Here is a 286,172-nt window from a genome sequence, read left to right as displayed (position 1 = left end):
TAATAATTTTACAGTATCTAAAATTTCTTACATAGATAAAATATTGCAATTTTATTAAAAAGATTATTTTTCAAAATAATGAGGCCGCTTGCTCATAAAATATATCGCGCCTAAAATTCATGATAATAAGCAGAAGTAATTATTTCATTTCATTTTTAAAAAGAACGGATTATTTTTCAAGATAATGAAGTCAGTTACCTAAAATATTTTCGAGGGAGCTTCTGATAAAAATTCGGCTAGAGAGAAAAAGAGCTAACCACGTTTCGACTAGAGAGAGAAATATCTCAAAAATTTTATAGGGTGGGATTCCTCCCCTCTCCTATTTAAATTCTTAAGATACTTTATTATATTATCTTATTAAGTTACACCTCAGACATGAGGTATAACAATTATATTACACCTGAACGTTTAAAGCCCACGTCCATTAAGGAACGTGGAAAAGAAGCAAAAACTTAAACCAAAAGCTTTTGAAAGTAGTGATGGTCCCTAAGGACCATCATGCTCATATAGACCAACAGTTATTAAAAGTTTATTTTCTTCTTCTTTTGTTTTTTTTTTTAATGAAAGTTTAGGATTATTACATTCTTCCCCCCTTAAAGAAATTCAGTCTTCTAAATTTGTGTACCTGATTACTGAAAAAGATATGGATATTTTGCTTTGATACCATAATTGTCACGCCCCAAAAATTTACAATACTGATATTTTTGAGATGTGACAGTCAAAACCTATATACATCTCTTGCTAGGACAAATTTACAAAGACGAATTCTTACAAAGTAACAAAAGAAAGTTTAAGCACAACTACAATATCTTCTACAGTTGATCCTGACGAGCACTAAAAAATAAACCGCAGTTATCCTGATAAAATGTTTACCATAATTTGATGAGTTTGGCTACTCAGTAAGTGATCATCATAATCCTAAAAATAATCATGGTTGAAAGATATCAATATTTTCTAAAAGGAGATCTATTAACTGAAATGCATTAACAGTTTCACTTTAAAAAATGTATAATTAAGTATAATCCGAATAATTGAAATGCATAAAACATTTTAACGGCAGTGCATAATTTAAAAGAATTCTCAAAATACCCTACTAGCGTCCCAAGTAGGTCACCTATATACCCCATCAACGTCTTGATGGGTCAACTTAATCCCTATTGGCGTCCTAGATAGGTCCACTTAATCCCTGCAGATCTACTTATACCTCACCGGTGTACCGACGTACCGGATAGGTCCACTTATACCTCACAAGCGAACCGGATAAATCCACTTGCATACTTAAAGTATTTCTAAATCTCTTTAAACATTCGAAAGCAGCAATATCATTTACTCAACATAGCACTGAAATTATTAATATGAATTTAATTGAAACCATTAATAACAGCCAGTTTCAATAACATTTCAAAAATAACTAGTCAAATATCTTAGGCTCAAATTTAGAAAGGTGGCAGTTCGTAAAGACATTTTAGTATAATTGCCAATCTAATATATATAGAAAAACTCTTATAGAAATTCAAGAATACGGAATTATCACAATATATGGGATGTCAATTCATAAATAAACATTTCACAGACAATGCTATAATCAAATGCAAAAATATCAGTTTTCAAATAATAAGGCAGTCATTTGTGCATGAATTTTACAATGTCTAAATATTCAAAAACATTAGAAAGAAATCTCACAATTTTACTAAAAGCAGAAATATCACATTTATTTTTAATAATTTTACAGTATCTAAAATTTCTAACATAGATAAAATATTGCAATTTTATTAAAAAGATTATTTTTCAAAATAATGAGGTCGCTTGCTCATAAAATTTATCGCGCCTAAAATTCATGATAATAAGCAGAAGTAATTATTTCATTGCATTTTTAAAAAGAACGGATTATTTTTCAAGATAATAAAGTCACTTACCTAAAATATTTGCGAGGGAGCTTCCGATAAGAATTCGGCTAGAGAGAGAAAGAGCTCACTACGTTTTGATTAGAGAGAGAAAGATCTCAAAAATTTTCTAGGGTGGGAGTCCTCGCCTTTCCTATTTAAATTCTTAAGATACCTTATTATATTATCTTATTAAGTTACACCTCATACATGAGGTATAACAATTATATTACACCTGAACGTTTAAAGTCCACGTCCACTAAAGGACATGGTAAAGCAGCAAAAACTTAAATCAAAAGCTTTTGAAAGTAGTGATGGTCCCTAAAGACCATCATGCTCATATTGACCATCACTTGTTAAAAGTTTCTTTTTCTTTCTTTTTTCTTTTTATGAAAGTTTAGGATTGGTATATCCTTGGTTAAATGAATCTTCCTCTTTCTCTCTCCATCTCTCCCTCCTTTCTCTTGGAGCCTCTCAAAGCTACTTCTCTACTTGTTATTGGCTCTTTCTCTCCTCCCTCTACAAATATCTAGGGTCTTAACGATTGGGCAAAAATAGCTTGGAATCTGTCTTATTCTCCTGCAGTTTGTTCTTTTAGAAGCAATCAGATTGCTTTCTCCGTCTCCTCTGTTGATGATGTTTGACATGTTATTCATATCCAGAGCACCTGTCGTATTCGAAACAAACTTCTATCAGTTGATTCATGGAAACCTTAGGATTATTCAAATCTTACCACGTGCACCTCTTACTAGGTCTGTTTTTGGGCATCCTACTTCATGCCTAGAACATGGGTGTTTTTCAACGCTTAGTTAATCTAGTGGGGTTTTCATTGACATTGATAGGGAAAGTTTAGTGGGCCCTGATCTCTCTTTCATCAGGGTCAACATTTTCAGATCAGCTTAGTTCAATTTTCCTTTGAATATCAATCCTTTTGCGGGTTCAGACCCTTTTGTTATTAAAGTTACTTTTGAGGATTCGAAGGCTCCTCCTTTAACCCACCATAAAGCTATTACTATAGATCATCCAGGAGCACCTTCTAAAGCACCATCTAAGCCCCACCAAGATGAAGATCTTTCTTGGGTGTAGGTCCTTAAGAAACTGAAAGCCAAACCTCAGTTCCCCCTTGCAGTAATTCTTGGCTTATCAATCAAAGCCCAACCCCAACATTCATTGGCGAAACATGCAATGGTGAAGCCTGTGACTCATCGGATCTTGCCTAAGACACGTGGTGGCAATGGATTTGGTGCTGGCTCTTCAAGATCCTACTATTCAACGACTTTTTCAAATACCCAAAAACAAGTCAAGTGGTGGAGACTCACAGGTCGTTACTTCTCAAGAGGATTTTTTGGACTCCATTACCTTCTGTTTCGGTCAGGGGTGCCCTGCCCAAGACAACCCTTCGTCATGCTGCCGCTACCTGTCTCACCAACTTCCCCTGCCTCTTCCCTTCCCCTTTTCTCCCTTTTGCATCCCCAAATCATCTCTATCTTCAGCCTCTGTCACTTCAGCCGCTGTCTCTCAAACCTCTACCCCCTCTCCTCTGTTGGTCCTTGATCTGCCCTCAAGGCGTATTGTTCCTTTTAAAGCCCCTGACCACCATTGGAATCGTTTGCTCTTCCTTTGCTCCCTTTCTGCTTTTGGACATCCACTCTTGCCCCATCTTTTCTTAATCATGATGTTCCACCATAAGTTGCTGCCTCCAAGGTTCCTAGATCTGCTCCTCTGGTCCCCAATCTTCCGGTGGTTGTCATCGACATTGAAGATTCCAAGCATGAAGAAGAGGCTATACCCGAAGGTCCCTTGCCTGCTGCGGCCCCCCTCTTCCTCTACTGCCACGCCACCTAAACAACACCCTTTTTAGCATCCCCCATCCAAATGCTCCTCCCCCCACCATTTTCCCTTCTATTTCTTCTCTACTGTTTGTGGTGGTGCAAAGGCATATCAGTGCCACCCCCATGCAAACCCACATCAGGCTTTTGCTCCCCCACACGCACCCTTGAAGTTCCTGTTGTTTCACTAGCCTATGCCAAGCTTCCATTATACTCTCTCTCTCTCTCTCTCTATACCTGGGGCATTTGCAGTTAGTAGTAGAGAGAATGGAGGAGGTGGTGGGCATTTAAGGAGAGGTCCCATCTCATTGTTGGTTTCATTCCTTGTTCCCTAAACATCTCGTGATGTCACCGTTGGTTGGGCTTTGTACTTGGTTTTTTGCAGCTCATTTCCGTGCTCGCTATATGGTGGCAACCAATGGTTTAAAAAACGGATCGGTGACCCGGATCGGGCTTCCAAAAAATCAATCCGAATCGGCGAATCGGCGATCTGGATCGAGAATCGGGTGAATCGGTCAGAATAAAACTTAAAAAAAATTCGAAATAATTATTAAAATTCATTATAAATATTGTTTTTTAGGAATTCAATAAAAAATGAGGGTACTCCATTAAGAATTTTCATGTTTTTGAATGAATATGCAAATATTGATATGTTCTTTCCCTGCATGAACCGCCATTCAGCATTTAATTTACAGTATTTCATGCTCATCCCTACACTGTTGTTGTTGGGACTCGATATGTGAATAATATGGCTGGGATAGGGTGGCCTCAGAATCATCATCTTTCTCATTTTCTCTTTGAATAATATGGATTAAAAAAAAAAAAAAACAAATTTTCAAAAAAATCGATCATGGATTAAAAAAAAAATAAAAAATTTTCAAAAAATTCTATCATGGATTACAAAAAAAAATTCGATCATGGATTAAAAAAAAAAAATCACAAATTTTCAAAAAATTCAATTATGGATTACATAAAATTCGATCATGGATTACATAAAATTCGATCATGGATTACATAAAATTCGATCATGGATTACAAAAAAAAACAAACAAAAAAAAACAAAAAATTCAATCGTGGATTACAAAAAAAGAAAAAAACAGTTCGATCATGGATTACAAAAAATTCAATCATGGATTACAAAAAACTCTCTCATGGGTTACAAAAAAAGCAAAAAACAAAAAATTCAATCATGGATTACAAAAAAAAAAACAAACATTTCGATCATGGATTACAAAAAAAAAACAAACATTTCGATCATGTATTACAAAACATTCGATCATGGATTACAAAAAATTCTATCATGGGTTACAAAAAAAAAAAAAAACCAAAAAAATCGATCATGGATTACAAGAAAAGAAAACAAACATTTCGATCATGGATTACAAAAAATTCTATTATGGGTTACAAAAAACCAAAAATTCGATCATGGATTACAAAAAAACAAAAACAATTCGATCATGGATTACAAAAAAATCGATCAAGTATTACAAAAAAATCTATCATGGATTACAAAAAAAAAAAAAAAAAAAAAAAAAAAAAAAAAAAAAAAAAAAAAAAGATTCCGTACTGGACTCGCCGCTTCCGTACAGTGAATCGGCGATTCACTGTACAGAATCGTCCGGTTCTCTCTAGAACCGGACGATTTCCGATTTTTTAGGCGATCCGGTCCCCTTTTCATGATTTCCGAGTCGAACCGGACGACTCAGCGTTTTTTAAAACACTGGTGGCTACATTAACTTTGGATTAATGCTGCCATAGGTATTATCGATGTTAGAGAGAGAGAGGGGGGCATCCTAGGACTGTGGGTGGTTGAAAGGAAGAGTGTTTGGTGTGTGTTTGAGAGAAAATTGTAGACATCATATACACGCCTCATTTGACATTTTTTCTTCCTTTCCTTTAACCTCAGAGTAACGGCCCTTTCCATTTCTTATCACCAGATCATCAACCCCAACTACCGCATGTGCGATAAGGTACAGAAATAAAGGACAAACTATGCAATCCTAATATATATGAAATTAATTATTCTTCAGTAATTATTAGTAAAATTTCAAATTTAATTTGTGAAATGGGCTTTTTCTAGCCCAGGCCCATGGGGGGTCCGACATAGGGGTGGCAATTGGGTCGGGTCGACTCGACGACCTGGCAGTGACCTAACCCTAGTCTTGGTCTAAGTTTCGGATCCGGTGGGTTGGATCCAGGTCCAAATCCCTAGATCCAAGTCAGATCTGAGTCAGGTTTTTTGTCCAGGTCTACCCAACCCAGACCCAACCTGAACATATCCCCCCAGACACACACACACACACATATATATATTTGAAGGAAAAATTTTATATAAAGATGAGGCTCTAAAAAATCAAATTAGAGCACACCTCAAAAATTTTACTAGAAGAGGTTGTTTTGATGCCAAAATATTCTCAAATTGATCATCTCTAAGATGCATGGATACGAGAAAAAAATGGATTTCAAGTTTTGGAAATAGTGCATCTTGTAATGCATTTTTTTACTGTCAATATTCAAGATTTTCAAATTTTCATAAATTTGTTAATCTACACTATTTTTCAAGCTTTAAATTTTATAATTAGAGATGAAAGTATATTTTAAGGTTACCACAAGGATTTCAAGTATTAAACCGTAAATCTCAACACTATTTGAAGGTGCGCTCTACTTTAACTGGTCAGAGCCTCGGGCCCTATACAAACGGTACCCGTATTTGAAATATATACATACACATATATGATTAATATGTATAGTATTTTTTGAACTATACAATATTTTGATAAATTTGCCTATATAAAGGCGCCTTACACGATGAGACTATTTAGCTTTCATACAATGAGGTCATAGGCATTGGATATAAAATTCAATAAATAAAAGTATGTTGCAAGATTCGAGATACTTTATTTTAGACTTTGTCCCCAAGCAATGATACATTCTCGAGCATATAATTTCAAATCTATTGGTCAATGATGACTGTGACCTCCCTATATATAAAAAAAATGGTCTAATTCTATATACTTCCATATTTATAATGTGTGTATTTGAAATATGTCTTTTGAATATTTTTCAAAAAAAAAAATTAGGTTCTCGACTCAAGCCCGAACCAGGTCAAGTTTTGGACCCGAAGTGTTGGGTCCAAGTCCAAAATTCTTGACCACGAGTAGGGTACAGGTCTAGGTTGACACATACCTGACCCAACCTATTGCCACCTCTAATCTAACTTCAACTTGGGTTGGTCATATTAGGACACCCATTGTAAGGACTGGGGGCCTTGGACCCATTCGACCCTAATGACCACTTTCTTCTTTTGGTAAAAAGTGAAGAAAGCAATGGGGTCCGCAATTTCAGTTTCATTTCAATGTATGCATTATGTGTTTTACCAGCCCAACGTGGCCCAAGTTTTCCATTTTCCCAGACCTAATAAAGAGTAATAAATATTAATTGGACAAATTGTTAAGGGCGTGTTTGATAACAAGAAGTGTCTTTCTAGAAGTGGGAACTTATTAATAAAGTTTGTGTTTCATGATTGATAAAAAAAAATAGCAGTTCAAATGAAAACTTCACGGTACTGTTCATCTTCCTATCTCGCGTGTAAAAAAAGTTCCGCAGAAAAGGTCCAAACTTAAAATTGGAACTTTATTTTAGAACTTCACCCCCGAACCATAGTTCTTCTTCTTCTCTTCTCTTCATTCCCATCTTCCCATCTTCAGCCATTGAGCACCTCTCTCTTCACAACACGACCCCTTCTCTTCATAGCACGAACCCCTCGCTTCTATGTGTTTAGCCGTTGAGCTACTCTTCTCTTCACAGCATGCCACTATCTCAGGCAGACTCCTCTCTTCACACGCAGCCCTCGCCAGATGTTTTTGAGCTCTGATCCTTGCTATTGATCTTGAGGCATTCTATTGACTCTTATTTTCTCTGTGTTATTGATATCTGTGTTTGTTCTTGAGCTCTTGAAACAAAGAGCTCTTATTCTCTCGGTGTTATTGATCTTGAGGTATTGAGTCTGATTTTCCTCATCTTTCTCTCTCTATCTCTTATTTGAGCTCTGATCCTTCCTACTGAGTGATCTGTGTTTTTCAACTTTTTCGAGGTATTTGCCCCCAACTGCCCTAACCACAGCGAATAGTATTGATGTGTTTTATTTAATAAAATAAGAGTGAATATCATACCTTTTATTTATGGTTTTACAAATTTTTTGCAACATCCCAATAGATCAGAGCTTACTTACAAAAAAATAGGGCCCAGTTTGTAATAAAATATGAGTCTTTTTTTTTGTATTTATTTGACAATTTTACAGATTTTTTGCAACAACCCAATAGATCAATGCTCAGTTACAAAAAAAAATAGAGCTCAGTTACAAATTGATTATTTAAAGAATTTGTAATAAAATCAAACTCTTTTTTTTTTTTTTATGTTTTTTTGGCCATTTTACAGATTTTTTGCAACAACCCAATAAATCAGAGCTCAGTTACAAGAAAACTACAGCTTAGTTACAAACTGATTATTCAAACAGTTTGCAATAAAAATCTGAGTCCTTTTTTTTTTTTTTTGTGTTTATTTTGCGATTTTATAGATTTTTCACAACAGCCCAATAGACTAGAGCTCAGCTACAAAAAAAATAGAGCTCAGTTACAAAATGATTATTCAAACAGTTTGTAATAAAATCTAAGTTTTTTTTTTTTGTGTTTATTTGGCGATTTTACATATTTTTCGCAACAACCCAATAAATCAGAGCTCAGTTACAAAAAAAAATAGAGGTCGATTACAAACTAATTATTCAAACAGTTTGTAATAAAATCGGAGTCCTTTTTTTTTTGTGTTTATTTGGTGATTTTACAGATTTTTTACAACGGCCCAATAGATGAGACCTCAGTTACAAAAAAATAATAGAGCTGAGTTACAAACTGATTATTCAAATGGTTTATAATAAAATCTGAGTTCTTTCTTTCTTTTCTTTCTTCTTCTTTTTTTTTTTTTTTTTTTTTTTTTTTTTTTTTTTTTTTTGTATTTGGCTATTTTACAGATTTTTCTCAATAAAAAAATTAATCTATTTGCATGCATATGGCGAGGGAGGGATAAAAAAAAAAAAAGATTATAAAAAAATATGGGCGAAGCGTGAGAGGGAGAGTTAATGTATTTGCATATGTATTGATTTGGGAGAGAATAAACGAGGAGAAACGTAGGAGGAACAGAGAAAGACTGAGTAAATTAAAAAAAAAGAGTGCAAGATTCAAAAGGGAGAGAAATAAAATTAAAAAGGCTAAAACCATTATAAATAAGTTCGAGCCAACCGTGAAAGTAGAAAAGAAGCAAACTATTAAAGTTGGATGTACAGTAAATCAACCAGACAAGTTTATTATACGGTAATATGTTTTTTATTTTTATTTGGGATTGTATACTGTTAAGACCGTTTACTTATAAGAAGGTCATAAATACCTTAAGCCATCCGATTTCAGATTGGACAATTAAGTTGTATCATCAAATTGAAAAAAATATTTTTTTTTAAATTTTAAATTTAATCGATGATATTTTGAAGTAGTCGATGACACATTTTTAACTAATTGATTTGAATTCCAACAGAAAATAAAATAAAATAAAATAATCGTGACCAAAACAAGTGGTCTATTCGTATACTTTTCCCCCCTTTTTTTTTTTTGATTCTACACTTTTATTTAAAAAATTAAACTCTCCCAATTATGTCATTTTTTACAGTTCTCGCTCGTTCATTTTGCAGGTAATGTAAAAGCTCATCAGAGAAGAGAGAACACTGAAGAGGGAGGAGAAAGAGGCCTCTATGAGTTCTTTATATCTTTGTTTCCCATACGATTTTCTCTCTCTATGACTTCGATCATGATGAGACAATGGACCTTCTCTTTCTCGCACTAACCCAACTTACCACACCATGTTCAGAAGAAGACCATTTGTCCATCTCTTTCTCACTCGTCCATCATCACAACCATGTAATTACCAGCAAAGGTTTTCTCTTGTAAACATAAAGCTGAAATGGGTAAAAGACCCAGTTCTTGACACAGTGGTCGCCGTGGAGAAGGACCTCAAAGCTGTGTGCGAGCTCAAGGACATGATTTGCAGGCACGCCGATGGCTGCTTGCCCATCTACCAACTCTCGAAGAGGCGCAGGCAAATGGGTATCGAAATTAGGGTTTCGAGGTTCATGAGAAGGTACCCCACCATCTTCCATGAATTCATTCGCCATCAAAATGGGTGCCCACTCCACTGTTTCAAGCTGACCCAAGAGGCTCGGTGCCTGCACGAGGAGGAGCAGAGATGCCAAGAGGTTAGTGAGGAAGGCACAGTACAGAGGCTCTGCAAATTGCTCATGCTCACAAAGAAAAGGACTCTCCCTCTCCAAACCATTGATCAGCTGAAATGGGACATGGGTTTGTTCCGGGACTACGACCTCAGCTTAATACCAAGGTACCCCCAACTCTTCCAATTCGTTAAGCTCGAAGATGATCGAATTGGGCTCGAGCTTTCACATTGGGATTGCAGGCTCGCAGTCTCACAGTTGGAGAGGAATTGTGGCGAGAGGTGTTCCGAAGGGGACACGAGGGCTTTGGCTTTCGCTATAAAATTTACGCGGGGATTCGGTCTCAGAAAGAAATGCATGGATTGGTTGAGAGAGTGGCAGAGGCTTCCCTACACTTCGCCTTATGTTGATGCATCGCATCTCAATCCGAGAACAGATGAGTCTGAGAAGAGAATTGTTGGGGTATTCCATGAACTGCTTTACCTCACAATCGGGAGGAAGACGGAAAGGAAGAATTTGAGCAATCTGAGAAAGCCATTGGGGCTCCCTCAAAAATTCACCAAGGTTTTCGAGAGGCACCCGGGCATATTTTATATTTCTCAGAAGAGTGACACACACACTGTAATTCTCAGAGAAGCCTTTGATGCCCACCAATTAATTGAGAAGCACCCACTTGTTGGAATTAGAGAGAAGTATATAGAAATGATGAAGACTGGGTTTTTGAATAAGAGCAGAGGGTTGTATAAGAAGGAACTGAGAGATGGACATTGGTATGATCAGGGGTTAGTGGAAATGGAGGCTAATCAGGAAGAAACCATGGATGCTTTTTCTGAATGATTTGTTATCATCGGTTTCTATGATATGTTATGTAGACATGGTTACTTACGATAGCATCTGATACAAATATGAGCGATATAGGTGCTAATCCAAAAATCAGCCTTTCAAAAACAACAAACAAAAGCGATTTTCAGTAAAGGGGACGTGCGATTCTAAGGGACATTAAGAATCTATTATTAGACCTCAAGAATAAATGTTGACAATACAAGTCTAAGCCTCTTCCCCAGGGATCCCATGTGGTAACCCCAGGAGAGCCGTCGACTCCAACTATCATCCAGGGGGATGCTCATTTCTGGTTACACACGTACAGAGAGGGCCAGCGATGCACTTCACCTCTTTCGAGAATTGTCGCTTGCCGGTGAGCCTGCAATGAGCTTGTTCCAGTGAGTACACTCTCGGCATGTGCCGACTTCGTGGCACTCGATCAGGGGAAGTGGATCCACACAGACATTGCGAGTGACACGAGGATGTATGCAAAATGTTGTGAATGAAACGGTGGTGGCCGCTCTTATTGATATGTATGCAAAATGTGGGGAGATAAGAACCGCTCTTCAAGTTTTTGAGGAGAGCTCTAAGCAGATGGCCTCACCTTGGAATTCTGCCATCAGCGGACTTGCCACACATGGGTGTGCTAGTGATACACTTGACCTTTTCTCACGGATGGAAATGGCAAGTGTCCCAAGCGATATAACTTTTGTTGCTGTGCTCAATGCTTGCAGCCAGGCAGGTTTGGTGTCTGAGGGGCAAAGGTATTTTGAGTTGATGAGGAGTTAGTATGGCTTGGTACCCACAATTAAGCACTATGGTTGCATGGTGGACCTTTTATGACATGCAGCCTTCTGAAAGAGGCCAAAGAGCTCATATAAAAAATGCCCATGAAGCCCGATGCTGCTATATGGGGTGTGCTTTACTCAGTGCTTGTAGAATTCATGGCGATACAGTTTTCGCTGAACAAGTTGGAAGAGAGCTTATTGAGTGTGCTCCACTTCATACTGGTTGTCATGTTCTCTTGCCAAATATATATTCATCTTCTGGTCGATGGACAGATGCGAAAGATGTGAGGGCCTTGATCGAACACATTGGGGGTGAAGAAGATTCCAGGTTGTACATCCATAGAATTGAAGGGTACATTTGATCAATTTCTTGTTGGTGATCGATTGCATCCCCAAACTAGGGAGATATACTCGTTCCTGAATGAGATGTTGAGTAGGTTAAGGACAGCAGGTTATTTACCCGAGAGTACAGAGGTGTTGATGGACTTGGCTGAGGAAGATAACGAGACTACTCTTTCTTGGCATAGTGAGAAGTTGGCAATTGCTTTTGGGTTGATCAACACCCCACCGGGGACCCCAATTCGCATCGTGAAGAACCTTTGCTCAGAATGTCACAATGCCACAAAGTTCATTTCCAAGGTGTATGAACGAGAAATAGTTGTGAGGGATCGTGCTAGATTTCATCATTTCAAGGATGGATCTTGCTCTTGTAAGGACTATTGGTAGCAAATGAAAGAATCAGTGGAAACTTCAGCAAAATGGTGCATTGGGCACACTTTCATCTACCTACTTACTAGCTTATTTGAGATTTATACAATTCCATATACAGGGAGGAATGTGGATAACCCTGTCAAGACCACACAGATTAAGTAATGCTCTACTGGAGCTGTAGCATACAGAGCCAAACAGCAGGGGACATGCTCAGTTTTTTTTTTAGTTTTTGATGGATTTCCACATTGAGTTGAAGTCCTGGATCCCTCCCTTTGAAAAGCACCATGCCTTTAAGAATATCATCATCGTTCGAGCCTTATCACAACTATTTGGGGTAAGCTAAATGAATTCCCTTCTGCCATTCTGCTCTGTCTAAGGGCCATATCCTGAATCAGTCAATGTCTATGTCACCATATCTTCTCCTACTACTTCCATTAATTTCCTTTAAGAATATTTAGAACCAAATAGATTCAGAGTAATATCAGTCCAAATTATCATGCTAAAGCTTTTTGTATATAACGTTTCAATTTCAGCTTTCTATTGATTCCCAACATTTTAATGAAATGAAAGGAAAAAATCTTTAAATTGGCTTGGGTCTCATTTGTTGAGATATTTCCTATCCTACGATGCCTTTACCTTTTATTGAACTAAATGAACTAATTTTGCAAAGATTTATTTGTTAATTGATTGTGACGGAGCGGACTGCTGAGATTATCCTTTCATTTTATTTCTTTTGGTGGCTCATAAGAGTGAAAAGGTGTAACATCTGTTTTCTGCAAGTAAATTGAGTCCAAACCATTTCTGTGCAATCTGAATAAGAAGCACCATCTGTGTGCAAATTTTGGCTGCTGGAGAAGCTCTTCCCCCTGCCTTAGATAATGGTCACTGTACGCTGCAGTCAATCACTATATGAGCAACTGATATCTTGCGACATGATAAATTATTGAAACCTGAAAATAATTTGTTTGCTATATTTAGAGCATATGTATATTAGTTAGTTTCAAGGGAAAAATAGTTGAGGAGCTTAAATTCTGTTGGGTGTGAAGGAATCATGTGCTGGAAATTGTACACTGTTTTAAGTAACCATCACATGGCTGGTAGTTGTGCACTGTTTCTTGGTAGTTCTCCTTTCTTTTGGTTGAAAGTAGGATATTGGTTGAAAGTAGGATAATCTCTCAGTTTTTTTTGTAGAACTTGAGCATTTGTGCTTCTCTTTTCTACTGGTACTTCTCTTATCAGCTGCCTGCACTTCTGTCGAAGTTAAGTGGTTATTTTCTTGCATCTACATATCTATACAAGTTGACAATCTTACAGCTATTTGAATTGCTCCTAATCTTGTCATTTATGATAGGATAGGTGATTGTCACTTCTCTAACAAAATTTCTTTGCTGGTCTTATCTCCTCACCTGATATCCTGTGCGCAGGAACGAACTGATTTGTTCACTAAGGCCATGCCTTGAGATAATTGTCATTGTTATTTTTCAATTAACATTTCATTGAAGAGTTATCTTTCATTGTTCGAGTAACAATCTCTCCCATTGGATTTACATTTCATTGAAGAGTTATCTTTCATTGTTCGAGTAACAATCTCTCCCATTGGATTTACATTTCATTGAAGAGTTATCTTTCATTGTTCGAGTAACAATCTCTCCCATTGGATTTACATTTCATTGAAGAGTTATCTTTCATTGTTCGAGTAACAAGCTCCCCTGTTGGATTTCTGTCACAGTACCATCCAACAAACTATTGACATGTTGTTACAATGTGTATGTATGTATGCAACAAATGTTTCTCTATGACTTTTTAGAATGGCTCTCTGTCTGTAATTCTGTATACTTTGCAGTAGGCTTCTTTTGTTGATCTATTTTAAGCACATTTTAGTACTTCTATCCCGAATTATTTGTGTATAATCACAACACTGAAGTTGCATGATTTGGTATTATTCATTTTTGCAACTCTCTTGCTGATTGACTCTCAACCAGTTTCTTTCATTTGTTTGAGCTTCCGGATGATATTCAATTGCCTATGAAACCTGCGTTTCCAGATCACCAATTTAGCCTACTTCAGTTCAATTTTTTTTTCTTATACCCAGTTTGTAAATAACAGAAGAGGTTCACATTTGTACGCGAGTGTAGGCTCAATGCTCAAATTTGGACATTGGTGGGGCCTCTTTTAGTGATAAGCTCAATAGCATTTTGTAATCTACTGGATGGGAGAATTTTTTAATCTACTGGATGGGAGCATTTTGGAATCTACTGGATGGGAGCAGTTAACTTATCATCACTACTCTTACATTTGAGGTTGCTTGACAACTATGCCTTTTGCGAGTAACTTTCTATGGATTTGAGTTTTGTGGAAAAAAGAACTGTTTTCTGTATGCCGATGTTCAATGTTGTTTGGGTTTGGAATGGTGCAAAGGGTCTTGAAAAGTTGGTATCCTGTACTGTGGTTGAGCTGGACGAGCGAGCTCAGGACGGATCTCTCTTGCTTGATTACCAGTCAATTGCAGAAAACCGGTATGCTACTATGGCATCTGGAGTGTTAGTGATGTAACATAAATGTATAATTTTTATTTTTAGGGATTCACTCATGAATATGCACTTTTGTACCTGTATTGACAAGGGATCTGAAATTTTTTTCCAATTAACATAGTTCAAAGAAAGTACTTGTGGTTCTGACATGCACATTTTCACTTTTCGCGTCCTTTATTTTGATATTTTGCTTCATAGGTATGGTAGATTGGGAATTCAACTGTTAAAAATCGGAATACTTTTCAGGATTGGATATATGTTTTGCTTTTCTTATCTCTTTTCATTCCATTCTTGAGTGTTAAAAATCGGAATACTTTTCAGGATTGGATATATGTTTTGCTTTTCTTATCTCTTTTCATTTCCATTCTTGATGGTCAGCTATGTTATTTTTACCTGTGACTACTTTCTCTGTTGCTAGACAATTGAACAATGATGCTCTACAATTTCAAATTTTCTTCTTTTTTTTTCTTTTTCAATTTCTTCCAACATGTTTCACTGTCTACATTGTGATTTTTTGATTGAGGACTAGCATAGAGTCGTCGTCATTTTGAGCGCTTTAGACATTCCTAGAGTTGTCTGCAGGTAACTTCCTTTGTATGGAGTATTTAGCAAACCACTGGGCTTCTTAATCTGATCCCATTTTTCGGTTCAACAGTGCTGACTAGTCACTTATGGACCTCTGTCCTGAATATGGATCTTATTGTAAGGATGTTGGGGTAAGAACAGTTATATTGAAGTGTGCACTATTCCCTCTTTGTTAAAATGTAGTATTTAATGCACCACTGGGCTTCATAATGGCTTACATTTTTTGGCTATGCAGCACTGTCTGGTGTAATAAATGGGCTTATGTACTGAATATAGCTCTTGAAGTTAGGGTTTTGGATCGTGCATAGTACGAGCAGTTTAGTTTAAGTGTGTTAAGTAAATCTATTTGAAAATGGGGTTCTTTTTCTGAAATTTGCCTGGTCTGTTGTGAACAGACCTCTCGAGCTTGCTAAAAAACCATTTTAGTTTGACACTTTTGTCTGGATGGTAGATTTCCTTTTATTAAATTTCGCCGTGTTTATGAAATTGTCACTACAGTTGCAGCAAGAAAGGTTTTCTAATGTTGTAATCTTTTCGACCTCAATTGAATATTTCTATTTGTACAATGGAAAACTATGTGCAGTGGATAGAGCTCAATAATAAATGGGAACTATCAAAGACTTGGGATAGTGTCCCTAAACACCCTGATAGTTGATGCCTTGAAAAGGAAATTTAGTTGATTGGCAATTTGATTACTATTTTGTCTGTGTGATGTATGATATTTGTTGCATCATGGTTATTTGTGAAATACTATTGAAAAATGGTAATACATGCAGAATTTTTATGATGTTGGGCATCACCTAAGAAATGGCATCTTTCTATTCTCATTATTTTAATGAAGACATTCCTGGAAATATAGGAATAGAAATAAATGCTTCGGTGCCATAGACTCATTAGTTTGGAGAATTCATCAGATTGTTGCAATGACCTCGAGACATTGCCATTTTTGTTGTTGTTGTTTTATGACCATTGTATATTTTTGAAATTACAAATAGAGAAGAATGGCACAATGATCCTTGCTCCAACAACCTATGGTTTCCTCTTTCAATTTCGTCGCAAACAATTGTCACCATTTCTACCATCGAGAGCAGCTCCATAGAAGAATGATGCCATGATCCTCGCATCAACAACCATGGCTTCTTCTTTCATACTCGTCAGTACCATTTCACTACCATTTCCAACATTGAGGGCATATCCATTGAAGATGCAGAAAAATATTGTTCAAAGTTGAAGAACAATGGCCTGATACTGTTCCCTGTAACATCATTCTCGTTATATTTTGGAGAGAAAAGAAGAGAGAGAATGGTTAGATTTGAGAGGAGGTGGATAGAGAGAGCCTAAAGCCATGAAAGAGAAACTTGGAGGAGAGAGAGGAAGAGAGGAAATGGTTGGATTTCAGATAGAAGTGGGTCGAGAGAGCCTAAAGCCATGAAAGAGAAACTTGGAGGAGAGAGAGGAAGAGAGGAAATGGTTGGATTTCATATAGAAGTGGGTCGAGAGAGCCTAAATCTATGAGAGAAACTAGGAGGAGAGAAAAGAAGGGAGAATCTGTTAGATTTCAGACCGGTTCCCCTCTCTTGATGTGTGGGTGCGATCTACACCATTCATTTTTTGGATGGTGTAGATCTAGGGGCTCATATGGTACAAGGTGCGAGCCCTGACGCACCAAATACTTTTCCTTTTATGCTTTTGCGTGTCACATGGAACAAGGTGCGACCCCTGATGCGCCAAATACTTTTCCTTTTCTGCTTTTGCATGTGTATTTAATACTGCAACTCGTGTGCATTAGGATAGAAAAAATTTGTATCAACTTTATACTATTAAAGTAAAGTGCACCTAAAAAAATTCTCTAAAAGCGAGTATTTCAATGTTGGAAAACCTTCCAACTGATCATTTTGATCTTGAGATGTATGGATATGAAGAACAAACTGATTTTCAGGTCCTATAAATAGTACATTTTATAACAAATTATCTAGATCATCTATTTTCGAGATTTTGAAATATTTATAGATCTACTCGATCCGTATCATTTTAGAATTTTTATTGTGAATAACTAGGGATAAAAATAGATTTTGAGTCCATCATAAGGTTTATCTCTGGGCAAAATTTAGTGGTAGGCCTTACTTTTGTAATACAATATAAGAAAGGTACCTTATACGAACGTCACTCATTAGAAAAACAAAAACACAACTTATATAGATAAAGGAAAACGTCGGGCCTTACATGTCAGCCCGATCCAACTCAAATTTATTATACGGAGGCTTGATCCTGGACCATCTAGAAAAAATCAAGTCCGGCTGCACTGGCCCTATATAATTTTAGTGTGACGTCACTTCTTAATTAAATGTCAAAGTTTACAGTGAATTTGTATTGACGGCTTGCAACTAAACATTCCAAATGGGTGAGGTTTGTAAGGTATCAACCTTGTACTATAAAAATAAATCAGACCTTTAAATTTTGTTGAAAGAAGTTGTTTGGAATCACTTGGACGATAATGATGATGTGGTTCTCGAATCCAAAACCTTACGATGACTTGAAAATCTATATTTAACCTTAAAATTTAAAATTCTAAAAACAATACAATTTGAGTAGATCTATAACATTTCAAAATCTTGAAAATAGACGATTTAGATAACTTGCTACAATAACTATTTTATGACTTAAAATTGTTTGTTTTCTTTATACCATATGTCTCCAGATCGAGATGAACAATTAGAAAGTTTTCGAACTTTAGAACATTCTTCTTTACTAGATTTTTGAGTTACACCTTATTTCTATAATTTATGGTTGTGACTTTATATTTCCTGTACCAAATAGGAAATGTATTCGGTATTTTAGGGAACATACCGTAACAGGTACATCCCCTGATCTTTGCATCGTCTAAATAATGGACGGAACATATTGCAGCTAAATTCAATTAGAGGGGAACCAATAACCGATATTCACAGTTCACCTCTTAGATATATGTGGTACATGGCAGTTTGGGAAGGTAGGTTGCACCTCTTTTAGTTATGGGCCTCACCAATTTTTCTAGTTGTAGGTTGGTTGGTTTGACATTTCGTTTACTTTCATTTACTTGAAGACTTCACCCTACATTTATTTATTTATTTATTTATTTTATTTATTTATTTATTTTTTGTTTATCTACTTCATGACCACCAGGTTTATAGCTTGAATTATCCAAGTACAATGCTCTTTCATATAGACTGGTTTGATTCTATTTGGTTTAGGTACCACTTTCTTTTGATTTTTCTCTTGTGATTATGATATAAATGGTTCACTTGCTTTATGTAGCTAGTTGGGTTCATAGTTGTACGAGTCCAAGTGAATGGCTAAGCTTATTGCCCTGCCTTTGATCCATGTGAGCATTCAGGATGTTTCTTGCTCTTAGCATGAACGTACATAAAAACTATGGCATGCACATGCATCTACACGAACATATGCCTGCATACTGGATTATATGCCATGAGCTCATGAACAAACACAAACACATTGGCATACACATGCATCAACATGCGCACATGCATGCATTTGACTTGTGAGCTTATGTCAGCTCATGGACATAAGCAAGCACAATAATAGCATGCATGTGGAGTTTGTTCTATACGAGTGCATGAACATACACAAACATAACGGCATGCACATATATCTAGATGAACACATGCATGTGTCTTTATTATGAGAACATGAGCCTACAATTGGGTATGTGATTCATGATGTCTTTTAATATATTTAAAGTGTTTAATCTCTTTTGTAGTGGTTTTTTACTATCTTAAAAAATTCGGCATAATAAACTGTATAAAGTCATAAGTAATAAGCTTAGAAAGAAAATCTCTCTCTATAAAATTATCCCTAAATCAAAATATCCTTAATAACATAACCTTAAAGCTCATTCTATCATTTCAAACCTAAAAAAAGTACAACACATAAAAGTATTGCTTGGAGGAAATGGCAGCAACGTTTAGAGGGAGAATGTAAAAGGAAAAAAAGCATGCAAAAATTCAGAAAAAAAAGTAAAAATCGACAAAAAAATATTTTTTCATGCGAAAAAAACTATGAAAAAGGAATTCCACGTGATGGATATTGCATTGAGATTGAATGATCAATAATAAAGAGATTCAAGGTTCACTACAAGATTTCTTACAAAAATGCATAAAATAAATCCAAATTTGACCTTCTCCATTTTTTTCCAACAAATGTCAACAATTAAAAAGTTGATGGATATACTTGGAACTAAAAAAATGTGGATTGATGGCCGAATTAGCTGTGGAAAATCGCTTGAAAAAAGCTCTAAGGACCATGGAGTTTTGGTAAAGAGTAAGGAAACCCAAATGAGCTCTCTCCCTCTAAAATTTCAATTTCATTTTTGAAACCCTATTATTCTCTTTAATTAAATTTGACCAATATTTACCCATAAATGATTTTAAAAATGGGCAAATGGAAATAATAAATATATGTAATTTCAATAAAAATAAAGGGCATAATAAGAATTAATGGATCACCTGGTCTACAATGCTGGATCGGACTAGAAAGGCGACTGACCATTAGTTTCATGTTTGAACAGACTAGTCCAATCTACTTGTAACATTAGATTTTAGGGTGGGAGGAGCGAGGATGCAAGAGAAAAGGGATAATAACATAAAAAAAGGATTAGAAGAAGTTCATGAGAGAGAGAGAGAGATGCCCATAGCCAGTTAGGGGGCAACAGACCCGAATAGACACGGGATCTGACGGGTATACCCGACCTCGGGTCTGGATATGAGTTCAAACTGTGGACCTGAATATTATTTGGATCTAGGTCCGGGTCCAGCTGTACCCATAGTCATAGTATAAGATGTCAATAATGGATATATTGTTTCAGACTGTGATTCGTTGGAGGTGATATATCATGGTCATCAGTTTCTTAATGACACTCAAGAGGACAATGTTGCTCAAACCATGAGAGCTGGGTTTAGACCTGGATTGTGGAAACTATTATCCAAGTTTCACCTATTCAGCTGTCCAAATAGGAATGATCTCTTTCTTCCTGGTCAATACGTTGAGCTGACTAATAGGGTGATGGCTGGTGTAGGTGGGCCTAAGACTCTAGTTATAATGTCAAGCAGAGTTGTTGATATAAATTTCACCAAGAATAATTGGTTTATCGAAGCCATACTTTGGGCTGGTTACCCTGGTGGTATAGGAGGGAGAGTCATTGCAGATGTCATCTATGGAAAATGCAACCCTGGTGGCCGGCTCCCCCTCACATGGTAGTACAACGACTATATTTCTTGTACCCTCTACCCAGCCTCTCTCTTTCACTCCTCACTCAAGGTGAGAGAAAATGGTGACATTCCAACTCTTTTTCTCTCTAGAAGCTTCACTACTCTTCTTGTCAATGGTTGCTGCAAGGCCCACTATATTCCCAATCAAATGGAACTCTCCAGCCCCTTTAAGTATGTGTGATCCTTTGAGGTATCTAAGCATGGGACTTGACATGAACAAGTTTTCATTCTGTAACAAGAGCTTATCTTACTCAATTAGAGCGAAGGATTTGGTCAAGAGGATGACTCTCACAAAGAAGGTTTACCAGTTGGGGAGCTCGACGTTAGGGGTGGCAAAATTGGGGCTTTCGAAGTACGAATGGTGGTTAGAGGCCCTTCATGGTTCTCCAACGTAGGGCTTGGGACTCACTTTAATGCTAAGATCATTCCAGGGGCTACTTGTCTCCCTAATGTGATCCTCACTACTACTGCCTTCAATGAAACTCTTTAGAAGACTATCGGAGAGGTGGTTTCCATTGAGGCAAGAGCCATGGCATTGATGTGGTGAGGGATCCAAGGTGGGGCCACACGCTTGAGACCCCCGATGAGGATCTATACACCGTTGGCCGTTACGCCACCAGCTATATGACGGGATTGCAGGATGTCAAAGGCACTGTCGAGAAATACGCCGACGATTTGGCCTCACGCCTACTCAAGGTTGCCTCTTGCTACAAACACTATGCGACCAATGATGTTGATAACTGACAAGGCATTGACCGTTACCACTTTGATGCTAAGGTTATTGAGAGAGACAAGGTAGAGACCTTGGTAAGACCCTTTGACATGTGCATCAAAGATGGTGATGTTAGCGGTGTGATGTGCTCCTAAAATAGGGTTAATGGCATCCCCGCTTATGCAGACCCTAAGCTATTCGGTGACACCATTAGAGGAGAATGGAAACTTAATGGGTATATTGTTTCGGACTGTGATTCGTTGGAGGTAATGAATGTATTATGGTGATCAATTTCTCAATGACACTCATGAGGACATTGTTGCTCAAACCATGAGAGCTAGGCTAGACCTGGATTGTGGAAACTACTATCCAAATTAGACTTATTCAGCTATCCAACAAGGTAAGATAAGTGAACTTGATGTGGACAAGGTATTAGTGAACTTGTACGTCATGCTTCTGAGACTCGATTTTTTTAATGGGCAACCTCCTTACATATCACTTGGGAAGGATGACGTGTGCAATGAGTCAAACCTTGAGCTCGCCGCCGAGGCCGCAAGAGAGGGCATAGTGATTTTGAAAAATAGGGATACTACCCTTCCGTTGGATGTGAATACAAACAAGAAGATTGTGGTCATTGGGAACAATGCTAATGCAACTGACGTAACGAGAGGAAACTATGCAGTAATGAGAGGAAACTATGTAGGTATTCCTTGCAGGTACGTGTCCCCTATCAACGGCCTTTCAAAGTATACTACTGTTGAGTAAAATCCTGAGTGTAGAGACTCTCATTGGACACTAGCATGTTCGAAGATGCAGTTTGTGCCTCAAAAACCGCATATGCCACTATTCTTGTCATGGGGTTGGATACACAAATTGAAGTTGAAGGTCGTGATAGGAATGATATCTTTCTTCCTGGCCAACAGGCTGAGGTGATTAACAGGGTGATGGATGCCTAGGATTCTGGTTACAATGTCAGTTCAACTATTGATATAAATTTCGCCAAGAATAATTGGTTCGTCTGAGCCATGCTTTGGGCTTGTACTAGTGGTGAAGGAGCGAGAGCCATTGCAGATGTCATCTATGGAAAAATACAACCCTGATGGCCTGCTCCCCCTCACATGGTACTACATCAACTATCTGAAGTAGATCCCAATGACATCCATGCCCCTTAGGCCCCTCCCTAACGAAGGCTATGCTGGTATAACCTACAAGTTTTTCACAGGCCAATCCATCTACCCCATTGGCTATAGCATGAGCTACTCATACTTCAACTACACCTTCAAATCCATTCCTGATGTTGTAGACCTCAGCCTAGGCCAAAACCAACTTTGCCATAGAGTCACCTACATAGATGATGCCCTTACAGGGCCGCCCTCTTGTGCCTCGATCCTAGTTTTTTACTCGAGGGGCGAAGTAGTTGTGGAGTTTGAGGTGATGGTTAACAATTTGGGGCATAGCGATGGTAGTCATGTGGTCTTGGTGTATGATGTGACACCCGTGGGGCTCGAAGCGATAGACTGTGGGCTATGGGAAGAAGAGACGTGAGCAGACATTATCTGGTTCAAGGGATGATGGGTAGCTCCTTGGTTAAATGGATCTTCCTCTTTCTCTCTCCATCGCCCCCTCCTTTCTCTCTGAGTCTCTCAAAGCTACTTCTCTACTTGTTATTGGCTCTTTCTCTCCTCCCTCTATAGATATCTTGAGTCTTGGCGATTGGGCAAAAAGATCTTGGAATCTGTTATAGTCTCATGTGGTTTGTTCTTTTGGAAGCAATCAGATTGCTTTCTCGCTATCATCTATTGATGATGTTCCACATATTCTTCATATCTGGTGCACCAAGAGTAATAGAAACAAACTTCTTTCGATCGATTCTTAGAAACCTCAAGATCATTCAAATCTTATCCCGTGCTCCTCTTATTGGGTCTGTTTTTGGGGCATCCCACTTCATGCTTAGAACATGGGTGTTTTTCAATGCTTAGTTAATCTAGTGTGGTTTTTCATTGGCATTGATAGGGAAAGCTTGGTCGGCCCTGATCTCTCTTTCATCAAGGTCAACATTTTTAGATATGCTCAGTTCAATTTTTCTTTGAATATTAACCTTTTTGTGGGTTTGGACATTTTCGTTATTAAAGTTATTTTTGAGGATTCGAAGGCTCCTCCTCTGACCCACCATAAAGTTATTACCTTGGATCCTCCAGGAGCAACTTCTAAGGCACCATCTAAGGCCCACCAAGAGGAGGATCTTTTTTGGGTGGAGGTCTTTAAGAAACTGAAAGACAAACCTCAGTCTAGCCCCACTCCAGCAAATCTTGGCTTACTAGCCAAGGCCCAACCCTAACCTCCATTGGCAAAACCTGTAATGGTGAAACTTGTGACTCGCCAGATCCCACCTAAGACACGTGGCAATAGATCTGCTCCATTATTCTTTTACCTCCTTTGATGAACTCTCTGCCCAAGCCCATTTCCTCTTGGACCAGACCTTCTATTTCGGTCATGGGTGATCTGCCCAAGGCAACCCTTCCCAAGGATGTCATAGCACCGCCATGTGCCTCACCTACTCCCTTTGTCTCTTCCCTTCCTATTTTCTCCCCTTTTCCTCCGCAAACCGTCTCTCTCTTCAGCCTCTTTCTCTACAACCTCTTCCCCCTCTTCACTGGCGGTCCTTGATATGCCCTCATGGCATATTGTTCTTTTTAAAGCCCCTGACCATTGGGATTTTTTGATATTTCTTTGCTCCCTTTCTTCTCTTGGACATCCACTTTTGTCCCATCTTTTCTTAATCACAATGTTTCACCGTTAGTTACTTTCTTGCTGACTTTCCGTCTCGCTGCAAGACGTTCAAGGGTTACTATATCTGCTCTTCCAGTCTCCAATTTGCCGATGGTTGTCATCGACATTGAAGATTCTGGGGATGAAGAACAGGCTATACTCAAAGATCCCTTGCCAGTTGTGAGCCCAGGGGACATCGTCTTGACTGATGAGCAGGTAGTTGCGCCACTTGCCATGCTGGAACCTGAGGAGCCTCTGTTTTTTGAGGCAATGGGACTGCTATTGAATGACAACATCCCCTCTAATAGAGCAATTGATAACGAGCCTATGGACAAAGAGGCCTCCAATGATACTGGAATTTTCTCTTCGAATAACTCTGGTATTAGGTCTTCTGAACACTCATCAGACCTTGGGATGGAGGACCAACTCCCTTTGCCTGTTCACCCCTTTGTCAACCCCCCCTTTAGGTCCGTGAAACTTCAATAATAATCACAATGCTTTCCATGCTATGTTCAATGACATGGGTATTGATTTTGCTTCTTCTCCAAAAGTAGTAATTGTGGCTATGGATGCAGCAGTGAAGCTGGTTCGTAAAATGGCCAAAAAGGTATCAAAAACAAAAGGGGATCTTCGTGCAGAACTGGAGGATATTTTGTTGATTTGGCCAAGCTTCCAAATCGCACTTATACTGGGCCTACAATCCCCAAGATTGTTCCATGCTTTATGATCCTGATGTCAAAACAAAACCTATCTTTAAGGTCGACTCTCAAGTTCTTCACTCTTCGGCCAGTCTAGCTGTGGCCTGTGGAAATTCTACACCACCTTCTGGTGGAATTATTTTCAAACAAGGTCGAGGGATTTCAACAAAAATGAATTCCAGAATTTCCACATCCAGTTCTATTCGGTCCTTTGAAGATCGTGGCATTGAGGGACTTGGTGAGCCCTCCTATTGCCCATGAAGATCACCACTTGGAATGTGCATAGTCTTTATGATGACCATCGCAAAAAAGAGGTAAAACTCTTAATCTTTAAATACAAGCCCTATGCTTTTGTCATGCAGGAAACTAAATGTGCTACTTCTTCTTTTATGGATGTTAAGTTTTTGTGGGGTAGTTGTTATGTATGTTTTGAGGGCTTAGATGCTATTGGTTCTTCTGGAGGGTTGCTGGTCCTTTGGGACGCAACTATTCTCCTTTGCTTGGATGTATTCAAATGTGATAGATTTTTTACAATTACTTTTGAAGACCCTACCAGGGATTTTCGTTGATATGGGTTCTTCTGGAGGGTGTTTGGTCCTTTGGGACTCAACTATTGTCCTTTGCTTGGATGTATTCAAATTTGATAGATTTTTTATAGTAACTTTTGAAGATCCTATCAGGAATTTTCGTTAGGTACTTATAAATATGTATGGACCAAATATTGCTGCTCTCAAAGGAGTTTTTTGGATTAGTTGAAGTCTTTTATCTTTTCTTTGGGCTTTCCTATTTGTAGTAGGAGGGAAGGAAGGAGGGAGGGAAGGGGGGATTTCAATTTTATTCCATCCGGACGAAATATTCTCTTACTCATGTTTCAACTCTAACATTTACCTTTTTAATAACTTCATTATGGAGAATAACTTTTTAGATCTTCCTATCTCTGGAACACATATCAATTGGTCCACTAATAGTTCATCTCATATATTTGGTCAATGATAGATTTCTTGTTTTAAAGGCCCGAGAAAGAGCCTACCCCTCGGTTAAGTTTAATGCTCCAACCAAGATTTCCTCTAACCATTTGCCTATTTGTCTTTCTACAGAAGATATCTCATCTGGGCCCAAACCTTTTTGTTTTGATATCAACGAGCTGGAGGAGCCAGAGGTTATTGATATCATCAAAAGCACTTGGGGTAGTTGCTACGTTTTGGATCGTTTCAACTACTGCCTTCACAAAAAGCTCATATGCCTTAAACACAAACTTATCTCATGGGAAAAAGAGAATCAACACCAGCTTAAGGGGAAGAGTGAAACTACAATAGACTTAGAGATGATTGAAAATTCTATACAGGAAAAACAAAGTGTCTCTGATGATATATGGTGAACAATAATGCCCTTTTTAATAAGCGACATGACTACTTAAGAATGGAAGAGATTTATTAGAAATAAAGATCATGAGTTAAATGGCTTAAGGAAGGTGATAGGAATATCAAGTTCTTCTATGCTATAGCAAATGTGCGAATAAGGCAAAATGACATCTCAGAGTTAAGTATTCTGGGGGTCTTCGATGGTGATTCTATGGCTCGCGATGCCATTATTGCCCACTTCGAAAGGGCCTTTTCTAGTGAGAATAATCTAGGGGTAATTTTGGAGGGTGTCTTTTAAATTTTGGCCATCTTATTTGGCTTCAAATTTAGAAAGGGATATCTTGGTTGAAGAGGTTAAATGGGCAGTTTTTTGCTCTACCGTGGAACAAGTCCAGGACCATATGGTTTTCCCCTAGTCCTCTTTCAATGCTTCTGGGATCTACTTAAGGACGATGTTGTCTTTATGGTTAAGGAATTCATGCTTACTAAGAAAGTTCTTAAAGACATTAACTCTACTTATATCTCTCTTATCCCTAAATTGTTGATATTAGTGATATTAGGTCTACTAGCCTCTTAAGTAGTTTTTATAAAACTATCGCCAAAATACTAGCTGAAAGACTCGAGCTGGTCATTCTTTTTGTGATCTCTGATGAACAATCTGCCTTCATTAAATACCGTATGATTATGGATAACATTCTAATTGCTCAAGAATGCATTCACTCTAAGAAACTTTCAGAACTACCAAGTGTGGTTATTCAATTAGACATGGTGAAGGCTTTTGATAGAGTGGAATGGCAAATCCTCCATGAGATTATGAGAAGAACGGGTTTCGGTAATAGATGGATCTCTTGGATTTTTTGGTACCTCTCTTCGACTCATTTCTCGGTTCTTATTAATGTATCTCATAAGGGTTTCTTTCGCGCTTCTAAGGGCATTAGACAATGAGACCCTCTTTCTCCTTTTTTTTTTACTCTAGTAGCCCAAAGTTTTAACCATATGCTAAAAAATATAGTGAATTCAAGTCTTCTTACGGGTTTTTAGGTTTCACCATCTAGGCCTTCCATTTCGCATTTGCAATATGCTGATGATACCCTAATCTTTGTGATGCTAAGTCGAATAACTACATAAGATGAGCACCTTCCTTCTTTGATGCCAACTTGCACTGAGTCTCAAAGTACATTTTCACAAAACCGCGATTGTGGGTATCTCTTGCTCTCTCTTGCTTTGGTTATGAGCTATGAAATTGATAAGTTTCCCCTTAAGCACCTTGGGGTACCTATTTCTAATCGCAAACTCACAAGAGCAGCATGGGACCCTCTTATACATAGATATCAAATCAAATTGGACCTTTGGAAGACCAAAACCTTGTCTTTAGGTGCACTTTGGTTAAATCAATATATGCAAACCTTCCAATATACTTGATGCCTATCCTGTAGATACCTAGTGAAGTCATAAAGCTTATTGAAAAATATATGTGAAACTTCATTTGGGGTAATGTGGAAGACAATCGAAGGAAATATCACCTAGTGAATTGGGATCAGGTGTGTATGCCTTCTAAATTGGGGGTACTAGGTATTAGAAAGCTAAAACTTATGAATTGGGCACTATTATCAAAATGGTTGTGGGGAATTTTCCAAGATTCGAATCATCTTTGGAAAGATGTGTTGATCGCTAAGTACAACTATGATACTTTAACCCATTCGATCAAGAAAAGCAGGTACGGTAAATTTACTTTTCAAAGGATATTTACAGTTGCAGAAATGCGGTTTTTAGTAATATCAAATGGCTTATTGGCAATGGAGATAATACCTATTTTTGGTTTAACAAATGGCTAGGTGATGGACCTCTTACTTGTGCTTATCCAGATCTATTTGCCAAAGGCGTTATCGGAGGCCTAGATTTCGGACTTGATTTCCTCCACATCTTCAAACCGTGTGGTATGGAATATCAACTTCCGATATAATAGACTACCGGATTTGGTTATCACGCAATTCCAAAATCTTATTCTCCAGTTGGATAATGTTTACATCTCTCCTAATTTTGAGGACGGGATTATATGGGAATCTTAACATAATGGGCTTGTCTTTGTTAAATCAACGTACATACTTCTATTTTTGGATAGAGTTCATAACGCTAATCTCTCGTATGGTTCTATCTGGAAGTGGCTTATCCCTTCTAAAATTCAAGCTTTCTTATGGATTGCCTACCAAGGAAAATGCCTAACTATAAACAACTTGCAAAAGATGGGTAAAAATTTTCTTAACATCTGCATGATGTGTAAAAATGATGACGAAACGGGTATACATCTCTTCATACATTGCCCTTTTGCTTTCATTTTATGATACTGGGCTTTCTCTTTGATGGGTCTTTTCTTTATGCTTCTACGTAACCTTGCAAGCATCATTAATCATCTTGTTGCAACTAGTCTTTTAAAAAAGGGTATTTTGTTATGAACAAATTTCAAAAGTACTATCATTTGACATCTTTGGCTATAGAGAAACAACAGAACCTTTGATGGGGTCTCTCATAGAGTATTGAGAGGGTGAAGGCTCTTATTTTGTTAGCGCTATGGAACTGGTTCTCATATACGTTTGAAGGATGGGGAACTCTTCAGACTGACATTTTTGTGAACCTTAAACTTCTTGCAAACTCCTTTACTTACTCAAGTCGTTCCACAAGATTGTGGTCTTCACCACCAAAAGCCTGCCTCAAACTCAAATTTGATGGCAGTTATTTTGAAAACCCAGGCCCAACAGGTATTGGTGGCCTATTACGTGATAGCTCAAGGGGGATACTATTCTTTTTTTTTTGCCTTGGTGGCTCTATGACTGCCAATCAAGCTGAATTACTTGCTCTCCTTCAAGGTCTACAAATTATTATTGATAGGGGCTTCATTGAAGATATTGTTAGTCAAGGAGATTCACTTAACGTTATCAAATACTGTAGGAAAGAGCAAAGGGTTCTATGGTCTCTGTTCTCTGTTTGGATTAAAATTCTAGACCTTTGTGCTTCACCATCTTTGAGGATTTCATTCAGCCACAACCCTCGTGAAGCAAATGCCAAGTTTGCTTATGGTCTTGCCAAGTTTGGAGTTTGTCTTCCTTCTCTTCTTGTTTCTAACGAGTTGATTCCAATATAACACCATGCTCTTGGAGTAACTTTTTAATAAAATCCCACAATATTCGTTAAAAAAAAAGATGCCAATCATGTGTGTTTAGGCACATGATAGGTGTACATATGGTTACATTATTGACACCATTTACAGTATTATTGGCAAAAAAAAGAAGAAGCTCATAGTCAAAGGGTATATGATGGTAAAAAAAAAAATGGTAAAAAAAGATCAATAATAAACTCATAGTCATAAAGTGGCAAGGGATCCAACTAGACTCGAGACCCGATGGGTCTAAGTACATATCTAAATTTTGGACCCGAATACTATTCAGGTTCTAGTCCAGCTGGATCCGACCTGTAACTGATTTGTTGCCACCACTATAGCCAGATCTCTCCCAAACCAAGCCCATCTTAAAGTATGCTGTTTGTCTTTTCTTTCTTAATCTACGCCATCCCTTTGTGTATGTATATAATTTGAAGAAATATAAAATTAAAAATCAAAAGGGAGCATTTTTAGCAGCGTAAGAGGTGAACCGTGAATGTCGGTTATTGGTTCCCCTCTAATTGAATTCAGGTGCAATATGTTTCATCCATTATTTAGACAATGCAAGTATCAGGGGATGTACCTGTTACGGTATGTTCCCTAAAATACCAAATACATTTCCTATTTGGTGTGGGAAAATTTTAAGTTGCAACCTTAAATTATAGAAGTAAGGCGCAACTAAAAAGCTAGTAAAGAAGAATGTTCTAAAGTTCGAAAACCTTCTAATTGATCATCTCAACCTAGAGACATATGGTACAAAGAAAACAAACAATTTTAAGTCATAAAATAGTTATTGTAGCAAGTTATCTAAACCGTTTATTTTCAAAATTTTGAAATGTTATAGATCTACTCAATTTGTACTATTTTTAAAATTTTAAATTTCATAATTAGGGTTAAATATAGATTTTCAAGTCATCGTGAGGTTTTGGATTCAAGAACTACATCGTCATCATTATCGTCCACGTGATTCCAAAGCTACATCTTTCAACAAAATTTAAAGGTCTGCATTATTTTTATTAAACAAGGTTGATACATTATACAAACCTCACCCATTTGGTAATGGTTGAGGAATGTTTAGTTGCAAGCCCCAATACAAATTCACTATAAAATTTGACATTTAATTGAGAAATAATGTCACAATAAATTTATATAGGGCCAATGCAGCTCGACTTGATTTTTTCTAGATGGGGCTAGCATCAAGCCTCCTTATAATAAATTTGAGTTGGATCGGGCTGAAATGTAAGGCCCAACGTTTTTCTTTATCTATATAAGTTATGTTTTTACTTTTCTAATGAGTGAGGTTTGTATAAGGTACTTTTTTTTATGAGTAATGATCCTGTGCGACCCTCTTTAAATTTTGCCCCGAGATAAACCTTATGATGGACTCGAAATCTATTTTTATCCCTAGTGATTCACAATAAAAATTCTAAAATGATACAGATCGAGTACATCTATAAATACTTGAAAATCTCGAAAATAGATGATCTAGATAATTTCTTATAAGATGTATTATTTATAAGACCTGAAAATTAGTTTGTTCTTCATATCCACACAAGATCCAAATGATCAGTTGGAGGGTTTTCCAACATTGGAACACCCCCTTTTAGAGAATGTTTTAGGTGATACAATGTTTTTTCTATACTATTGCACACGAGTTGCAGTATTAAACACACGCAAAAGCAGAAAAGGAAAAGTATTTGGTGAGTCAGGGCTCGCACCTTGTACCATGTGACACACTGCATCAGGGCTCGCACCGTGTACCATGTGAGGCCCGAGATATACACCATCCAAAAAATGAATGGTGTAGATCACACCCACACATCGAGAGAAGGGAACCGGGGCTAGGCAGCCCCATCCCATCTCTCACCCAAAAGCTCTAATCCCTCTTTCCTCTCTCATGATTCTACTCACTCAAAATGTCCCTCCACCTTCGTTTCTCTCTCATGGTGTAGTCATTCTCTCTCTACCCACCAATCTCTCTGAAGTCTAACAGATTCTCTCTTCTTTTCTCTCCTCCTAGTTTCTCTCATAGATTTAGGCTCTCTGGACCCACTTCTATATGAAATCTAACCATTTCCTCTCTTCCTCTCTCTCCTCCAAGTTTCTCTATCATGGCTTTAGGCTCTCTCTACCCACCTCCTCTCAAATCTAACCATTCTCTCTCTTCTTTTCTCTCCAAAATATATACATATAGTGAGAGAGAATGATGTTGCAGGGAGCAGTATCAGGCCATTGTTCTTCAACTTTGAACAATATTTTTCTGCATCTTCAATGGAAATGCCCTCAATGGTGGAAATGGTAGTAAAATGATAGTGATGGGTACGAAAGAGGAAGCCATGGTTATTGTTGCGAGGATCATGGCGTCATTCTTCTATGAAGCTGCTCTCAATGGTAGAAATGGTGATAATTGTTTGCGACAAAATTGAAAGAGGAAACCATAGGTTGTTGGAGCAAGGATCATTGTGCCATTCTTCTCTATTTGTAATTTAAAAAATATACAATGGTCATAAAGCAACAACAACAAAAATCGCAATGTCTCGAGGTCAATGCAATAATCTGATGAATTCTGCAAACTCATGAGTCTATGGCACCCAAGCATTTATTCCTATTCCTATATTTCCAGGAATGTCTTTATTAAAATAATGAGAATAGAAAGATGCCATTTCTTAGGTGATGCCCAACATCATAAAAATTCTGCATGTATTACAAATATCATACATCACACCGACAAAATAGTAATCAAATTGCCCATCAACTAATTTTCCTTTTCAAGGCATCAACTATCAAGGTGTTTAGGGACACTATCCCAAGTCTTTGATAGTTCCCATTTGTTATTGAGCTCTATCCACTGTACATAGTTTTCCATTGTACAAATAGAAATATTCAATTGAGGTCGTAAAGATTACAACATTAGAAAACCTTTCTTGCTGCAACTTTAGTGACAATTTCATAAACACGACGAAATTTAATAAAAGGAAATCTACCATCCAGATAAAAGTGTCAAACTAAAATGGTTTTTTAGCAAGCTTGAGAGGTCTGTTCACATCAGACCAGGCAAATTACAGAACAAGAACCCCATTTTCAAATAGATTCACTTAGCACACTTAAACTAAACTGCTCTTACTATGCAAGATACAAAACCCTAACTTCAAGAGCTATATTCAGTACATAAGCCCATATATTACCACAGACAGTGCTGCATAGCCAAAAACAGTGACACCGTTATGAAGCCCAGTGGTGCATTAAATACTACATTTTAACAAAGAGGGAATGGTGCACACTTCCATGCAACTGTTCTCACTCCAAAATCCTTACAATAAGATCCATATTCACGACAGAAGTCCATAAGTGACTAGTCAGTACTGTTGAACCAAAAAATGGGATCAGATTAAGAAGCCTAGTGGTTCGCTAAATACTCCATATAAAGGAAACTCCACTCGGAATGTCTAAAGCGCTCAAAAGGATAATGACTCTATGCTAGTCCCAATTAAAAGATCACATTGTAGACAGTGAGACGTGTTGGAAGAAATTGAAAAAGGAAAAAAAAAAGAAAGAAGCAAATTGGAAATTGTAGAGCATTATTTTTCAATTGTCTCGCAACAGAGGAAGTAAGATAGATGAGTATCAAGAATGGAAATGAAACGAGATAGGAAAAGCAAACCATATATACAATCCAGAAAAGTACTCCGATTTTTAACAGTTGAATTCCCAATCTACCATACCTATGAAGCAAAATATCAAAATAAAGGACGAGAAAAGTGAAAATGTGCATGTCAGAACCACAAGTACTTTCTTTGAACTATGTTAATTGGAAAAGAATTTCAGATTCCTTGTCAATACCGGTACAAAAGTGCATATTCGTGAGTGAATCCCTAAAAATCAAAATCATACATTTATGTTGCATCACAAACACTCCAGATGCCATTGTAGTGTACCAGTTTTCTGCAATTGACCAGTAATCAAGAAAGAGAGATCCATCCTGAGCTCGCTCATCCCGCTCAACCAAAGTACAGGATACCAACTTTTCAAGACCCTTTACACCATTCCAAACCCAAACAACATTGAACATGGGCATACACAAAACAGTTCTTTTTTCCACAAAACTCAAATCCATAGAAAGTTGCTCGCAAAAGACATCGTTGTCAAGCAACCTCAAATGTAAGAGTAGTGATGATAGGTTAACTGCTCCCATCCAGTAGATTCCAAAATGCTTTTGAGCTTATTACTAAAAGAGGCCCTACCAATATCCAAAGTCGAGCATTGAGCCTACACTCTTGAAGTACAAATGTGCGCCTCTTCTGTTATTTACAAACTGGGCATAAGAAGAAAAAAATTGAACTAAGTAGGCTAAATTGGTGATCTGGAAACCCACGTTTCAGAGGCAATTGAATATCATCTGGAAGCTCAAACAAATGAAAGAAACTGATTGAGAGTCTAACAGCAGGAGAGTTGCAAAAAATGAATAATACCAAATCATGCAACTTCAGTGTTGTCGTTATACACAAATAATTCGGGATAGAAGTACTAAAATGTGCTTAAAATAGATCAACAAAAGAAGCCTACTGCAAAGTATACAGAATTACAGACAGATCCATTCCAAAAACTCATAGAGAAGCATTTGTTGCATATATACATACACATTGTAACAAGATGTCAATATTTTGTTGGATGGTACTGTGCTGAAACCCAACAGGGAGAGCTTGTTACTCGAACAATGAAAGATAACTCTTCAATGAAATGTAAATCCAACGGGGAGAGCTTGTTACTCGAACAATGAAAGATAACTCTTCAATGAAATGTTAATTGAAAAATAACACTGACAATGATCACAAGACATGGCCTTAGTGAACAAATCAGTTGGTTCCTGCGCACAGGATATCAGGTGAGGAGATAAGACCAGCTATGAAATTTTGTTAGAGAAATGACAATCACCTATCCTATCATAAATGACAAGATTAGGAGCAATTCAAATAGCTGTGAGATCGTTAACTTTTATAGATATGTAGATGCAAGAAAATAACCACTCAACTTCGAGAAAAGAGCAGGCAGCTGATAAGAGAAGTACCAGTAGATAAGAAAAGCACAAATGCTCAATTTTGTTAGAGAAGTGACAATCACCTATCCTATTATAAATGACAAGATTAGGAGCAATTCAAATAGCTGTGAGATTGTTAACTTGTATAGATATGTAGATGCAAGAAAATAACCACTCAACTTCGAGAAAAGAGCAGGCAGCCGATAAGAGAAGTACCAGTAGATAGAAGAAGCACAAATGCTCAAGTTCTACAAAAAAACAGAGAGATTATCCTGCTTTGTACCAAGAGAAAAGAGAACTACCAAGAAACAGTGTACAACTACCAGTCATGTGATTGTTACTTAAAACAGTGTATAATTTCCAGCACATGATTCCTTCACACCCAACAAAATTTAAGCTCCTCATCTATTTTCCCCTTGAAACTAATTAATATACATATGTTCTAAATATAGCAAACAAATTATTTTCAGGTTTCAATAATTTATCATGTCGCAAGATATCAGTTGCTCATATAGTCATTGACTGCAGCGTACGGTGACCATTATCCAGGGCAGGGGGAGGAGCTTCTCCAGCAGTCAAAATTTGCACACAGATGGTGCTTCTTATTCAGATTGCACAGAAATGGTTTGGACTCAATTTATTTGCAGAAAACAGATGTTACACCTTTTCACTCTAATGAGCCACCAAAAGAAATAAAATGAAAAGATAATCTCAGCAGTCCACTCCGTCACAATCAATTAACAAATGATATTGTTGCAAAATTAGTACATTTAGTTCAATAAAAGGTAAAGGCATCATAGGATAGGAAATATCTCAACACAGGAGACCCAAGCCAATTTAAAGATTTTTCCCATTCATTTCATTAAAATGTTGGGAATCACTAAAAAGCTGAAATTGAAAACGGTATATACAAAAAGCTTTAGCATGATATTTTGGACTGATGTTACTGTGAATCTATTTGGTTCTAGATATTCTTAAAGGGAATTGATGGAAGTAGTGAGAGAAGATATGGTGACATAGATATCGACTGACTGAGGATATGACCCTCGACAGATCAGAATGGCAAAAGGGAATTCATTTAGCTTACCCCAAATAATTGTAGAAGGCTCGGACGATGATGATATTCTCAAAGGTATGGTGCTTTTCAAAGGGCGGGATCCAAGACTGCAACTCAATGTGGCAATCCATCAAAAACTAAACAAAAAACTGAGCATGCCCCCTGCTGTTTGGCTCCATATGCTACAGCTCAAGTAGAGCATTACTTAATCTGTGTGGTCTTGACTGGTTTATCCATATTCCTCCCTGTATATGGAATTGTATAAATCTCAATAAAGTAAGTAGGTAAGTATGCCCAATGAACCATTTTGCTGAAGCTTCCACTGATTCTTTCATTTGCTACCAATATTCCTTACAAGAGCAAGATCCATCCTTGAAATGATGAAATCTAGCACGATCCCTCACAACTATTTCTCGTTCATACACCTTGGAAATGAACTTTGTGGCATTGTGACAGTCTGAGCAAACCCTAAGGTTCTTCACAATGCGAATTGGGGTCCCCGGTGGGGTGTTGATCAACCCAAAAGCAATTGCCAACTTCTCACTATGCCAAGAAAGAGCAGTCTCCTTATCTTCCTCAGCCAAGTCCATCAACACCTCTGTACTCTCAGGTACATAGCCTGCTAACCTCAACCTACTCAACATTTCATCCAGGAACGAGTATATCTCCCTAGTTTGGGGATGCGATCGATCACCAACAAGAAATTGATGAAATGCACCCTTCAATTCTATGGACGTACAACCTGGAATCTTCTTCACCCCAATGCGTTCGATCAAGGCCCTCACATCTTTCGCATCCCTCCATCGACCAGAAGATGAATATATATTTGACAAGAGAACATGACAACCAGTATGAAGTGGAGCACACTCAATAAGCTCTCTTCCAACTTGTTCAGCCAAAACTGTATCCCCATGAATTCTACAAGCGCTGAGTAAAGCACCCCATATAGCAGCATCAGGCTTCATGGGCATTTTCGATATGAGCCCTTTGGCCTCTTTCAGAAGGCCTGCACGCCCTAAAAGGTCCACCATGCAACCATAGTGCTTAATTGTGGGTACCAAGCCATAGGAATTCTTCATCAACTCAAAATACCTTTGCCCCTCAGCCACCAAACCTGCATGGCTGCATGCATTGAGCACAGCAACAAAAGTTATATCTCTTGGGACAATGCCTGCCATTTCCATCCGTGAGAAAAGGTCAAGTGCATCACTAGCACACCCATGTGTGGCAAGACCGCTGATGGCAGCATTCCAAGGAGAGGCCGTCTGCTTAGTGCTCTCCTCAAAAACTTGGAGGGCGGTTCTTATCTCCCCACATTTTGCATACATATCAATAAGAGCGGCCACCACCCTTTCATTCACAACAAGCTTCTTACTCCTTCTCTTGTCGCTCGCAATGTATGTGTGGATCCACTTCCCCTGATCGAGCGCCACAGAGTCAGCACATGCCGAGAGTGTACTCACCAGAACAAACTCATTGGGTGCAGGCTCACCGGCAAGCAACAATTCTCGAAAGAGGTAAAGTGCATCACTGGCCCTCTCTGTATGTGTGTAACCAGAAATGAGCGTGCCCCATGAAACAACATCCCTCACTGGCATCTTGTCAAAGAGCAACTGAGCATGACTCATATCACCAGACTGAACATAGGCTGCGATCATTGAGTTCCAAGAGATGAGGTCCCTATGAGGGCACTCTTCAAATACTTGGCAAGCATCCCAGAGCCGATCACATGCTACATACATGTGGAGGAGTGTGTTGCTCACATAGAGATTGTTGGGGGTGAACCCGTGCTTTAGGGTGTGGGTATGGATTTGGGTTCCTTCAAGTAGGCCAGAGAATTTGGAGCAAGCATGGAGAAGAAAAGAGAAGGTGTAATGGTTTGGGAGGAGGCGGAGGTGACAGAAGCGTGAGGCAAAGAGAGAGAGAGAGTGGCAGGGGTAAGGGGAATTGGAGAGTGCTCTGATGAGTGTGTTGAAGGAGAAGAGGTCAGGAGAGGGAGTGTAGTCGAAGAGTCGGGAGGCATAAGGGAGGAGGACAGGGGAGAGAGAGAGGCTTTTGATGAGGCGGCTCACAGCAAAGGGGCTGAGGATGAGGGAGGAGGTGATCATGTGGGCATGGATCTGCTTCAATTGAGAGAGAGAAAGGGAGGAGTTTAGAAGAGAGAGAATTGGATGGCTGAGGTTCAATGCAACAGGGTTTTCACAATTACTGTTCAGAGTGGTCATGGGGAGAGAGAGAGAGAGAATTAAAAAACGATTCAAGGAACAGATTGGGGGGGATCTTGGAGTAATAGCTCCTCAACTGAATGTGGAAACTCCAATTCACAAGCACCACCGGATAAAGCCACGGCCTTGGCCACCATTAAATGACCCAACCTCAATTCCTCATTCTCAAACCCATCTTTCATTAAGCACTTCACCCAACCATTCAATCTCTTCATTTTAGCACCAGAAATTCCCCAACAATCAATCTCTTCACTATACAAACCATCCTTCCCCAGGCCCAAAAGTTCGCAGAGTTCCCAAATCTCACCATCATCTCCATTGAACTCACCGCCCTCCTTCTCGACACCAATGGTTTCCTGATGGTTCGAAAAATCTATCGAGTTGTTGGGCAAGGGTGAATTATCAGAAAGAAACTCCAAAGGTGGTTGGCTCTGGCTTCCTCCTTGTGGTATTAAGGTTTCCGCTGGGTACTGGATATGAATGACTGAACTGAACCCTGTGTCATATTCAGAGCTTGGAGGAAAGCTGTGAATTTGGGGGATTGGGTTTTCTTTGGATTTGTCTTCTGATGCTATCCTTCTCTCCACCTGCAATCAAATTTGAGCAACAAAACAACAAATAATTGAGAGTTTTATTTGCTTATTAGAGTGAACCATCTCCATCATTCTGAGAAGCATAAACCAAGGAAGAAGAGGAGTTTTCTCGTTACCTGTTTGAGAGAGGAGAAGAAGTTCGCATGGGGAGAAGCCTCCATTTCTGTAGAAGCCAATTTTAAATCTCGTGCAGAAGAAAAACAAGAGCAGTGGCCCAATACCTTAACATTGAAATGCTAAATTAAGGGTGAAAAAACAATGTAACGCCCTTGTTGTATCATTAAGATCTAGAGAAAAAAAGATTTTGATTATGAAAACGTGGAATTGAATCTTATAAACTACGCATAGAACATCTGAAATTTTGGGATGTAATCTCTACAACGTATTACAACCTATTACAGTGAAAAGAATTCTTAAAACAAATTTTCTATGTACAAGAAAAATTAACACCTCATGATTGAATAGTGGCTGTCCAATTTTTTAAGGCCTAGATCTAAGTGTCTAGAAACTCAAAATTCAAATTTTTTATTTCAAAATAATCATCTTGTAATTTTTATTTAGTTCCCAAGATTTTAGACCAAAAAATTCAAAATTCAAATTTTTTATTTTTAAAATAATCGTCTTGTAATTTTTATTTAGTTCCCAAGATTTTAGACCAAAAAATTCCTTCTGTGTTTTGAGTGAGGAAGTAAACGTACAGGGGAGCATAATAATCATACTCATTTTCAAAGGTGGTTATTTTTTTAGCTTTAAAACTTATAATTAGGGGGTGATAATATATTGTCAGACCATTATTACATATTTGGTCACCATTAGTTCATAAGGGAGAAAATAGATTTTCAGTCTAAGACTGCATCTTTCAATAGGTTTGGAGGTGCCCTTCACTTATTTAAGGTGTTCATTTTATAATGTCTTTAAATTAAGTAAGAGTCTGGTTTCCATATAGCCCCAACCTTAAACAATCAAATTAAGGTACATCCACAAATTTTCTCATGAAATGTAATTTTGGTGTCGAAAATTTTTAGGATGGTACGAGAATCTACTCTTATGTCTATTTATAAAATTTTAAACTTTAAAAATAGTTTAAATCCAACTGATCTATAAACGCATGAAAATCATGAAAATAGACAGGCTAAGATAATGTGTTGCAAGATGTACTATCTATCTTGAAGGCTTGAAATCCTTTTTTTTTCTCCATATTTATACATCTCGATGTCGAGATGACCAATTAGATGTTTTTCAACATCAAAACTACCTTTTTTCGAAAGATCTTAGAAGTGCACCTTAATTCTACATTTTAAAGTGTTAACCATATATAAACTTTTTTTACTAAATAATGGTACATCTTTGTACAAAAATTTGAATTTGGAGCTAAAGTTTATACATTTTTACTAAATAATGGTACATTTTTGTACATCTTTGTACAAAAACTCCACACTTTCAATTTGAGAGGTGAAGCTCATAGAAGTGAGAATCCTCCCTCTCTTTCATTCATCGCATGCCCTCTATAGGAGCAAAACTGATGTGTTATTGAACCTTTTAAAAAAGGGAAAAGTTTGTATAAGATTGCAAATGTAGAACTACGGATGCACCTCAAAAATCCATCAGAAAATGTTGTTTTAATATTAAAAAACCCTCTAATTGATCATCTCGACATGGAGATGAATGACTATGACTCCAAAAAGGATTTTGAGTCCTAAAAATGGTACATCTTACAACACATGATCTAGACTGTCTATTTTCAAAAATTTCATATATTAGATCTACTTGATTTTAATCATTATTAGAGTTTAAAATTTTATAATTAGATATGAAAATAGATTTTGAGATAATCTTAAGAATATTTTACATCAAAATTCAATGTTACGATAAAATTTGAAGGTGCACCTTAAATAGATTGTTTAAGGTTGCAACCTTATAGAAACCACACCCTTTAAGAGAAACCAAGTGTTCTATTATAATTCAAAGCATTAAATTTTCAAGATCTGAAGTGCAGTAGTATCGTCATTTTGAAAAAAAACTATGAAAAATTGGATACGAATGTAATAACATAAAATTTTAGAGACTTTTTAAATAAAATAACTTTAAGAGGAGCATCTTCATCATCATCCAAACATTACTTCAATGATTTGGAAAAAAAAATAAAATTAAAAAAAGATACGTGTAAAATTTCTTTTTCTTTTCGTTTTTTACATGTTAATAGTGGAATGGAGGGTGGGAAGTTATATTAAGACATCCACGTCCTACCGACGAAGGCCCCAGCCCCATTCCCTTATACATAGTTTCTTTATTTTACTTTGTTTTCGTTCTCAAATAACCTCCCCTTCTTTTTATATTACACCTCTTCTAAAAGCTTTTTATCAATCATTTTCTAATGCCTCAACAAATCAATATGGTTCCATTTCCATTTTTTACTTCTCGAAGTAAAATTCTTTCTTTGTCAAGGTTATTTTCAGAATTAGTTTTTTAGTCAATAATTGGCTTTGGTTTTATTGAATCAATAGCTTGCAACTAGTGGTTACACTAAAAACAAAATTTGCAATTTGTGCACCTTTTTTCTTTTTTAATACTAGTGTTTCAGAGAAATGTGGACCGCGGCCAGGCGAGGCCACCACCACCCTGGACCAGGCCCGGGCCTACGTCATGACAGGACTGGCCTTGTTCAGCCAGGATGGCCCTCTTTTCCTTGTCTTTTTTTCCCCTTTGATTATATTTAGCCCAGACTAGCCCAGACCCTGGTAGCCCAATTCGTACTAGGATGGCCTTATGGGGACCAGTGTCAAGCTAGATCCAAGGCTAGCATGGCCCACGTCTAGCCTGTTGCCATTCCTCTCTATAGCAATCATCTTAGGTTCTAAGTAATCCACTAGGTCTTATTTACGGGTAAGTTTTTTATGCTTCCTTTACTGTATAAAACTTATATATTTCTTCTTATTCAACCGTGGAGGGTTAAAATTGTTTCAATCATAATGTCACTTCTCTCCACTATTTTATTTTTAATTTTTTTCTATAAACGATTTTGACACCAAACTTTGTACATCCAATCCTCTATTAAACTCGTACTAGTGAAAAATATAAAAAAAATATTTTCAGTAAAATAAAATAATCAAAATACCCATAAGAGCTTCAAGGGGTATTTTGATCATTATATTTTATCGAAAAATTATTTTTAATAGTTTTTATAGGCGTACCCCAATAAGAATATGGCACATACCAAATTTCATATTCATACAATTTGTATAAAAAAAAAATTAAAAATAAAATACTTTGAGACTTCGGATCTAAAATAAAAAAGTAGATGGCTCTTTTGATCAAAATTAAAAAGCTGAATGGTAAAAAAAGCATAGATATTCTATGCTATAGGGGAAGTATAGAAACCTTTCCCCTTACTTATATGCTCATAAATGCATCTTTGACATGGACACATTAATATAGTACATCTTTGTATTTAGTCTCTTTCTATGTGCGTGGCTTAGAGCCCTAATGCAGCAAAAACACTACCGCACGAAAGTTACAACACATCATAAGGATGTTACGAATCTTTTATGGAGTCAAATCACCATTTTTGTAGTTAATGTTGAGCCTCCTTCCGATATTCTTCTTGGATGAGTTCCTCTCCAATCTAGTATGCCATCTAAATCTCATATTTAAATTAATATTTCTAAGAAATCTTGATATATATATATAAATAAAGATGAAGTTTCTATAAAGCTTAGGTTCTATGAAAACAAAATAGAGCCTCACCCCAAATCCTTGACTAGGGAGCACTTTTAATAACACAAATATCCATGATAGTTCTAAAATTAATTTCCAACACCGACAATAAAATTTGAAACTAAAAAAATAGTACAGATCTTACAGATATTTGGATACTTATTTTTAGGATGAAATAAATGGTATAAATTATTTGTTAAAATAAACAGTATCTTTTAGAGTTTCCCAATCCTTGAATTACAACTATAATGTTCAAGTCAAGATGATCGAAGTAAAGGTCTCCCAATGCTTGAATTACAATTCTCGACGAGTTATTAGATGAGGCTTCAGTTATTTTGATGGGACTGCGACACCATTTTCCTTGTTTAAATCGCCTATCATAATCTCCTTCAAATTCCCATCTCTCTTTATACCATAGACAAATCTTTAATTCTGTAAAAGTCCTTCTACCCACAACAGGCGGAACTTCAAAGAAATAGCTCTCATTAGTCCCACACTAGTCATACCCAAAAATATGTTGGTCTATAAAAAATTATCTCAAATGCTATATGGGGAATTAGACCCCTGGGCCTTACAGAGTGACTATTGCATGAGTGTGATTGAATTAAGCCTTGCATGGCTTTAATCCAACGTAGATCCTAAAACCTTTTTATAATTTACATCCTGATGCGACTATTCTATAATATAGAAGTGCACATGATGAGCATGCTTCCTATTACACCATGCAAATTGCGACTATTCTATAATATAGAAGTGCACATGATGAGCATGCTTCCTATTACACCATGCAAATTGCTCGCATGACTCTGATTGCCCTTATAGACCATGTAACTATGAAGTGGAGACTTGATTGCACTGCTTTAACATGACTTCTAGTGGTCATGTTTGATTCTAGTGGGTTGGAATCAAAGCTAAAAAAATGAATCAGGTCAAAGCGGAATAATGGCAGGGTCAGGGAAAAGCCATTAACATAAGACTCCGATTAGTACCTAGAGAGACCAGTGCACACATGATTCTAATTAACCATACAAGTATGTAAAGGTCTTTTGTCGAGGATTCTCTTTTACAATTTTTTTTTTTGAAAAACTATTATATTGTGTTTCATCCATCCAGCTCATAAAATCCTTCAATTGTGAAATCTAACTTTCATTGGTCTACATAGAGCCCAAGTAAAAAAATTTGGATTGTAACATACTTTTCAATATACATGCATATAACATATCGCACATTGAAAATAAATTTGTTCAAAATATCAAAATTCAAACCATACAAAATTAAAACAAAAATTAAAAGTATAATAGTAATAGTCTCCTTCCAAAGTACATAGAAATTTTAAACCTTCTAATAAACCTCGTGTTGCCCCCTCATTTGTTGCTATGATACTACAAGGATCCGAATAAAAAAATATGATGTGACCCAAATTATTTTTGATGAGACCACTATAGCCAGTTGGCCCTAGATTGCCAAGTGAACTTCTATCAAAATTAAGTTTGAAAGAATTCACTGGTGGTGGTATCTAAACAACCTCACTACGAGCGTTGGTGGTCACACTCATAGTCATCGCTGCCAAGGGATTGCTAATGATAAGACTTTTAGTAATAAAGCCATTATCCTTACGTGTAATGAACCAATTAGCTGCAACTGCCAAAATATTCGATTTTAATGTAGACAAATCTGTACTTATACTATTAGTGACTCTTCTATTTTTTTCCTTCCACACACTCCAAAGAAGGCTAACCCAAATAGATATCCAAATAATAGTTCACATCTTTGAAATATCAAGTGTGATCCATTGGTCAAGAAGAGCTCTGACAATATGGGGCAAAGGTAATGACAGGCACTGCCGAGCCCAATCCCAAAGATATGTAACAAAAAGACATGAGAGGAAAAGATGCTGCGAAGTTTCATCACTGTCTTTGTATAGGATACATACACTGGTGATAATAAACCCCCTCTTTTTCAAGTTGTCAACAGTTGCTAATTTATCTTGGCACATGATCCATAAGAATAATTGCACTTTAAGAGGGACATGCAATTTCTTAGTCTTGAATAAACCAACATCCAACGATCAGAAAATAATAGATTGTAGGTTGATTTAACCGAAAAATCTCCCTAAGGGGTAAGATTCCAAATAAAGCTATTATCCATATTTGGAGTCAAATATGTGTCATTCAATAATAGAATCATGTTGGTCGTTGAATTTGACCCATCAGGAAATTAGACTAAACACAATAAATTCGCGTTCATAGTAGCAAGATGTTATCAGCATGACATAGTTCACAGTCGATACATGATGAAAGAAAGCAACCAAAAGGGTTAAATTTCATGCCAGCAAAAATCACAAGGAAAACAACTAACCAGTTCTGTTGAAAAGGCATAGGTTTCTGTGATATGCATGAGGGAGATAAATGTAGGAACAACGACAATATAGCACCATGCATCCTTAGCAAGCTGCTTGAAAGAAGTATGAGAATCACGGATGAATCTCCATCCCATGTCTTTCTTAAATCTCTTTATAAATTACCAAACACTTCAAAGTCTGCAGGAAAAAGTAATAAAATAAACATCGTACTGGAATTGATTTGCAAAAAAGAAACAAAACAGTACCAATGAAACGCAATGAAAAAGTAAAATCTCAAAAACACATTATTTTCCTCATTAACTCCTGAACTCAAGGATGTAATTAATAAAAAGATATTCAATTTCGGGTTGACATGTCAGCTGAAAACAAAAAAAAACTGAAGTAGTTAAGCCAGTAAGCAGTAACCGTTTTTCATATAGCACACAAATTAAACAAGGGGATTCCGATTTTAGTAGCAAAACAAACAATAAAGCAGTCTTTCCCGATACAGATGAGATGAGACTAGTGTTAGCCAACTTGGGCTGGCCCATTCAAACTTACAACAGTCACTGGGGCTCAGCACCCGGTACACCAGCAACTTAGGAGGCATATGTATTGCAACAACGCCCACCTAGTTACTATAGAAACTTGGGTAACCATTGTAGAATTTGGCGAGTTCTCGATGGACTAGTCATTCAGAACTCAACGAGGTTGGCAAGAAATCTGACCCCCTTTTTTTCTCAAATCTTCACCATTGAAGCATCTTTTTTGGCCCAAATTTCGTGTGGATCCACAATTTTTAATGATCTATCAAGGATGGAGTTCACAAAAAAAGCCACATATTTTGGGGATTTGAAAGATCAAAGATTCTGACTTAGGTTTTGGCTGAATTCAAAAAGCTATGATTTCTTAATAAGGGTTTGCCGATTCTCATTGAGAATTGTTCGCTAAGCCTATTTTTGAGTTATCCATTGAATAATAGGCTTACGAAAAATATTAACTCATGGGATTTTTATTAAAAATCTCGATCTCATGAGATTTTTATTGGATTTACATTTCACCCAAAATTTTCAAGAGCTCGGATCGATTAGAGTTGTACTCAACCAAATCTGGTTTGGAAAGTTTCCATTTAGGTTGTTTTAGGACAATTTTCTACAAAGTTTGGAGGCCACAATTTGCACCGAGTACAAAGATTGGAGGATCGGCCTCAAAAGCTTGAGTAACTTTTACTTTTTTTCAATTGAATTTCACATAATAGAGTTATGTTTGACTGCTATCACTTCTGCACCATAGTTGCTATAATACCAAAAGTGTGACCTTCCCTTCAAGTTTATGTTAGCTTTCCACCAAGATCCCCAGCTTTTTAGAAAGTCTTCTCATTTTTTGGAGAGAAGTTAACAATTGTATTGCTATCAGAGTATCAGAGAACAAGAGGAGGATCCGAGAGCTCCAACAAGCCGGGTTTCTTAGACCGAAAAAATAGAGAACGCCCACAAGCCAGGTTTCTTGGGCCAAGAGATAGGCCAAAAGACAGTGACCCTATACAAAAATTCAAGCCCTATACAAAAAATTCAGGCTTATAGATTGGCCCGATTACAAGCAAAGTTCAGGAAGGGAATCAAAATACAAATACCCACAGTGGTCTAGAGCAAAAAAGGAGATGGACCAGTTACAAAAGTTTGGAAAGTTGCGTTCATGTTGGGGTATCTGCTTGGACAGTGGCTCCATCTTTAGCCAGAAGATATGCAAGCTCGTTCGACGTCCTCCAATAATGCTTCCATGAGACGACCATATCCCCGCAAGTGTAATCAATTTCATCAAATATAATGGATAGGTACCATGGAGGCGGTGAATTCCTAGCGGCCCAAGAAATGATATTTTGGGTGTCCCCCTCCACTGACAAGTGTGTTCTCCAAGAAGAGTCGAATCTTTTGAGTCCCAAAAGTAGAGCCATGGATTCAGCGTACTGAGAATCTACATGGCCTAAATACTCGGAATAGGTGCCCAGAATGTTTCCACCATGGTCACGGAAAGCTCCTCCGGCTCCAGCTAGGCCGGGGTTCCCCAAGGCACAGCCGTTGAAATTAAGCTTGATGGTGACTTTTGGTGGTGGTAGCCAATTGTAGGGTCTAGAAACCCGATATGGTTGTAGTAGAAAGTCTTCTTATTTATTTCCAAAATTTCCCCTTCCCCAACACAATGTGCTCTTCCCATAGTTGATGGATCAGGAGCCATCAGTATTGGGAACGGTGGATCATGAAAGGCTAGAAAACCCTTATGTTTGGAAGTATTGTTCCAAAAATACATATTTTAAACATCATGATCCCCAAAATGTTAGGGATTTCGATCCCCACCTTTTGGGCTTTTAATCTCAAACTTTTGGGGATCTTGCTCACGAACTTTAAGAGAATATATAATCTAAGACTATATTTACTCTTCTTTATTTTTAGTCACCAAGCAAACGTACCTATATCAAATTTATAATTGCTTTGCTAGCTGGATATAACTAAAGAAAATCATCACTCGGTAACTTGGTCGGTAACTTGGTCTTTAAGGTGAGGATCAAGATCTCTAAGAGTGGGATCGAGATCCTTGACAATGGGAATCGCAATCCCAATATTTAAAAATCAAAATCGTCTGAAGATCCTTTTCCTGGAGCACTAGGGCAAGATTCTAGAGAACATATCCACCTAGGTTAGGAAACCCTGGCAACTATGGTTCTTCCTCGCTCTCACCGGACCACAAAAAACCATGTTCTCTCTCTGCCCAAACCCAGCAAGCCTTTAGGTCTCTCTCGTCATGAATCCAGAGTCTATGGTTTCTGCACCCTCATTCTCTTTAAACCTAAGAATCCTCGATTCTCTTATTTACCCACTATCTGTTTCTCTCCAAGCAGCCAAATACCTTGGGCTTCTAGGTTGAGAGAAGGGTTCCAGAAGTTTAGGTTGAAAGACAGCATGCCTTTTCTTGTGAAATATGGAAAAAGAGAGGAGGACCTTTTATATTTTGAACTGAGAGAAAGATGACAAATAATCTGCTGAGATAATCACCACAGTTAGTTTTGGAAGTCAATTAAAAAAAGAAATAAAAAAGTGGTAGAAATCAAAGACTTAAAGGAAACTTGTTGGCAATTCTCATAAACTGAAAAGAAATGTGGCAATTTTGAATATCTAATATATTGCGGTAGCAAAAGAGATGTTTTCATATACATTGAACAAGCTCAATATTGAGCTCGAGCCAAGCTTGTCTTACATTAAGATTAGCATGTTTAATAAACAAGCCTGCCTGTTCATCTTGGCTTAGCTTATTGAGACAAAAATTCTGCTCATTACGAGCTGAGTCAAGTTTGGATAGCAAGCAACCTTGGTATGGTGACAACCGTAGCTCGAAATGTCATGAGATATTATGAATTCCCCAACGATTTGCAAAAATTTGGCCAACTTTTAATCTATGTAAAGCTTTAGTCAATAAATAAAAGATCCTCTGGATAATGAGATTGTTATCCCAATTCTAATGAAAGAGCAACTATAGTCCTTCTTTAACAAATAAATAATAACTAGATGTTGATATCCGAGTGAATATAATGAGACAGCATGATATGCAGCTTTTAAGAGAACAATCAAGGGGAAATTTTTAAGGAAAGAAATTATAAAACATTTCAATAAACAAGAATTTAATCAAAATAAGGTGTATATCACACGTGCATATACGCACACACACACATTCATGTTCTTAGTTGCACCACTCTAATCATCATCATCGTCATCCAAACTTTATTCCAACTATTTTGGGTCAGCTAAATGAATCGTGTTCCCTCATTTTGCTCTATCAAGGGCCATCGAGATATATGAATATTAAAAAAAAAAAAATTAGAGTCCTATAAATAGTGTATCTTGCAATACATTATCTATGTTGAGTGAGTGTGGCTATTAAAGGCTTTATGAGTGCTTGTAAAATGAAATGATATAATGAAACATGAACTCAGTGGGAATGTGATCCCTTATCGGCCATACTAAGCAAACGATGTTTGTTGATACTAGATTGTGCTTGACATACTAGGTCAGTCTGGTTGGAGAAAACCCATGTTTCCTGGGCTTTGAGAATCGTACCGATGAGGGTTGTATAGGTTATCCCTTGATGAGGTCGAAGTATGACCGGATGAATGAGCTAAGGAATAATGTGACCTTGTGTGTGATGGAAGCATTGAGGGACATGGCTAAATCCTTATTATTTGTTTCATCATACGGCATGCACATCGATAGTTATTTTCAAGAAAGTGTATCACCTTTCAGGGTGAATCGTATGTATGTACGAGAGATACCCCATGTGCACCATCGAGCCATGGATTGTATTAAGGTCAGGATGACCTTGACGTCTTGTCTCTAGGGGGACCTGAAAGCCATAAACTAGGACAGCAACCCCTTGCCCATTGGTTATATTTTGGTGACCTACTAATGATTCCCTGCATAGACTATGGGTTACGACACTGCTGGGTTGGTTTGAGAAAACACGCATGGTTTGTAGTTCGCGGTTGGACATGGAGTGCCCCAGTTGATATCTTTTTGAGACCATAGGGATCCTTTTCCCATTAAGATTTATTGATTTTATTTATATTTGATTTTTAGAATTGTTATTTGAATCTTTTTAAATCTTTAGATATTTTATTTATCAATTTTGGATTTATAAAAACAGAGAAATTGGTTTTATAATGATTTAAATATTCAAATAATAATTTTGTGTATTTTCAAAAGTATAAAATAAATTAAATATGCATGAGAGGCCCAATAGGTCTTTTGGGCCCACTATTGCATGATGGGTGGGGGCCTATTATGTATCACCATGGGTGGCACACCCCACCTATGGCGTCTTTCCTATTTGGTGTTCAAGCTTTGAAGCTTGACATAAGGTTTTGTGTTGCTTTGGAAAGTTTTGAAGCCATGAGGAATATTTGATTAATATTTTAGAATGTATGAGAAGATTTATGCTTGAAATAAGAAAAAATAATATTATAATATATTAATTTTTTATTTTAATTAATTGATAGGAAAATAGTTTAGGAAGTGGGGGTTATTGGTCTAGCACATTCCATAAGTTGGTAATGACTCGTCTATGGAATAGAGAGCTCAAATCTTTCACCCCACAAGTCACCCAAGATCAATGATTCATATTCAATCTCATGTGAGTGGCAAGCCAAGAAAAACCTTAAGAAACTCTAATCTTAATCAACTACTATAAAAATGGATTATCTCTATCCAAAATCTCTACACCGTATCTTTCTATCTTTCTCTCTTAACCTACCAAAAGGGGCACGCCCCATTTAGAATATTTCTCTCTCCCACATTGTAAAAGAACCTAAGGGGTTTAGGCTATTGAGATTTGTCATCTCTATCATTGTGTCTCTCTCATGATCTCTCATCTCTCATTGAGTCCTAGACTATAGGGTTGTGATAGAAAAGAGAAGCATATCTCTCAAACTAGGTTGCTAAAGGGATTCACCTAAGGTGTGAGTTTTGTAATCAAAGGGGTTCATATTCCATTAGTGTGGCGTGTCTAAACTTGCTTTTCCGGTTAAGATTGAAGGTTGATCATTAGATCTCGCGTCATCGGAAGGTGCTGACTATAAGGGGTGTAACAAGCCCGGTTGAGGTAATATACAACACCCTCTTTTGTTTCCTCTATATTTATTTATTATATCTTGTTTTCCCAAACATAGGTTGTGTCTTTTCTTTGTTAAAGAAAAGTGTGGTTTTGAATGGCTTCAAGTACTTGAGATCATATTGTATTCTTTTATTTTATTTTATTTGAAGTTGTTATATCGTAAAAAGATTTCTTGTGAGCGATCTAGATCGTGAAGAAAAGAAAACAATTTAAAAAGAAAGAAAAAAAATTATTATATACTCCGGCTAAATCACACGTGTCCTTCTTTCAATCTAGACTGTCCATTTTCAAGATTTTCATATGTTTATAGATCTACTTGAGTTTTGCCATTTTTTAATTTAAAATTTTATAATTAGATATGAAGGAGATAATCCTAAAAATTTCTTTTACCAAAATTACATGTTATCATAAAATTTGGAGGTGCACCTTAATTGGATAGTTTAAAGTTGAACCTTATAGAAACCGCATCCAAACATGAAAAGAGGGTGTTAAACATTTTAAAGGCCTAAGGTCGCATCTTTAGAGTGACCCCTCTCTCTCTCTCTCTTTAAATCAAATCAAACTTGGAGGACAAGAGCATGGATTTTTAGCAATTTGGGCCCTGATCCATCCAAAAAGATGGACAAATAAGGTGCAATGACATTGTTTTGGGTGAGGCTGCGGCTTTACCAAACCATGATTGAAAGCTATAAAATGTTTCTATAATTTCGAACACAAGAGAAATTAATAGATGAATTTTGTCGCACAACTATAAAAGAAACAATTTTTATGACATTTTTTTTTTTTTTTTGTCAAAAACAAAGTAATAAATTACATATCTAAGCATAGGATTGGGTCGTGGTAGTAGCACCCCACTATTTTGCGGTATTTATTCCCACTTACATCATCCTACTAACATCTTCCAATAAACTAATTCCTAAACCATTTGAGAGGACCTAAAAGTTTTTAAGTCCAAAAATTACATCTCTTGACAAAGTTTCAAGGCCCACCTAATTGTTTGAGGATGCAACCTTATCCAACCTACACCCATTACTCTTTTTTTTTTTAGCAAATAAGTTAAATTCCAATGGATAACAATAATACAACAAAAAAATAAAATAAAATACTCTTACCATATAACAAAAAAATACAAATAAAAACTAAAATATACTATTGCCCCTTCTTTTTTGTTGCCATTATCCGTATTGACGGACCCCACCTACGCCGTTTTCCCTTTCAAAGGCTGATGGACGGCCTGGATGCATTTTGGAACGTGGACCGTCTTCATCGACAATGCGGCGATAGAAAACCCTCTTTAAACAACCCACCTGTTCATACACGACCTGAGTCAGCACTGATGATCCCATGTGACATGTAGAATGATGATTCATGCACCTATTTTAAAGAGAGAGGACCCGGTTTCTATGCGGTCAAGCCCGCATACGTAGAAATACGGGCCTATAATAAATATATGTTTGAAATTGATTTTAAAACTTAATTTTTAAAAATATGTAATTTCTAATATGGAGATCATGAATGTGAAAAATAAATAAATTTTAAAAATTAAAAATAATAATTCTAGTAAAAAAACATTTGGACCATTGGTTTTCATTGTTTTAGATGAAACACCTACTTGTATCCATCTTTAAGATATATGCTTTATACTTTTTGAACCGTATATATAGAAATGCAGTCCAGTCCGCATGAAACAATTTTCTAAAGAGAAATTCACGCTCATATCCCCCAATCTCACCATTATTTATTTAATAATGGGAAATGTTTCTATACTTCCTCTACAACATAGAAGATATATACTTCCCGCATCCAGCTGTCCTTATATCAAGTGAGCCATCAACCGTTTAATCTAGATCGGACGCCTTAGAATATTTTATTTTTAATTTTTTTTACAAATTGTATGAATTGGATATTCACGATTGTATGAATTGGATCTTCACAATTTGAAATTTAATAAGGCACAAGTTTGTGAAATTTTGGATCTTGAAGATCTAATATTTAATCCAAAATTTCTAGAATTTAGTGTGCCAAAAAGTTTTAGATTTTCAAATTTTGAGCTTTTCAATAATTCAGATTTGAAAAATCTGTCGACGCTTTCGATTTTCAAGTCAAGTTTAGCTTTGAGTTTTCAAAATCCCAAGTTTCCGGAGTTTTGGATTCTGAAAAATCTGAAATTCCATTTTTTCTCATTACACAATAGAAGTGGGTCCGTTGTGCCATGGGAGCTAGAGGAACATTAGGATATTCCCACTCCAAAATTTTCATAGGGATTTCAGAACTTGAAGACACGAGACAGGTGCAATTTTTAGAAAAAAACAAAAACTGTTGAAAAGGGGTATATGAACATAAATTTTAAATTATTTAGATTGAGAAAAAAAAATGGTAAAAGAAATACAAATAGCAAAATCGGCGCTCCTAATGAGAGATGCAGATTGCCCACCCAACGATTTTGAATCGGATCAATCATTCCCAATCCAGATCCCGGGTTCCCAAACAATGCATGAGCGGATAGCGCCAGGCAATTATCCAGGGCCCCGTTGCCAGATCAGCATTCACATGACAAAGGTGGCAGAAGAGGAATTGTTAAGTTGGTGCATAAAAGAGGAGCATAGTTGTTGTGAAGATGATCCTGTCTCCATCCCCAGTGTCTCATCCAGCATGCCATCGTGCCACACGTGCCGAAGTTTATCATTCAAAAGTGCAATGAATCCTGGTCTCAACTGCTCAATGTACCTGCAATTGCCATAGTCAAGGCTTACATGTACAGATTTTTTTTATTAACTAGCTTTAGTTAAAAAAAATAAAAATAAAAATAAAAGAAGAAGAAGGAGAAGAAGGGAAAGTTGTCAAAATGCACTTAAGAGACGGAATATCCAACATATAGTTAAAAATGGATAAAATTGTGAAATAATTGATAAGTTAGATATATTTTGATAGATTGCCTCCCCAAGAAAGGGATAAACTTAGGGCTAAGAATTTTTACTCGGCTTGGATCCGAAATCCGAATTTTGGATCTAATTTAGATTAATCCAAGATTTGGATCTAATGGGTTGGATTCGGATCCAAAATTTGGATCCAAATGGTATTTAGATCTGAGTACAAGTGAATCTGATACGGATCAGAACCAGTTACTAAAATATTTATGATACAAGATAATTTTCTTGGATCGGATCCAATCTGTTTCTGATATATATTTTTTAGATCCAGATCTGGATCCAAATATTTTGGATCCAATCGGATCCGGATCTAAATCCAAATCCTATGAATACGTCTCAGATCCAAATCCTGATCTAGGTAGATCGAGACCTCCGACCCATTCTCAGCCCTAGACAACTTAGCCGATTTGGGCTTTTTCAGACAAACTTCGGGATTAAACTTGAACCCTTTACCACTCACACCCAGGACTTTTCAATTTTCGAGCCATTAGCCCAAGTTTGGTTGTGCGGATTTGTGTTCAACAAGACGGACTCATATGCAAGGTTGTCAAGGAGGTGTTTCTGCTCCGCAAATCATAGCGTTCGGGAATTAGCATGCTTGTGCCGAAAATGGCAGCGGCGGAAACTGCTAGAAGAGCCCTTGTCATGACATGGATATTTGCCACAGCTACTGTACATGAATTTCCTGTGGAGCATGGTTCATGTACCTCAATTGCACTTTCTTTTCTGAACAAATCGTCAGATCCCTTTTCCCAGAACAGAGTATATTGATAAAGGGGTTGATTATGTTTCAAAGTAGCTCTGTGGTGCATTTAGTATAATAATGTTATACAAACCAATTGTTATTTCAATCACAATTCTGATATAATAGGGAGAAAAAGGAAGAGAAAGAAAAGGAAAAAGCAAAAAGAGGTACCTGAGGAATGAGGCCATTGTCCCACTCGGATATGCTTGCCAGCATGTTCTATGGGTGGCCACCGATAACCAGCTAGCTTCCGGTTCGGGGTCTGGTCCAAATCCTGCTGCTATTCCCACATACTCAGCTATGCCAGCTAGGAGTGACTGTGGGGCCTGACCAAACCCATCCCAAACCCACACCCAAGCCATGGCACGATGCATAATTGCTCGAACCGCCCTAACAGGGTCAGCCACACCCATAACCAATGGGTTCACGACAATGGTGTAATCGTGTCCTTCGGTTGAATCCCTACGCACTATGAACTCATTATGAGCCATATCAAGGCTAGAAAGTTGGATTGTGACATGAGAGACGGGTTTGTCAGAGGAGAGAATGCGGCATGCAAAGTTGCTCGCTTCGAGGGCGATGCGGATGGCTCTGTCATCGGAGGCTAAGAGCTGGTGGAAGCGGTGGCCTGAGAACGACAAGGGATCTTCTATGGAGATGGAGATGTCGAGAGCTTTAGTGGCTTCATAGTTTGCCCAAGCCGAGATGGCCGCGAGGAATGTTACGATAGCAAGGCGAGTGAACACGGTGTAAGCCCTGTGGTGGTGGTGGCTCTGGTCCATGATGAGAGAGAAAGAGAAGGGGGGGGGGGAAGTGTTCGACAATGAGCAAGGGATAAGGAAGGTGGCGCTTGTTGTTGTGGCCTGGAAACTGACTGACCACCGGTGCAATTAGTTTAAATAGCTGTTCAAGGGGCAAGTTCGTCATTTTCGGGAATAAAAAACCGTTACTATAAAATGAAAAGAAAATGAGTTACCATGTATTATTTTGAAGCCACTGCTAACTCAACCCTTGCTTTTTTCCAAATAAAATTTAGGGGACACGTATCAAGCTCCATTGAATTATAATGTACCCCCAAAAAATTTGAATTATATAATATCTTATATGCGTTCTTAAGGATTTCAAAGAGCTCATTTTTTAATCAAATAGCTCATTTCTCTTTTTCACATTTTAAACAAACCCGTCAAATGTATCAAATTTCAAATAGCTCATTTCTCTTTCTCAAATTTTAAACGACCTGTTAAATGACACAAAAAGATGTATTTTAATATTTATCGACTCACACCAAAAGTAAATTGTTAAATATTTTTATACATTTTCATAATTAAATACCAAAATTAAAAAAATAAAAAAATAAAAAAATAAAAAAAAATATGTCCAACATTTTCCTCAATGGGGACTTCAATGAGGGGACCCTAAGAATAATGACCAATATAATTCTAGATAAGGTGGAGCCATATATGGTTGATGAATTAAAGCAATAAAAGGGACTTGACTGTTTTGTGGGTCCATGTGAAGCAAGCAAGCAAACAAACCCACCCACGTGGACAATTGGTTGTCATTTCTAACCTTAAGATTCTCATACAATTATACCTTACCTATTGGACAGTGACAGCAAACCACTGCCAATGCTAACCGGGAACCTTAAACGGCTGATTAAGAACCTAAAAATGTTGGAAACATTTACTTTAGGGTGTGGTTTACATAGGATTCCAATTTTAAACAATCAAATTAAGGTGCACTCCCAAATTTTTTTATGAAGCAAATTTTGGTCTCGAAAAATTTTACGATGGAGTGAGAATCTATTTTTATCTCTAATTATAAAATAAAATTGTTTTAAAAAAATATCTCCATATCTCTTATTTTTAAGTTTTTTTTTTTATAAATCTAAAGTTTCAATAGATATCTTCTAACCTCCTAATCACTTTAAATTTATTTTTTAACCTAAAAAAATGTAAGAAAGGTATGTTATTTCTAAATCCAATCATTTTTCTCTCTTTGTGTATATACCAAAACTTCTCTCTTTCTCTCTTTTGTTACGTCTCTCTCGTTCTCTCTCCTCCCATGTTTCTCCAAACACGTCTCTCTCCTCCCGGTAATCTCTCACTTCTGTAGAGTCTTTCTCTTTCTCTCTAGAAGTTTGGGAGGATAACTTTTAGAATTTGTTTGGCCTAAAAAAACAAGTTTAAATTAGCTCAGGAGGTTAGAAGAAATAAAATCTGTAATTTTAATGCTCTAAAGTATCTTTAAAAACTTGGATCTATTGTGAAATGAAACTTAAAAATATGAGGTGTGAACATATTTTCTCAAAACTTTTTATGGTTGACACCTTTTTTTTTTTAACATTAACACATGACTATTATTAATTATAAATAGATGTAGCTACAAGGGGATCGAAATACATAAAAGTGCGTTACAAGAAATTGGTAATCACTAATTGTGAAGAGTCTCATGTTTCTGTAAGGAGACTTAGTGTTCATTAATCATACGAATAATATAGACTTATTTTTTATAGACCAATTATAAATAACTAGAATAGAAATTAATCACAAATTCATATATTATATCCAAACTTGCCGTAAATGTAAGATATATTATCCACGCTTTCCAAATATATAGCTCATAATATACACCTTCCATATTAACCTTGTAGACAATATGTTCTTTCCTTTCAGACTCCTCCTCCAACACAAAACGATATGACAGAGAGCAATTGGAGTTTGGACACTAGTTGCAGAAACAAGCAGTTAGATGTTCAAGTGCATACTTAGATTGCTTGATCAACAAGTACAGAGGAGTTGGAGTTTGAAAACTAGTTACGGAAATAAGCAATTGGATCTTTAAATGCATGTTTAGATTGCTCGATCAACAAGCACAGAAAACCAAATGAATATGACAGGCACAAACAACGACAAATCAATAAGCCTAAAAAACAAGAGGCTCGAATCCAATTCACCCTTACCAATGACAAATCAATAAGCGTCTAAACCCATTTAACCTCAACAATATATCTTGATATTCTTTAAGTTGTATTTAGTGCTAGTCATAATATATCTGCTTTACGAATCCAATTCACCCTTACCAATTGATATTCTTGCCACATAACAAATTGTACCTCATCATACGTGTCGGCAATTTTCAATTGAGCACGTTTACAATGCTCTGTCAAAGACATGGTCTGTTTTTACTCATTTGGTCAGTATACTACTCGCAAGGATTTTTTTCCATCCGAGCTTTTGACAATAATTATTAGGTAATTGTTCTCAGAAAAAAAATATGAAATTTGAGTTTTCTAACAGTTAGATATGACAATCCAAAAATCAGATGATCCCTATTCAATTTGGAGACCTTTTTTTTTTTTTTTCAACTGCATAGAGTATATAATTAAGAAATTCTTTTTATTCAAATCAATCCATGGATTGAAGATGTCACATCCTCAAAATTTAAGATATTAAAATTAATTCTAAGTGGGATTGTATCCGGTTTTATCTGAGAGAGTAAATAGACATTTGACTCCCGCTTTTTAATTTATTTTTTCTCATGTGTAGAGATTATACACAGGTTGAGAAAACCTCTTGTGAAATTTCATCCATATAAATACATCATATTGATACAATGTGTAGAGCACCCGCACAAATGCTGGCTTACATGTCACAACAACAACAATAAAAGGTTAATTCAAGTAGGAAAGAAAGTTTTCCTAATATATTTTTTCTACTTAACCAAGCCTAAATAGTTAGGATGAGGCTCGGATGGTAACAATATTTTCTCTGCTTAAGTTGAAACTTCTATTTTCATGTATGTCGATACTGATGATTTTTCATTGCCATGCCATATCAGAACATGGATCAAATGGTCTTTAGTCGTTTTGGGTTTTAATGATTAACTTAAATTACATCTTAGTATAAATCGAAGCAGTTGGGGACGCGCATGAACACAATGAAAAGAAGTTGCGGAAAATAAATATATTAGCCACAACAGCGTAAAGCGAGGTTCTTATTGTTTTAGAAAAGGAAAAAGTATATACAAGGTTGCAACCTTAAAATGTAGAACTATAGATGCACTTCAAAAATCCATCGGAAAATATTGTTTTAATGTTGAAAAACCTTCTAATTGATCATCTTGACACCGAGACATATGACTATGAAAAAAAAAAAAGATTTTAAGTCCTATAAATAGTGCATCTTACAGCACATTATCTAGACCATTAATTTTTAAGATTTTCATATATTTATAGATATACTTGATTTTAATTATATTTGGAGTTTAAAATTTTATAATTAGATATGAAAGTAGATTTTGAGATAATCTTAATAATATTTTACATCAAAATTATATATTATAATAAAATTTGAAGGTGCGCGCCTTAATTGGATTGTCTAAGGTTACAACCATATGAAAACCACACCCTGTAAAAAATTAGGTTACACCTACCAATTATTTATCTATGGGAAACATTCAACTACAAAATATCTGTGGATCGGGATGACATCCCTTCCTTTATGGCCTGGACCCATGAAACTTTTTTTTATGAGTAGCTGTTGTTTCTTTTGACAAATTATTAAGGGTGCGGTTTGTACAGGATCTAAACAATCAAATTAGAGCCTACTTTCAAATATTATAGAGAAATGTGGTTTGAATATTAGAAATCTACTACGATAGTCTTAAAAATATTTTCATCCTTATTTATAAATTTAAGCCTTCAAAATAGTGTAGATCGACTAATCTATAAAAACTTGAAAATCTCAAAAATTGACGGTTCAAAAAATGCATTATAAAACACATTATTTTCAAAACTTGAAATTTATTTTTTTCTCAAGTCCATGCATCTTGATGTCGAGATGATCAATTTGAACATCAAAACAAACTCTTCAAGTGAATTTTTTGAGGTAGGCTCTAATTTGATTGCTCGGCTCTAGACAAACTTTTCCCCAATTATTAATGGGTAATCCCTAAGGGACCTAAAATAGTTGAATGATTGCTTCATATGGAAAAGTTGGGTTTGGGGAAGGTATCATCAATTGATAAATTATGAAAATGGGGGTGCTGTTTTGGAGAGAAAAAGGATTTTTAGCAAGTTTTGCTTCAATGCCTTGTGAGATACCCATTCCACACTGGAGTGTCGCATATCGTGCAACTTATATTGGTCCTGCCACTCCCTTGACAGCCTGATCTAGAGCAATAGAAAGTCTGAAATTGTTTCCATGTATTTCATTTGTTGTATACTTCAAGAACTGGAGTAAGTACATATAATACTAGTAATTGATTAAATATATTCAAATTGCATTTAAAAATTGTCGTAGACGTGAATAGTAAAATCCATATAAAATTCTGAAACAAACACAGCATTCGATCTGTGTTAGCGATGATTATTTGCCAATAAATTATTCTTTCTACGGCCACAGCATTTTCACATCCTTTAAAGAAGAGTATCGGATCAAATCTCTGAATGCTTTTTAAAAATAGTTCTAAAGATCTTATAGTTAGCTTTTTAATATTGGAAAATGTTTGCATAACGTTGCACCTTAAAATATAGAATTAAGGTACACTTAAAAATCCATCATAAAAAGTTGTTTTAAAGTTGGAAAACCCTCTAATCGATCATCGTGACATCGAAATAACTATTAGAAAGACAAAAAAAGTTCGAGTCCCAAAAGTACTGCATCTTACAGTACATTATCTAGACCATCTATTTGAAGATTTTCATATGTTTATAGATCTACATGCTTTGAACCATTTTTTATGCGTAAGAAAGGGTGTAAGAAAGTGTGCAAGAAAAATCATTTTTATGGCACAGAATTCACTTTGTTTCAGATTGAATACCTAGTGATGAAATTATATTTTTTTTGAGTTTTGGATTGAAAATTCTTTTGCGTGATGGATTTCAGCAACAAACTAGAGTATATGTATTCTGGGGTGCAGCAAAACCCATTATTCCCTCGTCTAGGTCAGTCGGTTGGGAAAAACCCATGTTGTCTGGGCATAAAGAATAAACCAGTAAGGGTTCTAATAGGTCACCCCTTGATGAGGTCGGAGTATGCCCAGATGAGTGAACCGAGGAACTGTGTGACTATTGTATGTGATGGTGGCCTACGGAGATGGGGGCCAAGCCTCATCCATCTACCATCACACGACACCATTAGGGAAAACAAGTAAGCCACCTCTTAGGGTGAAGCGTATGTATGTACGAGAGAGAACCTGAAATCCACAGACTGGCATTACGACTCCTTGGCTCATCAGCCAGACTTTGCTGACCCGCTAATGAGCCCCTTGCTTGGACTGTGAGTCATGGTTAGCACTGATTCCGCATGATAAAGCAAACATGGTCTGTAGTCCACAGTTGAAGGTGGAGACCCTATTATTGATTTAATTCCTTGACCATATAGATCATTTTCCTATCAAATTAATTTAATTATGTTTTTTATGGTAAATATTATTTTAAAATTATTATTTGAATTTTTATAAACATCTAGATATTTTATTTATAATATTTAAATTTAAAAAATTAAATATATTATTTTTTTAATGATTTAAATATTCAAATAATATTCTAAAATTTATTTATTCTTTTATAAAATTTATGGAGACTTATTATGTACATGACCCATTATATTCTAGAAGGTGGAGACCATGAGTCCCTATCTTAGGTAGCAAGTCACCCCTTTTAAAGATTTGTTGATATTTTATCTCAAATTGATTTGAGTTGATAAAGTGTTTTATCTTTAAGCGATTTGAATAAAATCTTTCATAATGCCTATAAGATTTATGAATATATATTTTAGATAGAATATAATATTTTTTTGACTAAATTTTATTTGATGGGATAGTGATTAAAAAAAATAAAATAGTTCAACATATTCCGACCCATCTCCTCTCTCACGCGTCTCTCCCTTTCTTCTCTCGTATCTTTATCCCCTAAATGAAAGGGGTACACCCCATCCATCTTCTCTCTCACGCTCCCTCATCAACTTTATCTTAAAGGGGGCACGTCCCCCATCTATTTTTCTCTCTCATTTCTGTCCCCAATATCTCCACAATATAAAGGGCACGCCCTACTAATCTTTCTAATTTATCTCCCTTCTTCCCATTATCAAATCTAAGGAGAAATAAAAAGGCGGAATGTCTCCCCATCCTTTTTTCCTCTCCCCCTTTTATAAAAGGAGAAGCATGTCTCTCTCTAAGGGGGATACAAAAAATTTTCATCTCTCTCAATTTTATTCAAAGTCATAGTGTTCAAGAAAAATAAAAAAGAGAGAATTTTTGTCTCAATATTTTGGGGGATTAATCTCACTGAAGAGCTTGGTCGAAATTGGCTTTCTCAGTTGAGATTGAACGAAAACCGTCGATCCAGCGTCATTAGATGGTGGTGACTCGGTGTGGGGTATAATAAGCGCGATTGAGGTAATATCAGCATTCTTCAAAATTCGTATCATCTGGCCTCCAATCGTACATAAAAATTATATCAAACTATAGCTCTTTGAAGCACGGTCATAACAGACCCATGCTCGTGATGATTCGACATCAAGATCTTGAGCTATGATATCTCAAAGTATTGAATGTTTTTCTTTATAAAATCTGAATTTTCATATTTCGAGCTTATTTTTTCTCTAGAAATTCTCTCGTTCTGGGTCATGCCACGATGCGGCCTACGTCAAAACGAGTGCATCATCGAGATCTAGCTCGCATCCTAATTTGAGCTTAATTGGATTTCAAACGAGTGAGTATGAACATTTAAAAATCATCCCAAAATGAGAAAAATAATTTTCATAAATAGAAACGGGTTTACCGAGCCTACACCGAAATAATGTAAAACCCACCTTTTTATGGTAAGTTGGCCCAGAATGGTTCGAGAGGGTCCGATTGAGCTGAAATTTGGTGCCTAGGGGTTTTTCGACATTCCGGATCAAATGACAGTGGTATGTTACTATTTTGAGACTCGAAAAAAATAGCTATAGTTATAGGGTCCATTTTAGCACGATAGGAACTGGATTTGAAAACCAAGTTTCGTCTTGATCATATCAAAACTTGTCAGAACCTGAAAAAACTTTGTGAGTGTCTTTAGGGTATCCAAAAATATATAAGTTGAGGCTATTCTAACACTTCTTTAGAGGTCGCCTAGTTCAGGTTTATTGCTACAGTATATCCATGGTCTGGGAAGGTTTTGGGCATCGGCGGGACCAAGTTACTACTGAATCTCTCCTTATTCGCCTCGTGGATTTAAGTCTGTCAAAAATGACATATAACAAGCAGAATATGACAAGTTCAAGCATCGGGGGATTAAGAAGCCTCAGAAACAGAAGGCTTGAACACATTATCTGATCAATAAGCACATAAAATAAGTTTCAAGAATAGATGTTCATATTAAAGTAAGCTCGAACAATTAGAAAAAGAATTTTAGATAGCTCGAACAATTAGAAAAAGAATTTTAGATCTTCACCAAAGACAGAAAAGCAGTCGAAACAACTAAGAAACATAATGACACTTGGAAGAGCCAACATATTCAGCAGCTCGCAATTCAGAATAAACATAATCGAGTAACAGAGAACTCATGCATACAAATGAATAGACATATAGAGTGGAGATAATATAAGAACTAATACATTTTTTTCTTTTATTTTTTATTTTTTATTTTTTATCGTCACAATGTTGGTCCATAACTACACCGTGGTCCATCATTGTCAAAGAAGACTACTAAAAATCACTAAATGGACTCTCAACCAAGACACTTCAATATTAAGACTTAAGAGAGAACAAATATTAGAAAGAGAGACGAGAGTTGGCAAAAAAAAAAACAAAAAAGTTCAAAATTTTGGATGAAACTTCTAGAGAGAGAAAGAGAAAAGCAAGAAAACGTTCGTACCAAAGAAACATGGTGCACTCGAGAGAGAGAAACTGTAGGAAAGCAGTGAGGAAAGAAAAGCCACAATGCGAGTTCGTAAATACGTGATCCAAAAAAAAAAAAAAAACTAATTTCCGCAGCCTTCTTTGGTGCTGCCTCTACCGCAAAGAACTAAGTGATAACCTCAAGGGCCATCTCCTACGTCTTTAGCACCTTTAAGAATACAAATGTCCGCAAAAGTTACGATAATGTCTCTAATCTAAAAGGTTTGGGCACAAATAGTAATACAAAGTCCTCAAACTCGATTGGGAAGGTTTCGGAGCATACGATATTGGGGATGGGACCAAAGCCCTTAATAAAGAAGCAAAAGGCATGAGATGGTTTTTTTTTTTTCTCAATATCAGGGGTGGAATTTAAGGTGGTTAGGTCAGAATTAAGATGGATTTAGACCCTATGATCAAGATCCAGAGGCAAAACAAGTAAAGGGATGGAAGGACCATTTTTCAGATGGGTCAAATCGGGATAGAATAAAATAATAATAGATTAATAGACTTGATCGTATAAGAATGGGCACAATAAAGATGAATTTGACTATGATATCATATAGAGAGTCTCAGATTCCCTTAGGAGATTCCCTGTATTCATTAATTGATATGTATGTACATACTTGTCTTTCATTGACAAATTACATATACGATAATATAAACTAAATCACATACACCTATATTGTACCTAGACCTAACATAAAATACAAGATATGATACATTACCGTTCCCATATATATTAATTACATATACACCTTCTATGTTAACTGGATATATAATATATAATTTTCTTTCACAAAGACAACATATGATTGTCTCAAGAACCTTTTATAGCAGACGAACCATAACGATGATGCTTATTGATAAATTTTCATGGATCGCATTTTACATTGAACATGTTTCGAGTATGTTGATTGTTTGAGAATTGAAGTTTATTGTCTTAGGCTAAAAAAAAGTAAAGAGTATGTCCAAAAGGACATGGTTGGAAGTAGTGAAAAAAGATATGGAGCTTTATAACCTCTACACTATTTTATGCTAATTTTTTTTTATAAAACGTTTTAACAGTAAATTTTGGACATCTGCTCCTTTCTTACTCACACCTACAAAAACTATAAAATATATTCGTGATAAAATAAAATTATCCAAATACACCTAAAAGTTACATGATATTTTTGTTATTTTTCTATTAGAAATAATTTTTTATATTTTTCTAGGTGCGCCTCATTGAGTTCATGGCACATACCAAATTTCACGTGTTCATAATTTATAAAATAAAAACTAAAAATAAAATGCTCTTAGACATCATATCTGGATCAAAACGGTTAATGGCTTATTCGATTAAAATTGAACGATGGATGGAGAAGAAGTACAGAACATCTGGTAGGGAAAGTATAGAAACCTTCATTTATAAATTGGACGTGTTGAACTAAAGTCATTGATGAAATTTGTTCTCAAAGGAAAAAGATTATGAGAGCATGTTACTGGCGACAATTAGGGCTGCCAATAGGTTGGGCCAACCCTCGCCTTAGTCCCCATAGGGTCGACACAAGTCTGCTTGGACCTAGCCAAGGCCCTACCCTAGCTCTATAAATGTCAAGCTGGCCCAAATAACTAAAAAAATAATTCAAAAGAAAAATAAGGTAAAACTAGATGGGGGCGGCCGGCCTTGGCCCAAGCCCAGGCCTGTCATTACCTTAAGGCTATGGTTGTTTGGCCCTAGCCCACCCTTGGGCCACATTTCATGGCCCATGTCTAGTTTTTTGAGGCGTGAACCAGGCCCAACCACTAGCCCATCGCAACCCCTAGCAACAAATTACGTCCCAAAGCATCAGGTACATTAAAAATGGATGATTTGGAATCTAAGTCAGATGAGTGGGAAATAAACAATCATAAAATTGTTACATGAATCTCCACTTTGGTTTTTACCCTTAATTAATATGCAACTTGAGAACTGGGTTTTAAAAAATATCAATCCGCATTGAAATTTTCTTGATTTAGATCAGGAATCGGTGGGACTGGTCTGATTCCCACCATATATCAAGACCAGTAGGATCTGCTAGGCAATGTTTCAAAACCCGTATCAATGGGCGCATCATTCATCCATTGATCCATCTCAGATTGTTGGATCGACGATGTAAATAGGTCTGGATTGGTGATAAAATGAAAATTTGACAAAATAAATTTAAAACAAGGGTTTATGGGTTGGAGAATTAGAGGGTCCTAATAAAACATTGTATAATATTAAAAAAAAAAAAAAACATATATATACGGATGTTCTGGGGGATACTAGACCGAGTTCCATACTATCTAATAACTCATTTGACCTCGACTGATTCCCATCTGGATCGGCCTGTTAATCCGGCCCCACCTTTTATTTTTATTTTTCAGTTATTATTTTTCGCTTCTTCTTATTTGTCATTGGCCAATTCACTTGCCCGGATCGCCAATCTGGACCAGTTTTCTAGATGGGCAAGTCAGATGGCTCATATGTTTTTTTAAACACCATTGAGTAGTTTGAAATTGACAAAGAGGTCGAGGACTTCCTTCTCTCAAAATATTTATATTAACCTTGCTTATATTTTGGGATGGGTATTCCAGCTGAGGCAAAGGAAATGATGATATTCCAATTGTGAGGCAAAGGAAATGATAATGAGTTTCTGACTTTTGTTCCCAATCGCCTGTTACTTGGGATCTAACATAACTCATGTGGATCGCGAAAATATATTATAAGCATAGAGAAGAGATATACTTACAACTCTAATGGTATTACAAGACCATTTGGAGTTAGTCGGAGCATATGCTCTCTATCAAACTCCTCTTCCATCTATTGCTGATCAATTCTAGTTGATGACTGCATAAAAACGAAAAGTCACAACTAAATCTTGTTCAATAGATGGAAAATCAATTCTCATTACTCATATGCAACGTCCTATAACTACTGCTCAGGCCTCCACTTCTTCAGTTGTGATTGGGAAATGTGATATGGATACGTCTCAAATTCAATGCAATTTTTTTTTGCAAACGACTTGGACATGAAGTTTAATTATCTTGCTAAATATAAAAAGGAAAAGTTTATATCAATGTGAGGCTCTAAACAATCAAATTAAGGTTCACATAAAAAATTTCACTAAAAGATGTTGTTTTGGTGTCCAAAAACGTTTAAATTGATCATCTTGACTTCAAGATGCATGGATATGAGAAAAAATGGTTTTTAAGTTTTGAAAATAGTGCATCTTATAATGCATTTTTAGACCGCCTATTTTCAAGATTTTCAAGTTTTCATAGATCTGCACTACACGATATACAGTATTTTTTAAGCTTTAAATTTTATAATTATAGATGAAAATATATTTTAATGTTACCACAAAGATTTCCAACATTGAAACTACATTTCTCAACAATAGTTGAAGGTGCACTTTACTTTGATTGTTTAGAGCCTCGACTTTATACAAACGGCACCCAATAGAAAAAGATAAGTTTTTTTCTACAATAGTTCGTTTCCAGATTTCACTATAGTATGGGCTCCATCTCAGACCACCTCATCACCAAAACATTACAAAGTATAATATGTTTAGAAATGACAAGAAGATGTTAGCATGCGGGGCAAGGCCACGCATGTAGAAATGTGGGCCCCTTAATAAATTTATTTTTTAGATGGAACTTTGGACTTAAATTAATTATATGTAATGTATGGAGATCATGAATATACAAATAAATAAATTTTAAAAATTAAAAATAATAACTCTATTAAGAAAGGCCCATTAGTTTCAATTGTTTTTAGGTGGACAACATATTTGTATCCATCTTTAAGATGGATGCTTTATACTTCTGGATGGCATATACAATTTTCCTTTGTAATAGATATTGTTTATAAAGAAATTATTTATCTTTTGTACATAGAGGTCACAATCGTTCTTGTCCCTTAAATTTTAAAATGGGTACTTATAAGATTATTATTGAATAGACACAAAGGTTTTAAAAAAAAATTTCCCAAACTTACTTCAAGCCATCCAATTTGACTTATAATGAGTAAGAATGATTATAACTTCTATGTACAAAAGATAAATAGTTAGTAAAAAATCTCTTTATATTACATTTGCACTTGTTTTATCCAAAAGCGCACACACAAAACATTCCTTAATTGACTCTAGTACCTCTAATTCTGTTACATTGATTCTAGCTTCTTGCAGTGGCTAGTTCCAATCCAACGGGCTGATTCTAGCTTCCTACAAAGGCTGGTTCCAATCCAGCGGGACGATTAGTGGTTAGATCGCTTGGTTTATTGTCAATCCTCCATTAACGTATGTAGCTAATGATGTGGTCTAATTTTTTAAAAGGAAAATTTCGTATAGAACCTTAATTCTTTATCTTATTTCACGGTAGACTTTTGTAACAATCCTAAAATTTCAAAAAAAAAAGAAAAAAAAAAAAGGAGAAAAGATACTTTTAAATAGGTGATGGTCTGTTTGAGTATGATGGTCCTTGGGGACCATCACTATTTTCAAAAGTTTTTACTTGGTTTAAACTTTTGCTTGCTGCTTGCCACGTCCTTTAATAGACGTGGTTTTCATATGTTAAAAACAGACTCTTAACGCGACACCTCAGGTATGAGGTAGAGCCTAATAAAATAATATAATAATACGTTATAAGAATTTAAACAGGGGAGGTGAGCACTCCCACCCTAGAAAATTTTGAGATCTCTCTCTCTCTCTCTGGTCGAAACACAGTGAACTCCTCTCTTGAACCGAATTTTTTATCGGAAGCTCCCCCTCAAATATTTGTGGGTAAGTGACATCGTTTTCCTGAAAAATAGTCTATTTTTAATAAATAGTGATATTTCCATCTAGGATCTTTATTTTATAAGTTTTATGTGTAAGTGACCTCATTGTCTCGAAAAATAATCCATTCTTTTTAAAAATAAAATGAAATAATTATTTCTGCTTATTATCATGAATTTGAGGTGCGATAAATTTTATGCGCACACGACCTCATTATCTTGAAAAATAATCTTTTTAATAAAAATTGTGATATTTTATCTATGTTAGAAATTTTAAATGCTGTAAATTCTTAGAAAAATAAATTTATTTATTTTTCTTGGCTATTGTTAGAAAATTTTAGATACTATCAAATTATTAGAAATAAATGTGATATTTCTGCTTTTAGTAAAATTGTGATATTTCTTTCTACTGTTTTGAATATTTAGACATTGTAAAATTCATGTGCAAATGACTGCCTTATTATTTAAAAATTGATATTTTTGCAATTGATTATAGTATTGTTGTGAAATGTTTATTCGTGGATTGATATCCCATAAATTGTGATAATTCCATATTCTTGAATTTCTATAAGAGTTTTTTCTATACATATTAAATTGGCAATTATGCTAGAATGCCTTTACAAACTGCTACCTTTCTAAATTTGAGCCCAAAATATTTGATTGGTTATTTTTGAAATGTTATAGAGAGTGACTGTTATTAATGGTTTAAGTGAAATTCATATTAATGATTTCAGTGATATGTTGAGTACATGATATTGCTGCTTTCGAATGTTTAAAGAGATTTAGAAATAATTTAAGTATGCAAGTGAACTCATCCGGTTCGCCGGTGAGGTATAAGTGGACCTATCTGGGACGCCGGTAGGGATTAAGTGGACTCATCCGGTTCGCCGGTGAGGTATAAGTGGACCTGCAGGGATTAAGTGGACGTATCTGGATTGCCGATAGGGATTAAGTGGACCCAACAGGACGCTGATGAGGTATATAGGTGACTTACTTTGGGACGCCAGTAGGGTATTTTGTGAAATCCTTTGAATTATGTACTACCGTTAAAGTGTTATAAGCATTTCAATTACTCGGATTATACTTAATTATGCATTTATTGAAAGTGAAACTGTTGATGCATTTCTGTTAATAGATCTCATTTTGAAAAATATTGATATCTTTCAATCATGATTATTTTTAGGATTATGATGATCACTTACTGAGTAGCCAAACTCATCAAACTATGGTAAACATTTTTTCAGGATAACTGCGGATTCATTTTGAGTGCTAGTCAAGATCAACCTTGGAAGATATTGTTGTTGTGCTAGCTTTCTTTTGTTACTTTATAAGACCTCGCCAGTGTAAATTTGTCCTATCAATAGAAGTATATATGTTTTGTCTGTCACGTCTCAGGAATAACAGTATTATAAATTCTTGGGGTGTGATAACTTTCTTTCTATTTTTTTTTTCAAGTGGTATAAAAAAATCTTTAAAGATTTTTACCGTACTCCCTCATCTCTTATCTTCCCCATTTATTTATTTTTAATAATAAAAATTAATCTCAACAAACTATTTTATACTATTTCAACCTAATACGAGAGAGAAGGAGCCCTTAATGTGGCGGGGTTGAAAAGGTAAAAAAATATAATAAAAAACTATTTTTAAAACTTTTTTAGTTAAAAGATATAACGTGGTGGGAGATATAATGAGGTAGGTTAAAAAAGATTTTGAAATGTTTTTTGAAACGTTTTTTTAGATTAAAATATTAGAAAAATATTTATTGAGAGTTATTTTTACGATCAAAAGTGATAGGAGGTCCAAAGGTGCGGTAAATTTAAAAGATCGTTTTGTGCTGCTTCAAATAAAAATAGAAGGCGGGTATAAGATGGGGAATTAAGGTTCTCCACAAAATTTACCCTTTTTTAAACTATTTTCTCCTCTCTCTGGTTTCAACGCATATCTTAGCCGTACAAATGGTGGGGCCACCGGTGACGGGCTGCTTCCTTTGCTGTCGCTGCTTCGCTCCGGTACGCAACTATCTCTCTCTCTCACTTCTCTTGATCAATTTAGAACCTTGTCTTGCTCTCTTTCTCTCTACAAATCTGGGTTCGATTTGAACCGTCTTGCTCTCTGAATCTCACACTCTTCACTGTCATGTCTCATTTTCTCTCCTCCCCATTTTCACCACTCCTCATCGCTATTATCGCATCTCTCCTCTGCTCCTGCGTTGTTGAATCGGCGCCTGATGGGGCCGAGGTTCTCCGCTTTCCTGGTTTTGATGGCCCTCTCCCCTCTAAGCATTACGCGGGGTATTTCTCTCTCTCTCTCTCTAACACTCCTCCATTCCATTGACTTCAACAACTTTCAGGGGTTCTGAGACCTGCGTTAATGTTCAGCAATTGCTTCTCCTTTCTAATCATAGTTAAGGAAATTAAATAATCTCTTGCTTTTTTTATATAATCAACATATATTAGGAAAACCTTGCCATTAATGGTCTTGGTGTACGGATTTAGGTTTTTTGTGCTTGTTTTACTTTGTGGGAGTTACCTTGTTTTTTTGTTTTTATGTTATTTGTTAACAGTCGGGTTCCAATTGTATGATATAACCCTAAATGCTTGTAATCTTTCAGGTATATCACTTTGGGAAATCAAGTAAATAAAAAGCACTTGTATTACTACTTTGCCACTTCAGAGCGTGATCTCTCAAAAGATCCAGTTGTATTTTGGATTAATGGTGGTCCTGGTTGTTCAGGAATGAATGCTGTTGTATACTTACTTGGTTGGTACTTAGAAATTTATCTTTAATTGTGGCTTACTGTGAAAAATAATCTTTTCCATTTTTAACTCTATAATGGTGCCCATTGCTTATCTATTGTTTGTTCATAGATTGTAGCTAGTTCATTGATAGATGATGAAGGTAATTATGTTTATTTTTCTCTTGAATATGAATGACTCCTTGTGGTCCTTGTGGTTAAAAAGCAAGGTCTTAAAACTCGGTCAAGTCCGGTATTGGCTGAGTTGGCTGGAGTCGGCACCTTCCAAGCCTAGGTGCAAAGTAGTAAAAGAATGATAAAAATAAATTTTTTTTGTGTGTATATCGATTTATAAATATGTTTCTATATAATTTTGATTTTTTGGATGATGCTTTGTTAGTTTTTCATAACATGCACTCTATTTTTCTTACGAGGGTAATCGGATTTGTAAAAGAAATTATTTTCAAATACTATGAGACAATTGTGACCATTTGATGGACTCTAGACGGTGATGGGCCGTGAGTGAAGTACTATAGAACTTCACCTATGAGTGTTTGTAAGTGCTTTCCGTTTATATGTTTAGAAAGGGGTCTGAACTGTTAAAATTATCATAGTTGTCCTCTTAATTACTCAATATCTTTAAAAGGAATAAGGGCACTTTTATCATTAAAGAAAGTATCGTTATTATTTTTGCTAAAAGGCAAAGGTAATTATGGAGTGATAATTATACATTCACCCTTACTTAATGAGCAGCTACCATAAAAAATAACTTTGTTTAAAAAAAAAGCCAAATAATTAATAGATCCACTCTTCATAACACATTTTGTCATTAACCTTTGTATTTTGAAAAGTTTGTTGATCTATATATATATATATATATATCTTCATAACACGTTTTGTCATTAACCTTTGTATTTTGAAAAGTTTGTTAATCTATATATATATATATATATATGGAAAATCCTTCCCAATGCCTATAGGCGAAAATGAATAGTGATTTCGTCTACCCTCATCACCGTCCAAAGTTCATCGCATGGTCACGATTATCCGGTAATGTTTCTTTTTCATTTTTTTTCTATAAATCGGAATGACCTGAAATTTGGAGCGTGTGTACATCTTAGTGAGACACTCCTAATAAAAATATAAAAAAGTAATTTCAGAAAAATAATTTGACCAAAATACCCCTGAAACTTTTCGGGGGTATTTTGGTCAATTTTTTTATGTAGAATATTTTTTTGATATTTTTCGTAGATTCACCTATTTTTGATGAACACATGCTCTAAATTTCAGGTCATTTCGATTTGTAGAAAAAAATGGAAAATGAAACACTACTGAACAATCGTGACCGTGCGATTAAACTTTGAACGGTGATGAGAGTAGGCGAAATCACTGTTTATTTTCGCCTATAGGCATTTTGTAGTATCTTTATATATATATATATATATATATATATATATATATATATAGATAGGTTTTCCTAATGTTAATACCTTGTGAAACCCTATAAGTTACATATAGAAACGGGGTGGGGGTGTGAACTTCCAAAATTGCTTTAGTAACCCCTTTCTTTATTCCATTACTATAAAATGAGTAAAAATATTTTTGTCATTAGAAATGGTAGTGTTGATATTTGAACTACAAGATAAAAGGTATATTTGTCATATCGAGAATGACATATTTGAAATATTCATTAATAGATAAGGGCATTTATATTAATAAATTAGTTAGACCTTCACTCCATAATTACCCTTGTCTTTTAGTGAAAATATGAAGAATACCCATTCTAAGGACTCCTTACTCATTTTATGAACATTGAATAATTAAAGGGGAAATTAAATTATGGTAATTTAAATAGTTCACACTGTTTTCTAAATGTAACTTATAGGGTATTAAATTATATATATATGTATATGGAAAATGCTGAGATTAGCCTACTAGCTCATGTGAATATATGAGCCCAACGACCTAGATTGAATCTGGATTGATCTGACGGTCATGACCTCATTTTGTATTTGAATTTTAATAATTTTTGTACGAATCAAAATAACTTGAAATCTTAGGTGTGTGTTCTTCAAAAATAGGATAATCTACTAAAAATATCAAAAAAATAATTTTCAAGTAATAAATTGATCAAAATACTCTCGAAACGTTTCAAGGGTATTTTGGTCTTTTTTATGAATTATTTTTAAAATATTTTTATTAGGTGCGTCTTGATGATAAGAATGGACACTTAAAATTTTGAATTATTTGGATGTGTAAAAAAAAAAATCAAAATTCAAACACGAAATGAGGTCGTGACCGTCAGATCAGGCTAGATTAATCTGGGTTGTTAGGCTCTATGTTCATATGAGCTAGTGGGCTAATTTCAGCATTTTCCTATATATATATATATATATATATATATATATATATATATATGTATATATGTATATATGTATATATGTATATATATATATATATATATATATATATATATATATATATATATATATATATATATATATATGGGTTATGTTAGGGTGCTCACACTGTAGAGTAATTTATCATTGTACTCAACAAAATTTGGACACTTATATGGCTGTGTTGTACATAAAGCTTTTTTTTGTGAGGGTATTTTTTGTTATTAGGAGGGGTATGACATCATTTATATGGGAGGAGACATCACCCACATGGAATATTAAATGCCACTAATGTGTTTTATATAGGTGATGTCACACCCTTCCTAGTGACCAAAAATGCCCTTACTAAAAAGGTGCTCCATGTACAAAACAAGTATCCAAAATGTATTGAGTACAATGATAATTAATAAATTACTCTATTGTGTGAGCGCCCTAACATAACCATATATATATATATACACACACACACACACACACACACAGAGTCACATTTAGCAATCAGAATAATCGCACCTCCAAACCCCACTGAAAGATGCAGTTTCGGTGTCTAAGACTCTCACAATTGCTTGAAAATGTATTTCATCTCAAGTTATGAAATTTAGGGCTTCTAAAACAGTGTATATCAAGTAGATCTACAAACAATTGAAAACGGACGGTCCAGAAAATGTTTTACAAGATGTACTATTTTTAAGACTTAAAATTCTGTTTTTTTATATCCATCCATCTTGAGGTTGAGATGGTCAATTGGAAGGTTTTTTTAGCATCGGAATAACCTTTCCTGGTGAGTTTTTGCATTGCACTTTACTTTTATAGCATAAGTTTAATACCTTGTGAACTTTTTCCGTATGTGTGTGTGTGTGCGAGCACGTACGTGCTTGTGTATGTGTGTGCGTGCATGCGCATATGCTCACATACACACACATGCTGGCCTGAACAATAGCACAAATTTATATTTCTGTAAATGTATTTAATTTCACATTTCAGGTCCTTTCAAGATTGACAATGATAGAGATTATATGAAACATGGGGTGAAAGTGAAATTGAGTCCTTTCTCTTGGACCAAGGTAGTCGAAACATAACAAAGTCTTCATTATCTTCTGTTTTTCTAATGTGAAAATTCTTGATTGGAGCTCTGAAACAGCTTCATACTTGTCAACCTGTACAATTTGAACATGAAGCTTCTGCTTGCAGTCTTTACTGTGAAACTATCATGTAGATAACTTTTAGCATGTCTACATGATCCAATGCGTGTGTTTATTTGAATCTATGTAATTGTTCAACTCTTAACATCCATTATTAAATTCCTCTTCTTTGTAGGTGTCCAGCATTGTATATGTGGATTCACCTGCCGGTACTGGATTCTCTTACGCCGACAACAGTGATGATTATGAAACAGATGATTCCAAGACTATTGCTGATCTATATGAATTCATTTTAAAGGTAAGTCATTCAATACTTTTTCCTGGAGCTCCTAAATAATAGAATGTTCTTGTTTCTAATGGTGCTGCTATGCAGTGGTACCGTGCATACCCCGAATTCTTGTCTAATCCACTTTATGTTGCTGGAAGCTCATATGCTGGAGTTTATGTTCCAGTTTTGTCTCTAGAAATTGCGAAAGGTAGCACAATGCGATCTTTGTTAAATCTGTAATTTGTTTTGTCAGATGTTATAATTTTAATTAAAATGAGCAAATGTTACATAATTTTCTCCATGATTATGACTGTCAATCCTCTGTGTAAGGCTTGGGTTTGCTATATATGGTTCTATGGCATGACTCCTCTGTGCAAATTAGGCTCCCTGTTGATAATTTACTATTTTTTTTATTCATACAGGAATAGAAGCAGGGGCGAAACCAAAGTTAAATTTCAAGGTAACTGACTTTTATTTTCTTTTCAGAAACATGACGAAGTGACTATGACTCTGTTAATGGTTCTTTTTAGTCATCTAGAGAGAAGTAGGAGAAGATTGCATGGCGCTATGTTGTTTTAGCTTTCACAATTAAATTTAACTGATTGAGAATGGAGCTGATTTCTTTTGCTTACTGTATGAACTAAACTATTCTATATGGTTTTCACATCAGACTTGACCATCAACAGCATTCACAGTTTCACAAAGAATCGATGTTTTTCCTTTAAAGTTCGAATTTTTACACAAAATGTGGTACTGAAAAGTGATTGGGATATAATCTTCCACGAGTATTTCTTGGTTTAAGATATTTTTTATTTACTGTTATATCAGGGTTACTCAGTAAGCAATGGGCTTACTGACTCTACCATTGATACCAATTCTGGGGTTACTTTTGCACATCGAGTTGGACTCATTTCAGATAAGTTATATAATGATTTAAGAATATCTTGTCAAGGGAATTACTGGAACTCCAGCGACCCTGATTGTCTTAGGAACATGGCAGCTTATCAGGAGGTAATATAGAATTCCTATATTTCTATTTGGATATCAATTTTATCATGGTTTGAGAAATAACCAATCTCCACATTGAGTTGTAGAATACTGGCGGGATAAATCGGTATCATATTCTTTGCCTACCTTGCCACTATGAAATGGGCATTAGCAGCCGTATTAGCTATGAGGAAAAGGAGCACAAAATTGACTGTCCAGGAACAACTATTGGAGGAGCTTTGGAAAATGTAAATGCACATCGTCGCCTCCAGGACAGACATCCTCAAGACAGTATCTACTGCTATGTGAGTTATATATCAAGGGAATGATGGTTTTTAATAAAATCGTGTAGTAGTCTTCTGTGTCAATATGAAATCTCTTCCTGATGTATAATTTTGAATAGGGTTGGAAATATTTGTTAGGTCCACTCATATCAGGAAATAGTTTCTTATTTTTTACTTTTAATGTTATGCTTATTTTCTTTTGTCAATTATCTCAATGCATGGAACTTAGATTATGTATTACTTATGTTGCATTGGCAGGATTATAGTAACCGGCCTGTGGTGTTGTTCAACTCAGAATCTTCAAGGAGGGATTTGCATGCACAGCCGGTATTAATTTTTTCTGTGAAGTAATATCTTAACTGTCACTCTATCGGTGCTTGTGAAAGTTATGTTCTTTTGGTGTTTAAAATTGTCAATCCAAATTGGGAATCTGTAGGGTACAATACCGGTTATAGGGTGGAATCGGCGGTTCCATATTTTATATAATATATAATCGATGAAGGAAAATTGAGGGAACAATAAAATTAGCAAGAAACAAGTCAAACACAAGAAATTTTGGAAAAACCCTAGGGTTTTCTCCCACCTAGGCCTCAAGCCTTAGGCTTCTTTTACAAGATGGGAGAAAACCCTCGTATACTTATTTTAAAATTTGCATTCTATTTTAAAGGATGTATATTTTTTTCTCTCCATCAATAATATACAAAGCTTGTATCATATATTTTGGTTAGAATGTGCAGCTGGAAAGTGAAAGTTTGGAGGTTCGAACCACCATTTAATAGCATAATTTCCATCTTTTTGTTTTCTTTTTGGCCTTTTCCTTCATTTTGCCTGATCACAGATCGAACTGATCTGGGTTGCCGAACCGGATCAGGATCGGTGGGCACCAACCCCAGTAATTTGGTGCTGAAAGGAAAATTTGGGATTTTGTTTTCTTTTTATTTCCTTTCTTTTATCCTCAGTGTCTGACCTTTTTGCATTTTGACGAGTAACTGGACCTAGCCTGAGCATGTTTCTGGATTGAAAAAATTATGAAGAGGTGCAGATAAATATGGACTTGAAAGCAAGTAGAACTACCATATACATAAGTTGTCAATGATTTCATTATAACTTGGCAGCAAAAGTCAGTTTCCCTTAATGGATACCATGAGCCTTTTGCATGTAGGCAGCAAACGTACGTCCATTTTGGCAGCATTTCATTTTCTTTTGTCCTTTAGTCTTCAGCAATTCCTAATGAGTAGTCAGCTTCTGGGGGCATAATTTTTCTATCTGGTATCTGTTTGGATCGCTCCATGCTTGGTGCGAGTCATTGTTGTGCCCTCTATTTCCATGTACTTTGTCAAATTTGGTTGTTTTAGGCCTGAAATTGCACCCACGTTTAGTGATAGGATCTTTGGCTATTTTAGAGTTGTAAAATTTTGGAGTTGTATTTATGGTAGTTTGCATTCTAATAAGAATTTTAGATTCCTGTTTAGAGGGTTTTCTTCTCTTTTGAATTTTGATACAAATACAACCGCCTTTGATAAAGTTGTGAGCGAGAGAGTGAGAGAGAGAGAGAGAGCGAGAGAGAGAGAGAGAGAGAGAGAGAGAGAGAGAGAGAGAGAGAGAGAGAGAGAGAGAGAGAGAGAGAGAGAGAGAGAGAGAGAGAGAGAGAGAGAGTTTATACCCTGGGAACCAGTACTTTTGTATTTTCTTTGTTTTTTATATCTTGATTTTCTTGTTTTCATTTATGGGCTGCATCAATTGATCTCATGTGATGGTGTATTTCTCTATTGTCAAATTTTATCTCTTTTATTATATATGGGAAAATATTTGTTAGTCTCATGGTCCCTGGCCCATATCCACCACTATTGATTGTGATGGACCAAGAAATTGTTCCAGATCAGTATCCTCTGCTCCAAATCTGTCTCCTTCACAAAAAACAAAAAAAACAAAAAAAAGACAAAAAGGAAAAAGAAAAAAAGATTTGGAGCTCCAAGAATGCTCGAAATCCACTGCACCCACGATCCAATTTGCACTCTCCATTTGACATATGAAGCTTTTTTGGAGATCGAAATCAATTTTTATGGGTTGAAAAATATTTTTTGTTCCCGTGGTCCCTTGCCTATATCCACTGCTATTATTGGTTGACGGACCAAGAAAGTTTTCCGGACAGTGTCCTCCACCCCAAAATTTTTTTGGAGGTCCATATCAATTTTTACTTGGAGGAAAGCATTTGATGGCTTTCTGGAAAGGACAGCTTGAGGAAATAAGGTGTGGTCCTTGTAGATCATGAATAGGGTAATCTGCTTTGAGTTGGCTGTTGAGAAGGTTAGAAACTATATAGGTTGGTGTTTTATGGAATCTTTTGTTTGGGTTCATGTCTGTGTCAGGCATGTAACAACACACATGACGACATACTCTTCTGGTTTCTTCGTCTTGTTCCCATTAACTACATTGATTTAGACTTTGATCGTCTTTTTTAAATTCAGTTGGCACATAACCTTTGAAAATCTGTATGAATTCAGCTGGCTAAAGCATAATTTATTTATTTTTGGCTACTCATACATAAGTGGCTATGTCCAACCAAAATAGTGTTTTATGATCAGTCGAGAGGTGCTTGGATACTAAGAACAGTTATTGATTTATTTAAACTTTAGATGCAGTAGAAAGAACCAAAAACATGGACCAAAGATTAAGTTGTAACCGATGTTCAAACACTCGGCTAGTTCTGGATAACCCCGTCTTGGGTAACTTGAGTCTTGACTGATCCTTGCCCATGTCTATCCTAATCTTGATCGAATTTGTCTGGAACTTTAAGAAATAGTTATTTTTAAGTTCAAGTCTTGACATGTTTGACCTGGGATTCACCGAGCGCACTCGCTCCCAGCCATGCCCAAGTTTCATGGGTTTCATCTGAATCCACTAGTTGAAGATTCATGATTTGTGGTATGAGGTTAGGGCATAGACAAGTGCATCCATTAGGCATGTGCTCTCCAGTTTTGAACTTGATTTATTATTGGTGAAGGGTTTTTGTGTGGCCAGACCCCAATCGATCGAGGGACTTGCTTTTCATTTGTAAGCCTCTAGGATGAAATAAATGGAAATATATTATGGCTCATCGAGCTCTTTCTCCCCCATTTCTTCGTGGTACATTTGCAGAATTATGTTTGTCAATGATGGCTGTGAAGAAGGTTGAGGATTTCTATATTATAAACAATTATGGAGAAACTCTCTTGGATGTTCACTGTTTTCTAGATAAAAAATCTCTATTAACATATCCAAGTAATCCAATCATATCTTTAATGCATATTGTATTATCTATGATAGAGCAGAATGGCGGATCAAGATTTCTGTAGCCGACTCCAAATAGTTGGAGAAAGGCTTTGATGATGATAATATTGTGTTATCCATGGACAAATTGGGCTAGACCCTAAAAATCCAATCTATCGGAAAACTATAAGATACATAATTCAGTTCTTGATGTCTTATAAATACTCTTGATTTGGAATACTAGAACGTTGAAAGAGACGGCAGTTCTCAAAACAGCAATGGGTTATAATTTTTTGTTTCCTCAATTTGTTTCATGTCAATTGTGAATGAAATTGAGTGTTTAACCAACCCATTGTAGTAATAATTTGATTGATTTTGCATATAGTAATATCTTTGCTTGGTGTTCTTTTCTTGATTGGTTCATATCATTGCATGGTGTTAATAGGAAGAAATTGCTGGAAGGTGGATAAGGTGCACCAAACGTCTCAAATATCGAAAGGAAAAGATCAGTGTGATCCAACATCATTTGAATCTCACATTGAAAGGTTATCGGGCCTTTATTTACAGGTCATTCATTTGGCTTCGAACTGCTGCCTCCCTCTGCTTTACATGTATCATTTACAATCTAATAGCGTCTATCTAAATGAAAAAGTTTATATAAAGCATTAACTTCATACCATAGAAGTAAGGTTCACCTGAAAAACCCTCCGAACAACAGTTGTTCCAATGCTAGAAAACCCTCCAGTTGATCATCTCAACCTTGGGATGTATTGAATCTGTAGATATTCAAAACAAGGATTTCGGGTCCTACAAATGCTGCGTTTTGTAATATTTGACTGTCCATTTTCTAAACTTTCAAGAGTTTATAGATATGCTCGATTTAAATCATTTTTGGAGTTTTAAATTTCATAATTAGGAATGGAAATAGACTTTCAAGTTGTTGAAGGAATTTCCATCATCAAAATTGCATCTTCCAGCAAGGCATGATACTGCACCTTACTTCGATTGTATGAGGTTGACATCTCATTCAGACCACACCCCTGTCTAAATGGCAGTGAGAAAGCTAGAGCTGTGTTTGCCTAATGGTTGATCAGACGGCTAGGAAAAGAGGCGGTTTGTGAGTATCTAATTTACTTATTGTTGTTTCAGTGGTGACCATGATATGGCTATTTCATATATTGGAACTCTGGAGTGGATAGGAACATTGAATTATGCAGAGCTGGAGAGTTGGCAACCATGGTTCGTAGGGGACCAAATAGCAGGGTATAACTTTTTATTCTTTCAAAAGTATCATCATGGAATACTTACATGGTTATGCTTACACTGCACACAAAACAGGTTCTGAAAGCATCTTACATTTTCTTAAATGTATTATTGGTGAAAGTTCGAAGCAATCCATATTCTCTCTATTCCTGTCCATATGAAGTTTACATATAACAGAGGGAGAGAGAGAGAATATGTGTGTGTGGAGGGGGGAATGCATGCATAGTATGGACATTCTGTACAGCTATATGCATACAAGTGGTAATCAATCTTTTGGATTTCAGGTATACTATTCGCTATGAGCATAATTTACTATTTGCCACAGTGAAGGTATGAAACGTCCATTGAACCCATTCTACTCAAACGGTATCACATCTCTTTTATATGCTGAATGAACACCACCAATTTTGTGTTTGTTTTTTTTTCCCTCCAATGGAACTTAACTAATATGTAGTTCACTGTTATACGTTCTCAAGAGATGAGGTGACTGTTCAACAGGGTGCTGGGCACACGGTCTCAGAATATATGCCTCGTGAAACACTTGCGGCCTTCCAACGATGGATTGATGGTGCTGAGTACCTCTAAATGCATTATCTTTTGGAAATTACTGTGTAATAAGTGCCCTCCATTTGAGCAACTGTTATTTAAGTGCATGTTATTGGTTTGTACCTGTTTTGTATGGGAACACATTGTAAATGTCTTAGATGGATAGGGCAAACAAGTGTTATCTATGAACAATGGGACCTTGTAAATTTCTGATTTTTGTTTGGGTTGCCAAATATTATTGAAGGTGTGGATCTTTCTAAAATAGTCCTGCTTGTCTGAAGTGCGAAATAACTTTTTGGCCATGAAGTTGTGCACACAGCCATGGATGTTTGAGTTCAGCAAAGAAGCCAGTTGGGTTTTCAAATCATGAAAGAACAGGGAAACCCATCGTTGCATCGTAAACCAGACCACTAGATTGCTAACTCAATTATCTGCATGAGGCGTTCGGATTCTCTATTGGGGTTTGTGGATTTGCACTTGGGATTGACTCACATTTGACACCCGAATGGTGTGATCAGTTGAGATAATGGCTGTTAGAGGCTTCTCCTGTTCATCAATTGCATATAGTTCTCCATCACTCTAGTTGTGTATGCCACTCAGTTGTTCGGGTCATTTGGTGTATATTTGTGTTTTCATTGTATATAATGTGGCTGGAGCAGTAGTCTTTTTGCCTGATCTTACTTGTATATGAGCCTTAAAGACCCTACTTTTCACTAAACTTTTTACAGAGACTGGTATTTGGTCAGTCCACGGTATTGCTTTGGCCCTTGCGGGGGAGATTTGGTTGACTTGGCCCTTGCAGGGGAGATTTGGTTGATTTGGCCTTTGCGGGGGTTTGGAAGCAGTAGCCCCCGAGGAAAATTTTCGGATATATCCGTACATGGGATTCGATATATCTGGGACTCGATATATATCTGTACAAGGGTATTTCGATAATTCGTACCATCTATCTGGGACTCGATATATATTGTTGCGATGGGGTTTTTAGGGTTAAAGAAAAACGCATATTGTTTTGTAATCAGAGGTGGTTTTTAGGGTTAAGGTAATCAAAGGGGGTTTTTAGAGTTAAGGAAAAAATGCCGATTGTTTTGTAATCAAAGATAACAGAGAGGTGTGAGGAAGACAGCTATTGTAATCATATTCTCTATTGTTAGTAAAGAAGCTCTCATCTTATGTGGATGTAGGCACGTTGTTGAATTACGTATATATTAGTGTTGTGGTTAGTTGTCTCTTTCTTTTGTGTTGGTTTCCTTCTGTCTTGTTTCGTGGATTGTTTTTCATTTTCAACAAGTGTAACATTCCGCATAATGTTTCTGAGGGAGGCGCCATTAAGGGTATGTTTTTTTTTTTGTATTTTTGGATGTACTTATTATTATTATTGCTGATGGTTTACAATTTCAACAAAATTAATCTTGAGAATAAATTATTTTTTTGTTTGGCCGTTTATATGATATAAGTTTATAGGTAGTTTTAGGTATAAGTTTATCTGTTTGAAAAGCTAGTTTGCTTTATTCAAAGTAATTTGTTGAGAATTATGTATTTTTTTTTGTTATAAATGGTTACAAATAACTGAAAATATATAAAAAATAATAATTAAATAATATTATATATAATATTTATGTATATTTTATAAATGGCTACAAATAAGTGAAAATATATATACAAAAATTAATTAAATAATATTATTTATAGTATAAGGTGCATTCTAAACGGCTAACAACCTAAGATTATTTAGAATATTTTAATCATAGATAAAATAGTCATATTTTTAGATAAAATGAATCCCATTAAAAAAAAAAACCCTAAAGCAATTTCTAGGACCACCTTGTGTAGTCTTGAAGTGTTTTTTTTGGGTAAGTCCGTAGAGGAAAAGGCCTTCATTAATAGAAAACGAATAACACGTTATTATACAACCTTATAATGGGACAATTGCGCTAATAAAAGGGGAGAGAAATTGAGACGGACGATTATGTCAAATTGTGGCTCCTGTATGAACTGATTCGTATCCCCTACCATATTCGCCTAAATGAAGTCTTGAAGTGTTGAGAAGGAATAGAATGAAACATGATTAAGGAATAACTGATTTTCAAATGTTGTAGTCATGGTTCATGAAGCAGCTATAATCTTGAGACGTCGGGTAGATGGAATTCATACATGTGCCTATCATACCGTATATTGCTTTTCAACGGGTGAAAGGCCTTCCATGAAGGATGGAATTAGGGGTGGCAACGGGGCCGGCCGTTCCGGGCCTGGATGCAAAAAATGATAAAGAATTTAGACCAATCTAAAAATTTATATTATATATATATATATACTTAAATTGAACTAATTTGTACATTTATCTGGTTAATATACCTAAAGTCGCTGTGATCCAAAGATCATCGGGAGCCAAGAAGACCACAAGGTGCAGGGACTGTTTTCGATTGACTCAGGGAAAGAAAACTAAAATAAAATGACCAATTTGTTTAGAACACTATCGAATATAACCGTTTCTGGTAGTTCTAGTAATAATACTCGACAAGTAAATAATGGACAAAAATTAATAATAGATAATATTGAGAAACAATTGCAAAACTGGAATATCCCAAAGGTCCATACGAATGATATTTATAAAAGGGGAACATTTGAGTTTAAAAGCAGTTTTTCAATAAAAACAATTGAAGAAACTTTCTCAGTTATGGAAAATCAAGATAGCTTTCAACTCTTTTCAACTAGAATGATTGAAAATCATATAAAAAGGGATTATAACTATCATCATATAGGTCTTGTACAAATAGCAGTAAAACCATTAACTAGAGAAGGATTAAACAATTCGGTTTTACTCTGTCTAAGAGATAGTAGACATAGAAGATTCAGTGACTCTCTTTTAGGGATCGTTGAGTCGAGTGTCTATAATGGACCCATATATTTCAACTACTTTCTAAATTTTTCTGTGTCCGTATCTGATCCAAATTTATTAAAAGTGTTAACCCTTAACCTTAAAACTCAAGGTTTTGACATGGACCCCGGATCCCAGAATTTGGCTTTTGTTTATAGAATTTGTTATAAGGTCATGAGCACTCTTTGTCCTAATGCAAGATTAATAGATAAAAAGGGACAAACAATATTTTTTCAAACAAAAATAGAAAAATCCAATCTTGTCACGCCTAAAGCTATATGCAGGAAGCAGGTACACTTACCTGAAAATTGGTCTCTACAAACTGAGACTCATTTACTTATTCCCGAAAATAAAGAGCCTGAACAAATAATTGAATATCTAAATGGAGAAATTGAAATTCAATTTCCATCACGTAGAAGAACTAGATTGAGTATTTCAAATACTGTTTTAGCTCATAGGCTGCATGCCAAGAATACCGGACCTTCAACTTATACTCCTTTTAGAAGTTCGACTTCTTCAGTACCTCAATCTAATTATGAAAAAGCACATGATGGCAAAATCATTTTAGAAGGATTATGAAAAAAAAAAAAACATGTACACATCCAGTTTATACTGTAAATACTCCCAACTCTTCTAAGACTGAGCCTGATGAGTCAACCATGTCTGAATTCGATTTCGAAGTTCTGACAATTCAAACTCAAGATAAGTTTGTCATAAGTAAAGAATGGGTAAAAAGGGATTTTTTATCTGAAGAAAATAAACAAATAAGGGAATGGTTCCTCAAAGAATTTAGTAAAAGACAAAAAGAACTCTTTCATAGTAAATTCAATAAATTTATGATACAATATAAAACAAACATAAAATTTTTTAAATGACTTAGGTATATCATTAAAAAGGAAGGAATAAAATACCCAGAATTTCAGGATAATACTATCCAGAATATTAATACTGTCCAAAACACCTTTCAAACCATTCATACAGTTAAAGGAGAAAGCATTGAAGTTATCCATCCTCTTGAAACTAGTCTGAATCTAAAAGGAGAAAAACAAGACATAAAAGCTCCACCTTTCAAAATTGGACAAAAAGATTCTGATAACCATATGGCTAAAATTGAAGTCATACCCAATATAATAGAACAAAATAATTATACAAATCTATTCCTATAGACTATAAGGAAACAGACCAATAGAATAGAAAACGTCTTAAATAAAATAAAACCTCAAGAGAAGAAAGAAGATATAGAACAGAGTTCAGTTTTATTCAAACAGCTTCGGAGGATTGCTGCAGAAAAATTTAACCTGCAAGGAGTTAAAAGGAAAGAAGATAATAAAGAATCGGTAGATGAGCTGATGAAAAGATTTGAAAAATTAGACATTAAAGAAAAATCAGGTAATGTCCAAGTGCTTCAACAAGAAAAATTTTTTCCTGATCTTGAAATATCTAAAATAGAAGAAGCTTTTAAACCAGAAAGCTTGGAGCTTAATAGGATTGACTATGGGAAAAAGACTAGGCCTGTAGCCCCAACAAGAATGTATTATCCTAGGCCCACTCCTATATATCTACAAATAGAAGATGACATTATTACTACCTCAGTCTCCTATTCAGAATGATCTATAATAAATTGGAATATTGATAGGATGTCTGAAAATCAAATTCTCAATCTCATGAAACATATGACTATGTATAACACCTCATGTAAAGCAAGTGAAAATCAAGACCACAAAATTGCTAAAGCCATTATATGTAGGTTTACTGGAGGGCTTAGAGGATGGTGGGATTTTCATATGGACGAAGAAGCAAAAAATCAAATCCTAAATGCTACTAAGCAATGAGCTGTTAAAAGTGAGGTAGGACCAGGACATGTCCTTTAGAATATAGTTACTGATGGAGATGTAGTAAATACTCTAATATATACCATCACACTTCACTTTGTGGGGAGTACGACTCTTTTATCAGCTAGATCTGAGGATCTACTTTCAAATCTTTTTTGTCCAACTCTCGCACATTTCAAATGATATAAAGATGTATTTTATTCAAGACTCTTATCCAGAGAATATAGTAGAGCTGACCATTGGAAAGAAAAATTCATTGCTGGACTTCCTAATTTATTTGGAGAAAAGGTTAAAATAAGATTGAAAAATCAACATGGTGGAATTATTCTTTGTTCTTTGTACACTCTTGGAGAATTATCAGCAGAAATATGTGTTGAAAGTCTTGCTTTATGCATAGACTTAAAATTGAAAAGAAAACTGGAGAAACAAAGAATGATGGGGAAAAATGAATTGGGAGATTTTTGTGAGCAATTCGGCTTTAATACAATACCTACTTCCAAGCCTTCTCACAAACATAAATTTAGAGACTCTAGAGATTCTAGAAAGATAAAGTCTAGTTATTCAAAAGGAAATAAAAATACATTTATTAAGAAATTCTTACAAGATCACTCCTTTAAGCAAAAGGGCAAAAGGAAAATACCAGTTTGCTATAACTGTGGAAAAGTAGAACACTATAAAAATAAATGTCGTGTGAAAAAAAAAAAAAAAAAAAAATTTTAGAAATAGACCTTGAAATAAAAAAGCAATTATTTGATACCATCTTAATTAAAAGAGATGACTCTGAAGAATCTTCTGACGCTGATGAAGAAATGCTCATCGGAGAGATAAATGATGAAGAATTGATTTTTTCTAGTTCAGACTTTGAAACAAATTCTAAAGATATAAATTGTCAATGCAATTTTTTAAAAGACCTAAACTTAAATACTCTAACTAAGGAAGAAAATTTTATAATTGACCTAATTGATAAAATAAGTGACCCTAATGCTAAAAGAGAAGCCTTAATTCATTATATCAACATGGCCAAAGAACCTTCAAGTTTTCTTGCTCCTAAACCACCTCTAGTTTCTACTAATGAAGATTACAACTTTAGTGATATTTTGAAAAGAGTTCAAAATAAAACTCAACGCCAAAAAGAACCTCCAATTCATGATCTAAAAAATGAAATAAATGAGGTCCGCAATGAACTAATAACTCTAAAAACTAGAGTACAAATTCTTGAAGTAGCAGCCACTAGAAATGAAAATGGGAATGAAGAAGAAAATCTTGAAGAAGAATTTAATAATCTAATGCATGATTATAATCACAATCTTTTACCACCCGAAATGGAAGATACACTCCCAAGAGTAATAGACGATCCACCAACTTTCAATAACTGTAATATGTTAAGAAAAATACAAGATTAGAAATATGTAAATCTCCTGGATAAAGTGATAACCCAAAGATGATTTACCATCATAAAAATAGTGGCACAAAAGGAATTCACTTTTCAAACTACAGCTCTTATCGATTCAGGAGCCAATCTAAACTGTGTAAATGAAGAATTGGTTCCAACCAAATATTTCAGCAAAACAACCCAGGTTTTGAATACTGCTGATGGTAGTAAAATGAAATAAAATATAAACTATCTGATGCATCAGTTTGTAATAATGGTGCATGCTTTAAATTTCTTTTTATAATGGTTAAAGGATTGAGCCAGCCTGTGATACTTGGAACTCCCTTCTTAAATATGCTATATCCCATTAAAATTGACAATACTAGGATAAAAACTGATATTGAAGGATATGAAGTAAAATTTGACTTTATTGACAAATCGGCAATTCATGAAATAAATAGCATAAAAAATAAGATTTCTACAAAAAAAAGATTTCTCTTTCATTTAAAAGAAGAGGTTAAGTATAAAACTATTGATAAAATATTAACATCTCCACAAATACAAAGTAAAATCAATAACTTCAAAACAATATTGGAAAAAGAACTTTGTGTTGAAATCCCTAACGTTTTTTGGAATAGAAAACAACACATTGTGGAACTTCCTTATGAACCAGGCTATAACGAATAGAAAATTCCAACTAAAGCCAGGCCAATATAAATGAATAGTAGACTCCTAGAAATTTGTAAAACTGAAATACAATAACTCCTTGACAAAAAACTAATCAGAAAAAATTCTTCACCCTGGAGCTGTGCAGCTTTTTATGTAGAAAAAGCTTTGAAGATTGAAAGGGGAGCCCCACGCCTTGTTATAAATTATAAATCCTTGAATAAGGTTTTGAGGTGGATTCGCTACCCTATTCCAAATAAAAGGGATCTCCTTGATGGATTAGTCAATGTCTGTATTTTTCAAAGTTTGATCTAAAATCAGGATATTGGCAAATTCAAATTTTGGAAAAAGATAAATATAAAGCAACATTTAATGTTCCTTTTGGGCACATTGAAGGGAATTTAATGTCTTTTGGGTTAAAAAATGCCCTTCGGAATTTCATAACATTATAAATGACATTTTTAATCCATATACTAAATTCATTAATGTTTATATTGATGATGTCCTCATATATTGTGATAATATTGACCAACATTGGAAACATTTAAATATATTTTTAAAAGCTATAAAAAATGTCGGACTAGTTGTTTTTGCAAGAAAAATAAATCTTTTTAAAACAAAAATTAGGTTTCTTGGGTATAATATCTTTCAAGGAAAGATAATTCCTATCGATAGAGCAATTGAATTTGCTTCCAGATTTTCTAACATCATAAAAGATAAAAAAGAATTACAGAGATTTTTAGGATGTCTAAATTATATTTTAAATTTTTAGAAAGATTTAGCCTTAGATGCTAAACCTTTATTCCAGAGACTAAAGGATCCTCCAGAGTGGACAAATGAGCATACCATGACAGTCAGAAAATTAAAACAAAAGGTCAAATAATTACCTTGTTTAGCTCTGTCCAACCATACAGCTTTTAAGATTATTGAAACATATGCTTCTAAAGTAGGATTAGGAGGTATCCTTAAACAAAAAATCCTAGATGGAGAACAACTTATACGTTTTACCTCTAAAGCCTGGAATTCAGCACAACAGAAGTATTCTACTGTTAAAAAGGAGGTCTTAGCAATAATACATTATGTCACAAAATTTTAAAGTGACATACTTAACAAAAAATTCCTCATACGGACTGATTGTAAATCAGCAAAGACATTTTAAAAAAGGATGTCAAAAATCTCGTCACCAAGCAAATTTTCGTTGGATGGCAATGTATTCTTTCCGCTTTTGATTTTGATATTAAACATATTCAAGGGAAAAGTAATCATCTTCATGACTTTTTAACTAGAGAATTTTTGCAGGGAGGGAAGGAGAAGCCAATAACCGAAAATACAGCTGATGGATATAGTCCCTAGCTCAAGAAAGGATCTGACTATATATAATAATCCAGGAAAACACCTGGCTACAAATAGTTCTAGCCCAAGAAAATCCCTGACATCCTCATCAAATCCGAATGCTTTAATAAGAAAGCAAGCTCAAGAGATTCAAATATCTCCTCAACAATCCCCTCTGAGCTACAATAGTCCAAACCGTGATAGAACTCAATTTCTTGATACAGCCTATATCCCGCTGATCATAATAAAAAATGAACACAGGGAAAAAGACCCTGTTGAATTAGTCGTCATATATCTGTGCTATCATCTACATCTTAATATGGGAGAAAGATGTAGAGAATGGTATGAAGCTATTTTAATGGAAACCGGTAGTACACCACTATAGAAACAATGACTCAGAAATAACATATTCAAAATTCCAAATACATAAGATTACCTTTTATAATGACTGGAGTCTAAATCCCTTAAAATCAAGGGCACTAATTACCAAATGATTTAAAATCAAATCCTATAAATATTTTGAATATATTAAGGCATAGGACGAAGTCTTTGTCTACCCGAATGCAAAAACTACACACAGCTGGTATGTGCAGTTTAAAATAATTGAGCCAATAGAATTTCCAAACTGGTTTAAAAGTTAGTTCATGTGATGGGGATCATTAAGCCAAATACTTCTAGAAAAATTCCAAATATCACAGGGAAAATTCTCTGAATATAATAAAACTAGTCTAAAACGAGATATATTTCATGGCCCTATATCAAGTTCCCTGGATTTTAAAATGGTTCTACCAAATTTCTGAAGATGATTCAGACCAGTGGGATTATATTCCAGAACTACAAAGACAAATTTTAATAAAATGGTGAGACAACTATAAGAATGATTCTCAAGATTCGGGAAAAATCTGTATGAAGGCAATTCTGAACTCTTCACCAAAATCACATATGGGATTCTCCGACTACATTGCTCTAATGCAATAGAAAAATATCACTCTGTTAAAAGCAGAGCTCGGGAGAAAATTACTCTTTGCCCTGGAAGAAGAAGTAGAAGTTAAAATACCAACTTCCTCAAATGATACAGAAACCGAAGATTTGGATCCTCCAAATGAAGATGATTGTATGGGGATATTTTCCCAACTAAATTAGATAAAATATCAGGGACAGTACGACTCCATTACCATTCAGGACACGTGTCTTAAAAATAACTATAAAAGAAGACTGTCAACACATGAATCACTATTACTACAGTAAAAAAAGTATTATTGCCGACACTATTGCTACAGTAAAAGAAGCATTATTGTCGACACTATTGCTACAGTAAAAAAACGACAAGAATATTTGTTTTTTGCTTTGACGTGAAGGAAAATGCATCTTACCTTGTTGGTGCTGACTTAAGAACGTTTGGAATCCGCCCTCCCATCTTCTATAAATGAGGACCATGCCTCAAAAGGAGAACACCTTGGGATTTCTTTCTACATATCATAGTTAAGGTTTTAGTAAGTCTTAGTGATTTCTGAGTGATTGTTGTGAGTTTGAATGGTTTCTGAGTGATTGTTGTAAGTTTGAATGATTTTTGAGTGATTGTTGTAAGCCTAAGTATTTACTAGGAGTACTTTAAGTTTGCCTCTCACCTCTACTTCAAGCGCCTATCTGTGTTCTGCTTTTATATTTTTGTTTTATTGTATAATTTAATGCTATTATGTTATAATGTTATTCTTTATATTTAATGAATTTTATTGATTCTCCTACCGCTATATATATATATACATATGGGATATTTTAAAGTTCACAACCCTTTAAATTACAAAGGTTCAAAATAGAAAGAGTTGTGAAAGGTGGATTTATTAATTTTGTAGTCGATTTTTTTTAAAAGAAAGTTACTTTTGTAGGGCAATTATGTAAACATTATTATAAGACAAATGATACTTTTGTCATATACGTAAGGGGTAAAATTGATATTTAACTAAAGGACAATGACAATGTACAAATAAAGTTTGAAGATACTAACTTTCAAAATACTATTGTACTTTTATGAAAATTTCAAATTTGTACTTGTCTAATAGTAAAATTATCTATTTAAAATAAATTTTTAATAAAAAATAATCATTTGTTTGATAAATACACCCATCACAACCCCTTTAAAATTGAATATTTGTATTTCGAGGGGTTGTTAACTCTAAACAAACCCTATATATATATATATATATATATATATATATATATATATATATATATATATATATATATATATATATATATATGAAAGATGCTAAGGTGAGTCCACTAGCTCATTAGGCTCATTTTTTCTTGTGAGCCCATTGGCTCACAAAAGCCTTTTCCTATGGAAGATACTAGGGTGAGCCCATTAGCTCACATAATAGTATAAGCCCAATGGCCTAGATTGAATCTGGGCCGATCTAACGATCGAGAGTGTTTGAATTTTAATTTTTTTTTTTACAAATCCAAATCACTTAAAATTATAGATGAATATTCTTCTCATTAAGCCGCATCTAATAAAACTATAAAAACAATAATTTACAAAATTAAAACTGACCAAAATATCCCCAAAAATTCTCAAAAAATTTATGGGGTTATTTTGGTTATTATTTTCAGGTAAAATATTTTTTTAATATTTTTTGAATATTCACCTATTTTTTATCAACACACGTCTAAAATTTCAAGTGATTTAGATTTGTAACAAAAAAATTAAAATTCAAATACTATCGGGCATCTGTAATCGTTAGATCGGCCTAGACTCAATCTGGGCTATTGGCCTCATTTTTTCTTGTGCGCCTATTGGCTCACAGAAACCTTTTCCTCTCTCTCTCTCTCTATATATATATATATATATATATCCCAATGCTTATGGACGAAAACGAACAGTAATTTCGTCTACCCTCATCACTTTCTAAATTTCATCGTGCGGTTACGATTGTAAGGTAGTGTTTTCATTTTAACTTTTTTTTTTACACAACTAATAAAAATATAAAACAATTATTCGTGAAAATAAAATTGACCAATATATCTCTGAAAAGTTTCGAGGGTATTTTGGTTTTTTTTAATGTAAAATATTTTTTTAATAATTTTTTTGTAGATTCTTCTATTTTTTCTGAATGAATGTTCCAAATATCAGATCATTCTGATTTGTATAAAAAAAATGAAAAATGAAACACTGTTGGACAATCGTGATCGCGCAATGAACTTTGAACGGTGATGAGGGTAGGCGAAATCACTGTTCATTTTCGCCTATATATATATATATATATATATATATATATTAATGATTTCATGCAACCATTATACATTAATATAATGCAACAACCTTAAAAAACCATCTTATGGCCATTTGTTTGATCCAAAATTTGAAATATATAGTCTTAAACAAAAAAATTGAAAACATAACCTAGAAAGTATTTTCTTAGCCCAATTAACATAGGCCGTTCATTTTGGTGAGATGCTTAGATCTAGGCCTTAGAAAGATTTTTTCGTTTCCAAATTTTTTGGATGGCTTTATTATCATTAGATGAACAATATTAAAAAAGAAAAAAATGATTTTGAGTTTATAAAGTTAAGATCTTGAAATTCACTAAATGAATGATCTAGATTCGTTTTTGGAGGGGACTCATTTGACCATATCTAGGGGTTCAAATTGAAAGCTTTTGCTTTTTGGGATTGATTATTGAGATGAAGAGAGTGTGTGTGCAAAATTTGGGGTCATACAAATAGCACAAGCATGGTTTTCTAGAAGTGTCGTTGCATTATACTATGCTACAACCATTGCATTATATCATTGCTTATAGTGATTCTTAAGAGGATCCCAATATTTTATATACTATTAATATATAATTTATATTATATTTTACTATATTTATATTATAATATATTAATTTATATTATATTATATATTTATATTTATATTTATATTCATATTTATGATTATATGTATTTTGTCAATTTCATTTTGTGCTATATTAAATTATATTATATACTTATATTTATTTTATTAATTTAATTTACATTATATATATATATATGTTTATTACATTATATATAATATAATATTTGTATAATATTTTGATATTATATATTATTTATTATATTATATTATATATGATATATAATATAATACATACAACGTATTATTAATAAGTATTTTGGTATTAAAGAAAATGTATATAATGAAACCATTTATTTTTGGTGCAAGGATGTCACAACTACTATTGATAATTTATATGTGAAATGAAGTGGTTGGAAATGTGTTATTGACTAGGCATTATCGATATCTCTCATTGGCGGCAGAATCACCCTAAACAAAGCAACCCTTTCAAACCTGCCCATTTAGAACCTATCCCTTTTTCGAGCTCCACCTTGAGTCATTAAGAAGCTAGAATCATTGATGCGAAATTTCCTTTGGAGTGGTAGCCAGCATCGAAAGAAAGTTCACCTCCTCAAATTGTCTTCTGCGAGGCCTAGGCATCCGTCGAAAGGCAGTCAACGGCGCTTTGCTCAATAAATGGTGGTGGTGCCTGTCAAGATAGCATGGGCTTGCTCAATAAATGGTGGTGGCGCCTGTCGAGATAGCATGGGCTTCTCTAGGAAGACATCATAGTAGAGAAGCACGGTAGAGACATTGAAGGTTACATTGCTTGTCGCCAGAGCTAGAGTTCGAGGGGGTGGAAGGGCATGAAACCTTTTTCTAGCTTATTCCAAAATGGTGGTTGGGAGTGGCTCTTCCACTAAGTTGTGGCGTAGCAAATGGCTTCTTCAATAACCCCTCAAAGCTGCTTTTCCAGAACTCTACAGATGGTCTACTTAGAAATTTGCTAATGTCCAATCAATGGTCTCCCTCAATGGCCTCCTACCCCTGTAGGATGTCGTTCATCGAGTTAATGGTACAGTGGAACAACAATTCGTGGCTTTGTTGTTGGCTTTAAATGACTTCTCTACTTTCCTAATAAGAGGGACAAGCTGGTTTGGACTCCTATTGCCATTAAATGACTTCTCTACTTTCCTAATAAGAGGGACAAGCTGGTTTGGACTCCTATTGCCAATGGGGCCCTTTCGGTGGCTTCCCTCTATGAGATTCTTGCCCATGACTGTCATTTCGAGATCAATTTCAAAGCTGCGAGCTTCTGGAATTGTAAAACACCACACTGAGTGAAAGCCTTTCTATGGCTGCTAGGCCACCATCGCCCTCTGATTATCGATCAGCTCGGCAATAGAGGCTTGATCATTACCCCTATTTGCCTCTTCTGCAAAAGAGATGAAGAGACTCTTGACCACATCTTCTTCCACTACCCTTTGGCCAGTGGAGTCTTGGAATGGGCCCCTAATTTCTTGGGTTTAATTGGGTCCCTCATTATTCTATAGATGCTACTCTCTTCCGGATTTGGATCCCTCCTCTTCTTTCTTTTGGTTTGGTACTTTGGAGGATCCCATTGGTTGAGGTCATTGGGACAATTTGGAAAGAAAGGAACCTGAAGGAAAAAAGAGAAATCTTAGAGAGCTCATAAGGTCTTCCGAAAATGTGATCGTTCACCGGGGGAATGGCTGTCGTCCCTAAGGAGAACTTCTTCACCCACATTAAGGATCTTCTACAATTTCTGAAGAGGAAACCCAGTAGAAGTGCCCACTGGGTGAGACCACCTAGTATTTGGCTCAAACTCAATTTCGACGGCAGCATTACGACTCAAGAGGGGCTTGCTGACTATAGGGGTCTTTCTCCGTGACTCTGATGGTGTGGTTCTATGGCCATATCAGGGTAGACCCCATATTTGTGATATCAATGAGATTGAATTGAAGGCTCTAAAAGAAGTCTCAAATTGCAACCAGACGATGTTAGAATTATTATTGAGGGGGACTCAGCTAATGTCATCTCCTCTCCTGGTGCATATGTCCAGATTTGGTGCCTTGGGCCCTGACATCCACAATGGACTCCATAGTCTCAGGTTTGCACAACAGGGAAGTGGTCTTCAACCACATCTCCCGCTAACGCAATATAGAACCTGATCATCTTGCCAAAGAGGGAGTTTGGTTGTAATTGCCTTTTTTTTTTCTCTTCTTTGCTTTTTCTTTTTTTTCCTTTTTGCCCTTTTGTGTTTCCTTGTAACTTTTTATTCACTCAATGAAATTACTTACCATTTCAAAAAAAAATAAGACTAGGCATAATTTTTAAAATAAAATTTTTCGAATTATGTGACACCTTTAAATCCATTAAATATCATATCCAATGGTTATGAAAGATTATGATTTCCTTGTACAAAAAATAAATGATGTTATAGTACACAATACCTTATTATATAATATATATTTTTATTATATTATACATATAATATATAAATATCACATATTCTATGAATTTGTATTATGTATTTATTATATTATGTATTATATATAATATTCATATTATATTATATACATTAACAATAAATAATATTTATAATATATAATATATTTTATTTATGGGAAACGTTTATATAAGGTTTCAACCTTAAAATGTAGAACTACGGATGCACATAAAAAATCCATTGAAAAAGGTTGTTTTCGTATTGAAAAACCCTACGATTGATCATCTCGACATCGAAATGTATGACTATGAAAAATAAAAAGATTTTGGGTCTCAGAAATCGTGCATCTTACAACATATTATCTACATCGTCTATTTTCAAAATTTTCATATGTTTATAGATTCACTTGATTTTAACCATTTTTGAAATTTAAAATTTTATAATTAGATATAAAAATAGATTTTGATACAATCCTAAGAATATTTTACATCAAACTTATATATTATTATAAAATTTGAAGGTGCACCTTCATTGGATTGTTTAAGGTTGCAACCTTATGGAAACCGCACCCTTTATTTATATAATAGATATTTACAATACTATATATTATATAATATTTCATATTTAATATAAATATAATATTGAATATATAATATTTAAATAGTATTTCAATATAAGTATATATTATTAATTATAATATTTAAACATGTATGGATTTATTATATTTTAAAAAATATATTTAAATACCAAGCATATGTAATTCATTACACAATGTTTTTTAAAAATGTTAACAAACATGGTAAAAAAAAAGTTTTCAATAGTTTTTCCAACAAAGTGCTTAAATATGCCAATATTTTTCATGCCCAAAGATTCTTATGCAGATACCATATTCATTGGGCTTTCCGATTGGAGCAACCATTGACATCAAACCACCCGCAATGCCAACTAGAAACCTTAAAAGGGATAATTAAGGACCTAAAAAAGTTGGAAACATTGAAAGATGTATAAACTACTTTAGGATGCGGTTTACATGCGTTTGTAACCTTAAACAATCAAATTTAGGTGCACTCCGAAACTTCGTCATGAGAAGCAATTTTTGGTGTCCAAATTCTTTTAGGGTGGTGCAGGAAAAGGTTCATAAGGTTGATATCTTAAATGTAGAATTAAGGTATACCTCTAAAATCCTTCGAAAAAGGTTATTTTGATATTGATCATGTCAACATGGAGATTTATGGATATGAAGAAAAAAAGAGATTTTCAGTCTTAAAAAAATACATCTTCCAACAAATTATCTAGACTGCCAATTTTCAAGATTTTCATGCATCTACTTGATTTGAACCATTTTTTGAGATGAAAATTTATAATTAGATGTAAAATAGATTCTAGCACCATTTTAAGCATTTTTTACTGCAAAATTACATTTTCTGACATAGTTTGGAATTAACTAGGTGATCTGTTTTATAGTTGTATGCCATTTAGAAACAATAGCATGAAACCAATGGTTTAAAAAACGGATCGGCGACCCTGATCGGGCTTCCAAAAAACCGATCCGGATCGGCGAATCGGCAATTCGGATCGGGAATCGGGTGAATCGGCCAGAATAAAGCTTAAAAAAAATCGGAAAAAATCATTAAAATTCATTATAAATATTTTTTTTTAGGAATTCAATAAGAAATGAGGGTACTCCATTAAGAATTTTCATGTTTTTGAATGAATATGCGAATATTGATATGTTCTTTCCCTGCATGAACCGCCATTCAGCATTTAATTTACATCACACAAAAGGATAAACATATAATTATCATGGAATAAGTATATCAACATACATGGACTACAATAAAGCATAAAATTAGTAACATATGATCTAAAAATAAAATGATAGACGACGTTATTGTTCTTCTTAGTCACGCTGGTGCCATTGATTGAATTTGTTTAACAATTCATTGATTCGATCTAAAAACGAATCATCGATATTAACAGGTGTCTGACTATTCTCAAATCTCTGAGTGTTAGTGCTTTGTTGTGTTCCCAATCTAAAATCCCCGAAGATTGTCCATTCTTCATGCTCACCTGCACTGTCGTGCTCATCCCTACACTGTCGCTGTTGGGACTCGATATATGAATAATATGGCTGGGATAGGGTGGCCTCAGAATCATCATCTCTCTCATTTTCTCTTTGAATAATATGGATTAAAAAACAAAAATAACAAATTTTCAAAAAAATCGATCATGGATTAAAAAAAAAAAATCATAAATTTTCAAAAATTCTATCATGGACTACAAAAAAAAATTCGATCACTGATTAAAAAAAAAAAATCGCAAATTTTCAAAAAATTCTATTATGGATTACAAAAAAAAATTCGATCATGGATTAAAAAAAAAAAATCACAAATTTTCAAAAAATTCAATCATGGATTACAAAATATTCGATCATGGATTACATAAAATTCGATCATGGATTACAAAAAAAAAAACAAAAAATTCAATCGTGGATTACAAAAAAAGAAAAAAACAATTTGATCATGGATTACAAAAAATTCAATCATGGATTACAAAAAACTCTATCATGGGTTACAAAAAAAGCAAAAAACAAAAAATTCGATCATGGATTACAAAAAAAAAAACAAACATTTCGATCATGGATTACAAAAAAAAAACAAACATTTCGATCATGTATTACAAAACATTCGATCATGGATTACAAAATATTCTATCATGGGTTACTAAAAAAAAAATCGATCATGGATTACAAGAACAAAAAACAAATATTTTGATCATGGATTACAAAAAATTCGATCATGGATTACAAAAAATTCTATCATGGGTTACACAAAAAAAAAAAAAAACAAAAAATTCGATCATGGATTACAAAAAAAAAAAAACAATACGATCATGGATTACAAAAAAATCGATCAAGTATTACAAAAAAATCTATCATGGATTACAAAAAAAAAAAAAAAAAAAGATCCGTACGGGACTCGCCGATTCATTGTACGGACTCGCCGATTCGTACAGTGAATCGGCGAGTCACTGTACAGAATAGTCCGGTTCTAGACATTCGTACAGTGAATCGGCGAGTCACTGTACAGAATAGTCCGGTTCTCTCTAGAACCGGACGATTCCCATTTTTTTCGCCGATTCGATCCGTCCATGGCGATTCCCGAGTCGAACCGGGCGAGTCCGGTTCGACTCGGCGTTTTCTTAAACACTGCATGAAACCAATCAACCGTTGCATATATATATAAGATTTTAGGATGAGCCCATTAGCTCATAGGAAAAAATGAGCCCAATGGCCCAAATTGAATCTGGGCCGATCTGACGATCACGGATGTTTGGTAGTGTTTGAATTTTAATTTTCTTTTCTACAAATCCAAATCACTTGAAATTTGGAATGTGTATACATAAAAAATAGGTGAATATTTGAAAAATATCAATAAAATAGTTTACATGAAATAAATTGACTAAAATACATCTGAAAAGGTTTTGGGAGTATTTTGGTTATTTTTTTCACTAACTATTTTTTTTATATATTTTTATTGGGTGCGAATTGATGAGAATAACACATGCCTAAAATTTCAAATAATTTAGATTTGTAGAAAAAAAATTAAAATTCAACTACTACTAGACATTCGTGTTCGTCAAATCGACCTATATTCAATCTGAGCCGTTGGGCTTATGCTATTCCATGAGCTAGTAAGATCTTTTTCCTATATATATATATATATATATATATATATATATATATATATATATATATATATATATATATATATATATATATATATATATATATATATATATATATATATATATATATATATATAAGATCATGTATGCCTATGAGCGTACTGCTACAGTAAACGCCCATGGTTCAGATTGAATCTGGGCTTATTTGACAATCATGTACGTCAAGTAGTGTTTGAATTTTAATTTTTTTTTACAAATACAAATCACTTGACATTTAAGGCGTGTACTCTTCAAATATATTTAAAATTATAAAAAATATTAAAAAAATATTTACATGAAATATTTTGACCAAAATACCTTCGAAATGTTTCAGGGGTATTTTGGTCAATTTTTTTTCGTGAATTATTTTTTTATATTTTTATTAGGCGTACCTTGATGAGAATAACATACATCTAAAATTTTAAGTAATTTAGATTTGTAGAATAAAATTAAAATTCAAACACGAATGAGGTCGTAACAGTTAGATCAGCCTATATTCAATTTGGGCCATTGGCATTTACTGTAGTGGTCAACTAGTGGACATACTGAATCTACTCTCATATATATATATATATATATATATATATATATATATATATATATATATATATACAATTAAAAGGAAGAATTCAAATATTAGAATTACAACAAATGTCTCAACAAGATTCTGAGACAGATGAAATAAAATTCAATGATTTGATAACAGAGAACCCAATAGAAACCACTGGTCCCATAGAGACTAGTGAAATAACAACAACACCTTCAGTTAATTTGATAAATAAAATAGTTGTACAAAAATGGTTTGTCCAAGTCAAAATTTTATTGGAAATGTGTAAAAAAGAAATAGCAGAACTCCTACAGAGAAAGCTCATTAGACCAAGTTCTTCACCTTGGAGCTGTGCAGCTTTTTATGTTAACAAAAATGCTGAAAAAGAAAGAGGAGTTCCTAGATTGGTAATAAATTATAAACCATTTGCCTAAGAGATACAAGACACAATATATTCACAGACTCTCTACTAGGCATGGTGGAATCCAGCCTCTGTAGCGGGCCAATTTATTTTAACTGTTTTCCTAATTTTTCTGTTTCTTTAAATGATCCCAATATCTTAGATATATTAACAATAAATCTTAAAACACATGGTTTTAATATGGTCCATTGATCACAAAATCTTGCTATAGTCTATAGAATATACTATAAGGTTATGAATACATTAAGTCCCAATACCTTGAAACTTGATCAAAAAGATCAAACAATTTTGTTCCAAACAAATATAGAAAAATCTAATATGATAGTCCCAAAAACTATAAAATGGTCAGATATAATTCTACCTCAATCATGGGCATTACAAAATGCCAATCAACCACGAGAAATTCCTCTATATATATATATATATATATATATATATATATATATATATATATAGTATCAGCCAATGACCCTGATTGAATCTGGGCCGCTCTGATGGTCACGACTTTACTTCGTATTTAAATTTTTATTTTTTTCTACAAATCCAAATCACTTGAAAATTTAGAAGTAAATTCTACTAATCAAGACGTACCTAAATAAAAAGATTTTAAAAAATAATTTTAGAATTATAAATTGATCAAAATACCTCCAAAACTTTTCGGGGGTATATTGATCAATTTATATTTTATGAATTATTTTTTAATATTTTATTATATTATATTATTTTTTTATAACAGAAGTTCAAAATTTCAAGTGATTTGAATTTGTATAAATAAAACAAAAAATTTAAATATAAAATGAGGTCGTGGCCATTGGATTGGGCCCAGATTCAATCTGGGCCGTTGGTGAACATTGTACCTATCAGCCCATGGGCTGACAAGATTTTTTTCATATATATATATATATAGAGACCCTCCCCCACCCATGTGTGTAGGACCCCAAAGGATTACCATTAAATTTGACACGGATCTCTAAAAAAGTCAAGTTTCATACCGATGTGATAACTTTTTTAAAGCTCCGTGCCAAATTCAATGGTGATCATTTGGGGTCCTATACACATGGGTGGGGGAGTGTCCTATAGGTCCTACCCACTAGCTGACCGCTACAGTAAACGTCAATGGTTCAGATTTAATCTGGGCCGATCTGAAAGTCCTGATCTCTTTTCGTATTTGAATTTTAATTTTTTTCTATAAATTCAAATCATTTGAAATTTTAAGTATATATTCTTCTCATCAAGACGCACCTAATAAAAATATTAAAAAAATAATCTGCAACCCTTGCCTTCCCCGTCCTTGCCTTCCCTTCCCCGTCCTCTCAACCCTTCCCCATCATGCCTTGCCCTCCCCCATACTATCTCTATTGCCTAAGAAACACAAGAAAGTGTACTCCCTCTCTCTCTCGCCTTACCATTCTCTCATGTCTTGCCCTTCTTCTCTCTCAATACTTCTACTAAGGAAGACACCAATTTTTTCTTTGAAGATTGAATGAAGGATTGCTGCTTTGAAAACCCAACATTCAATTCAAGTTTAAAGCTACTCTCAAGATCTAGATTTTGAATAAGGTATGGATTAATACTTAAGATATATATTCACTTTTGGTGAAGAATTGGCAAGCTAATAATCGTTCTCTCCCTTCCCTCTCTCTAGGACCTATTTCTCATCTCAAATATGATTTTATAGGGCCACTAAAACATGTACTTGATGATTTATTTATTTATTTGTTATTATGATGCTGACTGGACAAATAGTCCAATTGACAGGATGTCCACTACCGGCTCTTATACATTGATCGGAAGAAACGTAATTAATTGGAAAAGCAAAAAACAAAATGTAGTTACTCGAACCTGTGCAAAGGCCGAATATAAAGCTATAGCTTCAACTACAAGTAAATTGATGTGGCTAAAACACTTACTTCAAGATTCCCAACGGTTAATCCAATAGAGATGTTTTGTGATAATTAAGCAGCTATGCATATAACCTCCAATCAATTTTTCATAAAAGAACCAAGCACATATAAGTTGATTATCACTTATGAGAGAAAAGGTTCAGTACTCCTTATGTTCGAAATGAAGACCAACTTGCAGACATGTTTATCAAAGCTATTGCAAAGACAAAATTTCATCAAATACTGCCCAAGTTGTGAGGGTTGACAATTATAGGAACCAAATATTAAGTTTCCTATAGTGAGTTTTTTGTGTTTCCTATTTTGTAGGATTACTATTCTAATGAGATTTGTTTCATAAAAGACAAAAGTTGTAACTCTATAAATCCCTGGTAAACTAGAGTAATCTCTATGAATTTGATTTTTCTCCCTCTCGTTACTATTTTCTTTATTGTAAATTTTGTGCGCATGGTATGTTCCTCATCACCAAGGCTGCACTTACTTGACGAATGAATGCTTACGCTTTTGTTACTTATCGTGCTGCAATGGCCATGAGGACTCTCGCCCCACTTGCTTCTTTTTATGAGAGGTATTCCAAACTCTTTCTTTTTTATGAGACGTAATCCAAACTCTCTTCTTTGTTTGTGCGTGTTTGCGCTCATGTATGTTATCATTTTCTCTCCGTGTTCTTTCTCTGTGTGTGTGTCCGCGCTTGTGTATGTACAATTATCATTCTCTCTCTGTGTCTATGTCTGCACATGCATGTATGTCGAAAATGGGCTCAGAGGTGAGGCCGTTTAGCGCTATTTAACAGCTGTTGGCCCCTTCTCTCGATAGAACGTTGGGGAGGGAGGTGCCTTCTCAGCAACTCGTGTAATGTGTCGTATGTTATGTATGTGGTAATTGATCTCTATGGTTCTCTCCGAAGGTTCAACAAGCTATTAGCCATGCTAGGGACTTTGAGAGAGCTCTCTTTTTTATCTCTCGTAGCACCATAAATCATCTCTTAGCACCACGAGTACCCCTTTGTCCAGGCAGGCTGCACGCAGCAGAACTTAGTGAGCTCATTTGATAATGAGATCAAAGTTCAGCAGGATGAACTGCAGATAGGAGCCAACAACCGACTTGATTCGATGATTCGCCCGCAAACAAGACACTGTTATCATTTTCTTTGTGTCTGTGTCTGCACGTGCGTGTGTGAGAGCAATTATCATTCTCTATCTTGAAGGTAAGGAAACATGTTTGTTTGTTGCAGGGAAACACTTCCTCCACTAGGATTAAAACAAACTTTGCAGATCTTCTTGCTTGGATTGTTAGGATATGCTTTTCTATATATCTTATTATTTTGTTAAATGTTGTGTTTGCTTAGTACTTATTTCAAATGCTGGATTCTACTTAGAAATTGATTGCATAAACACTATCGCGCCAATAAGTTACATCAAGGGACTTGGTTACACTTCTCTACATTTTATGCCACTCTCTTCAACCTCATCCCTGTGATTATCTCTATCCTTGCTGCTATTTTCATGTAAAACTGAAGAGTTTCCTCCGCTTTATTAAAATTTGATCATCTCGACTTTGAAACGCATAAACTTAAAAAAAATGAACTTTAAGTCCTGAAAATAGTACATCATCTAATGCATTATCTGGACCTTCAATTTTTATGATTTTCAAATATTTATAGATCGGTTTGATGTAGACTATCTTTGAAGCTTTAAATTTTATAATTAGATGTTAAAACAAAATTTCACTATTTGCTTGGTACAGCAAAATGCGGCCACTATACCCTAGTTTTCACTTTAGGCGAAAAGGAGCATTTTCCTTGTATCACCTATGTAGGTTGTTATAGGTTCAATCCTTTGGTTCCCCCTTTTGCAATAAATATGAACATTAGGATATCAAACAGGGAGAGCCTTTACTTTACTTTCTCCGTATGAACATTAGGATATCAAACAGGGAGAGCCTTACTTTACTTTCTCTATTTGGAATTCTCTTGATTTTGTAATTCAATAGTTCCATAATTCCTCTCCTTACTCTCTCTCTCTCTCTCTCTCTCTAAATCTCTCTCTCTCTCTCTCTAGAATGGAGAAGCTGCAATTAAAGAGGAGGAGGGGGCAAGCAAAGGTGGTAGGCATTTTTCTCTGTGTAGGTGGTGCCATGGTGATCACATTGTACAAGGGTTATACCCTTAACACCTCCACATACTTGAAAGCACCAAATGCCATTTTCAAGCTTTTGGGTACACCCCATTCATCATCTATTCGCTCACAAAATAATTGGCTTTGGGTTCAATTTTGTGTATAGTGGCATGGACAATGTATCACGTGATGCTACCACCATAGATACTGCTATCATCTCATTCTTTATTTATGTGCTTTTTTTTTTTTTGGAAAAAGTTTATATAAGGGTGTAATCTTATAATATAGAATTATGGATGCACCTAAAAAATCCATCGGAAAAAATAGTTTTAATGTTAAAAAACCCTTTGATTGATCATCTCGACATCGAGATGTATAACATAAAAAATAAAAAGATTTTAAATCTCAGAAATAGTGCATTTTACAACATATTATCTACACCGTCCATTTTCAAGATTTTCATATGTTTATAGATCTACTTGATTTTGATCATTTTTAAATTTAAAATTTTATAATTAGATATAAAAATAGATGTTGAGATAATCCTAAGAATATTTTATATCAAAATTATATACCATGATAAAATTTGAAGGTGTACCTGACCTCTACAGCTACGGATGCATCCGTATGCCAATTGCACCCTTTTTTTTTTTTTTGGTTCAATTTAAGATAATTTTAAGATTAAGAAAAAAGTTTTTGAGGTACACCTTACCTCAATAATATGAGGTTGGATTGTATAAGGTGTCTAGGTGTACTTAAAAATTATGCCAAAAATGCACTTATCTTGCCCAAAGCGTTGTAATGATATGAAAAATCTATTGTTTCCTTAAATAAAAAATTAAAAATTTAAAAAATAGTGACCATCTAGCAAAATTATAACCACTTTAAAGTGTACAGTCCATAACTGATGACCATTTATCACTTTTTTTCCATGACTATGAATCTCAAGGCCGAAATGACGGTTTTCCAAACCCTTTTTTGGTTGGGTTTTTAGGTTCACCTTACTTGTATAGTGTAAGGTTGACGCCTTATATAAACTTTTTTCCATCTTTTTGTCGCAACTTTGCAGAATCACTATTGGAGTTCGATGAATCATTATTGTGCTTGAAACTATTTAAAAACTCATCGCTTTGGATTGCTCTACCTCCAATTTTCAACGGTCCAGATCTACTCTGACCTTTTCTCACTTTTGCTCCGTTTAGATCCTGACCCACCGTAACGGCTCTCTCCATGTTTATAAATTTGAACGGTCCAGATCCAACCAATGTTTACCTCCAGAGTATCTCAGCCGTCCAATGAATCAACTTCAAACTAAAAACAAGTCCCTCCTCAATAATTTGCCGACGGACTGAATCCAAGTTCTCGAATCCTTCTTTCAATAATTTTAGGGTTTTCCGGTTGTTTCTTTGGCTCAGCAAAAGGCTTCATTATTTTTGGGCCTTTCTAGGTGTGCTATTATTGATTATTATCCTTCTTCTCCTGTGTTTTTGGAGCTATTTTCCCCTTCTTTTTTTTAGCAATTTTGGTTCAGAAAATGGCTTCAGACCTGAATTAACATGATCTTTTAGGATCTGCTTATTTTATTTTATTTTTTTAGTTAAAAAATGTCATCAAATGCTTGAAATTAAAAGGATCATTGGAAACTTCAGTATAGTATTGAGGTTTTAGAGTCTATGATAAGAAACGTCCATCTTTTTTTATTCTATATTTTTGCCTTGAAAGTGCACAGATTAAGCTTGAATTTGCAACATGATTTGATTTTCTGTTTTTTCTGGGGTTGGGATTCTTTTTTTTCCTTTTAAAGTGTATCTGATTCCTCTTTTTTTCGTGCATGGTCACTGTTTTCTTTTCCTTTTGATGTTCTCTCATGTTTATGAAGCTCTGATGAAGCTTTAGTAGGATCTGTTGGTTTCATACCCTATCTATTGTTTTTTTATTGTTATTTTTTTTGTCATTAATGGGTGCTTTCTTATGTTCAATATGATCTTTCTCAAAATTGGATGTGCAAACCTGTTTGTCTTTATAGTTTGAAGCTCTGCCAATAAAAAATGCAAGTATTTAAGCTTAAATTAATAAAAAGTCCATCTTACAAATTAGGTACAGAATGATAGGGATGGCTGAGGTTTTCATGTCTGCTGATGTTTCCCAAAATTTTATGCTTTTTTATTGTATAATAAGAAGCCCACCAGACTTTGATAAATGAGTGAATTGATCTTCCTCTTGTTTATTTATCTTTTTATTATCTTCATTTGTTATTAACCTCGTCCTTCTTGTTCTTCTTTTCGTGATTGTTGGTGACGTCACATTTTTATATGCTTATGATTGCTCAGTTTTGATTATGTGGGGCTAGCTCTCTTGATTAATATGTGCCATGTCAAAAATTTTGCTTTGCTAGATGTGAGTATCAGTTTGCTAATGATCATGCTTGGCATATTGTTTTTAGTGAAAAGTTATATACTTGGGCCCCCAATCGCAATGGCAGTTGATCCAGTAAATGTCTCTGAGTTTGAAGAATTAGCTAGACAAGCACTTCCTAAGATGTACTATGACTATTATAGAGGAGGTGCTGAGGATGAGTATACCTTGAAGGAAAGCGTTATTGCCTTTCAAAGAATAATGTAATATGTGCAAATGTTTTTTGTGTTGTTTATCCTTTTTGGGCTAATTAATTTTATTTCTGGTTGGTTACCTTTGAATTTTATGTTTATCAGGATTCGTCCAAGGATTCTTATAGATGTGACCAGTATAAATTTATCGACAAATGTACTGGGATACCCTATTCAGGCACCCATTATGATTGCTCCAACAGCAATGCACAACTTGGCACATCCTGAAGGTTTGGTTCATATGATGGGATTCTCAATCAATATGCGTTTTGCTAATTGTTTTGATTTCTATATGCAGTTTTTTATGTATGTTAGGAGAATTAGCAACAGCCAGAGCTGCATCAGCATGTGGTTCAATCATGGTACATTGTAGAGCCTTCTTTTTTCCATGTAAAGTGCTCTTTCAATGGTTTAGCATGCTAGGATATTAACAGCTAGTCAGTTTCTACATCTAGGTATTATCGACTCATTCTTCCTTTACAATTGAGGAGGTTGCGTCGAGCTGTGATGCTGTTCGATTCTTTCAGTTATATGTACGTGACAGTTTGGCCTTTTGGGTGTTCAAGCATAATGATGTTTTCATGCTGTTATTGATAAAACTTTCTGATTATGTCATAGTGCTGGATTTATATCTTAGTGGGTAGTCATTTACGAGATTTTACAAGCTTCTTTGAGCAGATATTTAAGGAAAGGGAACTTTCAGCTCAATTAGTGAAAAGAGCAGAGAACAATGGGTACAAGGCTATCGTACTAACAGTTGATGTTCCCAGGTTTGGTCGAAGAGAGTCAGATATACGAAACAAGTGAGTGGACATTTCCTGTAGCTTTGACTATTGGTTGTTTGACAGAAATCGAATTAAATTTCCACAACGGCAATATTTGTTACAACAAAATCAGATTTTATGGGTTAAACATGCGTCCTTGGGTTGGTTATTTGACAGAAATCGAATCAAATTTCCAAAATGGCAATATCTGTTACAACAAAATCAGATTTCATGGGTTAAACATGCGTCCTTGGGTTGGCTCTTGAAATCATGTTGTACCAAATAATCAAGGCTGCGGTTTGTATAAGGTGTCAACCTCAAACAAGAAAACCTATAAGTCTTGCCAAAACCTGCAATTCTAGTGCTGGAAACCCTCATGATGATATATAAATTTATTTTTAAAACAAATTATGCAATTTAAATTTCAAAAAATGATGACACTTATTTTTAAAACGGATGGTCTAGATAATGTGTTACAAGATGCATGATTTTTAGGACTTGAAATCATTTTTTTTTCATATCAACTTATGTTGAGGTCTCGATGATCAATTGAACGTTTTTCAACATCGAAACAAGCTTTTTGAGTGAATTTTTGAGGTGCACCTTATAGGGTTGACACCTTATATAAACTTTTTCCAATAACCTTTATACAATTGACTGGATAGCTTGCAGATTCTCTTTTGGAGTTACTGCATGATGACCACGGAAACCATTTTCATTTAGTTCCCCAATCAAATGTTCATCGTGGCTTGGAATTATTTCTTGAAGTGATCTTGAACTGTGGAGATAATGATTCAAATTCCATAAATCTTTCAAATACTTCTAGCCATCCCCATGATAATTCTAAAACAACAAATAACTGCTGCTCTTTTTCTTAGTTTTACCAAGTTGTATGTACTACAATTTCAGGTTGGGAGCTATTTCTAAGAATACGTTTGTTTCAATTCAAAGAGCTATATTCTTCTGTATGCAATTTTGCAGAACTCTCGATAAATATAATGAATTTTAGAAATGCAGTGTGAACATGAGTCATAACTATCTGATATACTCAGTAGAACCTGGATCTGGCTCAAGCATCAGCTAAGTTTTGCAAATCCTCTAAACCCAAATTCACCTCTTCCCATAACTTATCCCAACTCTTTAGAACACTTGTGGCTTATAAAATCTGACTTTTCATAATTATTGCAATCGAAAGGAGCTCACTCTACCAACAATCATTCTATGTTGATTGAGATATTACAATAGTTCTAGGTTGATTGTGGTATTCCAAAGTATCTAAGGTTCCAAGAGATCTGGCAGCAGATTGCCATGTGGGTGACAAAGTTTTGTCTTATTCTCGCCTGATGCTTATGAGTCATTTTTTTTATCAGTGCAGGCATTGCTTCTTATTCATTTTCAAGTTCTTACCTTTTTTATTCGTGGTCCATATGTGATGGTCTATCCTTGTGGTTTGAATTGCTTGCCTTTGGTTACGTGCTTATGTGTCACATTGAGTCAAGGTTCGAGAGTTCCGTAAATTTGGGATTCTATTAGTTCCCAGGATGTTCAAGTGCTATAATTAATTCTTAAGGGTATTGTTTTTGAAGAATGAGTTTGACTTTATTGGACCTGTTTTGAGAAATTTCTGAAAACTTTTGTACTTCGGATTTTGTTTGTATAAAGTTGAACTGGCATGGTCAAACCAACTCTTAAAATATTTTCTAGCCATCCAAAGTATCACACAAATATCTATATTTTAACAAATTTCTGTGAAGGTTGTTTTGACATTACATGTATGCTGGCGATCACTACAAAGTTTATTGCAAACCTATTAGAATGAAACTTGAATGTGGACAGATTAAAAATGTTTAGTACTCCGCACAGCTTTCACTACAACTGAAAAAGCTGTCATAAGCTCTTATAAGTTCAAAACCATAACCCCTACTAAACATTTAATTGAATTTAGTAATCAATAGTTCTGACCACTTCTATGATTAGGATATACAAGTAGAGCAGGTCTTATTATTAAGCCTTTCTGAATGATTTTGGTTTTGGTTACTTTGTCATTTGGTATTGGGCAGAATTCAGTTGTATATTTGGACTCTCTGATCTTGTGCAATAGTTGTGTAGTTGTATGCGGAGGAACTAATCCTTTTTTGTGACTAACTGATTGTGCATTCTTGGCTAATTTGAGCATGTTTTTGGTAAATGAAGCGTTATTTACATAATTTAAGCATATTTACTAGATTCTCATTTGCTTTAAGGGGAAGGTAGAGGAAGCGAATAATGATAGCTAGTATCTGGAAAGGTCTTTGGCCACTTAATGAGGGGTAATTTGTTCTCTTTTTTCACCTGATCTCTCTCTGCGGCTGTTGCTTCTTTGTTGTGGTTATCATGATGCTTCATCTATGTAGATGATGGAGTTATGGTCTATGGGATATCTCAATGACCTCTTTTAATGGTGAACGCAAAATTATAGTGTTAACACTGGTGACCTTGACCTCTGATTAGATACCTATATGCTTATAGATATTATCCATGTGAATGTAAGTGTTCTGGATTTGATTCAGTGGGTATTGTTGCTAAACACCATAGACACATAGACCCCATTGTTCATCAGACAATGATGATCTCACTCCGTTTCACAAGCTGCCAAAAGAAAATGTTCACACAAAATTATGAAATTTAAATAGTAAAATGCTTTTTTATGATATGCATACTGCAAATCAACTTCTCTGTGGTGTGAATTTTACCATCAATTCTTAATAGCACCACTAAGCATTATCAGGATAATGTCACCATTTATTTGACATTATACATTCCTTTTATTTTATTTCTTTTACTAATTATTTTAACCAAATATGAAATGTTAGACATGATCTAGTCACTCAAGAGTGCTTTTTAAGGCCTGATCTAGAAAGCTATGAGAGTTGAATTGAGATTAAGCAGCTGATCATTTATAATACTTGTGGAAAGGAACCTATAGACTTGTACTTAGAGGAATTGGGAGATCTAGTTTTTTTATGATGCATTTTGTGTCAATCTTGCAAGATGCATGTACTTGAGGTTGTTTATACACCATCTCTTAGATCTGTCATGTAATGGCTGTGTACTGAACTAGTTGGATGACCTTTAAAGTCATTGGCATTTCTTTTATCCTTCTTTTTATGTTGTAAAAAGTTGGCATTTCTACCCATCTCTTATTTGCAGAATGATTTCGCCTAAGTCAAGAAACTTTGAAGGTCAATTGTCATTGGACATCAAGAAGGTGAGCAGGATGCATGTCATTTCTTTTCTTTTCTGCTTCTTGAATCTTGAGTAGTTAAGCTTAGTCCCTACACATTCCTTACTTAAAAAAAGTCCTTACACCTTCACATGCAAACTTTGTTATCCCTCTTGACAAGATACTATTACATGGTGTCCCCCCCAAAACCCAAACAAGCACACATCCGCACAAAAGTCTTACTTTAAAGAAGAAGAATATATGACCATCAGAGAAAGAAATTTTAAATATAGAACTATAAGATACTTTTTGTGGTGGGAAAGAAGTTTCCTTGTTTCTAATATGCATGGTCCTTAACTTGTTTTTGATATTCAAGAAATGTCTCGATAATTTAAGGAATGTACGGCATGACATGTGGTTAGGTAAGTGATATGTGTTCCTCACATTTTCTCATGTATTTAGCTAGACATGCTTCCTACACATGATTAACATGAGTTTCATAAGCATTTTGCTCAAATTGTTTTTGTATTTTTACCCATGACTTCCCTTGGCGCTTCAGGAAACTCATTTTGCCTTTTAAAAGTATAAGATTTTATTTATTATGCCCCATCCTCACACCCATTTTCATGTTGACTTAGATTAATTCAAGAAACGAAGATTTTTTAATTGGCATAATTTAATTGTTATATGCTGCTCTTTAGGATTATCTAGATCATATACGTGTGTTTTGTACGAGTTCTCTAGGAAAAATTATTGTGCTGGGATCCTTGTTTTACTGACCTGTTGACATAAATATGTATTTTTCATTGGAATCTTATATGGATTCATTTGTTTCTTTGCAGGATACGGGTTCTAATTTAGCATCCTTTGCAAATCGGTATATGGATGCTTCTGTCACTTGGATGGTATGATGCAGTTCTAGATAAAAATATTCAAAGTATTGATTGAGTGTCCATTAAAGCTAAAGCTTTCTTTTAGACATTGATATATCTCTACGATGGTGTGTCCTGTTTCATATCCTATTTCTCTATTAACTACTATAGATTGTCCCAGGCACATTCATGTTTATCATTGCATTGCCACACACAACATTCATGAAGAGCTTCTCCTGCTTTTATGTGCTGGCGTAGCGGCCCATGCATTAATAAGCTACAAGGTCCATCAAACATCTATAGGGCTAGTTTCGAAAAACGCTTAGTTTCCCTCGAATGTGTTTATTTGAAATTCCATCCTCTCGGATGTGTTTATTTGAAATTCCATCCTTTCTTGTCCTACCACTCATCCATGTCAGCATCCTTATCTTTGTTAAGCTCATTCATATGGATATGTGGTTTTTTGCCCAACATTTTCCTTCAGATTCATTGGTATGCAACGATCACAAAAGATCCCATAAGTATCTTTTCACTTCATGCACCCAGCTCTCTAATTTTATGCACGACTTTTTCCCTCAATCTCTCCATTCCTATGGATTGTCAACCTAAGATATTAAAAAAAATATCTTTTAGGTAATCCCTAGTCATTGATCTTAACTAATTCCTTGTTTCTGCTCCTATTATAACTAAACTTGTACTCCATTAATTCTTTCTTCATCAGGCTAATTTTAAAACAAATCAAGCAATATAGGTAAAATGGTAAATAGTGGATCTCTTATGTGTATTTTGATACGTTTTCCAAGAATAAAAAAGCCAATGACTAGTTGGAGATGGCCAAAGAATCAACTTTTATTTGATTTATGACTAAATGAAGATCCTCTCGCAATAGATGGAATCAAAAGAGAATTGAGTATTAGAAAGTATCTCATGTGGTTACATTCTTTATGGTACGACATAGCACCTTCCATACTGTTGACTAGCTTCAACTCAAGCTTGGTGGCTCATACTTGAGACTTCCTCCTATCTGTAGGGCAAAGACCATACCCTAACATAAGAATTAGAAAAATGTGTTTATCGCATCAAGAAGTTGGAAGACCGTATCTAGGGCTAGTGATGCAAATAAAAAAGTGATTTTTTATTATATATTTTTCCAGTAGTTAGATAATATATTATTTGGATTTTTAGTTTTCTTTAGGGTTATTCTTGTCTTTTTTAAGTTTTAGAGATTTAATGGGTAGAAGAATTGGAAGTTTAGTTTTTCTTTTTTTTTTTTGAAAGATGGATATGGATAGGGATTAGCATTGTTGGGTTGGTTATGATATATTAAAATCTTTTTTAAGAGATGAAGGAGAGATAGATTTTAGTTTTTTAGTTTTATTTTATTTTATTTTTTATTCATCTTATTTAAAGGGAAGATATCCCTTCTTTATAGAGATGGTGAATTGGAGGATAAAGAAAGAGCTTGCAAACCCAAAGAGAGGGTATATTCTCTCGACCCTTTTAATTTTATTTTATTTTTCTGGTTTATTATTTCTCTGCATCCGGAAGGCTATCTTTAACAATATCTTGGAGGCTATTTGATATGCCTCCACTCATCCTATGGCATTACGGTTCACATGGGTTGTCTGCCAACCCAAATTAGACATCGCGCAAAATGGGTCATCAGTACATTAAGGATTGCTCTGTTCATGCAAAACTTGGAGAGCCATGATCATCATTTTGTGGAGTGCACTATACCAAGGCGATTTTGCAATGTACCTCCGGAGATTGGACCTTCACATTTACCTGAACCAAATCCAAAATCTTGTATTGTTCTGGAATGAAGCAATATTCACAGTGTGGAAGACCATTACTGCTCTTATTTTGGTAATTTGGGAGGAATGAAATTGCTTGGCATTTGACAGTAAGGCCTTCAACATCCAAAGTTCACTAAGGGACTTCACTCGCAAGTAATGCTAAAGAGACTTTTTTTTTTATTTTTTTTGATAAACTAATGCTAAAGAGACATTGATCCTGTAAAGACCCTCCCAAGTGAGCATCCAAGCAAACTGACTTCTTTTACCCCCATGTCGTACATTTTATTACGAGATCAAGCCATTCCGCATTGTATTATAATCTGCTTTGAGTGGTCTGTGTGCATCTTGTACTCCAAACTTTTCAAAATAAATTATTGTACTCTACTATTTTACTGAAATAGAAAGGAGCAGAATCCAACAAAACCAAAACCCCTGGCTGACTTTGCCAAAAGAATTGCTTTTCTCAACTGTGCTATTATTGCCATTTGTTGTTGGCGGTGATTTAAATGTCTTATAGGAGTTCTAATCCCACATCTGCCACTGTGATTATCCCTTGTTTAAATTATCCATAGTTGTTGAAGATGTTTGGTGGTGCAATTAGTTATAAAGCAAACTCAATTGCATTACGCAAAGCCAAAAGGTGATTCATGATACATTTCACGAACAAACAACCCCAGAAAACTAAAAAAAAAAAAAAGCAAACCAAAAAACACACACACATGCAATATTTGTCTTGTCTATTGGTTTTTATAGTAGTGTTCACTTTACTCTTACTTTGGTGGCATTCCGTCTTGTAAAATTAATATTCCCATTGCAAAACCTGAGCTATTCCTTATGGAAACTCATCTGTTTGTCCATTCTTGCTCTTGGTCCTGTAGCCATGTGTGTCGTTTTATGGGGCAAGATGTGCTTTTTTTTTCTTTTCTTTTTTTTCGGGATAAATTACTTTTCTTTGTTGACAAAAGAGTGCAAGATGCTTCATGGACACGTCCCTATTCATTCATTTGGGGTGCGAAGCATCTTTTTCTGTTATTCTATATGCTTCTCTCTGCCTTATTCCATAAGCATCTTATCTGTTTATATTTGAAGAGGGTCTTTCTGCAATTTTGAAGGTATCTTCATGTGATCTATAGATTAACTGTCAAACATATAAGTTCATGGACTTTATTATCTTATGCCCTACAAATGGCGTCACTGTTATATTGCAATTATCAACATAATGCCAGTACCAGTTTTCCTAATGGAGATCATTTTATTTTGGTGTTCTTTCGTTCTTTTTCTTCATTCCTGTCCAGGACATAAAGTGGTTGCGATCAATAACGAACTTGCCAATTCTGATCAAGGGCGTGCTTACTGCTGAAGATGGTATACAAATTATTTGTATTTTCATACTTTCATCAAGAAGAGAAAATACCACTAAATGGTGAAAACACTACAATAAATCCAAGAGGTGGTCAAATCAACATATTCACTTACAAAGTGGTTACTTTAAAAAGATAATTTTACTCATGTACTTTTCAGTTATTTAAGAATGAAAGATAGCCCCAATCTGCCCCCGTTTTGGATTTGGGATCTTGGACAAATAGGGTGTATATATATATTTGGGTGCAGTTTGTATAGAGCCTAGGCTCTAAACAATTAAATTAGAGCCTACCTTAAAATGGTGTCGAGAAATGTAGTTTCAATATTGAAGATCTTTCTGATAGCCTTAAAATATATTTTCATATTTATTTATAATGTTTAAAGCTTCAAAAATAGTGTAGATCGACATATCTATGAAAATCTTGAAAATTGATGGTCCAAAAATACGTTACAAAATACACTATTTTCAAAACTTACAATCCATTTTTTTTCTCATGTACATACATCTTGATGTCGAGATGATCAATTTGATATTTAGGCATCAAAACAACCTTTGCTAGTGAAAGTTTTGAGATAGGCTCAAATTTGATTGTTTAGAGCCTTGGCTCTATATAAACTTTTACATATATATATATATATATATATATATATATATATATTTTTTTTTTTTTTTTTTTTTTTATTATTATTATTATTATTATTATTATTTTATTTATTTATTTATTTTGGGAACTTTTGCTCAAGTGGCCATAAGCCATATGACAAAAAAAAATCCCTCTGCTGGAAATGATGACTTAACTGTTATTTTGCAGCTAAGAAAGGATTGGAATTTGGTGTGGATGGCATAGTTGTGTCCAATCATGGGGCTCGTCAGTTGAATTATTCTCCTGCTAGTATTTCTGTTCTTGAGGAGGTTCTCTCTCTCTCTCTCTCTCTCTCTCTGAATTTTCACTCCCGAAAGAATATACAATTCCTCTCTTCCTGCCTCCATATTTATGTGCTGCTCTGTATTTGTGTTTTGCCTGTTGAAACGCACTGCACTGTTTCTGAGGTTTGCTGATTTATTTGACATTTTCACTTTTATATGGCCAAATAGCTTTATTGTAGGAGCCCAAATTCAAATTGCTCTCCATTTCTCTACTAAACCTGAATTTTAACTCCGTTACCAAAAGAATATACAATTCCTCACTTCGTGCCTTCATCTTTATATGCTGCTCTGTATGTGTGTTTTGCCTTTCGAAACACAATGCACTGTTTCTGATGTTTGCTGCTTTATTTGACATTTTCACTTTTAAACATCCCAATAGCTTTGTTTTCTATGTGTTTGGGTGGCAGGTGGTTCAAGCGGTTGGTGGAAAGATTCCTGTTCTCCTTGATGGCGGTATTCGTCGTGGAACAGACATCTTCAAAGCACTGGCATTAGGTGCTCAAGCTGTCTTGGTAGGTCACTCTATCCTTTTATACTGTCTTTCAAATTCGATTATTCCATGCTCTCTCTCTATCTCTACTGTGCAAGAGAGAAGAGGGATTATTTCCTGTTCAATAGACAATGCCAATTCAGTAGCTCAAGGATGTCTTCCATTTTACAGATTGGGAGGCCTGTGGTGTATGGACTGGCAGCCAATGGGGAGAGTGGGGTGAATAAAGTTATGAAGATGCTGAGAGATGAGCTTGAGCTCACAATGGCTCTCGCTGGTTGTTGTTCTCTGAAGGAAATCACTAGAAGCCATGTCCAAACCGAGCAAGATGGATTCAGATCCATGCTTTGATGACATCTCTGATACTCACCCAGAGAGCGACTCTAAAGTTGCACCGTGCATAACGTTTGCTAGTTGTGTGTGTTGGAAGTGCAGGACTTTCACACTGGTGTGTTCTAATTTGTGGGGTGTAAGTTGCACTGTGCATAACGTTTGCTAGTAGAGTGTGTTGGAGATGCAGGACTTTCACACTGGAGTGTGCTAATTTGTGGGGTGTATGGATTCGTATGCGTATGCGCATTGTTTTTCGAACTGGTGGAGGGATCTTCGAAGCTTCATGTTGTGCACTAGGGCATGTGCAAGTATCGTGCATGCGAAGTTGGGAGAGATAGAGAGCCTTCGGGCCTCGGGCTTGGCGGTGCCTTGAGCCCAAGTAACTTGGTGGAATTGTGTACGCATCAGAAAAGACCGTAAAAAGATCAAAAAAAATGTTGAGAATACAGCAAAAAGTGAAATAAGTAATAAAGATTAAAAGCCAATAAAAGCCCAAAAGGCATATAAAAGAGGGATTATTGAAATTTTGATTTATATCTTAAAATATTTCAAAAATCAAAAAAAGGAAGAAAATAAATGGAAACATGAACTAATGCAAGTTCTCACATCATCATAAAATATGTTTCCAAGATAATATGGGTTGGCTTTTTAAAAAATGTATAAAGACTATTTACTTTCAATATAAAGATGTCAAAATCATTATTAACCGTTAGATTTGAAATTGGATGGTTAAAAATGTATCATTGTTTGAGAACAAAGTTTAAAATAAAATTTCTGAAATGTTGTGATGGAATCCATTGGATTTCATATCCAATGGTTAAAGTGTTTGTGATCTTTGCTCTAAAAAGGGTATTATAAGGTTATTTATTTTTGTTAGAAGTAGGTCAGAATTGTTATTGCCCATTAGATATCAAATTAGATATCAAATTGGATGGTTTGGGGTATCACAAAATTTGGGAAAAGAAAATTGATTTGTGAGATTGTCAATGACACTTAAACACATGATTTAAAATATGATAAACAAAAGTGATCGTGACTTCTTTGTATTAAAAGTAATGAAAGGTTTCTATATTTTTCTTACAACATAGCAGTTCTTTTTTTCCTTTACCAACTAATTGTTCAATTTTGATCAATCAAGCCACTCACTGTTTTGATCATAGATTTGACATTTCAAATATTTTGTTTTTAGTTTTTTTATACAAATTGTATGAATATGAAATTTAGTACGTGTCATTTTCTGATTGGGGCATGTTTATAAAAAAAATATTAAAAATAATTTTTTGATAAATGATCAAAATACCCTTTAAAACTTTTAAGGGTATTTTGGTCATTTTTTTTTATTGAAAATGTTTTTTTATATTTTTTTGCTAGTGCGAGTTTAATAGAAGAATGGACGTTCAAAATTTGGTGTCAAAATAATTTATAGAAAAAATTTAAAAATAAAACAGTGTAGGGACGTGACATTGTGATTAGGGTAATTTTAGCCCCCCATTCGAAATAGACGGTTGAATAAAGGGAAATATATAAGTTTTATGTTGTAGGGCAAGCATAGAATGCTTGCCCTTATTAAAAGCAAATCTTATTTTTGTAAACGTTTCCCTCATAGTCCATAGTATATAATTCCGGATTCTACACATTGAGACCATTTATTTTTTATACAAGGTGAACACATTTACTTGCAAGTTTCCGATGCGAAATTTGATAGTTTGGATGCGTTGAAAAATTTGAGAAAATTTCTTTTAAAGTTTGAGCTTGATCAATAGAATAATTGGAACTATCCAATTTCACATCCAATGGTCAAAGAATTTTTCCTATAAACAAATGCACTGAGGGGATAGAAAATGGCTTGAATTAAGTGGATAAAAGATATTGTTTTGCATAAAAAAAAGCTCCGCAAGATGTTCTCATGCGCGTATCGGTCTGAATTTTCTTTGTAAGCTAATCCTTCAAAATGACAAATAATTGAAACAATTATCTACATAATATCAGAAACAACAGACCTTTACTCCTCTTGCGATTGTCACTTTTTCTCCTCTTTTCTCACTTGTTTTCAGCTATGGCTTTTACCTCATCCTTTGACATCGCATTAGATGCCATTGGGCGTCCACCATGTGGGTTAAACCAAAGCCGTTTGTTATTGGGAATGAAGATTGAGAAATGTTCCTTTTGCGGACTACCCTACCCTAAGGGTGCAACAGACAGGGCCAACTCAGACTCTGGCCCAGCACTTGTTGTGGGACTCAAATGGAGTCACCCAATGGTCATATCGAGGTCGGCTGCAATAAAGTGGGACTAATGAAGGAGAGTTGTGGGCTATGAAAATCGAGGGGTCCAAACTAGACCCTAGTCATCTGCACCTGCTTATTGGAGGGGATTCGGCTAATATAATTTCATCATCCTTTAGGGCTGCCTCACGCTAAGGCTTTGTGATCCAGGCCCTAAAATTAATTTGGAATACTTGAGAGAGAGAAAGATATATATATATACACATATAGATAGAGAGAGAGAGAGAGAGAGAGAGAGAGAGAGAGCAACACTGACAAGTCCCTCAGCTAAGACAAGAAGTTCTCAATACATATAAAGCCTTCAAAAATTGGATAGACACGATACAAGAAAGCAATGATGGGGCTGCCTTAAAAACACCATATTACAGGGCATTTCTATCTGTGGGAGAATCACACTATGAACCAACAAGCTTCATTGCCAAAAATGGGAATACACTGGATCATGTTTCATATCTAATGCACAAGCTAGACATGAAGCAGCTCGATCATCATTAAAAGAATGCAACAGGGCCACCAACACTGACATTTCACCTTTGAAAATTACTAAGTTTTCATGGAGGGATGTCATCCATTATTCTTTCTTTTTCCTGATTCAATTAGGATATCTTTATTCCAAGGACTCTGCTGTTTTCTCCTCTTTTGGAGGGGCCCACTGCTGGCTGGCACGAGACCTCGACCAGGGGTCCAGGGGGGGCCTTTGTGGGGGTTGTGGAGTGGGGGGCTTTGACTGCCTGAGCTCATTCTCTCTATCCACAAATCTGCCCAATTTTCCAATAATGAGACCCAATATTGCAAATATTCACCATAACTATTAACAAATGTAAAATCAAGGGAAGTACGCACCACAGGATCATCCACCAACCATTCCTAATGTTGAGCATAGGAGAGAAACTCTAGTTTCTCGCCTGATGGATAGGCTTTGGTTGATCTACACCATACACCAATGACGATAAAGGTGGAACACTACCATGGTGTATGGTGTGTATGGTGTCCTTTCCCAAAAATCAACTGATAAATATTTTTTAAAATAAAAGAACAAAGAAAAGGTAAGGGAAACTGCAGCATATATTTTCATCAAAAGAAAAGAATTAAGAAATAAAACATGCCGAAGCCACAGTTAATCAAAGGTTAAATCTATAAAAAAAGAGCAATTCATGTGAATTCAAATTTCATTTCATAAAAGAAAAACAGGAGGACAAATCCCTCAAAAAGAAGAAACTGAAAAAGGAAAGGTAATCATGCAAATTTGTAATTATTCCTTTAGGCAACTCACTTAGCAACTCCACATGATGATATCTCCGACAATTTAGCGGTGGTGTATCTCAAGCGTAAATTGTATAAGCTATTAGCTCCAGATAAACATACATGTGATTTTCAGCAGATTGTGAAGGCAATATATGCGAAAGCGAAGGCAATATGTGCTATCCATCGCAATTTCTAAACTTCCAAGTCAATTGAACCTGATGTACACATTTTTTGTATCAGCGGACTTCCTCCTGACGCTGCATATATCTGGCGAGTCACTTGTTGCCTCTAAAGAACATGGTGGCCTGACCAAATCTACGCAAGAGAGACTCATTTGACTTATCAGCCAAACATATCAATTGTCAGACTTCTGCCAAAGTGTAAAAGTAGGTCCAGTCCACCAATAAATAATAAGCCGTCACCCTCAAAGCATTCCTCATGCTTCTTCCAAGGTTTTCAGAAGGCTAAATTTATATTTGAGAGTTCCCCCCCCCCGCGGAGATCCTTTAGCAGATGTCAAAAGCCCTAAATGATATGCAATAAACAATTGCAATTTGTTCTCAACATGGGGTAGGTTATGTGAGACCCTTGAATCCAAATCCAAGAGCAAGAAACCAAAACTAATGTTCTGTATCAAAAACACAAAAAAAAATAAAAAGAAGAAGAATGAAACCAGAACTAATGTCATAGGTAGATGTGGAGAAGGTATGTGATTAGCGTAGCTCCCCTTGACTTTACTCAAAAACAGAGCACAAAAGAGGTTCTGGTTATTAGACACATCATGTAAGTACGGAATTTGGGTGGGTTATTAATGGGCAGAGCCTAAAAGAGGTTCACCTCCCATTGGAATAGGTAGGCAAAGCAAGTCACTCATTGGCTTACATCGGTCCATGTATGATTATCATTTCTCTAATGATCCATTGAACGTGAAACACAAAGTTAATTAGTAGATTTTATTGGTTCAAACCACTTTTGCCAACTGGTGAATGTATATTTCTTCAGTAACCAACATGAAATTAAACAAGATAAAAAGAATGAGAAACTGGATAACATACTCAATATAGGCCATTGGTGCAGCATCACCAACCCTTATCCTTGTTCGAAGTAATCTCGTGTAGCCACCAGCTCGGTCCCTGCTCAACGAGAGTAAGTTCTATGATGAGAAAGATAAATACATGGTAAAACCAAGCGGTGAAAACCAGTAGCAGAAAACTTGTAGAATATTTACTTGTATCGATAAGCTAGCTCCGTAAAAAGCTTATGAATAACATCATCTCCGCGAATAAATGCAGCAGCTCGTCTTGCAGCACAAAGAGTGCCCTGGAAAAATGTTCAGCAACATATATACAACTTTCCTCGCATGTGTTAAAATATAAAAACATTTAAAAGCACAAAAGAGCCATGATCCCATCAGGGGCATAGTTTTCGTAATAAGAAGTCAGACCACAGAATCTGTGATTGAAGTTGCACAATTATTGCAGACCCTGCTCTCAATGGGGACTGGAAAAGGTCAAACAGAAGTTCAGGAAATTAAACAGAACTTCTTCTTCTTCCTCTTCTTCTTTCTTTCTTTTTTTTTTTTTTGTTTTTTTTTTGTTTGCGGGGGTGGTATTCTTTTAATCATTGACCTTTTATCAACAGGAGATTGTAAAATCATTTTACACAGACAGAAATGTTAAAATGAAGGAAACAAATCCACTCTCAATTCATCTAAGGAAACCCAATCGGAACCAACATAACAACAAGCTCCATTAGCTTCCCCATGCACATGATTAAATGAGAACACCTGGATGCTAATGATCTCTACAAACCCTACAGTGCATCCAGAAGCCTGCATGGCCTAGGGAAAACCTGTGTGTCCATGGAAGGATGACTTTTCCTCTTCAACTACAGTGGTTCAACTAGGCCGCAAAGATCATGAGGCCACTAAGAAGCACCCTAGCCTCTACCTCCTTGGAATCCACCACTTATAATTGACCTTGCAAAATATTTCCTAACTTTGCTGCTCCATCCCTAAATAATTGTCCAAGGCATGTCAACCTAGCTTACCAATGGAAGCTTCAACACCTTGTCTAATGGACACCTCTGCATTCCCTAAATTCTCTCAGAGGAAGATTCAATACTAATGGTTTCTAAAACTAATGGTTTCTCCATAACCAAACTGGATCCTCAACCCTTATCCCTGTATACCACACTACATAGGCTATAACTAGAGGCCATGATATTTTGGTCATCTTGTGGCGTTGTGTTGTCATCAACATGCTCTCCTCCAACCATCCAAAAATTCAAAAGTTCCTTTCCTTCTATACTCCCTGAATTCGCCAGTAACTAACAGAAAATAACTTAAGAAAGTTCCATGGTCAAACACGGGCAAGGACCACTAAGAAATTTCCCCCATCCCTCACCAAAAACAAGACAGCATTGGCCAATCTACCAGCAATTTTAGTTAACTCCTCAATCTAAAGGTTAAAAGATATACAAGGAAGTTTGCCAACTGCTAATGGAAACCCTCAGCGATCATCATAAGTCAGTTGCATGCTTGATTGCCTGTTAAGAAAATCGTCATCATCATTATAGCCTTTTCCAATTAATTGGGGTTAGCTACACGAATCCTGATCCGCCATTCTACTCTATTAAAGGCCAAACCCTCATTGAGGCCATAAGTCCCTATATCTTTCTGAACTACTTCCAACCACGTCCTTTTGGGCCTACCCTTTGCGCTTTTAAGTCCTTCCACTTGAACTAACTCGCACCTCTTAACATGTGTTGTACTTGGTCTAGGATTCATGATAAGTTTTGGCAAAATTTTACGTTGGCTGCCTACCGAACACAACCCAGCCTTTTTACTCGGGTATGGGATGGGTTAAGGGAAAATTTAAGGTCATCACCCTTCTTAGACCGTGCCTGTTAAGAAAATATTTAATAAAAATAAATACTCAAATTCACAGATCATTCACCATTTCAGTATAAGATCAAAATCTCAAACTCTAGGTCATAGGTCATTAATGAAAGCATGATAGCCATAACTAGTGTTTCATAATCCAATTTGCATGGTAATAGTACGATACACCCATGATTTATCCAATCAACTTTATTTTCTTTGTTTAAGATTTGCTAAATTGCCAAAATAAAAGAGAAAGCGCAAGAGGAAGCCTCCCATATCAGACATAAGTGAGTATTCTGCAGTACAGCTTGAACCTCTTACACTACTAAGCACTTAAATTGATTTCCAGAGTCCTGCAATTTTAATCACAGCTTGGACCTCTTGCATTACTAACTACTTAAATTGATTTTCAGGGTTCTGCGATATTAGACAAAGCTTGGACCTTTTGCATTACTAAATACTTAAATTGATTTCCAGAGTCCTACAATTTTAAACACGAGGTAGTAGATTGAATGATACAAATAACAAAAAGTGTTCCATTTGTTTCTTTTCTACAATAAGAATGACAAAGACACAAAATAACTGAAAGCCTAAAAGGAAGCAATAAAAAAGACTCCCAAGTTTCCATGAACCCATTAACAAAATTCAAGACCTTGTAACCATACCAAGTTTAACCATGGGGATGTAACAGTTGATATTGTGATCATTTAACAGGTAGTTATTCTATACGAACATTTTTCTACTTGCCCCTCTCTCTTTGTATCATGCACACCATAAACCTGTTTTTTCGCTTCCTCTTCAACATACAAAACCCTAAATGACATGTCTTTCCTCTTCCTTCAGCAGGATGAGCCACGCAGGATTCAAGTCCGCACCAATCCAGCTCGTTGGGCAGGCTCGGAGGTGGCTGGCCGACACCCGGGCAGGCAGGCCCTGGGCTGGCCGCCCGCCTAGGCACCCAGGTGCATGCCGGTATGCAAGTACACACTACTGAGTACTGAATGCACTCATGCCGCACTTCATGCCCATGTGTTTTGAGGAACATGATGCAAATAGTGCATGTTAAGTGGCTTGCGTTGTGCACAGTGTACAAGTACACAAGACTGAGTACTAAGTGCACTTATGCCGAACTTTGTGCGCATGTGTTTTGGGGAACGTGGTGCAAACAGTGCGTGTTTAGTGGCTTGTGTTGCGCACAGTGTGCAAGTACACAAGACTGAGTACTAAGTGCACTTATGCCATACTTCGTGCGCATGTGTTTTGGTTAACGTGGTTTGCTTACCTTCAATAATTCTAATTCTAGAATGAATCCTCTCAATTAAGACATTTAACTGCAATAGAATCATGGATCCCCTCCTCATCTATTAACAAAAAAGTGGCAGATGAAAGTTGCAAGTCCCATGCACTGTGATCACACAAGACTCCTCAGTGAGCAATAGATTGTTTACACACAAGTAACAAATCAACATGCTAGAACACTTTCCTTCATTCACAATTAACAAAACCTAGTGACCGAGATCTTCATTGCCCCAGAGTTCGCACATTATATCCATCAAAACTAACCAAAGTACATTGTCCTGCCTCTCCTTCTCTCCCTTCCATTTTGTATTCCATAATAACATGAAACACCTACAAGACCAAACTCAATCTTAGTCCCTAGAACAAGGAATTGTATTACTGCTCCCAGGATACTTGCCCCAAAACTGCAATGATAGAGGAAACAATCCCCTCGAGCCCTCATCAAAGAATTGGAGAGAAAATTAGAGAAGTTCATATATACATCATGTTTCACATAAATATATCAACCCATCTCGATGTAACCGAGCAGTTCTATAAGCCCATTTTGTACATGATAGACTAAACGCATTTTTTGCCGAGACCCCCTGCGTGGGTGTCCTCAGATTTTCTCATCCATGTAATTTTTTTCCCCAGCAATACATGTTAACCTTTCTCAAAAAAAATATATCAACCCATCTGCTTAGAACAAGAATCGTAATGGTTATTTATAAGTAACATGCAAATTACACGTTGCAGAACAAATAAGAACAATGTACATTCAGATTTGAGACTCAAACATCAAGAGCTACATGGCTCACCTCTTTCCCTAGTTGCACCATATTATCAGCAAGCCGTCTAATTTCCTTGGCCTAATAAATAAATGAAGCAAGGATTGTGAGAACAAGGCAAGCTACAAAGGCATTTGAACAATAGGGATTTCAAAAACAGGGAACAAAGTTTGTCTCATTCCATTCCCAAACTAAATCTACCACTCAAGACAAACAGGAACCAGCTAAGCAAGAAGAGGATGAAATATCACAAATAAGACATCCTAACACTAAAAGCACAAACCAAGTTCATCGCAACATTGGATATACCATAGATACCAAGCAAATTGCGCTGAACACGAGAATTATCACCCAAATTTAATTGCGCTAAATGAACATAAATCTACAAATATTCTATCAGATAAACTTAATAAAAAAAAAATGAAAATTATTCGATTAGATCAGTTAAAACAAATGAGAATCTACAAATCATTAAGGAACGCAACCAAATCAAAAGAAGATCAGGACTTAGGGCTAAGGCTCAAATCCTAACTTTAAATACTCAATAAAACACACAAAGCGATAGAACTCAATATAATAATATCACAACTCCCTTTGCTCAGTTAGCTCAACGATAATTCCCGAGTCAAAAGACTCTTCACTCCACAATCCAAAATTCCATTAATGTAACAACGACATGAAATAACTCAAAACACTTAAATTCAAATTTAATAAAATCAGAAGCCCTGTGGTCACATAAAGTATTCTTAAAAAAAATGATGACGGATTAAGTTATGAAAGGCTGCCATTCAAAAATGGAAACAAAAAAAAATAGAAACAAAAAATTCATATTGCCCAGAACCATTTTACAAAATTTTAAAAAAAGGACAATTGGTTTCTCCAGGCAACGAGCCAAGATGTCAGAGATCCAAATTAAGAGGAAAAAAAACATACCATTAATCCAAGGTAATCACCAATAAATAAAAGGTATATGTTCATTACAACAAATCAAAAACACCAGAAACAGGTAAATCATAGGATTCAATATTTTCTAATTAAAATAAAAACGCAAATAATAAAAGCACCTTGGCCACTGTAGTTTCAATGCGCTCATGCTTCACCAGCTGTGAGACCAAGGTCCTGCATAATGATTCAAAAGAAATGGGTCTGAAAATACACAAAAAAGGAGAAAATTTTCATAGAAATGTTCGACGCCGATACAACAAAACCACTAAGAACAACACCCACCAATAAATCTACAGCTACTAATAGAAACGAAATAGCATCATTAAAAAAAACAACTGCCTGTTAAGCATAAACTATAACAAATCAGCAACAGAGAAGAAGACATAGCAATTCAACCTAAGCATTGACATCCGGTGCCCAGTTGGTCGATTGAGCTTCCTGAACTTCGTCATGGCTCAGAAAATAGCGATCACCAGGCCTTGAGACCCTAAAAGACCTGAAATCACAACTACGTACAAGTTTTAGTTGTGGCAACATAAAACACAATTTTATCAGGGAATTAATGGTTAAAATGGAAAAAAGCAAGTGCTGACTCGAGCAAATGAATAACCGCGCATATCTAGAAGAACAATACCATGAAGCTGGGAAGAAACCGCAGAATCAAATCAGAAACCCTAGAAGAGTATAGTAAATCCTCACAGAAAATACTAAAACCCTTCAAGACTGCAGTAGACAGAAGCGCTTTTGCAATTGAAAAGACGAAAATACCCAAATGCGGTTTGTACGATAGGTTGCAAGTCGGTGACCGGATCTGCTCACCGTAAAATAAAATGCACAAGGGAAAATTACAAAAAAATAAAAATAAAAATAATAAAAACTCAACTAAGCACTTCTTATTCAACTTACCTCTAACCAATTTTTTTCTCACACATTTTTTTCCCAAATAAACTTTTTATGCAAATACCTCTCAAGAAAAAAAGTTCTTTTTTTAGTTCCCATACACAACAATTATTTTGAACAGATTTCACGTTGACTTTTGGATCCCAGTAACATATTGTCGGAGCACACTATGACATTGTCGAAGCGCATTATGACATTGTCGGAGCGCACAGCCAGACCGCTCTTTGCACTGTTAGATCACCTTTTGGCGGACCGCATTTTATACAATACTGGAGCCCTACTGTCGAACCGCACTTTAGTACCAGATTCCTATTATCGGACCACATTTTACACGGTGCTGCCAGACATCACTTACACAACGTTGGAGCCTCTATTTTGGTAGGACACGTCGTAGCTCCTATTTTGGTAGGATAGAGGAGAGAAGCATAGATAAGATAAAAAGTAAGTAAGGGTAATTTAGGACATTTTTTTTTTTTTTTATTTGGTTAAGGTTTTTTTTGTATAAAAAGTATATTTTGGGGAAAATAATGAGGGAAAAAGTTAAGTTGTTTGTAAGTTGCATAGAAAATGTAGTTTTGGGATTCTTTTTGTAATTTTTTCAAAAATAAATCATTTTTATTTTAAAAAGTCCCATAAAAAATCAGTTAAAAAAATACATATAGGTAAAAATACTTTATGTAAAAATATCTCAAGTATATCGGACTAAGCTCAAAAAAATCGAATGAAAATATAAGATAAGCTTAAAATAAGTGCATCCATTAAGCGTTTACACTCTTCATATGAACTCCCTTAAAGAAATCTACAAACTTAACTAGTTAATATGTAAATAAAATAGTATGGCAAGCTATTTAATTAAAGCATTGAAAGTAATTATATGTTTAATTTGTATCATACATAATTACAATAAAGTTAAGTATAAATAAAAAATAAAATAATAAGTTCATGATAAATACACCATATGAATTTTTTTCATTAAATGCTTTAATAATCATCACATTTACATACCAAAAAAAAGCACCATATAAATTTTCTTATTAAATACTTTAACAAACATCACACCTACTTAAATACAAACCAAAAAAAATACATGAATTTTTTTCCCATTAAATTCATTAGCTATGGTATGGGTGACCATCCCTCTATTAACAGTTTAGTTCATAATTTTATATACACTTATTTACTTGAAACAGAGCCATTTGGGTACTCTGTTTTTAGAGACAGAAAATGAAGAGGGTATTTCCTTTTCTTGGGGATGCTGATTTTTTCCTCTATAATTAGCAGGAGCAAGAAGAATAAAACCCTAACCCAGAAAATCTCTTCACTTTGAGCCCAAAGCCACAAAAAACAGACCCCAAAATCCTAAAATCACTTTTGATATAATTCGTAGGGAATGGTCTAGGTTTAAAATAACTCAAGGGTTAGAAGAAATAAAATCTACAATTTTTATGCCTTAAGATATCTTTTAAGACCTTGGTTCTATTGTTAAATGAAATTTAAAAATAGGGTCATAGCGATATTTTCCATCTAAAAAAACCGGACCAAATAAATGTTTCCTTTTTTTTTACATGTAACCTTTTTTTTTTTGAAAGATAGAAACTTGTTTCCTGTTTTGTGTACTTCTATTTTCATACTTTCTAAAATAGAAGTACACAAAACAGAAAGTATGAAAATAGAAAGTATGAAAATAGAAGTACACAAAACAGGAAACAAGTTTCTATCTTTCAAAAAAAAAAAAGGTTACATGTAAAAAAAAAGGAAACATTTATTTGGTCCGGTTTTTTTAGATGGAAAATATCGCTATGACCCTATTTTTAAATGTCATTTAACAATAGAACCAAGGTCTTAAAAGATAACTTAGGGCATAAAAATTGTAGATTTTATTTCTTCTAACCCTTGAGTTATTTTAAACCTGTTTTTTTAGGCCAAACAAATCTAAAAAGACGTGTCTTTTCTAAAAGTCATATTCCCAAATTTCGAGAGAGAGAAAATAACTTCATAGATGTGAGAGGTTATCAGAAAGAGAGAGAGAGGTGTTTGGAGAAACACATGAAGAGAGAGAGTGTGAAAGACACAAGAACAAAGAGAAAGAGAGAAGTTTGAGGTATATAAGTGAAGAGAGATAAATGATTGGGTTTAGAAATAGCATGTTTTTCTCACATTTATTTAGGTTAAAAAATAGGTTTAAAGTGACCAAGGGGTTAAGAGATATTTTTTAAAACATTGAGTTTATCAAGATATGAAACCTAAAAATAATGGATATGAATTTTATAAAAAAAATTGCATATTTTTGTCCATCTTTTAGAAATGTGCATTTTTTTTAATGCTTTTAAAAAGATCAATGATTTCATGCAACGTTTGTCTCGTAATATAATGCAACAACCTTTAAAAACCATGTTTATGACCATTTGTTTGATTCAAATTTTGAAATATACACTCTTTTCATTCTAATGAACTATCACAAAAAAAATGAAAACAAAACCTAGAAAGTATTTTTTTAGCCCAATTAACATAGGTTGTTCATTTTGGTGAAATGCTTAAATCTAGGCTTTAGACGGATTTTTTCATTTCCAATCTTTTTGGATGACTTTATTATCATTAGATGAACAATGTTAAAAAAAAAAAATAATGATTTTGAGTTTACCAAATGAATGGTCTAGATTCATTTTTGGAAATGACTCATTTTGACCATATCTAGGGTTCAAATTGAACTTTTTTTTTTTTTTGATTAATAATTGAGATGAAGAGTGTGTGTGTGTCAAATTTTAGGTCATACAAATAACACAAACGTGATTTTCTAGAAGTGTCACTGCATTATAGTATGATGCAACCATTGCATGAAATCATTGCTCCTTCAAAAAATATGCCATTTTTTAGAAAACTTTGTGTTTTAATTTGTGATTTACTAACTTGTACCCCTACCATTAATGAACACGACAGAAATACCCCCAACCGTAGGAGATGGAGTTTAAAAATATCATTAAACTCAGGGTGAGGTTTGTACAAGGTGCCCACCTTATACTATAAAAGGAGGCATACCATTAAATTTTATCGAAAGATACAGTTCTGATGTCGGATATCTTATTATGGCTTGAGCATTCATCTTCAATTTAAATTATAAGATTTTAAATTCTAAACAAAGTACAGATCGAACAAATTTATAAATGCTTGAAAATCTTAAAGCGGATGGTGCAGAAAACTTGTTACAAGATATATTGTCATTAGCACTTAAAATTCTTTTTTTTCTTTATATCTACACATCTCGAGGTCTAAATTATCGATTTGAAGATTTTCCAACTCCATATTACTCTTTTCTATTGGACTTTTGAGGTGCACCGTACTTCTATAATATAAGGTTGCAAACTTATAATTTTTTTCTTTAAAAATAATTAAACTACCTCAAAATAAAATCATCTAAATTATTATTTAAGTGGTTATTTTTATTTTTCATTTTTTCCAAAAAAATAGGTAACACACTTCCATTCTAGATTTATGTGTTGGGTTTTGTGGCCATTAAAGGCCTTACGAGAGCTTGTGTTTAAATATTTGATATAGTGGAACATAAACACTGAGAGTGTGGTCATTTTTAGACCATGTTTCGCAAATGTTATTTGTCAATACTCAGATTTGACTTGACGTGATGGGCCAGTTGAGTTGGAAAACCCTTATTACCTGAGCATAGAACAAAACCAATGACGATTTGCAGGGTCATCCCTTAATGGCCCAAAGCTTCATCACTGAACCATCACACAGCATGTAGTTGTATCGGAAAAGCGAATAATCATTGAGGGTAAAGCATGTACATGTGCGAAGGATTACCTCTATACACTATAAAATTCAGGTTTATGTAACCATAGACTCATATCTAGGTAAAACCTACAATCCATGGACTGTGTCAGTTTGAGAAAGCAAGTGGAGACTACATTCCATAATAGAAGATGGAGTGCTTCAACAATATTTTAATTCTTATACCTAGTCGGATCCGATTCCCATCAAAATTACTTGGAATTAATTATTTTGATGTTAAATGATTTTTAGATTGATTATTTGAATTTGTATAAGTCTCTGGATATTTATTTATACAAAATGAATTTATAAATTAAGAGATATTCAATATTAATATTTGAATATTCGAAGATAATATTTATTTCAAATATTCTAATAATCATTTTATGAATTTTGTTATTCACTAAATATAAAGGGGCCCACGTGAGGCCACATAAGACCACCTAATTGTATCCTACTTACCAAAATTATGTTAAAGCCACCAAGGCTATCAATCAAGATGAAATAAATATGAAATGTTTTGAAATTATGGATGATTGATTTTAATCATATATTATGTCTAAGAAGATTATGAAAAATTAAAATAAGATTGATAATATTTTTCATATTTAATTATTTGATAGGATTAGATTTAAGAAGCTGAAGGATAAGGTTCTAACATCTTCCTTTGATCATGATGGTTGATTTAAGGATTAGGTGACTCAGATTTCTCATCCAACAGGTTTCATATAATCAATAGTCTAAATCTAACTTCCATAAATATGGCTAACTTTAAGAAACCCTAACCTTTGAAAAACTCTATAAATAGGAGCTCTCCCATCTTATTTCAAAACACACCTTTCATCTATCTCTACTTTCGCTCCTAGGGTGGCACACCACCCTCTAGTTTTCTCTCTCATCTCTCTAAGATATTTATCTCTCATCTCTCTCCATTAGAATACCAAAGTAGGGGCACGTCCATTGAGGTCTAGGTATCGCCTTAAGAGAGTTCCATTGCTCTCATATTGATAAGGGTAGTAGTTTGGCTTTTCTATATTTTGTAAATCAGAGACAAACCATTGATCTCGTGTGTTATTGGAGGAAGAGACTTGGTGTGAGGTGTCTCAAATTCGGTTGAAGTAATCTTTCGGTATCTTGCTTTATGCGTTGCAATCATTATATTTCTTGTGTCTTCTTATTTCTATAAGCATTATGTTTCTTTTGTTTATTGAATAAAAGATATTGTAATTAGTAACATCGAATGAGAACCTCTTTTGGTTATTTATTTGTTGATTTCGAGTAAATTTTAATGTAGTTGAATATTTGTAAATGTTCTAGCCAGTGAGAAAAAAAAATTTAAAAACTATATACACTATGCTTGATCACCTTGTCCAACTTTGAAAGGTTATATAAGAGTATTAAAGTGTTAGTTAAATATATTTAGAGGCCCATTTGTGATCTTTCTAGAAAATAAGTAAGGTTTAAATAATAGAGCTACATAACACACTTTGAAAACAACTCCCCGACCAATGTGTCATAAACCTATTACCAAATGCATATAATTTGAATAATGGGTAAAAACATCAAAATAATATTTGTCATAGGCAATGCTACACGGATTCTGACATGCGTGTCGGTATCCATCATATGGAACAAGCATCTAGTACTTCAACACAAAAAGTGATGCAACTAGCACATATTTATAGTCATTTTTTGTGAAATTTTTTAATAAATAGTATATACAATATAAGAGAAAAGTGTATATAAAGTTGCAATCTTAAAATATAGAACTACGGTGCATTTAAAAAATTTATTGTAAAATGATGCTTTGACGTTGGAAAACGTTCTAATTGTTCATCTTGACATCAAGATATATGAATATGGAAGAAATAAAGCTTTTGAGTACCAAAAATAACCCATCTTGCAATACATTATCAAGACCATCTATTTTCAAAATTTTCATGTGTTTATAGATGTACTTAATTGGAACCATTTTTTAAATCTAAAATTGTATAATTAGATATTGAAATGCATTCTTAAGCCACTCTAAGAATATTTTGCACCAAAATTACATCTTATAATAAATTTTGATAGTGGAACTTACTTTGATTGTTTAAAATTATAACCTCATGCAAACTACGCCCACAGTATAATCTCCTATATTATCTCACATGTTAGGTTGTAAAAAAACGTGCTAGAACTCACCAGAATAATGCAATATCACCAGAATAATGCAATAAACAAAGACTCTAGTTTGGGGCATCATTGGGCACAAGGTGTGAGCAATTCCATTGGTCACAGGATATTCATAAAATATTGGAGAAGAGCCTCAAATTCTTGGGCTTTTTATGCACTAGTGGTAATGATAAAGAATTGGGTCCACTTACCTCTATCAGCTATCCTAATATTTGCATTTATTTTAGGAAAATATATCAATGAAATAGTCAAACCACCTAACAAATTAGTTAGGTAGTTAAATGAACTAAGTTATGAATAAAGTAAATACGGTATATAAAGATGCTTTCACTTAGTTGTTCAATAATTTTGCTAAAAATGCTCGACATACCCTTGTTTTGAGTTTGTAACCATAAACAAAGGAGGATATTTAGGTAATTTAGTTATTTTAAGTTATTTCATCCAAATGACTTGAATACCCTTACTGTTCCAAGTTTCAAATTCGGAACATGTTTTTTCATTGAAAAATCTTATTCTAATTTTGGAAGTTTGAGCAAGTAGATAAATTAAATCTTTTGGATCAGGCAACTTGAATAGGGGTAAAATTATCAAAATGCTCTATTTGTTTCGTGTTTCAAGCCTAGACAAATTTTTAAGCAAAATAATATGTTTAACACAAAGCAAGCAGTGCTTTCCAAGTCATTTGGATCAAGTATAAGTGTGTCAAATAACCCAAGTGCATTTACTTATCAAAGTTACTTACTCAGAAGTCAGAACAAGGCCATATATTTTTAACTATTAAGTACCTAAATGGAAATATCTTTAAAAAAGCAACTATTTTGTTAGTAAAATTGTCAATTTAACCATACCACTGATTTTTGATAAATCAATGAGGCAATGTGACCATTTTAATGATATTTTCCGTATTATTTTGGTACTGATGATAGGCATCTTTTATTTTATTTATTTTTATCTAACAGGCAGTACAATAGTATTATTAGGTGAATAAGCACGGTTACAAAAAGAATCTCACATGAATAGTGGCAGATCAAGCAGATACTGTGGCTATTGTCAAGTGAACAAAAACCAACACTATTTCTAAAATTTCATGCATTCAAACGAACTTTTAACGGCTGTTCATGTATGGCCCCTCAAAGGGCACGTGTACGCATGCTTATATTCCTAATAGCATAATTATCATGATCGGACCGAAGTATAGCTTTGATGAGCTAGATCGCCAATTCGTGTCTGGGTCGATTTGGTTGAAGAAAAAAATTAAGTTTAGTCGAAACCAATGTTTGAGTGGTTTTGGCAGGTCTACCAGAGTGGTTTTGGCCGGATCCACCATCAAAATGAAATTCGGCAAATTTTTTAAATATATGTTATATTTTAAAATTATGATAGATCTTTCCTTTTTTTTTTCTTACTAAAATAAGTTCCGACCAGTTCTCGACTAACTTTCGAACTGATTTTGACTAGACTAAACTCAGTTCAATAGCCGGTCCAATCCTAATAATACCATGCCCCGCTCTTTCTCTTAAGATACAAAATAATATGGAATTGCTCCAAGTCTCACCGAAAACCTTAAACCTCGCTCAATGAAATTTGATTACTCTCTGCCTTAAATTTTTTTTTCGCATACTTGGAGCCTTCTCTCTCCCTAAACCTTTTTCGCACACTTGGAGTCTAGATTAAAAGATGCTACCTATTCATATTTCTCTCTCTCTTCAAATAAGTCATTGTTTATGGAATTCATAGTTATCACGCTCATATCCAGCCGGTCCAACTGCCGACCAGTGTTTTAGTCAATTAAGTCCAAGGCAAAAGTCAGATTTAGTCAAAATCAATCAAAACAAACATCTAACCGGCTAAACCTGTTGATTTTAACTAGTTTTACCGTCAATATGAATTTGGGCAAATTCATTAAATACATTTTATATTTTTTTTTATATCTATTTTCTTTCATTTTTCTATAATCCAGTCCAATTAATTTGATCAGTGGTTAGACTGATTTTGATTAGACCAAACCTCACTGGTTCGATGGTCAGCCCGATCTTGATATCATTGCTGGAACTAAATTTTAAAATGTGCATTAAAGCTCAGTCGGTATGGGCCGAGGGCAATATCATAAATTTATATTTACTTGCTCTTATGAACAAAGATGGAAAAATGGGCATTATTATTGAACTATTTACACTTTTTGCTGCTAGTTGCAAGATATGGAGACTTATGATCTTATTGAGAACAGAATCACAGACCAAAATTCGTATAATTGACTTTAATTAATAGAAAAAACGCTATGATGATGATAATAATGCCGTTGGTGGTAAGATGGGTTTTTCTATCGTATAGGCTTGTACCTATCGGTAGAACTATGTTATTGTCGGGGGAATTTCGCTTAGAATTGACCCTATTGAAGCACACCATGCTTGCATGCCACTTATTCCAACGCGACTATAAAGAAATTTTATTCCTAGAGCTAAAAAAAGTTGAGATCCAAACGGGAACATAGGCTCTAAACCTACCCCAACGTTATTGTTTGCCTATCGTCTAGTGACAACGGTGCTTTTTACACAAATATGAAAATAGTTTTTGCATAATACCCAAAAATTTGAAGCTGCAATTACTGCACTGTGATCACGGTAATAGTGTAGACATACAGTTCGTAGTCTTCGAAATCGTGGGTGAATGGTGATGGGTTAAGCAGGTGTGTACAAGAGAGAGAATGACATGTTTGGTGGAACACCTTTCACTCCACGGATCATAAAAATTCATGGAGAGGTACGTAAAGAGACGCCTCATTGACTAGAGTCAAAGTTCAACATAAAAATTCTCGAACTTTGTAATAGACCTCAGCCATCCAATTTAATATCTAATGGATATGAATAATTGTGATTTCTTTATAACAAAGGTAAATGGTCTCATAGTAGACAATCCTGTTAAAGAAAAATATATAAAGAGACCATTTACTTTTGGTACAGGAAAGTCATAATTATCCTTGGCATTTTAAATTGAGTGGTTACAAAAATGTCATTGATTAGATTTAAAGTTCAATAGGAACAAACCCCCGACTATCCGATTTAGCATTTAATGGGTAGGAATAATTGTGATCTCTTCGTAATAAATATAAATGGCTTCATAGTATACAATCCCAATGAAGAAATTTGACTATATGGGCAGGCCACTTGCCTGTATAAAACCCATATTGTCCAATTTAATTGGACAGTGTAGATTGCAGCGTGTTTCAGTTAGAAAGTGCGATTCAGTTGGGCATGTCTGCATACACAACTTCAGTTAGAAAGTGCGATTTAGTTCAAATAGATTGCTCTAAGGCAACCCAAATAATTGGATGAAGCTTGGATATTGATAACAATGTTGATGTGGGGCCTACCTACATAAAAATCATGTCTTTTGTTAACAAGCAATAAACGTCACTTTGTCCAAAAAAAAAAAAAAAAAGATATCTCAACACTACTTATTGTTAGTGGCTACTTATTAACTTTTGGATGCAGTTTGATAAAGCACAAGTCATATGGAAAAAAATAAAGCTTCATCTTGAAACCTCATTCAAAAAACATTTTTAGCATAGAAATCTCCATGATGATTCTACAATGAATTTCCACCACCGATTACAAAATTTGTAGCTAAAAAATATATATAAATCTTACACATCCATGAACACTTGAAAACGGAGAGTGTAGATAATATGTTAAAACATACACCATTTTCAGGGCTTCAAAATCTAATTTTTTCATAACCATAATGGTCAAGGTCAAGATTATTAATTTAAAGGTTCTTCGACGCTATTACTACAATTTTTTATGAGTATCGAGGTGAAGCTTTACTTATTTTGATAGTGGTGCAGCCCGATCAAAACATTTTCCTTTAACTTTTAGAGATTTCTTCTCCTTACGGTCAAGTTTTTAAGAGCTAGAAAGAGGTTTCTCTTTGAAGACATCCAAAAAAAAATTGGAATAACAGAGAGAAGATAAGCTAGGATGAGTAATCACACACATAACTAGAGTAGGAGAGGTTTCCTCTTTGGACATGGTTTCTATGCAACGAGCTGGCATAATGTAGAAATACAGGCTTGGCAATAAATATAGTTTTTAAATTTAAATTGATCTTAATTTTTAAAGAATATATAATTTTTAACATGGAGATCATGAATATGAAAAAAATAAAATAAAATTGAAAACTAAAAATAATAATTATATCAAGAAAACATTTGGACAGTTAGTTACACTTGTTTTTAGATGGACCACCTATTTGCATCCATCTTTACCTCTGGACCACATATTGTAGAAATGCGGTCAAGCCCGCATGAAACAATTTTCTTTCCTCTTAATGCTTCTTATTGTGAATTTTATTGGTTAAAAAAATGCAAACCAGGTAAGTTTCAGCCAAAATCCTCAACATACAAATATCACAAAACTAATCAACAATTTAGGTTCATTCTCCATTATTACAAGATTCATTCATTATGTATATATATTTACACCAAGGAAATTTTGACTCTGACAAACTTTATATCACAAAAAAAGCAGCAGCAGCCCATGCATTAAACAGAAATAAAGTTTGAAACCCATCAAACTCTTTGATTTCCGAACATAACAACGTAGATGGCAGCAGTGAGCAAATGCTTCCACATGAGCATGTGGTGTTCATCAACAAACTGTGTGAAATCTGACTTGGATAAATGTAACTCTTCAGATCCAAGCATGACATATATCCTATGGAAATCCCAATCATTTTTGTAGTACGCTACATGGTTAATGTATAGAACCTGAAACATCAGAGCCAGACATCATAAGAAATTCTGTCGCTTTTTTATAGCATTGTCTTGTAATGTACTTTTCCTCTCTCTCTCTCTCTCTCTCTCTCTCTCTCTCTCTCAGTTGGAGCCCATGCATTCTTCTTTCTTTTTTTTTCCATCAATGACAGTAATAGCCAGGTAAATGCAAAGAACTGTAGATGATATAATACTTAAAAGTTGGTCAGTTTTTAAAAGCCTTCTCAAGGTTGTCAGAAAACTATAACAGACTAGTATCCCAAGAATGACAATTTTTTAAATATTTATCAAGGAATAGATTCTTTTAGAAGAGTCATATGTAAATTAATCACCTGTTTTAAGTAAATAATGGTGTTTCTAGGTGATAATATTATTTTAGCCATTCTCAAAAACATGAGACGCTTTTTATCTAGAAAGATTCAGGACTTTCCAATAAATATGGGAAGACAAAAATCAGCAAAGTTAGAACAGGAGCACAAGAAGAGACTACGAAAGGTACCTATATCATCATACACTCCTCAGCAGAGTTGCTTCAAGTGACAGTGTCTGTTGATTTGGATTTTGAACCTCAATCAAACTCTGAACCCTCTGCAGCCCCATCCATTCAGATGCAACATCATATCAAATAAAAGAGCAAAAAGAAAATTCATTATACACCAGGACTCTCTCTCTCTCTCTCTCTCTCTCTCTCTCTCTCTCTCTCTTTCTCTCTCTCTCTCTCGGTGATGTATGCGAGCACATGCATGCACACACACGCAGCAAATCCAAACAAGAAACACAGTAAATGGAGAAATTGACTTTATTTTATCTTCACCTTCACAGAACTTCCAACTTCCTCAAGTTTCTGCAATATCAATTCTTCCGAAGAATGGAATGCATCATGGTAAAGAGCACAAGGTGACATCTTCAATCAACACCAGCAAAAACCAGCAATTCATGAGTTCATATTCCAAGAACTAAGAGGTTCTCTTAACTAATGCTCTTTTTTCTTGTAATTGGTCTTTTATGCTAGGCAGGCTATGGAGGTGAATGTTAGCCACAACCCCATGTTTGACAATGGAACTCTCATAAGAAAAAAAAAAACATTTATTTTAACAAGAGGGAAAGCATGCTATAACCCAATGTAATATGTAAATACACAGAACTCATTCAGGTCATCAAATCCAATTAAATGGATCGTGATGGAGAGAGTAACCCACCACTGGGGCGATGTGTTGCTCTATTTTGTCCCACCCACTCTTCAACACCACCCATAACTTCATTGGATAGTGATGATACCAGTGGACTATCTCTTTTCATAGTTCAAAATTTTTTTATCAATAATGTTTTTTAGTTCACATTAGATTATTATATACTTTCCCTTGACAGAAACCAACACAATCACAAAGAGGAAGATGAAATACAACGTAATGTACACGATGAAGTAATTTATATTTTCATTCATGCTATAGCATATACTGTGTCCTTGGTCCAGATGAATTACTATGTAGAAGAAGGAAAAGTAAATATAAAAAGGCACACAAACACATACTGATCGAGGCGTCAACCGGTTCTCCACATTAATCCGTGCCCATAGCGGAGGAGGGCAGTGGAAACCAGACCCAAAACTTGGCATCCCTTCATTAACAGAGACTTCTCTGGCTAGACCCTCTTTCCTCATGTTTGCGAGAAGAACTAGGATGGCCTAGGCAGAATAAGTCATTAATTAATATCAGTAAAGGCAAACTATAACATATTCCAATGGACTATGGTCTAATGCACTTGAAAGTTATTTCCACTATCTGTTTCCACTGACACAATGGAACTTCAAATTGGTGTATTACCTTCCTGAATGCCCTTGGATGAACAATCCCTTGAATCTGAATGTCATCACTTGGAGGCCTTCTTACACCTGAATTCTCTAGTCTAATAGAGTATATGCCAAACTTGGACTGCAAGTATCCTGTAGAAGCCAAGAACTATTTTTGAGGTGTATGGAAGTTTTAAAAGATTCTGCTGAGAGCGTCTCACAGTGTTAACCCAAAAATTGTACCGATAACAGCCGTGTTTTTGATGATATAGAAACTCTAGAAAGAGAAGGCAGTTTTTTCTCAAATACAAAGGGCAACTTTTTTTGCATCATCACCAAAAGAGGTGATGAAGCACATCTATAAATGGTAAGTATACCTCCAAATAGTTGAGAGTACTTCAGGGCAAATGTAACTATATATTACAAGTGGCCATTTTCTCCATCATTTCATCAATATTTTTATTCTCAAGAAGGTGATTTTAACACAATGTAGTCACTTACACGGGTAAAAAAAAATTTGCCTAAACAAATGAATACATTTCTTTCATGCCAATATCATTTCATAAGCGTGCCCAACCCAGTTAACAGTGTCTCACAGAGGTAGCCCTCAGCCACCATTGCCATTAACTCTACATCATCCGAGCACATGAGAAAGAGGTTACAACTTACAACTTAATTTCAAAACAAGAGAAGGTTATGATCCTGAATTTCTAAACTTTAACTTTTTAAGAGTGTATTTCTTATTTGTTCAAGGTTCAAGAGGATAAAGACACTGACCATAACGAATTCTAAAAGCACCATATGTATTTACTACAAAAGGCTTTTAGGATATTATGCTTTGAATTTCTATATATAGAATCTGTGTTCAAGCATCCTGGATGAAGTCAACCTTCAAAAAATGGGAAGTTGGTAGCCATGGACTGAACACAATTGTAAAATGCCAGAGGGATCGGAGCAAGGAAGGTGGTGAGAGTAGAAAGAATCAAGATCAACATCATTTTATAGCCGCCTATAAGAGAAGAATTTAGAAAGGTCAGAATCAAAATGTGGTTTGTAAAATTGGAAGTCTCATAAAAGTGCGAAGTATCACTGGTTGATATGTACAGGTTTGAAAAAGTCCTCCTAGCGAGTTTTTGAACATTAGTACTTGAAGATTTCCAAGAGTTGTTTAGCTCTAGAAAGATAACCTTTGACCATTTCATAAAAAAGCTAACAAAGGCTGGTTCCCAAGCAGGGGGGATTGTAGAGGATAGTCGACTTCCATTGTAGAGAATCTCCAAAGAAAAATAAATGACTTATCAGAAACATAAAAGACAAAAGGCTCTATCACTTCTCAATATTTAATGATTGCTGCACAATATATGCTGAATCATCTTACCTTGTTCAACTACTACATCTGTTACAGAAGGAAGAAGTACATGCTTTTCTTTCTTGAGTACACCAAAACAAGGCAAGAACACCGGTCTCGTAACCTGCAGAAACCAGTAGAAATTGTAAGCTACAAAATCGATGTAATACCATAGCTACGAAAGCATTTTAAAGTTTAGCAAGAGCTCACATTCAATGAAACATGCAAAAAGTAATTAATAATTGTGTAAACACTGATTGGGATAGTGTTACTACAGGATAGATTCACGACTCAGGAGCCACATGTAATGTGTTTTCTTATTTAGAAACACAATAACCACCCTTACAAGTTCAAGTGAGAATGACAGTGTAAACTTTAGAGCTTAAGTACTTTTTCTTGTGTGAACAAACTCTAGGTACTTCAAGTTGGTTGGCAGGCATATTTGCCTTCAAAAATCAGTTGCAAAAAGTATTGACACCAATTTCATGAATAAAATATGAACAAATTTTCAAAAATTACAAAGATCAAGGAAATTACTTACCAACATTTTGTGGTGTAAACACCAGACAAGAGAACACATAGCATTCTAAATAATTCAGCAGATTTAAGCTTATCACTTGCATGTACATAATATGAAGCAAGCTTCCCAATCTACCTTTAATAATAAGTAAGTTTCCCCGATCAGCCTTTCCCAAAGTCCACCTAAACTTTCAAAATCAGAAGAAAATTGGTTCATTTTTTCTGTAATAATCACGCATCAGATTTTGTACCACATAAATCTAGCCCCAACTCCCAAGTCAGTTGGGCAATGTGCTTCAATATTCAAAGTTCAAATAGTCATCAAACAAAGATGCACATGGCAAAGGACATGCCGCATATAGAAATATCAAGTATCTAAAACCAAACTTTTCCATGAACACCAAATAAGACATTGACATACACTTGTAAATACATAGTTTTGATCGATGAGACCTGAAACAATGTTAGCACAAAGTTAGATATTTGGAGGAATGCTCTACAATTTAAAGTTTCTAAAATTAGCTGAACTAAGACATAGTATATGGGATGCAAGTTTAATAATAATAGGGGTAGAGACGAGGAAGTAGTTAAGATTGAAGGTCAGGAAACAGACAAAAAGATTGATGATCAGGAAATACCAAAAAGAATGCACTTTCAATATCTTGGGTCAAGAATATGGAGAGATTGGGGAAGATGTCGCACATAGAATTAGAATTTGGTGGGCGAAGTGGATATCTACAACCGGAATTTTATGTGATTGCCGCAATACCAATGAAGCTGAAGGGCAAATTCTATAGGGCAGTTATGAGACCAACTTTGCTCTATGGGGCGGAATGTTGAGCGGTCAAAAAATAATATACCCATAGAATGAGTGTAGCGGAGATGAGGATGTTGAGATGGATGAGTGGCAAGACAAGAAGGGATAGCTTGAAATGAATACATTTGGAAAAATTTAGGTGTGGCACCAATAGGTGATAAGATGAGAGAGAGTCGACTAGGTGGACTGACTACGTGTGGCGCAAAACCAGTACAACACCTATTAGGAGGTGCGAGTGAGTTCAAGTGGAAGGCTCAAAAAGAGAAAGGGGCAGGCCCAAAAGGACATGGTTAGAGGTAGTGAGAAAAACATAGGGGGACTTATGGCCTCCCTGAGAGTAACCCTTAATAAAGCATAATGGTAGCTCAGGATTCGTGTAACCGACCCCAATTAGTTGGGAAAAGGCTTTGACGATGATGACATACAATTGTAAATAAGTCAATATTTCAAATTAAGAAACAAAGCAAAGAATCTCCACATACCTTGTAAATTATAGCATTTGGGGTGACATACAACTTTCTCGATCTAAAGTCTCTCCGAACAATGTATCTCCTTATAGGCAGATAAAGCAACATGATTAGCCCCGCCCCCCATGCTACAATTAGAAGTAAAGAATACATAACCCATTGAGTAGTCTGATATTTGACAAAATTATCTTCCATCTCCTCAAAGGATGCTTTGTATAAGACAGTCTCATCACCAACTTCATTATCTTCTTGAGATTGCTCATCTGATAATAATCTCCTCTCTATACGATCAACTTCTATGACCCCATCTTCCGAACCCATCTGTTTATATTTGTGTAATTTATTAAAGCTGGGAACTTATTACCATGTCAATGAAGAAAGTAATAACAGTACAATAGTCTCATTTTAAGCATTGGCCAATGCTTCATAGTAAACTCGTAACTGTTTTAAAACAAATAAAAAAGAAAAGAAATGTGAAACTACAAAAGACAGCGAAATTCGTCTTTGCTGATAGAAAATTTGTAGTTAGACTATATTTTTTAAACAAGGCTAACACAAGTACATGGTCTCTCACAGGGTAGTTATTTGGTGACTCTCTTGCTCTTCATTTCTTTAGATACTTTCATCCAGGAAAAGAAAATAAAAGGAAAAATATTTTCCTAACAAAATTTTCCAAATAAAAAACATCTTGTCTGCATGACATGAAGCTTTTGGATTTTTTTTTTTTTTTCATAATTAGCTTTTGGATCTTCATTAAATCTTAAAAGTGGTCATTTCTGGAAATATCCAGTTCTACTATGTTTAGCTATTTATGTCTCTCTGATCAGCAAAGCAAATAGAAGATTAGAAAAAGAAAAATAAACAATTATTGATGAAATGCCTTATTCCAGCAATTTACTAGGTTTACAATGAGTGCATAGAAATATAAAAACATAAAAACACACTCACCAATCAAGAAAAAAACACAGAGTCTAAACAAACTTCAACTGAATTTTAAGTTTCAATATGCGGAGACCAGCTCTTGAGTTCATAATAAATGAAATAAAAATAAAATTTTCATAAACCCCTGAACGAAAAGCTGCTTAATTGTTTATACGGATAATCAAATGCTGAATTTAAGAGCCATAAAACTGAACATTTGACCGAGCTTATTTCCTATTAAACATACCAGTGAAAAACAACACAGCAGTGAAACTATTCAATGCAGATGTAAAATCCCATTAAATTGCTGTAATTCTACTTGTCTACAACCAAAAGCAAACGATCAACAAACTTATGCACTTTTCCTTGAATATAGATAACTAAAACTTCAATATTGAATGAAATTTATCAGTTTACCTTGCTTCTACCTCTCCTTCCAGAACTAAGTCAGGAACCTGAGCTTCCAGTTGTTATATGACAGGTTTTTCCACTGAAAATGCTTAGAAAGTGGCACTAGTGATGAACTTCAAGGTGTTTTGGAATTTGGACCCGGAAAATCAGATTTCACGGCGATTTTTCAATTTTCCGGCAATTTTCCGGCCTGAAAACAAGGATTTTATGTTACGGGAAATTTTATCAGCGGTCTGCAAGTAATAGGCGCCGCCGAACCCACCCGTCAAAGTGGCGCTGAACGGAAGATTGGCGATTTCTGCTTCCCAGTGGTTCCAAATTGCGGCGGTTCAAAATTTCGGATGATTTCAGTTAGTTTCGGTTTCGAAATCAAGGGTGGATTGATTAGATTCTTTAGAAACGTAAATATCAGAGCCGAAACAGAACCGTCCATATCTCTTTGAAAAAGAAAATGTTATGATAGGGCCGCAGCCCTATCAAAACAAATAAAAGCCTCATCTCGTAACACATCGAAAGTTATAGTTAAAAAGTATTGGAGAACCTTTGCAATAATCATTTTGGCTTTAACATTATGGTTGTGAAAAAAAATTAGGATTTTAAAATTTAAAAATAATATATATTGTAACAAATTATCTAGATTGTCTATTTTACCTTAAATATAAGTGTTCATAAATCGGCAAGATCTATATTATTTTTTAAGTTTCAAATTTTTTTAATTTTCAAAATTTATTGTCAATATTGTAAATTGATTTTAGAGTCATAATAGAGATTTTGGTTGTCAAAAGTACTTTCTGGATGAGAATATGAGGTGAGGCTTTATTTTGTTTCATAAAGTCTGAGCATTATAGAAACTTCATCCCTTTGAAAAGGGACACAGTTTTGGTGTGTCAGCTTGCATTCCCTTGTCTAACATCCATCTCTAAGATGGATGTTAAAAATGTTACATCCACTAAAAGTTAAAATAGATAATGAAGAAAGAAATTCAAAAAATAATATTTATATTTAAAAAATAAAATTTCAAATTTAAATAATTGTCATGGTTGACATTATTGAACTCTAAAATTTTGGATTGAAAATATATCTTTAAGATATAATTTGTAGAGAGGCCACACAAAAATAGTGTGAGTCGGCATACTCTCTAAATACTTCTTACAAAATTCACGTAAATATCCTTCACAATTCTATTTTTCTGAGTCGAGTCGATCTACCTGTTCAAATGAGTTTTGTCTCTAAAAACCTATTTTAGAGATAGATTGTGGATTCAAAATGGTGAGGAATATAAAATACCAACAATGATAAGTAGTAGCCTAAAAAAATATTAAAACATAAAAATTAATTTTTTTTACATAATTTTAACACCATGGATTTCAAAATTTTTTCGGAGCTATTATTTTCCAACATCCATCTCCATGATGGAACTTACATGCGTCAGGGGACGTCAGTGTAGAAGTGTGCATCCCTAAAGCACAAACTACTTTTTTTTTAATATATCGTTAATATACAAATCCACCAATATGGTCTCACTGAAGGTACGACTCTTAATAAAACATAATGACATATTAAGATTCTTATAACCAACCCCAATTAGTTGAAAAAAAGCTATGATGTTGATAATAAAAATGCCCCATAAGTTACTAATATTACATTCGTACCCATATTTTCTATTTTTGGATATTTTCCTGAAAATACCTTGACTTGGAGCTTTGTTAGTCTAATATAATCAAAGTGGCCTTGATTCAAAAGAAAATATTTGGATTTTTAAAATCCAAAAATCTTTGTGTATTGTCATTTAACAAACAAACCTCACAATTTGAAAATCCGACGTTGTTTTTGTACTATCGAACTGATTTTTTGTATTGTCATCCAACAAAAACTTTGGAATTTAGAAATCTAAGGTTGTTCCTGCATAAAAATAAAAAACTCTGAAGTTTACAACTAAGGGACTTTGATAAACTTTGGACCTTTGAAATCAAAATTATTTACATTTTTTATTTGAAAATGGCAAATAAATTGAGAATGAGCATACTAACATGGAAAACGTGAAACTTTTGAAATGACTATACTTTAGTGGGATATATGCACGTTGATTATATCTCTTTACAAGGCGTTATAGATGGGGTTTCACCTATGAAGATTCTCAGGTTTCTATGAAGTGACTCTTTTGTGTCCATTAATTGTATGAATATATAAGCTTATCATATATAGACAAATTACATAAGAGAAAATAAAAAGAAAATCACAAGCACCTAATTATAGTGAAATTTACCATAAAATACAGGATATTGTAACTACCATTTTCATATATATTGATTACAATATACACCATCCATATTAACCTGGTAGACAATATATATTTTCCTTTTATGCTCCCCTCAAACTCAAGATGTTATGAGAAAGAGAAGCTAAAGTTTAAATACTAAGTTGCAGAAAACGAACAGTTAAATCTTCGGGTGCATGGTGTGACCAGTCGAAGCAATTGTTGTCATGCTCAGATTGCTTGATCAACAAGCACATATGAACAACAGGGCAAGTGCAAGCAACGATAGTTCAACAAGCCTCATAAATATAAGGCTCAAATAGAGCATGCTTAATCAACAAACGAAAACTTCAGATCTCCTCCAAGACAGAAAAACAATCGAGATAGCTGAGAAAATTGAATGGCACTTGGAAGAGCCAATAGAACTTGGAGCATTCTGAGACGGATTCAACAGCTTGCAGACAGACAAACATGATCAATTTACAAAACAATATAATTGATCATACAAAAAAGAACATGATCAAGTAACAAAGTAACATACTCAATCTTACAGGAATTGACACAACGAAGCTGAATCTAACTTTGATACCACGTGAAGAGTCACAGGTTTCTTTGCAAAGACTTTATGTGTCCATTAATTGTATGAATATATAGGCTTGTTATATATAAACAAATTATAGATGAGAGAATAGAGAACAAATCACATACACCTAAATTATACCCAAATTTACCATAAAATACAATATATTATAATTACAGTTCTCATATATATTAATTATAATATACACTTTCCACATTAACCTGCTAGACAACATATATTTTCCTTTCACATCACCTACCGCCTAAGACCCCAACTAAACTACACAAAGCACATCCAAAGATATCCCCCACAAGACCTTGATTCCCCCACCCAAATTCTCCATTGGACACCCCATAAATACCTTCCCATCAATTGAGATCCCACATGTCGGGGTTGGGTCAGCGCCAAGAAATAAGCATAAAACAGAGCACAACCTACTCTGAAATGACGCCCAAGAGAATAACAATAAGAGTATGGCTGCGACACACAACCAACGATCAAAGCTAGGGCACATGAGATAGGTCAAAATAGATGCGAAAGAGAGAGCGACAAGGGAGTGGGAGCCAAACAAATGATAGAGCTAACATGCAGTGAAGAGGGAAAAAAGGATGAGGGGAAGAGAAGGTGAGTTCTAAAGCTCCCCTAAGAAACTGTATCTAACTACTTGTAGGAATTTCAAGCTACCAGGGAACATAGAAAATCACGACATGGCTCTTATGGCCCTTAAGGGTGAAGCACCATCTTAGGCGTTACTAAGTAACTAGAAATATGGTCTTCAAAGCCCTCGAGGCAAGTCCCCAAAGCTTGAGGGAAGGCCACGATGGAATATTGATCGTCAACGGGAGGGAAAACTCATCTTAAGTGTTAACCTAAGTAGGAAGAGAGTTGAACGAAGGAAAGGCGGCCAAAAATCAAGAACAAGACATCGATGCAAGGTGAAAAATGACTAAACGAGACGAAAGGAAGGAAGATGGGAGATGAAAAGGATGAAAATGAGAGACAAAAGGATGGGGAAAAGAAAAAAGGGGAGCCCCCCCACCCCTAGCACACCTTACTTCCTCTCTAACAGAAAAGAGATGAGTGGTGCTAGGAAAACAAAAGAGAATAACAAATGAAAACTAGATGGGTAAAAGAGAGAGAGTGATGAGAAGGGTAAAATATAGCAAGAGGTGGAGAAAATAGAGACAAAAAGGAAGGTGGAGAGAGAGAGGGGAAGGGATGGACAAGAATAAAAGGTGGAGAGAGGGGGAGGGGGGGAGGGAAAGAATGATCAAGAAGCTAGAGCAAAGAGCAGAAAAGAAAGAACGAGAGGAGAGAGAAAAAAAAAAAGGGCCAAAGAGAAGAAAAAAAAAGGCTAGAAAATGGAAAAATAAAAAACATGGGAGGGGAAAAAAAAGAGAAAAGAGGCAGCTATGAGAAAAAAAAGGCTCAAATCTGAAGCAATAACCTTAGATCTATGGCTCTAAGAGTAGTTTTGAGTTGGAAAACTCAGATTTAAGAACAAAGAATAAAGAAAATGAAGAATCGAAAGAACATGTCAGAGAGAGAATGGGACCCATCATAAAAGGGGGTGCCCATGAGTCATCTTCTACCAATCACCATCCATCAATTGATCGAATGTTGTATACATCATGGATAATATTTTACATGATCTTTTAATAATGACAAGTGATGGAGGAAGGATTATATTTGTAATATGCCTCAAGTGGCAAGACTACTCTCCTTTTATTTCCATACATCCAATGTTGGATGTTGATGACATTCATGACCATGGATTTTCTATAATCACCTAAACGGGAAAGAAGGGGCCCACCATAGACTCAAATTAAAACTTGTCGTTTAAGGGGATGATCTTCTCTTTCAAATAATTCGCTTTTCCAAGGAAATTAAATGTTATTGTATTTTATATTTTTTAAAATAACTTTGAACAAAAACTACTAAAATTTGCTTTAATATATCCTTCCTTGCTACTTGCCTATCTGCCGAGATTTATCAAATATTCCTTTACTACTTTTGAGCATCAACAAATTGCCAATATTAATCTTATATTTGATCAGTGATATCATTACGTTATAGTTTTATTTAACCTTTCGGTTTTGTAGTCTTTCAAAAATATAAGGCACTATATAACTCGTTTTTTTTAAAGGAAATGTATACAACGAGATCATTTATTTTTGACGCAAGGACATCACAATTGTTTTGACTTTTAGATTTAAAATCAGGTGGTTGACAATATATAATTGTTTGAGCATAAAATCCAAAATAATTTTTTTTCGAATATTATGATATACTTTCATCTATTTGATTCCACACCTAATAGCTTGAAGTGATTGTGACCTCTTTATACTAAAAATCAATGGTCTTATAGTACATAACCTTTTCTTTAACTTGTTGTTATTATAGACATCGGAATTGATAGTGTTATTTGTGCCTAATACTTTTGTCTTTATCCTCCAAAAATAAATTTTGTTTTAAATATTTTCATAATTTTGGGATATTTTTCTAAATACACTTAATAACAATTCACTCTTTTTAACTATTCTAACTCATGGTCACATGTATTTCAGTGGATATTTTGAATTTAAATAAAAAGATAGTTGATCTCTTGTGTTCATTTTGATAAATTTCCCAATTCTTTTTCCTACAATGCATTTATTTTAGAAAAATGTTTATATAGAGTCGAGGCTTTAAACTATCAAATTAGAGCCTACCTAAAAAATATAACTAGAAGAGGTAGTTTTGATGCCCAATATCCTCAATTGATCATCTCGACATCAAAATATATAGACATGAAAAAAAAATGGATTTCAAGTTTTTAAAATAGTGCATCTTGAACGCATTATTGGACCGTCAATTTTCAAGGTTCTCAAGTTTTCATAGATCTGCTCGATCCACACTATTTTTGAAGCCTTAAATTTTATAATTAAAAATGAAAATATATTTTAAGGCTATCACAAAGATTTCCAATATTGAAACCATATTTCTTGATACTATTTGAAGGTGTGTTTTGCTTTGATTGTTTAGAACCTCGGCTCTATACAAATAGCACCTTTTACTTTAGGCTTTCAATATGCTAAGTGAGAGGCAATTAGTACTTTCATAGATCCAAAGTTGAGATAACTTCATATCTTAAAGATTATACTCTTTTTGACTTATGAAAATTTGAGACTTTAAAGGACTAAAGTCAAGACTTGTCAGGATGACTTCGTGTCACAAATATATGAATTCATTTTGACGAAACTTGTCTGAAGTCCCTTTAAAAAAAAGTGTCTAAAACTTCGATCCAAAGTCATTTTCATGTTGGATATATGAGGTCCAAAGGTATTTTTAAATAATAAAACATATTAAAATAAAGTACTAAAATAAATAAATTTTAAAAAATGTTCATCTTATATGCTCATTTTCTTCCTAAAGTAATGTTTAAGTAAAGTGATTTATGTGTCAGGGACCCGTAACTATAATTGCATCCCCTGCGGCATCCCACATGTATCTTGAAAATGGATGTAGAGTTGTGATCTCTCTCTCAAAAAAGAAGAAAACAAAATCAATAGTTTAAAATTCTTTATAAAACTTATCATTTTTAGTTTTTAAAATTTATTTACTTTTACATATTCATATCCTCCATGCTGGAGATTATATATACCTAAAAATTATGTTCAAAATTTATCTAAAAAATAAATTATAAAGAGGGGACACATATCCTCGAACTCATTAAAATGGATAATTTCTTTTTAGTACAAAGATGTTACAAAGATTATTGTCCGTTGGATTTCAAATTAAGTGGCTCTAAAAATGTCACAGGTATATAAGACTGCAACCTTAAAATGTAGAATTAAAGGTGCGTATAAAAAATTCATTGGGACTCTTGTTTTGATGTTGGAAAACCCTCTAATTGATTATTTCGACATCAAGTTGTAGGAATATATATATAAAAAAAAGATTTTGAGTAGAAGAAATAGTGCATCGTGCAACATATAATCTAGATCGTCCATTTTTCAAGATTTTCATATTTTTATAGATCTATTTAATTTTAACCTTTTTTTTTTTTTTAGTTTAAAAATTTTATAAATAAAGATGAAAATAGGTATTAAGATACTCCTGACAACATTTTACTCAAAAATTACATGATAAAATTTGGAGCTGCGCCTTAATTGGATTGTTCAAGGTTTGCAACCTTATAGAAACCATTGCCCAAGCGGGAACGCCCTAAGAGCTTTGAGGGAGATGGGAGTTCCTCCCGAGACCAGTGTGCACAAAACCCTAAGCCCAACGCTAAACCAAGGCAAGACCACCTCCATGAGAGAACCCTCAAAGTGTCAGAAGACACCATGCTCAAAAAGCGAAGTTTTTGCAGGCTGTTCATTTTCCGAACTTGGATTAAACCCTGCCCTATGCAACCAACTTCAGGGTAAGCTCTTTAAACCCAAGCTTTTCCTCTAAATACCTAATCTTAGTTTCTTAAAACTCTAATTTATCCTTTAAAAATTCCATTTTTCCATTGTTTGTGATGCTGTTTGGTGGTGGTTTAAGCTGAGGAATTTGGATTGAAGTCTTGAAATCAAGCCCTAAGGCTTGATCACCAATGCTACATAACAAATTTTTGTCATTTACTCGTGAATTTGGAAAGAGATTTGAGTTTCTAAATCCGTGAAACAAATGGAATGCTTTGAGGGAGACCTTGTAAGTAAGGAAGATTGGAACTTTTTTTGTCTCTTACTATCTAGGTAACAGTACTAAGAAATAGTTCAAATGAGTTGGCTATGTCTCAGAAAAACCAAAGGGTTTATATTTTGGGAAAGAATTGGAACACAGCGAAATCGATGCAAAATCCAAAGACCTAAGGAGATAGTATGTGTCATATAGCTCTTAGTTTGGACAAAATTGCAGTTTCTTTTTGGTGTCTTACATATGACATGCAAAAAGAAACAAGGGAAATAATGACAAGTAGTTTCCCTGAAATTCTTGAACAGTAAAAGACTCACAGTTAGGGACATATAATATAGGCGTAGTTTGCTAAATATTGCGTTCTCTTCAAAAAAGATATGTAAACTTCATATAGACAAAAAATTGCCATAAATATGCTGTATCTCATTTTTCTTATTATTGCTTTGGTCTCTTAGGCTTGAGCTTTAGTATGAGGAGGTCCAGGGTTCGAACCCTTGAAGTTTGGCCCAAAAGCCCAAACAAGCTCACCTTGCCATTTTTAACTTCTACGACAAATGTTCTTCATCCAGATTGGCCATAAATGCATTTAAAAAGATATATGAGATACCTTTAAACCTTTTGCAACTTAGAAGGTCTGAGAAATGGGCCTAAATAAACATACAAAAACACGAGAAATGGGCCTAAATAAACATACAAAAACGCGTAAGTCTCTCATCCACTAAATAAAAAAGAGGAAATTGTTTCTCAATCTCATTTATGTTTCTGCATAGATAGAACAACTTTAATCAACTAGTAACTGTGTTTTTCTTGTAACTTTTTGAGGATACATAATTATTGTCCAACTTAATCAACATAAGTTTGCAACATGTGGGAAATCCTGATTATTTGGTTGCAACACTCTTATGAGCTTGTCCAGTTGCCATGTGGCAGTGTGATTCATCTTATTAGATTTCTAATCACCTCATGAGATGATTGCCTCTTCTATTTCACTACAATGCTCACATGATTGTTATTCAAACAGAGAGGATGGGATTTGAGACTCCAACTCGCATCCAAGCTCAATCGATTCCGACAATTATTTCAGGACGCCATGTGTATCCTTTTAAGAGGAATTATATATACAAATTCTCTTAGTAATTAGATATATGAGTTCTCTCTAATAAATTTCAGAACTGCTCATGCCCTAGTTTTATGTTGTACACTCCTTTTTTTTTTCTTGACAGAGAATATTTAGGCTTGTTAATGCAGCGACTGGCACTGGCAAGACCATTGCATATCTTGCGCCCATAATTCATTCCTTAATAACATATGATCCAAAAGTAAAACGGTCTGATGGAACCTTAGGTATGATCTGAAACTACGGTTATATTCTATTGCTCTGTCTTTGGTTCTTTTTTGAAACAATAATTTGTTAGTATTATGTTGGTAGTGGGTCACATTTGTAGATCCATTTGATGGTTAACTGTTCTTGTGACTTTTACCTCAATTTTTATGATAATCTCATGCTAATTGGTGCCCATTGCTTGTGCCTCTTTTTTTTTTGGATGTGGGATGCATCATTGCTTGTACCTCTAATGAGATGCTATTTTCATTTACATGAAAACAAATTGTTTGATTGTGGTTCCACTTTTTAGACTATGTGGTTAAAAGAATGTTGAGAGTGTGATGCAAATCATCATCATCCTCAGAGTCTTTTCCCAAACCATTTGGGGTTGACTACACGAATCTTGGTCTGCCATTCTGCACTATCAAGGGCCATACCCTCAGTGAGGGCATAAGTCCCCATATCTTTTCTCATTACTTCCAACCATATTCTTTTGGGTATACCCTCAATGTGATACAAATAAATGTAAATTATTTTTGCACAAAACAATTATTCTCGATTTCCCTTGAAATCAATTTGGCAGTCTCCCTAACCTTAGTCAATTATAGATTTAAAACTTGATTGCTAGTGCTACACGTTAATCCTATTCGAACATAGTTTGAGGTTTGAATATTTAAGAGATAAGGGGAGAGAGACTTAAAAGGAAATAATGATTGGATTTGTACTCTTCAAGGGACTCGGAGCCACGAGATTGTCTCGCTTTCTTCAAAGTGTTGAATGCCACTGACTCAGTGAGAATACCATGGTACAACTGGGTTATGGCGAGCAAACTCTTGGGACATAGTTAGTGCCATGAATCGCTGACAAGTCTCAAAGTAGCACTTTTTGGAAACCACTGAAACCACATCTCTAACCTCCCTTAGTCTGAAGTCTACACTTTGGTATGTAAACCTTAGATTTCTAGACACCAATAGACTGAGGTCCATGTACTAGAGAACTGAGATAGTTGCTCTTTGATCTGCTTCTATCAAAAGCTGAGGTCTAGATACCAAAGTAATAGGTGCTCTTCAATCCAATTCTGTCAGAAGGCTGAGGTTTAGATACCAGAGTAAGAGATACTGTAGTCAAGCATTTAACCCAAGATGTACTATCACTTTGAAATTGTTGTAGTTATGAGAAAATCATCATCCAAGTGAGGTGAAAATGGGGGTATATATAGAGATGGGAGTTGGATATGTGTCATTACCAAAATGACACATGGCTAGCATGAGTGGCCAAGTGTCATAACCAAAATGACACTTTAAAGCTTGGGATGGGAAAATGTGTCATCACCAAAATGACACATGGCTAGCATGAGTGGCCAAGTGTCATAACCAAAATGATACTTTAAAGCTCGGGATGGGAAAGTAAAGAGCCAAAAATTAAACTCAGTTAAATCATAATCCGGGGCAGTCCTTATTCTCGATGGTCTCACAAATTACTACGTTCGCTAATGGAGTGACACTCGTGTACATGCTTAACAAAAGACAAAAGCCAACTCACTTGTCGTATTGCTTTACTCTTGAGTGATTGAATGACGCTATACGACACTCATAGACATAGAAGTGGAATTATTTACCTATGACTAGAGCAATCGTCACATTCTTCTATCACATTGATTGAACCCCTCGCTTGAGTTGTATCTCATCCAAAAGAAATTGGTTGATTGATTGATTGACTAACTAACTAATTGAATGAATTCAAATACACTAAGGAACTCCTCAAACCTAGTATGAAACAAAGGATGAACTATCTACCTAATGGAACTATTCGTTACGGAATATATTGATAACAAAGGGCACGAGAGATATCATATATTGTTTGGTGATGACACTTGGCCACTCATGCTAGCCATATGTCATATTGGTGGTGGCAATATCCCCTTTTAACTTCTATATAAACCTGGACTTTCACCTATTCGAATGATGATTTTTTAGAACTCCTATAATTTCAAAGTGATAGTATATCTTGGGTTAGGCTCTTGGCTATGGACTCTTACTTTGGTATTTGGACCTTGGCCTTTTAGTAGAATCATATTGAATAGCTCTTATTACTTTGGTATCTGGACCTTAGTCTTTTGGTAAGATTGGATCAAAGAGCATCTATCTTATAACCTAGTGTGGACCTCGGCCTATTGGCAAAATCAAAATTGTAGAAATTTGAGATTTACATGCCAAAAGGGCAAGTTTAAAGCAGAAATGCAGAACAAGTTGCATGTAGCAGATCCCAAATAGTTGGAATAAGGCTTGGATGATGATGATGATGAAATTTACATGCCAAGTTTAGATTTTAGCTTACGGGATATTTGTCAGATTGAACTCAATAGTTCAAATACGTACAAAGAACTTTGATTTCAGTGGTTCTATAGAGTGCAACTCGGAGAGCTATCAATAATTCATCAAGTCCATTGTACCCGAATGTGCTCGCTAAATCTCGATTGGACCTTGATAATCTGACCAAGTCGGGGGCGTTCAAAACTTTGAAGAAAGAGAGACCATCTCGTTCCTTCAAGGGCAATTGTAAGGAAGAAATGCTACCACATGTGTTATTCAAAGTTGAGATTATTTTTGCTAGAGCTAAACATGAGAACTCACACAATTCATTATGATTAATAGAATAACTACTTATGGTCATTCATCCTGAACATTCATGGAGCTCCTAGAACTCCATTTTAAGAGCTATCATCAATGTTGTTCATGTATTTGAAGCAATGTTGTAAAATTTGGCCACTAGGCAGCCAGGCTTTAAAAAAAGGCCTAGGCAGGCACCTTATGTGGAGGTGCCTCTAGGTGCTCGCTAAGTGGGCAAGGGGCCACCTAGGTGGGTCATAGTGCCTCGGCTAAGCCAAGGCACACACCTTGGCCCTCTCCCTTCTTTCCTACATTTATAAATTATACATTTATCTCATACAATATTGTATATGGATTATGGTCATAGTACATATGGAGAGAGAGAGAGAGAGTGATGGTATGTTGGGTCTCTATCCTCCTTTCCTCTCTCTAACTTTCCACTTTTTAGTATTTATCATCATATCCTTTTTCCCAACTATTTGGGGTTGGCTATACGAATCCTGGTCTGCAATTATACTTCTATCAATGGTCATGTCCTCAGTGACACTATAAGTCTGTATATTTTTTCTCACTACTTCCAATCATGTCCTTTTGAGTCTACCCCTTTCCCTTTTTGAGCCTTCTACTCGAACCAACTTGCACCTCCTAATATGCATTGTATTGGGTCTGCACTGCACATACCTATCCCATCTAAGTTTATTTTCTCTCATCTTATTGCCTATTGGAGCCACATTTAAGTTCTTTCGAATGTATTTATTTCGAATTCTATTCCTTCTTGTCTTGCCACTCATCCATCTCAACATCCTCATCTTAATTACACTCATCCTATGGGAACGTTGTTTCTTGACTGCCCAACATTCTACCCTATAAAGCAAAGTTGGTTTCAAAGCTGTCTTATAGAACTTCTCCTTCAGCTTCATTGGTATGCGGCGATCACATTAAACTCCGGTTGCACATCTCCACTTCTTCCATCTTGCTCTAATTCTATGTGTGACATCTTCCTCAATCTCTCCATTTTACTGGATTATCGATCTAATATATCGAAAGTACGCTCTTTTGGTATTTCTTGGCTGTCAGTTTTAACCACTTTCTGGTCTCTAGTCCTATTATTACTAAACTTGCATTCCATATACTATGTCTTAGTCCGACTAATTTTAAAGCCTTTAGATTCTAGAGCACCTTTCCAAAGTTCTAACTTTGTGTTGACGCCGTTTCGGGTCGCATCGATCAAAATTGTTGTCTCGTCTGCGAACGACATACACCACGATACCTTATCTTATAGGTGGCTAGTTAAGTCGTCCATATTCCATAACTAAGACAAAGAGATATGAGCTCAATGTTGACTCTTGAGTTAGACCTATTGTCATTAAAAATTCACTCATCTTTGCACTAGTTGTTCACACACTAGTTGGCACTCCTCACATATATTTCACCAAGTTGATATAATATTTAGAGATTCCTTTCATTTCCAATACCCTCCAAATTAAATATCGAAGTACTCTATCATATGCTTTCTCTTGATCAATAAAGACTACGTGGAGGTCTTTTCTCTTAGCCCTAAACTTCTCTTAAGATATCATGTTGTTCATAAGAGAATGTATTGAGGATTGGGTGGCAAATCCTAGTCTATAACCTGTTGATTTTGGAATGAACTTAATAAAAATAAAGTTCTCCATGGTTGGCCTCCTCAATATCACGAACCAAATTGTACTCAAAAGCAGCAAGATTACTACTCCTGTGGTTGTGAGTCAAATTATGCTCCTCAAATAAGGAATGTCCGCCTTGACTTGACTTGACTCCTCACATAGAGCATGGCGGTGAAAAGGGTTGTACTTGACATCTTCTTGGGGGGAAAGATCACCGTCTTGCCCATGATTGATGCCCACAAGTTGTTGTGAGAGTTGTTGAACCTGCCCCTTGAGATCCTCAATCTCAATATCTTTGGCATGATGTGGTAGGTCTAGGAGAGCCCCCCTTCCACAACCCCTTCTTCTACCACTTGTCCACCAAAATCACAAACCTTGGCGGAAATATAGCAAACCCTAGCTGAAATTAGCAAGTTCTAGGTGAAATCAACAAATTCTTGGTTGAAATCAGTAAATTGTGGTCTAAATTCAGCAAACCGTAGACTCGATTGAAGATTTCCAACCTTGCAGCTCAAGAATCTTGTGCTCTGATACAAATCAATGTAGAAAGAATTTGCAGGGAGGAAAATCTATTAATTGGGGAATTAAAGAGGAAGTCTACAAGCCATGCTTCAATGACTTGGTACTAGTTAAACCAAAAATAAGATATCGAAACTCAACTCCCTATTCTAAGTTCTCTATATAGACCCCTACTTATCATAAAATACCTTACTTTTTTTGGGTGTATATAAAAAACCTTACTTGGAACTCAATAAATCCTATTTCTAATTGAAATAAAAGTCCTAATTAAAATAAAAATGTAATTTTACAATTGATAAAAGAAAATATTTTATAAGCACTCGAATTACTTTTATAAACAACTCCTAAAATCCTAGAAATATAAAAAGACCTAGAATCCCTAAAATAACTTAAAACCCAAAAATAAACACTGAAATTAAATTAAAACATGCATCCTTTGAAATTAAATAAAAATTTAAAAATTTAAATAATTTTGTCTTGCATCACCCTGGGTTGATTGGTGATAAGTGCTGCTGTTGAGTGTTGGAAAGCAACCGAGGGTTGCACATACTTGACAACTCAGACAGAGAACTTTTTTTTTGAAGTCTTCTTCATGGATGACAAAAGTTGTTTTACATGAAGATTATCAAGTATACCACAATGACAATGACCCAAGCAGTGATGCCACAAATAAGCCACATTATTGTTGGAGACATGAACACTTGACCCCAAAAGGGACTTTGACATCTTTACAGTTTTAAAAAAGGAAAAAAAACGAACTTTTACATCTTTTTTTGAGAATATACACTATATTTTACTTTAGGCTACAAGAAACTTTGACACCTTTGAGGGATTTAGAACTTTGTTTACTACGCAGGTTCCCGCATCTACTCCTGTTAACACACCTCTTGTTTATGTGAAGATCCTTCACGAAAACAGATTGTGGAGAAAAATGACACTGAAATCAAATTGCGTTTGATGTGAGGCACAAGAAGTTTTGACACCAAAATCAAATTTGTTTGATGTGAGGACAAGAAAAGTATTAGGTAGACATAGGGACCCAGAGGGACTGGGAATCAATGCATCTCCTACGTATGTGATAGGGTGGATCCTATCGTCACCAGTAACCACAATATCTTTTCCTTGATGAGGGGATAAATTAAAGTTACCCGAACCACGCTAGACATGGTGTGCTGCACTGGAATCCAGGATCCGAGAGTCGTCATTGGAAGATTGCACATTGAGTTGTGATATAGCAGTTGGTAGGCCTTCATGCTGATCATGGCTGTAGGATGAAGCACCTCCAATTGTCCACGAGAAGCTGGAATACCTTGCTGTCCAGTGGATAAAGGAATGAATGTATAGTCAAAACAATGCCAGCATGCTCCCCGTTTTGTTTTGTTTGCCACAAATTTTCAAATCACAGCTCCCCTCGCAATAGGCTGAACATTTTTGAAAGCAAGACAAACATCCACGACCAGTCGCTACACCTTAATGCCCTTGTCCCCCCCCCCCCTTGATTGTTCTTTGCACGTCCTTGGACACGAGTGTTTCGTGATGAAGCATTCAATACTTCATGGGTTTCTAATGACACATCTTTCTTGAGATGTGACCTGGAAGATAAAAACTTCACTTCATGCTGAAGTAATAAAGACCTCAGTTCATCAGAGTAGGGTGGTGGAACACTTATTGTGATCGAGGTGACAAACATGTTGTATTATGGTCTAAGTCTAGCTAATATTTGCATTATCTTATGTGCTTCATGGACAAATTTCCTATAGCAGTCAGCAGTTTGTGACTACCATAATCTTGTTTAGATACTTGTTAAGAAACTCAGCAATGGTGGATGAGTCAGGCTTGGTGTTTTGAAGATCAACCTTCAATTGATACACTCGTGCATTGGAATTTTGAGGGTGGGATTCATGTAAAAGTTTCCTTAGTTCCATGGCGGGGCAACTATTAGGTAGTTGAAGTAACGCCTCCTATAAAAGCGTGGAGGTGATCTATGCAACCGAAGTTTGATCATTCTTAACCATAAAGCATAGTTTGGATTTCTTACTGCCGCTGGTTCACTGTCACGATTCTTATATTGTTCCTTGATGTGGCCATTCCTTTCTGTTTCTTCAGTAGGTAAAAATTCCAGTGGCATGGGATCTGATCAATCAAGGTGTCCCATGGCCCCAGGTCCTCATATAAACGGGACAATTTAGTAGCATCAAGTTTGTTTGGAACAAGTTGAGACGAAGCTAATAGATTAATAGAAGTCGACATGATGTATATGTAAGGACAGGTCGCAAGATTAGGGTTTCAAGATTAGGAAAGAGAGATTTTCTGTGATGGTTTTGAGAGAATGGAAATGAAGAGCTTGGTTAGGATTTTTTGAGAAGGGAAGATGAAGAGACTGCTGGATTAGGGTTTGTAAAATTATGAGATGTTTTTGGTTAGGGAGAAACTTTTGGGTAGGATTTTGAATTCTTGCTAGGAGAAAAGAAGAAAATGAAAGGTTTCAGTTAGGTTTCTGAGAAGGGAAACATAAGACATTGCAAGATTATGATTTGTAAGATTAGGTTGCAAGATTATTATTATTTTGAATGCTGAGAAGATTTATCAGATTTTAAGAGAAGCATTTTTTGAAAGAAGCTAAATGAGAGATTTTCAGCTAGATATTTTGGTTAGGAGATTCTCAGATTTTCATTTTTTTTCTTTTCTTTTTCCTTTTTTTTTTGTTTGAGAGGAGTTTTGGTTAGGCCCTGTCAAGGTCTAATTGGAAGATAGATGAAGGTGAGAGAAAATAGAACAATGGAACAGTGAAAGAAGGTTTATTGAAAGCATGAAAGAAGGTTTATTGAAGAAGAGAGAAATAAGAGCGGAGTATGAAGATTTAATGAAAAATGAGAGGAAGAAACTTAACTTTGATCATTTCTGGCCCTAGATATCAAGTAATCTACTCTAATACCGTGAAAGAAATTTAGTAGAGGCTAAAAGAAAAGAAGTTAACAGTGTTTGGACAAGGATGCAATTTCTAGCCTCTCATAGACCTGGAATCTCTTAACCTTACTTTTAGGCCATTTGGTTGGGCTTGGGGTTGTCTTGTCCATTTCTTTTCGCATACCTCTCCCTCCTTGATTTCCCAGAACCTCAAATCACATGTATCTCCATCTATTAATCAGTTAAACTTGAATTGTTCTTTGGTATGTTCACTTTTCTAAGCTTCAAATCTGACATATGTTTCTGAGTTTGCATTTTTCTTATATTGGTATTATCCATTTAACATCTCTATGATGCATGATGGATGTTTTAGAATCATGCTTTCAGTTTAACAATGCTATGCTGAAGCTTGATTTTTAGAGATTTATGACTTCCATGATTGAAACTTGTGAAAGAAGTGATTATAAAAATAAGAAAAAAAAAGGCATGTTAGAAAAGGACTCGGTCTAGGTTGTAGCCTATAAATTGCTGTTTTCTTATTTTAGTGTTGAATATGGTTTGCCTTCTTACTGTTTGCAGCTTATTTGCTTGCAAGTAGCCTGCCACTAAATTCAGGAACTTTTGAGAACATATTTTTCACTTCAGGAATCTTTTGAAAAGAATATTTTGAAACTCTGTACTCTTTTTATTATATTTTGAGTACATTGCTCTCGATTAATCATTTTTATTACCTGGTTAAACTGATAATCATGTTTCAGCGTTGGTTCTTGTGCCTACGCGTGAGTTATGTATGCAGGTATATGAGATCCTTCAAAAGTTACTTCACCGTTTTCACTGGATTGTTCCGGGGTACATAATGGGTGGTGAAAATAGGTCAAAGGAGAAAGCTAGGTTGCGGAAAGGTGAGAATTTGTTCATCAGTATGATTCTAAGAGCAGATATGTTTCACGAGAGAAATTATTTACCTTAAATATGGTTGCATTTAAAAAATTATGCATCAGATTGTTAGATCCATGAAATGTTTGATGCATGACGCTGTTTTTCTTATATTAGCTTGGCATTTAAAGTTCGAATGGAATGCATTCCTCTTTTATCTTCTCTGGCAAAGCCAATGTTGGCACAAAGGCAATAGTAGGGACATTATAAATGCTTTAAGGAAGCCATTCTATCATGATGATTAATTTCACCATGATGACTGCTAAAAAGCGACCATATCCAGGAGTCTGGAGAGTGTACAACACATTCGATTTCAGAATCAACATATGTTGCAGTTAATGTCCATATTTTAGCAACCTTTAGATTCTTAAATAGATAGCTTTTAACTTCAATCTGTGTATGGACCTTCCATATATGAAAATGATTTAAGGTAGTAGGAAGATTGTTTCTGTGGATGCAATGCACCCAACATCATTTTATGATTACCTTAATAATTCATTGTGAGCTAATTTGGATATGGAGTGTAATAATTTAGACTTGGAGGGCATTGATTTTCTTCTATCTTTCACATGCAGTTTACATTATTTTCATTTCATTGATCTTCGAAATCTTCTCTTCAAAAACACATTGTTGTTGTGGCACGAGGAATGACTGCTCAGGTGCCCCTTTGTCTCTTACTAGTGCTGTTCTTGGAGTAAAGTGTATTAAGGATCGTATACATGGAAGGACAAACTGATAACAATATCCTGTGCCTTTTTTTTCCTCTACACATCAGGTGGCTGTGTTTTCCATTTTGATGTTAGCTCCTGAAGGAGTCCAATTCATGATAGTTTTCAGTAGTATTTAGGGTGTCAAGCATTACATGGATATATCCTGTGATGTTTTTCAATTCCCTTTTGGGAGGTTGGCTATAGTACTGAGGCTGAATGAGTTTCTTCGCGGTGTCATGATTTTTGGGATTTTGTAGCTGTCATCACCTGGTTGTGAAAAGCTTGCCTGAAATAAGACCAGTGATGATTCCTAGTGCTTAGTGATATTCTTTTTCTCCGGTGCATTTCCGATGATTGTATTCTTAATTTCCAAATTTTCATGAAGCTTAATGTTGAAGGTATCTTTGGGTAAAGCTTGATGTTGAAGGTAGCTCTTGAGGGAATTGAATCTATAACTGGTTTTAGGTAGTATTTGTGGCGTGAACCATTATAGCATTCATTCTCTGATGTTATTTCAGTTCTGGGAGACTGACTGTACTGCAAAGTCTGAGGGAGTTTCTTCATGGTGTCTTGCGGCTACCTTCACCTTGTTGAATTGTGATGAGAAGTTATGTTTTAGAGGAGAACCAGCGTTTTAAGAGACTAAATTTTGGCGTTTAGAGGAGAAATAACGTTTTAAAGTGCTTCTTACTCAAAGTTGGTCGCATAGGGCAGGATTGAATCCAAGATCAGAGAATGTACAGTGCAAAAGTTTCGCTGTTTGAGGATGGAGTCTTCTGATAATTTGATGTCCTCGATGGAGGTGGTATTGGCTTGGTTGAGTTAAAAATATGTTATTTTGCAATTGAACATGTTGAAATTAATTTCCATGAGAGTTAATGTTGACTATGGCTCCTTAAGGAATTGAATGTATGACTAGTTTTAAACAGTACTTATGGTATCAACCATTAGATGGGTGTACTGTCCAACCAATTTATGTTAGCATCTTGGGTCATCTTCATGATTGGTTACCTTATTTCAGTGCCCTTTTCCCAATCTTTAGTTGGGAATACTGTTGATCAGTCTGATGTGTTTGACTGAAGACAAAAAAGTCAATTCGCCAAGTGCTTTTGCTTAGGATGATGTCCAATTTGGATGGTATGGAAAATTTGCATGTCTATATGGATGTTATTGGGCTAACTGATGTCTTATAGATATTTGGTGATTCTTGAAGACTTGAACCACACTATGTTAATATGATGAGCTCATCCTCTTTGAAGAGGGGGCTTTATTTCATCTTTGCTTCTGCCATCATGATATTCTTCTGCAAAACTAATGCATCAGCAAGACACCTGACAATTATAGAGCAAATGTCTGGTAGAGAATATGGATTTCCTTCTGAGTTGAGAATGTAATGTTGATGATGGATCTGTTATATCAATGGTTTTTCCATGGTCTAAATCCCTGCTTATGTAACATTCGCAAGAGTAAAAGAAAGAAGGCTGCAGAACTTTAATATGTCAGGGTTCAAGAAACATGTGATGTGATTGGTGCAGGTGCAGAACTGTGGTGGTCTGTTGTTCCCATAAATGTGAAGGACAGTACATAAGATTGACTGCCTTGTCATTCTCCAATATTGGGTTACTGGAACACCCAATACTGAAGGTGTTCAACCCTTAGGATTAGGAATATTAGGATAGGATATTTTCCGGGCAAACAAATTATTGGAAGACCTAGATCTAGGTGGGTGGGGCCAATCCAAACAAGCTGAGGTGCACTGCCATATCTAGTCTTTACCTGCCCAAGAACGGAGGCGGCATTCAATCTATCTAACAAATGGTTGAACTCCTTTCCACTGTTCATTTATCTGAGTAAGGAACTTATGTTGGACTGTTTTGGCATCACCTAACTTACATGTAGCAGCCTAGGTTGATGATTGCTCGTATGTCTCAAATCTCATCACTTTAAAGATTGTGGCTTATTGATGTTAAGCAACATTATTATCTACATGGCTTAAAACTATGGTTCCTGATCATAGATCTGCTCAAGGTCTTAAGGACACAATCATTTCTTGGGATCTTCTTGGGCAGGAATTCTGGGGTATTGGGTCAGTAGATTTATTGGGGGAATGAAGAGCGCTAGTATGCTTGTCTTTCCTGGTCCAAAGATGGAGGGAAGCAAGCTGCTGTCATAAGCTATCAAGCTGAACTTTGATGAGACCTCACACTGTAAGCCCTGACCCAGATGGGCTTGGCAATCTTTTTATGGTTTGTGATTGGATGTCATTCTTGGCCAATCCGGGACCTTGGGCTGTGCAACACTTCAGGGTGTGGCATATGCTTTATCATGATGCTCGTAATCTACTTCAAGTCTGTATTGAGTTATTTGCTAATGGAATAAGAGTTTGTGAATGTGATCCCTAGATGTGCTGTAAATTGCCAAATCCATGGAAGCTTGCAATCATCTGTGTCAGATCACTTTGGGCAGTGATGTCTGCCTTTCTTGGTTCAGAATTGCAAACTCTAATTTAGAAGAAATCTGAGGGAGAGTAAGGAACAAATACTTCAGATCATATCTGGTAATGAATAGGATATCCCCGCCCCCTCCCCTTGCCCAGCAAATTCTGCATTGGTGTCACTCCTGAGATGTGAACGTTCATGAAAATCTTCCTTCAGGCTGTCTATGACTTGGCTTTAGGATTTCAGGTGTGTACTTTGAAAATAATGTATGCTGCATGGTGCTTTTGGCATCTTGTTTATTAGTAGGGGTGTTCTCTCACTGCACATCTGTGTATTCTCTGAGGTCTTTATTGCCTTCTTTTATTTCTTTTTTCTGGTGACTAGAGATAAATCTTTCCAAATGATTGATTTGTCTTTGAAAGGTGGTTGAAGCTTTTCCAATTTGATGCTTCTTTTGCTTCATTTCTGAATTTTATGATATTTCTGATGTTTTCAGGAATATCTATCCTTGTTGCAACTCCAGGACGTCTTCTGGATCACTTAAAACATACAGCATCTTTCTTCCACAACAATCTGCGTTGGATAATTTTTGATGAAGCAGATATGTGAGTTATGCTTGGCAGTTTGAATTTCTCGTATATCTTTCATGTTCATGTACTAGTTCAGCTATCTAGTTTTTGCAAGCCATCTATCTTCTTTGTTATGCGGACATTATACATCATTTCTCTAGATCATTTCCAGTGAATATCTTGTTTAACTGTACCTGAATTTTCCATCAGGATTCTGGAACTAGGGTTTGGGAAAGAAATAGAAGAAATACTCAACATCTTGGGGTCCAGGCAGCCTGAGTTTGTTGGCTCTGACGACTTGCACATGGGTCCTTCAGTAGATCAATATCCGAAGCAGAATTTGCTTTTATCTGCAACTTTAAATGATAAAGTAAACCATCTAGCTAAAATTAGCTTAGAGAATCCTGTTATGATTGGTCTCGAAGACAAGAAAAACAAAACTTGCAGTGACTCATCAATTACTCGTTTTGGAGATTCAAATATCGATGGAATTGTAAATATCAAAGTACCAGCCACCTTATTAGGATCTTCACTGGAGCAAGAGTATACTCTTCCATCTCAATTAGTTCAGAGATATGTTAAAGGTCATTATCTGATTCATGTATATTTTGCTTATGCAGTTTTTTTATATGTTTATTTGATGCAATTTCAATAATCTCAATCTTCAGTTTCTGGTGGTTCACGGCTAGTGGTACTTCTGTCCATTCTAAAATCTTTATTTGAAAGAGAAGTTTCCCAAAAGGTAAGCTTCTTTTGATGGATTCAATTCTTTAGAGTTGAGACTTGATAACCCTTTTCTGTTTTTGAACCGTTTGATGATGAATTGCTAAGCTTGAATATAATAATCTAGAAAATTGTTTAGTCATTTCCTTTTTGGGACAATGCCATTTTAAGGCAAGAATTTCTATCTGATTTTTGGAGGGTTTTTTTAGGTTATGTAACTACATTACAGTGTATTGGCATCATCCCATCACTGATAAAAAAGAATATAGATGTCCTTCAATTATAGACCTATGGGATGGTTGTAACCAGTGGTTTAAAAAACGGATCAGTGCCCCGGATCGGGCATCCCAAAAACCCATCTGGATCGATGAATTGGTGATCCGGATCGGGAATCGACCGAATCGGTCGCACCAAAAAAATTATTAAAATTCATTATAAATGTTGTTTTTTAAGAATCCAATAACAAATCGAGGTACTACATTATTAACTTTCATTTTTTTCAACAATATGCGAATATTGAGATGTTCTTTCCCTGTATGAACTTATTTTAACCATTAAATGTACATTACACAAAAGAAAAATCATAGAATTATCATGGATGAAGTATATAATTATACATGGACTACAATAAAGAATGGTTTAAATCGATGAAAAATGGCCACCAAAATCTCGAATTGGCAAGGAACCCTAATTCGTTAAAAAAAAAACCCAAATTATTACAACCTAACTAACTATATCCAAAATTATTACAACCTAATTAACTATAATATTATATACTGAAATTGAAATTGTTGGTTTACATTTTATAATTATTTTATTATACAAATAATAACAAATCCAAAATATCTTATAATATCATCTAATTTAAAATATCCTAGTGACAACTATAAGAAAAAATAGTACATTACATAATTTATAATGCAAATAAATTAATAAACAAAATAAAAGATTTGACAAGAAATACTCGTTGTGTAACCTTTTTTTTTTTTGACAAGAGCCTTATATATTTTTTACAAGAAAATTTTATTTTTTTGACAAGAAAAAGAAATTTTGTTGTATTACCTTTTTTTTTTTTTTTTGACATGAACCTTATATTGTTTTTTACAAGAAACATTTATTTTTTGACAAAAAAATATGTTTGTTTACAAGAAACTTTTACTTTTTTTTATAAGAAAAAGAAATTTTGTTCTATTACCTTTTTTTTTTTTTTTTTTGAAACTTTTATTTTTTTGACAAGAAAAAGAAGTTTTTATGTTTTGAAACTTTTACTTTTTTGACAAGAGGCTTTTTTTTTTTGACATGAAAAAGAAATTTATTGTGAGGAAGGACGTGATATAACCTGCTAAGATTAGAACCTGCGACCTCCAATGTGAGGGACGGATGCTATAACCACTACACCACAGCCCCAATTGTGATGCTATTCACCCGAAAAAAATGTTATATTATATTACCATTTGAAGCTATTACCTTTTACTCACAATAATCTCACATCGAAAACGTGGAAGACGATTGACGGGGATAAATACTACCTTGGTACCAATTCACATCGCGTGCGAAACGCATGAGGAAGCGTGAGGCTTTGTGGTTTTGAACACGTGGCCTTGGAGGCTGTGAACCCTAGATTCTGTGACCTTTGACCCATTTTAACCCAAAAAATTACAAGAATGTCCAAACTGGACGATGGACGATCATGACGTCATGCAGTACAGAACCAGGCGATTCATGACGTCATGCAGCGATTCACTGTTCCAAATCGCCCGGTTTTCTCTAGACATGGGCGAGTCGACGCTTTGTTACGGAATTGGCACGGGGGTGCCGATTCCCGGGTCGAACCAGGCGAGTCTGGTTCGACTTGCCGACTTTTAAAACCCTGGTTGTAACCTTTTCTTAAACATGCAAACACATGTTTGGTCAATTTATCATTGTGGGATTTGTCATTTATGATGTCAATAAATTTCCTAAATTTGCAGAGGAGTGTTCAATTGACACTAATAAAAGAAAGACTGTATTCGATTCTCTGCTGTTTCCCATGAGATTTAACTAATATTGACAATATGTGTTCAATCTATTATCCTTTTGACCATGCTGTGGAACATGCAACCTGACTAGGAGATGGTCATTGGAAAATTGATTGGTGTCCATGAGTTGTATGTCTTGTTTGAAATATGCTAGTACTTAATGGGGCCAAAAATGTCCAAAACAGAGGAGGATTTCATGAAGTTCTATTTCATGCTGAGAGACTTCAGGATCCATCTTTGGTAGTTGAGGGTTTATTGAGGCCTCACGTGTCACAATATAGCTTGGGATAATGAGGAAGATTTTGATAATCATTCTCATGATAGATCCCTTTCCTCTTATGGTATGGGCTCCACATGGTAGATCCCTTCCTTCTCTCTCTCTCATTTTTTGTGAATAATAGGCTAATTTATCTTTTCATCATTTATAGCATAAATAGGAGTCTGAGAAAGATGATTGGTAGGGAAAGCCGCTTGTCTTGTGGAGAGAGTTTGGAAAATGTGTCTTTAGGAGTTTGTTCATAGTATTGAGTGTGCCTGCAAGAATGGTTCATTTTGGTGGTTTTATTGGAAGGTTTTCCTTCTAGATATCTATCTTTAGAAATTCATTGTGATATTTCAATCATCAAAAAAGAAAAAAAATCTATTGTTACGTATATCTTGTCGTAATTTGCTTGAAATCTTACTTTACTTTTGCTTATTGTTTACGTAGATTTGTTGTTATGAACTACGGATTCTTAAATGTTGCAAATGATTATTAGATGTTTAAGCAAATCTATGATTATAGTTTTCTGGAAGAGAACTCTGTCAACAGGTGATGTCAATATAGTTTTCCTTATAAACGTCTGTAAATTATATTTTAGTCAGCAATAAAGAAAAATCTATTACTAAATATAATTTGACTTCATTTCAAGCAAATCTTACATATACTTTTTCGTACTGTTCACTAATTTTTTGGTATGGGCAGAAGATTAATAAATGGGGTTTGGTTTGCATTAGGTTTCAACCTTAAACAATCAAAGTAAGGTGCACCTCCAGACTTTGTCATAAGATGCAATTTTGGTGTCGAAAATTCTAGGATGGTGTGAGAATCTATTTTCATCTCTAATTATAAAATTTTAAAACTCGAATAATGGTTCTAATCAAGCAGATCTATAAACGCATGAAAATCTTGAAAATGGACGATCTTGATAATGTGTTGCAAGATAAACTATTTTTGGGGCTTAAAATCTTCTTTTTTTTCCCCATATCTGTTCATCTTAATGTCTCGATGATCAATTAGATGGTTTTCCAACACCAAAACAACCTTTTTTGATGGACTTTGAGGTGCACCTTAATTCTACAATATAAGGTGTCAACCTTGTATAAACATTTTTCCTATTAAATGTTTGAGCAACTATATATATATATATATGTGTGTGTGTGTGTGTCAAAAGTGATGTAGGCATGTGTTCTAGTTTTCCTAATAAAATAGGGGATGTTAAGCATGCAGCAGTAATTTAATAGGCCACGCTTTCAGAGATATGCTGGGCAAGTCTAGGTGAATTTTTTTGGGCCCTTCTCTTTGCTTTATTCTTCCTTATTTACCACTTAGGAAGAAAAGAAAAAGACAAAAAAAGAGGAAGGAAAATGAAAATGAAATATATTAATGAAATTTCTTCCTGTCACCTTATATTTTACTGATTCCAATAGTTTGCGTGATTCCCTGATTTTTGACAGACTAAATGGATACTTCTTAGTTTGATCAATCTTTTAATAAGTTAATTGAAGCTAAATCCTTAACTTTGTTAAAATGCAAATATTTCTGCCTTAATGATTGTGAGACAACCTGTTGATTTTTTATTTTTGAAAACGTTAGGGTGTTTTTCTGCTATTTTCTAAGAAAGATTTGGGAGAGGATACATTAGAGGTGTTATTTACTGCACTCTTAAATATATTTGTATTTTCATATTTCTCAGTTGCCAGAGTAATGTTCTCTTCATTTGTGGATGAGACTATTTTGATCCATGATTTCTAGCTTCCTGTCAAAGCTGTAGTCACATCTTTTTTTTAATCTGTTAACTTGAGAGCTGTAGTCGCATCTTATTATTATTGGCTGGCTCCTTTGAATAGTTTGTTGTTACTTAGGAGAGGATAAAACAGTCTGAGTATTTGAAATCTCATTTCTGCAGGTTGTAGTTTTCTTCTCAACTTGTGATGCTGTGGACTTCCATTATTCACTCATGAATGAATTCCGATGGTCTTCTGAATCTGAACTTTCATTGTCTTCTGAAGAACAAATTAAAAAGCAAAAGTTTATCAAGTGCAAGATTTTCAGGTTGCATGGGAGTATGGAACAGGAAGGCAGGAGGATGTCATTTCAAGGGTTCAGCTCTGAAAAATCTGCTCTTCTCTTATGCACCGATGTTGCTTCTAGGGGCCTGGATTTTCCCAAAGTTAAATACATCATTCAGTATGATTCTCCAGGCGATGCTACTGAATATGTGCACAGGTATTTAGTTACTGAGAGTAAAGTTGGAATTTTTTTTTGTTAATGCTTGGGTACTCTACTTACCATTTTTCATTATTGACTATTAATAGTCTGGTCGGGTATTATGTGAAAATTGGCTCCTGTAAGGTTTCTAGAGTTTCTGCATCATTGTAACTTTTAAAACTATGGCTTTTTGTTCTCTCTAACCCCTTGTAGATAAACTTACGCTTACAATTATTATTTGATATTTTCGTACATTGATTTAGTTGATTCAGCAAGTCATTTCTATTTGATTAGTGGAATCTAATATATGTGTAACAATATGCAATGGAGTATCATGGTGCAATAGGAAATTCTTTGCAGTTGGCGATGCTAGACTTTGGAGTCTGGAAATATTGAAGCTTATAATACATCATAACTGATGGCTAACATGGCAAGTCTTACCTGGGACATCCTTTGCACCTAACATGAATCTTGTATCACTAGACTGGGATGAATAAAGAGCAACAAACAGACATCAATAATTAAAAAGTTGAAAAAAAATATGAGTGAATCAAGAAAGGGAAAAAATAATAAAGGATTGAAGGAGAAGGCAATGGCTAACACTTGACCTATATTTTAAAACTTTTTGTTTTTGATAGATCAGAATTATTGGTGAACGAGTGAACTAAAGTGTTTAAAATATGTAAAGGTGAAATAGGGAAGGTTTCCTTTGTGCTCAAGATTATCCTAAAAATCCCATTCGTAATCAATATGTTGGCAATGTTTATAAAAAAAAAAATCAATATGTTGGCAACTTTGTTGGCTTCCCTATCCATGTGCTGGAAATGATCTCTCGTGAGAGGTAATGATCTCTAGGATCTTTTTGTAACAACTTGCTTTCCTTTTAATCGCTCTTTGGATTCTTCTTTGACAACTATGTTTCCCCGTGGCAATGCTAAAAAAGATGATTGGACCACTAAGTATGCTTTGACCTCCACTTCAGTGTAACTGCTTTTATCATTCCCTTTTATCGATCCCACAAATGGTTTCCTCACTTCTGGTCCCCAAACCCCACAAAACCCCTATTATTCTGGAACTGTGGTCAAAATCATGCTTCCGCAGTTCCTCTTGGGATGCTTCTTAGTTTGCTGATATCTTTCACGAGAAACCTTATTCTGCCTATACTATGCCAACCCTAAACTAGATTTGCTGCTCTCCCTAAACTTATTCTAACATATCCCAGGAGATGAGGTTTACTTAGATATGATTTTTCACATCTATCGTCCCTCATAAGAGTTTTGTTATTTCTCTTTCTCCACAAACCCTAAAAATTGCTAGTTGGGCTTCCATCATGAATGGTTAGCAGTTCCAGATATTGAGATGAATTAAGAAGAAACTGCTGAGTCTTGCGGCAAAGTAACAGGCGCTCCACCATGATGCCTATCTCCTTAGCCCTCTTGCATCTCATGCAAAAGCTTGGAAATTGGAATAATCTTTTTCTGAGAATGGTTATTAGTAATTATTACCACCAATGTACAAAAGCTACTTCAACTATTTAGCGTTGCTTGCTCTTCTCCTCCTTAGACCAGTGAGTGATTCTTTATGTTCTTGGTTTTCAATTGCATCATTGAAAATAGTGGGTCATATATACCTAGTGTTGAAATCAATTTGGGACTAGTTCCAAGTGAAACTGAGTCCACCTGTCAGCCTGACTTGCATCTTGTTCAGATGGCTTGGGAGTTGGGATGGTTCACCAGTTAATAAACTAAAACTATATTAGATATTTTTCTTTTGTCCCAGTAAGATCCCTGAAAACAATTATATATGAAGAATGTAATCAGCTTTTCTTTTGGGTAAGTTAGCGGTGGGATTGGAACCTGTGATGCTGTGAAACTTCTGCTACATGGTATCATGGGCATAATACTTTCGAGAAAATGATAAGACTGTGGGGCCTATTTTAAGAAATATTAGGGAAATGTTATGATAGGAGAGCTGCAAAATTGTATAGAAGTCACCTAATTTGTAATATTAATAATTTTGGCATTGAAGAATTCCATGTGATTGGAGTGTTCGTGTCCCTATATATGAATGGGAAGGTAGGGATTTGAAATAGCTCTTATGTAGGTCAATAGCATTTTATATTAATTTATCTATTAAAAGATGTACTTTGAATAATTTTGGCCTTGGATATTGTTGGAATTTAGTTTTGGGATTGTCTATAAAGAGGCCATTTTATCTTTTGTACTTGAAGGTCACAATCATTTCCACTCATTAGATATCAAGTTGGATGGCTTGAAGTGAGTCATGAAGTTTGAGAATTTTTTTTTTTGGAACTTAGTGGCTATTCAATGACATTCTTACAATCACTCATTTTGAAATTTAAGGGATAAAATTGATTGTGACCTCCATGTACAAAAGATAAATGGTCTCTTTGTAGACAACCTTTTTAGTTTTTCCAAAATATTACTATTGGAGTCAATGTTTTGAGTTCACATCAGAACTTCTCAAAAATCAACTAGTGATGGCTGGTTATCCACTTGCTTCATTACTCCATTGTTGTAGGGTTGGAAGAACCGCTCGACTGGGTGAAAAGGGAGAAGCACTATTGTTTCTGCAACCAGTTGAACTGGATTACTTGCAAGAGTTGCTGAAGCATGGGGTGCCTTTGAAAGAGTTCCCCCTTCACCAGACTTTAAACAAGTTTGTGTCACATGGTATAAAGCATCATAACAAGAAGTTGCTGACACCAGATACACATCCTTGGGTATCAACTCTTCAAAGGGCACTAGAGTCCTTCATCTCAACAGAGGTAAAGGGCTTGCACATATGTTACATTTATGCTGTATCCTATTGTTTTGGTCATTACTCTTTTAGCATTTTTTCCTGTTCTCGTGAAAATCTGCATCCTAGGCTATCACAACATCAATTAAAAAAAAAACTTATTGAAGCTGCTGATTTTGCGGATATTAAACATTGCATTGTCTGTTACTATAACTTGAGTGTCACATGAAAATGCTACAATTCAAAAAAAAGAAAAAAACTTGAAAAAAAAAAAAAGATTGTCACCAGCCGGAATATCAAGTACTTGAAATTGAATGTTTGTTGGGAAGTTCTTATAATGAAACATCTTCGAGGAAGGCAGTTCTCAAGTCAAACCATTACTGGTATGGATGGGTGAGTGTGTGCGTTTGAGAGAGAGAGAGAGAGAGAGATGGTGTTTGACAAAATTGTTATCCTGGTGTACTGGAGAGAGAGAGAGAGAGAGAGAGAGAGAGAGAGAGGTGTTTGACAAAATTGTTATCCTGGTGTACTGGGTATTGACTCTACCCCTTTGGAAATTTGGATGGTTACAGCCAAAGATGAAGCAGCTGGCTAAGGATACATTTTGGTCATGGGTTCGTGCATATACTGCCCACCGTGGGGAGCTCAAGAGGATTTTCATGGTGAAGAAACTGCACTTGGGACATGTTGCAAAGAGCTTTGCATTGAAGGAGCAGCCATCTTTGGTAGGAAAATCATTTCAACTGCAGGTCAAGAAGAGGAAAAGAGATGAGAGGCAGAACAAGAAGCATCCTCTGAAGAAGAGAAAGCGCGACACAAGGAAATGAAAACCGTTGGCGAAATCATCACCTGGATTGCTGGCTTTGTCAAGCTTCCTTCCCTTCAATGTGTTTCTTTTCCCTATTCCCTAGGTTGGTTTGTTGGTTAGGTAAATTAAAAAACCTTGTTGATTTCTTTTTGGGCAAAATTTTGTTTTCGAGCCTGATATGTTCAAAAATCTAGTATGGGCTGCGGTATTTGTAAATATTGAAAAATGAGGTTATATTTGTAATGTATGCCAATGTTGAGGCAAACAATAGGTGACATCTGCGGAATTTTTGGGGTAAACAGATCTGTTTGCCTACCACCTATTTTTTCCTTATCAGCCAGATCTGGGTTTATATCGACCAGATTGGTGATCTGGCAAAGTGAAAGTAAAAAAAAAATGAATTAAATGATATACATTGTATAGGAAACTGTTTGGTGACTCGGCCGATTCACACTATTCTTGTATGGTCTCCCTCAAAATATATCACAATGTATTTTTTATCCAAAATTTAAGGATTTGGTTCGATAATCTCAACCATGACAATGATTGAAATTTGGAAAATTTCCTTTTCAAAAACTATGGATTATGGATGTAACGTTTTCTGACATCCATTTTAGCGGTGGACATTCATATTAGCTATTTTTAGATGATTGGATAAAAGGAAATTTAAGCTCTAAAGATGATGTAGATCTAGCCACCAATAGAGTAAGCGGTTCATATGTTACAAATAGGGGATTGAAATCCAAAGTTTTTCATTTTGAGGTCGAGATGAACACATGGAAATTGCAATTCATGGCAATTATTGAAAATTGGAAAAAAAAGAAGAAAAAGACATGCACTTCGGCACTTTAAAGGCGCGATCATATGCTGAACTTTTTCTTTTATGTTTAGTTTTGGGTTGTAGGAAACCCATTTGATCTACAGTTGGTAAACTTTTTCCTTTATATGTTTAGATTTGGGTTGTAGGAAACCCATTTGATCTACAGTTGGTTCATGAATGGTCGATAACAGTTGGTTCATTGATGGTCGAGAGAGAGTGGTAGTAGGAAGCTATGTGATCTACAGTTGGCTTATGGATGGTCGAGAGATGGACGATCACAATCGGTTTATGGATGGTCGAGAGATGGTCGATCACAATCGGTTTATGGATGGTCGAGAGATAGTTCACTACAATGAAACGTGTTTTATTTTATTGTTGTTTGTCACACTGGTCAGGGTGAGGGCCTAAAATTTCCCTTTAATCCATCCCAACCCAGGTAAAGGAAGTCATGTAAAAAACTTTTGATTTTCACATTTTTCCTTAAAAAAAGTTAGAGTCCTCACTAATAAAATAAAGCAAAGTTTGTGCATCGTTCTTCGCTAAGGAGCCCTCATAGTAGCTTTTTAGGAGTGTTATGAACAATGTCCCTCATGTTCAGCAAAAACCACAGTAATAACGGCAACAGTATAAATCAAACTTGCTTCCTCTCTAATTAAACTGTACCAAACTCATGCACAAATTACAGAGCTCAGAATTATGACGTGTAGATGCTACTATATTGCTCTCATCGAAATGCATTGCAAAAGTTCTTATTGTACCCAATATACAAAGGTATTGTACTTCCCCACCCATATATATTTTTTCTACATCCCCATCTCTCAGCTGCCCAATTTCAATAGGGCTGATATGGCCCCACACAATGTCACACCAAAAAGCTTTTTTATTTTTTAATTTTTTTCTACAAAACATTCTGACACCAAATATAAGGCTTCCTTTCCTCTCAAACTCCCACCTGCAAAACATAATATAAAAATATATTTCTTGATAAGATAAAATGATATTAGTTATACCTTGATTATTTTATTTAATATTTTTTTAGGTGCGCCCCGTTAAAACACATACCAAATTCCATCTTCATATGATTTGTAGAAAAAAGTTTAAAAATAAAATATTGTTGAGACTTCAGATCTAGACCATAAATCAGTGCCTCCTTGTGAAAATGACTGAAGACATCACAGCCATTATGGCTGGGAGATGGGGGATGCAAGAAAAAAAGGGTGGGGTAAGTTTCCTGTTTTCACTATACAAAAAGGGGTAGCCATGAGAGAAATTCGAGACAAAAGGAACTCTCATTATAAATTTGTGAGGATAAACACACAACAGTGCTTTGTTTATTCCTCCAATATATTAAGAAAAGCCATAGCTATTTACACCACCACCAAACTGCTGCACAAACACTGCATCCATGTATCAACTTTAAGTCCAAAGGATCAACCCCACACTCTGCTGAACAAATGACCAAATTCTTTCATAGACGACCACACAGCCCGCAGACTTCTGATATAACAATGAGCAGAATGCAAATCCTGGATATATGGAAGTGAGGTAAGGGCCGCCGGCTACACAACTTATTCCACAAAAAATTGAGGTCAATTTGATCATTTCAACTATTATTCAAAGGGGGTTTATGCCAAAATCCACCGCAGTGTGGTGGTATAGGGTACAGGAAAGAAGCATCCACCCTTGTAAGCATGAAGAGGATCTTTTTTTTGGAGTACTGCGGTATACTTGAAAGCATGAAGAGGATCTTTTTTTTGGAGTACTGTGGTATACTTGAAAGCATGAAGAGGATCTTTTTTTGCTAGCCAGCATTATTTACCGAATTGCCCTTGCTCACCCCTTGCATCTCCATAGGTGAACTTGAGATGGACCCAATTGAACCCAGGGTCTGTGAGCTCAGTTGTGGGCTCGCTGGTCCCACATGCTGCGAGCCCATTTGCTGAGTCCCCCCACTAGAGCTCACCTGTTGCTGTGGGCTGCTCATCTGGGCTTGCTGGGGGCTCATCTGGGCTTGCTGCTGGCTCATCACTAGCCCAGAGGGAGAACCCACCTGAGCCATTTGCTGTAAACCCACTTGACAAATTTGCTGCGGCCCAACTTGACCCAGTTGTGATGAACCCAAATGGCCAATTTGCTGAGAACTCAATTGGCTCATTTGCTGTGAACCCACGTGACCCATTTGATGTGAGCCCAATGGACCCATTTGTTGTGCACCCAATGGTCCCATTTGCTGTGAGCCCACCGGAGCCATTTGACACAATTGCTGTGGACCCACCTGACCCATTTGTTGAGAGCCCGCCTGAGCCATTTGTTGTGAGCCCATCTGACCAACTTGTGGTGAGCCCATCTGACTAACTTGTGGGGAGCCCATCTGACCCATTTGTTGTGAGCCCATCTGACCCATTTGAGGTGATCCCATCTGCCCCATTTGTTGTGAGCCCACCGGACCCGCTTGAGGTGAGCCCATCTGACCCATCTGTTGTAAGCCAACTTGACCCATTGGCTGCGAGCCCATCTGACCCACTTGTTGAGAGCCTACTTGCTGAGAACCCAATGTACCCATCTGCTGCAATGCCGCCTGACCCACCTGCTGCGAGGTCATCTGACCCATCTGATGTGCGCCCACTTGATGCTGGGTTTGCATGGGTGAGCCCATTTGTGGCTGCTGCTGCTGATGCTGGTGGTTCATGTAAAAACTGGCAGTCCCTGGCATCTTTGGGGGGCCCATTGAGGCCAAGGCAGCCCTTTGAACCGTGCCCATGGGGGTGCGGCCCATGGGCTGGCCTAGCATAGCAGGAAGGCCCGGCATTTGTGGTCCCCCACCGGTGGGGCGTACACGCGCCACATGGGCCATCCTCAGCTTGTTGGCCATGGATGCAGCTTGTGCTGTGGTTAACATGCCACTCTTGACCATGGAGCTTATGCTATTGTGCTGCTGCATACCCATCATGGGTCCTGACATGCCACCCATGGTCATGCCGCCCATGTTCATGTTCATGTTCATGTTCATCATGTTGGGGATGGTCATGGCTGAGCCCAAGCTCGTCATCATCTTTCTTTGCTGTTGTGGCTGTTGTTGTTGTTGCTGTTGGCTTTGTTGTTGTCTATGTTGTAGGAGATGCATGTGCATGGGGGATGGGGATGATGGATTGGTGCCCATGCCCATACTTCCCATGTTCATGCCCATACCCATGCCCATTATGTGAGTTGGGGTACCCATGGCATGGTTGGAGGCTGTTGCATTGAGCTGAGCAAGCTGGTTGGAAGTGACCAACGGGGAGGATCGAGGCTGCTGCTGCTGTTGTTGTTGGAGGTTAGAGGTGGGGTCCATGAATTGAGGTGGGGCCCGAGGGGAGGGTAAGTAACCGGGGGACAAGTTGACTGCCTGGATGTTGCCATGTGGTGGCATTCGCGGGCCCAAGAGGTTGGTCTGGTGAGATGGTTGGGGACTGGGAAGAGGGGAATTGGAAGGGGGGAGGTGGCCAATCATTTGGTCGGAGGAGGCAGAAGTAGAGGGTTGTTGGGCGGCGGTGGAGGGGCCACCCCCACGAGGAGCGAGTTGGATCTGGTCATCCATTAGTTGATACCCATCTCGTAGCATCTATAAAAGTAGAAAAACAATAAGAAAGGAAAGGAAGATTTGAAATTGAGAGAGAGATGACAGAGCATGAGAGAAGAGAGGAGATGAAGAAAAATGTCAGGCAAGAAATAATTAAAAACATCATTAAGGCTACTAGAACAAGCTAATAAAAGAACAGAGAGCTGAAAAGACACCGAGAGAAAATTGATAAAATCACAGGGAGGGGGAAGGGTGGAGAGAGAGAGAGAGAGAGAGAGAGAGAGAGAGAGATGAAATAACTTGGAAAGACAATATGATTGGAAGATGGGAACAAATCTCTCCATATACATATATTTTTTTAATCAGTTGACTTCTATAAAAGAAAGAGAGGTATTACAGTATACCAAATCTTTCCATATATTTAAAGATTCTGCACATACAACTATAGTTAACAGGGCACAAACTATTCACCATTTTCATGTGCATTCACAAGCAACGGATGTTGGAATGATTACCGTCTCCATCCCTCCGTCATCTCACTCCATGTAACTCTCATGAGCGTGAGAGAGAGAGAGATAGAGAGAGAGATTCCCAAAATAAGAAGTTGCAACTGCCTACAATACCCATAATACTGAAAAGAAAAGCGAGCTTACCAGTGTACTGTACTGATTAGCAAGGAGATCTGCATAATTCTGGAAGAAACAGAAAGTACAAGAGTGGCCTTAGAAAAATGTAAGAGAGTAAAAACTCTCTCTTCAAAACTAAACTTTTAGCTGTAGAATCCACAGCAATAATTTATGTTAACTCACAGCATTAGGCAATGTGGCGTGTGAACTCACAGTATTGGGCAGTAAGGGAAAAAGATCCCTGGAAGATGCTGTAAATTCACTGTCATCTTCATCTCCATACTGCACTAAAGCTTCCACCACCCCATCTTTGGCCTTCTCGACCATGGCCAAACGACTCCTCACCCTATGAATACTAGGTTGGACACCGTTCTCTGTTTGTCAAGAAAAACCAAAATTCCATAAGCATTTCAGCCTCTTCCATTGTTTCTTACAAAAACAAAGAAGAGAAAGAAACTAAAAAAAAAACAAACAATTCATCTAAAATAGGAAAAAAAAAAATAAAAAAAAAATGAAGAACTTTGGAGAAAGGGTCTTCCACTTCATCCCCCAAGATAAGTATATTCTTGGTACCGCAAAGGATGTGCTATGTGTATATAGTTCTTTGCCCAAAGGGCAATAGTATTTTTTTTTTTTTTTTTTGACAAGGTTACATAGGAATGGAACTTGAGACATAGTGCTATAAAATCCCAGAGGCTACCACCATGACCTAAGCCCGATTCCTAAGGTCAATAGTATTGATACATGTATCTTATATAACATGAAAATTGAAAATGCTTAATGGATAGAGACTAAACAATTCAATTTTTTTGAAGCTCAAATCATACACAAATTTGAAAATAGGTCCTGGAAATATCTCCTGATTAGAATATGAAACCAATAAGTGGCCACAGCCAAAAATATTCTTCATTTAACCTGGAGTTATCCTGTACTACACATATCAAACAAGAGTTGTCTCCTACTTTAAATACCAGTCCACAGCCCATCAGATGCATCTCCTACTGTACATACGAAACTAGTCAGGGGCACCAACTAACAAAATTTGACACTTGTAAATTAAAATAATTTCAAAATTTTGACATTGTTCTAGATTAGGACATATCTCTTAAACTAGTAACGAATCAAATCATGACGTTACCTCCTCCTGAGATAACAAAAAAGGTGAAGGTGAAGGGAATCACCTAGCAGTAAAAGTCCACAATCATACACAATTTTGAGATGTGAGGTTACTTTAATTACCATTTAGGTATCACCTTTGACAATGACCCAACACTTGTTAGTTCTTACTACAACAAGCAAAGCAAAAAAAACTACGGAATTAGCAGCCGCACATACCAACAAGCAAAGCAAAAAAAATTACGGAATTAGCAGCCGCACATACCAACAAGCAAAGCAAAAAAAATTACGGAATTAGCAGCCGCACATACCAACAAGCAAAGCAAAAAAAAACTTAAGGAATTAGCAGCCGCGCATAAAAATTTGAGGTAGAATCAAAATGTCCAAATTTCGACCTTTAGGATTTTCTCTGCACTTATTGGGATAGGATGCAAATCATTTCTAAATTAAATTGCTCAACCCTCTTTTTGCATCTTCCCAAACAAAATCAGATTGTGATAGCGTGCCACCGGGATATAACTAAGCCCTAGATCTTCTGAGTTGTATGGTCAGCACTAGCCTCCAGAAACCGCGATTTCAATACTGAGTTAGCTTGAATTTGGTTTTAATAAGAAATCAAATGGAACAAAGTTGAAGAGAGAAATTCAATAGTAAAGGCATCTCGGTGAGAGTTACAATTCTCAGTTAACTGTGTTCCAAAGCACAAGGAAGAGGTTCTAAACAAATTTTAGCTTCCAACAGGGACATATATAGAGGTTTCTACATTAACCATGGTGAGAATCTATTGGCTGTTGAAATGGTGGAGGACACATGGTAAAAAGGTATGACACAAGGCTAAGTGTCAGGGCATTGAAGATGAATGAGAAAACCTTAACCGAGCCATCAGTGGTCAAAAGTCAGGAGCTCAATATAAGGCCTTTGAGAGAAAACAGCAGAAAGCAGTTGAGCTTCCCACTAAGCCACAGTGAAAGGTTGGGTTAGTGGCTTGATCATGGTGAGAGGTTTGGGCAGCGAAAAGAAAGAATTATGGCCCAAACCCAGCCCCTAACACGGCCACGACAGCCCCCATGTGTATATGTGTGTGTCTCACCCAAATTAGAACCAGCAAAAAGCCGCCACGTCTCTCTCTCTCACACACACCAACCCCCATAGGTCTAAGTAACATTTTCACTTATAAAGCCGCGCAAGGTAAACATCTCTGAGCAATGTGGGACAAAAAAACTTCCTCTTGGCCAGACTTTGTCTTAGCTTTGGAAAAAGCTCAAACAAAGGGAAACTATTATAGTTCTCTCTCTCTCTCTCTCTCTCTCTCTCTCTCTCTCTCTCTCTCTCTCTCTCAAACCATCATATGGCTAAGTCACATTTTCACTTATAAAACCACAGAAAGCCACATCTCTAAGCCATGGGGGACAAAAACTTCCTCTTAGCCATACTTTGCCTCAACTTTGGAAAAAGCTCAAAGAAAAACTATCACAGTTCGTGCAAGTATCAAACACCCGGTGAATTTCTGTGGGCAAATTGTTTTACCACCAAATTTCTATATAACAAAACCTATAAATTCTCAAATGCATGGCTTCCGTGGAGCTCTTTCTCTAAAGAACTAATATGCATCTCCATATCCCAATACAGAAGCATAACGCCTCTCTGCACCAACTTCCCCATTTCTCTCTCACGCATCCTACCTTTGGGATTAAATCTATGAACTAGATTTAGCTTAAGAATTCTTAGCATTTGTATATTGTAGTGCTTAACTTTTTACGGAAAGTTGTATGAACTATCATCCGATGTAGGTCAATAAGAGAGAACGAAAATTTAAAACCAACAATAGAAGAGAGATTAAAACCTTGCTTTGGGCTTGCAAGGAACCAACCCAAAGGTTGGGAGATTTGCCCCTCCCTCTCCCTAGGCCAGCAAGGGTATCCACCTCAAAAAAATCTTTTCAACACAAAAATCAATTTCTCTATTTTCCATGTCTAACAATTATATTTTTATAGAAGATACCTTATCCCTAATTTGCCCCATAAAAAGCACCAATCACTATTAAATCCCAACCCTTCACCTTCTCAAAATTACATTTTCAATCCTACCCCTCAATTCTTAAAGAAAAAGAAAAAGAAGAAGTATGAATACCCTAAAAGAAAACAATAAACTATATATATGATAAACTATGTATAATCTATACAATAAATTGGGAACAAAAGAAGGTGAAAAAAATATCTTCAAATTAGCAAAAATAAGAGAGAAAAAGTATAGGGATCTAAACCATATTAAATGCATTAAGAGTAAAGATCAAAGGGCCTTGGTGAAGGATGATGAGGTCAACAAAAGGTAGATAGTCATTTTAAAAAATTATTAAATGACAAACACAATGGGAACATAGTAGTAGAAGAGACGTTGATACAAGTGATGAGAAAGGTCATAGATACATTCGTAGGATTAGGATGTCGGAAGTGAAAGAAGCCTTGAAAAGGATGAAGATAGGAAAGGCTTTAGGACCAGATGGTATCTCGATAGAGGTTTGGAAGTGCATGGGAGAAATTGGCATTGACTAGCTGACAAAGTTGCTCAACAGGGTGTTGAGAACAATGAAAATACTGGACGAATGGAGGAAAAGTATTGTGGTACCAATTTACAAGAACAAAGGAGACATACAGAACTGTACCAACTATCGAGAGATCAAGCTTATGAGCCATACTATGAAACTCTGTGAGAGAGTAATTGAGCAACGACTAGGGCATGAAACAAATGTATTTGAAAATCAATTTGGTTTTATGCAAAGAAGGTCAACAACTGAAGTGATCTTTCTACTTAGGCAACTGATTGAGAAGTTTAGGGCGAAAAGAAACGACCTCCATATGGTCTTTATTGATCTAGAGAAAGCTTATGATAGAGTACCTCGAGATTTGATTGGCGGGTGTTGGAAAAAAAAGGTGTCTAGACATTACATTGACTTGGTGAGAGATATGTACGATAGAGCAATAACTAGTGTACGAACAACTAGTGGAGAGACGAGTGAGTTTTCAGTGACAATAAGTCTACATCAAGGGTCAGCATTGAGCCCGTACCTTTTTGTCTTAGTTAAGGACGACCTAACTAGGCATCTACAAGATGAAGCAGCGTAGTGCATGTTGTTCACATATGACATAGTTTTGATTGATGAGACCCGAAATGGCATCAACACAAAGTTAGAACTTTGGAGGGATGTTCTGAATCCAAAGGTTTTAAAATTAATCGGACTAAGACAAAGTATATGGAATGCAAGTTTAGTAATAATAGGAGTAGAGACGAGGAAGTAGTTAAGATTGATGGCCAAGAAGTACAAAAAAGACCGCATGTTTGATATCTTGAGTCGATAATCCAGGAAAATGGAGAGATCGAGGAAGATGTTGCACACAATATTAGAGTTGAGTGGGCGAAGTGGAGATGTGCAACTGGAATTTTATATGATCGCCACATACCAATGAGGTTGTAGGGCAAATTCTATAGGACATCAATGAGACCAGTTTTGCTCTATGGGGCGGAATGTTGGGTGAACAATAAACTGTATACCCATAGAATGAGTGTAGCAGAGATGAGGATGTTGAGATGGACGAGTGGCAAGACAAGAAGGGATAGAATTCAAAATGAATCTATTCGAGATAATTTAGGTGTGGCACCAATAGACGATAAAATGAAAGAGAGTAGACTTAAGTGGGTTGACCATGTGTGGTGCCGACCAAGTACAGCACCTGTTAGGAGGTTCGAGTTAATTCAAGTGGAAGGACTGAAAAGGGCAATGGGTTGGCCCAAAAGGACGTGATTAGAAGTAGTTAAAAAAGATAGGGGGACTTATGGCCCCACTGAGGATATGGCCTTTAATAGAGCAGAATGGAAAACCAGGATTCATATAGCCAACCTCAATTAATGGGGAAAAGACTAAAATGATGATGATGATGATGATGACCCTAAAAGAAAACAACCAAACCCAATTTTAGTCTCCTAAAAAATGAAATAAAATAAAATAATTTAAAGACCTTAATTGTGCCATTCTCGAAGGGTTGGGAGAAGCTTGCTGTTGAGCTTGTAGATTCAACACGTCCTTCAAAGGCCGTCTAAATAGTTGATGATGGAGGCCCACCATTTACCTAAGTATTTCTCTATTTCTATTTTTTTTGTTTTTAAGAAGATTGAAATTGTGTTTGGAGTTATTTATCTTTTATTTATTTTTTTGTTATCTTAGGGCAATTGCATCACTTTTGGTGCATAGAATTGAGTAGTGCTGGAAATTTTATTTTGAAGAAATGATGGCTTGGATTGACACTGATTAGGGTTTCTTATGAGGCAAGCTTTTCAGGTTTCTCATACAAATACATAAGTGTTGGACAAGGAAAAATAAAATAATATATATATATAGAGAGAGAGAGAGAAAGAGAGAGAGAGAGAACTGATTTTAGGTCTTACAAAAAGATCTTTCTAGGCTGGACTTCCCTGCAAATCCAAAGAGTATATTCTCTCACCTTTTTTATCCTTATTTTTCTCATTTGTTTTACTATCCTTCTCCCTCTTTCCTATATAGTCGTATTTCTTCCATGAAAATTGACAGAAGACCTTAAATTTATAGTGATGCATAAAACTTTTTGAGATTGTAATCACATGTGCCTCAATAATGCATGAGCTTTTGGACTACCTCCTCTCTCTCTCTCTCTTGATTGGCTTACTACAGCTGAAGCCGAATCATCTTTTTCTCCAAATGTAAATATGGCAAAGAAAGTACTACTAAAATTTTTTTATCCTCAAATTGTTGTTAGAGAAGTTTTAGGTCAAAAGCTGTACATCAAAGGTCTTTTGTGAAATTATATGTAATTCTTGCTTATAGGGATGATTACATATATAGGCAGGTAGTATAGATTTGACTATTAGGTTGGCGCTGAAGTGAATGCAAAAATAATTGGCATCATTGTTTTCTTTTTGGAAGATTAATTGGTGGCATTTTCTATTCCTCAAGCCAAAAACTTGCTAAGAAAACATGACAAAGTAAAGATTCCCAGCCAATGGAAGTTGTTGGCTTTGTGAAAATGATCGTCATTGAGTCATTGTCAACAAGGAAATTTAAGATCATGGACAGACTTTCTCGGAAATTAATCAGATCACTACAAAATTAAAAAATATAATTTTTGATACTTATAGATGATTTGTCTTCAAAAATGAATAAAAACTCAAAATCACATGTTTCAGAAAAATAGTAAATTAAAACCCATCCATGTCAGGAAAACTCGCAGAATCCAATCAACTTAAACAGGCCAAGTTCTTAATACCTGAGTAACTTAGGATGTACCTATATCCTTCTATATAACTGTTTTTGGTGACTTGACTGAAGTACTAAACCAATCTTCAGGAACTCAGCACGGGCACAGGACTTGGCCCTACCCAAGCCAAGTAACTAGGGCAAGTCGAAATGGAATCACCTGAGTAGTGTGCAGGGCCAAAAAAACAAAAGAATCCTAAAAAGACATTTAATTGAAGAAGCCTTTTTTGATTATCGATCTTGGAGCCATGAAAATCATCACCCTTGTTCATGTGGGGCACATACAAACACGAAGAGGTCTTGGAGAGGGAGATCCTCTGTCATTCTTCCTATGCGCAATATATGGAGAACATTCTCTAGAGCCATTTCGAACCATTTTGATAATGGCACCCCAAAAGGTTTTAGGACATCTAGAAATGGCCCGCAAATCACCCACCTGCTCTATGCAGACGACACCATGGTTTTCATTGATGCCTGCCCTCAACAGCTTGACAAACTATGGTTGTACCTTAGATGCTTGTACTATTGACCAGGATGAGAGAAAACCTGTCTAAGACCACGATATTGGGCATTAGAATGGCGGAAGATGATGTTAGATCCCTATCTAAGCACCTGGGATGTTCTTGTGAGAAGCTACCCTCCACCTACCTGGCATGCGTCTATGCATCAGGAAATCAAGAAAACAGCTTTGGGATATCAAATTGAGAACTTCTACAGCCGGTTAGCAAACTGAAAAGGGAGAGGAGATTTCTCTCTATCGGAGGTAGGATAACCCTCATTAAGGCAGCCCTCGCCAATGTGCCTGTTTATCTCATGTCCTTATTCCAATCCTAGCCAATGCTGCATCTAAGTTGGAAGCCTTAATGCGGAACTTCGGGTGGAAGGGAAGGAATGAAGCACAAAAATTTCACTATATAGCCTGGAATAACGTAGGGCAACCAAAAGCAGTTGGTGGCCTCAGGATCAGAAGATTAAAAGAAACAAATGTGGCCTGACTGGTGGCTCCTGCTCTATGAATGAGGAGCAGTTACGGGAGGAAGCTGTCAATAGCAAACACGGGTGTCAAGAAGAGGATGGTATCCTAAATGCCCCACACATCAGGCATCAGGAGCGTGGAAATGTATAGCCAAGAGCAGGGCCTTGTTTATCTCCAAGATTGGAGGGGGGACAGAGCATGAGGTTTTGGACTGATGTATCGATTCACTAGTTGGTGGCCTCACCTTATCTTCCTACCTGCTGACGAACTCGCATTCGTTGGGGACTATGTTGAGATCAGTGGGGACACCCTAATATGGATCCCACATTTTAGGAGGGCCCTGTCAGAGCCAGAGACTCATCTTTTATATGCGCTCTAGATTCCTTCATTATCCTTGAAGGAGGGGACCACCTGCTTTGCGTTCCTACACCCTCCAGCATCCTAGTGGTGGCTTCTTTGTACCACTCGCTGCTGCCAGTTCAGGTCCCCAAGCATATCTTCCAGAAAATTTGGACAGTCCCAGTTCTTTTAAAGATCCAGGCCTTCACTTGGGTTCTCGCACGTGCATAGTGCGAAAATTCAGCCGCCCAACCACTTAGGCGGAAATTTTTTCAAAACGCCTAGGCGCAGTCTGGGCTGGTGCATAAGGCATTTTGCTTCTGGGCCCCCGCTTAGGCGGTCTGGGTGCCGCCTAGGCGCCGCCCTGTGACAATTTTCGGGCAGTGGAAAAAAACCTCAAGTGAGGGTAAAATACATAATTATTTCCCCCTAAAAAGGGGGACAAAGGGTTTTAGGGGGTATTCTAAACCCCCAATATACAATCCGTGGCCTTTAAGGTGAGAAAAAACCTTCAAAAACCACTATTTTGTGATTTATCAAAAAAGTTTATATTTTTCCAATTTCTTCCCAAAACGAAGACAATAGTTCGTGAGTGGATTTGGAGCTTCTAATAGTTGATTTTGAGAACTTTTAGGGACCCAATAGACGAGGTTTGCACCGACACCGATTTGATTTTGATATTTTTTAAGTATTATCATATTTGAAAGAGGGTTTTGATTTTATTTTGCTACAACACATTATGGTATGAATCATGTGTTTTTTCTTTTACTTTTTTTCTTTTACGATATATTTACATGTTTGTAGTTAAAAGATTGATTTTTTTGGTGATTTATTGATTTTTTTCTCACTTTGACAATGAAATTGAGCAAATATCGTATTCTTTTATTGATTTCTTTTGTCTATTTTATGATTACGAGGAGTGTGGGGCTTTAAAATTGCCCTAAAAACTCCCTACAGCTATATAACCCAGCCCTAAGGACTCCCCTATTTTTTATTTTTTATTTTTTATTTTTGGGGTTGGGGGGAGGAGGGGGGGTTGATATTGTTGAGGGCTCCCTATCCCTGGGTGCCTAGGCGGCCAGGCACCCAAGCCACCTAGGTGCCCGAATCCGTTTTTTTGAACCTTGCACACGTGGTAGAATCTTGACTATGGACCAGCTATAGAGAAGGGGTCTACCTCTACCCAACCATTTTACCCTTTGCTAACAAGATGAGGAGACAGCCAGCCATCTCCTTCTTCACTACCCATCACCCCTCTTTGGATCCATCTTCTGCATCTATTTCAGATACCTTGGGCATATCCAAAGGATGTCAATCTATCCCCTCCTCTCCCAAAACAAGGTCGCAACATATGGAGGATCATATAATGGCTGGCCTTTGGACAATATGGATCAAAAGGAATGCCAGAATCTTCTGAGAGCAAGCTCAACCAGTGTCCTCCCTTCTAGTTTGCATAAAAGCATTATTGGTGGCCTTTTGGGGCATAGAGACTGCCGCATTGTGCCAATTTAGGTTCCTTCATCTTCATTTCCAACTGGAGAAACATCATACACCTCGCACCTAGGCAAACCCATCCACGGGCCAGCTGGGTACTCCAACCCCCATCCCCCACCGCGCACCCAATAACCACCACCATCTCAAACTTAACATTGATGGCTGCTACCTAGAAAATCCAGGAGCTGTGGGATATGGGAGCCACCTCGCAGAATCTAACAATGAACTTCTTTCATTGTTGGGTTCTATAGGCATATCAGATTCAATTACAGCTGAACCTATTGCTCTGATTGGGGGCCTAAAGAGACCCATAATGCTCATCGGAAACTCTCAAACCCTTGTAATGGAAGGTGACTCTAACAATATCTTGGGCCAATGGACATACACAACCCCCATGGAGATTAGCACATGTATATGTCTATATCTTCATGCTTTGCAGAGGAGCTCGAGTCATCTTCAACCACATGCCCAGGAAGGCCAATACACTCGCTGATCATCTCACGAAAGGAGCAGGAGAACCAATGACTACAACAGAGGCACCAACCTAAGATAAGTCTCTCTTTCTCCTCTTTTTTCCTCTGGTCTCTTTTATCCTCTCTCTTCTCTAACCACTTTCCTCCTTTCGCTACCGTAAACCACTTCTCATCTCATATATTACTACTGTTTTTTATAATAGTCATTATTGGTTTTTGTATTAGCCTATTTTTCATTGGCTGAAAAATCTTTGATTTTTTCTTTTCTTCTCACACCCCATTTTTTGTAATAGAGCACCCATCTCTTGTGGGTAGCCTAAGGGGTTCCTTTGTACTATTTCTACATATCTATAAAAACGTTACTCACTCTCACAGTAAACAGATAAATAAATAAATAAATAAAAGGGATAAACCATATGTATGTGAGAGTAAATTACTAATAAAAATGACTTGAAAGCAAGGAAAGTGCAATGTACCTGGATAGAACTGGCTGGTACGCACGAAATTCATGGATCTGGTCTTGGGCAAATTGACGCTCCCCCCAAGAAGGGACTTGGCCATAGAGTTAGAATCATTTGCATCCTTCAAATCATCAATAGACATGGCATTTGTGAGGCAGATGGAGAGAAGCTGAAGTGAGTAAGTTGTTGGTTTTCTCTCGGGATACTCCTCAATCTTGTTAATCTTGCGGTTCAATTTAGTCCTGCACATTTAACAAGTATAACATGAGTTTACATCCCACATACGTATACACTAAGAATAACAAAATTTGTCAAATTAAGAGAATAAAAAAAAGGAATCATGATTTAGACCAATTTGGTACAAACACTTTCTTTGTATCTCTTGAAAGAGTGAACAAAAACTGCTCAAATCTAGCACTCAGTAAACCTGTCCCACCCAAGTTGTGTGTTTCTATTACAACCTGATCCTACCCAAGTTAAGTGTTTGTATCCCATCACTGTCAATCATTTCATCCGGTGGTCATGACATAAATGAAATATGGACTTCCGAAGCAAATTGGATTATAGTATACTTCCAAACAAAACCATATGGGTCTGTGATAATGTTACCTCTGCGTCAGAAGAATGGCTTTTGAGAACCTCTCAAGAATGACCGAGTCCTTGGTTCCAGGATTGGCCATCGGTGGGGTCCCAGTAGATGGGCTATTTGCACTAAGTGGAGCAGTGTTTGAGTTGCCCACACTTGCCGGTGACGCAACCCCACTCATGGCTGAGTTTTTAGGGAGGGAAGGACTTCGTTTTGCAATACCCGATGCTGAGGCATGGTTCTGCCTCATCATAGCATCATTATGAGCCGAGTTCACAGAAGCACTCCCCATCATCTGACCAGAAATGGAAACATTGGTTTTCTCTCTCTGCACCCCAACCATAGCATTTGTGGGGCCAGTGCCATAGAAGGCCCCCATAGAACCACTCGATATCTCTCCTGATTTTGATGACACTGGAGAATGCACTGGTGCGCCCGAAACTCGTGGACTATTCACCGTTTTCTTCTTTTGGAAACCATCATCCTTCTTCGAGTCTAAATTGTGCCACTGGCCTTGGTTGTGAGGGAAGTAAGGGGTTCTTGAGAAAGAGTGCAAGCGCTGAATCCCCACTTGATCACTTTCCCCTTCCAATATATTTTGTGGGTCATCCCTATGCTTCTCTCCCTCTTGAATCTCCAACTTCTCGGGTTCAGATGGTTCCTCCTTCACGCCATAACTGATTGCCTTCTGCTCCATATAAGAAGAGACCACTGGTACATCCTGTTTAGAAACCCCTTCGAGAATAGCAGCATGCGAGGAACCATCTGGATATTTTTGCAACCCAATGTTTCCAGAAGGATTTCCTATGGCTTCTAAATGCTGCTGTAACATCGCATTCTTCCACTGCATGTCTGATCCCATGAGATTCTCTGATTGGGTCCCACCATATTGCTGGTTCAAGTGCATTTGCTCTAGCTTTGTCCTCTTTACATCTGATTGGGGTATCATTTGTGGGTTATCCCTCTTTCCAATCATAGATGTGTTAAAAGTTCTTGGGTCAATGTAAGGATTTGTTAAATCCTGACCAGGTGTTGTTACTAGGCTTGTTGGACCAGGTGTAGATGGTTGTTGATCAACCATGCTCCTTGGTCGGTTAACCGTTGATTGATACCTTGGCTGAGATACCGTGGGTGCCATACTTTTAGGTCTCATAGTACCTGTGTTATTTGAGGCTGCAGGCAATGGGATTGTAGCATCATGGGCATATGGGAATGTGCCGTCTCCCATGGTGGGACCTGGCTGGCAGGTAGAAGTCTCAAGAACTCGGTCAATCAAGACTTTCTTTCCATGAGATAGATTGCTAGACGTGACCTTCACTGCTGGTGCGCCACTTCTTTGACGCTTCTCTGCTCCACGGTGAATACCCAACTTGAGCTGCAAAAAATTATGACGCCCAATTACTCTATGTTGAACACCCAAAGGCATCATAATTTCCTTCTAGATAATATTAATTAAGACCAATATAAAACAGATAATTAGTTTTCTGATGGGCGATTACAAAATGCTTAGTACTTATTATTCACAGCTCAAGTCAATTCAAAATCTAGCACACTGTTTCCTTATCATGGTATGCAGCTTCATCAAACTTCTGTAAAAATTTGGTTTCTGCCCAAGGCTGAGACACAGAGATTGGAGCATAGTTGTAAGGATTTTGCAAGAAATATATGAATGTAATAATAGGAACTACAATGTAATAATAGGAACTACAGAAAAGGGAATATGTATGTAATTATAATGACTACAGAAAAGCGCGTATGTAATAATAATGACCACAGAAAAGCATAGTCCATTGAGACCATCACCATCCAATGAAGTGATCAAGGAGGATGCACCATTGGAGTCATATTATTTCCAGTAGATCTCACTCTTTCCAGCAACATCCATCATTTTAGTAGAGAGTGATGATTCCAATGAATTATGATTTGGAACGTTAATTAGATAAAAAAACATTTGTTTTTCTCTATTGAAAGATTTGATTTCAGCTTGTTCTTTCTCAAATTTGTCATTTATTCCATATGATGTACACATGAAGATTGGTCCGCATTCCAATTATAACAAATGAACATAAACAATGGTTTTTTATATCTCAAATAAATTTTTTAGATCATATTTTGGAAAAGCAAGTCAAAATTTCAACTAGTTTCTTTTTTGTCCAATCATTTAAGGGCAACTATTAATAAATAATCCAGGGCCAAACATATGTATGAAAGCATAACAGACATATACCTTCTTAAGAGCTGGTGCAGTACAAAGCCTGTCAAGCTTTGGGGAGGGATCCAAACAGAGTTCTGGTTGCATGGCCTTCAAAATTCTGGCCTCAACTTCCTACAGCAAGAAGAATCATCTACTGAATAACTTTACTACCAAGGGTAAAGTAAAATGAACGGTCAAACAGGTTCACAATAATACAAACCATTAGGTCACTGTAAGTCCAAGAATGATCTGTTATAGATGGAATATCTTTGACTACGTTCTCCGTTGACATCTTCAGGTGCACATTATGAACTGCTACTCCTTCCCCAGAAGTTACGGCATTTGCCGGTCCAGGCACACATTTGCGATAATCTCGCACCTGTGAGGATAACAAATTCATTTTCTATACATGCAAAAGGTAACCAAGAAGACTATCTTTTTTTATATGTAGCCACAAATTTAAGAAATATAGCCCATACAAACCATCCATTTGTGCTGCATAGATTGCACAACATATATATCTGGATATATATAATGTAAATAAAAGAGCAGGTCTTGAGGGACTTAGCCTTGGAGGTGTCCCAGATGAGATAGTTATCAAATCTATAATTCCCCCCCCTTCCCCCCCCTTTTATTTTTATTCTTTTGCTTTTATAAGAATCCCTGTTATTTGTAAAGATCATGGGCATTTCAATTTGATGCTTTAAGTTAAACTCCATTGATATTGAACAACATTACAGAACATAAAAACTGATTTATCCCACAAAACAGCTAATAGATTCCGAACACAAGCATATTTCTTGCACCTCGCACATAATAACTCCGTCAAGGTACTTGCAAGGTATATCATCCAAAATGTCTCCAGGCAACCAGCCAGACTCAAGTGCCTGTAAGTCCATAATTACATCAGAAAAAAGTGGCAGATAAAAAGAAATGAGTAAAGAAAACCCAAGACACTATGCAAAGCACATGGGCAGGAAACCAGGATATTGATAAATAAATTTCATAACAGCTAAAATACTATGAAACTGTCACCAAATCACAACATCACAAACTTGAAAACAGCACTTACGGAGAAAAGAGTCTCAGATGATTTGTCATAAGGATGCAATGATTTCGGTAAATCTTGGAGCAATGGTGGAGGCTTTCCCTTCTGATATATACAAACAGCACCGGAATAAACCACAGCATCAAGCCAAGTGAAGATATATCACATAATAAAGGCTCATAATGGACTGAGAAGTGTTTACAAGCTTTTTAGTCCACAAACCTCAGTAGGTACTCCGAGAGAAAATCCATTAGGTAGCAAGTTAACGGAGAAGGACGCATCAAGCTCTGTCACAACACCAATTTAGAAGAAGAGTCTACAAACAGTATTTCCTAAGAGAAAATGCACTATTATCAGATGGGTTACAGCAAAACCATAATTCATCAGGCGAACATGGTCTATTGAAATTGGCAGTGATAGAAGGCGAATGAGCATCCCCCGATCAGGAAATGACCCCAGTGATGGGTCCCACTATCTACCCATCACAATCCAACCTATCTATTTTTTCGATATCTAATCACTGTCATCATCGCAATGGACAACAGTAGCTCAATGGATTAGGGTTTTTCCATAAGCCATTGGATTATAAAACACTGCCAATACTAATTACACTCAACAACACAAACAATCAAACCCACCTGTAGGCACAAGATTCCCTCCAGAACTGGTCGATGAAACTGAATAAGCAATAAGCTCACTTCCAACCTCAGCAGAATCAGCCTACATGCACAAAGACATGCTCAACCACACCAAACATCCATAACTCATGCCTATGGACTTATCTACTTTAAAATCTATATTTTTCTGTCAAGAATTAAATTAGCTTTCCTTGAATACAAACAAATGAACAAAATCCTCAGCTAGCTATACAAGCATGAAGTTGGCTCTTCAGGTTAGTCAAAAGAAACAATGGCACAATCATGATCATTTAATGTTTGAAGCAAGAAGATAGCCAGTAATATAATTCTTGGCTGCAAAATGTGGCTTAGGATAATGTTCTTTCTTCTATCCTAATAAGGGACAAGCCTAAAAAAATCTCAAGCAAACAAAAAGTAATGAGAACCCCTCTTACATAAAAAAGCATTTCTTTCACCTAACCTCACCAAAGAAATTTTCCACAAATGATTTTCCCTAATAGATTCTTGAACTGATGGAATTTCTTTTTTACTCTATTTTTTACAAAAGACGTCGTCACTTTTGGTGATAAGTTGCACACTGGTCTCCTCGTTTAATCTAGAAACAAGGACATATAATCTCATTAGAAAGTAATTCCATGTAAACCTAATTATGCTACAGAGATAAAAGTTCAGCATGCACAAAACAGATTGAACTCCATAGAAACTCTTTCAATGCCATTATGGTATATAACATTAGATGTTCTACAAATCCGCCAAGGCCCGTCTCAAACCGGTCATGCCAATCCTAAGCCCAGAGAAAGGAGGAGTATGTGTTATCTCGGCAAGTAGCGCAACACTTATGCCACATCTATTTCATGAATCCTGATTTGTGAATGGTAGAACATGATTCATGTAGCCAACCCTAAATAGTTGAGATAAAGCTCGGATGATGATGATGATGAACATTAGATGTCATCATCTAGGCAATCAGAAAGGCATTAATGCCATATGGACGTTGGAACAATGGAGGGAAATTACAGTACTTGTCTCTGGAAGAATGGGTAATAGATAGTTGCACTTTTAATGAACAAAATTTTTTTGTCAGTTATCTGTTATGAGTATATCTTGTGTGTTTACCTCATATTTCAAATAAATATATTTCATATTCTAAACACCAAATGTTTTCTGAAAACCCTGAGTTGAAAGGCTTGGAAGTTTGCTTTCTCCAAGATTTTCCTGCCACAAATGATGTCTTAAAAACTTATAAGAAAAAAGTGTACCATCACAGACCAAGAGGCCAGAATAAGTGTATACTGACAGCACCTATAAAGTAAAAACATTTAGTAAGTTATCTGTCATGAATATCTTGTTAGTTCACTTCATTTTTCACTTACATATTTTTCATATTCCAAGCACCAAAGGGCATAAAGTTTTCATGCAAACCCTTAGTTGAAAGGCCAAGAAGTTTGTTCTTCTCTGTAATACTTTCCTACCACAAATGATGTGTTAAAAACTTATAAGAAAAATCTAAGCGTACCATCACAGACAAAGATAAGTATTTAATGACACAATGCCTATCCATCATATCAAATTCACACTGATTAAAAAAGAAAATAAATTTGAGCAATCTTGACAATATTGTATTTCAAGATGAAACTGATAAGGCTGAGAGCCAACATGCTTCTTGCCACCCAACTATTTCATTTCGTGTAATTTGATTTATCTCTGAATATATAGAATGAGAGAGAAAGAGAGAGGGAGTAGATAAATCAAATTAAGATTACCTCCTTATTTGAAGAACATTGCTTTACAAGTATTATATTTTAGTGGACAGTTCACATTTCAGTAAGTTTAATTGGTTGTTTAAATTACTAGATATCATTTACTTATTGCCAGTGTTCAAAACTCACCTTGTCCAACTCAGGCTCAAATGAGCTTACTTGGACTTGGCACCCTGTGGAGCCTGGAAAGGCCCCGAACAAATAGGGGTCAGTACTATAGCGGTACTTGCCTTAGTTAATGCAGCAAGTTGGGCAAGTATTTGAAAGACTTTGCAAGTCCAGAGAAACTTGTCGAGTCTGATGATATTTCAGTATAAAGGCAGGGGGCAATCCGACCCTGCATTCTTCTACTTTCCAGCTCATTTGAGCTAAGGTTTCACTCAAACTTTACCGCAAGGCACATTTTTCCATCCTCTACTGATTCCAAACATCAGATTCAGATATGAAAATAATATCCTAGGTTTGTGAGATTCTCTTTTGATCTAGGTTCATGCTCTGGTAAAGTTGCTCTCTAATTCATAACTATATATATATATATATATAAGGTTACAACTTTAAAATGTACAATTAAGGCGTATCTAAAAAATCCATCGTAAAAGGTTGTTTTGACGTTAGAAAACCCTCTAATTGATCATCTCAACATCAAGATGCATGAATATGAAAAGAAAAAATGATTTCGTAGCCCCTCAAGCAAGGTGATGGCCTCCACAATAGTGGAGTCTGTAATGCCAATGGGCAAGAAGAAGAGAGAATGGTAACGCCTTCAGAGTTTAAAAAATGCCTCCAATGCCGGAGGATCCCGGGTTGCCAAGAGAGCAACCATTGTAGTTCAATTTAGTGATCCCATAGTCAGGCGGCCTCCATAGAGAAGCCCGTGGGATCCTTTGGGCCTTGAGATTCAACTAAGTCTCCCAATGGTGGTGGAGGTCGGTAAAAGAGTAATTAGTGAAGAGCTTATGGTTGAGGGCCCAAAATGTTACAAGAGACCGTCTCCTTTTTATAGGCCCTTTCTACCCTCTTGAAATCCTATTGCTCCTCTCGAGGCAAATGATCCACAAAGTGGCAGAAATGGAGGCCCTCCAAAGACACTTCCCTGATTTTCCGGCAAAGGCATGTAGTGAAAAGATGAGGAACTGACTGGGGGTAACCCACCAACCAGCTAAATTTGAGAAGCAAGTCAGACCACAGGGTCGTTGCAACTTCAGTTAATTCGTCTCTTCGGTCCTCAAACACATAGCTTCTAAATAGGGTTCTATAATTTTTATGCTTCTTCATGTTTTTCTCATTTTTAAAATTTTATGAATTTTCCTTCTTTTTTTTTTTTTGTCTTTTAAGGGGGACTAGAGCAAGTATCGGTCAGTCCTGAGTCGACTTGCCACATCGATTCACTCTGGGGTCCCCAAGGGTCCTCGAGCGAGCGCAGGTTTTAAAACACCTCTTCTCGCTAATCCAAATTCGAAATAGGAACTCCGGAATTTAGCTGACAAGGAAACAATACGTTTTAAATTCACACAGAGATCCCTAGATCCAAACATAGACCCAAGGTTTCTCCAAATAATGCTATTAGACGAGCAATTTATCAATTCCCCACAATCAGACAGATGATGCCATAATCGATGATCAACACAGAGGTTTAAAATGTGTACTCCAAATAAAAACTGTCCATTAAAAAAAACGAATCAACTATCAAAGCCAAAACTCGAACAAGATCTCTGCCCCATAAACAGAATTAAGAAAAAGTGATAACAAGAAAAATAAAAGCCAGAAACTGCAATGTGAAAGTACTCCAAAGATGCAAACCATGCTCAACAGAAATTAGAACGTAAACTCAACCAATTAAATCAAACAAACAGAGATAAAAAACACCAAAACAAACACTTGGATGTCGGAAAGTTTCTAAATCATACATAATAATAATAATAAACTGAGAAATACCAGAGCTATATAATAACTGTCAAACAAGCATAATCAGTACCAAAAAGAACTCTTACCAAACATTAACTAAACTAGACAAGAAGACACGCAGGAAGCCAAAACTACAAACATGGGAGACAACCAAATGTGCAATCATCCCAACCAGAACCGAAACATGAATTCAACTCATTATATCTAAAAAAATACCCCAAAGAAGGAAAAAAATCAAAGTGCGGGAGTGAAAAAGATGAAATTTCAAGGGGAAAAAAAAAACAGAAAACCCAAGTTCAGGAATACCTCAATTTTCTTCCTTTTGGACCCAACAGATTCGGCTCCAGCATTATTCACTCCACTATCAACAGAGAATTCATCATGAACAGGGGATCTGGGCTTATACCGCGTACCAGTCCCTGATAGTTTAAAGGTAACGCCCATTTCGAATCAGGGTTTCATTACGTCTCCTAGGGTTTTCTCATAGGAAAACTGCAGAGAAACCATCAGATAACTGAAATTTGCACACACACTCTCTCTCTCTTGTTTTTCAAGAATCAATTGATTTTAAGGCATAAATCATAAAATAGGGTTTTAGAGAAAGAAAACTGGGCGGTTAGCGAGAGACGCAAAGTGAGTATGGATCAGTCAAAAGGCAAGGGTTTCACGTCTCTGTAAATCGACGGGGAGTGATAAGGTTTCTTACCCCTTTATTTTTCTCTATGGACCTTTTTTGCCCTTTCCAGATTTTTGGGAATAAAAAAGTACGGGTGTGATTTTGATAGAGCTGAAGCCCTAAACCATTAAAGTAAGGCGTACCTTGTACTAGTATCGAGTGATTGTTTTGGTACTTAATCTTATTTTGGCCTAATAACTTATTTTCATCACTAATTATAAAAACATAAAATTTTTATAAGGTTTAAGTTTTATAAAAACAAAATAATGCCTCACCTCAAATCCTCATTAAGAAAGTATGTTTGGCAATAGGAATATTCATGATGATTCTAAAATCAATTTTTAATATTGACGATAAAATTTAAAACTAAAAAAATGGTACATATCTTATAGAATTGTGAACACTTATTTTAGGGTCAAATGAAATGTCTAGATAATTTGTTATAAAATAGATTATTCTTTAGAGTTTGAAATCCTAATTTTTTTCATAACCATAATATTCAAGCCGAGATGATTGATATGGAGTTTTTCCAATGCTTAAATTACAATTTTTAATTAGGTATGAGGAGAGTATTTACTTATTTTGATAAGGTTGCAGCTCTGTCAAACCATTTCTCATTATAAAATTTAATTCTTAAAAAATAGTCGAGATATAGAATAAATTTGATTGTCTAAAAAATGTATCTCAAAAACCATTATTTCCAAGACTTGAAATCCATTTTTCTCATGTCCAAATATCTTGAGGTCGAGATGATCGATTGAAAGATTTTTGGGCATCAAAACAATCTCTTCTAGCGAATATTTGAGGTATGCTTCAATTTTATTGTTTAAGGCGTCAACCTTATATGAATTTTTTTCCTAAAAATACTTTAGAAAATTTATTCAAAAGGGAAAAACATTATATAAGGGTGAGACCCTAAGAACCAAATAAAGGCACACCTCAAAAATTTACTAGTAGACATTGTTTTGGTGCTTGAAAAAACGTCAATATATTTGGACATGAGAAAAAATAAACTTCAAGTCTTGGAAATAATGCATTTTGTAATATATTATCTAGACCATTAATTTTCAAGATTTTCAAGTATTCATAGATCTTGTCGTTCTATACTATTCTTTAATCTTTAAATTTTGTAATTACATATCAAAATAAATGTTCAGGCCGTCACAAAGATTTATGATACTAAGAAAACATTTTTCAGCACTATTTGAAGATGTGCCTTACTATGATTGGTTAGGGCATGAGCTTTATACAAAATTACACACCACACCTCTTAAATTCCAAATAATTAAACAATGTGAAAGCTTTCTATGTTCCCCCTACAATATAGAAGTTCTATCCTCCCCCTTATCCAACCGTCTATTTTTTAATTGAGGGCTAAGATTGCCCCAATGACAATGTCACGTCTCTATACTATTTTATTTTTAATTTTTTTTATGAACTTTTTTGACACCAAATTTTGGATGTCCATTCCTCCATTAAACACGCACTAACGAAGAATATAAAAAAAATATTTTCAATAAAATAAAATGATCAAAATAACTTTGAAAGTTTCAAGGGGTATTTTGGTCATGATTTTTTATCGTAGGTGTGCTCCAATGAGAAGATGGCATGTACTAAATTTCATATTAAAAAAATTTGTATTAAAAAAACTAAAAATAAAATACTTTGAAGCGTTGGATCTAAGATCAAACGATAAGTGACTCTCTTGATAAAAAATAGATGGCTAGATGGTAGGAGGAGGATAGACCTTCTATGTTGTAGGGGAACATAGAAAGCCTTCCCTTAAACAATTATCTTAACCTTATGACCTTCTCAATGAGAGATTCGTGCTTTGTAAGAAGAGAGAAAAGATGCGTAGATGTTCACCTCTAAGGGCTCTTGTTAAAGCAAACAAAAGCTATGACCATTCATTGTTGGAAAAAGTTTATATAGAGCTAAGGTTTTAAACAATTAAATTAAATCCCGCCTCAAAAATTTCACCAAAAGAGGTTGTTTGATATCCAAATATCTTCAAATTGATCATCTTGACATCAAGATACATGGACATGAGAAAGCAATAGATTTCAAGCTTTGGAAATAGCGCATCTTATAATGAACTTTTGGACCGTCAATTTTCAAGATTTTCAAGTTTTCATAAATCTGCTCAGTCTACATTTCAAAATTTATAATTAAATATGAAAATATATTTTAATGCTATCATAAAGATTTTCAGTATTGAAACTACATTTTTCTATACTATTTGAAGGTGGGCTTTACTTTGATTGTTTAGAGCCTTCGTTCTATACAAATCACACCCTTAATGATAATAATACACATATTTCCTAGGAGATTCAACATATGTTTTTTAGTATAGATTTATTTACCATTTCTACATAGAGACCTAAGAATTCCCTCACTCAACGATTTTTTGAGTTGACTTTATGACTGTCTATAAGAGTGGCATCGATATCTAGGGCAACCATTCTTCCAACTTACTGATTTAAATGGACGACTGAGATGACCCTGATTACAATTTTATACTTAAACATTTTTTTTTTTACAAATCATATTGATACTAAATTTGAGGCATCCAATCCTCTCATAGGCAGCACTAACAATAATATTTAAGAAATATTTTCAAAAATTAAAATGACAAATATATAGCTAAATTTTTTAGCGTAGTTTGGTTTTATTTTCATAAAAATATTTGTTAATATCTTTTAAGGTGCATCCCATTGATATGAGCACACACACCAAATTTCATGTTCATTGGATTCGTAGAAAAATATTAAAAATAAAAATACTTTGAGCAGTCAAATCTAGATCAAATGGTTAAGGCTCATTTGTGACGTTATGGTTGAAGGTATCTTAACCGTTTATTCTAATCCGATGGTTGGAAATATATAAATTCCTTCTACCTAGTGGCATATAGAAAAACCCATTACAGTACAATACCACCTCCTCCTCCTCATTCTCCATAGGAATGATAATACCACCTCCTCCTCCTCCTCATTCTCCATAGGAATGACAATACGTCCTCCTCCTCCTCATTCTCCATAGGAATGACAATACCTCCTCCTCCTCTACACATTCTTCCTCATCTTCTTCCTCTTCCAAATCGGCAGATAATCTGTATAACCGTTGAGGTATTTTTTTTTTATTTCTTGAATTTTACCATATTCATTTTTAATCTCGCACACACGTACACATACTATCTCACACACATTTAGGAGGGTTTTGTATTTCTTGGATTTCTTCTGTGGGGAACCGTCGGATACCTCATTGAATAAAAATTAAATGACACAAACGACTGTAATTTTGTACCTTCAATCGTTTATTCACGGCTTTTAAAGTCACGGCTTTTAAAGTCCAAACAAGGTGCTTACTTTTGTCAACTTTTTTAAACAATATTTTCACTCCTTGCTAAACACACATGATAGACTGAAAGCACAATGAATAAAACAAGAAAGTAGAGTACATTTTCAACAAGTCCTCATTGCCGAATCCAAAAATATAGTGTGGGAATAAGACCCGGACCCGGACCCGGACCTAGACCTGGACCTAGACCCAATCGGACCCAACCCCAAAATTAAATTTCTAGCTATTTAGGGGTGGCAACGGTTCGGGTCCGGCAAGACCCGAACCCAGACCTGAATACTAGGTTTTGGACTCGGACCTAACCTGTTGGGTCTAAAAGTTGGACCCATACGTGTACCCGTCGGGTCCCGAGTTTGTCCCGCCAGGTCCCTGGTCTGGATGGTTCCATTGCCACCCTCACTATGAACTTCTTCTTTCTTTTGTTTGTTTCTTTTTTTTTACCATCATATCCTCATATCATTGACAACAAGGTCACAATCACCCGTCATTAGATTTCAAGCCGTTTGATTTGCTGTTTAGTAACTAAAGATGACTATGAATTCTTATTATATATGATCCTTAATACACCCAAACGAATAGGGCTTGAAGTATTTTATCTCCAACAGTTTACAGGTATAGGTCGAGTCCAAACGGACCCGGACCTGAATAGTATTCGGGTCCAATTTTGGATCCGGACCCAGCCCGCTAGTCCAAATGTTGGATCCATACCTAGACCCATATCGGGTATACTAACGGGTCCCGGGTCTGTTCCGAGTCTGGGTCCATTGCCACTGGTATATGTGTTTAATTATACTTAAATATATATATCATATATTGGGACCCGAAAATATTACCAGACTGGACCTGATTGGACCCAGACCCAGACCCGACCAGTCGAGTCCAATTTGTTGACCCATACTGAACCTGGATCGGGTCTACCCCCTAATTTTACCTATATTAAACTGTAATTAGGGTAGGATATCGTTAAGTTAGAAGGAAACCTTATTACTGGAGAGAACTTAGGGCAAGTGACCTTAAAAGATAGTTTAGAGCAAATTACGTAGGGTAAATTGAGTTTTTAACAACAACAATAAAATTAAAAATTGTCTAATTTTAAGATGTACGCAGAAAACCACAAGGGATATGAGAGAAGAGAGAAAGAGAAGTACTTGTAGAAAGACGAGTGGAGAGATACAAAAGGGAGCCATTTTTTTTGTTTTTTAAAGTGTTAGACGGTGGAGATGAAGTCTAAGACGTTATTTTGAGGCACCTGTCCGCTAGACCTCCTTTCCAAGAGGGTGCCAACTTTCTATGACATGAGAGGATAATATTTCGTGTGGAAATAAAATATAAGATAGACAAGAGGAAAAAGTTTATACAAGGTTGCAACCTTAAAATGTTGAATTAAGGTGCACCTCAATAATCCATTGTAATTGATCATCTTGACATTGAGATATGTAAATATGAAAAGAAAAAAGATTTTGAGTCCTAAAAATAGTGTGCCTTGTAACATATTATCTGGACCGTCCATTTTCAAGATTTTCAAGTATTTATAGATCTACTTGATTTGAACTATGTTTTGAGTTTAAGATTTTATAATTAGCGATGAAAATAGATTATCAATCCATCCTAAAAATTTTTGACACCAAAATTATATTTATGACAAAATTTGGATATGCGTTTTAATTTAATTGTTTAACGTTGCAACCTTATACAAACCACACCCCTCTTTGCCCACACATATTTTCCCATAGTTATTTATTTATTTGTTTATTATTTTAATAATCATTTTCATCTTCTTTAGATTTCCTTTCTTTGTTATTTAGTTTTCATTTTTTTTTTTGGTTGGGACTTCACAATGTCACTTGATCGATTTTTTAGAGCTAGAAATAGAAGTCCCATCCTATTCTTATTATAGGTATTTTGTAAATTTTCGTTCCATGTAGTTTTTAATTTTCCTTCCCACTCGTGTAAGAAGAAGCGCGCCTATAAAAGTCTTTATTGAATTATGGCTATTTTTAATTCGATCAATACTGTATTTTGCTTTTGCTCGAAGGAAAATCTATAAAGTGGCTTTATGCAATGCATTGTTTGTCACAGTAAAAATGTGTTGCCTTAGTCTTGGTTAAGGCAAGTGTTGGTTCTTTAAATCGAGGGCTAGGCAATTGAGTCAGGTTTGTTGGGGTATCCCGTTTTATATAGATTTTCATCTCTCTTCCATAGATGTAGTCTGAAAAAGTGAACCACATCAATCTCAGTCTCAATAAGTGATTTATTTATTTGTTTTACTGCATATTTTTCCCTCATACACAAGCACATATTTAGTGTTTTTATCCCATAAAATTTGTTTTGAGGCTCGAATGGGTGAGCTTAACAAAGTGATAGCAGAGAACATTTTCCCTCATCTTTGACACATCGTGGATCATCCCTATCATCGTTAACTGGTGCGGCAAGCCTAGCAGTCATAGGATGAGCAAAGAAGAAACCTCCTTGTAGGCTAGACCCTGTTTTGAACGTTGAACAAAGCATTTGGATACATTGGCAGTCACAAACGTTCGGTGAGCGGTCTGTGCATGGCCATTATGCAAAGAAGGTCTTGACCAACGGACAATCGGTCACCACGTCGACCAATAGTGAATCACTTTGACTACCGGTGACTCACCTTGACTGATGCGAACACCTTGACAGCCAGTGGGACCTTGACCATTGACGAGACATTAATAGCCACTAGAACCTTGACCATTGACGAGACATTAATAGCCACTAGAACCTTGACCACTTATTAGACATTGACAGTTGGTGGGACCTTGACTAGCAATGACACCTTGACAACTGGTGGGATTTGACTGTCACTGACACCTTAACAACTAATGGAAAACTGGTTGAGGGCCTTCTCCCCCACTGACTGACTTACCCAAAAAAAACGAAACCTTAACAACTAATGGGATCCTAGCCACCAACGAGTCCTTGACTGATGGCGGAACCTGACTGATGGTGACTTCTTAACCGCCAGTGATGCCTCAACATACAATGACTCTTCCTGATTGTTGATAAAAAGAAGAGAGGGGTATTGAACATTAGCATGTGTAGATTTAAGATGGATCCCAGTATCAATAGTAGGAAGATATTACTCAACGGGAATGACTAAATCATCTGGAAGCCGAAGATGGGAGATCTTCTACACTATTGGGACTTGGGAATTGCTCATTAAAGGGTTAGAATATAAGCCTGAAGGTATGACCGATGATGAATGGAAGAAGCTGGACTAAAAGGCTATCAGAATTATCTGACAATAGTTGGATGAAGGTGTATTCTAACATGTTCAACAGAGACATCCGTCAAGTCATTTTGTGACAAGCTAAATGACTTGTATGAATGGAAGACTACCATAAATAAGGCACTCTTGATCCGTGAACTTCAAGTTTAGGGACAGGGGTTTCACTGCGAATCACTTGAATGAGTTGCAAAACATTGTTAACCACTCTCAACAATAACGGTGTCCCTAAAAAATGAGCTACGAGCTCAGTTGTTGCTTGGTTTACTACTAGACAGTTGGGAGACATTGGTAGTCCCTTAAGAATTTTAGTACCTGATGGGATAATAACTATGAGTCAAGTCACTAGTAGCATACGGAATGAGGATACGAGAAGAAAATCCTCCAGCACATCCAACTCGCCGGCTCTCATCGTAAATCGAGGAAGGTCCAGGAATGGGGACCAAAACCAATCCAACTGGTCTCAGGATAAAACTAGATCAAAGTTGAGAAAGTGGGTCATATATTTTCATTGTGGTAAGCATGAGTATATCCAGAACGAGTGATGGAAGCTCAAGAAAGAGTAAAATGAGGACAATACCAAGAATGATGGCAGACAAACCACTGCCATGACTATAAATATTAGCATGGTAAAAAACTGTAGTAATAGGTACATCAATATTGCATCAAGGTCATATAACTTTGACTGATTGTAGATACTAGAGCATCATTTAATGTTACCCCATATAGATGTTATTTTGCTTCTTATAGAATGGGAGATTTTGGTTATGTAAAGTTGGGAGAATGTGTTAGTAAATTTGGTTTCGAAAAATACTTGGGTGTATTTCAAAACAATAATATGGTTTTATGGTTCTTTCCTAACTTATTTTGTAGAGAGAGAAAGAGATGTGGGTTTGAGTCTCACATTGAAGAGGAGAGAGTTTATTGTGCTATATTTAAGAGCACACGTTCCCATGCATTGTACTCTTAGTACAAAGGTGTGCGAAATGGTGCATGTGCAAAGCACACAGCGTGCGACGTGCGTGTGTATGTGTGTGTACATGTGCATGTACGTGTGAGGGGGTGGGCGCAAGAGCGCTTGATGGCACACTTTGCATTTTACCTCGATGCATGAGGCACTCGGCCTCATGGCTCGTTATATTTTTATGAGCCTGGCTCATATGGGGGATCCGATGATCATCTAGCTTTATGAGCCCGGCTCATATGGGGGATCCAACGGTCATGGCTCGCTATATTTTTATAGGCCCGACTCATATGGGGGATCCAATGATTATCTAGCTTTATGAGCCCGGCTCATATGGGGGATCCAACGATCATCTAGCTTTATGAGCCCAGCTCATATGGAGGATCCAACGGTCATCTAGCCGTTGATGAAATGGAGTCAGAAGGTGGCTGTAACATCAATCATCAAGAGAGTTAAAGTGCATGCAACTTATAGTCATTGATGGTGCATGTAACCACCATTAGAAGTGAGATAAGGGGCTGCCTATAACTTGTCGCTGTTGGTGGTGCATGTAACCACGACTACCATAAATGTGTAGCCTTTTTATTGTTCTATAATATGGGACCTCTCTCATATACGAGATAGATTTTTTTAGCACACTTTTGAGTCTCTCAATGCACATTTTTCTGCAATTCCAGGAAGCACAACAACGAGCTTACCTCTCCCTCTACTTATTTTTTTTTTCTCTCTCTCTCTCATACATCAAGACTGGTGCCTAGTGTGTGGGTACCAAGCTCGGGTGCATAGAGCTTAGAAAAATACCTCTATGTTTTCTTGTATCCCGAGGATGAATTGCCCTTCTCATGCACATCAAATATCTATCAAATGGGGTAAATATTGTCATGAGATAGCGCTCCTGCGTGCCAAAAAACAAGAAGAGTTTGAGATCTTAGTTGTGAAATCGTACCATTTTTTGTCCCCATTTCACCCAACCTTTTTCAACTGAATGGTTCCTCAAAGGTTGTGGGTAAGGGAGATTTACACATCAAGACTAATATCACAATGATGATGGTGCCAATGTCAGACACGTCCCACATATCTATCTGAACCTCATCTTAGGAGGGTGTTTAGATGATGGAGGGAACCACTCAGTGTTTAATAAGGGATACATGAAGTTGACAAAGGATTCTCTTGTTGTGGAAAATGGCGAAAAATTTTGTTAACTTTACAGAACATACATGTAAGTCTCCAAAAGAAAGTTAATACCGCCATAGAAGAACTCTCACTAGACATGTGGCATAGGTGTCACAGCCATATGAGTGAAAAATTAATATAAATCTTAGCAAAGAAGCATATCCTTCCTAGTGTCAAGAATACATCTCGAACACAATGTGAGTACTGTTTCCTAGGCAAACAACATAAGGTATATTTTCAAGTAAGAGCTCTAAAGATATGAAAATTTTGGATTTGAAGTATTCTGATGTGTGTGGTTCCATGGAATTGAAATCACTTGGTGGCACATCAAACTTCATCACCTTCATCGATGATGCTTCAAGAACAATGTGAGTGTATTTAATGAAATTAAAAGATCAAGTGTTTGAGATCTTTCATAATTTCTATGCTAAGGTGGAAAGGGAGATAGCTAAGCTACTGAAATGTCTTAGGGAGAGTACACCTCGAATACTTTCAAAAGTTATTTTGTCAAGTATGGCATAATGCACGAAAAGACAATGTCATATAACCTCCAGCATAATGGTATAGTAGAGATAATGAATCACACCATTATGGAGAGTGTTAGGAGCATGCTATCTGCCACATAGTTACCAAAATCATATTGGGGTGAGGCAATCCTCACTGCATGCTACCTCTAGATCTCAGTCATTTCCTTTGAAAAAACCTTTTGGAGAAGAAAAAAATCCAAGGGAAGAAAACCTAAAGTGAGAAAAGCCTCTAAAAGAAGTCAGATAAACTTCTAGCTTGAGAGAGATAAACTTCCAGCTTGAGAGAGCTTCCCTCTTGGAAGAACATTGTACTCTATTATTTTTAATGGATTTTCATCTCTTTCTTAACTTGAAAAGGTGAACTATGTAAATCTCGATCCCCAAAAAATAATTTATTTGTTGTACCGCATATTTTCTCACTTATGCGCAAGTATTTCGTGTTTTTGTTGCATAAAATCTGGGTTCCACTGTGCGCATCCACACTTTGTGAGAGGGCTCGAACGGGGATGTGACGAATTAGGTCTATATTGGCATCGACCTGACTTGATATATACATGTATAATATATGTAAATTATATTTGTGTACAAATATAAAGGGCTGTAACCCGAAGCTGGTCTCGTCTAAGCAAGGTCTCAGGAGGGGTGGGTTGGAAACGATCCTAACCTTTGGCTTATGCACAATGTGACCGCTCTCAGGTCTCGAACTTGAGGTCTTGCACTGGCTACCCGAGCTTTTTACCATTACACCAAGTAATGGCCCCTAAGTAGCATGTACACTATGCTCCCCTTGCTATATGTCACTTGTACTCCCTCGATCAAAAGACTTGGGAGGATTTTATCAATATGAAATTTTGAAAACCAGTTAAGAATTACTAGATGATTATTCTCAAAAAAATAAAAAATAAAAAAGAAATTTGAGTTTTTTAATACTTATATCTCACCATCTAAAAATTGGATAGTCTCTATTCAATCGAGAGACTATCTTTTTCAAATGCATAGATAACACAATTATGAGGTTAATTTATGAATTGAAGAGGTTACATCCCTAAAATTTAAGAGTTCTAAAATAAATTTGAAGTGGGGTTTTACATGAGGGAGTAAATAGATCCCTAAAATTTAAGAGTTCTAAAATAAATTTGAAATGGGATTTTACCCGATGGAGTAAATGGACCCAGGAGTAGGATATCCTTTGCCACATATATAACAGAATTAAGGAAATTACGAACACCTTATTTTCAAGTATTTAACATTCGATACCTTTCTACCATTTCAATACAAGCACATTTATTTTGATGCGTATTTTGAAATTAAATCAAAATAGATGGATAAACATTAAATAATTAATAGCTTGGATATGTTTGAACAAATTCCCCCCTTGCACATACACGCGCACACAATACTACCCGACCCAACCCAGCACAACCCAACAGGTTAGGTTCAGATATTAATGACTTAGACCTGACCTGGGTCTAGGTCTCGCCCCAACTTGGTTGGGTTGGGGTCGACCCAGACCCCACCTGACCTGACCTGTTCACAACCTTGTTTAAACCTTCACGAGTATGATGAGCGTGGAATCTGTGACCTTACTATCGTTATATTTATTCTTTAAGTAATTTGAGATGTCAAAGAATGAAAAATCGTCGCGCTCAATTATTATTCGTTTATAATTTTCATTAATAATGAAATGAAATGAAAACTATAAATATTGTTGAGAGGAAAACAGTAATTCCCACTAATACTTATATTTTAGGATTGAAAAAATTGTATGTATTTCATTCTTAAATCTCCGAGACATGTGTTTGGAATGAGTTTGTGCTGCATTTGCGTGTGACCCATACATATGCAGCGAAACCCTATAAAAAATCCTGCATGCAAAATGATACAGTGATATCACTCATGGCCTAAAGACTATTAATCATACAATCATCTCATTTTAGCCAAAAGATATTCCATCTCCTACATGAGTAGAAGGTTCTATTTACTCCCTCAGGTACATCTCTACTTGGAATTACTTATAGGACCCCAAATTTCCAAATTTGGATGCAGCCTCTTCAACCTATAGATTAACCTCAAGAAATTTTTTTTTCTTCTAGTTATATCCTCTATCATCATCATCAAAATCTTTTATGAACTAATTGGGATTGGCTATATGAATCCTGATTTGCCATTTTACTCTATTAAAAGTCATTCCCTAAGTGATACCATAAATCCCTATTTCTTTTCTCATTATATTTCAACTATATCCTTTTGGTCCTACCTTTTACCTGCATTGAGCCTTCCACTTGAACTAACTCGCACCTCGCAACATATACAGGTATTGTTATGGGCTATGCCACACTTGACCAACCCACCTAAGTCTATTCTCTTTCATCTTATCGCCTATTGGTGCTATACTTAATTTTTTTCGAATGTATTCATTTTGAATTTTATCCCTTCTTGTATCATTTGTTCACCTCAACATCCCCATCTCCACTACACTCATTCTATAAGTATTTTTGTTTGACCGCCCAACATTTCACCTCTTAGAGCAAAGCTGGTCTCATAACTATATTACAAAACTTGTAATTCAACTTCATTGGTATGCAAAATCACATAAAATTATAATTGCACATCTCCACTTCACTTACATAACTTTAATCCTAATTATAACCTCTATGCATTTTAAATAAAATGTCAATACATTGCATAAAAACCATCCACATTTTAGATGGTGAGATCCAAATGTTAGAAAACTAAAAATCATTTTTATTTTTCAAGAATAACTATCTGGCAATTCTTAAATGGTTCTCAAAATTTTATATTGAAAAAATCTCCCCAAGTAGGCCTTCTCACCAAGGGAATAGAAGGAAATATATGTGCTCCTGATTTTACTTGGACTATTGGGAGTATATTTTGGTCCTTTAACTTTTAATTTTATATATTCCAAATTTGTTTGAGCTGAAATTTGAAGGGTCGATGCACCTCAACCTCACGCACCCAATAAAAGGTAAGCTTTCTATATTCCCCTTACAACATAGAAGTTCTATCCTCCCCTTACCCTCCAGCCGTCCATTTTTTTATCAAGAGAGCCGTTTGATCTTATATCCGACATCTTAAAAGTATTTTTTTTTTTAGTTTTTTTTAATACAATTTTTCTGAATATGGAGTTTGGTATGTGCCATCTTCTCATTGGGGCGCACCTATAAAAAATATTAACAATATTTTTCGATAAAAAATAATGACCAAATTACCCCTTAAAATTTTCATGGGTATTTTGATCATTTTATATTGTTAAAAATATATATATTTTTTTATATTTTTCGTCAACGCAACTTTGATAGAGGAATGGACACCCAAAATTTGGTATCAAAACAGGTTATAGAAAAACAATTAAAAATAAAACAATGTAGAGATGTGACATTGTGATTGAAGCAATCTTAATCCTCCATTAAAAAATAAACAATTGGATAAAAGGAAGGATAGAACTTCTATGTTATTGGGAAACATAGAAAAGTTTCCCCCAATAAAAAGAAGAAAAATAAAATAAAATCGATATAATATTATACTCATGGGCATTTGTTTTTGCCCTTTTGGGAGAGTCCTAAAACCATTCCACCAAAAGGTTCAAGAAAAGAAACAAGAAAATTGATTTGCGCACTTGCCATAGACATGTTCAATAATTTTATAAAGACCCCAAATAAATACAAATAATATTTTGCCATACCCCTAAGGAAATGCAAGCAAGCACTCACGTGAGGGTGCAGGTGCGGAAAGCGCAACTTCAAATAGTGTTGAGAAATGTAGTTTCAATATGGAAATCTGTGTGACAGCCTTAAAATATATTTTAATATCTAATTATAAAATTTCAAGCTCAAAAAATAATGTAGATCCATAAATACATGAAAATCTTGAAAATTGACAGTCTAAAAATACAATAAAAGATGCACTATTTCTAAAACTTGAAATCCATTTTATTCTCATGTCAATGAATCTTGATGCCAAGATGCTCAATTTGAGGATATATTTGAACATCAAAACAACCTCTTCTAATGAAAATTTTGAGGTGCGCTCTAATTTCATTGTTTAGAGCCTCGCCTCTAAATAAAATTTTCCCTCAAGATTGTAGCAAAAGTATGGGTTGGAAATCCAACCCTAATAATACTCATATGTTATGCTATATATAAGGAAATTACAGGAGGTGGGTATCGGTTCATCAGTCAAGAAGGTAGACAGAGATACATAAAGAATTTCTTCTGGGCATCCCAAAATGTCTAAGAATGACCATATCTCCAATAGGCACATCTGGAAGGAATGTATGCCTATTCAGTTAATTTAGTCTTGGAGTTCTTTTTCTTTTCTGCTACGTAACTCATTTCTTGTTGGAAAATAGACATGCATTTATGTTATATTCACAGTTTTAATTAGCTTTCCCGAACACAATAAGATCACAAGCATACAAAAGGTAGGTAGGTTGCAACTTCTGGCGGGTTGATGTCCTGAACAACCTACTGAACCCTCCATCGAAACGTCTCACCTTTCCTTGAAACCGAAATGGGACGATCATACAGAATTGCATCAGACACTCATGGTCGATATTCATCAGTCTGTCAAGGTCTCCTCTTGAGACTCAATTTTACATATTGCATATTCTCTCTCAAATAATAAGAACTCCTGAAAGGGACAAGCATACACAACTCACAAAACATATTATGACACTTCCAAAATATGGGACTGGTAATGAATAAACAAGCACATCAAGATTCCAATACAGCCTGCATGCACACATCCACACACCAATTTGTACATGTGTGCGTGTGTGCGAGAAAGAGAGAGGGGCAACCAAACACACCTGCAATTGATGTTGACTGAACAAATGAAGTAACCCAGACTCGGGAGAGGCCACCAGCTCAATCAACTCATCATGGTCATCAGGAGTAATACCAGATTCAGCAAGAGAAACAGAAATCTGCAAAATATTATGCGAAATAAAAAATAAACTCAAAAGAAAGCATCACCCAGATATCTATGCCAATATTCCATACAAGTAAACAAGCAACAACTAAAACAAATTCTTAATAAGTAAAGAGGATCAAGACAATAAAAGGCAAGTGGACTTTTTTTGATAAATAAAAAAGTAAGGTGCACTTAGTACAACTTCAGAACTAGAAGGAACAGGGGAAAAAACCAACCTGCATAATGCGAAGGATGAGCTCTGGAAGACAGCATCTACGGCAGAGACCCCTAACAACATAAGTTGCAAGGTCTTTCTGGGTGCCTTCAGCATCTTTATACCACGCATCAAGTTGAGATATCTCAAGTGTAACTCCAGTTTCAAAGCGACTTAGTTCACCTGTTTAGAAGGCAATGACTCAAGTCAAACCATTATCATGTGTGTGTGTGTATGTGTGTGTGTGTGAGAGAGAGAGAGAGAGAGAGAGAGAGAGAGAGAGGCAGAGATTTCCTCATTTAATACGAAATTGGGTTCAAACCCAAAATTTCGATGTTGCAATGAAAAGCACGTTGCAATTGAACTATGGGATCGAACCCCATATCTTTTGTATTGTGGCAAACCCTCCACTATAAAAAATATAACTGCATTTCCAAGTACCTTTAAATCCAGCTGCCATAACAGCAGCAAGAAGGCCCCCATCATTGCTTTCATGCAGTCCAAGGCCATCACCTTCCACTGCCAAACAGTTAATTACCACCTTAATGCAAGTCTGATCATTTGCAGGAATGGAGACATTGACCTGCTCAATGGCACAATGGTAATCAATCAGTTCATTAATTGTGATGTGGCTACAAATCCTGCTCATACTAGAATATCCATATAACTTTGGTTATGCAATATAACAGCACCTTTCCCAGAGTGAACAATAGTTGGACCTATTCAAACATGTCACCTCCAGAAAATAGAATACTTTTCCTAGAGTACAAAATTTATTGAAACTGATGTAATTGATGTCCCAAAAATATAGCTCAAATTCAGAACCAAATTGGGGAGGGTTGGGGTTAGGGAACTCTTTACAAATTACAACCATAAAGAAGCTTCAGGTAAAACTGGCGGTGCACTCTATGGCTTAAAGAACCTACAACGTTCTATTCTTGTACTGGATAATTGAATTTCCTGATGAAGAAAATATCAGAAAGAATAGAGTTAGCATACCATCAACCTACGTTCACGAATTACGTCCTCATTGACTGTCGAGTACAAGGCACTTGTCAATGTAGTGCATGAGGTAGCATCTGGAAGCATGCAATCCCCAGAAGGGAGACAGAACATTGCAGTTGTATGCAACTCAATAAATGAATGATCTGCCGATGCATACAGAAGATTTTGAGACAATGCCAACCAAGGATTTTCCTTTCCTGCGAATGATCAGAATCAATAAAATATTAGCATCAAGCTAATTGGTTCAGAAGAAAACAACAACCAGATTAGGCTGAAACCTAATAATCCAAATTTAGATACCAACAAGCTCAACATAATGAGCATGTAACTATGAAATTGAAGTATAGCGACATCAACTTTAGCAACTGCAGCCATCTTTAATAACTTATCATCTTCATGTATTGGAGCAGTGTATCTTATTACAGATTGGGACAAGTATAAAGTTCACCTTTATGAACATTTCAGAGATGATATAATTTACCATGGTTTAAAAATAGGAAGCCCCTTTAGCATCGTTTTGGTTAAGATGCTTTTCAATTTCTTTTATTTATTTGTTGGGAGATATGTTTTATTGAAATAACATCGTATACAAGTAGATCTTATCACTGTACCAAGACATTTCACCGAATCAGACGGGGGAAATCTTGCCACATTGGTCTGGCTCATGGTGTAGCAGCTGACACCAATGTGCTTCCAGCTCTGCCACAATGCAAAATATCTCAGCCACTTCCTCAACTGCCAATGATCAAGATATGTCCAGATGCGCACCCCCAACAATTGATGCTTAGGATGCCCCCCAAATTTTAGCCTCAGCCTTGTCCAAGCAGCACATCCTATGGCCACACACCAGATGATGATGGACCAAGCACTGGTCACCTTGCCTGACATTCGTGGACCAGAAAAGAATACGTGGGCTGGCTAACATAAGGATCAACTCGGACAATCTCTGCCTTCCAATTCTACAGTCGAGATGATATCGACAAGGTGAACCCCTCAAATATCACCTTTTTTTCTCTTGCTCCCCCTTCCCCCCCTGCAGAGAGCACAGAGTTTCCCTGGCCCGTGGGAATGAATGGGGGACAAAGCTCAAGAAGATGGAGATGCGCTGGGGAGTAACTCTTGAGTCCTGTTACTCTGTGAACTTAGAAGAGATTGATCACATTGAGAGGGTGGAATGAGCAGGTGATGTAGATCTTCTCCTTCGAAGGCCCAACAAACGAGATTGGTAACACTTATAAAAGGAATTAAACTTAGAATTAGTAGTAGTAATTAGCGAGAGCTCTGCAGCCACTCGTGCAATATAATATATGAGAAGGCTGAGGTCTCCTCTTTGCCTTCTAGCTCCTACGTCGCTCCCTAAGGCATCAACCTTTTTCCCACCCTCCTCCCTAAGTCAGCATCCTTGGGTTGATCACAAAAGTCATGACCCCAACATTCTGTCAACCTCAGAAACTAAGCATGAAATTTCAACCTTACTATACATCCAAAAGGTTTGGGGCAGGATGTCCCAAACCTCTCCTCCATCAAGTTGCGGACCAGCTATGGTTCATACTCAGTTTCCCTAGGCTTCAGTCATTTGTTAGACAATTGGATTGGAAGTTTTCCTTGGTCTATGATCCTAACACACCAAACCTGAGATGGAGGAGTTAGATAGACCATTGCCTTGGTGTTTATAGGTGTTTTCAATGTCATCAGCTTGAGTCATTGTTTTAAAGCCCGTTCCAGATCGGGAAGTGCCAATTTGGACTAGCAATTGGACCACAACGACCCGGTTCCTTGTTGGAACAAGGAATTGGTTCGCTTCCAACAGACTCGCTCGGTTTCTATCTGGGAATCGCGCGATTAGGGGTCGGCCTGATCTCCCAGTTCCCACACATTTTCCCTTTTTCATTTTTTAATTCTTGAGGACCAATTCTCGCAATGAGAGAATCGGTTCGATTAGATGATCTAGCTCGGTGAATCGCCAATCTCGACCACGTTTCTTGAAGGCCGGTTCAACATGCAAATCTGGGCTTCCAAACACTAGAGTTTTGAGAATAATACTTCAATATCACCAGACCAGACAGGCTAGTTCCGACCGGGAATCGGTGCCCACACCTGTTGGTATCGAACTGGGGAATATTTGATAAAAATCCAGTCTGATCCAGCCACTTTAGACACGTTGAACCTATGTGGACTAGCAGGTTTTTACCGACGACTAAAAATTCAATGATCTGGATTGGGAATCACTCAAGACCATTCCAGCTTTTGAGCTGGAATGGCAATTTTATTGAATATATAATATATTATAGAAAATTTTCTTCAAAAAGATTTTACAAAACTTGTGGCTAACACTTCCGAAATTATTCCTAACATTGTGGGTTCAAACCCTACTGTTTACATCTTTTTTATTAATGGTATATAATATTGAATGTAACATAAAATAGAACACATAACATATAGGTTTTAAGCCTAATAAAATAAGGGGGATGAAGGGATTTGAACCTTGGACCTTACTTTTAGAAAGGACCATAAAACCTAACCAATACGACATTCTAACTTATATGTGGATATATATATATATATGGAAAGCACTACGCAACGCCTATAGGCGAAAATAAACAGTGATTTCGCCTACCCCCATCACCGTCCAAAATTCCTCACGTGGTCATGATTGTCCTGTAGTATTTTATTTTTCATTTTTTTTCTACAAATCGGAATGACCTGAAATTTAAAGCGTGTATTCATAAAAAATAGGGGAATCTTTGAAAAATATAAAAAAATATTTTAAATGAAAAAATTTGACCAAAATACCCCCGAAAATTTCGGGGTATTTTGGTCAATTTATTTTTCCCTGATAATTTTTTTTATATATTTTTATTAGATGCGCATAAGTAAGATGTACATACTCTCCAAATTTCAGGTCATTCCGATTTGTAGAAAAAAAAAAAACACTACCGGACAATCGTGACTGCGGGATGAAATTTGGACGGTGATGAGGGTATGCGAAATCACTATTCATTTTCGCCTATAGGCGTTGGGAAGACTTTTCCTATATATATATATATATATATATATATATATATATATCGTCATGGTCCGCTACATGAATCTTGGACTGCCATTCAGCTTTATTAAGGGCCATAGCCTCAATCAAGCCATAAGTTCCTATATCTTTTCTCACTACTTCCAACCATGTCCTTTTGGGCCTACCCCTTATCCTTTTTGTGCCTTCCACTTGAACTAATTTGCATCTCCTAACAGGTGTTGTACTGGAACTGCGCCGCACTGGAATTGCGCCGTACATTGTCAGCCCACCAAAGTCTAATTTCTCTCATCCTATCACCTATTAGTGCCACACCTAAATTCTCCTGAATGTATTCATTGTGAATTCTATCCCTTCTTGTCTTGCTACTCATCTATCTCCATATCCTCAACTTAGCTACACTCATTCTATGGGTATGTTGTTTCTTGACCGCCCAACATTCCGCCCCATAAAGCAAAGCTAGTCTCACAAATGTCCGATAGAACTTTCCTTTCAACTTCATTAGTATGCAACGATTACAAAAAACAACAGTTGCCGATCTCCACTTTGCCCATACAGCTCTAATTCTATGAGTGACATCTTCCTCAATCTCTCTATTTTGCCGATCTCCACTAGTTGTTCACACACTAGTTAGTACTCCCCCGTACGTATATCTCACTAAGTCAATGTAGTGTCTAAAGATTAATGTCTTTTCCAATACACACCAAATCAATCTCGAGGTACTCTATCATAAGCTTTCTCTAGATCAATAAAGATCATGTTTAGGTCTTTTCCCTTCGCTCTAAACTTCTTTATCAATTGCTGAAGTAGGAAAATAGCTTAGTCGTTGACCTCCCTAACATAAACCGGAAATAGTTCTATGATACACTCGTTTCATGCCTTAGTCGTTGCTTAATCACTCTCTCCACTGCTTCATAGTATGGCTCATAAGTTTGATTCCTCAATAGTTCACACAATTATGTATGTTTCCTTCACATACTCCTTATAGGTGGCAAGCCAGCAAGAAACTCATCTGGCACAAGCTTCGAGCACTGAAACTAGCACCCCCAATTCCTTTCCCACAAATGCATAAATCATCCTGATCTCCTCACTCACTTCCATAACTGTTAGAGTGAGAGAAGAGCCCGCACCCTCCTCTTTAGAAGACTTGGGTGGAGTTTCCTCACACAAGGGTAAGAATACCACCTTGCGATAATCCTTCCAAAAAGTATAGGTGTTACATTCACCATTATGGATGGTCTTCTGATCATACCGCCAGGGGCATTCTAGGAGTATGTGGAAAGCATCTATTGGTGCAACATCACCCCAAACCTCATCCTTATACAAACTACCAACAAAAATTTGATTAGGCATCGAGAAGTAACAAGCACCTCGGCCCTGCGCTTGAACCATGTGACCTTGTAAGGATTTGGATGATTTTCAACTATGAGATGCAACTTGTCTACCATCCCTTAAGGAACCATGTTCTCGCAACTCTCGCTGTCGATGATGATGTTGCAAACCTTGCCATTGCACGTACATCGCGTGCAAAATATGATAGTCCTCAACCAATGCTCTTCTTGAGGTGCACATGGCCATGAGAGAACACGTCAAACTAGCACGGTATCGCCTTGATCAGCCATCATTTCATCGACTTATCAAAATCAGCCTCAATCACAGGGTGTTCTTCATGGCATTCCCCTCCTATATTCGGGTTCTACCAAGTTCGCATGGCGTTGGGCCGTATTCAATGGGCACTTCGCAGCTTGGTGCCCCACCTCATTACACCTAAAACACCTTGGACCAGCAACCTCTTGGGCTCGGGTTCATGCTTGGGTTCGTGCTCGGGTGCCAGTAGCTGGGCCATCTTTGCTACAGAAACTCCCCGGGTTGGGGGCACCGGCAACCAGTTTGTGATGATCTCGCTCCAAGTGTGGTACGGAGTGTGGCTGCCCCTTTTCTTTGTCGGTCCTCCACCTTCAAGGTGGCCTGATAGACCGCTTCCAACCGAGGCATATGATGCCAGGCAAACTCATTTTGGATTGAACTCCACAACCTTGAAACATAATGCGCCACCTTTTGATCCTCGGTCTCCTCTAACCCATTGCACAAGGTTGAGCGGTAATATTCCTTTATATACCGTGAACGGATTTTGTACCCTGATGTAACCTATGAAACAATTGGTACAATGTTTGTAAATAGCTCAGTGGGAAAAACTGGTCACACATCCTTGCTTTCATCTTGACCCATGATTTGATTTTTTCTTTGCCCTTTCGACCCAGTGCTTCCTGAACTTGATCTCACCACATTGATGCAGGTCCTCTAATAAGCTTAAGAGCCACAAGTTTGACCTTCTTTGAATCGGAAAATTCTTTCCAATCAAAGAAGCACTCAACCGTGCTCAACCAGTCCAAAAATTCTTCAGTGGAAAGATCTCCATAAACTAAGTGGTTGCAAGGAAAAGAACCTCTTTTTTCTTTATGAAAATAAACTCGCTCTACAAACATTACCAAATGTTTTTCCCATATACGACAAAAAATAAATAAATAAACAAGAAAAACCCATAAACACTCTCCCTGCTCCACGTTATCTCTCTCTGTAACTCTCCTCTCCATCAATCTCACATTAATCTCTCCCCCCCCCCCCCCCTCAATCTCACATAGATCTTCTTTCCCGAATGGTTAGGAAATTTCCCTCCAAGTCAAGCACTATCCTTATCTACCTCCTCCCCATGACTACTATTACTATATCCTAACTACTAGAGAATCACATCACTCCCATTAAAGTAGCAATTGGCCATCCTATGTAATTGTCTAAAGAAATTCCCTGCCAGCCCCTTTTTACTTAAGTCGCAACTCATCCAATAAATAATCAGAAATTACAATCATGCCCCTCATTAAAAGAATAAAGTTTGAAATAAACCAACTTTCCAAATTCAATTTGCATCAGTTTGAGAAGGTGAGCATACTCAGTGGAAGGGGCATGCCCACCTCCACAGATAGAGCTCCTCTCAGACAAAACTCCTCTCAGATAGGGCTCCTCTCAGAGCGCCTCTTAGGCAGAACTCTAAATCCACCAATTAACGACGGGACCAGTTATGAGGAGCTTTTAGTCAAGATGCATGAGTTTTATTAGGTATTAAAAGACACTTCTATAGAACTCTTTTTGATGACAGACATGAGCAAATCGTACCATAAATCCTAAGTTTCCCTATTGAGATTTGAGATGGTTTGCTCTCGAAGATTCACCCAACGCATCAAAGCCATATTCCCAATAATGTTCCACGAAGTTCTAGAAATATATATTCACTTTGTACATTTAGCCGACGTAAATAATTGGGATAAAGCTTGATGATGATATTCAATTTGTTTATTTGTTTTCTAAGTTAGTATGACCATTTGTTATTTTTCTTAATTGTTTGCCATACAGAAACAAAAAACTCATCTCTGATTGATTGGGCAATTTGCTCAAACAACAGTCAGGTCATACATCAAGTTACTAAATTAAAATATTCAGCCAAACCGTTATCAAAAAAATATTCAGCCAAACTCTACTACAACATAGTAAAATGTCTAACAGATGGTCTAAGCTATTAAGTGGAATTTTTATATAATAACATAAGCAATTTTGGACATTGAGCGGAAATAATCGAGTGGGGAGGCTAGTGAAGTGGACATTGTGCTGGTTCAACGAAAGGCAATTACTGCACTGTACTAGCAATTGAAGAGATGCAACTCCCATGATATTAACAGACATACTCTGTAACAAAGCCAGCGCAGCACTCAGTGCTTCTTTTGCAGCAACAATAGCTTTTTCTCTTTCTTCTAGGGAAAGATCAAGGAGAGGAACATCCGTGTTCTCTAGATCAGCCTTAAGCCACTTTCTGTACGTTGCATCACAAGAATAGTACTCTTTCTGGTAACAAAAGGATAATTACAAACGGCAAGACATATTCCCAATATCTGAACTACAAGATAAAGAACTGCAATCAAGAAATGAAGCATTGAAGTAACTCAGTTTGCAATCATACATAATACAATGAAATATGCCCTATCTTTCCTTTAAGTAACTGAGACATGTGCACATACCCAATCTTCAAACTCGACAATATTCTGTGAGACGTCATGCTCATCAATGGAAAGAAGGGTATCTATTGGTTGTTGTTTCAGCGGCTCCGCAAGAAAGCTCAATAGCATGTGTGCACCTACTGGCAGTTTTGGCACCCTCCACATGGATATCAGAGCAAACTCTCTGAGAAGGACAATGCTGGAAAAGCACAAACAAACTCCAATTCATGATTCCTGAAACAGAAGCGCAAAAGAAAACACGAAATATTCCATACATTTACAGAAGGCTAAATCTGACATTTCAGCATTACAGTTCAGGCTGTACAACTAAAACATAGAAAAGACAAGATATTTCTTTTATTGTTGGGTAGTGAAGAGAGTATATAAGCACATACTGAAAGCAAACACATGAAAGAGTTTACCTATGCATCAATGCCCTCATAAGCAGCCTGGCCTTAATAGCTTCAAAATCGTTGATGGTGAATGGTGGAGTGAAGCAGAGCCACTGAACAACCATGGCTTTCTGCAAACTTTGCAGGCGATGTTGCTCTGCAACAGAATTTGACTGCACCTCGTCTTTACGTTTAATTTCACGTGATCTTGAAAGAACCCTGTCGAGACCATGCCATAGGCAAAGACAATACCATATTCCAAACTTCTTTTTTTAGGAAAATATTAATAAAACTTCGCTCATCTTTTAGTTTTTCTTTTTGGTGAGTAAATAGTTTCCTCAAATGTTTTCTAGATATTCTTCGCCATTATTTTGGTAAGTATCTTCCTACCAATGTACTTACCACAGATGGAAAGAAAAATGAAAAAGACACTGGAAGAAGAATGAACATACCGCTCAAGAATATCTGAAACACAACCTTTTGAAGCATCTCCTGGAAAGAAAGATAAGTACTCCATGGCAGATCGGAAGATCTTATACTTCACATGCACACTGTTCACAGTGACAGAACAAAAATGAGTACAAATGCAAGAAAACTGTCTCCATCCCCCAACCCCCAAAAAACTTGGAGAAAAAAAACCACCTCCTTACCCCCCATGGCCAAAAAAGGAAAAGAGAAGTTAAATGGTAAACCATCCTTCTGCCTATAGATTAGAAAGTCACCTTTCATTCAGTCTTAGTTCCATCATATGCACAAACAGTTCAACACAAAGGTAGGGTGCAAGCTGTGAGGCATAAACCCCTACAAGTTCTTCACGGTTCTTAGAAAATAAGAACACGGCATACCTACATTACATCACATAGGAATGTGTCAATAAATGCTCAGATAAAGCAAGGCAGTTGCTGACCCCAAATAGATGGGATGAGGCTCGGATGATGATGACGAAGATGATGATGAAAATCAACATTGTAGCATATCTGTTTGAACTATAGATGAATTTCAGTAGTTAACACAGCATACTTGAAGAGATCGGTGGCTCAATGTGTATCACAGTACAACACACAGAAAAGTATATCAGCATGTTCAGGTACCCAAGCTTGGCCCACCCCAGTTGACAAGGCAAGTATATAAAGTTTTCCTTTGCTCTTTCTTTACAGATTCAGCAAATACATATGAAAAAGCAAGTTATCAAGCATCTATAAGCGCATAAACACATCAATAAATAGTTTGATGGCCAAAAAGCTTGAAAGCATCTGCAAATAGTTGTCTATTGCACGTTCCTCCTTCCCCCCCCCCCCCCCCCCCCCAAGAAGAAAAAAAAAAAAACAAGGACTCAGAGCTATTAAAAAGCTGGCATGTTTGATCTGTCAACCATCAAAGACAGTTCAGATTAGATTTCTGGATAATGGTGCACATGAAGCATAAATAGGGCTCCAAATGCCTTTCTTCAGGACATTAATCATGGTGAGTTAGGGAATAATTTTCAAGCTTTTTGGGTCCTAAAATTCCAAGAACATGTGCAACTGAGACAGTTGCACCAAAACATTGTCCTTGAGAACATTATTATTCGCATTTATAAATAAATAAATACATCTCTATAACAAACGAAATATTTTGTCACCAAGATTTCAGAATGATTTCCAAGCTTTTTCGGTCCTAAAACATCCAAAAACATGGCAAACTGGGGTGCAGCTAGCAACACCGTTGCACCAAAACAATGTCCTTGAGAATATTTATGTGTGCATACATTTATTGCAAGAGAAATTTTTGATGCCAAGTTTTTTATATATCCCCCTCCCTCCCTGCCTCCCTCTCTAAATCCAATGACATAACAAGCCCAGAAAAAAAAAACATCATCCTTCAACACTAGATTGCCCAAAGTTGTTGGGATCGGGAGAGTGGGATCGTGGAATCCTAGAAGATCCCTATGGCTGGGAACGCCGTCCGTACAACACATACGTCATGGATTGATATTCCAATCTTTTGGGGATCTTGATCACGACCTTTTGGGACCTTGATCCTAATTTTTTGGGGATCTTGCTATTAACATTAAAATGCACGATAATCTCGGATTATGTACACTCTTTACAGTAGGGATCTCATTATTTATAGAAAGCAAGCAATGCAACTATCTTAAAAGTATGGTTGTGCTACTAGCTGGCGATAAACAAAAAAAATCATCACTTTGGTTGTTGTCTTGAGTTTTAAGGTTGGGATTGAGAACCCTAACAACAAGAATTGAGATCCCTAAGAGTGGGGATCGAGATCCCAAAATTTAAAAATCAAGATCCCTAAGAGATATGTTATGGGAGCGACAGAATCGAGATCTTAGAAGGGATCGCCTACCAAAGTAGGAGATCCCGATAACTATGAGATCGCCGCATACCAATGAAGCTAAGGGGCAAGTTCTATAGGACAGCTGTGAGACCAGCTTTGCTCTATGGGCGGAATGTTTTTTTTTTTTGACAACTGTTAACATTGTATTACTTAAGAGAGTAAAAGTTTACAGGATGTAGGACTGAAGGCACCCTCACAGGGTGACTAACAGTAAAAAATACATTAGTCATCCATTCTTGGTATAGGCTTATAAGATTCGCCCAAGTTACAAGATTTACAATGAGATTTACAAAAATAAAAACTGAGCTATGGCTTGCTCGTATGAAGACGGTCTATGTAGTACGACTGTGATCTTGAACAAAAAAGTAGTTGGACCTGACTTCGAGATCCATATGTAAGCAAACTCCCTCCTTCGCCAGTAGATCTGTGAGATTGTTGGACGTCCTCCAAATATGCTACCATGAGACGCTCGTACCCCTGCAGATATGGGAAATTTCATCAAAGATGGAGGACAGCTGCCAAGGTGGAGGGGACAAGCCTCTTGCCCAAGAGATGGTGTTCAAGGAATCTCCTTCCACAATCAGTGTTGTGCCCCAAGATGGATTGAGGTTTCTCAAACCCAATAGTAGAGCCATAGCTTCTGCATATTGGGAATCATAGATCCCGAGATGCACCAAAAAGGTGAAGAGGACGTTTCGCTGGCAATCTCTGATAACACCCCCTGCGCCTGAAGGGCCAGGATTACCTAGAGAGCAGCCATTGAAGTTAAGCTTGATGCTGCCATCTGGTGGTGGTTGTCAGTTGTTAGCTCTTAGGGGTTTGGCAGGCCTGTGATTAAGGACATTTTTCCATTGAGAGAGAAGGGTGTTCCGAGAGAGGCCCGAAAAAGTCTTGCGATTTGAAGCCCAAAACGTGGTCAGAGAGAATCTTGTGGAAAAAGCTGGTGGTAGTAGTTGAGCACCATTGAAAATTATGTTATTCCTTTCCAACCATAAAGTCCAAATGGTGGCAGCCATTGTAGCCTTCCATAATGATTTTCCAGCCAAGGGCCACTGTGAATCAAAGTTGTGAGTGATCAAAGCACGAACCGTGGGTGGGGTGACCCATTGGATACCAAAAAGTTGAAGCACATGGGACCAAAGTTTATGGAAAAGTCACAAAGGATGAAAAGGTGGGGGTTAGATTCCTCCGTGCAAAGACATAGAGCACATCTGTTGGGTGTGGAGAGGCCTCTTTTTTGTAATTGGTCAACTGTGAGGGCTATTTGAGAGCAAGCAATCCAACTAAAAAATTGAATCTTTGGTGGGGCGATAGTGGACCACACTTTTGACATAATAGAGGTGGGATTGAGAGGGAAGGTTGGGGGTTGGGGGTTGGGTGAGAATTTTGTAGAAAGAAGCTACTGAAAAGAGGCCTGAGGGGGAAAGACTGCATACAATAGTGTAACTCCCCAAAGATGGGAGGAAATGAGAGGAAAGGGCACGCATAAGTTGTTGGAACTGAATGCTCTCATCAACTGAGAAGTTTCTACAAAAAGAGGGATTCCAGGTTCTACGGCCATCAGAGAGAGGCATTTCCTCGGCGATGGTGGAGTTTCTGTCAGGGGAGAGTGAAAAGAGGGTAGGGAAAGCCTTTCACAAGGGAGACGTGCCAAGCCAAAGATCTATCCAGAATTTGACCCTGAGGCCTTCTCTAGCATGGAATCTAATGTGCCTTCTGAACTGTGGCAGTGATGAGGCTAAGGACGATCACACACCTGACGCCCTGTGTTTTTCGAATCCTATCTGGTACCCAAATTTCATCTTGTATATTGTATTTGGTACACAACACCTGAGCCCAAAGAGATTCTGGTTGAGTGGCTAGGTGCCACCATCATTTGCCTAAGAGAGCAGTGTTATGTTTTCTGAGGGTTCGAATCCCTAAACCCCCTTGCTTTCTTGGTAGGTAGATGTTTTCCCATGCTACAAGGTGGAATTTGGTCTTCTCTGCCTGGCCCAACCAAAGAAAGTTTCGCATAAGTTGTTCTATGCGGTTGGCCACTTGTGCTGGCATCTAGAACATGGGCATGAAGTAGACCGGGGTGTTTACCAGAGTAGCCTTGATTAGAGTTACTCTGCCTGCTGGGGAGCGATATCTGCCTTTCCAAGTGGCAAGGCACCTCTCTACTTTGTCTAGGACCTGGGACCAGAGTCATTTTTTGGGTTTCCCTAGCCCCAAAGGAAGGCCCAGGTAGGTGGAAGGGAGATCTTCCACTTTGCAGTCCCAGTCTGGGATGAGGGAACGAACCTCTGCATTTGTCATGGCAACCCCCATCATTTTGGATTTCTTCATGTTAACTTTGAATCATGTAGCTTTCTGAAAGCACATGAGGAAGAGTTTGAGTGTGTCTATTTCCTCTGGGTAGGCGTCAAGGAAGACCAAGGTGTCATCTGTGTACTGCAGGTGTGACACCGTGGGACCCTGATTACTAGTAGTGAAAGCAAAGAGGAGGCCAAACCGATAAAGGCAGTAGAGAGATCTAGAGAAGACTTCTGCGACTATGGCAAAAAGGAAGGGGGAAAGGGGATCCCCTTGGCGAAGCCCCCCGTGAGCTGGGAAGTAGCCTTTCGGTGACCATTGATGAGAATGGATAGATGGGGGTAAGAGTAACATCCCCTCATCCAACTTCTCCAACGTTCCCTGAAACCCATTCTCACCATGGTTTCTTCCAGGATGGACCAGTCGACATGGTCATCAGCTTTCTCCCAATCTATTTTAAAAATTAAAGCTGGTTTGTTGGCTAAATGTCTCGAGTGGAGACACACATTGGCTACCAGGACCCCATCCAGAATCTGTCTATCTTGAATGAAAGTAGATTGGGAAGGAGAGATCACTGTAAGGAGGACTTATCGGAGTCTAAAGGGAAGGACCTTAGCCAGAATTTTGAAGGTCGAGTTTAGGAGGCTAATTGGTCGAAAGTCCTTGATTTCCTCAGCCCCTTCGACTTTAGGTACAAGGGCAATGAAGGTGGCATTAATGGCTTTATGGATGATTCCCCTTTGGAAGAATTCCTGGAAGAAATTGAGGAAGTCGAAACGAAATGTACCCCAGAAGTTTTGAAGGGTGCAATCGGGAATCCATCTGGGCCAAGGGCTTTATCAATGGCAAGGGATTTTAAAGCTTGTAAGACCTCATCCTCAGAGAAAGGTTGCTCTATTGAAACTGCTAAGTCCTCAGTTAAAGGCACGAAATCAAGATCAGCCATTCTAGGCCTCGGGTCAGTGTCTGAGCGAGGAGTTAGGCCCATAGACGGCCGTGAATTTCCAAGAGGAGAATGGTGACCGAGTAGTCCCCTAAATGTGAGGAGATGAGGGTGTGTTCCAACAGATTCAGAACCACCCAGATGCCTCCTGAAGCACCCTTCGCCGATAGAGCCACCCACTAGGTAGGTTTTTTACCCCAAACTTGGCGTATGAGCAGCAAAGTGGGCTCTGGTTGTTTGGTTTCAACTAGGGCCAGAACAGAGGGGGAATGTTTGAGAGAGATGTCCTTGATAGTGTTCTTCTTGGACTGTTGTCCCAGTCCCCTAATATTCCATGTAACAATCTTCATAGAATAGAAGAGGGAGGGGGCGATGAGGCCAACCTGGATGAACTCCTGGGGGCAAGAAATAGAGGGGATAACAAGGGAGACCCGGGTAGGCTTGTCCTGGAAGGAGTGGGAAGAGAATGGGCTGAGTAATTCTCTCTGGCCTTTCGGTCTTACCTTGAACTTGTTTTGCGCGTCTGTGGTAAGGAACTTGTGAGCCGGTCCTTCTGGTCCGTCATAGTGGAAGCCCATGATTCTATACATTTCCTTCATTTTGTCGTCAATGATTAAGTTTCTATCACCAGCTGCCTCCTCCTCCCCAGGACAGAGGGGTGGTGGAGGGTAGGGGTTAGGCTGACTTGGGCCTTCAGAAGGATCTTCACTGGCAGCTGCTGCATATTAGGGCTGATAGGGGGGTAGAGATCAGAGGGCAAGGGAGGGAGGGGTTCAGAAGATGACCTAGGTGCAGAGATAGGGGGGAGCATAGAGACAAGCTGGGTCACTAGAGATGGGGTGCGGGAGAGAGGACCCCTAAAGTGAGGGTGGAGAAGTGGCTGGGCAACTAAAGACTGGTCCAAAAAGAAGGTGGGCTCTTAGTAGGGGTCAGGGGGGTAAACAGGCGAAGTAAAAGCTTGTTGGATCCTAGGGAGCTGAGACAAAGGGGGGGACGAAAGGGAAGAGGGGAGATAGGCGAGGTAATGGAAAGTCTGAATAGAGGAAAGGGTAACAAGAAGGGCAGAGTGGGAGGACGGCCAAGTGAAGTGAAGAGAGTTGACCCTGGTAAAGCTAACCAAGTGAGGGGTGTAGGAACGATAGGAGGCTAACATGGAGGATAAGGAGTCAGTATCCGGGGGGGAGAGGTGCCAGGTTTGGGTTGTCATGATGCCGTGGGGGAAGGAGGTTTCTGTCCATAGAGAAGAGATGAGGAAGGTCAGAAGGCTCCAAATAAGATGCGGCGAAAGGATATCAGAGAGGCAAAGAGGGTGGTAGGCAATGATAAGCGAAGGGAAGGAGGGGGGCAAGGCCAGAGAGGAAGGGGAAAGGGAGAGGGAAGTGGAGCACTGAGGCAGAAGGAACCTTCTCTGCTAGCTTGAGCCGGAGGACAGAAAGGCAGGGGTCAACTGGATCGATGTAAGAGATACCGAGAAGCAGGGAAGGGGTCCACAAGAGAGCAAGATGAGAGAGGGGGGCAGGCAACGTCAATTCGTCAGAGGGGGGAGAGATCGCGGGCGGCTCTGATGACTGATGGGCAGAGGGGGTGCTCGAGGAAGGCAGGTAGCAGGAGGCTATGACCGAGGGAGGGAAGGTTGGCGACGGATGGGCGGGAGGTGATTGCTGTGGGAGGGAAAAAGGTGTGGGAGACAGGTGGATGGCGTCAGTCGGTGCTGAATAGGTACCATGAAGTGATGTCAGTGGGCGGGTTGAAACCGCAGGCCAAGTTTGCTTCTTGGATCCTGGTCTCCAAGAAAGCTCGACTGCGAAGAAGGCGTCGACGGCCTCCAGATCAGTCTGATGCCAATGGTCGCCACCGGATTTTCCAACCCCCTCCGTCGATCTAGTCGTCAGCTCAGCCGCCTCCTCCTACCCTGCCTTGCGGTGGGCAGGTCTCCCCTGACCCACTTCCCCGGGAGCAGACCCCCCCCAGACCCGCCCATTTTTGCTTCCCCCCCTTCTTCTCGTTAACCCGGAAAGGAGGCTCGGAGTGATTTGCTGCCTCTCTCCCTCTCTTCGGGCATCCCGTCTGACACGGGCCCGTCCTCGAATGTTCTCCCCCCCTTTCCAACACAGACGCCCCCTGTACACTTGTCCTCTCTCTCACCTACCCCGATCCACGTGGCTCCCTCTCTCTCCCCAGTACACGCATCCAAAAATTTGAGATTGGAATGTAGAGGTTGTCTACTTCGATCCACAAAGTTCTGGGAATAAGACTGGGATCCAAAACTTCCACCAAGACTCATATTGAACGCAAGGGAAAGGTGTCAACTGAAATCCAATGCATCGAAATGAGGGATCCACAAGCAGCCACAAGGCGTCGAAAAGTTTCAGGTGTCCACGCTAGGAGAGGGATGTGGGTGAAGTTATCCACACCCTTTGTTTCCTAAATGACCCTTCAAAGGGCGACCATGGCCGAAGGCAGCAAGAGGCTTTGCGGAAGGAGAAGGTATTGGAATCCTGAAGAGAGAGTTGGGCGCAACTCGAAGAGGGAAAGGAGAAAAGGATTTTGCCATTTGCAAGGCGGCTGCAGGTGATGTTGGGTTCCCTCCAGTGTTTTTGTGCGGCCCTTTCAATTCCTCTAATGTTATGGCGCCCAGACTGGAAAAGACCAATTAAAGACGCAAGCAGCTTGGGCTTCGATTTTTCAATTTCTTCTGGATTAATGAAGATACAAAAAGGGAGGAATCAGGACCTTTTAGAAGTAGGTTTCCTTTGCTCTTGCTGTAGCAATGGGGAGTTGCAGGGGGCAGTAACCGGCTTAGAGGAGGCTACCACCTGAGAGAAAGAGGCCTAAAGAGTGGGGCGAGAGGAGAGAAGGGCGAGAGGAGAGAAGGGTTGTAGTGGGCGAAGATCTTAGGGGAGGAGGGAGAGATGGAGGGGACGGTAGGGTTCTAGGGTAGAGATTGTAGATGTCGGTCCAGCATTTTGGAAGATGGGAGGGGAGAGGACGAGAGCGAGACGGCATAACTCTCTTTTAACCTGAAGCTATTATGGGGGCGGAATGTTGGGCGGACAAAAAACAATATACCCATAGAATGAGTGTAGCGGAGATAAGGATGTTGAGATGGATGAGTGCAAGACAAGAAGGGATAGAATTCAAAATAAATTCATATAGAAAAATTTAAGTGTGGCACCAATAGAAAATAAGATGAAAGATAGTAGACTTAGGTAGGCTGGCCATGTGGGGCGTTGACCTAATACAACACCTGTTCGGAGGTGCGAGTTAGTTCAAGTGGAATGATTGGAAAGGGCTTAATTCCCAGTCCGAAAAGATATGAGGACTAATGGCATCACTGAGGGTATGGTCTTTAATAAGAGCAAAATGGCAGATCATGATTCGTGTAGCCGACCTCAATTAATTGGAAAAAAGCTATGATAATGATGATAAGAGCATGTAAAACTATGACTATAGTGATGTGATAGCTCCAGTGAGAGAGTGGTCCAGATGGACTGTGTGGCTCAATCCAAGATGGATTGTTCGGCATCGTTGATGTCGTGACTCACTTGGGTTTTGATGGGCTATGGCCCAATCTGATGTCTAAAAACCCATAGCTTTGGCCATATGTGCACAACCGAGAAGGGGTTCAATGTGGGGTCATCCCTTGATGAGGTCGGAATTGTACCTAGGATGGTTGGCCAAGGGACTGGGTGTTACCCATGTGTGCGGTGGTTGACCAGAGAGGATAAGGGCCAAATCCTCATCATTACCATCGCATGGCGTGTGCACTAGATAGCTGGCCGGGAAGTAGCCCTCTGGGTGAGGGTGTGTCGTGTACACGTGCAGAAGAGATGTCTCCCTGCAACACTGTACTGTGTTGGAAGGACCCATGAGGCATTGTGCTAAAATGGGGCCTGGACTTGTCCTCAGGTAGTAACCTGTAATCCAGGGGCTAGGATCGTGTCTCCTTCATTTATTGGTTAACTTTGATAGTCGAAGCATGAACCCCTGCGATGGGCTGTGCTTCATGAGAACTGTTGGGTCAGGTTGAGAGGATGTCAGTGAGATGCGATTTCTAAAAGGAATGAAGTTCACAGTGTGTGTGTGTGTGTGCGTGTGTGCGTGCGTGTGTGTGTGTGATATTCCTGACTGTTTGGATCCAATGCCAATCAAATTCTTTTTAACACACGTTTAAATATATTTTATTTATGTTTTAGATTATTAAAAAAAAAATTAGATCTCCCTGGATAATTTATTTTAGTGAAAAAGATTTTTAAATAAGTTAAAACAAATTTTCTAGATTTATTAGTTTCAAAGAGAGAAAAAATATTTATTGATTTCTAAAAATCAGTATTATTAATTTAAAATTATTTGAGGGTATGGGGGCCCATTAAAGCCTTGGGCCCACCACATAGGGCCCACTTGGGGGGGGGGACACATAGGCCACATATGGTGGGATGCCCCACCTCTGCCTTTCCTTAATGAGTGGCTTGTGAAGCAAGCCTTCCTTTTAAACTATTAGGAAAATATTTCAAATCAAGGTTGATTGTTTTAAACGTGGAAAGTCTAGAAATTGATGAGAATTAAATAAGTAAATATCCACTATTTTTTCGACACAAATATTTGATGGGAATCGAGTTATGGAAACTAACGAACAATGATTCTAGCTCATTCCCTTAATCATGATGGTTGATCTAAGGAATGAAGCGCTAAGATCTCTTCAACCCATAAGTCTCCAAGATCTACAGTCAAGATTAAGTCTCATAATGATGACAAAACCTTAGACCCAAAACCCTAACCTCTACTCTATAAATACTTCCAATGGGTTTCATTCTCTACATGTTGTGAACAAAAGTTGGCCTCTCTCTCCCTAGGCAAGTATGCCTCTCTCTCTCTCTCTCTCTCTCTCTCTCTCTCTCTCTCTCTATATATATATATATATATATATATATATATATATATATATATATATATATATATATATATATATATATATATATATATATGTCACGTTAGGGTTTGATTAATATAGAAGGTAAGAAACCCAAAGGGGCATGCCCTAGCCATCAAGGGTGGCGTGCCCTAGCCTTGAGATAGTACATGTACTGGTGTTTTGTGATTTAATGTCTTCATCCATCCTATATCATGCTCTCAAGAGGTTTTGCCTAGGCTTCTCAAATTATGAGACAAGGTTAGAACTGAGATCTCGTGCACCATCAGTGGAGGAGACCATGTGTGGGGTATACGAAGTCCTTGGAGGTAACCAGAGGCAAGGTATTTAGTATTCTAATTGCTCCATGTTTCTTGATTCTTCATGCATTGTATTTTTGTATGATTATAAAAAATTGTAATGGTATGCAAGAGAAGATCCTAGATTGTGTTAGGGTATATTTTATGATAAAGTTGTAATTTTGGATACTTGAAGTGTTCTAGCCGGTATGAATAAAAGAAAGAAAATAAACAAATTTAACTGTATATACTTGGGTAGATCACATTGTCCATCTTTCACCTCCCATTGTCCCTCTAGTTCTTTTCTATATCCACTGATGGGCCAGAAAAGGTCATGTCCATCTCATCATCAAAAACCTGTTTTTTTCTGTAATTAACAATTTTTTAAAAATGCATACAAGAGAAAAGAAACATGAGTGAGAGCATTGGACGAGAGATTTAGGAACACGAGAAAATTTAGAAAAGGCCTTTATATTTTAAAAACAATAACAAATTGATATATTGACATCTGTCAAGTAGAAAGAAATTCCTTCAAAAAATAGGAAGTCCCATTAAAACAATTTGATACATACAAAAAAAAATGTATCCACGAACTAGAAATCAGTTAAAAAAAATACAAAAACAAATTCTAGTTAAAATTTGAGAAATACAAAAAAAAATACATATTATATTAAAATCAAATAAATCGCAATACAAGAAATAATAATGGCATGACATAAAAGCTAATACAAAATGATATCTTAATTTTCATCAATTAAATATTTAAAATTTTCATTTTTATCTAGTTTCTTAGCTGGAGCATGGCATAAACCATGTATCATTAGCTAGTAACTATTTAATACAACTATGCAATCCTAAAATTTTTAGAACATTACTTTAATTAATTTCTTAGAACTTAACCAACCAACAATGTTAACAATTTCAAAAACAAAAAACTTAGCCAACTAACTGAAGTCGGGGAACCCAGCCACCAACACAAAGGTCCACTACCACTAAATACTGAAACAGCAACTAAAAAATATCAACCCAACTATTAGTTGCACATCCCCAAGATCTCAAAAACTGAAAAATATACGGTATTCTGAGATAGCTTGTAGGAAAAATCATTATCCATATATAATAGAAACATTTCATGACTACAATATGGAAGCAACATGAATCTAATCAACCTATAGCTACATATGCATTTCATCACTAACAGAACATGCTATATAAGGAATAAACAAGACAAGGGCATAATAAGGACGCAAGTGAAATGAGGGGCTTCTCTCACATATGTATACATCTATAAACATGCAAATGTGATATAGAAAGATAAATGTCGTCATGCAAATTCCTTAAGAAGCACACAGATCAACACGTTGGAAAACCAAACATAGTACTCACATGTGGAGTATCAAATCACCTATAAGTGTAAGCTTGTCTTTGAATTCGTCCTTAATATCATCGGCAAGTAAGTATCGCAGAACAAGCACCAAATGTGCGCCAAACCGTATCATTTGGGGATCACACTGAGGACTGTGACAATAAAAGGAATTGATGATGAATTCTATACAACATAGATATTGAATACAAGGAACTACTACATTTTTTTTGTGTGTAGGTAGTTCAGGAATTGAACTTGAGAGGTAGCATTACTAACATTAACTGCTAACCAGTCAAGCCCAAAACCAATTCCTATGATATTATATCCATGCAAGCAAAAATACTCCAGTCACTACCTGAAAAAGTTACCATCATCCTCTGGAGGTGATATCCAAGATCTTAAAAGGTCTAGGACGTGTGCAACATCTCCTACCATGAGATCCATCTGTAAATCCATAATAGATTAGAAACAACCAATAGAAGTAGTCAAAGTGGGCAAGAAAATGGTAACCAAATGAATTTGCAAAATATTGTCGAGAAATAGCTCAAGAAAATGAGGTGCCAATATAGAAACACTTGGATCACTGGAGGCTTGCATCAGGAAATCCGACAAATGGAGAAAAATATGAGATACACATCGGAGTACATGTTTATTCACTAATTGGGAGCCCAAGAGGGCGGGCACTGAGAAACGATGTACTTCAGGAACTTAGTAGAATGAACGGGATACAAGGGAAATTGTAGGATGTGCATAAGTACACAAATGGTATGACCACTATTTTGCACAAATCCATTCATAGCATAATACTTCCATTTTCACAATCTGTAAGGTCTTTGACCTGCCATATCCTTCAACAATGGGCAAAATACTGGTGAAATGCATTCCCCAAAAATTAAGGAAATGGAATCGAAATATTCCTCTGAACAGTTTTATACAGAAGGCATTCACCAGATAGAATTGGTGCTTTCATACTGATTCACAATCATTCAAGTGCAAGGAAAACTGAACATAAATCTTGCAGCAATCAGTTTCCAGCATGCAGCAAACAATTAGTATGCATTAACTCCATCAACTTAGGATATTCAAGTATTTGAAGAAGCAGATAAAGCTTGGATTTGGCCCAGTCCCAAGCCATTTGAGTCAACTAGCCTTAACTGATTTTTTTCTCAAATTAAATTGATTAAAGTATATACCAATAAAAATTTACGAAAAGGGAAGGGAGAAAAGAGAAAAAATCAACACCTAAATTTCATTTTCTTTCTCTAAATTATACCAAGCCAATTATGCAATTAAGTTTGGTTATTAGGATTATAAATTTATGGTCTTAGAAACCTAGACCTAATCTTTTAAATTTAAAGTCATAAAATTCTCAATATTCCATGAATGTATCAAATAAGTCAATTAATGTGACTAACTAAGAAATGGAAAATCCAGGAAAGAATGCAAATTTCAAAGGAACCTGGAATCTAGAGTCAGTACAAAACTCCGGGAGGCGTGGGGTACCTTAGTGGAATCACAAGCTTAGAACCACTGGAAGTAACCATAGCATCACCATAAATATGCATTTTATCAATATATCCTTCACTATAAATATTAAATCATCTAGCATCCCGCCCTGCTTACCACCTACATCCAACTCAAATGCTCTAAAAGAGGCTCCTTTTAAGTTTCAGGATAACAGTTAGATATCCATGGGAATAGAAAAACAAAAAAAGAAAAAAAATTCAAGAGCAAAAAACCCATAATTTTGCAAAGACCACCCCTCTTGGAGTTTCTCTTATGCATAAAGGTCAAAGAAAGGAACCTCAAACCAATGCATTTAAACTCGTCTCAAGCCACAAACTTGGCTCTATCTCGAGCCGAGTAACTCACCCAAGTCCGAGTGGATTTGGTCAAGTAGTGTACAAGACAAGAAAGGTTATAAAATAAAAAAGTAAATTAATGGAATTCATTAGATGTTAAAAAAAAGCATAGAAGTTGAAATATTGAAATTTTTTATTTATCCTAAAATATTCATAAAAATCAAGAAAATGAAAAATAAAAATTGGAGCAGGTTGAGAGAAAACCTCCCAATTCATCAACAAGAATATATAAACGATCTAAAAAATGTATTTCTAAATTATGATTGTTTAACAAAAATTAGGCATTTTTAATCATTTTAAATTAGGGCCAAGTTGACCCCCAGAACTCCCCTCCGCCAGAGGCTGAGGCTAAGTTACTCCTGGAGCCTGAGTGGACTCAGCCAAGTCCTGAAACTCTGATCCAAAGATTGACCACCCATTCCACCCCAAACCCGCCAAACCCATATCCTAAAACAGGATTCACAGTAAATACTCAGAATTTGCACAAATTATTAAAATATAGATATCCAAACAAACAAACACATGAGCACGCATACCCATATCAGTGAGTCCTTTAAGGGATGCCCATGTTTTCTGCATGAGTCCTATGAACACTTCTCTAAACATTGTGAGCGGCCCATATACATTACCTCTATTTGCCGATGTTGTTCCCTACATCCTCGGGAGACTGCTTCGTGTACCATTTCCCTAGAAAAATGAAAAACAAAGCAACTATCAGTGAAAAAGGTGAGAACAGAAATTAGAGTTATGTTCGAAGACACTTTCATGAAATGTAACTACAAAACGTTCAGGACAAAGTTACATCCATACCCCGAATGAAGTTTCTGAAGAAGCGCATGAAGGTCACGAGGCTGCTGATCTAGAACTTGCGATGGCCATGATTCTGGACCAATAGAACCTTGCATGGTCTGGTCACCTTCACCAGCAGCCCCATCTAAAATAACTTCATTACTTTTCATATCATCTGATCTACTTGGCTGATAACGGGCCAATTCCAAATCTATCTGTACATCAAGCCATGACTTTGCCATCGCCCAACAGGCAGACTGAACAGAAAAATTAAAATAGGGGTAACATAAAAGCAATGACCGAGTCTTTAAGAGCGAAAAAAACATATTATATTGCATGAAATACATTAAAACTGAACTGCAATAAAAGAATCTTTAAAAATTAAAGTATTGAATAATCTGAAATACTTAACTAACTATCGAACTTTGGTATAACGAGAGATCAATGCAACATACATTTTATAGTGTGAAGAGTCAAGAATGGATATACCAGACAAACAGATTCTTTATTCGTCCAACAATTGCATAAGTGTGCATCATTGCACACTCACACAAGGAAATATCCAAAGATTAATACATATGATAAAAGAAGTATTGTGCATTTCATGTTCGAAATTAGGTGAATAACAAAATGAAGATTCTAAGAAGATTTTCAAAATAGATTACCACGCATCATAGATATAAGACAAACAAACACATTTAATTTACCATACAAAATACACACCGATTTTTACTAAATTATTATGCATGGATACAAATTTGAAGGGAGAGTAACATAATCAATTAATTCAACAAGATTCACTTATTTATCATGGAGCATGAAATTGGATCAACCACTCACAGAGCCAATTTACAGACATTTCCCAAGGCATTTCACACTTGAAAAACCCTTTTCAGTATACAGCTATCACAATAATTTCTCCTAAGACCCATACAACAAACAGAAAAGAATGCCAAATAACATACAAAGAGGGTTTCTGGAGAAGCATCTTAAGACAAAGGTTTGGCTACAAAAGCTGGTGTATGTCAGAGCCAAAGTGCATTTCAAATGGTTTATCAATTCATAATGATGTTTCTCAGGTGTACACTTGAAGCCGTTGGATAAATATCTATGATCCCCAGAGCCTCACAATACGAACTGGATGTTAGATGGCCTCCATTCCTGCAGGTAGCCATTCAATCTCCACTTGCAAAATCTAATTACCCTAGAAAGAAGATATTCTATCTTCAAAAATATTTCATCAAACTCCAAAGGCATCTAAAGGAACTTTTTTTTTTGAGAATGTTAACTTTTGTATTAAGAGAAGAGAGTAAAGAGTATAAGAGCGGGAGACCCCAAACCCAACTGGAGTACAGAGTATAAGAGTGGGAGATCCCAACACAACTGGCCCTACACAAAAACTGAAAAACCTCATGGGTCCAAAAAATACATGCCTTTGAATGGGCTACCAAAATTCTTTTCACGTACAATTTTGGATAACAAGAGCAGAGTAAAAGAAAAGGAGTTGGGAGTGAACATCAAGCTCCAGCAGGCAAAAGTGAGGATGAGGAAGCTCCAGCTTTTGCAAGAGCATCAGCAACGGTGTTAGCTTCCCACTGCATATGTCTCCAAGAGACTTGTGAAGCTGCACAAAGAAAAGAGATCGCATCAAAAAGGTGTAGTAGTCTTCAAGGGCTAGGTGCTGCTCCAGAAGCCCACGATAAAACATTCCTGCTATCTCCTTCTATGATGAGAAAAGATTTCTAGGCTAGGTTGAAGGCTCTAAGGCCTTTAAGATATACGATGGCCTCAGCTGAAGTAGATTTTATGACACCGTTATGTTTGGAGTAGAGGAGCACTGTGTGCTCCTCCGAAATTCTAAATAGTCCCCCGACCCCTGCTGGTCTTGGGTTGCCCAGGGAGCAACCATCGAAGTTAAGTTCGATTTGTTCATGGCAGTGTTTTAAATGTGGGATGCGGCCCTGATGCAGTGGGGGGCCGATGCAGCAATACGGCTCGATGCGGCCTGGAGGCGGGTGCATCGCGATGATGCGGTCAATAAAAAATTATAAAAAATCTAAAAAAATAAGTTAATGCATGGAAAAAAATATGAAGGTGATATATGTGATAGTAGGTATTTTAGTTTAATGATTAACTTCAAAACTATTAGCTGTCGGAGATTCTGTATCCACTATCCCCTGATAGAAACTAGAAACTTGAAACCAGCTTCATAAAGCATTCAACAATCAACAACCATCAACACAAATTTGCACCATAAGCACAACTATAATTAAGCACAACCATCAACAACCATAAGTATAACTATAAGCACAAAATAATGATATTACAAAATACAAATCAAAAGTCAAGCTCAAGAAAAGTTAATAGTTAATAAATAATAACTTACTACAACCATCCATTTTGAGAGTCAATTTTGAAATTTGAACTTCATTTTTTTAAATATCAATCAGACAAGTCATCTTGAGAGTCGTCATGCGCATCATCAATATCATCCTCGACAGCCTCCATGTATTCTTCTTCATCGGTCTCCTTTGAATCAGCTTCCTCCTCGACCTCTGAAGCTAATGTGCGAGTGCGACTAGACCCAACAGCTCCTCTACTCCTTTGTGCTCTAGTGTTAGGTCGATCTTCTTCATTAACCCCTGTTGCTAGCTCGACATCAAGCCATGTAAGATCCTCACCCTCAAACACACGCTCTTGTCTTGAATCCACAGTCCACTCACTTATGGAATCACCATCAGCTTCATATAATTGAATAGGGTCGAGCTTCGTGCGATTTTCATACCTCTCCCTAAGCCGCTCGTTATACCGCACATAAACCAAATCATTCAACTTTTTCCGCTCCAACCTATTTCTTTTTTTTGTATGGAGCTGTGGTAGAAATTTGAAATCAGATAAATTAAATTTAGATTAGAAAATTAAAATTCAAGAAATAAGGATTAAGGAATAAGGAGTAAAGAACTTACATGCTCAAATGCACTCCAATTGCGCTCACAACCAGATGAGCTACATGTGAGATTCAACACTCGAATAGCGAGATGTTGTAGATTTGGTGTCTCACTTCCATATAATGCCCACCATGCAGCTGCATAATATTTTATAATTTAGAATATAGTTAAAAATTAAGGGTATAAAATAAACAATGGAACTATACATAAAGTAAGAGACAAGACAAATTATTTTTGGGCTTTTGGCCTTTACCTGGATATGTAGTGTCCCTATTTCGAGTGGCAATATCTCTCCCAAAGTTTCCCAAGGCTAACTTGAACTTAATCAATTCATGGCTCTGGATCTCATCCTGGATATCTTTTTCTGGCACCAACCTCTCCAGCACACCTAAGAACCCACCATTTATTACACGATCTGACTCAATGGATGGGTGCTTGTAGTGAAGAGATCGGTTTAGAAAATAACCGGCTGAATGGAGGTGCCTATGAAGCTGGGTATCCCATCTCCTATCAATAGTTTCAAGTATAGCCTCGCGCATATTTTCATCATCCTTTAAAACATCTTTTATTTCAGTTCTTGCCCTAGTCATTGCCTCATGTACGTAGCCCATGGCGGGCTTCGCATCACCATCAACCAGTCGAATCACTCTCACTAAAGGGCGAGCCACCTCTAATGCAATAATTATTTGACTCCAAAAAGATGTATTCAGAATAGTTTTTTCAGCCTTTCTCCCATCCTTATGCTTTGACCATTTGCTTTGACTCCATTGCTTTGAAGCAAACATGGTCCTCAAGGCACTTTTTTGCTTGGCTAGGCTTCGAAGAGTCAGAAATGACGTGGCAAGTCTAGTGATACCCGGTCTCACTAATTCTTTCTTCTTTGTAAAAGACCTCATCATGCTTAGGACTATGGTGTGATTGTAAATAAATCCAACAACAAACATAGCTTTTGAAATCACCCCACTAAATAAAGATGTTGTACCCATTTGCTTAAGCATAAGATTAACACAGTGAGCTGCGCAAGGTGTCCAAAACATATGCTTCCTTTTCAAAGTCAAGAAATGCCCAGCTGCAGCATAGTTGGCACCATTGTCAGTAATAATTTGTACCACATTTTGCTCCCTAACACAATCGACAATCTCATCCATCAAGCCAGATAAGTATATACCATCATGTGACTTGTCTGATGCATCAGTAGACTTGACCAAAAAAGTACCTGTTGGGCAATTAACCAAAAGATTAATGAATGCCCTTGATTTCCCATCGGACCGACCATCACACATAATAGTGGCCCTATATTTCTCCCACCCTTCTCTCTGAGAAATCAAAAGTTTATTCACATCAAATACAAGATCCTTCAACAAGGACTCCCTAACCTCATGTAGTGAAGGAGGAATAAGTCCTGAGCCATATTGCCCAATTGCCTGGACCAAACATGCAAAACTATCTAGAGTTATAGTATTAAAAGGAATGTCGGCCATGTACATCCACTTTGCAATCCACTTACATACCGACTTCCTTCGTTCTTTCTTATATTTATTGTCAATTGTGGTTTGTTTTTTTTCTTTCTCCTGAACCACAATTTCGGGGCTAGCAGTGAAAAAAGAATCCATTGGCCCCTTAGAGAGAGGTGTTCTTCTCTCAGCACTTCCACCAATATTTATAACCCTCTCTCTTGACGTTGGAGTATGAGTACCCCTTTGCCTCATAACAACTTCAGACATATCATCATCATCAACATCATCAAATAATTGCATATCATCAAGTAATTCCTTTCTTTTCTTTTCTTTTTTCTCTTTATCTTTTTTCAATCTATCCAAATATTCTATAATCTCCTTTTTTATATCATCTGTAGCTTGTGGGCATGCTCTTACATTCCCAGAAATTCCGGCTAAATGCTCTTTTTGTCAAAAAATATCACCCATATAAGTATTTCCACAGAGCAAGCATATCATACAATTTCTATCTTTCGGATTTTTTAGTTTAGCATATTTCCAAGCCGGATCCTTGTTACTAGAAGATTGGGAAGAAGACATTGCCCCAAAAATAAGTATAACAGTATTATTGTACAAGAATGAATAAAAAGTTACCGACTCTGTGAAGTAATGCTCGATTTCTTCACGGCCTCTGAAATCCCCAATTTCTTATCACAAATTCACCTTAACATCCCCAAATCAACAATCAAATGCATAAAATGAACATCCAAGTATCAAACAACCGCCGAATCGAAGATTTGGAAGAAAAAAAAATTTTCGCCAAATTTTTTTTTTCCTTTGATTTGATGCAGAAAAAGCCACAAAATTGGCTGGAATTCTTCGTTTAGGGGGTATAGTAACCCCCCAAACAGTTTCCCTAAACTTTGGAACTACAAAAAAACCATTTTGCCCCTCCCCGAGAGGCAAAATCGAAATTTTTTTTGCAGAAATAGATGCGGCGCAATGCGGTCTGATGCGGTGCAATCGGGATATGGCCATGATGCGGCCTGACGCGGCGCATATGCAGCCACATCTGTCAAAAGCGCATATGCGCCAGTACGCGATGCGAATGCGAGCACATCCTACATGATGCGGCCGCATATGCGGCGATGCGGCCGCATTTTAAAACACTGGTTCATGGTTGCGAGGTCACCAAAGGGAGGAGCAAGGAATTCTTGTGCGGCGTCAAGAGATGAGGGCCAGCCAGCTTTGGTAGAAGTCCGAGTGAGAGGCATTCTTAAAGAACTTACTATTCTTGGCCCAGCAAATAATGGAGGATCTTAGGATGTTGATTAGGGAGTCAAGAGTTTTTATCTTTCCTTGGAAGATTCTACAATCTCTCAGCCCAGAAGGTCCAAATAAGGCCAGACACTGCTGTTCTTCAAGGGAGTAGCCGTGGTTCGGGCAACGGGGGGAGAAAAGCTGCTGAAAAGTATGAGGGATGGATGGAGGGGTAACCCACTACCAACCGAAGAGGCTTAAGATCTCAGTCCAAAGGGCCTGAGCAAGGGGGCAATGAAGGAAGAAAAGAGGGTTTGATTCCTCGTCGTTGAGACACATAATGCATCGGTTTGGGAGTTGAATGCCTCTCCATTGCAATTAATCCACTGTTAGGGTTCTTTCCGAGCACACTAGCCACGTGAACCATCTAATCTTAGGAGGAGAGAGGTTTGACCAGGCACAAGAGGAGAGGGAAGGGGAAAGGAAGATGGCTTGAGCCAGTATCACCCTATAGAAAGATGAGACTGTGAAAATCCCCAAGGGCGTGGGAGCCCAGATTAAAGCGTCTTGGCCCTAGCTAGGAAGGACGAGAGAGTGAAGCAAGGAAGAGATGGCAAGGACGTCGGCTTCCTCATGCTCCATCGACGATCTTCTAAACCTGGGGATCCATACTCTGGTACCCCCATGGTGCTCCGCAACTATAGCATCTCGGTTGGAGGCAGGAGGTAAAGATTTTGGAAGCTTTCCCTAAGCGGGGAATGGCCTATCCAAAGGTCCGACCAGACCTGATGCCAGCTCTGGCGCGAAACAGTGAGTGGGTCTTAAAATAGAGCAAGAAACCGGTTAATTGCTTTCCAAATTCCCGAGGAATTGCTGAGCCCACCCTCTCGGTTTGCCAAGCGGAGGCTGGGATGCGATATTTTGACGTAAGGACCTCTCTCCAAAGGTGGATCTCCTGGGTGGCAAAGCACCACCACCATTTTCCTAATAGGGCAAAGTGGTAGAGCTTAAGCCTATGGATACCCAAGCCACCAGCTCAAATGGGCCTACAGACTTTGTCCTAGGAGATCAGGTGGAACTTCCGACCACCATCCTGGACCAAAGGAACTGCTTCATGAGATGTTCTAAACGGGTAAGGACCAAGGCAGGCATAAGGAAAAAGGACACTTGGAAAATTGGGATATTAGAGAGGGTCGCGTTTATTAGGGTCATGCGACCCACAGGAGAGAGGAACCTGCCCTTTCAGGCTGCAAGTCGCCAATCAAAATTATCAATCAGATGGCTCCAAAGGCCATGTTTCAGCTTCCCTAGACAAAGGGGAAGACCTAGGTACGTCGGGGGCTACCAGAAGTTCCACAGATTGGCTATTCAAGGCAACACCCAATATCGAGGATTTGGCCATGTTAACTAGGAAGCCCATAGCCATTTCAAAACACTTACAAGAAAACCCGCAAGGTGTCGACCTGCTGGGTCGAGGCTTCACAGAAAAGGAGCATGTCATCCGCGTATTGCAGATGGGAAATCACAGGCCCATGGGCTCCAGCATCTGAAGTAACATAAGTACAACTTTTCAAACAACCCCCCCCCCCCCCCCCTATGAAGTTATGCTACTGCTATTTTGGACAAAACTATAAATTGCAAAAAGAATAACAACGCTTTAGTGAATTTTTATAATTGATATGGTGAGCACTAAAAGATCAAGAAACTCAGGTCATTGGGCCAAGCAGCCTGGGCCTAACTTGACAGGGAACAGGGTTTCTAGTTTCGGACACGAGCTGGCTCAATCCCAACAAATCAGGTCTGATTGGTAATAGGGCCAGGCCTGGGCCTGACAATTTAGGTTGAACCCCTAATGAGTATGTCTTATACTTCGTAGAATCTGAAAATATGATGATTTGGGTTTGGGCTTGATTGATAGGGGGTCTGGTATCCAACCCAAACCGCAACAGTATCCTAGAGGCCCCAAACCCCTCTCCTCTCTTTTTGGGTCACCAAGGAATCTGCGCGCCTGCCCAGCCAACTAGTTGGCCAGGACCCCTGGCCACCTAGGTGGCCAAATCTGAGTTTTTTTAACACTGGTAATCACTCTCGAACCTGGGGCATGGGGTCTAGAAAAAGGCAGAGAAAAATAATACGAGGTTCTAGATGCCAGTAGAGATGGATACTATTGGCCTTGAGACTGGTTGTTTGCCATGTAGAGAAGCTTTAGTTTCTATCCAGAAATAAAAAGTTATTGGGGATATCCATTCTTCCAGTTCTAATGGAGCTCCTGAACTAGAGATCAGAATGCCTCCAATTCTAGTTGTGCTCTCAAACAGGTTATTAGACTAATGAGGCAATCAGCTACATAATATCTTAGAAAAAGAGATGCTAAAGCTAAGGATTTATGTTAGAGAAGTGAAGGTCACATTCTCGCCCTAGTGCTGGTAATGGATTGGATTTTCCATAACCCAAATAGAAGTTTTCTATTGTTCAAAAAAACAACGCAACCAAAAAGACACTAAAAAGGGCAAGAAAGCAAATAATCAGTATAAAATGGAAAGCAATATTATAACCTTTGCTTGCGTCAAGATATGTGACTGACTGATACATAGAAGACTAACAGAGAAGCACGTACCTCCCAATCTGTGCAGACTGGAAGCAAACGCTTTAAGTTACTGCACTGCACTGCAAATACAGCTGTCTCGTACCTCCCACCATCCTGCTCGGCAATTTTCTGCACAATTGGTAAAGTTTACAAGAAATATACAGGAATCAGAACTCCATGGATGCAATTGGGCATCAATAAGAATCAAATTGTGTACTAGATATATAAAATTACTTAACTATCATGTCAATTATAATTTAAAACTGCATTAGCAGACATTCAGAGGGGAAAAAACATTGTAAACGCTGCCATGGTCAAGGGAAACAAAGCTCTGAGTCGAGATCCTCGAGACAGAAAGCAGACATTCAGAGGCGCTAAGCTCAGTTAGATATGATAGCAGCCAAATAATAAGCAAGAACGCGTAGACCAACCTAAGTAAATACAAAGAACAACACCAAAGAAATGTTTCAGCAGGAGAACAAGAAATGCATTCTTTTTTATTTTTATTCTGGAAATAGCAAGAAATGCATTGCCAGTTGAATAAAAGCAAATCATTTACAAGCAAGTTGCGCCACTATCTGATTCCATCAAATAAAAATCTCAACTGCTAGGACTTTAAAGGTTTTGGTTTTAAGAGCAACAATGAAATTCATCATGCTTTTTTAAAGTGAACTGCTGATGAAAATCTCAATTTCTACCTCTGCAGCAGAGAAGCAAGCCCATTTCCAAAGTCGCCGCTGAAATCCAATTACCATCTCCAGCTCAACAGCTTGCAGTGCTCTATTTTTTCCGGGCTTCACCAATGCTTCGACAGATGGGAAGGAGTCTAGACCACCAAAGGGACATAAAGTTGCTGCTCTCCAAGGCTTCAGAAAAAGAAAACAACAAAAAGCACACAAATAATTTAATAAGATTTACTGATGATAAGGCCCAAAATCCTGGAAGTTGGATCGATAAACAATAAACCACATACCTGACCAGCAGAACGGCAAAGGTCACATGCCTCCTCTACTCTTCCTGCCCTCAGCAGAAGCCAAATATCTTCCAGAAGAGCTTCATCTTGTTTCTATCCAGTATAGTATTTTCAGTTAACAGCCAAATCAAACAACAGTTATCCAAAGCAACTTTGCAACTATCATAAATGCAACCCATCCAGAAAAGGACATGGAACAATAATAAAATTGAGGGTGTTAAACCAGATTGGAATCTGATAACAAAGAGTATTCATAGAAACAGTTAGGGAGACTGTAATGGAACATAGTACAGTTATTCTACCACCCATAGGCATTTACATACAGGACCCAATGGCTCTTATCTAAGTCTTCTATAGTGGCTCATTTTTTAAGTCTATATACCGAAGAAATATACATTAAGTTGATCGAAAGAGTCCATGTAACCAGAGAAGATTAAGCAAATCGGGAGGGGAAAGAGAATAATAGAACAAGAGATAAATATATACAGAGAGAGGAAAGGTCGCATAATGACAAGGAGGAACTGGGGAGCAAGTACAAACATATCAAAATCCAAAGGGAGACTTCGATGGTAATCTTTGGGCTTCCAACCACAATATGTTCACTGGGTTTTCGGTGGCTAGTTTTCTTCGCAACTAGGTGAACCTTATTCAACTAACCCCTCACCGCAACCCAAGAGTTTCGTACTGGATTCCCCCCCCAGGCCTAGAAGGCGCGGGAGGAGTCTTCCGTGACCATAACGGTGAAATCCTTCTCAGAACACCTTGGTCACAAACACTCACAGTTCGCAGAGACCATGGCCCCGTTGATGGGAACCAAGAAATTTAACCCTTCCTGGGGCCCACGGTTGCACATAGAGGGAGATGCCAAAAAAGTTATATCCTGGGCTGCTAGAAAGGCCCCTCCTCCTTGGTACCTAGCACGCATTTTTGACGAAATTGAGCATACTTGCAGGGGTATAAACATCTCATGGACGCATATTTGGAGGACGTCCAACAACTTCACAGATCGTCTCGCCAAGGAACCAGCCTTCTACACACGTCTAGATGCACACAACAGGGAGATCTATATCGTTAGCACAGCGGGGAGGCCACCTCTTTCTAGATTGTAGTCTTCTATCTCGTAATGGGCAGTTTATATAAGCCCTTATCTTTTGCCTCACTGGTAATGTTAGAGCCAGTCTTTGTCCTTAGTGGTGGAAGGAGATGCTAAAAACACTATCTTGGGCAGCAAGCACAACCGATCCTCCTTGGTACCTATCTAGGATATTTTATGAGATTTATCACCTATGCAGGGATACCAATGTCTGCTGGAGGCATACATGGCGGACGTCGAAAAGAATCCGCCGACCTCCTAGCTAAAGATGGTGTGCGGCGACGACCACAAATGGAAGACAATGAATGGTCCATCTCCTTTTTTGCACTGGACCAGAGAGGTCTCTAGGACTCTTTTTTTCCTTTGACTTCTTGTAAAAGGGCGTGCCTATAAGCCCAATTTTTTGTATACAGTCTCCCCAAAAGTATATAGTTTGTATAGGGGTTATGGCTTAATTTTTTACCGAGATACCCGTCTCGAGGGTAATCTCGAATATCTCTTTCCTCAATCTTTTGTATTCCTTCTTGTTATAGCAATACAAAGTCAACATTATCCAAAAAATGTTAGAGCCAGTCTTCTAGAACAGGTCACTCCCTAGTGACCAATTTTCAGTTGAGAGACCCGGTATGTGGGTTACCTCGACCCTTACTTTTGTAAAACTCTTATTATTATAATATTTACCGTTAACTTTCTCAAAAAAAAAAGAAAAAATAGACTGTTATTAAAGCCCCCACCCTGCTCCTTCCTTGGTGAGTTTACAGACCTGTTTGTCATATGGTTGGACAATCCATAAACATAATGAAAAGTACATTGGTAAAATCAGTCAATATTAGGATCTCCTCCATATTAACAACCCATTCCTTGGACACCTATCCACAATGTTTTGCTTTTAAAGCTAAAGATTATGAAACATACTTCATTCCATAAAGCAGGACTAGGAAGGCACAGGAAGACAACAGATTCCAATAAGCCAGGTATTCAGCAATACAAACATATTTAGACAAATAATCACAACATACAGCATATTACACTCCTAAATAGACAACTTTGTCCATGCACATATGTGCTTACTATAAGAGATCGATCTGTAAACCCTCATAAAAGATAGTTATGATTCTTGGATTAGATATTTATTAAACAAACCTCTGAACAACGTCTTTCAATAGGAATGAGACCTAAAGACACATAATAAGCTATGTTAAAATATGCTCTTACACATACATAATGAGAACTCTGTCCTTACACATGCATCCAGCATGTACAATGTATAGCACATCGCAAAATATCATCATCTCAAACTCTATCATAAGTGGTTAAAATTTTTTGTGTCCTCTAAGAGCTGTAGGAGAAAGATGGTCTGCCTTTAATAAACAAATTTGTCGACTGTTGTTCTATCCTTACACAGACAAAGCCTCAATTAGGTAAGGCACAAATAAATGTCACAGAGAAGAACCAGAATCAAAGCTATCATGTTAAAAAGTGGCAAAGAAAGAAACTCTGCCATAGTGATAGATATCACAGCAGCAACATGCCCCTCCCTCTTCCAATAAAGATATCATGGAAGGAATACCCAGTGCTAGAGTAGACATCATGGTTTAAGATAACCAGCCCAATAACACCAATGAGTCTGAGGAGGAAAATGATTACATCATAGCCCAATGAAAAAATAGACACATAATGAGGAAGTATTAGGGAAACAAACAGGGCACATGCGGTAAAAATGCCTGACAATTAATAGAAAACTCAGAATAACTTCAGCAGATACAGGGAAATGATATGGGCAATGTGTTGAAGAATGAACAGGAAATGTTCCACAAAAATTCCCAAACATGATTTAACCTGTTTCTCAAGAGATAAGTTTCCTATTTATAACAGGTTTCCCAACAGTTTTACTAACAACCATGCTAAAAGCAAAGCATTCAAACATTCTCTCTGATAATTGTACTAGACTTCTAGCCATGGAAGGTAAAGCAGGAAAGACTAAACAGACAGAATCACAAAGGTCCTTTGAAGGACCAAGTGACATTGGGCCCAAAATGCTGCATAAGCTTCTCCTAGGCCACAATATCCAGGGTGCTTCAGAGCCCTCATCCCGCTGTCCATCATTCATCCATCACTTACCCATGTCCATAATATAACATTTCCCAATAACAATTTGACAGGAAAATATTTTCAGCTTGTGACAACAAGTACAAATAATTTGAGTAGCCACAGTTTCTTGGTTCACCACCTTGGCGGAGGACCAAAAGTAGATTTTCCACATAATCAAATTTCGTAAAAATCTGTAGACCAATTTTCAGAATGGTGGTTCATCTCTTCAGAAATACCAAAAAGACCCTTTCCGAAGTACCTAGAATACCCGAATTATTATTGGAGCTCCAAGACCTCATCATGTCTAGCATAAAGAGGTGTTCACAGTATTGAGTTTAAGATAATGTTTTCAACCTATAGAGCTTGTTAATTTCACAACTCGTACATAAGATAAATATGGATCATGTGCATGGATGCTTAATCCAAATCAATGATAAGTACAGTCCCAAAACCAAATGAATTTAAGAATGCCGTAAAATACCAGATTAAATGATATGAATATGAAATAAGAAGCATCATTTCAGTACACACACATAACTATGTTAAACACTATCAATTTTAGGGATCACTTTTATGCCTTGCTGCTTTTCCAAGCATTTTCTATGCAATGACCAGCAAAAGTTCAATTCTAGTGTTTTGTTTTTTATAATGTTAACTTTTGTATTGCTGAAGAGAGGATAGTACAGTATAAAGTTTTTTCAGGAGATCCCCCTAGATGGGACTCCCGGTACAAAAAATCAGTAGCCCCTGCACAGTAATTGGATTATAAGATTTCCCCCTTAACAAAAAACGAGGCTAGGACAGGGCTTATAACAGTGACCCTCCACCTAGAGGAGTACAGTGACAAAGTAAAAAAGAAAGATCCAAAATACAACTTAGAGGTTCACTGGTTCAAAACAAAAAAGAACGTGAATCCAGCTTGAGCCGACAGGTCCTGTCTTCTAGCGCCCTCCTTCGCCAGCCTATCCGCGATATCGTTGGAGGTCCTCCAGGTATGCAGCCATGAGACGTCCATAGCCCTGCAAATTTGTTGCACCTCATCAAACACTTGGGTCAAGTGCCAAGGTGGATCACACGTCCTACTAGCCCAAGAAATTACATTCCATGAGTCACCTTCCACTATCAAACTTGGGACCCAAGAAGGGTTGAATTTTTTTAGAGCAAGGAAAAGGGCTAAGGATTCTGCACGGTGCGAGTCCTTGAAGCGAAGGAATTCGGAGAAGGTGAGGAGGATATTGCCTTTAAAGTCTCGGAAGACTCCTCCTGCCCTTGCTGGACTAGGATTCCCCAAGGAACACCCATCAAAATTAAGTGTGATGCTGCCTTGAGTTGGTCGTAACCAGTTGCTTGGCCTACTAGCCCTCGCTGGTTGGTGATGGAGGATATTTCCCCATTGGGAGAGGAAGAGAGTTCCTGAAATTCCGGCGAAGAAGTGAAAGTTGGACGTCCAAAACGTAACCAGGGTGGTTACCTTCTAGAAAAGAGTCGGAGTTGAGATCCTCGTACCACGAAAAATTATGGAATTTCTTTCCAGCCACACTAACCAGATGGTGGCAGCTAAGGTCGCCTTCCACAGGATTCTTCCTGCCTTAGGCCAACTTGATTCAAAGTTGTGGGTTAAGAGGGCGTTTACTAAGGGTGGGGTAAACCACTGTGTGCCAAACAACTGTAAGACCCTGCCCCATAGATCAGAAGAGAAGTCACAGTGCAGGAATATGTGGGAATTTGTTTCCTCCGCACGTTCACACCTATTAGGAATGGGGACCCCTCTTCTTTGTAGGTGATCAACAGTGAGGGCTTTTTGTGAAAAGGCGAGTCAGTTAAAGGTCTAGACTTTTGGTGATGCTATAGTGGACCAAATTCTAGAGAACTTTCGGTGGTGGGAGGGTGGGAGGAGAGATTTTTGTAGAGTGAAGCCACTGAGAACTTGCCCGAGGGGGTTAAGGTCCAAATAATTTTATCTCTTCCTTGGGAAAGGAAGAAGAGATTGTGAAGGGAGTTCAGCAGTCGCTGGAAATCAGAAGTTTCCTCTTCATTTAGGTTCCTTCGAAAGGAAGGATTCCAGACTCTACGATCTCCTACGAGGCTGAGTTGGGCAATGGAGGAATCCTGGTTACTTGAAAGAGAGAATAGGGTCAAAAAGGCCTCACACAATGGGGTAGACCCTAACCAAATATCTTGCCAAAATTTAACTCTCGAACCTTCTATCGCGTAGAACAGAATGTATCTCTTGAAAGAGGGCAGCACTGATAAAAGAGACTTCCAGGCTCCCGACGAGTTATGGTTTTGGGCTCTTCCTGGCAGCCAGTTTTGTAAAGAATCTTGTACTTGTGTTTCACAATTTGTGCCCAAAGGGTATTTGGCTAAGTGGCTAAACGCCACCACCACTTCCCAAGCAGGGCCAAATTGTGTTTGCAAAGTACCTTTATTCCAAAGCCTCTCTTCTCTTTTGGTTGGCAGACCTTGTCCCAGGCAACAAGGTGGTATTTCCTCTTGTCTTCCTGCCCAGACCAAAGGAAGTTCCTCACGAGTTGATTCAACCGGTTCGCCAACTGGGCAGGCATATGGAAAAGGGACATGAGGTAGATTGGGGAGTTTGCTATGGTAGCTTTTATCAAGGTAGTTCTTCCTGCGAAGGAAAGATATCTACCCTTCCAACCAGTCAAGCGTCGATCAACCTTGTCTAGGACAGGGGACCAAAGCTATTTTATGGGCTTACCAACTCCCAAGGGGAGGCCGAGGTAGGTAGTAGGCAGATTCTGTACTTTACATTCCCATGCTGGAATGAGATCTCTAATTTCACAAGGTGACAAAGCCACCCCCAGCATGCTTGATTTTTCCATATTAATCTTGAACCCAGTAGCTGATTTGAAGCAGATGAGGAAAGTTTTAAGGGTATTTGCGTTAGCAATGGTAGCATCTATGAAGACCAAGGTGTTATCCATGTACTGTAGGTGGGAGACTATGGGCCCCATTCTACTAGTTTTGAAGCCCGTAAGGAGTCCAGCTTAGTAGACCCGGGAAAAAGATCGACTAAAGACTTCAGCAACTATGACGAAGAGGAAGGGAGAGAGAGGGTCTCCTTGTCTCAAACCCCTCGAGGAGGGGAAGTAGCCGATAGGGGAACCATTTAGGAGAATGGAAACGTGCGGGTTAGAATAACAACCACTCATCCACTTCCTCCATTTTTCCCCAAAACCCATTCTGACCAAAGTCCCATTAAGGACAGACCATTCTACATGGTCGTATGCCTTTTCCCAGTCTATTTTAAAGATGAGACCAGGTTGTTTAGAGCGATGTCTCGAATGGACACATTCATGTGCTGCTAAGGCCCCATCCAGGATTTGTCTGCCTTTGATAAAGGCAGATTGTGGATTAGAGATAATGGAAGGCAGGACATGTTGCAGCCTTGACGCTAGAACCTTGGCCAGGATCTTGTAGGAGGAATTGAGGAGGCTGATAGGCCGAAAGTCTTTGATTTCCTCAGCTCCTTCCTTTTTGGGGACCAGGGCAAGGTAGGTGGCATTCATTGCTTTGTTTAAAAGGCCCCTGTGGAAGAATTCCTCAAAGAATTTCTTGAAGTCTTGGCGTACTATGTTCCAGAACTCCTTGAAGGGGGCAATCGGGAAGCCATCAGGGCCAGGGGCCTTGTCGCTTGCTAGAGCTTTAATCGCAATGAGGATCTCTTGTTCAGAGAAAGGTCGCTCTAACCAAGTTGCTTAGGCTTCGGTGAGCGTTAGAAAGTCTAAGGTCGAGAATCTGGGTCTAGGTTCAGGGGGGGTGAACATAAGTTCTGAAAGTATAGAAGAATGGCTTGTTGAATTTCACCAGGAAGGGTGAGGTAAGAGTTGTTAACTGTCACCATCGTAATAACATTGTCTCTACTTCGACAATTGGCTATCCGATGACGAAAACCTGTATTGTGGTCCCTTGCTTTCAACCACGAAACTCTCGATCTCTAAAACCAATAGATTTCTTCTTTCTTTAAAACAAGCAAGTACTCCAACTTAGTCTTGGACCTAAGGTTCAGTTCTGAAGCTCCTAAGGGTCTGGTTTCTTTGATGCCATCAAGGTTCTTGATTGTTTCCAGTAAGGAAGACTTTAATTGCATAAAATTCTCAGAAGTGGTTCTACTCCAGGATTTGAAAGCCCCTTTTGAGGAACTGAATTTTCCTCTGAAGGACAAATCCCACTCTCCCCGAAACCTGGGAGTCGAAGGAACTCCACCAAGATTGGACTAGAGCTGGTAAGTCTTTCTCTAGGAGCCAATGAAGTTCAAATCTAAAGGGACGGAGACCCCTATTTACAGCATTTGTGTCAAGCAGGATGGGACAGTGGTCCAAGGTAAGTTTGGGTAAGGCCATAGATAGCGATCTAGGGAAATGTTCCTCCCAATTTGCCGAGATCAGGAATCTATCAAGTTTAGAGATGGGGGGGTTGGAGCTGTGGTTAGACCCAGTAAATTTGCAGCCTTGGAGGGGGATATCAATAAGCTCATTATGGCTGATAAAGTCTGAGAAGTCCCTCATTTCTGGGGAGATTGAGGACGAGGAATTCCTCTCATGGGACCAGCAGACGACGTTAAAGGCACCTCCCACACACCAAATGGGGTGAGGAAGGTAGGCAATGTGGTCCAATTTTGCCCAAAATCTTTGTCTGATGGTATTGGAATTCGGGCCATAGACCGCCAAAAATTTCCATGAGACGCCATCAGTGATATTAAAAAGAAGGAGGGTAATTGAGAATTCCCCAGTGAATTGCGAGATAAGAGATAGGTCTGATGCGTCCGAAACCACCCAAATACCTCCTGAGGCCCAAAATGACGGCCGGGAGACCCACTGCCATGTTCTCCTACCCCAGACCTGATGGATAAGCTGTAGGTCAAGGTCTAGTAGTTTGGTTTCTAGGAGAGCTAGAATGGTTGGGGAGAGTTTATGGGTAAAGGCTCTGACCGCGTCTTTCTTAGAGGCTTGTCCTAGACCTCTGATGTTCCGGGTCAGCACTTTCATTTGAGGAGAGTGAGAGCTGGGGAGGAGGACAGTCCTGGGGACCTCCTAGCGCGTCTAGGAGAGGGAGAGGGAGAGGGAGGACAAACATCCAAAACTTTTCCAGGGAAGGGAAGGGAAGAAAACAGGTTACAAAGCTCTCTTTGTCCTCTGAGTCTCACTTGTATCCTGCTTTCAGCGTTCACCGTGATAAATCTATGTGCGGGTCCTTCTGGTCCAACGTACTCAATTCCCATTATCCTGAACATAGTTCTCATCCTATCTTCCACTAGGTTAGCCCTGTCTTCAAAATGTTTTGCTTCCTTTTCAACTCCTTGAGGCCTAGGTTCTTCTGGGATAACAAAGGAGGAGTTAAGAGGCTGGGCCAACGGGTATAGGTCAGAGGGAAGGGTCAGAAGAGGTGGGGAAGGGCTAGGGTTAATAGGAGACGACAAGGCCAGCATAGGAGCTGAGGTATCATTCTCAGAGAAGGGAGGGTGATCATTGGGAGTATTCAAAGGGGGAGAAAGAAAGGAGTTACCGACTGGGAGGTTCTCAAGAATATGAGCAGTTGGGTCGGAGGGAGAGTCCGAAGAAGGAGGAGGGAGATGGTAGGAATAAAGTAAGGAACTGGTGAAACTGGACAGAAGTGTAGGAGGAGATAAGGTAAGGTGATTCAAGGGACCAAGCAAAGTGGATTGTTTGGGCCCTCTGGATATGAACGAGGTGGGGGGTGAAGGAGAGGTGAGGAGCAAGGAGTTCTACAACTGTTGCAGTGTCAGGAGGGTAGGGGTCCAGCGATTGGGAGATGACGATGCCAATTGGAAGGAAGTTGTTGTTCATCTTCAGGATGGTGGAGGGCTTAAGGCCCACAGGGGAGGGGAAGTCTAGGTTAAAAGGGAAGAAAGAGAGAGAGAGAGAGGGAACAAGGAAGGGGAAGACTCTGCACCATCACTGGAGCGGTGGAGGAGAGAGGGACAGGGTGAGAAAAAGGCAAAGATACAGTGGCAGGCGGAGGCGAGGAGGACTCAGAAGGATAATGGGAACTTATAGGAAGTTGCTCCGGTGAAAGTATATCAGGCGTAGTTGGCAGGGCTTTCTTGAACGAAAACTGGAGGGGGGCCAGCTAGTAGGACGATTGCATGCCAAAAAGATTGGGTAAAGGGCCCGAAGAGGGGGGAAGAGAGGGAGATAGGACAGGGTTAGGCAGGTCAGCCTCGAGCACGCCACCAGAGGGTAGAGGGCCTCGAAGGGAGCCAGGGTTAGGTGAGAAGTCAGGGTTTCCCTAAGGTGACCCCTGGGGAGGAGAGGATGAGGGGGTTGTTAGTGGCAGGGACAGCTGGAAGGCCTCGAGCTGCTCCCTCTGCCATAAAGAGTCCTCTGCTGCCAGGTGGTAGGAGTCAGGCGGCTGGGGCGCCTGAGGCAGGCGCGTGTGAACCGATGCATGTAGCGGTTGTAAGGGGTTAGGGGGGAAAGTAGGACACGTGGCCTTCACAGGAGAAGAGAGAGATGTCGGGGGAGAGGGAAAGTCAAAAGGTAAGGGGGGAAAATGGTCGGGTAGAAGGGGAGGCCCGGCGTCAAGCAAGAGAGAAGATGGGGGAGGGAGGGATGAAGGCCGGGTTTGTCGCCCCAGCCCGAGACGTTTAGAGGCTAGGAGTCCTCTACAACCTCCATCCCCTAGCGTTGGTTCAGTTCACCTGCATCGCCCGAATCTACCATTGGACCCGAAGGCCTCAGCGATTCTTGCACAAGAACAGGGGGGGAAGGTGAGTCAGAACGAGTCAGGCCTTCCGCTGGGTCCCCTACCAGTGCCGAGAAGGAGTTCCTTGCCAAATTCTGGGTGGGCTGCACCGAAGGGCGAGGGCACCAAGTTTGCCGTTGTGATGATTCAGAGGGTCTCCGACAAGGCCTCAAATGAGAAACCTTCTTCCTTGTCACCACCTTCCATTGCCGGGGTGAGGTAACCGGAGAGGTATTCCGGTGAGGTTGGTGTAGGAAATCAAGAGAGGGGGGAGAGGCAGAGGACCAAGAGATCGAAACAGGGTAAATATTCGTTGATATCCAACCAAACCTTTTGCGGCATCTTCGTGGGATCCAACACTTTGATTAGTAGGCGAATAGAGCCTAAGGGCAAGGTTTCAAGCGAGATCCAGTGGACAGAGACTAGGTTACCACAAGCTGCAACTATTCTCTTGAACGTTACAGGGGACCAAGCATGAAGCGGAATGTGGTGTAGGGTAATCCACACCCTCTGCTTCCTGGAGGAGTTTTCTTTAAGCGACCAACGACGGAGAGAGCGAGGGGTTCCTTTGAAAGAACTATTGATAAAGGCATAGTTAGCTTGGTTCTGAGAGGGGAAAGAGAACAGATAGTCTCCGTTAGAGAGCCGTCTACAGAAAAGATTGGGCTCCACCCACAGGCTTCTGGCCCACCTCTCAATCCCTTTCGAGTCATCACGTCCCAAGTGAAAAGTACCGACCAGGGATGCCGAGAGTTTCCAGGCTAGTTTCTCAGTCTCCTCTAGTTCAGTGATAATACAGAATGGTAAGAATGGAGAGGCCAGAGAAGACGCGGAAGAAGAGGATGAAACCTGTAGCTTCACCGGTGGGACCGTAGGGGGGGAAGAAGCAACACGAGCATAGGACAGAGCGAGAGACGGTGGTGGAGGCGTAGGTGGAAGCAAAGGAGTCTTAGGGCGAAGGCTGTGGTGGTAGGTTATAGGGTATAAGGCATAGATTTCACTCCAGGTGGAAAGATGGTGACGAGGTTTACTTTCCGAAATTTTTTTTGGCACCAGATAACTTTTCATTGACTTGGATTGTGAGAAATGTTGCCCTTCCAATTGGTTAAGAAATCAAATATTGAGAAGTGCTTGATGAGCTTATAATAAAGACACCATGAAAATGGCCAGTGTTAACAAAAACAACCAGCAAAAAGGTGAACGGTCCATGGAAGAAAACATTTCTCTTAGCCGGTCAGCAAAGAAATTCTAACATAAACATAACAGAGACAGGAAAAATAAATTAAATAGAAAAAATTTCTCAAAAACCATACTTCATCCATAGATATTTAGAGCAGTGCTGGCTCTGTGCTTTTCCTTTTCCAATTGAAAGCTAGGAAAAGGTCCTTTACTTTACATCAACAAAAAACTTCCAGAGGTTTATATCGTAGTCAATGTGCATCAAAAAGGACAATTCTAATTTTTCCAACATAACATGTCACCATTTGTACAGTAGAAAAACATGAACGCAGGCATATAAATCCAAATCAATACTTTATCTTCTAGAACTGGATGAGCTTGTTCACGCGTTGGAGCGTCAAAATCCAAGTGCTGGATAATGGAGGTATCAGTGGGGCCTTTCTTCAAAAGCCGCTGGGTTCGATGCCATACACCAGAGTGGTGAAGATAAGATCCAACATGCCATCCCCGAACCTGCAAATAAAAACAATCCATGAAAAGATAGCATGTAAGATTATATTGAAAAATCAACTATAAAAGAAGAAATCAATCATAAACTCAATTAGAATAAGAGGATCCATAGAAAACATACAAGAGGTCAGTAAGAAAATGTCTGTGCCCAACTAGAAGAAACTAATGAAAATGTTAAATGTTTTACTTTGTTAAAAAATCAATGAAAGGAAAGTATTGTGTTGAACAGAAATAGTACAATCAGAGTTTCAAAATTTGCAAACCTTTAAATGTAAGCACAGACCAAGGTATTAAGATACATTACAACCCATTATAATGGCCAAGGATACCATTATAATGGGTGTAATGGAAGTTAACGTCAAGGGTACCCCATTATTCTGCAATATTTTCTGTAGCAGCCAATGCTCGTTTGCATTATGACTATCATAATAGCCATGATAACATTTTTTAAACCTTAGTATCACCATTTGGAGAATCTCTTTTCCTAATAAATGTATTGCCACCTAGATTAGTTGGGCTAGGATCATGACATAACTCACAGCATTAATACTTAAGAATAGCCTAGAACATAGTTACATCAGTGTAATTCCTTCATCCTGTGAATAGCCTTTTTCAGAAACCCCTTTAGTGGGCAAACCCACTCCAGAACCGTGGTTGCACGCTGCAAGAGTGGATCTTCCATGGGGACATGATCCCCATTTGATAGGATCATCGTCCCATAACCCATGGGATTATGTGTGTGTGTGTGTAGAGAGAGAAAGAAGAAAAGGCGAAGTGGGAGTGAGAAAGATGATAAAAGCAGAAAAAAAGAGATAAATGAGAGTAAGTCGGTACAGAGAGAGGTGATTCACAAAAGGAGGTACGAGAAAATCCCCTAATGATGGGATGTGTGTAGTATGTCCCACACTCCACACATCCCTATTATTAAGGAATTTCCATTAAAACAGGAAATATGGCTAAATACATAACATTCCCAATATAATAATGAGATATATACTAATGTCATCCCATGAGAATCCCTATAATGTTGTTTTTAAAGATGAAGCTTCCTCATAGGAACCAAACGCTTTATATTCTATTTCACTTTTCATAGAAAATCACTCCACCAATAAACCCTACAATGAATTACTTGAGACTCAACAGTTATAAATATTAAAACTCAAGTTAATAGCTCATTGAGTAGAATTATAGCTCATGCATTGTGATACATGGAATGCGAATCACATAGATATGGACAATGAACCATCAAAAATAGATCACAGATTAGAGTTTTGTAAGGATGAACATTCATATTGTGGATTAAAGAGTAGGTTAATAACTCTATTATCATGGAATATGGACAGTGGGGCATAGATTCAACTTATATTGCAGGTTCTTAACTATGGATTGAGGACATTGGTACATATATTGGGTGTAAGTTTATTGAAGCACAAGTGATGTACCACTATCATATACTGTGGATCACAATACAGGTATTCAACTTTAGAGAAGCAGCAGGTTGAGTACTTTCTTTCTTTCTTTATAGAATATGTAACAATATAAATTTATGAACAATATCTTTGAATTTATCTTTCTATATTTGTGAACAATATATTTTTATATACTCATTTCTGCCTGGAATCTGGTGCTTCTTTTTTTTTTTGATAACGGTGACTATATATTAACTATTGATAAATATTTACAGAAGGTCCTCAGACGATGTGAGAGAGGCAGCTGAGAGTCTGGGTGCTCCATTAACAAAAGAATGTTTCAGTATAAACACAAAAAAAGAATCATCTAAGTGATGAAGATTTCTTTTGACAAAAAAGTTTACTTTTAGAAACAGAGAGTAGGGGGCTGCCAGGAGGGACATATAGAGGAAATGAAGATTACTAGAGAAGGGAGGAAAAACAGGACAGAGCAACTCATGATGGAAAGGAAGAAAAGAAATAGGCTTTCGAAACGGGCACCCCATAAGTCGGGAGTGAAATACAGAGCAGGCAGCCCGCAACTCAAGTGTGCAAATTGAGAAAAGAGGGCACAAAACTTGCCTACCAAAAACCAAGACTCCAGAAAACTGATTGGAGAGCTAGGGGAGGGGAGAGCAGGAAGACAAAGCAAAATATGTTTTCAAAACACACAAAAAACTCTTAACTACTAATTTGTTCAATTTCCATATGTAATGCATGGTAAGTTGTCAAGGTCATCTTAGAGAATCCACTTTTTTTTTTTACCAAAAATGATCTTTACTAGCTCACAATGGCATGCATAGCATCCTAGACAAATCCGTGACCCCTGTTCAAGGGAATCTTCAAGATCCTCCAAGATGGGAGAGTTTGAACCATGTGGTTTTCTAGTCTAATTTTCGGTGCCTCCATTTTATAAAAAGGACATTATTTTCTAGAGAAAGACAAGAGTCCCATAATGGCAAGAAATATATACCCTCTTCTCCAAATCGAGAACTTTAGAAGCACGATCTTCAAGCCATTGAACAATTCGAAGGCACAACTGAGCTGTGTGGTTCATAAGAACAAAGTTGCAAGCCTCTTGATGTGAAGTCGAAGGAGACTGTCAAGGATATATGTCCAAAAGTCATGACAAGCCAAAAAACAGTTCTAAAAAAGCAGAAGACAATCAATTGTTATTGAGAGGGACGTTACCATTATAAGACTACCTGGAATCTCATCATTCCCTGCATGATGACAAATAAACTACCTCAAATTAGAGGCCATAAAAAGCATGTGTTCTTACTTAACATCTTCTATATGAGAACAAAGCATTTACCTCTAAATAGCTTTTCCCAAAGTATATCTTTATACATTGCAAACAATAGCAAAACTACTTTTTATAGGGTTTTGAACAATGAGAGGACAACAGCCTTCATCCCCCAAATAAAATATCCTTTGTAGAATATCAAAAGCTCAAGTATGAAAAAATCGCATTCCCATCAACTAAACAAGAAAAGAGCAAGCAACATTATTATTCAAGAAAAATAAAGGAAATGATACGTTTATTACACCAGGCCAACCACGACAATTAGTAAGAAACCTTAGCTTTCCAAGCCCCTATAGCATATTCACTTTTGAAAAATAGCCCCATGTGTGTCATTTCATATATTTTATCATGGACTCAAGGTGGTTTAACATGAAGCCAAAATGTTTTAAACAAGGTGATACTTCCACCAAAACTCTTTGGCTTATATTGGTATTATATGTGGAAAGAATTATACCTGGCATGTATTCCTACACAATACTGCATACTGTAACTTGCTCAAGGTTGCTTCAGAAGATGGGGTACTGAAGCAGAGATTGTTATGCAGTTATCCTGTTGGGGATTCCAGTGAATGAACTGCAGGAAGACCCAGCCTAGCTAATATGATGTCTCTTTGAATGTATTCTACTTGGTACACTCTGTAGATTGTTCTATAACAAACAAATTGACAGCCCACATACAGAGAGTACTCTACATCATGGTAAATGTCAAAATATAGAGAACATACAAGGCCCCCACAATAAAAGAAAGAGGAAATGATTTTTGTGGAAATAAATAACAGCTGTGTAATAAAAAAGGTGGGATAAGAGGAGGGAGAAGCAAGACAAAGAGAAGGGATAAAAGAATGGGAGAAAAGACAGAGCGAGAGAGGTATGTCCAATGTCTCTAGAGCTAACTGGCCCCTGTGGGGCACCTTGCTGCCCCCTCTTTGGCAAGGAAATCAGCTATCTGGTTGGCCTTCCTCCACAAGTTAGTGAAGCTGACTGGCAGGTTCCTGCATAGGAAAATATATGGTCAAATAAAGGAACGAGTATCCATGGCCATTGGGCGCTCTTGGAGGTCAATAGGATACTATTGCTCGAGTCCCCCTCAACTATAAGATTATTGCCGTCGATTCAAGTTTGGAAGGTCCTTTAAGTCCTTTCAATGCACAATCATCTCGGTCATTGTTGAGTCAAAAGTGCCAATGCAACCTGAGAAGGGAAAAATAATGTTTCCCTGGGGACCTCTAAGAATACCCCAATAACCAGCAATGCTAGGTTGTCCAAGGGAACAACTATCTAAGTCTGAGGGAATCAAGTACTGGGAATCTCCGAACACTTGACCTAGTAATCACCATTGGCCGGTATGTGAGGATGAACCTTCTAGTTAGTTATGAATCCGAAATTGACAACGTGTGGAAACCTTTCTACCGTTTTGCCTAAATGATGGTAGCTTTAATGCAATCTTGGATGGTTTTACGGTTGGATGACTTCCCCACTCTAGGATTGCGCTCCAGCAATCTAGGATAGGAATCTCCTTGGGATCTTGATCCCCACTTTTAAGGTATCATGCCTAGCTACTCGAAGGGGCAAGAAAAAGCCAAGACGATGATTCATTTGGATCTTATCTGCATTCATATTCTCTCTATAATGGTTTTGGAAGCCACAAAGTGTAAAAATGTACATAAAGTATCATGCTATGCCCGTGGATGTTTTAAAGTATGAAATTGTAAATTGAGCTCATTTTTATAAATAAATTTCACCTCCTTTGTATTGTTATCAGTTATCTGGATATGCCTCATCATAATAGTTTTTATTGTATTTTTTGAGATTATTGTTTTATATACTATACCTAATAGGAATATAAGAATATTACCTTTAATTAATTACTATTAAATTGCTACATAATTATTTTTTATTGCCCATTTTTACTGCCCTTCTTTTATTGTATTTTATTGGATTACAGGAATTTAAAATAAAAGATAATCAAGTTTTTTACGTTCTTCATTTATTAATTAAAAAATTGTATGGAATGCTCTCCCTACCTAGTGAGCTTCTTGCATGTGTCGATCTGTCACTGCCACTCTTGCTCCCACCCATGCTCCTGCTCCTTCTCCCGCTCCCAAGCAACTATGGCACAACCAATGACATGAACTGGTTGTGCAAATATATGATTCCTCGACACGTGAAAAGCACAAACATGCGAACACATAAACATTACATTATATTTTCAATGGTTTCAGTTATGGAATCCAAGATAATGGAACTGAGCAAGACATTAAAAGATGAAAGCCAACAAATGTCCCATCTATACGCATTTCTGTGGGACATTATGAAGTCTACCAAGGGGGGTCCCTTGGTTCAAAGACAGGTAACAAACTGTACATATAGCACTTCATCCATTTGTGACCTAGGAGAAGTACCAACATGTCTTTAGAGAGGCAATATGATGGTGGACAATTGAGCAAGGAAGGAGAAAGTCTTTGCAAAACCTATTTGACTTTCTGTTCCTTTACCCTAACCCCTTCTCTCTTTCACCCTTCTCAAAACCTCTTTGCCTTTCTGTTCCTTTACCCTAACCCTTCGCTCTTTCACCCTTCTTCTCTTTCGTACGGCACGTTCTTCTGTCTTCTCCATCATTGGCCCTATATGACTGCATTTGCCTGCACTTATGAGTACAACTTGACATATACATCATTCTCAAATATTATAGGGCTACGATGCCCAGGCATAGATTTAGTTATGAACATGGATATGGAGACTCATGAGACAACTCCTTATAACTTGAAATCCAAGACAAGCAGACAGGTATGAGTATCCCATTTAACACATTGATAAATGTTTCATAGAACGTACAATACATAAATATATGCATTTACCATCTCTATTCATACAAATATAAACTTGGGGAAGGCATGCAAATGCCCCTGAGCTAATTTATACCATTAGCTCATGGGCCAAAATCTCCCAACATAACCTATCTTGTTTATATATATATATATATATATATATATATATATATATATATATACCCCAATTAATTGGGAAAAGGCTAAAATGATGATGATGATATATATTAACACCTAAAAAATGGATTTCTTCATGAGATAGAAATGCAGTGAATGTCAGTTATCCATTTTAGGTCTAAGCCTTTAAAGAAGTCAAAAAATCAATTTGCTTAGCTTTTAATTGCTCATCTGGTGAATGACAACACTGACACAATTTCGGGTCACCCTAAAGACTCAATCGAACACCATTTATTGTTTTCCTTAAATGGACGGCATGTATTTACCACATTTTAGCAGTATTTTTTATATTTATTTTTGTGAGCTTGTTCATTGGGATGATTATGGATCGTCTAAATATTTTGGGCTAAGACCAGAATGGAGGGAGTTGATGGCAGAAGGAGATCCAAAGAATGTTATTGCCTGGGCAAGGAAAGAAGTGAAACACCCTGGAGACTAACAAGCATTTTTTAGGAGATATTTTCAATCCTCATCAATCTATTGGTTTGTATTCATCACTCAGAGGGAGACCAATGTAATAGCAGATCATCCAGCGACATGACTGTGTCCAAAAATTCTTCCTTAGTGTCAATTTTGTGATGTCACATAGACTCAAACATAGAGTCATTTGATGAAAATGCACTTGTAGAGTACTTAAATACATTGATAGAATTTTTGCTAACTATACCAAAAAAAACTGTCATTTTCTATCTAAGTATCCTAGCAGTATCTGCTATCCACATCAGGGTCTACACGATACAGCCCCCATGTGTTAAGAATATACAAGTATTAATGGAAATGCAAGAGAGGCTACCAGGGGGCTACGCAACTTACATTGCAAAGCTAGAACCAACAAATGAGACTGCTCATGACATGAAGAGACAAGGCAGTTACCAAATTAACACAAGCCAGTGAATGAATTAACGCTCTTAGATAGAATCATCATCATAAATGAAGATCAAATTCTCAGTAAATGTGGTATAAGATCTGTTCAGAAATCAGAATAGATACTCGTCTCCAAGTGAAGATAAACGTTTTTTCAAGGCAAAGGCACCAAAGCGAGAATCCTTTTTAGAACAATCCATGTATGAAGCTCCGCAACCTGTATCTTCTTCAAGCCGTGCAAACATCTGACATATGCGATCTATATATCCTCTTACTTCTGAGCTCGTTTTCCTTCGTCCTCTTCAACCCCTCTCACCTCGGAAAGAGGAAGGCCCTCCCCCTGACTTGCACCTTGCTCTTTCTAGACGAGCAGTATGAACTTTAAGCATGCCAAAGGTGCCTCCCAATAATAAATGCTAGGAACTCACCTACCTCCCTCATACAACTAGTACTGGAACATAATATACGTCCTGCGAATAAATCCAATGGTCCAGCCCCCACTACTCGCACCAAAGACCAAAAGTTGGTCCCCAAGGATCCACCTGTTCAAACTAACCAAAAGATTCTAATCATACCAACTCCCAACTCCCGGGAGCCCACATAGCGAAGCCACCCCTATGAACAAGCTGCACAAACCACAATTTCCAAAACCCCAGTCCCTACCCGCAGACACACCATCTTGTCTATACCTATCTCATTTCAAACTCCTTAGGATTCAGGAAGATTTCCTTAACAAAACACTGATCTCCTGAAATAGTCATGCATTGCTTGCATCTCCCCTCCAAGGGACGAGAGTCAAGAACATTTGAAAGTGGGTTGTCTATACTAGGAACTTAGCCCAAATATCATGCCATACTCTATCCAAAAGATACACCCATCCACTTTCCCCTCCAAGGAAATCGCTGGTAGAACCATCACAAACACTACCCTTAATTTCAGAGGAGGTAAATTATCTCTCTCAGTGGACACCATCTTTTCAGCCATCATCCCTAACAGGAAAGAGTCCTCGTCCAAGACATTCCTTTGCTTGCCTGGTACTTGACAACCTTCAAAGCCATAGGAGACATTTGCGGAGGATTCATCAAACTTGATCAAAATCAATCACATGGCTTGCCACTTGGATCTGTTATCATCCTCATTTCATCCAATCCATTGCATACTTTGGTTGACCACATCACCATCCAAATTGACAAACTCTGCTACTCCATCTCCATATCCAACCTCATTGAACCACAAACCCAACCCTCCACTCTCATGGACCACCAACCTCCAACTACAGACCACTGCACAGCAACAGCGCTCCCAACAATGATCCAGGGACCACATAAAACGTAGAGGGGGATGGCAATTGGTGGTCTGCAAATGCCATCCAAGGAAACGACATAGCAAAAAGCACGAACCAACAGAATCATCAGGCCTCAATGCATTGCTCCCCCCCAAACAAAGAAAAAAACAAATTGCAGACCTTGCCACATGTCTCCCACCACGCCACGAACCGTAGCCGCCAACCCAAGAAAAGAAACAAGCCCTATGCTCGACCAACAGAACACAACAAGCCCTAGATTCAACCCTAACCCCCACTATAACATCCCCCACCCAAACCTCAATCCCAAACCCAGATGAAACCTCCTTAAAAGCCCCCATTAATGAGACAAGCCCTGCCACACCTGCACGAATCCCTAATCCAACCACCTTACCCACAACTCTCACCCCCAACCTCTTGTAGTCACCTAGTGCTGGCACCATACCTCCATCAACCTTACACCATACTTCCAAAATGATGTTTATTACCCTCATCATTATCATTATCATCACCCAAATGATTTACATGAATCATGTTCATCCATTATTATCCATCAAGGGCCATACCTTCAGTAAGATCAAAAGTCACCACATTTTTCTCACTACTTCTATCCATAACCTTTGGAGCCTTCCCCTTGCCCTTTTACAGCCTTCCACTTGAACTGGATCGCACCTCCTAATGGGTGTTATATTAGGTCTTCGCTGCACATGGCCAGCTATCTAAGTTTACCTTCCCTCATCTTATCGCATATTGAAGACACACCTAAGTTCCCATGTATATATTCATTCGGAATTCGATCCATTCTTGTCTTGCCACTCGTCTATCTCAAAGTCCTCGTATCATCTATGCTCTTCCTATAGATATGTTGTTTCTTGACCGCCCAACATTTCGCCCCAAAAAGCATGGCTAATGTTCCAACCGTCCTATAGAATTTCCCCTTCAATCTCAATGGTATGCGGCAATCACATAAAAGGTTAGACGCACATATCCACTTCACCCACCCAGCTCTAATTCTATGTGCGAGATCAATTTCAATCTCTTTTAGGTATTTCTTGACCATGGAAGAAGTTAGTCCCCATCAACCCCTAGTTGACACTTACCTCCCTCTTCCACGACCCTCTTTCCTTGCACCAACACTTAAGCTTCCCCTCATGATGACCAGCCTTCCTCATCCCCTGAATTGATACTCAATTCCACTCATGATGACCAGCCTTCCACGATCACATCACCATTGCCTTTCTCTGAAAAGTTGCCTCTCGCGCCCTTCGACCTGTCAATCAATTGCCACCTCGAGTCTCCAACCCCATGCTCCCCCACTGATCCCCTTTTGCTCTAATAGGTGCAAAGTGTATATTGGCTCCCAGGAAAATCGTTTTGTTTTTTTATTTCAAGATGTACTTTACGAGGTCCATCTTTTCAAAAGCATTTACTTTTTGTGGGGCCACACGGCGCAAAACTTGAAGTCACAAACTGGTCCTGAATCAAGAATCCCCTGGTCTGGAATTCGTACTTCATAACTGGCCTATCAAAAGAAAAAAGAAAAAGAAAAAACTAGTTCAGAACTTGGAGTTCTGAACCACATTTTTTCAGAAAGAAAAAGTGCTTCGGAACTAAGTTCCAATTCGCATATTTAACCCCAAAAAAAAAGGTTCAAAACATTAAGTTATGTACCAAAAAAAAAAAAGTTATGTACCAAGATCTAAGCCAGGTAAGGGTACATACTGGTTCGATCTTGGAGTTCTGATGTTGGGAAAAAATAAAAAAGGGTAAAAAATTAACATGCGTGTGAAATAGAAATAATTGGAGACATTTTTTTAATACCACAAAATTAAAGGGATATTTGTGTTATTTTCCCTTATGTCAACAAGAAAGTAGTTAAATTACTCAGTCATACATAGAATCTTGACTCATGACAACTTACAAATCAACTTCTCCCTACATAATAGCACTCTGCCATGGCCAGAGCCAAGCCCACATAAAGGAGGGTTGTGTTAGGTAGGGCAGCCAGTGCAAAAGTTTGCCACATCTTTTCATGAATCCTGAAGTGGAACAAGATTCATGTAGCTGACCCCAAATAGTTGGGATAAGGCTCGGATGATGATGATACTAGCAATTTTCATAGGTCATTTCATTTTTAACATTTTCCTTTATTTTTAGCTTTTTTCACTTTAAAACTTCTTATAGAGCCATCCCAAGCAGCAAAAGTTGAAGATGCTTCCCATCCACAAAAAAATCAAAAGAAGTTATAAGAATGGAATAACATTGGTTTCAAACTATTTTAAATCTTATTATCAGAACTTCGATATCATCATCATCATCACCATTTATCATCATCATCCAAGACTTATCCCAACTATTTGGGGTCAGTTACATGAATCATGTTACATCATTCGCTCTATCAAGGGCTATACCCTCAATAAGACCATAACTCATCATATCCTTTCTCACTACTTCCACCCATGACCTTTGGGGCCTTCCCCTAGCCCTTTCAGAGCCTTTCATTTCAACAAAATCACCTCTCCTAACTAATGATGTTCTAGGTTGACGTTGCACATCAACAAACCACCTAAGTCAAATTTCCCTCATTTTATCTAGGGCTACCCCAAAGTTCTCTCGAATGTATTCATTCAAATTCTATTTTTCCTTGTCTTGCCACTCATCCATCTCAATATCCTCATCTCAGCTAGACTCATGTTAATCAAAACCGATAATACTGAAGATATAAAATAAAGGAAAAAGAAGAGCACAACATATTTCATTCTAGCTGGATGCCACTGACATGACTGCAAGCAGACAAACAGAAAGTATTTATGGAGCAACTCGCAAACATTTGCATATTTACATCTTCTCCTACCCCCCCCCCCCCCCCCCCAACCCCCCTTTCCCACTCGCACTTTCCTTCCCCCAACATGCATAAACAAGAGTTTGTGCATATGCACAAACCTTAAAGAGGGGAAAAAGCTCCCTAAGTTTTTGATAGAAAAGCCTTTAAAAAAAAATTCAGGTGGAAGCAGACAATGTTCCAGAATTGTTCATGGATCATTCTACCAAAGACCATGTACAATGATTTTATTTAAATAAGTATTTCAACCAGGATTAAGCAATTGCCGTATAATAGCAGTTCAGCAATATGAACAAAATATAACCTTACAAATGCATTCAATTTTTTTTTTTTTTAAACCTAAACTGGTGGCATTTATGTTATTCATCAACCGCAGATACCAAAAATTGTAACCCACATTTTGAATTTCAATCTTGTTAGTCCAAACATTACTAAAAGACTAACCCATACAACAATGACAACTGTAAGCACTCGAATTAGCACAACAGGTAGAGAGAATAATTGCCTTTCCCGAAGAGATACCACAAAAGCGACCATGTAGCAGCTTCATCAAGAAGAATTTGAGCTTTTCGCTTCATTAATTTATCTTCCACAATCCGATGCCTCCCTGTAGCCCCATCTCTGCACATCACATGAAAAGGAGAAGGATTTAGTTTTGTGTTACATATTTGTTTACCATGATCTAAGAATCATGAATCCGAAATGCGACCTACATGCAAATGACTTCATATCCAATCTCAGACATCCACAAGACTATCCGAATGCATTTATAAGGGAAAACTTCAAAGAAACAATGCCATCTTTGACAGAATAATTAACTGAATTCAAAGTTCACTTTCAATATAAAATATACATGCCACACACTAAATACTGATAAGTATGACATCTCATATCCTTACATGTCTGACAGCATATTGAGTTACTCAAAGGGAAAATAAGAAATCAAGAACTAGACAACATGGTTTTTTCTGAATTGTATAATAAAATATTTGCGTTTCATATCAGGGGAAAAACAAGTCCTGTGATAGTGACATAGGAATTATGCTTTTTTTGGATTGTGTCATACAATATGTTACCTAACACAGTTTCTAATATAACTTACTAATGCCACAACAGAGTATTTTCCAAAATATTTTTATAAAAATTTACTCCAAAATGGAGAAATCGGAAATAACACACAGTTAACAGCACAAATCACAAGAAAATTTATATAATTTGGGTTTGAGGAAGAGTTCGGCGCTCTCAAGCATCCAGTCATTTACATCTACCCATGTTTTGGCAAGTAGAAAACCCCTAATTGGATGGTAAAAGTCACTACAAAAATTTGACGAATATCCAAAAAAAGGAATTAGGGGAAAGTGACATGGCAGAGTGATGGAGGGAAAAATAGCTCTTTGTTTTTTTTTTATTCAATTTCAAAGGATGTATGTTACAGTTTCAGTTAGGGTTTATTTCTAGGAGTTTTTAGTTTTTTAGGAATTGTTGGTTTTTTAATGTTTTTTTCTATTTATTTTATGAGTATTGTTCATAGGGGTAAAACTGTAATTATGAAATTTAAGTTTAAGTTAGTATATATAGGTCATTTTAATCATTGTATGGACATGTAATGTATTTGAACATTGAATTACAATATATAAAAGGTGTGTGGGGCCTTGAGAGGATCAATTGCACATGATTTTTTGAAATTAAAAGAGAGAAAAGCTTAGGCTTTTTGGAACCCTAACTTGGGGTATGGAGAAGAAACCCTAGGTTTCTTTGAGTTATACTTGTGTTTAGCTTTGTTTCTTGCTGATTTTCTATGTTTCTTCAAATTCTCCTGCTTCACAAAGTGTATGATTCCTTTTGCCTCGAGAGATGATGATCAAGGGGGCCACGTTTGAGCTTGGATTTCGATCTTCTTCTTGGTCAAATTGAAGTCTCGAGGTCTAAAATTTCGGAGTAAGACATTGTACTAGCTCTCATGTCTCAACTCCCTTCTAATTTCTTAGGATTCTCTCTCATTTTGGGACTTTCTCCCTCTTCTTTCTCAGCTTTCTGCTGTTCTCTTGCTCTCCAAGGCTCTAGGTGTTGTTCTCTTTTAGAATTTTAGAAATGATCAAGACCCCCTCCTCCAAATGGCCAGTGCATGGGACATTTATAGCCAAAGAGGGGTGGAATAGGGTTAGTTCCTACCTAAGATGTGATGGGAAAGTTTGGAATGAAATGTGGGTAGATTGCCCAAGATATCACATGGGTCAGTTGGTGTTTCGAACCACCGGTGGCATTACAAGGGAGTGTCATATATTTGGGGTAGCTCTGTCCCCAATTTGATATATTTACGTGGTGTGCCAAATTTCCCTTGGTGGGATGATGATGCATTAAGTTGGGTCTTGGTGACTTGATTCCCAATTAAAACACCCCAAAATGATGGCATTTTGGTTTTACCAGGATCAACTGCTCATGAGCTATTCATATGCACACAATCTATTTGCAACCTGAGAATTGTGGCTCAAACCGCACCTTTATATTGATTTAATTTGTTGGAACTCTTGACTGGATTTGAAGTGCACGAGAAAGGATAATTCTCCCTCAAATTTCTGAAAGAAGTGGCTATGTGGAATTCAAGGCCATAAAATTAAAAATTTTGTCTTTTTCTTTTATTAATGAATATAATTCCACTTATAAGTGCCATGATGTCCTACTGCAAATAAGAAAACAAACCCTAAATACAACCTAGGAACTTTTCTTTTACTGTCAAATGGAATAGACATATTCCAAGAATGGAAAACAAGCTTCCATTAACAATTTATGTACAAATAATGTTCCTGAAAATTCAGAATAAATAAGCAAATATGACTGAAAAACAAAATAACAGCCGGGAAGACTTACTCGAGAATGCCTATGGTCAACCCTACAGGACTTAACACACCCCACACCCGATTTTCCGACAGCTAGCGGACTCAAATCCTATTGGCCTTGGTGAATTTTCTGAGCTGGGAATCTTTAGGAATACCTCACAAAGTAGGGTTTTAGGAGAGCATGAGACAACTAGGTTTTCAAAAGACCCTTTTTAATTCTTTGGGGCATGCTGCTTTGTGGCACCTCCCCTTAACTAAACCTACTGCTAGGCATGCCTCACTCTTAAACCCTAACTGCAGTTGGGTGTGCCACCCCTAAAGCCTTATGGGGGTGGCGTGTCACTTAGAGAGAGAGAGAGAGAGGGCGTGGAGGAGAGAGAAAATAGAGAGCCATACTACAGATTGATGTGCAGAGAATTAGGGGGGTCCCCTCCTTATATAGGCCTCAAGGCCCACCCTAGGTATGCCTAACCAATCATGACTCACCATGGCCAATGGGAATTTAAGAAATCTATGAGTTCAGAGAAATAAATTTGAACCATCTATTTCATATATCAACCATTATGATTTAGGGAGGAATATTAAGAACCCCTGAATCTGTGATCCATATCTACTTCTAGTCAAACTAGGATAAGACCAATCTTAAAAGAACTCTTTAGAACTTCTTTATCTCTTTTAAAGTTGTAGAAGTCAAAAATAAATATATGGTATGGGCCACCATGGGCTCCACGCCCCATCCATGTGGGTACTAGCACATATGTGGCCTGGATCCATGGAACCCAACGTGTACTATACTACCCCTCAATGGTTCTAAAATATCTGAAACTCCCTTTTAAGGTTTTGATGACTAAAATTGATTTTAAAAATTCTAAAATTCATAGAAACATTTCTTAAATTGAAAATAAAATATCTAGAAGTTGACTAGTACCAATGGTCAAGATAAATGACTACAAGGGCACTTCACCCGACCAAGTAACCATCATTCTCAAGTATCTTCTCAAACCGACTCTACGAGACCCATGACTTACAATCTCATGCAGGGGCTCATGATTGGCTCGTCAAAGTTGGCCAATAAAAAATAGAAACCCGTAGTCCCAGCTTATAGATTACATGTCCACCCCCTTGAGAGCAAGTCAAGCACATAATACTATATTACAAGGGGGCTCTCCCTAGGCATATATACATGTATTTTTTCTCATGGTTGCTCCCCGACAATGTGGTTGTCATATGTACATGTTGTGTGAAAGTTTGTTGAAGATTTAACCCCCACTCTCACAGGTCTACATCCGCACACAGGAGACTATGAGGCTCTCCTGGCCTACAAACCATCCATGGGCATCTCTCCGACCTCAACAAGGGATGACCATCTATAATCCCTTTCCGATAGTGCCATATGCCCATGGTTAAGGCTTTGGCCATGGCCATAGACCACTCAACCCTTGGTCAATCAACCAACACACACACTCCCACTTAAGTGTATAATCCACTATATTTATATGCTCTCACAGCCTTTAATGGCTACAAATCCCCACAATTTCAGCTAAATCGACCCAAGGATGAGGGCGAAATTGAAAAAACAAGCCTCAATGGTCATGCAGTCTGCTGCAGGCAGCAGGCCCATTGCAACCCTTGATTTGATCTTTGATTTACTCGCCAATCTTGAGATAATCTCTCCCAGTATTTTTATGGGTCTGTAGGGCAACAAAAGAAGATTATTCTTCCCAAATTTCAGCTCAAAATACCCAAATACGAGGGAGAAATCAGAGAAAGAAGTTCTGGTGATCATGCAGTCTATGTGCAGGCAGCAGGCTTGTCAAATGACAGCAGCTAGCTTTAAACGACAGGCAGTGAAGGCTTCAAATAGGCGGTAATGTGGCTTCAAACAACCAGTGGTGTGGGCCTTTTGGACCTTGAACTTTGGCTCTTCGAAAAGTGCATTATATCGAGTCCAAATGAACTGAAATTTTGACAAAATGCTTATAATTCCTCAGATTACAAACCTACAAACTTCCATTAGGACTGGAGATTATCTTATGGGGTTTCTGTCATCGGGGCGGACAGGGCTCTTAGGGCTTCTCTCAGAACATCGCTTTGTCAAAAGTAGACCAAACAATGTCAGAATGACTTGAAATTAGCCACCGATTATCATGGCAACCGGAGATAATTTGTAATGACATGCCATCGATCAATGACACTTTCTGGTTTAATGACTACGGAGCTCAAGAAGGATTGCAGAGTTCGATTTCATATCCTCAAAATTCAGGTCAAATGGTGTCCAAATAGGCTGAAATTCGGAGGATTGGTTTACAATGCATTAGATTAAACTTCCACCAAATTTCACCCCATTCTGAGACAGTTGATCGAGCTTTTGACCATACTCTCAAATGACCAGCGGCGCTTTTGGGCTGTCAGAAGGTCAAAATCTTATGAAAGTTGATGGACGGGTTCCCTTGAGTATATTTTGATGATCCTCCAAGTTTCATCCCATTCTTAGACGGGGGCTCTGCCAGGTGTGTTCAAATGACCGGCACATGAACTTTTGGGCCGCTGCAAGGCCCAAGTCTTATGAAAATTGGTGGAGGAGCTTCCTTGGGCCTATTTTGATGATCCCTCAAGTTTCATCCTATTCCACAACAGTTATGCATGTGTTTGATCGGTGTCTTCAAATGACAAAAAAACATGGACTTTTAGGCCACTGGGAGGTCCAAATCTAATGAAAATTGGTGGAGGCATTCCCCTGGCCACATTTTGATGATCCTCCAAGTTTCATCCGATTCTGAGGCTGTGTCTAGGGAGTCTTTGATTGGAGTCTTCAACGCCAGTATGAACTTTTGGGCAGACGAAAGGTCCAAATTTTATCAAAGTTGGTGGAGGGGTTCCCATAGCGTATTTTGATGTGTCATTGCATTATGAGACCATTTAGGGGGTCTTCAAAGAGGCTTCACATGACAGGAGATATGCCTTAAATAGCTTGGGAAATACAGGTATCCTGGTATCCATTCTAGTGCTTTGTGTCATATTGAGGATGGGTATGGCACGCCTTGTCTTTCCCAAGGTTTTGTGCCACGTTTGGGCTGACATGTCCCTGGCTTCACCCTGGATGCCACATTGAGTTGTGTACTGTTTTAGATTATACAAAATGGATCCAAACACTTACATCTTCGACAGGCTCTTATAAATTCGTAAGTCTTTCTAAACAAGTGTCGTATATTGAAACTCATGCTTATCTGATTTCAATCTAAAAAGAGTTGCATTGAAGGGTTCTTATGTTTTCTTTGTTGGAATCATTTAGACCTTTCTGGTTGAAATTGGCACAAGCAGAAAAGATCATATGCAATAAGCTTTCGTTATTTGGTAAAGCTACGAAGTACAACCATCATGGATGAGAACAAGAGCTTCCTAGAGAAATCAATCAGCCACAACTACAGCTATTAGGGAGTTGAACTGACACAAAACAACACACAAATATATAAAGCCTGGGACATTCATACAGCCTCACGCATATACCAACAAGAGTATAGTATCACAATTAAACAATCAAATTATTCAACTACAGACTAAGATATATGAGGTTTCAATTATGCATATACACTGTAGTACAAATGATAAGATTCCACGCCATCTGACATACTTGATGAGCTCAGATACCTCTCGACATTTGTTCTCAAATTGTAAAATCAAATCGGGAAATGGAATCAATCCTGCAGTTTTCAAATTATTACAAAGAATTAGAACTATAAGCACATGCTTAATTGATCATTCTGAGACATAAATCCTCATTTTCTACCACCATAAGACCATTATTCAAGTGAGATATACCAATTTCTAAAAAATCAGTGATGTTTAGATCGAACCCTTCAGAAACAATCTCTACATAACTCAAAGTGGCAATTATTATTTCTACATCTAAAATGAAAAGTCAGTAAGACAATCAACAATTCCGAGTCAATAAATTAGGATGGCTAATCTGTATGGTGTTCTCCACTAACATTACTTGGAGAATCAAAAATTGGTAAGTGAAATCTAGGAAATTAACTTAGGCTGCATATGAAGATGGGTTATTTTGCCAAACAAAATATGATTGATCTTCTAATGGCGATCAATGTTATACCATATACTATACACATTTCCAAAGAGAAGAGGATAAGCAAAAATCCACTTTCCTCACTGTTTTACAATTAAATGAAAGGTCCCCTGGTGATCTTGTGAGATTGATAACAAAATCTCATTAATGGCCTTCAGGCTGCACCATCAAAAACAAACATTTAAATCCAGCCCTGGATAAACAAAGCTTTCGTGTAATACAGTGCAGCTCGGCAACGGGACTCGACCCCTAGGCTAGCCAAGTCACCTGGGAGAGTCCGAGTCGCCTCACCCAAGTCTTTGCTGAGTCTGCCAAAGAGTTAAAAAATCTAGAGAAATAGGAAAAAATACTTGAAAAAAGAAAAAGAAAATGATAAACATCATAAAAGGTAAACATAAGATAGGCCTTCGCAGCGGTCCCGCCCTGGAAGGGCCAAACAAAAATAAAAATAAAAATAAAAATTAAAAAATTTTAGAGACCACGGGCCTCAGCCTATTCTAGACATGGCCCTTGTCTAGGCCTGGCCTGACCTTTGGGCCATGGTGGTCAAGCCCTAGCATGGCCCTCAGGCCACATTTTGTGTCCCAGAAGCTACATTTTCAGGACAGGGCATGGCCACCCGGCAAAAATGGAAAGAAAGAAAAGAAACTGGATAAAGATCATTTTTCAGAAAAAAACAAAAATAAAAACCAGAAAATCATTAAAAATCAGGAAACCATAAAAAGTACATACAAAACTAACTGAGTCAAGTATAACTGATTTAGTCAAAGATTAAATACATTCTAATTAATTATAAGCGACTAATATATACTGCTGAGTTTGGAGGCAACTTGGGCAAGGCACCCTGTCGAGCCTGAGTGAGAACCTCATTTAGGGGGATGATTCTCAAACCAAATGACAACCTTTAAACCTAATTATTTCTACAGTCCAAGTCATAAAAATGATAAAATAAAATGAAAAGCCACCAATGATTTCATGCCTTGGAAGAAGTAACAATAAGAGTAAAAAAATACCTATATAACAAATCATCATCATCATCACCACTAAAACCTTTACCCGCCATTCTACTCTATCAAGGGTCATACCCTCAATGACGCCATTCAGGAATCATGGAAAGTTTTCGAAGAGTTTCACATTAGCTGCTACCTAACACAACACACCTCCTTTACCCGAGCTAGGGACGGGTTAAGGGAAAGTTTACGGTCCACACCCTTATTTAGACCAACCTATATAAACAGAGAACTAACAAATTTTTCAATGTTCAACTTTCAAAATAAAAGACAATAAGTTGGAAAGTTCAAATGTACTCCATGGTAGCAAATAAATTTTGGGTAGTACATCATACACATTCAAAGTTTTCAAACACAAAAAATTACAATTTAGAAAACGAGTTTAGAAAAAAAAAAATTGCAAAAAAAATCGCTTCGAGATTAATTAATGAAAAGAAAAAGTCAAAGAAGCTGTGAGAAACTCATTCACAGGCATTTTAAAATGGAGAAAAAAACAATACCATGCTTGCCCTAAACATGACACTTTATGCCTAAATGCTGGGTAAGTATAAATCATGAGATAGTTGGCTGTGCTCCTGGAGACTGCCTGACCTGGCATCATTTTAAATTCCATGCCTTCCACATGAAAATCTTTATCCATGAAAGCATCATAAAGAGATAAAAAACAATATATAATGCCATATGTAGCTAATAGGACCAAAATAAGAATCATTGGAACCAAGAACGTATATGACACTCGACAGTCACATGAAGTCTATCACCATAAAAACATGTCTTCTAATGGCCATCTTTTCCTGATTGGTATCTATAGAGACACAAACAATCCAATACTCCTAGCATAAACTGCCTTAGAGGAGAACTAATTACCAACTCACCACTTTAAAGCAGCAATAGTTAAGAAATCAGAAGCTATGCATTCCACTAAGTCAACAAAATGAGTAGGATGATAATTACCAAAATTACTATTTAGCAAGAAGAGTTTCCCATATGTGGACTAATCTGGAAACCAGGTTTGCATTTAGCAAGATTTTGTCTAGTACAAAAACATTGAATTAACCAACCATCGTACTGCAGATTAAAATAAATACAGCTGAAGCCTAAGATTGCTTCTCATCCAATTGCTTGTCGAAGGAGGCCAATAAACAATGGAACCACAGTCTTCGAATGTGGATTACAGCTGCCCCTTTAAGAGCAAGTCTAGCATGTATCACTATAATGCAAGGGGGACTCTCGATGCATATGTACAAGCATCACTCTTGAGGATTGTTTCCCGGTAATGTGTCTATCATATACACGTACGGAAGTTTGTTTACGATTTAGCCTTGCTTTCACAGGCATTCATCCACACACAAGAGACTACACATAGGGCTGAGAATTTACCCGATTTGGATCCGAAACCCAAATTTCGGACCCCATCCGGATCTGGGTATCGATCCAAATAGTAATTTGGATCGGATCTGGGTACAGGTGGATCCGATCCGGATGCGACCCAATTATTGAAATATTAAAATACATATATATAATATTTTTTGTTATATATTATTTTATATTATTTCATAGATACAAATTAATATATACTATTATTTTTGGATCTTATCGGATCCGGATACCATGTATACTTTTGAATCCAAATCCCGATCCCAGTGGATTTGGACCTGATCCGATCCATTCTCAACCCTAACTACGTAGCTCTCTTGGCCTACAAGATATCCCTTGACATCTCTCCGACCTCAACAAATCCTCTATAAGCCCTTTTCGATAGTGCCACATGCCCAAGAGTATGGGTTTTGGATATGATCAGGGTCATAGACCACCTAACCTAACACCCTTAATCAGTAAAGCAATACACTCCCACTGAAGTGTATAATCCACTATAAATATCGTTTACATGCTCTCACAACCTTTAAAGGCCACAAACCCCAACATTTTCCCCCACAATCACCAAGGTCCCAATATAGGCAAACTCAATACTCCATATTTTTTAATCACAACAAAAAACTATAAAGTAAGTATTTACATATGTGAAAAACATTAAGATGTTAAGGAAAGTACAGATAGTTGAGTCCCAATCCACGTCAAATCAAGAGAAATTAAACCTCTAAGCGGACTTGGATGGCTAGGATCATCCAGCATCTAACAACTCATCCAACTGCTTACGAAGTTTAACCAGTTTTGATGGGGCTTAAGACAAGGGGCAAAAGTTAGTGAGTATGCACACAGCTCGAGCTCACTGCAATGATCCAGTGTAGGGCGAGAATGCAAGGTCTTGGGTAAGCTTTGGGGGCATAATGTCAGTGTATTACTTCAAGAGCCACTCAATTGCACGAGGCACCACCACGCCATCCTCATTCTTTTTGGTCAAGAGAGCCACCAAGTAGGTGGTCTTCCCTTGCTTTAACCCAGTCTTCAACAGCCGCGCGAACAACATCTTTCCTTTCTTTGTGCCACCTGGACCACATAAGGGTACCTCTAATCCATAATAGTCACCACACCAAGGTGTGGCACAACTGAAGCCTTGGCCATTATTAAGAAGCCCAACCGAAGGATCACTTCAAAGTCATCTAACTGAAATGCACCCACTCCAATCTCTGACCTTAACAAACACCTCTTTGGCAATCCCCACAACTGATTAGGCCATTGAGTTCACCACCTTCATCTTGCTAGGGTCCCCAACCTGTTTGAAGCCTAGTCATGCTGCCTCCTGATCCCACACAAAGTTATGTGTGGCACCAGTGCTAACCATCACTCTCAACTCCCTACCAATTAGGGTGAGGGTGACCTCATGGACATTGGGCCACCTCTGATTGGTACTTTCTTCAACTTTTGCATAGCACACAAATGAAAAGTGGCCAATTCCACCTCTTCCTCCTTCTCAGACATAGACTAGACACCACTGAGGGCCTACCTTTGAGGGCAGTCCTTAACTCGGTGGGGGCCCTTTCAGATGAAGCAGCCCGAGAACCCCCTCTTGGCCCCTGACCTGCTAGGAGACTCCCCTCTGTGTCACCCTGTTGCTTCTTGTTTTGGATCCCCACCAGCTTTCTTCCCCCTTACCAGGAACCCTGCAACAAGGCAATAAGCGCATAGTCCAAAAGACTCTCCACATTAGCCATTCCTGCGAGGAGATCTTTTACACCCTCATGCCTCAGTCATGTTTAAGCCCATGGCTACAGTTGAATAACTTATCCACCTCTGACATAGTCTTGATTATGAGCCTCAAGCTCGAGAACTATTTCATGTACCCGGCACAGTGGCATTGTACTTGAGCTTTGGCAATACCTCACTTGCAATCCAAGTAGCATTACCTAGTGAGAAAGGATCTTAACTCACCACTGGAGGTCTTGACTCATCAAAGGTGTGTGTCCGCCACCAAAGATTGGCATCTACAATGTGGTACAAGGTGGTCACTCACAGTCACCTGGTCCGCCTTTCGAGCATGAGTAGCATTAAAAGCGCTCATATCGCAGAAAAATTATCTAACTCCTTGGCACTCCTAGCTCTGTTGAAAGGTTTAGGCTTGGGTACTTGAACTTTAGGCGACTCACATATGCTAGGAGAGTTACTCAATGCCCTCTTGACAAGGCTAAGCTCCTAAGTCAGCATCTTGAGGTTCTCCTTGAACATGTCACTTAAGAAGCAAAGTCGACCTCTAGTTCGCTCATACGGGTTTCCCAAGTGCACTAGAGTGCTCATAAGCTGCCACCATCTATATAGTTCAGTAGTGAGAGCCAAGGTGCTCACTTTTGAGGCAGAAAATCAAGCAACCATCTGGTCGAGCCATAGTCACCAGGATCTCCCAACTAAGGTGGCGATCTCGCTCCACGATCACAATTAAGTGCTCCTTTGTAGGATTTATTGGGGATCTCAATCCCTAACATAGGGATCTTATGCCACACTTGCCATATCACAAACTACACCATAATGATTGCATAAAGGATAAAGCCATAACTAGTAACTACATTGTGATGTTATAACTGCATCAATGTATGCCTCATCATAATATTAATGATTACATTTTTAAATATTTTAATAGAAGTTCTTATTGCCAAAAGATATATTGCTCATGCAGAAGCATATTGTCCATTTGCTCCCTCGGTTAAAACCTAAGTTAGGAGTATCTTTTAAACCCCAAATTTTGGGGGGTGTAACCTTTTCAACCTAGGGACACCATGTCTTAAAACCCGGTGATTTCTGAACCAGATCCCCAAACTGGATGGGGAATCAGTCAAGATCGAACCAGTTCTGAGATGGTATAGGTCCCAGCCCAATTCCCTCCCTATAAACCCCCCTTTTATATCTTTTTTGCCTTTTTTTTAGTTCATTTAATATTATTAGGCCCCCCCCGAAACTTCCCACCCCATAAACCTTTATTTTTATTTTTATTTTTTATTGACTTTTAAATATTTTCTGAGTCACTGAATCAAGCCAATCTGGATCATCGATCCAACGATACAACATGGATCAATGGGGTGAACGATCCACTTCACCGATCTAGTTTTCAAAAAACTGCTAGGGACCAACTTCAAGAAAAGCAAATTCAAATCTCACTCTATGTGCTTGAAGAAAATATCTTCCCAAGTTTGAACAAGGGCTGTCCAACCTTTAGTGGGCATTATCGAAGTGTTGAAGATCTCAAAATTCATTTTTCCTTTTGTGAAAATAATCATCTATTTATTATTAAGTGGCTCCCAAAAGATCAAATCAAAAGAATCCTCCCAAGTAGCTCTTTCGCCAGGGGGAGTTAATGTGCAATATGCTCCTGCCGGACCATGCCATATGCGCTCTTCTTTTTTAATAATTTTTTATACCCTGGGACTAATACTATTGAATGCTTGGATGCTTTAAAAATTGAAAATTTTCTATTAACAATTTATTTATCATCTAATAAATTATACGGAATGCGCTTTGGACAGCATGGTCAATCTGTCACTCCCACCCCACCCCTACTCCTACTCTCGCTCCAAGCAAATATGGGTCAAGCAAGAGTCTCTCCTCCACATGAATCATTTGATTGGTTAGTATGTGGGCCACATCTTAGAGATCGGATAAGCCTTGCTCTAATACCAACTGCCACAAGGCTATTTCTCATCTAGCCTAACTACGCGGCCCTGGCTCCTAAATTAAACTACCTAAGGGTCAGGTTCAGCCTTACTCACCCACCAGTCGCTCAAGCAAATGCACAAAAAGGTTAAGAAGGAGCATGGCTTTACTCACCCACCAGTTGCACAAGCAAATGCACAAAAGGTCAAGAAGGAGCATGGCCTTACTCACCCACCAATTGCACAAGCAAATGCACAAAAAGGTCAAGAAGGAGCATGGCCAATTTTATTACTCTGTACAATTACAAGGCACTACGCTAGGTGCCCCTCAAGGTCTAAGCATGGGGTCCATATAGACCTCAGATTATAATATTGATTTCAAATGCAAGGAAACATGTGTTAGCCAACCCCATTGCATGGCCTACCACCTGGTGGCCAGCTGCAACTAGGGTTGGCTATGCTCTAACTGCCCACATTTCTAGCCACCATGACTTAGTCCCCCATTTTGTGCCCACCGTTACACCCAAATCAGTGGCCCTCTAATGATGGTGCTACCTCCTTTTGAATTTGAATTTGGCAAGCCCCCTAGCTCGGGCACAACACCTCACATCTAGCTCTCCCTTGTGGCAGTGAGGCCTGAGCCTACACACACTAGTCTTTGCACCTGCCTTGTCCAACACAATTGGTCGGTTGGCCCAAGGCTCGTGTTTCGCCCTCATAGTGGGATGCCAGTCCATACCACAAGGCAGCACAAGGCTCTACATAACACCCACCAAGCCTCCTCCTTGGTTGTTGGTCGCACCAAGGAGAGTACACGCACCGAGCCCTCCACCAGCATGAATGCAACAAGTTGGGGGTTTTACAATAGTCCACCTCCTTCCTAGACCCATAACCTATGGTCCTACAACATTAAGCCACCCAACCCTAAATTAGCAGTTATCTCACTTGAATCCCTTTCAAATCAATTATTTACCCTTGCTGACCTGTAAGGTTTAAGCAAATTCTGATAACACCCTCTAAAACGAACCCAATAGTTCTACAAATGATACCAAATCTTATATCACCATAGCAATTTTACCTTACTTAGATCTCATATTCCCATATTTGAATTAGGAAGACATAGATATCCTCAAGACATTGCAGTCCAAAATTTTGTCATACTCCTAAACCTCCTAAGACTCCTACTTCTAGAAGGAATCCTAACGTATGCAGAATCCTAAAGTAGCTAGGAGAAGCCTCTCAATTAGGACACTAATTCCAGTTATAAACCCAACCCAACCCAACTAGGACTCCTAAACTAGCCTAACCCACTTCTTCCAAATCCATAGAAACCCGCCAAAGTTTGATACACTCATATAGGGTCCAATTGCTTTGGTCCTATATCATTGCATATATGCATTATCTATTCTAAGTTCTTAACATATGTGACCATGAATGGATGCCTAAGGTATCCACTCATTTAGCAGTCTGTATGTTCACATCCATGCAACATGCGCACATGCACATGTACGTGCACAAACACAGAGTAAGGGATTGTTCTTCATGTTCATGTAAGTCTTATGTACTGTGCAGGATAGCAGCAAGTCATGAACTCATCGCATCATGGAACCTCAAAATTGATCCACGCATCTGGTTCAACACACATTATATAAGGCACCCCAGTAATTTGGTTGAAGTTCATGAAAAAAATATCTACAAAACGATTTCCATAAGGCAAATGTAACATGCATAGAAATCTCCCAAGTCACAAAGAATATTAAAATGATTAAATGCTCAGCATGCATGTTGTCACAAGGAGGTACAAAATGAACTACTGAAGAAAATACATCAAGAAAAAATGAAAAGAACTTGAAATTTAGACCACCATGAAGAGCAGAGTCTATAAGGGATGCAAATAAGGAGAAGGTAGTCTCTCCACTGTCCGCCCACAACTCATCCTCATGCTTGAAATGTTTGAGAGGTGTTCGGGCCTGTCGGGCTGATTCAATCGTCCCATCTAGCTCATATGACCGCTGACCATCCAAAGAAGTTCTTCTCTTGGAAACATAAGATGCATCGACATCAAAATTATCAACCTCTTGTTTGATGTCTTCAAGGAAAAGAGCAGCATTAGGTAGTCCTTGAAAGTTACAGCCATCAAAAATGGGCCTGGATTCAGAAGACTTAGCCGAATTTTTGCTGGAAGATGACTGTCTTTTCCTGCAGGCACATCGAAAACTGTGATTTAAGCATTGTATGGTAAGGTAAATAAACAAAATATAGACATAAAATGCATGCCTACATAAACCCTTCATTAACTAGATAAGAAATAGTTCTGTACCAGCAATGACATGCCAATACATTTCTATGAAACAGTTTCTAGGACACACAGAATTCAAGGATAGGGCTCAAATGTGTCTATGCATCTTTCTAACAGGTGTGCAGACACAAACACATTTACTTACAAAAATATATTTATATACAAGTACACAAATACAGATAAAGATGACCAGCATGCACCAACTAGCCAAGTATCAAATTGATTTGCGTGTACTATTCCACCAAGATTTGAATGTCTTTAAGAAACTTCGAAAGATTTTTGGAGGACTTGGACAAGAATCAGGTAAGATTCAAAGGAAAAGATCGGGTTTAACATGTGTTTTCCTTTCTATTGGTTTTATGAGGGTGACTATCAAATCAGACATGGTTATGAGAATGGTCACTTGTGATTAGAGATTAATCGTAATTCCTTCCCTCTAAAGCAAGTGACCAGTCAACAAAAAGGTTGATCGACTTTACCACTTTTGTGATACAATAGCTAGACACCAATTCGGACTAAATATCCAAAAAGAGAATTAAAAATTCACTGCTTCAATGAAATAAAGAGTAAATAATCATCAGGCAATTAATCAATCAGGTCATCTCTCTCGAGGATACAGAAACCCAATTGGCATCATACGTAAAGCGATCAAAGAGACAAACACAAATGAAAAAATACATGACAAAGTCGGATCAATAATTTCCCAGGGCATGCTTTGCTTGATACAAGTATAATCTTCAAAATGACAAGCACAACATAGATAAAGACTAATGGAAATTCACATCTAATACTAGTTTTAAGAAAAATGAATTTCGTATCCAATACCCCATACTTTAAGCTTTAAACTTTTAAGGATTAGGATTTTCCAGCACTCTCAATGTTTAAGTATGTAAATGTGTATCACTTTAACACGAAGCCATTATAACTAACAAGAAAAGGCGGAAAATAATTAGCTAAAAATGTGTTACCCATAACGACGAAACTGCTCTCTGCTTTGACGAACTTGCTCATCAGAATCTGAAATGACGCTCTCCATCTCGAGGTCCATATCTTTTATGTGTTTCTTCTACTTCAAAGCCCCAATTCCCTACTGGTTCTTCTGCTCCGGCTAATAATAAATGTTACATGTGGAAAAAAAAAATGAATGTCAAGAAACCCCACTTCAAGAGCTAGGCCTAGTCGTTCTTCAATCATTCCCTTCCAACAAAAACCTATAAATGGTGAACATGGAAAATGAAGTATGTCAAACCACAGATTCAGAGCTCGAAGTTTGCTTTTGAAGCGCAAAATCGGAGAAAATGACCATTAACTTCTCCATCGAAAACTAAAAGAAAATGTTGCAGACAGAAGAAAGGAATGCTAACTGCGACGATTAACACATCCAAAGGAACAACTTACAAAGTAATCATACTCTGAAACCCTAAACTTACGGGAAAGCGATTGTGCCGACGTAGGGCATACATTACCGCTATGGAAATGAGGAGGTGATCTATTTCTTTTTGTTATTTGTTTTTTCTTTTTTTTTCTTTTCTTCCCTCCTTTTTACAGCTCCGCTTCAAAACCCCCACCAAAGGCCCTGCCTTAAACCTTCAAAACCGGTTCGGGCGGTGAACCGGTTCCGAAGGTGAATTCCGTGACCACACCAAGCGCCGAGCACATAGTTATTAAGATCGGATCGAATCGGTGATCTGACTAATTTGACTACTTGCCGGTGTTTTGATTGGTTCAATCTAGAGTAAAAAATTGAATTCGATCAAAAGCAATAAGAGTCAATGTTCGGTCAGGTTTGGCCAGTCTAACATGTTAGTTTTGATCGATTCGACTAGCCAAGCAAAATAGGCAACCGCATTTAATACATTCTATATTTTTAAATATTATTCGTATTATTTTACTAATATTTTTTAAGGACAATGGTTTGATAGGGCCGCAGCCCTATCAAAAATAAAGCCTTACGTAATGATTCATCAAAAATTGTAATTCAAGCATGGGAAAACATTTGCATCTATCATCACAACTTGAACATTATGATTGTAAAAATAATTAGGATTTCAAATTCTAAAAAATTATAGTATATTTAACAAATTATCTAGACTTGTCTATTTCGTCCTAAAAATAAGTGTTCAATGATGTTAGTCCCAATAATGAAAATTAATAAACAAATAAATAAATAATCAACTTACTCGGATCTGTCTTTAAATCACACAAGAGACTTAAGATTCCATACCAAAACCTATAGACCAAGCCATCAGGTAAAAACTACATTGAGAATCTTCTTGGTAAATCTTCTTCACTTCGTTTCTATCATTCTCTATTTTACTTGAGGGGTTAACCTCTTTTATAGAGAACCATCTTTTGTAATCTCTCACATTCATGGTTTATAGGAGTTGAGATCCAAGTATAACTCTAGCCTTAATTTTGTTAAGTGCAGCCAATTAAGATTAACAAGTTGTCACCAAACTGTTAATCATATGCAATGAGCTAAACCTGTCATTAGTGTATTAATGACTCCCATAATAGGATGTCATTCAAGTATTCCTACAACTTGATAAAAGATATTTAGAAATTAAATAATTTTGTACATCTATAATATAGAAATAATAATTCTTACAAAGAATCCAAACATGTCACTGGGTTTTCCCTCCAGCGCAACATCCTATAAAAGCTCCAAACTGGATCTTAGTATATAGAATTCCCTCATGTCAACTGCATGGGATTTCACATGTACTATTCAATATGGCTTTTATACCATTATTGAAAAAAATTCCCAGGATAAAAGTGCCTGATAGGCTATATTTCCAACAAAAAATCCACAAGATTTGTACAATTTTTTAGTTTCAAAATTTATTATTGGTATTTGAAATTGATTTTAGAGCCATCATGAAAATTTGTGTGGCCAAAAGTGCTTTCCATACAAGGATTTATGGTGAGGCTTTATTTGATTTTTATAGAGCAGATGCCTTATAGAAACTTCATCATTTTCTAAATTAGGTTGAACCCTTACCACTGACAATAAAACCAGTTTTGATTTGACCTGATCCCTCACTAGTTTGGTGGCCAACCTTACCTGAATGATGTTAGAGATATTTTTTTTTTAAAGATATGTAAAAATAATTAAAAAAGAAAAAGAAAAACATATTAAGTTGAAAATTATTTTATATACTTTGATGAAGTTATGGGAGACCTACAAATGCCTGATGAAACATTTTTTTATAGACACGGTTTCTATGAGTCCATGTATAAATGAGTCACCTCTTAAAAATCTATTTTTTAGATGAATTTTTGGACTTAATTTAAAGGGCATGTAAACTCTAATATGGAATAATGAAAGTGAAAAAGATAATAAATTTTAAAATTTAAAAAATAATAATTCTATCAAGAAAGCATTTGGACGGTTAGTTTCAATTATTTTTAAATAGACCACCTATTTGCATCTATTTTTAAGATTGATGTTTTATACCTCTGGACAACATGTATAAATGAGATCTAGCCCACATGAACCACTTTTCATTTCTTTATTGTTTTGAGGTTTAATATGAAAAGGCACTGCCCAAATGTGCTCTTAAAAAAAGAGTTTCCGGTGCCTAATGCCTTCTCGACACTAGAAATCCACTCTCCATTTACAGCCTCTACTCCACTCACCATCAATAGGTATTAAAATATACAATAAATTAATACAAATTATATAAGGGAAATGATTTCATATCATTGTGTCATTGTAATATAATGAAACTATATTTATAGCATTTATACAACCCCAAAATTTTGCATAGGTACTCTCTTCATTGCAATAGCAAATTTCAAAAAATAAAATTTAAATCTTAGATATGGTTAACATGACCAACAATGAGTCTCGACTACCCATTTGGTGAATTTCAAGATCTAAGCCTTAATGAATTCAAAATCACATTTTTTTAACATTGTTAATCTAATGATAATAAAGTTATATAAACACTTTAGAAAGAAAAAAAAAATCATTTTGAAGCCTAAATCTAGGTATCTCACTAAAATAGACATTTTACAGTAATCGAGCGAAAAAAAACACTACCTAATTTGTGTTTTCAATTTTTTTTGTAATTATTTATTAGAATGAAAATAATATATATTAAAATATTGAGGTCAAACAAAAAGGCCCATAATATAATTATTGAATATTGTTTCATTGTATTATTATTTCACCATGAAATCACCCCCTATTATACAACAAAAATATAATTAATTGCTCACTAAAATTTAACCAAGGAAAATGAATAGGCCAAGTATACCACAATACTAACTTAATATTAATTTTCAACAAGAGTTGAAAAATGGATACGGTGGTTAATTTATCTTAATTAAATTTATATATCTGCACATGCAAAATATCTTAATAGTACATTAATGAGACTTTTTACAAACTTTTAAAAATAGGATTTCCTATTATTGGATAATCCTATTATAAATTTGTAATAGAATCAAAAATTTTGTTTTTCTTGACCCTGTCTTGTTGACACCAAACTTACTTGTGTTATATTTAGCAAATTCAATTTCCTTAATTAAACTATAATGAGGGATTAATTATATATATTTGACTAGTATTTTTTTTTTTGGTAATTCAGTAGGGAAGACAGTCCTACCTGTTTTTTCAAGTAAACTAGGAGTTAGATTTTTTAAGGTGTTAGTGGGTTGGAGTTAGTGATGAGAATAAAAACCATAACGTGGTGACTAGAGTGTGGGGTGCTACTACTTTATATTATTTACTTACACATTCACTTTGTTCCTCAATCCAAGCATAGGTTTTTCACGACA

The 286,172-nt window shown here is 37.0% G+C and overlaps 9 protein-coding genes, 1 non-coding gene and 1 pseudogene across 61 annotated transcripts; 5 read left to right on the top strand and 6 right to left on the bottom strand.

Annotated features, from left to right (window-relative positions):
* The first annotated feature begins 7,287 nt into the window (after positions 1–7,287).
* On the top strand, positions 7,288–14,969 carry LOC18433738 (protein WHAT'S THIS FACTOR 9, mitochondrial). 4 transcript variants are annotated; one of them, XR_016046112.1, is made up of 3 exons: positions 7,288–7,709; positions 9,450–12,638; positions 14,440–14,969. XR_016046112.1 is itself a non-coding variant. In XM_088854121.1 (2 exons), the coding sequence occupies exon 2, from the start codon at positions 9,618–9,620 to the stop codon at positions 10,818–10,820; it is 1,203 nt and encodes a 400-aa protein (XP_088710247.1). In that variant the 5' UTR covers positions 7,288–7,709; positions 9,450–9,617; the 3' UTR covers positions 10,821–12,889. The 4 variants fall into 4 exon arrangements, 1 of the variants encoding a protein (XP_088710247.1); XR_016046110.1 differs by having other exon boundaries at positions 14,411–14,969; XR_016046111.1 differs by having other exon boundaries at positions 14,397–14,969.
* LOC105420608 (pentatricopeptide repeat-containing protein At5g19020, mitochondrial pseudogene) lies at positions 11,292–12,889 on the top strand (annotated as a pseudogene).
* An 18,198-nt stretch (positions 14,970–33,167) lies between the features above and the next one.
* On the bottom strand, positions 33,168–38,690 carry LOC110007194 (hypothetical protein). 7 transcript variants are annotated; one of them, XR_016046107.1, is made up of 4 exons: positions 38,405–38,690; positions 35,501–38,282; positions 34,016–34,242; positions 33,168–33,774 (listed from the first exon to the last, which is right to left on the bottom strand). It is a non-coding gene; the product is annotated as a hypothetical protein (transcript). The 7 variants fall into 7 exon arrangements; XR_016046105.1 differs by having other exon boundaries at positions 33,168–33,690; XR_016046106.1 differs by lacking the exon at positions 34,016–34,242.
* Positions 38,691–50,845: 12,155 nt separating this feature from the next.
* Positions 50,846–54,541, bottom strand: LOC18433742 (uncharacterized). Of its 2 annotated transcripts, XR_016046102.1 has the most exons (3): positions 53,848–54,541; positions 52,436–52,728; positions 50,846–51,308 (listed from the first exon to the last, which is right to left on the bottom strand). XR_016046102.1 is itself a non-coding variant. In XM_088854120.1 (2 exons), exons 1-2 carry the CDS (start codon positions 54,456–54,458, stop codon positions 52,548–52,550), a joined length of 792 nt encoding a protein of 263 aa, XP_088710246.1. In that variant the 5' UTR covers positions 54,459–54,541; the 3' UTR covers positions 52,336–52,547. The 2 variants fall into 2 exon arrangements, 1 of the variants encoding a protein (XP_088710246.1); XM_088854120.1 differs by lacking the exon at positions 50,846–51,308 and having other exon boundaries at positions 52,336–52,728.
* Positions 54,542–69,097: 14,556 nt separating this feature from the next.
* On the top strand, positions 69,098–80,470 carry LOC18433744 (serine carboxypeptidase 1). Of its 8 annotated transcripts, none has more exons than XM_020666758.2 (13): positions 69,098–69,345; positions 69,948–70,096; positions 73,454–73,533; positions 73,787–73,909; positions 73,985–74,087; positions 74,302–74,339; positions 74,708–74,890; positions 74,974–75,171; positions 75,409–75,477; positions 78,845–78,966; positions 79,549–79,662; positions 79,947–79,992; positions 80,161–80,470. In XM_020666758.2, exons 2-13 carry the CDS (start codon positions 70,072–70,074, stop codon positions 80,245–80,247), a joined length of 1,188 nt encoding a protein of 395 aa, XP_020522417.1. In that variant the 5' UTR covers positions 69,098–69,345; positions 69,948–70,071; the 3' UTR covers positions 80,248–80,470. The 8 variants fall into 8 exon arrangements, with proteins under 8 accessions (XP_020522417.1, XP_088710242.1, XP_020522419.1 ...); XM_088854116.1 differs by having other exon boundaries at positions 80,139–80,470; XM_006843825.4 differs by lacking the exon at positions 69,098–69,345 and adding an exon at positions 69,423–69,627.
* A 24,156-nt stretch (positions 80,471–104,626) lies between these two features.
* Positions 104,627–115,895, top strand: LOC18433745 (peroxisomal (S)-2-hydroxyacid oxidase GLO4). 10 transcript variants are annotated; one of them, XM_088854114.1, is made up of 13 exons: positions 104,627–104,731; positions 105,728–105,902; positions 105,996–106,120; positions 106,206–106,252; positions 106,346–106,423; positions 106,661–106,693; positions 108,898–108,963; positions 109,844–109,901; positions 110,699–110,761; positions 113,820–113,889; positions 114,699–114,799; positions 115,222–115,326; positions 115,476–115,895. In XM_088854114.1, the coding sequence occupies exons 7-13, from the start codon at positions 108,920–108,922 to the stop codon at positions 115,653–115,655; spliced, it is 621 nt and encodes a 206-aa protein (XP_088710240.1). In that variant the 5' UTR covers positions 104,627–104,731; positions 105,728–105,902; positions 105,996–106,120; positions 106,206–106,252; positions 106,346–106,423; positions 106,661–106,693; positions 108,898–108,919; the 3' UTR covers positions 115,656–115,895. The 10 variants fall into 10 exon arrangements, 9 of the variants coding, with proteins under 9 accessions (XP_088710240.1, XP_088710238.1, XP_088710241.1 ...); XM_088854112.1 differs by having other exon boundaries at positions 106,569–106,693; XM_088854115.1 differs by having other exon boundaries at positions 106,189–106,252.
* A 2,295-nt stretch (positions 115,896–118,190) lies between these two features.
* Positions 118,191–125,985, bottom strand: LOC18433746 (uncharacterized). Of its 4 annotated transcripts, XM_006843827.4 has the most exons (8): positions 125,969–125,985; positions 125,697–125,873; positions 125,459–125,558; positions 125,182–125,236; positions 124,148–124,198; positions 120,396–120,487; positions 120,223–120,300; positions 118,191–118,680 (listed from the first exon to the last, which is right to left on the bottom strand). In XM_006843827.4, exons 3-8 carry the CDS (start codon positions 125,512–125,514, stop codon positions 118,530–118,532), a joined length of 483 nt encoding a protein of 160 aa, XP_006843890.1. In that variant the 5' UTR covers positions 125,515–125,558; positions 125,697–125,873; positions 125,969–125,985; the 3' UTR covers positions 118,191–118,529. The 4 variants fall into 4 exon arrangements, 2 of the variants coding, with proteins under 2 accessions (XP_006843890.1, XP_020522474.1); XR_016046099.1 differs by lacking the exon at positions 125,969–125,985 and having other exon boundaries at positions 118,766–120,300; XR_016046100.1 differs by lacking the exon at positions 125,969–125,985 and having other exon boundaries at positions 118,766–120,300; positions 125,459–125,570; positions 125,697–125,811.
* A 10,311-nt stretch (positions 125,986–136,296) lies between these two features.
* Positions 136,297–143,229, bottom strand: LOC18433747 (uncharacterized). The gene is made up of 8 exons (XM_006843828.4): positions 142,970–143,229; positions 141,647–141,952; positions 139,859–139,952; positions 138,515–138,633; positions 138,223–138,375; positions 137,506–137,595; positions 137,191–137,279; positions 136,297–136,685 (listed from the first exon to the last, which is right to left on the bottom strand). Exons 2-7 carry the CDS (start codon positions 141,950–141,952, stop codon positions 137,199–137,201), a joined length of 843 nt encoding a protein of 280 aa, XP_006843891.2. The 5' UTR covers positions 142,970–143,229; the 3' UTR covers positions 136,297–136,685; positions 137,191–137,198.
* A 6,779-nt stretch (positions 143,230–150,008) lies between these two features.
* LOC18433748 (P-loop containing nucleoside triphosphate hydrolases superfamily protein) lies at positions 150,009–173,167 on the top strand. Of its 2 annotated transcripts, XM_006843829.4 has the most exons (10): positions 150,009–150,208; positions 151,487–151,559; positions 151,700–151,809; positions 160,229–160,372; positions 164,051–164,159; positions 164,334–164,707; positions 164,792–164,865; positions 169,033–169,352; positions 171,876–172,122; positions 172,667–173,167. In XM_006843829.4, the coding sequence occupies exons 1-10, from the start codon at positions 150,025–150,027 to the stop codon at positions 172,919–172,921; spliced, it is 1,890 nt and encodes a 629-aa protein (XP_006843892.2). In that variant the 5' UTR covers positions 150,009–150,024; the 3' UTR covers positions 172,922–173,167. The 2 variants fall into 2 exon arrangements, 1 of the variants encoding a protein (XP_006843892.2); XR_016046098.1 differs by lacking the exon at positions 164,792–164,865.
* A 1,825-nt stretch (positions 173,168–174,992) lies between these two features.
* Positions 174,993–196,875, bottom strand: LOC18433749 (nuclear receptor coactivator). 2 transcript variants are annotated; one of them, XM_011624826.3, is made up of 12 exons: positions 196,488–196,875; positions 192,517–192,598; positions 192,101–192,165; positions 191,903–191,983; positions 191,637–191,717; positions 191,051–191,209; positions 190,864–190,962; positions 188,660–190,011; positions 188,066–188,292; positions 178,121–178,281; positions 177,935–177,973; positions 174,993–177,323 (listed from the first exon to the last, which is right to left on the bottom strand). In XM_011624826.3, the coding sequence occupies exons 1-12, from the start codon at positions 196,623–196,625 to the stop codon at positions 175,524–175,526; spliced, it is 4,284 nt and encodes a 1,427-aa protein (XP_011623128.1). In that variant the 5' UTR covers positions 196,626–196,875; the 3' UTR covers positions 174,993–175,523. The 2 variants fall into 2 exon arrangements, with proteins under 2 accessions (XP_011623128.1, XP_020522404.1); XM_020666745.2 differs by having other exon boundaries at positions 178,091–178,281; positions 196,488–196,869.
* Positions 196,876–210,230: 13,355 nt separating this feature from the next.
* LOC18433750 (nuclear pore complex protein) lies at positions 210,231–282,933 on the bottom strand. Of its 21 annotated transcripts, none has more exons than XM_006843831.4 (25): positions 282,818–282,933; positions 282,356–282,598; positions 280,953–281,287; positions 272,587–272,656; positions 266,624–266,739; positions 257,991–258,022; positions 257,773–257,898; positions 255,196–255,354; positions 243,753–243,845; positions 243,478–243,645; positions 242,810–242,908; positions 234,570–234,805; positions 234,389–234,446; positions 232,253–232,341; positions 231,918–232,049; positions 220,468–220,590; positions 220,198–220,296; positions 219,776–219,964; positions 219,375–219,552; positions 219,045–219,201; positions 212,277–212,479; positions 211,719–211,860; positions 211,300–211,460; positions 210,960–211,076; positions 210,231–210,781 (listed from the first exon to the last, which is right to left on the bottom strand). In XM_006843831.4, exons 2-25 carry the CDS (start codon positions 282,433–282,435, stop codon positions 210,710–210,712), a joined length of 3,234 nt encoding a protein of 1,077 aa, XP_006843894.2. In that variant the 5' UTR covers positions 282,436–282,598; positions 282,818–282,933; the 3' UTR covers positions 210,231–210,709. The 21 variants fall into 21 exon arrangements, 18 of the variants coding, with proteins under 18 accessions (XP_006843894.2, XP_020522509.2, XP_020522510.2 ...); XM_020666850.2 differs by having other exon boundaries at positions 282,356–282,495; XM_020666851.2 differs by having other exon boundaries at positions 282,356–282,495; positions 282,786–282,920.
* Between the last annotated feature and the right edge of the window lie 3,239 nt (positions 282,934–286,172).

Source organism: Amborella trichopoda, chromosome 12 (genome assembly GCF_054954075.1).
Source record: "Amborella trichopoda isolate Santa Cruz 75 chromosome 12, AtrichopodaSantaCruz75HAP2 v2.0, whole genome shotgun sequence".
NCBI lineage: Eukaryota > Viridiplantae > Streptophyta > Magnoliopsida > Amborellales > Amborellaceae > Amborella > Amborella trichopoda.
The sequence above is the reverse complement of the archived record's forward strand: the minus strand, read 5'-3'. Positions and strand labels throughout refer to the sequence as shown.

Coding starts and splice junctions, on each gene's coding strand:
- LOC18433738 (XM_088854121.1), top strand. CDS start 9,618: ATGTTCAGAAGAAGACCATTTGTCCATCTCTTTCTCACTCGTCCATCA.
- LOC18433742 (XM_088854120.1), bottom strand. CDS start 54,458: ATGGACCAGAGCCACCACCACCACAGGGCTTACACCGTGTTCACTCGC. Junction 52,729..53,847: donor ACAATGGCCTCATTCCTCAG/GTACCTCTTTTT, acceptor TGGCAATTGCAG/GTACATTGAGCAGTTGAGAC.
- LOC18433744 (XM_006843825.4), top strand. CDS start 69,473: ATGTCTCATTTTCTCTCCTCCCCATTTTCACCACTCCTCATCGCTATT. Junction 70,097..73,453: donor TGCTGTTGTATACTTACTTG/GTTGGTACTTAG, acceptor TTCACATTTCAG/GTCCTTTCAAGATTGACAAT. Junction 79,663..79,946: donor GTAGGGGACCAAATAGCAGG/GTATAACTTTTT, acceptor TTTGGATTTCAG/GTATACTATTCGCTATGAGC.
- LOC18433745 (XM_088854107.1), top strand. CDS start 105,649: ATGTGCCATGTCAAAAATTTTGCTTTGCTAGATGTGAGTATCAGTTTG. Junction 106,121..106,205: donor CAACTTGGCACATCCTGAAG/GTTTGGTTCATA, acceptor TATGTATGTTAG/GAGAATTAGCAACAGCCAGA. Junction 106,694..109,843: donor GAGTCAGATATACGAAACAA/GTGAGTGGACAT, acceptor TCTTATTTGCAG/AATGATTTCGCCTAAGTCAA.
- LOC18433746 (XM_006843827.4), bottom strand. CDS start 125,514: ATGACGAAGTTCAGGAAGCTCAATCGACCAACTGGGCACCGGATGTCA. Junction 124,199..125,181: donor TTGAAACTACAGTGGCCAAG/GTGCTTTTATTA, acceptor TTTATTTATTAG/GCCAAGGAAATTAGACGGCT. Junction 120,488..124,147: donor TGGTGCAACTAGGGAAAGAG/GTGAGCCATGTA, acceptor ACATTTTTCCAG/GGCACTCTTTGTGCTGCAAG.
- LOC18433747 (XM_006843828.4), bottom strand. CDS start 141,952: ATGGGTTCGGAAGATGGGGTCATAGAAGTTGATCGTATAGAGAGGAGA. Junction 139,953..141,646: donor CAAATGCTATAATTTACAAG/GTATGTGGAGAT, acceptor TGGTTTCTGCAG/GTTACGAGACCGGTGTTCTT. Junction 137,280..137,505: donor AAGTTGGAAGTTCTGTGAAG/GTGAAGATAAAA, acceptor ATGGGGCTGCAG/AGGGTTCAGAGTTTGATTGA.
- LOC18433748 (XM_006843829.4), top strand. CDS start 150,025: ATGGGAGTTCCTCCCGAGACCAGTGTGCACAAAACCCTAAGCCCAACG. Junction 164,708..164,791: donor AGTTCAGAGATATGTTAAAG/GTCATTATCTGA, acceptor CTCAATCTTCAG/TTTCTGGTGGTTCACGGCTA. Junction 164,866..169,032: donor AAAGAGAAGTTTCCCAAAAG/GTAAGCTTCTTT, acceptor TCATTTCTGCAG/GTTGTAGTTTTCTTCTCAAC.
- LOC18433749 (XM_020666745.2), bottom strand. CDS start 196,625: ATGGGCGTTACCTTTAAACTATCAGGGACTGGTACGCGGTATAAGCCC. Junction 192,599..196,487: donor CCAAAAGGAAGAAAATTGAG/GTATTCCTGAAC, acceptor TTGTGCATGTAG/GCTGATTCTGCTGAGGTTGG. Junction 190,012..190,863: donor CTGCACCAGCTCTTAAGAAG/GTATATGTCTGT, acceptor AATTTTTTGCAG/CTCAAGTTGGGTATTCACCG.
- LOC18433750 (XM_006843831.4), bottom strand. CDS start 282,435: ATGGACCTCGAGATGGAGAGCGTCATTTCAGATTCTGATGAGCAAGTT. Junction 255,355..257,772: donor TTCTCGATTTGGAGAAGAGG/GTATATATTTCT, acceptor TTTTATTTGCAG/GTTCGGGGATGGCATGTTGG. Junction 232,050..232,252: donor GATGATGGTAACTTTTTCAG/GTAGTGACTGGA, acceptor TTATTGTCACAG/TCCTCAGTGTGATCCCCAAA.